The 265,740-nt window shown below is 43.9% G+C and overlaps 7 protein-coding genes across 15 annotated transcripts; 4 read left to right on the top strand and 3 right to left on the bottom strand.

Moving 5' to 3' along the window:
- Nucleotides 1-4,072: 4,072 nt before the first annotated feature.
- LOC139543852 (protein FAM222A-like) lies at nucleotides 4,073-44,437 on the bottom strand. Of its 2 annotated transcripts, none has more exons than XM_071350334.1 (3): nucleotides 44,147-44,437; nucleotides 22,418-22,596; nucleotides 4,073-5,608 (listed from the first exon to the last, which is right to left on the bottom strand). In XM_071350334.1, the coding sequence occupies exons 2-3, from the start codon at nucleotides 22,548-22,550 to the stop codon at nucleotides 4,221-4,223; spliced, it is 1,521 nt and encodes a 506-aa protein (XP_071206435.1). In that variant the 5' UTR covers nucleotides 22,551-22,596; nucleotides 44,147-44,437; the 3' UTR covers nucleotides 4,073-4,220. The 2 variants fall into 2 exon arrangements, with proteins under 2 accessions (XP_071206435.1, XP_071206434.1); XM_071350333.1 differs by having other exon boundaries at nucleotides 44,143-44,419.
- A 16,531-nt stretch (nucleotides 44,438-60,968) lies between these two features.
- LOC139543847 (ankyrin repeat and LEM domain-containing protein 2-like) lies at nucleotides 60,969-68,803 on the top strand. 4 transcript variants are annotated; one of them, XM_071350327.1, is made up of 13 exons: nucleotides 60,969-61,106; nucleotides 61,922-62,293; nucleotides 62,383-62,580; nucleotides 62,721-62,914; nucleotides 63,015-63,203; nucleotides 63,354-63,476; nucleotides 63,642-63,705; nucleotides 63,804-63,985; nucleotides 64,083-64,189; nucleotides 65,145-65,344; nucleotides 65,492-65,972; nucleotides 66,106-66,237; nucleotides 68,104-68,803. In XM_071350327.1, the coding sequence occupies exons 2-13, from the start codon at nucleotides 61,936-61,938 to the stop codon at nucleotides 68,246-68,248; spliced, it is 2,373 nt and encodes a 790-aa protein (XP_071206428.1). In that variant the 5' UTR covers nucleotides 60,969-61,106; nucleotides 61,922-61,935; the 3' UTR covers nucleotides 68,249-68,803. The 4 variants fall into 4 exon arrangements, with proteins under 4 accessions (XP_071206428.1, XP_071206429.1, XP_071206430.1 ...); XM_071350328.1 differs by having other exon boundaries at nucleotides 60,980-61,097; XM_071350329.1 differs by lacking the exon at nucleotides 60,969-61,106 and adding an exon at nucleotides 61,518-61,626.
- Nucleotides 68,750-75,828, bottom strand: LOC139543850 (serine/threonine-protein phosphatase PGAM5, mitochondrial-like). The gene is made up of 6 exons (XM_071350331.1): nucleotides 75,409-75,828; nucleotides 75,053-75,234; nucleotides 74,811-74,936; nucleotides 69,744-69,829; nucleotides 69,409-69,539; nucleotides 68,750-69,131 (listed from the first exon to the last, which is right to left on the bottom strand). The coding sequence occupies exons 1-6, from the start codon at nucleotides 75,639-75,641 to the stop codon at nucleotides 68,981-68,983; spliced, it is 909 nt and encodes a 302-aa protein (XP_071206432.1). The 5' UTR covers nucleotides 75,642-75,828; the 3' UTR covers nucleotides 68,750-68,980.
- Nucleotides 75,829-75,943: 115 nt separating this feature from the next.
- On the top strand, nucleotides 75,944-106,041 carry cplane1 (ciliogenesis and planar polarity effector 1). Of its 5 annotated transcripts, XM_071350324.1 has the most exons (44): nucleotides 75,944-76,069; nucleotides 76,387-76,560; nucleotides 76,723-76,858; nucleotides 77,153-77,272; nucleotides 77,369-77,601; nucleotides 77,722-77,822; nucleotides 77,991-78,251; nucleotides 78,338-78,520; nucleotides 80,562-80,814; nucleotides 80,990-81,172; nucleotides 81,324-82,075; nucleotides 82,206-82,396; nucleotides 82,514-82,594; nucleotides 82,667-82,831; nucleotides 83,002-83,169; nucleotides 83,274-83,505; nucleotides 83,638-83,777; nucleotides 83,918-84,135; nucleotides 88,119-88,283; nucleotides 89,267-89,408; nucleotides 89,495-89,604; nucleotides 89,812-89,964; nucleotides 90,100-90,211; nucleotides 90,449-90,785; nucleotides 90,959-91,952; nucleotides 93,606-93,760; nucleotides 93,834-94,086; nucleotides 94,190-94,248; nucleotides 94,565-94,642; nucleotides 94,782-95,010; nucleotides 95,112-96,737; nucleotides 96,876-97,104; nucleotides 97,199-97,434; nucleotides 97,564-97,666; nucleotides 98,194-98,388; nucleotides 98,832-98,891; nucleotides 99,328-99,361; nucleotides 99,508-99,639; nucleotides 99,746-99,926; nucleotides 100,011-100,066; nucleotides 100,543-100,710; nucleotides 100,832-100,998; nucleotides 101,181-101,285; nucleotides 105,155-106,041. In XM_071350324.1, the coding sequence occupies exons 2-44, from the start codon at nucleotides 76,480-76,482 to the stop codon at nucleotides 105,445-105,447; spliced, it is 9,870 nt and encodes a 3,289-aa protein (XP_071206425.1). In that variant the 5' UTR covers nucleotides 75,944-76,069; nucleotides 76,387-76,479; the 3' UTR covers nucleotides 105,448-106,041. The 5 variants fall into 5 exon arrangements, with proteins under 5 accessions (XP_071206425.1, XP_071206423.1, XP_071206421.1 ...); XM_071350322.1 differs by having other exon boundaries at nucleotides 99,749-100,066; XM_071350320.1 differs by having other exon boundaries at nucleotides 99,746-100,066.
- Nucleotides 106,042-106,201: 160 nt separating this feature from the next.
- Nucleotides 106,202-188,995, top strand: LOC139543848 (WD repeat-containing protein 70-like). Its single transcript, XM_071350330.1, has 18 exons — nucleotides 106,202-106,362; nucleotides 107,191-107,244; nucleotides 107,363-107,446; nucleotides 107,524-107,617; nucleotides 107,782-107,992; nucleotides 108,798-108,857; nucleotides 115,499-115,632; nucleotides 121,622-121,775; nucleotides 125,442-125,518; nucleotides 143,434-143,608; nucleotides 164,232-164,331; nucleotides 164,975-165,059; nucleotides 165,273-165,411; nucleotides 171,486-171,586; nucleotides 177,425-177,504; nucleotides 181,856-181,972; nucleotides 183,978-184,140; nucleotides 188,746-188,995. The coding sequence occupies exons 1-18, from the start codon at nucleotides 106,338-106,340 to the stop codon at nucleotides 188,831-188,833; spliced, it is 1,941 nt and encodes a 646-aa protein (XP_071206431.1). The 5' UTR covers nucleotides 106,202-106,337; the 3' UTR covers nucleotides 188,834-188,995.
- Nucleotides 188,996-190,778: 1,783 nt separating this feature from the next.
- On the bottom strand, nucleotides 190,779-203,074 carry LOC139543851 (glial cell line-derived neurotrophic factor-like). Its single transcript, XM_071350332.1, has 3 exons — nucleotides 202,325-203,074; nucleotides 200,796-201,026; nucleotides 190,779-194,669 (listed from the first exon to the last, which is right to left on the bottom strand). The coding sequence occupies exons 2-3, from the start codon at nucleotides 200,998-201,000 to the stop codon at nucleotides 194,080-194,082; spliced, it is 795 nt and encodes a 264-aa protein (XP_071206433.1). The 5' UTR covers nucleotides 201,001-201,026; nucleotides 202,325-203,074; the 3' UTR covers nucleotides 190,779-194,079.
- Nucleotides 203,075-236,356: 33,282 nt separating this feature from the next.
- On the top strand, nucleotides 236,357-257,946 carry LOC139543845 (pikachurin-like). Its single transcript, XM_071350319.1, has 22 exons — nucleotides 236,357-236,463; nucleotides 242,758-242,844; nucleotides 242,938-242,964; nucleotides 243,103-243,220; nucleotides 243,616-243,751; nucleotides 245,147-245,313; nucleotides 245,403-245,518; nucleotides 245,626-246,097; nucleotides 246,219-246,319; nucleotides 246,475-246,575; nucleotides 246,647-246,791; nucleotides 246,935-247,124; nucleotides 247,991-248,116; nucleotides 248,211-248,454; nucleotides 248,674-248,785; nucleotides 248,970-249,098; nucleotides 254,562-254,742; nucleotides 256,036-256,111; nucleotides 256,226-256,369; nucleotides 256,489-256,572; nucleotides 256,712-256,815; nucleotides 256,930-257,946. Exons 2-22 carry the CDS (start codon nucleotides 242,773-242,775, stop codon nucleotides 257,079-257,081), a joined length of 2,997 nt encoding a protein of 998 aa, XP_071206420.1. The 5' UTR covers nucleotides 236,357-236,463; nucleotides 242,758-242,772; the 3' UTR covers nucleotides 257,082-257,946.
- Nucleotides 257,947-265,740: the final 7,794 nt, after the last annotated feature.

Genomic DNA, 265,740 nt, shown 5'->3' with positions numbered 1-265,740 from the left:
AGGTACCTCAAGCTTTTCCAGCCATTGCGGCTACTGTAATAATAGCCACTGAAGAGAATAGAATCCCCCCTTCCAAAATGAACAAAAAAGCGCCCCATTTCCCCAGTCCATAGTAAATCCTTAGACAATGATGCTATAATCATGTAATCGATGTGCCGTTTAGAAAACGTTTTAACCTATAATTTCTTTATGGGTTCACACTCAGTGACAGAACCTCAGTGGCCATTAACAGTCCAACCACTTCCAATGTGTAGTATACTCCCCCTTTCTCCAAAGCCTAGTGTTACAAAACCAATAACTAGCCCACTGATTTTGCTGAACTCATTATGCCTAAGGCCTAGCTACATGGCCTGTAACCTGATTTGATGTGTGCTTAATGTATGATGGAAGCGTTTGCGCTGAGGTGTTGGTCCAGGGTCAGCTCCTTCTGGACCTCTTGGTCGGCCAGTCCAAGCAGATTATTATTTGTTCAGATGAGGACGAAACATAAATATGTTTAAAAAAAAAAAAGGCATGTCCAAACTAAAGACTCAAAACCAAAAGGAAAGTCCTCATGGCCACCAAACAAACCAGCAGCCTCACGGCTCTCCAAGCTGGCACTCTGACTGACGATCACCTTAAATTGGCAGCACCTGATGCGCTTACATGTACTAGAGCTACATTGAGATCTAGTACGTGTACTTAGAGATGTGAGCTGGGTTGATTGCCTTGTTAGCAGTTGGGTCATACTGAAATCGGATTAGCCTTTGATACTTAGGTCACTGTACTAAGCCTAGATAATATTTAGAGGAGCCAAGTAGGCTCAGAGAAACAGAATGTTTGTGTTGGGTCGTTCCGCACTCCGCAATTTTCTTTCGCATTATATATGATACACACCTTGGCATAATAAAATTTAAATATTACACTTCAGAGAAGAACTTGACAACTTTTTTACTCTCTAAAAGAACTTTCTCGCTTGCTTGCAATTGTACTTTATCTGAACGCAGTTGAGTCGAACCGCTTCCTTGCCTGCAATACTTCAACTTATGCACCAAAAAACAACAACTGAAACAAAGTGCTGGGTTTAGATTTTTTATTTGACAATCTTAATTAAGAATAGGGGATTGGGTATGGGAGTCTGGGGTCATACATGTACTCATGTAAATGTAGTCATTTCAACATGTTTGTAGAGGCCTCACTGTTCCATATTATAATTGCACTTCATAGTCATTGAGTCAGTTACTTATGTTGTTAACCAACATAAATCCTGACTAACTGGTTGAAGAAAATAAAAAGCAATTATCTTAGACAGTGCTGACATAGAGATTATTTATATAGCCATACTTCTCAGGCCATCAAATAAACCACTAAATCAAATAAATACATATCATATTCAGAAAGAAAACATTGACAGAAAAGCAGTGACTGTATAAGGAATGCCTGTTCTCCAGTGATTGTGAAAACAGGGACACCTATCCAGTGAACTCGACTAATTTGTAAATCAAATGGTCTTCCATGGAATTTGATCGTCATGCTTTCACAGTTCTCCTGTCACCGGGAAACTCTGAGGGACTCCTGATGATTAAGGTAGTATTTTTGTCATTCAGACCTAAAAGGATGAATGATGAATGTCAACAAAAGCTAAGAAAATAGCAAGATGTGAACAAATTAGATAATCAAACGGCACATCCTGTCCTCAATGTCTCAGTGTTGTTTTGGGTAAAACATAATTCTCTGTCATTCCAATAAATTAAATGATCAAACATTAACGGTGATGGCTTGCAGATATCTGACATGCAGCCTAGCAACAAGACAGTCAGTAATCAAAGATCAGACAAAACATTAACAAAAAAAGGTCAATCATTATATAAAATACATTATGCTCCATTAGCAGCCAACACAGGTTATGCCAAAGAAAAATACAAAACGACAAGAAATATTCAAGTTTTTATTTTAAAATAACAGATCCCAGACACCTTTCCCCATGTCTAACCTATTCTTTGCCATTCTTACAGCAGTGCATTATAATCAGTGACCTTTATTGGTCAGTTAAGTGTAAGGGTTAAAGCATGACAGTCTTGAGCCCTGGAGCTGTGCCCTTGTACCCCCTAAGTATAAAATTTTCCAGTTTGGCACTTTGTAAAGGGCAATAGGGGGATTGCCTGCACGTCACCTTTTCGCCATACTGTTTTTAAATGGTTTAAAAATTAAACAATGGACAGACGGAAAAACAAGCCCCAAAACACGATTCTGACAAAGTGCACAGCACTGGAATCTTCTGAGGAACTCCCAGAAGATGTGAACTGATATGATTGGTTAACAAACCCTCCGAAATGAAAACATTAAGATGTCAAATGAGATGACCCTTTAGGTCATGATTATCATTACCCTTTAAAGGTTTAAAACACTTGGTCACATCCAAACCACATAGCCCTCTACCAATACAACACACACACACTAAATAAAAGGTACTGTACATTTCTCATTCTGAGGTGGTCGCTTCAAAATGAAACGCTGCATCCATAGAGTTCCTGTTATACAGCATATTTCCTGTTATACAGTATACAGTGCTTTCAAGAAGTATTCAGACCCCTTGACTTTTCCCACATTTTGTTGTTGCAGCCTTATTCTAAAATTGATTAAATCGTTTTTTCCCCCTCATCAAGCTACACACAATACCCCATAATGACAAAGCAAAAACAGCTCTTTATAATGTTTAGCAAATGGGCCTTCCGAGTGGCGCAGCGGTCTAAGGCACTGCGTTGCTGTGTGTGCTAGCTGCGTTACTACAGATCCTGGTTCGATACAGGGTTGTCGCAGCCGGCCGAGACCGGGAGACCTAGGCCGACGGGATGCCCTTGTCCCATCGCGCTCTCGCGACTCCTTTGGCGTGACACGCATGCACGCTGACACGGTCGCCAGGTGTACAGTGTTTCCTCCGACACATTGGACACACATCCTTTGGCAGCGATTACAGCTTTGAGTCTTATTGGGTATGACGCTAAAAGCTTGGAACACCTGTATTTGGTGAGTTTCACCCACTTCTCTGCAGACCCTCTCAAGCTCTGTCAGGTTGGATGGGGAGCGTCGCTGCACAGCTATTTTCAGGTCTCTCCAGAGATGTTCGATCGGGTTCAAGTCCGGGCTCTGGCTGGGCCACTCATGGACATTCAAAGACTTGTCCCGAAGCCACTCCTGCATTGTCTTGGCTGTGTGCTCTGGAGCAGGTTTTCATCAAGGATCTCTCTGTACTTTGCTCTGTTCATCTTTCCCTCTTTCCTGTCCAGTCTCCCAGTCCCTGCCACAGTCTCCCAGTCCCTGCCACGGAAAAACATCCCCACAGCATGATGCTGCCAGGTTTCCTCCAAACGTGACACTTGGTATTCAGGCCAAAGAGTTCAATCTTGGTTTCATCAGACAAGATAATCTTGTTTCTCATGGTCTGAGAGTCCTTTAGGTGTATTTTGGCAAACTCCAAGCGGGCTGTCATGTGCCTTTTACTGAGGAGTGGCTTCCGTCTGGCCACTCTACCATAAAAGGCCCGATTGGTGGAGTGCTGCAGAGATGGTTGTCCTTCAGGAAGGTTCTCCCATCTCCACAGAGGAACTCTAGAGCTCTGTCAGAGTGACCATCGGGTTCTTGGTCACCTCCATGATCAAGGCCCTTCTCCCCCCATTGCTCAGTTTGGCAGGGCGGCCAGCTCTAGGAAGAGTCTTGGTGGTTCCAGACTTCTTCCATTTAAGAACAAAAGGAGGCCACTGTGGTCTTGGGGACCTTCAATGCTGTAGGCATTTTTTGGTCCCCTTCCCTCGACACAATCCTGTCTCAGAACTCTACAGACAATTACTTTGACTTAATGGCTTGTTTTTTTCTCTGACATGACCTGTCAACTGTCAACCTTATATAGACAGGTGGGTGCCTTTCCAAATCAATTGAATTTACCACAGGTGGATTTACCACAATTTACTACAAATCAAGTTGTAGAAACATCGAGGACGATCAATGGAAACAGGATGCACCTGAGCTCAATTTCGAGTCTCATACCAAAGGGTCTGAATACCTAGATAAATAATATTTCTGTCTTAAAAGTGTTATACATTTGGAAAGATTTTAAAAAAATGTTGCTAATTTAAAAAAAAGCAATTTTAGAATAAGGCTGTAAAGTAACAAAATGTGGAAAAAGTCAAGGGGTCTAAATACTTTCCGAAGGCACTGTATGCCCTGTGTGGATATATCCCGTCTTATCGGAACACAGGTAGCTGAATGTGGGTGTGCTGTAGGTTGTGGTCCAGTAGCTGGGGCATCCCTACCGCCTCATAGCCCCGTCCCAGCATGCGCTCCTTAATGCAGGGTGGGTGGATCTCACTGATCAGGCACTCCAGAGACTGCAGGCTGCTGCTCAGCACAGAGGCGTGGCACAGGCTGGTGCTTGGCAGCCCAAAACAGAGGCCCAGGCTTTGGTCTGTGGCATAGGCCTGGGGGTGAGGGTGGGGGTGGAGCTGGCGGTTGGGGTGATGGTTTGGATGAGGGTGGGAGAGCCCCATGTCTCTGGGCCGGACAATAGAGGAGCCAGGCAGCAGCTCCTGAGGGTTGTAACAGTCGCTGTCCGGAGTGACCAGAACACTGTTCCAGGGAGGGGCGAAGTACTGGCCCACAGAGAACTCCCCATGCATGGCAGCACAGTTCAGAGGGGAGGAGCTAACCCGGTCCTGTCCTATCCCTGCTCCTGCCCCGTTAGTGCCTGCACTGAGGGGGTGAGGCCTATAGGAGAGCTGTGCCGAGCAGGCCAAAGGGAGACAATTCTCTGGAGAGCGGCTGACCACGGCACCTCCCCCGCTGCCCATCCGAGCATTGTTGTATATCCTTAGCGCCCCATGTTGATAGTGCTGCTGCTGTTGTTTGTGCTGCCATGTGCTATAATCCACTCTGTCCAGGTAGCCAGCCTTGGCCATATCTGCACTCTGGGTGGGCAGCACGGCCCCCGAATATGCCAGACTGCTCTGGGGCGCTACTCCCAGCGTAAAGCCAGAGTCTGAGCAGGCTACAGCGGCCACAGCCTGAAGGGAAGGGCTTGGCTGGGCCCCTCCCCCGTGCTGCAGGGCCTGGCTGTGGGTGTGTCTGTTTATCTGCCTCAGCAGGCTCTGGACGTCCAGGTCCGACTGAGGGGCCAGAGTCTGCTCTACCGGGGTGGGAATGACTGACGCAGCCCCAATGATATTAGAGGGTACAGACACATTTGGCCCGTCATGAGGCTTGCAGGAGCCTATGCGGTAGCTCTTCTGCTGCCCGTGTCTGTTGTTACAGAAAAGGTTGTATGGTGCCGCTGCAGTTTGGGCGGGGGAATGTTTCGTCCTCTTGCCCTCAGAGTTTTTCAGCACGCCTTTGACCACGGAGACGGAGGCCTTTACAACACCCAGTAGGCCCTGGTAGGCTCCTGAGTAGGGACTGTAGTGCTGGGTGCATGTGGTGTCCAGGCCGTTGACCGTCCTGTTCAGCTGTTTGTGCTGCGGCACTCTGATGTTGGATGGGAAGATCTTGATGGACAGGGGGCTGCTGGCCGTCTTCTGGGCAAAGGCATCCAGCTCTGCAGGGGATGGATACCGAGGGCCATTCATGGAGGACAGCTCACCTGCAACACAAACACACACACAAAGAAATGGTTATACTTCCATACGAGTTCTCTCACACTATGTGCCTGGTTATAAAGTACAAGGGCAGGCTTGATGATACTTGCCAGCTGGGACTAAAATAAAAACAATCAATTGACCTTTCCACAAAAGCTCCTCGTGATAAATATTCAAACAAATAAACAAAGCATGTCAGAACAGAGAACACAATGTCCAAGGAGCAGAGACAAGACCAATAGACCAATAAAAACACACTTATTGTAATATCTCCTCCATTTCCCTTTCACACTCTCCAGTTTCTCCCCCCCCCCCCTCCATCTCTTTAGGAAGATGAACCGTCGACATCTGCATCTCTTATAAACTCATTTGGGGGAGGGAAACACCTACGGCACTGTTTGATCAGTGCTTTATAAAATTAATTTGGACTTATTTCAACCCAGAATCGGATTACCCTGGGAAATCAGGGAGTGGAGCAGGAGGCAGCGGGGGAGAGGGAGAAAGCCAATTTTGTCGCAGCGGCTCAAGTGGGATTCATTTGGTGACATTTGGCCATGAAACTACCGTCGGATGTACTCGAGTTAAAAGCTGGAGCGGATGGGACTGGAAGTGAAGAAATTACAGCTGTGCTCATGTGTTTTTATTGTTGGCCAATCTAAAACAGAAATGTAAAGCTGTTGTGGTTTCTCATACAGTCTGACAGCCAATATCCTTGAAAGAAAATGATGAGGAGAATCATGTTTTTATTCCTTGTAATTTCTCACTGTTACATCTTCAAATTTCACTGATAAAAAAAAAACCCCACTCATGTTCTACCATGTAGCCCTATATCCAACCATCTCTAATGTGACTTGAAGATGAAGATCGCTTTCAAATCTTCCAAGGCTGCCTACCTGTAAAGTAAAAATTCAGCTAGCCTCTTACAGACCTGTATTAACTGCAATGTAAAAGCCTGGAGCTTAAACTGTGAGAAGTCAGGGCACACTGAGAAAGAGCAATCTCCACAGGGAAGGCTATTGAATGGTCTACGGGAAAGCTGAGGGGACAAACCAAGATTGGATTTAAAACACCATTATTCAGGCAATTTCATGGCTGCTTAGCTCACAGCGACAAAGGAGACGCGCAAAAGGCGCTCCATTTAAAAGCAATAAATCACCTGACAGAAATTACCACCGCCCCTCTGAACGACACTTATGGAATTCCTGACATGAAAACCAAAAGTGCTGAAATTAACCTACTCTATCGTCAGCGAAAATCACTGCCACAGCACACAGAACAAGGCAGAGAGAGGCGACAAAGGGAGCGTGAAAAACAAAACACTTCATTTCGTTTTCAATAACAAAACCCATTTGAAGAGGCACTTCAGCCATGCAAGGGAGAACTCACTTGTTGTGCCCGTTCGGAATTGATTGGGGAGTTAATTTCATTTCAGGCCCACAATGAGCCTCCAACTGTGAAAATGATTCAATCTACAAGATCCATCTCATAAAGGAAATACAATTGGGTGTTTAAAATGGAGGAAAGAGGAGAGGTGGAGTGTTTTATCCACCCAAGCATCTCCCAGTGGAGCCAAGGGAACAGAACAGCACCGCAGCAGTGCCAGCAGCAGCCAGAGTGAATTCCACAGAGAAATACAACAGAGAAAAACACTAGTTATTTATGTATCACTATACACCAGTGGTAAAGAAAACAAGGACATCTGGGAGTGTTAAACAGATGCCTGCTCAACCTCTAGACGTCTAAACAACGCTGTGATCCTGCGTGAGCATCAAGTCTCTCATTAAGGTGAAAAACAAATCCCGTAAGGAGAATACTTTTTGAAACGGGGAGTTACTGCCTGGACTTGTCCAATATGAGCAGAGATGTTCTTTTTCCGTTGCAGAATGTTTTGATACTATGTGTCACACTGAACAGGACCCAGGAGTGTATAAAGAATGAGCTGCCTTTAACTGCCTTCTGGTCACAACAGGGAGAGAGTTCATGACCCTTCGACGGTTATAACTAGAGTAGATTAGTGCTTTCATGTTCACCTGAAAGCACTAATCTACTCCACGATAATGAGTTGACCTACTTCAGTGATATAATATCTATTATAAACCCGGTAGTTTGGGTCCTGGATGCTGACTGGCTGAACCAGCATTTCAGCCATGTGTAGGCTATGTCAGCAAATATACCACGGGTATGACACAAAGATACTTGTTCACTGTTCTATTTAGGTTGGTAACCAGTTTATAATAGCAATAATGCACCTCAGGGGTTGTAGTATATGGCCAATATACCATGGCTAAGGGCTGTATCCAGGCATGGCGCGAAGAACAGCACTTAGCCGTGGTATATTGGCCATATACAAACGTTTGTGGTCATACACACGTCCTTCAAAATGCAGGTGCTGGGTTAATAAAGAATACTTGGGAAGAACAGGAAGCCCCGCACACTGTTTATGCTCCCAATTCACTGCTTTATGGCCCATATATACACACACACCACACCCTTCAGGACTTATTGGTTAATTACAGAAAACCACTTCAAGGCATCATCAGCATCTTCCATCACAACACACCAGCATCAATCAGAAGTTCTGTACCACACAAAGAGAGATCTATTCTGCTCCAAATCATCTCTCGCTCCCAATTACCACAGCGAGATAAATATTGTGAAACCAATCACGGAGTGCCGTTGGTGCCATTCATGTTTGGTATGGAGTCAATGTTTTGCCCTGATCCCTCCAGATTGGCTTGGTTTTCCGTAAACACTTCAAAACACTTGGAATGCTAACTCATCTTCAAAGGCCGTCTCGCTCCATAAATCCACAGATTACAGGCCTGTCAGCGGCACAAAGACGCAGTGTGGCCATGCCACCACAGTAACGGCTCATGTGGCAACACACAGGCCTCTGCCGGTATGAAACTCACCCGCTCAAATATTAAAGTCACTTATCAATTGAATACCATTGGCAGTGGCACAAATGGCATATCACAGCAGTTAGGGTGGTTCAAATGAAAGTGGAAACCTGGAATTATGTGGATTGCTGTGCTGCTGTGCACCAGGAACTGCCTCCGTGTGAACTCAGTGTTTAGGATCCGAAATCAGTGTTTAGGATCCGAAGAGAAGCTATGCCAGAGAGAGAGCTAAAGTCTAGCCTGAAGTCAGAGTCTATTCCTCTAGAATTTCTCCATCCAGAATTAACCACAGGCACATTCTGGAAATCAAATGAACAATTTTCAGCAGCCTGATCCCATGTATCTGTATGTGAGAGTGAGGAGTTGTGTGTGTGTGTACACATTTCCATGCATGAATGTGTGTAGGCCTAATAGTTAAGGTTTACAATGTGTCAAACATAAACTGTCAATGAGAAACAGATAGGGGAGATGATGTACAGCGTTAAGTATTCTTCACCATACCACAGTCTTCCGTAACCCTGCACCGAGTCCACCTCCGTACAATCCCACACCACGCTTTCAGTCGCGGGAAGCTGGCTAATCTTTTTTCCCATGGTCAAGCTTAATGCAATACCCCACAGATCAGAGTGGAGACCTCGTTGTTGTGGAGCGGTTTGAGTTAATCACTGATTAACAGGCAAAACAAGCCCCTGAGCCAGGGCTAAAAACTGCAGTTGGAGTGGCTCACTGAATTTCCAGTTCCACAGAACACAACTGCTGCTCCTCTGGTTCTCACAAAACACCCCGAGACCAACAGAAGGAACCGAACAAAATGACCTTTACATCTCCCTCCATTACAATGAACAGGAAAACCAGTAATGTAGTCCTATGCTTGGTGATTGTCCTTGTGCAACTATCACAAAAAGATCCTTAGCAGACAAATTTGAAAAACAGGGCAAGAAGCCCAAAAGTCTAGGTTGTACGAAAGGTATTTGGTGTTAAATGCCTGTAAGATTAAAATGTTTGTTTGATAAACATGATTAATAGCTAATCCTCACTGGGGACGCGTCACACAGCAGCACTCACGGAGGTTAATTAGTGCTGTTCTCAGAAATCACCAGCAAACACACAAACACTCATTGCCAAACATCGTGTTACACACCAGTGTTTCACGATGGCGATCCAAACATTAATAATATCAACACCACTATACACTAACCGTACCTACCTACCTGCCCTACACAACCACAGACTGTCCTTGACAACTAGGCTGATTAACACAAAAACCTAGGCCTCTGCGTTGCCATGACAACCTCTGGTACGAGCACAGTTGGCCCTAATAAGCCCACTCATTAGGGCCCATGTAATTAATTGACCCTGACTCCATTCAGCTCCTAGCGCCAAGGCACTGTAATTGACTACCCCCCCCTGCTGCTCAGGCAGCGCAAGGACGCTTCGTATCGACTATCTGGACCTGCCTCACGTCCCACACAATACAGTACAATACACAATACAATACACAATACAATACACAGTACAGCTCCACATGGTTACTTTACTTTCCTTTCAATTTGACCGAGGCATACAGTAACTGCTGTGAATGAAAATGAAGTCAGAAACCTCATGCATGCATTCAATATCCATGAGGGGAGTGGGGATCTAGGGCGCTGTCTGGATCTTACGGTAGAGCATCTGAATGGTGTCTAGCTGTGCACAGGTCGGTGCCCTTATAGAGCAGAGGTATTGAGATGCAGCGCCTGCAGCGCTCTTCACCTCTGCATCCATATTAACATGCATTAATATTAATGGAGTCTGAGGAGGTTAGCTGGGTCGAGGCTGAGGCCTCCTCACATAGATCTGGAGTGAGAGTCGAGAGAGGCTGGACAGAGCCCCTGTGTTCCAGTCCTCTGTGTGCAGACCTACATACTCAACTCCACTGAGGTTACTATTCCTGAGCTCCTGACCCTGGCAAACCAGAGGCTCATCAGCCCCAAGACACAGAACGAGAGAAAGACAAAGCTGAAGCACTGATACACACACACACACACACACACACACACACACACACACACACACACACACACACACACACACACACACACACACACACACAGAGCCTAGCACTCCATTCAGTCTACCGCTCCCTCGCTCTCATTAGTTAGTCCTCTTCGTCCCGGGTGGGACATAAGGCCGCCCACTCTCATACACACATGAAGAGAAACTGCACTCATTCAACCCATTAACATCCATCCCTCGCTTTCGCTCTCTCGCTCTCTGTAATCTCTTCATGAGGGGTGTTGGTCGTGGAACAGAATAACCTCAGTGGTGAACACTTAGTTATTTGTGTTTGAAGAGACTCAGGCGGGTAACTCTTTACGCGAGTGTCACTCCCCATTTGTCTCTGTGCCACTCTGCTCAGCAGCCCCGGGGAAAGCAGTGCGCCGCTCTAAAAGAGCCCCCCGGAAAGACAGGCCGGCAGCGTGGGAAAAAGCATTCCCGGCTCTGATCTGCCGTTCAGGCCAAGAGCAGAGTAGAGCAGAGCACTCATTAACTTTCATCACATAAACCGTCGCACTCAGTCACACATACACACTTCCTCATATTTAAGAGATGGGTTGGCATTGTCAGGGATTCCTATGTGAAACCAAACCACAGACATCCATTAGAATGGTTCGTCCATCTAAATCTGTAACCTCTGAATCCTCTGCAAAAGCTTTTCAACAAGAATCTGTGTGAAAACCACTCTTTCAACACAGAATCCCAATGGGAAAAACATCAACTCAAAAACCTTTTAGAGAACTATTCTGGGTCTAATCAAGTCCAACCAGCAGGCTCCAATCAGTAGAGCAGTTTGTTTCATATGGATGTGCTTGAAATGTCAGGTTAGTGCTGGAGGGAAGGGGGGATGGATGCTGCTCCACACAGACGCACACACACCACTGGCATCCCCCCCCCTGATAGCATATGAACACGTCAGAAGCAGTGACAAAAAAAAGCTGTAAAACTAATATTTTCTCAGCCTCATTGCAAAATGTGTAGAATTGTAGGAAATTAGCTGTTTTGTAGTACGCCACTGACACACACAGACACACACACAGACACAGAGCTCCGGGAGGGAGGAATGATTCCTGCAGGTAAACAGGATGTGAAAGGCGCCCGTGGTTCTGCCTGAGGCAAACTAGGTCCTTCTGTTCCAGCATTTAGCAGACAAGTGCTCTACTGATTCCCAATTAATATTTAATAATGAGAGACAAAAAGAGGTGTTTCACCCCGGGAGAGAGATGAGGGACATGGGGATATGAGATAGGGAAGAGAGACTGCTAGTCTCCCAGAGAGCATTAGTGAAAGGTTTCAATGTGAAGGAAAGCTGGGGGATACACAGGATTTGTTTTCATGGCCCAAATCTGGGAAGTGAAGCTAGAGAAGTACAATATACATTACAAATCCATCAGCTTGCATTTCGTCTGAATGTCTCCACACAATTACTCATCGGCCAAGAGGTTAATCACTCAGACGATTTATGCATTTTCCATAGGCAATTTACATCACGAAAAAAAAAATGTGAATATGTTATTACGCTAGCTATGTGGGGATAGGCACGGCGTGATATGCGGTTTCCCATAAATTCATGTCATAAACTTCCACAGAAATCTGACAGAGCAGTATAAAACACAGTGATTAAACATTATCTCTGAATTGAATCATGGAAATATGATACGTAAACTCAGAATGCCCTGTGCTGGTTTCATCAGGCGACAACTGCCACAACATATACTCTCATTAAATGTGATAATAATGTGCACTGGCAGTGGGAATAATAAACACGGTCTTTTGAAATCTCTGTTTATGACATGGATAACATGGCTTGCAATCACTTATCAACTGATTAACACATGTGCTTGAGCAAGCATTTTCTTTGATCCAAGTTCAAAAGGAAGATCCTCAATTGGTTAGGGAATGAGGTCATCTCTAGCTTATGTTACATAGGGGAGGGCGGGGTAAGTTGAGCCAAAGGGTTAGTTGAGCCACCCTTTGTTTGTAGGAAACAATACACAAAATGAATCATGTGACCAAATATTTAGGAAGAGGTCATTTCATGGAGACTATGAAGGAAGACATGGGAAAAGTGGTAAACAAACGGATTTTCACAAAGTCAAATGAATTTGATGTGTTATAGGTTTCATGATGCTTGTATCTAAACCAAAGTAGATCGTTTTATACATCAGTTGGGGTCTGTATAAGCTACAATATGAGGTCCTAAACCTAGCATGAAAGTGCATCCTTGAAGCTGTGTGGGATAATAGTCTAAATGTTTGCCTTAGGATAAGTTGAGCCAATGGCCACCATACCCCATACAAATAATGGATGACATAGTCAGTTTTATGTATAATATGCATAGTATTTTTGTGTGTCATGCATATGAACTCAAAATAGTGCATTTTTATTGTTACAGAGCAGACATCATGCCCCGTAAAACAAGCAGGGGGTATAGCCCCCCCTTGAGGTTCTTGCGAGAGCAGCCAAGGACGTGAGAGAAGGGAAGAAGTCCAGTCGAGCAGCAGCCAGGGAGGGGGAAAAAATTATTAAATGTACTGAATGACACTGAGGTACACTGACAAAAAAGAAAACAAACATGTAACTGTGCAAAAGACAGGCTATGATAGAGTAGCAGAGTCACACAAGGTCTTATCTGATTACATGGAGTCTGAATTTGCTAAACATATTAAGAATCTCGCTAACCAGTTTAATGAACTTAGTAGCCTCAAATGCAGAAAACTTGCTTACGAATTGGCACATCAAAACGAAAGCCCTGTTCCAGAAATAAGGGTAAGTGATATTGAGCAGAGAAGTCTGAATGAAGGCATACAGTAAAGATAGGAATCATGTATCAACACATATGGAAACATGTAGCAACCAAAAAAAATCTTAAAACAAATCTAAATATATTTTATATTTGAGATTCTTCAAAGTAGCCACCCTTTGCCTCGATGACAGCTTTGCACACTCTTGGCATTCTCTCAACCAGCTGGAATGCATTTCAATTAACAGGTGTGGCTTGTTAAAAGTACATTTGTGGAAATTCTTTCCTTCTTAATGCGTTTGAGCCAATAAACTGTGTTGTGACAAGGTAGGGTGGTATACAGAAGATAGCCCTATTTGGTAAAAGACCAAGTCCATATTATGGCAAGAACAGGTCAAATAAGCAAAGAGAAACGGCAGTCCATCATTATTTTAAGACATGAAGGCCAGTCAAACCGGAACATTTCAAGAACTTTGAAAGTTTCTTCAAGTGCAGTCGCAAAAACCATCAAGCGCTATAATGAAACTGGCTCTCATGAGGACCGCCACAGGAAAGGAAGACCCAGAGTTACCTCTGCTGCAGAGGATAAGTTCATTCGAGTTACCAGCCTCAGAAAATGCAGGACAAATAAATGCTTCAGAGTTCAAGTAACAGACACATCTCAACATCAACTGTTGTGTGAATCAGGCCTTCATCAGTCCTTCATGGTCGAATTGCTGCAAAGTAACCACTACTAAAAGGCACCAATAAGAAAAAGAGACTTGTTTGGGCCAAGAAACACAAGCAATGGACATTAGACTGGTGAAAATCTGTCCTTTGATCTGATGAGTCCAAATCTGAGATTTTGGGTTCCAACCGCGTGTCTTTGTGAAACGCAGAGTAGGTGAACAGATGATCTCTGCATGTGTGGTTCCCACCATGAAGCATGGAGGAGGAGGTGTGATGGTGCTTTGCTGGTGACACTGTCAGTGATATATTTAGAATTCAAGGCACACTTAACCAGCATGGCTACCACAGCATTCTGCAGCGATACGCCATCCCATCTGGTTTGCAGGTAGTTGGACTATCATTTGTTTTTTAACAGGACAATAACCCAACACACCTCCAGGCTGTGTAAGGGCTATTTGACCAAGAAAGAGAGTGATGGAGTGCTGCATCAGATGACCTGGCCTCCACAATCACCTGACCTCAACCCAATTGAGATGGTTCAGGATGAGTTGGACCACAGAGTGAAGGAAAAGGAGCCAACAAGTGCTCAGCATATGTGGGAACTCCTTGAAGACGGTTGGAAAAGCATTCCAGGTGACTACCTCATGAAGCTGGTTGAGAGAATGCCAAGAGTGTGCAAAGCTGTCATCAAGTCAAATGGTGGCTACTTGGAGGAATCTCAAATATTTTTTGGTTACTACATGATTCCATATGTGTTATTTCATAGTTTTGATGTCTTCACTATTATTCTACAATGTAGAAAATAGTAAAACTAAACAAAAACCCTTGAATGAGTAAGTGTCCAAACTTTTGACTGGTACTGTATTTGTTAGAAAGAATAATATATTTCCCTTGACGTAGTGATGCTGAATTTAAAAAACACCTCAACATACCCCACTCTCCCCTATGTCATTTAGGTCTCAGAGCGAGAGTGGCCATGACAACAGGGTTTTCTTTGACCGTGTACCAGCCATATAATGCAGCATAAATAGCAAACACCTGAATAATAAACTGTAAGCACGGTGTGTTTAGAGTTAAAATGGCAGAGCGTGCAAGTACATGTGAAAGAGGCATATAATAAGGTAAGAAGTGTAAAATAGATATATTGGCAAAAGTTCAGGGCTGACTAGGAGAAGGTGTGTGGGGGGGGGGGGGGGGGTTGTGTGCTAGTATGCCCTTGGCAGGGTAAATCATCATCATCAGCAACAACAACCGGGCCAGCCAACATAACAGCGTTCCGCTCCATCATTGATCAGTGCTCTTAAGAATGAAATGAAAGAGTGCAAGATGACTGCCTGTGATAAGACCCAGAGGATCCACACAGATCTGAGTGGGAGATATCTACCCTGCACGGTTCTCTTCAGCAGGCCAGACAGCCTGGCAGGCAGCGGTAGATAGACCAAGGTGAACTTGCCCTTCCTCACCACAGAACAGCCCTGTGGGCTCCTGCTCCGTAGCCCCGCAGGCAGAACTCCACACCACCGATGCAGCATAGAGACGAGTGGCATAATTGAAGCCAATCAACTCCATCAGATGGAAGCTCAGTGGTACAAATGGTTGCTACAGGAGGGTCTGGTTTACCCGGGTGCAACGCTCTACTTCTCTCAACTAAACTACAGTTGTGTATGTAAAGTGAAGCTTTACTTTCCCCCTAAAAATCTTATACAGGGCTTTCTTTCGCGAAATCCGACTGTCACTATACAGAGATACAAACACAGCGCCACAAATTAAACAAAATGGGTCTCTGTAGTGAAATGTAGAGTCAGAGGCTGTTGTCAAAAGGAGATGATTGGAGGGATCACGTGACCCCTGAACGAGATGGCCGCATGAACTAGGAGCTCCGCACAAGTAGTTTCCAATTCCTAATCTTACCTCCACTTCAAGTTTAAACTCATTTAGCTTTAGTCAAAAAGTCATGGCGGCTACAAAAGGCGACACTACAGGTGACATTTTTACCCGGACTCGAGCACTAGCGACGGAAAAAGCCTCCAAGAAGCAGCTAGCTTCAGAAAAAGCTAGCGCCATTAGCCAGGAGCAAGAGGACCCGTTCCCCCCGAGGCCCAACGAAGGCCAACCTCGCACTCTGTCGAAGACATCTTTTCTGAGCTGAGATCCCAACGTACAGAACTCAACACTAAACTAGATGCCATTAACGCTCAGCTCAGTGCGATAGGGGGCAAGGTGACAATCCTGGAAAATGCTTTGCCTGACATAAACAACAAGATAACCATAAACGCGGGGCGCCTGGACGAGGCAGAGGGGCGAATCCTATCCACGGAAAACTTATTGACAGACGCCATGGAAACAATAGCATATGCTAAAAAAAAAATAGAGCAGCTGGAAGAGAAAACAGAGGACCTGGAAAACAGGGGGCGAAGGAATAATTGTGTTCTATTAAATCTGGGCGAAAAAGAAGAGGGAAACATGCCACTGATCCGCTACCTGCAAGACAAACTTCCCGAGTGGCTCCACCTGTCCACCGACAGACCCATAGAACTCGAGAGAGCTCACCGAGCACTGAGGCCCCCACCAGCAGCCAGACAACCACCGCGCCCAATCACCATACGTTTCTTGAGATTCACCGACAAGGAACGAGTCCTACAGGCGGCGAAAACCAACACCATTACAGTGGGAAACGCCAAACTCATCTTACTCCAGGACCTGTCAGCTGGAATACGCCGAAAGCGCCGAGAGTTTGACGAGGTGAAGAAATGCTCCATTGACCGAGGCATCTTTAGGGGATTCAAATACCCAAACGAGCTCAGGATTCTTTACCAAGGAGCCCTGCGACACTTCAAAACTCCCGAAGAGGCAAAACGTTTTTTGAAAGACAACCCCGGTCAATGAGAAATGGACCAATGACTAAATGCGATTACTATTATTACTAAAGGAGGTAAGACAACATATAGCCGATATCCAAAGACCCACCCGCCCTGCTAAATGTCATTATAGCCGTCTAATCTATATTTATGTTCCTTTAGCTGAGAGGGATAGGCTCCATATTATAACCTAGGCCTACTATATGTAGGCTGGGCTATTGATTTTATTTTCTCCCATTTTTAATGTGGTCTGGACGGGGGCTACGTTGTCATTTACCCAATGCGGGGCGGAGAGGATGAGGCATTTCTTTGGTGGGGAGGGGGAGACGTTGTGCGTTGCTAACTGTTCCCGGTTTTTTTGTTGTTGTTGTGGGAACACAGAATTGTGACTGAGCGGGGAGGTAATAGATCCAACGGGATATGTCGAGTTGTTTGGGAACTCGGCTGGGGTGTTCAGAGACTGTTATTTTATGTAAACCATTTATTTTCCTTTTATGTGAACGCAGCTGTAACTACTATCCACCTTTACCCAGAGATGACTTGCACTAAAGTTCGATTACTGTTCGATGACGATGACTAGTACCTTAAATCTATTGACATGGAACTGCCATGGTCTAGGTCATGCAATAAAACGGAAAAAGATACTATGTGCTCTAAAAAAGGAAAAAGCAGACATCGCGCTATTGCAAGAGACACACCTCTGTGATGCTGAACATGCCAAACTCCGCAGAGCTTGGGTGGGACAGGTGTATTTCTCATCTTTCAAATCCAACAGTAGAGGCACAGCCATACTTATCCATAAGAATGTTCCATTCATAATTGACAAAAACATATCTGATCCGGAGGGGAGATTTATTTTGATAACTGGGTCACTGTATGGGCAACCAATTACTCTCTTAAACATATACGCCCCTAACACAGATACTCCTGCTTTTATGTCGAAAATGATAACCCTGTTCAATGAGCATTGTGTTTCCTTTGGAGTGTTGGCCGGAGATTTTAATTGTACCCTGAACCCAACCCTAGACAAATCATCTCAAGTCCCCACCACAAATCCTAGATCTGCAAAGATGTTGAACTCTCTTACTAAAGAGATGGGACTGATAGATATCTGGAGAGAGACTAATAGCTCATCTATGGACTATACATACTACTCTAATGTCCATAACACCTACTCCCGTATAGATTACATTTTTATCCCAAAGAGTTTCATAAATTCAGCCACGTGTAGAATCGGACCCATAGCGCTTTCGGATCACGCCTTTGTCCACCTCCGCTTTGACCTCTGCAAAAACATCCTGAGGTCAAAGAGCTGGAAATTCAACACCTCCATGCTATCAAACGAAGCATTCCATACATTGGTAACTACATGGATAGACAACTACACACAAGACAACAAAGATTCTCCTGTTTCTCCGGCCACAATGTGGGACGCTGCTAAAGCCACACTAAGAGGTCATCTAATTGCATATGCTTCCTCTAAGAAAAAAGCAATGGAAGCACACAGGCTAGATCTGGAGAGGGAGCTGGAACGCTGTGAAAAAGTACATAAACAATCCACAGACAGCACCTCCTGGAGTCAACTTAAAGCAGCCAAAGCCAAACTGAATTTGGACTATACTCGGGAGATTAAAAAAAAAGTTTTCTTTACTAAACAGAAATACCATGAGTATAGCAATAGGCCTAGTAGATTGCTTGCTTATCAATTAAAAAAAGAGCAGTCAGAGCGTACAATTATGGCTATCCGAACAGCAGAGGACGAGGTCACATATGACCCAAAAAAGATCAATTTAACTTTTCATGATTTTTACTGCAAACTATATACCTCTGAGAGAAAACACACGGAAGCAGAACTCCACTCCTTCCTAGAGGGAATCTCGCTACCTAAACTATCAGAGACTGACCAAGAAGATCTCAACTCCCCCTTCACTCCTGAGGAGATCCTGGAGGCAATTACCTCCATGCCACCTAACAAGTCCCCAGGCCCAGATGGATTCCCCAGAGAGTTCTACAAAGCTTTTTGGCCCCAGCTTAGCCCTATTTTCATGCCAATGCTGGAGGATTTTTGCAAAAACGGAGTTCTCCCAGACTCAATGCGCACAGCTCGCATTACAGTGTTGCTCAAAAAAGACAAGGACCCCCTATCCTGCTCCTCCTTCCGGCCCATAAGCTTGTTGGATTTCGACTACAAAATAATTACCAAATTGCTGGCCAAAAGACTAAACACTCTTCTTCCCAAAATAATAAAAGCGGACCAAACTGGATTTATTAGAGACAGATACTCTTCTGATAACATTTGCCGTCTTTTTGATATTATTGATCAAGTAAACGCACAGAAGACCCCTGTCCTGCTGGCTTCACTGGATGCTGAGAAGGCGTTCGACAGGATGGAGTGGAGCTTTTTGTTCTCAGTCTTAGAAAAGTTCAATATGGGCCCAAACTTTATTAAATGGATCAAATCACTATACTCTCATCCAAATGCCATGGTGACTACTAACGGACTGAACTCTGACAGATTCCCTTTGGGACGGGGCACAAGACAAGGGTGCTCGCTATCCCCCCTGCTCTACTTGTTGGGGGCGGAGCCTCTGGCAGAGTTGATAAGGAGCAATTCAAGTATTACAGGTGTTCCTGCAGGCGGCCTGCAGCACAAGATTTCGCTTTACGCGGATGATGTCTTGCTCTACATATCCAACCCTGAGAAATCCCTTCCTCCCATTTTAGACACAATTGCTCAGTATGGCACGTTTTCAGGTTATAAGATAAATTTTAACAAATCCACTGTCTGCCCTCTCAATATTACACTCACCAGTTCTATGAAGACACTATGCCCATTCCAATGGAAGACACAGGGGTTTCAATACCTTGGGATATTCATAACACCAGATCTGAATAGGCTTTTCAAGGAGAATTATCTTCCACTCCTGGATCGAATCAAAAACAACCTCCAAACCTGGATCTCCCTCCCAATTAGCTTAGTAGGAAGAATTAATGTAATCCGTATGAACATCCTCCCTAGACTGAACTATTTATTTCAGATGCTCCCATGCTATCTCCCAGCTTCCTTTTTCAAAACAATTAACCAAAGCATCACCAAATTTATATGGGGCAATAAAAAACCTAGGATCAAGCTCTCCACTCTATCGAAACCTGAATCTAAGGGCGGTCTTGCCCTTCCCTCCCTTCAATTGTACTACTGGTCTGCCCAAATCCGCAACATGCTAACATGGATCACAAACAGACAAGAGTCAACGTGGATCCAGATAGAAGCCCAATCCTGTGGTTCATTGCCACTAAGCTCAACTATATTCATTAATAACTTTAGTGAAGTGGGCAACATAGCCAAAACATTTGTGATTTACAGCACCCTACTAGCGTGGAGGGACTGTAAGAAATACCTGGGCATCTCCTCCCAAATATGCTCTCACTCACCTATAGTAGGCAACCCAGACTTGCCAAAAGCCCTGAGGGATGCCAACTTTAATCTTTGGCATACTCTAGGAATCAGGACCTTTTCAGACCTATTTCATCAGAAGACCACTACACTGAAATCCTTTCAAGAGCTCTGCAGTGAATTCAATGTGCCAAGATCCCATTTTTTTTAATATCTTCAAATTAGACATGTCATCTCCTCATTTACTTCCAAGAGGAGGTTTAGAACTCAGTTGAACGAAGTTGAAACCCTTCTTGTCACAGCACAATCCATTAAAGGCAAAATATCCTATATCTATAGACTCCTTTCTGAGAAAGGAGGCTCCTCCTTTACTCCTTTGAAAATAATCTGGGAAAAGGACCTAGGTCTGACTATCAGTGATGAGTTATGGGCGGAGGTTTGCGACAGGGTATACTGCTCCTCTACTAATGTAAAAATGAAAGAATCGAATTACAAATTTTTGTACAAATTTTATTACACTCCCTTGAGACTCCATAAAATGAAAACAGACATTTCTCCTAACTGTAAAAGATGTACCTCTGAAAGTGGAACCTATATGCATGTATTTTGGAGCTGTAGAGAGATTGCCCGATTTTGGCAATCTATACATACTGCTGCACAGAAAATACTAGATGTACAGTTTGATATGACCCCGTGTCTCTATCTTCTTAATGCCCAGCAGGACTTTGTTCTTGATCCTGGCAGAGAAAATTTGCTCATGACCATTACATACTTTGCTAAGAAATGTATCCTTCTATTGTGGGCCTCTAGTACCTCTCCTACATTTAAAATGTGGATTGACCAGATTGTTGACTTTCTCCCTCTTGAAAAGCTCACTTATGACCTCCACAAGAGACAGCCCAAGTTTGATAGACTCTGGTCTCCACTACTCCACTATATCTCAAATTGGACAGAGTGAATGGGGGGATCGGGGAGGTGAGCAGATGCGTGTTGTGTAAGGTGCTGTAAAATCTAAAAACTAATCATTGGCTCGTCATCTCAGCTAAGGCTGGAAATAGCAAATAAGAACCTTGATAGTGCTGCTGCAAGTTCTACATTTTAAATTTTGTTCTAATTATTATTTGTGTGTATGTGTGTATGTATGTATATGTAGGTATGTATATATATGTATATATATATATATATAACATTTTTTTATTTTTTATTATTATTATTATTTTTTTTTTAAGTCTGTCACATCTGTGAATGTGGAATGTGTTTGGTTGGTTGTTTGAAAACTTAATAAAACTTTAAATTGAAAAAAAAAAAGGAGATGATTGTGGACTACAGGAAAAGGAGGACCGAGCATGCACCCATTCTCATCGACGGGGTTGTAGTGGAACAGGTTGAGAGCTTCAAGTTCCTTGGTGTCCACATCACCAACAAACTAAGACAGTCGTGAAGAGGGCACGACAAAGCCTATTCCCCCTCATGAGACTGAAAAGATTTGGCATGGGTCTTCAGATCCTCAAAAGGTTCTACAGCTGCACCATCAAGAGCATCCTGACTGGTTGCATCACTGCCTGGTATGGCAACTGCTCGTTCTCCAACCGCAAGGCACTACAGAGGGTAGTGCGTACGGCCCCGTACATCACTGGGGCCAAGCTTCCTGCCATCCAGGACCTCTATACCAGGCGGTGTCAGAGGAAGGCCCTAAAAATTGTCAAAGACTCCCGCCACCCTAGTCATAGACTGTTCTATCTGCTACCGGACGGCAAGCGGTACCGGAGCGCCAAGTCGAGGTCCAAAAGGCTTCTTAACAGCTTCTACCCCCAAGCCATAAGAACAGCTAATCAAAGGGCTACCCAGACCCCTCTTTTACGCTGCTGCTAATCTCCGTTTATAATCTATGCATAGTTGCTTTAACTCTACCTACATGTACATATTACCACAATTACCTCAACTAACCAGTGCCCCCGCATATTGACTCTGTACCGGTACCCCCTGTACATAGCCTCGCTATTGTTATTTTAGTGCTGCTGTTTTAATTATTTTTTACTTTTATTTTCCATTTTTCACTTAACACTTTTTTTAAAGCATTGTTGGTTAAGGGCTTGTAAGTAAGCATTAGACTGTAAGGTGTACACCTGTTGTATTTGGCGTGACAAATGTGACAAATACACATTTGATTTGATTTGTCCTGAGCTGCTGAGAGCAGAGACACGGGGACTCACTTTTTCGTGTGCTGGGCTGCTGCTGCTGCTGCTGCTGCTGCTGCTGCTGCTGCGGAGCATCCAGGATCTTGGGGGTGCATACCAGACGCTGAGATGAGAGGTTCTGCTGCCGTCTCTGTAGGCAGGCTAACATGGCTGCTGCTTTCTGGGATCTACAGCCGCTCGGACCTTGGGGGATCCTGAGAGAGACAGAGAGAAAAAAAAACATCAGTTAGACTTATCATGTATTAAATTATAAGCAGCTGGCAGTTGAACTGAATGCAAAACCTTTTATCTAATCTTAAGTCAAAGCCCTGAAAGCAAACTGCTACCATGCTGATGGATGTTTTGCCCCTCAGGAGTTTCCTGTGCTCGCTCTCTTTCCTTTTAAGCCCTGAATTTAAAAACATTTTCCCACTCGGGTCCGTAACACCATATTCAAACTCAGCAACCCCCCCTTCGAACTACAGAGGCTACACATCTAAGCATGTAATATCACTTAACATCAAGTCAACTTCCCCCACTCTGCTCAGATGCTATGATGGGTCTTTTCTGCTCTCCATCTTACTCTGTTGCAAATAACACAGCGCATTTACAAGGCCTGCTGTTGCTGTCGGCTGTATCCTTTACCCAGTCACTAGCCTGGAGCTCAGGAAGTCTAGAATGTCTCTATGAATTGATGCTGATATAGATCAGGAGTGAAAAGCCAAAAGTAGCTCTTTCCCCCAAATGGCTTCGGCACACACAAGGATACACTCCCCTCCATATGTACAGTGCCTTCAGAAAGTATTCAAACCCCTTTACTTTTTCCACATGTTGTTGTGTTAGCCTACAGCCTGAATTTAAAATGTATTACATTGAGAGTGTCCATGATCTACACATAATACCCCATAATGTCAAAGTGGAATTTTGTTTGTAGAACATTTTAGAAATGTATCAAAAATTGAAATGGCTTAAGTCAATAAGTACTCAACCCCTTTGTTATGGCAAGCCTAAATAAGTTCAGGAGATAAAATGTGCTTAACAAATTGCATAATAAGTTGCATGGACTCATTTTGTGTTCATTAATAGTGGTTAAATGATTTTTAAATGACTGTATCCCACACATACAATTATTTGTAAGGTCCCTCAAATCAAGTAGTGAATTTCAAGCACAGATTCAACCACAAAGACAAGTGAGGATGTGTACAAATAAAAAAGCAGATACTGAATATCCCTTTGAGCATGGTGAAGTTATTAATTATACTGTGGATGGTGTATCAATACACCCAGTCACTACAAAGATACAGGCGTCCTTTCTTAACTCAGTTGCCGGAGGGGAAGGAAACTGCTTAGGGATTTCACCATGAGGACAATGGTGATTTTAAAACAGTTACAGAGTTGAATGGCTGTGATTTCAGAAAACTGATGATGGATCAACAACATTGTAGTTACTCCACAATACTCTCCTAAATGACAGAGTGAAAAGAAAGAAAAATATTCCAAAACACACTGTTTGCAACAAGGCACTTAAGCAATACTGTAGAAAATGTGGCAAAGAAAGTTAATTTTTGTCCTAAATACAAAGCATTGTTTGGGACAAATCCAACACATCACCGAGTAACACTTCATATTTTCAGGAATGGTGGTGGCTGCATCATGCTATTAGTATTCTTATCATCGGCAAGGACTAGGGAGTTTTTTTGTAAATAAAAATGTAATACAGCCATAAGCACAGGCAAAATCCTAGAGGAAAAGCTGGTTCAGTCAGCTTTCCAACAGACACTGGGAGACAAATTCAATTTTCAGCCAGACAATAACCTAAAACACAAGGCCAAATCTACACTGGAGTTGCTTACCAAGATAATATTGAATGTTCCTGAGTGGCCTAGTTACAGTTTTGACTTAAATCTACTTAAATCTATGCCAAGACCTGAAAATTGTCATCTAGCACTAGCTAGCATAGTGGTTAGAGCATTGGGCCAGGAACCGAAAGGTTGCTGGATCGAATCCCCGAGCTGACATGGTAAAAATCTGTCTTTCTGCCCCTGAACAAGGCAGTTAACCCACTGTTCCCTGGTAGGTCGTCATTGTAAATAAGAATTTGTTCTTAACTGACGGTTTTACCGTTTAGAAATGAAAGCACTTACGACTTCTTCAAATGGAGGGGGGAGGGGATAAAGCTTAAGTGCTTGGATAAATTAACTTAGTGTATTAAAGTAGTCAAAATGTTTGTATTTTGTCCCATATTCCTTGCACTCAATGACTACATCAAGCTTGTGACTACAAACTTGTTGGATGCATTTGGCAGTTTGTTCTGGATTGTGCCATTTTGTAGTAATTTTTATTGTAAGTAAGAAAGATGTTCTGAACACTTCTACTACATCTATGTGGATGCTACCATGATTATAGATAATCATGAATTAAAATCGTGACTAATGATGAGGTTACAGAGGCACAGTGATCATACCCACAAAGAAACGCTAACCTCCCCCGTTATTGGTTAATGTGAGAGGTGTAGCCTCTAAACAGCATCTCACTCATCAATATTCATGATTCATTCAGTCCTGATTTTTTTTTTTTTTCAATCACGGCATTATCAGGATTAATTTAGAAGTGGTCAGAAACATCGTATCTACTCACTTAGAAAGAAACTTACTCCGGTCTTCCTTCACCATTCAGTTACTATTGGGCAAAAACACAACTGCAAATGCATCCAACGAGGTTCTCGCCACACAAGCTTGAGGGTCATTGCGTGCAAGGAATATGGGACCAAATAATGAACTTTTAACTACTTTGATACACTAATAGTGAATTTGTCCAAATACTTATGACTTCTTCACATGGGGTGGGGATTAGTTGAATAAAGTGCTATCATTTCTAAACGGTAAAAAAGATATACATGAAAATACCTTCAAATAAAAAGGTGAAATATTTTATCTCAAATGCAAAATGCTGAAATATGAGCCAAATTCACAATTTTATCTTCATTGTCTAAATACATACGGAAGGGGAGTGTAGGTGTGTTTGTGTATGATTAAGAAGTGTTTTACCCCAGTATCTTTGATTGTAGTTATCATTATGAATACTAGACTTAAGCAGAGTACTATATTCTACTCTCTATAGGTAGGTGCATAGGCCTATAAACCTGCAACAACATCTAAATGGTACTGTATGGTCAGCAAATCTTTTACTTCTATCCAAAAAAACAGCACCCCTGAAGTTTCAATTCAAGTGAATGTCTTGCACACAGCTGTCTTCATTTCTTTATTCTCCCTGTCTTCCTCTTTTCTTTTACAATTCTTTGGCTTGTTTTCATTTCTCCCTCAAATGTCCACAGGCCAGCTTAAGTGAGTCAGCCACAGGATAGAGAGCTCAGTGACTGGCTACAGAAACATGATTACCTCCACCCCAAAAGAAAGGAGGAACAGAGTGGCTTTCATTCTAGTCAGGTGCCTGAAGAGATCCCCCCCCCCCTCCCCCCAACTCTCTCACCCCTTTCGTCCTCTCCTCCTCCCCCACCTGCCTCTCCTCTCACAATGTGACAGCCCCACTTCAAACCACCCAGCACAGCCTCTTTCTCTCGCTCTCTCATCTGCTCACACACAGCTGACAAGCTAAAAGCCTCTCTATGGTCAGACTCCATTTTGAAAAGAATACCAATTTCACAACAACCCTTCCATTACCACGCATTTGTCAAAAGAGGGTTGAGGAGAAAAGGCACAGAGAAAGAAATCTCCAGGGAAATGCCTCCACTACTTTACTGTCGAAAAATGAGAGAGACGGGTATCAGAATAACTTCCATTACTCTCCCAATTTTCTCCTGATTAAAAATGCATCAAGGCAGGCATTATTCAGAGAGAGGCCGCTGCTTTATTTAAGCAAAATTAAAAAGGAAGAAAAAGGAAATGGCATGCATAACTGGCAGAATGTTGTTTTCATCCCATCAAAATGTAAATGTAAAATAAACAGTTATTTTAGCGCTCTAAAAGTACTTTTGCATTCTCAATTAGACTTTAAAAAGGACAGAGTACAGACAGATCAAAAAGTGAGTTCAGAGAGTACCAGTGTCATTGAGATAAAGGGCTCCTTCTACTGTCTGTCAGACCTTTTTTCCAGCTCCTACTCACTCAGTGATATCCCCATCAGTTCTCCTTACTTTAGATGATGCATTTAAAAAAATACATGAAACTCAACAGCTCATATTATTAAAACTGTAACTAAAACCCAAGATATTTGAAGTTAATTGTCTCTGCTAACTGTCAATCAGTCAGCCATCTGCCAGCAAGAAGACAACTGTCAAGGTACAATGATAGATTCATCGACACAGCTCTACTCAAGCCTTATGACTATGACCCAATTGGGATTTCAAGCATGGTAATGGTCATCTATCCGATTCCCCACCTGCTTTATTTTTTTCTTGTTAGAATTGCCGACATTCACAAAACCTCAAACTGCTGCTGAGTGCTGACCACATTTTTCTCAAATGAACCATGCAGTTTAACACCAGCTAACCTCAGCTCCTGATTTGACTTAAAAACCTCAGCTTAATCCCATAGATCTACTCAGCTCCTCCTCTTCTTCTCCCTCTTCCTTTTTTTTGTCTGCAAGGTCTCCACGGTGATGGATAAAAAATAAATAATCAAAAATCAAAAAAAGGGGACAAAGTTTGAGTGGCAAGGACAGTAAATCCTTGCCACTTTGGGGTGACATCAGTGGCTGCGATAAGAGGCGTTATCAGGCGTGATGCAGGTCCGCTGAGGGTATGCCACATTGATAAGACCCCTGGCTCTGCACTCCATCCTTTGTCTCCCAAGGTTTCCCCTGATAAGGACGTTTTGGCAGACAAATTGGCCGCTCCATCAATGATGGGCTAAGGGCTCATTTTTTGGGGGGAGGGGGTCTGCGGGAATGGCATTGGAAAATAAAATGTCTTATTTTACAAGTTATTGCCTTTTGTCCTGGGCTCGGGAAGAGAGACGATTGTTTATTGGAAGATAACAAGGTCACTTTGAGAGGGAGAAGGGTAGTGATGGGGAGCTAGATGGCTGTCATGGTTTAAATGAACAGAGGTCTAAAAATGATCCTCTTATATTCTTACTGGATCCAGATGGTCCCCCAAGGACATGTAGTCTATCCTTCAGAGTAGCCTACCCTTGAGAGAGCAATTGATAAGGCACATAAACCTGATATCTCTTATCTAGAAAGTTTGCCTTAGATTTACTGAAATCATTTGTCAGGCTGAAAATGTCTTACACCAGGCAAAAACTTTGAATCACAGTCAAAGTGACATAGCCTAATAATTTGTTTGTCAGACCGTAAACACATCAGTTAGCATTATGAGCCAGGTATATTCCTCAAAATTAGTTTGTTTATCTAAACACCAGACAATTGTCCTTTCGGTCAAGCCATGGCTGTTTATCTAGGAACCTGACAGAAGAGAGTATCCTCCTTAGCTTCCTCCCCGATTTCTGCATCCATCAACAGTATGAGAGTCAGTTAGCGACTGATGAAGAGTGGGTTGACTTGGTGGCTGGCTGTCATTTGTGAAACACCCCTATGGATGAGATCAGCGCTTGACTTGTACTGAAAAAGGTGCCGGTACTGTTTATTTAGGTGCAGGAACTCAACAATGGCTTTGACCTAATATTCTTTAGGGTGTTTTCACATATGAAATTCAGCACCCTGGTTCGGCTTCCTGAAGTGTTTGTGAGAATTCTACAGAATACGTTTTGCTTTCACAAGACCGTTTCAGGTTGCGGTTAGCAAGATGCACGTTACGTTAGCGAGCTAGCATGTTTACAACAGGCAAAAAGGTTCCGCGCCACTCACACTGCCGTGTCACAATACCTTGTACTCTGCTCTTGGATCCACTACTCCCGCAGGTCCAGGATTAGTTTCAGCCAGAGTTCGTTTGCATTTCACACATGCTTTATTGAACAGATCAGGGTACCAAATGCTCCAGGATCATAAAAGGATACATGAAAGCGCCCTAAGAGGTGCAGGAACTCAAGCAGTAGCTCATTTGAGGTGCCAGTACCTACTCTGTTGCAGTAAGAAAGCTGGCTATGCACTGACACTGGAAGAAGAATATTGATGTATGATCTCATACGGATTAACCTTGGAGTGTCGAAGAATTTGGTTTGGATTAATGGAAACATTTTATGAAACGTGCAGGATAGATTCTTAAAATTTTCCCTCAAACAAGAAAGTGTGTTGAAATAAACAACCACAGAAAGTGTGAAAGGCCATTCAGATTTTTTTACTTTAAAAATGTATGCCAAACAAAAAAACACTGATTCCAAGGTTAACAAACCATACAACTCCATGCACAAGGACTACTTTGAACAATTTACACAAAACATTTCACAAAAAACACATTCACTAAAAGAACTGCGTAGATGTAAAGTTTGTAACAGAATTACGGTAAAATCTCCCTCGGTTTTTTATGCGTTCACGTTTTCCCAAAGCTCTTAATAAATATCTGCTCCGAATTAAAGATTCAAATATGTCTGCGAATGGGGTGTCAACTATGACATGACACCTTAAGTTTGAAAAAAAATGTTGGTTATTTAACTACAGTAAGTGAAGTGGATTTACACCAGGGAACAGAATTGCGGTAACGGAATTTGGTGCAGAATTATACACTGCTCAAAAAAATAAAGGGAACACTTAAACAACACAATGTAACTCCAAGTCAATCACACTTCTGTGAAATCAAACTGTCCACTTAGGAAGCAACACTGATTGACAATACATTTCACATGCTGTTGTGCAAATGGAATAGACAAAAGGTGGAAATTATAGGCAATTAGCAAGACACCCCCAAAAAAGGAGTGATTCTGCAGGTGGTGACCACAGACCACTTCTCAGTTCCTATGCTTCCTGGCTGATGTTTTGGTCACTTTTGAATGCTGGCGGTGCTCTCACTCTAGTGGTAGCATGAGACGGAGTCTACAACCCACACAAGTGGCTCAGGTAGTGCAGTTCATCCAGGATGGCACATCAATGCGAGCTGTGGCAAAAAGGTTTGCTGTGTCTGTCAGCGTAGTGTCCAGAGCATGGAGGCGCTAGGTGCCAGGTTTCCTCCAAGCGTGACACTTGGTATTCAGGCCAAAGAGTTCAATCTTGGTTTCATCAGACAAGATAATCTTGTTCCTCATGGTATAAGAGTCCTTTAGGTGCCTTTTGGCAAACTCCAAGTGGGCTGTCATATGCCTTTTACTAAAGGAGTGGCTTCCATCTGGCTACTCTACCATAAAGGCCTGATTGGTGGAGTGCTGCAGAGATGGTTGTCCTTCTGGAAGGTTCTCCCATCTCCACAGAGGAACTCTAGAGCTCTGTCAGAGTGACCATCGGGTTCTTGATCACCTCCCTGACCAAGGCCCTTCTCCCCCGATTGCTCAGTCAGGCCGGGCGGCCAGCTCTAGGAAGTCTTGGTGGTTCCAGACTTCTTCCAATTAAGAATGATGGAGGCCACTGTGTTCTTGGGGACCTTCAATGCTGCAGAATTTTTTTGTACTCTTCCCCAGATCTGTGCCTCGACACAATCCCGTATTGGAGCTCTACAGACAATTTCTTCGACCTCATGGCTTGGTTTTTGCTCTGACATGCACTGTCATCTGTGGGACCTTATATAGGCAGGTGTGTGCCTTTCCAAATCATGTCCAATCAATTGAATTTACCACAGATGGACTCCAATCAAGTTGTAGAAACATCTCAAGAATGATCAATGGAAACAGGATGCACCTGAGCTCAATTTCCAGTCTCATAGCAAAGGGTCTGAATACTTACGTAAATAATGTATTTATATATATTTTCACATTGTCATTATGGAGTACTGTATGTAGATTGATGAGGATTTTAAAAAAAATCTATTTTAGAATAAGGCTGTAATGTAACAAAATGTGGAAAAAGTCAAAGGGTCAGAATACTTTCTGAATGCACTGTATATGTATCACAGAACACTAGAGCACAATAAAGTTCAGTACATTATACTGTACTCGTGTGCTCTACTGTACTATACTTTTCTTTACTGTACTCTGTGCTTCACGTACTGTACTGTCCAAACATGTAAAACATAGACGTCTATGATTGGTTCAGATTTGGTCTGGTCACCAATCATGGACGCCTATGCTCACTCAAGGCCGGTCCAGACCAAAAAAATCAACGTCTGTAGACGCGGAAATCAAGGCCGGTCTGGAATGGTCCAAAAAAATGACGTCTGTGGACGTTGAAATGTCCATTGACGTCCGGTGTTGGTCGGTGCTCAGATGCTGGTTACAGTAAATAGAAAGGGGGGGGGGGGGGCTCATGGGTAGGTATCAGTAAGAGCTGGGAGAGTTAACATTAACTGGAGAGAGGGAGGAGTTGTCCAGACTGTTTTCACACCCTCGCTTTGACGACCATACAACAGAAAGAAATCAGTTATGAACTGAACTGAGCATAACAGAATGCCAGTGGAAGGTAGGACAGTAGCAGGTGACCCAACTGCGAATATTATGATTTCCCCATTGTAGCCAATTCAATTGTATTCATTCCATTACTGTTTTGTCCGTAATTATGTTACTGATTTGGTAACAGAACTACACATTTTAATCACTTAATAATGCATAAACAAACATTGAGATCAGTAAAAAGACTAAGTAATTGGTAGGTCTACCTTTACTTACTTCTGTGAACATTCATTATCCTGTCTCCTCATGAAGGAGAAAAATGTGAAAATATCTTAAAAGATACATGGATTTTTTTGGTCATGGAATTACAAGGCACAAGGCAATGCTTCTTAAAACTTACAAAAGGCAAAAAAAAGATCCAAAACTAAATATAAGTGCTGATATTAGTTGGCAGCAGGGTTTTCGTTAGCCGTCAATTGCCGGCTTTTGGACCAGCCAAAAAATGTAAAGTTGATAAATGAAACTGTTCCTGGCCAAAATGACCAGGAGAAAAAAATCCCATTGCAAAATAATTATTTTCATTGATTGATGTAAATACATTTGACCGTCATACTTATCAGTCTATATCAGGCCACTTTACAATGTGAGCTGGAGGCAGTATGCATTTTGGTAACATACTTAATTGTTTGAATTTTTTTATTTCATATTATTAGGCATGTCTTACCTTGCTTTAATGTAGACTATTGGCAAAATATGACCATGGACATGTGGAGGCAATTCATTTATAAAAACACTTCATAGGCAGCGCATGAGTTTCAAGTTTGGGGAAGCTTTATCCTACCATTTCTACCATTCTGCGTGCCAGTTATGATTTTCATATGCGCATTTTCTGGGAACAGTTATTTCAATAATAATGTTTTCATTTCTCAAAATCATTGAATTAAAACGATCAAATGTAAAAGTTAAAAGTCAACTAATGTGAGATCACCAGCCTCTGCCATATGCACTCATTGATACACCGTGATCCATTGGTGGCTAGATAAAAAGGGGGGCATGGAACTCATTGCCTATATGCCTACATCTGCATTGGCCTATAACTGCCATTGCTCTTTCACACCGAGGATTGGTGATTATCAAGAGGGAGATTGCTAGAAAGATTTTTTTCAAATAGCTTACTGTGAGGAACTATTGTTTTAATATATTATAATTTACAATGGATGTTAAAAAAACACTTTACTACATTTCCAAGCAGGACAGGTACTTCTATGCGTCCTCAGGCGCGTGCGCTCCCTCAACATTAACAGGACAGAGAAACCAGTCATGCTCATTGATCACTGCTCACATGGAGTTCTCCAAACAAAAGACAATGAAAAAAATGGAAAAATCTCATAAATTATGGTTATGAAATAAACCAAAAATGGCAGAAGTGCAGCAGGTTGTGAACTCTGCAAAGAACGTTGACTCAGAATGACAATTGTAAATGACTGTAATTACATGTATTAACAGAAATGAATGCAACCAAATGACAGGGATTAACAGTAGATTTACTACTTGTGACAAACTCAGCAAAAAAAGAAATGTCCCTTTTTCAGGACCCTGTCTTTCAAAGATAATTCGTAAAAATCCAAATAACATCACAGATCTTCAATGTAAAGGGTTTAAACACTGTTTCCCATGCTTGTTCAATGAACCATAAACAATTAATGAACATGCGCCTGTGGAACGGTCGTTAAGACACTAACAGTTTACAGACTGTAGGCAATTAAGATCACAATTATGAAAACTTAGGACACTAAAGAGGCTTTTCTACTGACTCTGAAAAACACCAAAAGAAAGATGCCCAGGATCCCTGCTCATCTGCGTGAACGTGCCTTAGGCATGCTGCAAGGAGGCATGAGGACTGCAGATGTGGCCAGGCAATAAATTGCAATGTCCGTACTGTGAGACGCGAAAGACAGCGCTACAGGTTGACAGGACGGACAGCTGATCATCCTCGCAGTGGCAGACCACGTGTAACAACACCTGCACAGGATCGATACATCCGAACTTCACACCTGCGGGACAGGTACAGGATGGCAACAACAACTGCCCGAGTTACACCAGGAACGCATATTCCCTCCATCAGTGCTCAGACTGTCCGGAATAGGCTGAGAGAGGCTGGACTGAGGGCTTGTAGGCCTGTTGTAAGGCAGGTCCAGACCAGACATCACCGGCAACAACGTCGTCTATGCGCACAAACCCACTGTCGCTGGAGCAGACAGGACTGACAAAGAGTGCTCTTCACTGACGAGTCGCGGTTTTGTCTCACCAGGGATAATGGTCGGATTCGCGTTTATCGTCGAAGGAATGAGCGTTACACCGAGGCCTGTACTCTGGAGCGGGATCGATTTGGAGGTGGAGGGTTCGTCATGGTCTGGGGCGGTGTGCATCATCGGACTGCGCTTGTTGTCATTGCAGGCAATCTCAACGCTGTGCGTTACAGGGAAGACATCCTCCTCCCTCATGTGGTACCCTTCCTGCAGGCTCATCCTGACATGACCCTCCAGCATGACAATGCCACCAGCCATCCTGCTCGTTCTGTGTGTGATTTCCTGCAAGACAGGAATGTCAGTGTTCTGCCATGGCCAGCGAAGAGCCCAAATCACATTGAGCACGTCTGGGACCTGTTGGATCCGAGGGTGAGGGCCAGGGCCATTCCCCCCAGAAATGTCTGGGAACTTGCAGGTGCCTTGGTGGAAGAGTGGGGTAACATCTCACAGCAAGAACTGGCAAATCTGGTGCAGTCCATGAGTAGGAAATGCTATGCAGTACTTAGTGTCTGTGGCCACCAGCTGCATTGACTGTTAATTTTTCACCCCCTCCTTTGTTCAGAGACACATTATTCAATTTCTGTTAGTCACATGTCTGTGGAACTTGTTCAGTTTGTCTCAGTTGTTGAATCTTGTTATGTTCATACAAATATTTACAAATGTTAAGTTTGCTGAAAACAAACGCTGTTGACAGTGAGAGGACGTTTATTTTTTTGCTGAGTTTATATTATGGGGAATTTATTTTTTTAAATAAAAGGGCAAACAATTCACACAATGAAACAATGAATGCGAAAGAATTGGCGGGAGACAGCTGAGCCATTCTGGAGAGAGACTCACCTATATCGTCACCACACACCCTCCTCTTCTTGTCAACATTTGAAATTATACTCACGACACATTATCGTCACAGATATTTGATGCTTTTCACGTACAGCCGCAACTCAATAATCAGCTAGGCCTATTGCCACACATGCTGCCCAAATTGCGGGCTTCCCAAATACGCATACGAGCTTGTGATTTGAAACAATCCACAGCTATTTCTTAAAGAAGCTAATGATCCTCAATTCCTCTGTGGCTAATCGATGCTTCTGGTGAAGTATTTTGAAGTATTTTATTTATTTCTGTATAAAGAGGAGTAATTATATAATTTTGGCAAATGTATTTTTCCATTTACTCCACTATTGGACCCACCGCTATGCCATTTCTCTCCTGTTCTATTGGTTTTCATGTAAACTTTATTTAATTGTCCAGAAGCCAATCCTAGTCATATTAACAACCTATCCTAGTTGTTGCATCTTTAGATCCCCCCTCTTTTCTTAGTTTTCCCGCGAATTGCATTTTGGCAAATGTTTGAAAATGACGTTTTATTGGCTGCTTCATTACATGAGTTGCATGTTCTGTTCAGATGCATTACCAGAATCTACATGTGATTTCTGTCATTCTGAGCACCGTGGGTAGACGCCCTAATTTGTTATGAACCCAATGCATATGGGTCCGGAAAATGTCTCAAATAGCCAGTCAATTGAAATATTCCCTGTCACGTTGTCAGGTGTCACATTTTCCTAACAGAAACCCTGGTTGGCAGGGCTCGTCGCTTCAACATTATTGCGTTTTGATGTACAGTATTTCTAATAGATGGATTGGTTGTTTAGAAACAAAACCGACACGTGCGCAACTATGGGGCAAAACAGACAGGGTTGGCTTAGATTGTTGCCGACATGTACATTATATTTAGTCTCCAAATACATTTGCAAAAAGAGCACTTGTTGTCTATCAAATACATCGTTGCTGTTGTTAACTAGCGAATTTTTTTGCCATATTAGCATCGACATGAAATCAGTCAAAACACCTTAAAACAAGACATGGTATCAAGAACGAGATAAAAACTTGCTGAAATTAGCCACCTATGATTCCCCACATGGCAGCTTCTTGTCATTGTTGCCAGCGATCTGACCATTCAGAATCATAGCAAAACACAGCTTCTTGTCATTGTTGCCAGCTATCTGACCATTCAGAATCATAGCAAAACACAGCTTCTTGTCATTGTTGCTAGCGATCTGACCATTCAGAATCATAGCAAAACACAGCTTCTTGTCATTGTTGCCAGCGATCTGACCATTCAGAATCATAGCAAAACACAGCTTCTTGTCATTGTTGCCAGCGATCTGACCATTCAGAATCATAGCAAAACACAGCTTCTTGTCATTGTTGCCAGCGATCTGACCATTCAGAATCATAGCAAAACACAGCTTCTTGTCATTGTTGCCAGCGATCTGACCATTCAGAATCATAGCAAAACACAGCTTCTTGTCATTGTTGCCAGCTATCTGACCATTCAGAATCATAGCAAAACACAGCTTCTTGTCATTGTTGCCAGCGATCTGACCATTCAGAATCATAACAAAACACAGCTTCTTGTCATTGTTGCCAGCGATCTGACCATTCAGAATCATAGCAAAACACAGCTTCTTGTCATTGTTGCCAGCTATCTGACCATTCAGAATCATAGCAAAACACAGCTTCTTGTCATTGTTGCCAGCGATCTGACCATTCAGAATCATAGCAAAACACAGCTTCTTGTCATTGTTGCCAGCGATCTGACCATTCAGAATCATAGCAAAACACAGCTTCTTGTCATTGTTGCCAGCGATCTGACCATTCAGAATCATAGCAAAACACAGCTTCTTGTCATTGTTGCCAGCGATCTGACCATTCAGAATCATAGCAAAACACAGCTTCTTGTCATTGTTGCCAGCGATCTGACCATTCAGAATCATAACAAAACACAGCTTCTTGTCATTGTTGCCAGCGATCTGACCATTCAGAATCATAGCAAAACACAGCTTCTTGTCATTGTTGCCAGCGATCTGACCATTCAGAATCATAGCAAAACACAGCTTCTTGTCATTGTTGCCAGCGATCTGACCATTCAGAATCATAGCAAAACACAGCTTCCGCCCCATCGATGGGCGCACATCATTTTTCGTGACGTTTTCAGCCAACCCTTCTATCTTTTAAGACTTTTTCTGGTAGATGTTTTCTAAGAGCCCTTTTCCTATCTGTTTGACTAGAAATTAAAGCCATTGCCATATTTTTAAGATGGAAAATGGTTGAAAAATGTATGTATCATTTCCTCAAAATATAGACAGCCTTCATTTGACACCCAATTTGATATCCTCTTATGAACTTCACGTTGGTGCTCATGGGTCCTTTTACATGGAAATTACACAGATAAAAAGGCGGTGATCTGCCTGACCTTCCAGACGCTTCTCTCCTCTGAACGGTCTCCAGGGCCTTGACTGGAGCAGAGTAACATTGCCCTGTGACCCTTCCTTTCAATAAATACTAAAACACACAGACAAAAAAAAACACACTAACCCCCCTCCCTCAACCTCATTCCTCCCCCAATCCTCTCAGCTTGTCTTTGCAGTTCTTAGAATCCTCAGTTAATAATTAGATGATCATGAAAAAAGGTTTAGGCTGAGCGCCCTTTTCACTCTCTAGTTGGATTCATTAGAGTGCTATGCTAACGCCCTTCCTTCCCTAACCACTGTGAAATCCCTGACAGGTCCAAATGCAAACACAGACACAGGAGGAACACAAACTTCATACAGTAACGTTGACCTAATTTAACTTTTTTTTTTTACGTCTCTACACTGAGTGGCCTCCTTACAGCGTCATCACTCTGAATAACAGAGCTATAACCTTGCAAAGAGCGGTCAGCCACCTACAGGCTCTTTACAACCTGAAATGTATGCACCCTGCATCAACGGTGTTACAGTACACTGGTAAAAACATTGGATAAGACTCACCATTAGTGATATGGTCACAAAGACCTGCAAAACAACAGGTTCTGTTTGGGGATGACAGTAAAAATGGTTATAAAATGACTGCTTTAAAAGCACTGAAAATGCAGGAGGTTTTGTGAATAATTCATGCCAAAAGTGAGCCCTAAAGTATTAACAACCATTTCCATCAATGACCTGCAATGCCAGACTGATAGTCTTTAAGTGTGACTGCAAGCTATCTACTGACTCTCAAAGGCCTCCTCTAAATGGACACAGGATCCTGTCAAAGCGATGGAGCCAGGGAGACAGGGCAAGCAGTCTAGTCTGAGTCTAAAACAGACTGACAGACAGCACTGCTACTGCAGCTGCCGGTTTCATCTCTGCACCCCCTCATGCATTTTTAATGGAATCTATTACTCCCGGATTAGCCGATAAGAGCCATCCTGTTTAAATTCTCTAATAGTTTCCATAATTGGTATCAGAACATGGTTTGAGAGAGAGACAGATTTTTCCTCTTATTCTCAATTTTTTTTTAACAAAAAAAGAAAACAAGGTTGAACTGCAGGACATCCAAACAACCCAGAACAGCTCTGCTCCACACAATGAGCGTGCACAAGGCCTGAGGCCGACAACAATGAGCCTCATTTCCATTGAGATTAGCTTCTATAAAAAGGTATTACAACAGTGTTAAGCAGGGTTTGGAGGATTGTTATTTCTATACAATGCATCCACTTGCTCGAAAATGTATGGAATATAAATACAATGGGTCGATATGAATATCCCTCGAGAGACTTCTGGCAGATGCATTTTGAGAGCGGGAGGGGATGAGAAGCCTAGACTCAGTAGAGTATTCAAATTCAGTTAAACATTTCTTTAGACCTAGGCCAAGTACATGCACAACCACAAAAAAAATACTAAATCGCCAACCAAAAATAAAATTCTCTACTAGAATGAAAGAAAAATATATATTTTACCAGACACTTTGTCAACTTGGTTGGAGTAGGTAACCTAAACATACAGCCCATGTAGGCTAATCATAAATCCCATGAACTCATTCAGTTCTGTCAGGGCATCATTAATGGATCTCACAGTAGGGAACCTTGGTACAGAGCCTTGGGCTCCCTCAACCCTGTCCTTGCACAGGTGCCAAGGTAAAATCACTGCTCGTGCTTTGGGCATGGAGCCTGGCAATAGCCGAGGGAGCATAAAAAGTAAACAGGGCCTTATCTTATCCTCATCCCACACACCGACTGGATAACCCTGGGGAACATTGGCCAACCTTGACTTCTAGTGTGTGTGTGGTATATATATATATATATATAAACACACAGTTAGTGAGGCAGAGTGCACAGACAGATCTCTTCCTGTCTGTTGTCCATACAGATGTTTGCCAATCAAATGCCCCATTCCTGGGCTTCCCGTCCCACACCACTGACACTTTGTATTGGCTGCATCAGAGATCATTATTTAGTCTGCCTCTATTAATAACCAACAATAATATTTACGTCGATATGCCCGCTGTGTGCTCTGCATGTAAATGTCATCATAATATATTTGTAAAAATTGTTTATTAATTGTGGACAACCACATTGGATGGCCTTGAACTGAATTGTGAATGAATGCTTTCACGACAAAATACAGTTCCTCTGTATGACATGTTAGACTTTGTGCTTCCCATAAAGCCTGCTCTTTTACCCTGAACAGTTTCTGACAGGTTTTAATGGGTGTGGGTGGGCTGACAAATGGGCAGAGAGAGAGGACTGCTCACTGAGGGCACTGACAAGATGCCTGGATCTAATCAAAACACACCTTAAGCTATCAGACCACAGCCCAACAACTACAGACATAACAGATGTTTGTTTAGTATGAATCGACTTGAGAAATGGTCCATGCCTTACAAAAACATGCATATTATGCTGCAGGTACTCAAGCTTTCTGACAGAAGAAGCTTTGACAAACAAAGAAAATCCCAAGTTATTGTAATGAGCAATGTTCAAAAGCTAGCTAGGTATAAACATACACACAACGTCAGAGCAATAACTATCCGTTTTGATCTACAGATGCTTTGCGTCTATGATCCGCCTACTGACTGCCAGTCTCACCTGCTGGGAGTGGAAACCGCAAAAGATGAACCCAGGCAATAATCAAAAGGCCTGTCTTTGTCTTTAATCAGTTAGAGCACACATGGGAGAGATGGAAGCTTTTCTAGTCAAAACACAGTGACAGATGTTCTTCTGACTCTCTCTACAGATTAGCATGGTTGGTGAAGAGTCTACAGAACCAGACTAGACTGGACTGGCCTATACCACAGACAGGGCAGACTAAAGTCAAGTTAGACCTCTCATGAATATTCTCATAGACCATCTCAACCAATCAATGTTACTGGGCTTTACAAGTACTTTGAGTTTATGCTCTCAAACTGGCCAAGAACAAATCCTTTAACTAGTGTTTGTATGTCCTTAGGGTTTAATAATCAATTTCCCATCAAGATCCTAACTGTTTGTTTTACCCACCCTCTAGAGACAAAGTGGCAGCTATGCCTGCCTGATGAGATGTTGTCTACAAAGTAAAAATGTTCCTACAGTATAGCTTTGGCTACAGTGCCTCTCACTGCCAAACTCCTACATACCCACCCACCATGCCCTCCCCTCTCCTGTCAGTGCAGGCAAGGCCATTCATTATGCTGTTAAGGGTCACTGATTCCTTCAAGTCATTAAACATTTTAATAAAAACAGAGAAGTCATGAGAAAAGATTGGCAAAATGCTCCCTGCAGGGTACTCACACTGGAGAGAACTCCTTTTCCACACTTAATGATAAGCTCTGGTCCTCGCAGGGCGGCATGGAAAAACCAAACTGTTCTTGGAGAAAGAGGACTTTAGTCCCTAGACTAATCCAAAACGACCTCTGCCTGCTGCCTTCCCAGTAAGGGCAGATAACATTGCTTTGCGTGCAATCAGGCAGTATGTGTATTCTTTGAGGTTTCGGAGCACCATAATGTACACAAAACAACGGGCTGTTTCAAATGGCAAACACAGCAACGACAGCCCCCAGAGCTCCCCCTCCCCAATGACCCCAGAGATCCAATCCTCTAACCCCCACCCTTAACCCCCTGTCTCTTAGCCTCCTCATCCCATCAAAATTTTAAAAAGACCAATTAGGCAGATTTCAAAAGATGGCAGCTAGTTCATAATTACACATGACATTGTTAGGAGATAAAAGGTGATTACTATGGATGCATGGGAGAAACAGCTTAGCAACCAAGCCATTGACAATATCCCTTTAAGCAGAGCATGGTGATTGGCCGTCCATGCACTCTCTGAGGTCACTTTACCTCCACTGACTCTCTCGATCTCACAAACAAAAAAAGAGCAAACAGTCACTGGGCAGGAAACACAAATTCCCACTATTAGGTTATCATCAACAAACCATCTTGGTAATAATAGCCATTTTGTTTTGCCCCATGACTAGGCCTAATAGCCTAGTTGTGTGTTGGATATGAAGCGCAAAGGACTGCATCAAGGGAAAGACTGGTTGAACCTATCAATTCTATCTTACAGTTCACCGGCACATGAGAGTGGGTGGGCCTGCTGCACACAGTAGGCAATATAGCCCCCTGCAGAGTAACTACGGGATACATAATACAATGTGATATTCATGTAGCCCTACCTGTGGTGGTGCAGAATTATTTTCAATGTCTTTTTTATCATCACTCTTTTTTTTGTTAGCCGGTGGAGAAATTTGGGATGTGCATGTCACCTACACACTCCAAAATCATTTCCAAATCTCTTGGTGAATTGATAGTAGCTAAGATAATCATAGAACTCCAGGCTAAATATGCACACACCTCATTGGTTTGAAACCTAGCAGAGCATAACATGCAACAGAGGCATAACATACTATCAATCCAGTATCCCTGCACATTGTAAATATGCTACTGAAACTGACCCTGTATATAGTATGCTTACTTACTTAATCTTGTTCTTATTTCTTGTGTTTTTTTGTTCTACCTTGTGTTATTTTTTGTATTGTTATTGATTACTGCATTGTTGGGTTTTGAGTTTGCAAGAAAGGCATTTCACTGTACTTGTGCATGTGACATTAAAACTTGAAAACTTGAGTGGCTAGACGAGTGGACTGGGGGGCCAACGCAGAACCTTCAAAAGAGCTACTCCTATGGTGACCTGCATGGAGAGCAGAGAGAAACAAGCCAGCAGATGACAAAATCCCCATCATGGATCCGGAGATAAAATGCTGATGGGTGTGAGGTGATCTGTAGAAAACCCCAGGGAGAAGTGCACATGACTGTTTGTAATTCTACCCGCTAGCCTCTGATACACAGACTACAGGCTGGCCAAGCCATAAAAAGCTAAGCGTTTTAACTGTTTCTCAGATCAAGAAAAAGCACAAGCCAAGCCAATATCTAGAATGTTAATTAGAGCAGAGTATGCCGATATATCAGTTTTGCTACTAGGCTACTCAGTAAAATGTCTGACACCCCCACTAGGCCTGGGTTATATCACTCCAGTATAATAAACACAAGGACACTTTCCATCCTCCAACCCAAATGTTCCCCAAAATGAAGGATGTTGTCTGTCAAAACCAATACAGACATTACAGGCAAAGCCAAAGCAATTTCAGAGTAATTACATTGACTTTATGCTCAGTCATATATTAAACATACAGCACTACACACAGAGTGGCAGCTGAAAGTAACAGTTTTTCGCCACTGCTATTCAAACTGCAGACTTGACAGAATTATTAAAGTAGAGCCCAGTCAAACAGATTGAATGTCAACTCAAGATGTGTGAATAAAGCAATTTCCTTAGTGGGGATGTGGGGGAGGGTAAGTCAGAGCATTTTTCATTTAGTTTAATTACATTCGCTCTACTCAAAAGGCCATAATGTTTATTTCATGATTTAAATATATTCAGAGGCAATCCCATAATGATGCTAAATTATGTGAGTGGGCAGGAGTGAGAGCAGGTCCTCCCTAATTTTGTTTCAGATGCTTTAGGGTATAACATTTATACAGACAGAGGCCTTTCAGGTACTGAGGCAAGAGACATGGAGACGGATGGAATGAGTTCTCAGGACTATTCATCATCAGTGCTTGACTTGGGCAGGAGCTCACTGGAGCGGAGTACCGGCACCTCAAATGTTCTACTGCTCCTCTTATAGAATATGAGCTCAAAAGTAGTGTGGAGCTCCTGCACCTAGATATAAACAAAATGAGTACCGGCACCTATTTCAGTCCAAGTCAAGTACTGTCCATCATACATATGGCCTGGTGGGCTTCAAAAGACTACACTGAGAACAAACTGAAAACTTTGCATCTCAGACTTAGTCTGGTTAAAATGTGCTTTTAAAGATGTCTTCAATAAAAAATGTTTTAGTTTTGTCATTGCCAGAAAAGTCAGATAGTAGAGTAAGTTGTTAATTTGCCATTGTGTCTCTCTTTTATTGCTAAACCTCAGATGGGAAGAAGATGTGACCGCTCTCTACCCAATAAATGATCTGACACCGCCAGGAAAGCATGCAGGATAGAATTTCACACCTCGGCCTATTATCGATGGCCCTTTACTGCGGCCAACCTTCAGCCCTGCCTCTAGGTGCAATGAGGTGTGAGGATTCCTCCTCCGGCTTTGCCAATAGACGTGGAAGATAGCCTTTGGATGCAGCTTTGAAGGGCCAATAATATACTTCAAAGCATTTCCTGTAACCACTGGGTTTCTGACACATAAGTCCTCCTTTATTGCAGGCTGTACATCCGCCAAAAAAACATTCTGCTCGCCTCAGAGACAGAGTGGAACTTCATGCCAGACTAGACCCGTTTGTAGCTTTCAATCAGTGACTGGTTCCATATGGAAGAGAAGTAGTTTGGGGGTGCCATGCTGAAGACCTCTATATCGGTCCGCTAATACAGGACTAGTAAAAGGCCCAGTGGACCACTTTTTTGGAAAAGTATGATAATTATCTGTACAAAAAAGTTACTGATAATACATTATAAAAACAATTACTTGATATATGTTTTCCAGTTTCTTGAAATACTTTGCAACTTAGTTCTGTGAAAACTGAAATGCCTTATTCATTCCTTTTCCATTTTAGTAGATGCTCTTATCCAGAGCAATTTACAGTAGTGAGTGCATACATTTTCATACTGGTCCCCGCAGGAATCAAACCCACAACCCTATCATTGCAAGCGCCATGCTCTACCAACTGAGCCACATGAGTACTCAATTACTGTATTGCACATTGTTTTTCTTCATGGTGATGGAAAGTCTACGGGTACAAACCTAGATGACCAGCCTATGTACAATACAGTAATGTACATTTACATTGTGGTTTGTAAAGACGGTAAATTAATACTGGACAAAACATTGTAGTTTTACATGTTATTTGATCAAGAAAAATATTGAATTTGATGTGGATGTTTTGTGTCTTTGTCCATTACTTTGCACCTTTTGATGTAAATGTTTGAGGACAGGGTTTTTTTCTTTCTGGATGCCATTAGAATGACAATTGCAGAAAAGGGGACAGGCAACAACTAGTCTGCTAATACTAGTAAAAACAAAAACGTATAAAAAAATATTTTTTTTAATACTTTTTTAGGGGGTGGAGCAGTACCCTCCGCAGCTATGACTAGTTCCAAATGCGCACAAAGGGGAACTGAAAAACGCTAGTCTAATACTCAACATACATTTAAAGAATAAACTTAGCAGTTAGGTATCTGGATATGCCTTAAAACGGAGCGGACAATCAAAAACATGAAAGTAGCCTGTGTCCAAGTCCAATATATTTAATATTCTAGTATTACTCAAATCTGTCCCACAGTCTCTCGAACCAGGTCCAATAGATGCCGCATTCAAGGGCAGACTGTTTCCATAAAACAGTTAATCTAAAGGAAAGTCATTCTAGACTACAGGACAAATAATGAACAAGTCTAGACTGGGTCTGGGACCATACGCATATTAGTGGGCTACTGGTCTCATTGCGCACAAGACATTGATGGATTAGCTGGATTAATTCACCTTTATTTGATCCAAGTGGAACAATCTAGGCAATATAAATGCACCACGTTTCATAAAAGGAGATTGATTTCCCTCCCATTCCCATCATTCTTAAGGTCTACAAATCTTAACCATAGCCTCGTCAAATGAATGCACCTGCTGATGACCGCAAACAATGCATTAAACTGAATGGATAGCCTGGCGAGATTATGTCAAATGAAGTAATGCAACGAAGACTAGAATAGCACATAAAAACTATTTCTTACATACAGTGTTCAGTGTTATCATAAGGCTTGTTTATCTTTGGCTCGCCACTGCTGGATGCTTGTTCCCCTGTTCGGAAGGCGTATTTCCTTTTCCAACGAGACGTTGCTGAAGTCCGATGAGACTGGGAATTATCGGTCTGAAAATATCCATGAGAACCACTTTTAAAAAGTATGTTCGAAATGCCAAATGGGTTGATATTGAAAATAAATTAGTTTGTAGCTATATTCTGTTCAAATTGTCTCCCACGTCCTCTTCTCTCGCCAAAGCCGACCGAAATGAAAGATGTCGAAGTGCAAGGAATGAATTCTCCCGACTGCACAAACCGGGCATCCGACCAATCAATTAAGAGTAAATTTGAATATTCCCACGGCTCAACCAATCGTTTGAAACAGAAGGCGGTAACCACGGTGACGCCGCAAGCGTCTAGGTGAGCACGTTGTTATTTCGCGGAAAAACTTAAAGGGGTATTGCATGGCTTCTGTCAGGGTCTCACTCTACAACAAAGGAGATTAAAATATGTTTAATTTACTCATAGTTGTTCGATTAGCACATGATCGAACACAAATGTAACCTACACCAATAGATACATGGTTTCTGAAATAAGACGTTTTGAGTGTCATCAATTAGGCTACCACAAAAATTAAGCCTCTTCTAAAAGGCTTTCCAGCTGGCTTTAAGGCATCAGCATGCTTCAGTTCAGCTGGCGCCTAGATTTAGCTAGCCAAACCGAACGAGTGTGCTTGCATACTTCGTTAAAAGACCTTAGCTAAAACATTTTTTTTAAAGTTACATTAGTACTGTTTGTCCATTTTGAGATCCTGTTGCCAGTATACACTTCCTCAAAATAGTCAAAATTAATCTAAGATAACTCAAGAAATCTGTCATTAATTTTAAAGTTTTTGCCAAAGAGATCTTAGTGGGGCAATTTTACATCTCAGGGACAGATCAAAATGTACTGGGGGGAGGGGCTGGTCCAACTCAAGGTGTCATAAAAAATTAAGTGTGCCCCCCTCCACAAAGTAAAAAATATTTTTACATGACCCTCCCCTTGTACTGTAAAATAAATGGAACACCCTCCCCCCTCATCAAATTAACTCAAAATAATGTTCACAACCACAAATAACAATAGCTGTGTTTATAAATCGACTTTGTTATTTCAGCATGCTTCTGTGTCACAGTCGATGCCACGCAGGGCTACGGACAGAAAGTTAAGGGTTCGCCAACCACCACAGACGAGCTCCCTCTCCCTGCCTGTTTCATTACACTACAATCAGAACCGGTTGCAGACAATGATCAGCCAGGGGGGAAATCAGATTTTCAACATCTTGATGCCATTTATAATTCTATTTTTCCACCAACAGGTTTCTGTGCCAATATACCCCACAACCAATTTTAAAAACATACCGACTTTGGGCACTTCAATATCATGGTTTGTGTTTAACACCACAATAAATAGACTATGTCAATCTTGACAAAGAGAAAATACATCCTTCCTACCTTGTAGGCTTACCCAGTATAGAAGGCTTGGCTTGACAATCTCCGAAGGTCATTAAACTTTTTGGTGTTTGGTAACAGATGACTCTTTCCATTCATTAATTGGCTTCTGCACAGTTTGGATTGATTGATTGATTTTATTTTTTTAAATAATAATTATATAGAAAATGGTATCGTCTGCGTAGAGGTGGATCCGAGAATCACCAGCAGCAAGAGCGACATCATTGATGTATACAGAGAAAAGAGATGGCCCGAGAATTAAACCCTGTGGCACCTCCATTGAGACTGCCACAGGGTTACATTACATACATTACAGAGATACAGACACATTACAGAGATACAGACACATTACAGAGATAGAGACACATTACAGAGATACATTACAGAGATACAGACACATTACAGAGATACAGACATATTACATAGATACAGACATATTACATAGATACAGACATATTACAGAGATACAGACACATTACAGAGATACAGACACATTACAGAGATACAGACACATTACAGAGATAGAGACACATTACAGAGACACATTACAGAAATACAGACACATTACAGAGATACATTACAGAGATACAGACACATTACAGAGATACAGACATATTACATAGATACAGACATATTACAGAGATACAGACATATTACAGAGATACAGACACATTACAGAGATACAGACACATTACAGAGATACAGACACATTACAGAGATAGAGACACATTACAGAGACACATTACAGAAATACAGACACATTACAGAGATATAGACACATTACAGAGATACATTACAGACATTACAGAGATACAGACACATTACAGAGATACAGACACATTACAGAGATAGAGATTCATTACAGAGAAACATTACATAGATACAGACACATTACAGAGATAGGAACACATTACAGAGATACAGACACATTACAGAGATACAGACATATTACATAGATACAGATACATTACAGAGATACAGACATATTACATAGATACAGACACATACAAAGATACAGACACATTACAGAGATACATTACAAAGATACAGACACATTACAGAGATAGAGACACATTACAGAGATACATTACAGAGACACATTACAGAGATAGAGACACATTACATAGATACAGACATATTACATAGATACAGACACATTACAGAGATACAGACATATTACATAAATACAGACACATTACAAAGATACAGCCACATTACAGAGATACATTACAAAGATACAGACACATTACAGAGATAGAGACACATTACAGAGATACATTACAGAGACACATTACAGAGATAGAGACACATTACAGAGATAGAGACACATTACATAGATACAGACACATTACATAGATACAGACACATTACAGAGATACAGACACATTACAGAGATACAGACACATTACAGAGATAGAGACACATTATAGAGATATAGACACATTATAGAGATATAGACACATTACATAGATACAGACACATTACAGAGATACAGACACATTACATAGATACAGACACATTACATAGATACAGACACATTACAGAGATACAGACACATTAGAGAGATAGACACATTACAGAGATAGAGATACATTACAGAGACACATTACAGAGATAGAGACACATTACAGAGATAGAGACACATTACAGAGATATAGACACATTACAGAGATACATTACAGAGGCACATTACAGAGATAGAGACACATTACAGAGATACAGACACATTACATAGATAGACACATTACAGAGATACAGACACATTAGAGAGATACAGACACATTACAGAGATAGAGATACATTACAGAGACACATTACAGAGATAGAGACACATTACAGAGATACATTACAGAGATACAGACACATTACAGAGATACAGACATATTACATAGATACAGACATATTACAGAGATACAGACATATTACAGAGATACAGACACATTACAGAGATAGAGACACATTACATAGATACAGACACATTACAGAAATACAGACACATTACAGAGATATAGACACATTACAGAGATACATTACAGAGATACATTACAGAGATACAGACACATTACAGAGATAGAGACACATTACAGAGATAGTGACACATTACAGAGATAGAGACACATTACATAGATACAGACACATTACAGAGATACATTACAGAGGCACATTACAGAGATAGAGACACATTACAGAGATAGAGACGCATTACATAGATACAGACACATTACATAGATACAGACACATTACAGAGATACAGACACATTACAGAGATACAGACACATTACAGAGATACAGACACATTACAGAGATACAGACACATTACAGAGATACAGACACATTACAGAGATACAGACGCATTACAGAGATAAAGACGCATTACAGAGATAGAGACGCATTACAGAGATACAGACACATTACAGAGATAGAGACGCATTACAGAGATACAGACACATTACATAGATACAGACACATTACAGAGATACAGACACATTACAGAGATACAGACACATTACAGAGATACAGACACATTACAGAGATACAGACACATTACAGAGATACAGACACATTACAGAGATACAGACGCATTACAGAGATACAGACGCATTACAGAGATACAGACGCATTACAGAGATACAGACGCATTACAGAGATAGAGACGCATTACAGAGATAGAGACGCATTACAGAGATAGAGACGCATTACAGAGATACAGACGCATTACAGAGATACAGACACATTACAGAGATAGAGACACATTACAGAGATACAGACACATTACAGAAATACAGACACATTACAGAGATACAGACACATTACAGAGATACAGACACATTACAGAGATACAGACACATGACAGAGATACAGACACATTACAGAGATACAGACACATTACAGAGATATAGACACATTACAGAGATACAGACACATTACAGAGATAGACACATGACATAGATACAGACACATGACATAGATACAGACACATGACATAGATACAGACACATGACATAGATACAGACATATTACAGAGATAGAGACAAAAAAATTGTAACGGGCTTCCTCCTTCTCCTCATCCGAAGAGGAGTAGCAGGGATTTGACCAAAATGCAGCGGGTTGTGAATACATATTGATTTAATAGACAAAACGGAAAAACACGACAAACACTTGAATAATTACAAAACAAATAAACGAATGTAGACAGACCTGGACACGAACTTACATACAACGTGAAGAACGCATGAACCAGGAAAACAGACTACATAAAACGAACGAACTAACAAAAACCGGAACAGTCCCGTGTGGCGTAACATACAGACACTGACACAGGAGACAATCACCCACAAACAAACAGTGAGAACAACCTACCTTAATATGACTCTCAATTAGAGGAAAACGCAAAACACCTGCCTCTAATTAAGAGCCATACCAGGCAACCCAAAACCAACATAGAAACAGCAAACATAGACTGCCCACCCAAAACTCACGCCCTGACCATCACACACATACAAAACAACAGAAAACAGGTCAGGAACGTGACAAAAATGTTCAACCTTGTACAATTCTTACAAGCTTGTTTGGCTGGTAACTTATTCTTTAGACGTTTGGGGCTGCTGGTGAACCATGATGTGCAGGCATTATCAGTGAAACTGGACTAGCCCACCTGCCAGAGTCTTTAGGGTGTCTATAGCTAGATTTCCATCCAATTGGCAACAGATTTTCATTTGAAGATTCTAAAATCTTCATAAAAACAATAAGCCATTTCAGAATTTCCTTTAGGAAAACTTTGCGCAGGTCAACATGACCGGGAAAAATGTAATTTAATGGACATCCATATGAATTCAGATCCAAAATGGCACAGTCAGCTCCATCAATAAATGAGGGATGTTAACCAAATTAGCCACATTTATGTGTCCTTAAAAACAGCCTATAACAAATTACAAAAACACTATTCCTTGTATTTCGATGAGTAGCACATACACATTTTATAATCAATTTATTTTGGGGGGTTTTAGGCTACTTTCCTAAAACAAGAATTGTCCACCTCATGGTTCAGCTGTCAGAGATTTGAGCACTACATGTATCAGGGCACTGCAATGCAAAGAAAGGCCTATAGGCTTAGGTATCCACTGAATGATATTCATATTTTAATATATACAGTTGAAGTCGGAAGTTTACATACACTTAGGTTGGAGTCATTAAAACTAATTTTTCAACCACTCCACAAATTTCTTGTTAACAAACTATAGTTTTGGAAAGTCGGTTAGGACATCTACTGTGTGCATGACACAAGTAAGTTTTCCAACAATTGTTTACAGACAGATTATTTCACTTATAATTCACTGTATCACAATTCCAGTGGGTCAGAAGTTTTTAATACACGAAGTTGACTGTGCCTTTAAACAGCTTGGAAAATTCCAGAAAATTATGTCATAGCTTTATAAGCTTCTGACAGGCGAATTGACATCATTTGAGTCAATTGGAAGTGTACCTGTGGATGTATGTCAAGTCCTACCTTCAAACGCAGTGCCTCTTGACATCATGTGAAAATCAAAAGAAATCAGCCAAAACCTCAGAATTGTAGACCTCCACAAGTCTGGTTCATCCTTGGGAGCAATTTCCAAACATCTGAAGGTACCACGTTTGTCACGAATACCACCGAAGGTGGCTCCCCTTCCTGGAATCATAAGGAGCGGATTAGTCTGTTCCTTATCGATTCACCTGCGTTTCCGGTGGTGCTGGGGATTCCCTGGCTGGCTATTCACAATCCGAGGATTTTGTGGAAACAGGGAGCTCTCCAAGGGTGGTCTGATGAGTGTTCAGGCAGGTGTTTAGGAGTTTCCATCGGTGCGACAACGGTGGAGAGTCCAGACCAGGTTTCCACCGTGCGCATTCCTGCTGAGTATGCCGATTTGGCTATCGCCTTCAGTAAAAAGAAGGCGACCCTATTACCACCTCATCGACAGGGGGATTGCGTGATAAACCTCCAGGTAAACGCTGCACTCCCCAGGAGTCACGTGTATCCTTTGTCCCAGGAGGAGACGTTGGCTATGGAGACATATGTCACGGAAGCCCTGGGACAGGGGTACATTCGGCCCTCCATGTCACCCGTCTCCTCAAGTTTCTTTTTCGTGAAGAAAAAGGATGGTGGTTTACGTCCGTGTATTGATTATCGAGGTCTAAATTCCATCACGGTGGGTTTCAGTTATCCACTACCTCTCATCGCTACGGCGGTGGAATCATTTCACGGGGCGCGATTCTTCACGAAACTGGACCTCAGGAGCGCGTATAATCTGGTGCGTATTCGGGAGGGAGATGAGTGGAAAACCGCGTTTAGTACCACATCTGGCCATTATGAGTACCTCGTCATGCCGTACGGGTTAAAGAATGCTCCAGCCATCTTTCAATCCTTTGTTGATGAGATTCTCAGAGACCTGGACGGACAGGGTGTAGTGGTGTATATTGGCGACATCATGATTTACTCCACTACACGTGCCGCGCATGTGTCTCTGGTACGCAAGGTTCTTGGGCGATTGCTGGAGCATGACTTGTACGTGAAGGCGGAGAAATGTGAGTTTTCCAAACGAGCCGTTTCCTTCCTGGGTTATCGCATTTCCACCTCGGGGGTGGTAATGGAGGGTGACCACGTCAAGGCCGTGCGTAATTGGCCGACTCCGACCACGGTAAAGGAGGTGCAGCGGTTTTTAGGGTTTGCCAATTACTACCGGAGGTTTATCAGGGGCTTTGGTCAGGTAGCGGCTCCTATTACCTCACTGCTGAAGGGGGGGCCGGTGCGTTTGCAGTGGTCAGCAGAGGCGGACGGAGCTTTCCGTCGTTTGAAGGCGCTGTTCACCGATGCGCCAGTGTTGGCGCATCCGGACCCTTCTTTGGCATTCATCGTAGAGGTGGACGCATCCGAGGCTGGGGTTGGAGCGGTGCTCTCACAGCGCTCGGGTACGCCACCGAAGCTCCGCCCCTGTGCTTTTTTTTCAAAGAAGCTCGGGCCAGCGCAGCGGAATTATGATGTGGGAGATAGGGAGCTGTTGGCCATGGTGAAGGGCCTGAAGGTGTGGAGACACTGGCTTGAGGGGGGTAAGCACCCTTTCCTCATCTGGACTGACCACCGTAACCTGGAGTATATCCGATCAGCTAGGAGACTGAATCCTCGTCAGGCAAGGTGGGCCATGTACTTCACCCGATTTCGTTTTACGATCTCGTATCGACCAGGTTCCCTCAATACTAAGGCCGACGCGCTGTCCCGCCTATATGACACTGATGACCGGTCCATCGATCCTACTCCCATCATTCCGGCTGCCAAGCTGGTAGCACCGGTAGTATGGGAGGTGGACGCGGACATCGAGCGGGCACTAAGGGAGGAACCTGCGCCTCCACAGTGCCCGGAGGGTCGTAGGTACGTGCCGCTCGCTGTTCGTGATCAATTGATTCGGTGGGCTCATAGTCTACCCTCGTCAGGTCACCCGGGTATTTCGAGGACGGTGCGAGGTCTTAGAGGGAAGTACTGGTGGCCTACCTTGTTGAGAGATGTGCACTTCTATGTCTCCTCCTGTTCGGTGTGCGCCCAGAGTAAGGCTCCTAGGCACTTGCCACGGGGGAAATTACAACCCCTCCCCGTTCCACAACGGTCGTGGTCCCATCTATCGGTGGATTTTCTTACGGATCTTCCCCTGTCGTTGTGGATCGGTTCTCGAAGTCCTGCCGTCTTATCCCTTTGCCCGGTCTCCCTACGGCCCTACAGACTGTGGAGGCACTGTTCACCCATGTCTTCCGGCACTACAGGGTGCCCGAGGATATCGTTTCTGATCGGGGTCCCCAGTTTACGTCACGAGTATGGAAGGCGTTTATGGAGCGTCTGGGGGTCTCGGTCAGCCTGACCTCGGGGTATCACCCGGAGAGTAATGGGCAGGTGGAAAGAGTGAACCAGGAGGTGGGTAGGTTTCTGAGGTCGTATTGCCAGGACCGGCCAGGGGAGTGGGCGAAATCCCCTGGGCTGAAATGGCCCAGAACTCACTAAGCCACTCCTCTACCAACATGTCACCGTTTGAGTGTGTGTTAGGGTACCAGCCGATCCTGGCACCATGGCATCTTAGCCAGACTGAGGCTCCTGCGGTGGAGGAGTGGGTGCAGCGCTCTAAGGAGACCTGGAAAGCCGTCCAGGAGTCATTGCGTCAGGCGAGTGGACGGCAGAAGAGGAGCGCTGAGGTCCCTCCGCCCCCTCTGGGCATTGAGGGGTCCCCGGCGTACACGATACGGGCCATTCTGGACTCGAGACGCCGGGTGAGGGGCCTGCAGTACCTCGTGGACTGGGAGGGGTACGGGTCGGAGGAGAGGTGCTGGGTCCCGGTGGGGGATACATTGGATCCCACTATGCTAAGGGAGTTTCATCGCCTCCATCCGGATCGCCCTGCGCCTCGCCCCCCGGGTCGTCCCCGAGGCCGGTGTCGGCGCACTGCAGGAGCCGCGCGTCAGGGGGGGGGGGGGGGGGGGTACTGTCACGAATACCACCGAAGGTGGCTCCCCTTCCTGTTCGGGTGGCGCTCGGCGGTCGTCGTCGCCGGTCTACTAGCTGCCACCGATCCCTTTTTCCTTTTCGTTTGTTTTTGTCTAATTGTTTTCACCTGTTCCTTGTTGGGGTTTTGGGATGGGTGTTATTTAAGTTTGTTTAGCCCGCTGGTGTTTGTGCGGGCTTGTTGTTATTTGACGTATGTGGTGTTTGTGTTCTTTTGGGTTTTCGCTGTCCGGTATTTTTAGTAACTATGGTTTTGGGTTTGTTGCACCTGTGTTTTGGGCTTCACCCATGTTTGTAACTGGTTACTTTACGAAAGGACATTAAAGCGTTTTTCCCGTCAACCTTCTGCTCTCTGCGTCTGACTCCACACCCATCACTCTCCAGACGTTACAACGTTCATCTGTACAAACAATTGTACGCAAGTATAAACACCATGGGACCACGCAGCCGTCATACCGCTCAGGAAGGAGACGCGTTGGCACGGGGGTGGCATGGGGGTGGCAGCATCATGTTGTGGGGGTGCTTTGCTGCAGGAGGGACTGGTGCACTTCACAAAATAGATGCCATTATGAGGATGGAAAATGATGTGGATATATTGAAGCAACATCTCAAGACATCAGTCAGGAAGTTAAAGCTTGGTCGCAAATGGGTCTTCCAAATGGACAATGACCCCAAGCATACTTACAAAGTTGTGGCAAAATGGCTTAAGGACAACAAAGTCAAGGTATTGGAGTGGTCATCACAAAGACCTGACCTCAAATCCATAGACAAGTTGTGGGCAGAACTGAAAAAGCGTGTGCGAGCAAGGAGGCCTACAAAACCTGACTCAGTTACACCAGCTCTGTCAGGAGGAATGGGCCAAAATTCACCCAACTTATTATGGGAAGCTGCAAGGCTACCCGTAACGTTTGACCCAAGTTAAACTATTTAAATGCAATGCTACCAAATACTAATTGAGTGTATGTAAACTTTTGACTCACTGGGAATGTGATGAAATAAATAAAAGCTGAAATAAATCATTCTCTCTACTATTATTCTGACATTTCACATTCTTAAAATAAATTGGTGATCCTAACTGACCTAAGAAAGGGAATTTTTACTAGGATTAAATGTCAGGAATTGTGAAAAACTGAGTTTAAATGTATTTGGCTATGGTGTGTTTAAACTTCCGACTTCAATTGTATATATTGTATATATATATATATATAGACTATATAAATGAAGAGAAGCTTAGGGCTAACCCCAGAGAGATAGAGATATGCCCGTGGCATGCTACAACACCAATATGCATTTCTTTATGTCAGATGGCTACTGTGTCTGCTACACAGATATAGACCTACAGAAGGAAGGTAATTCGTACATTTTCTATCAGAATATCTTGTATAAAGATAAGCATTATTTTGTTAGATTATAGGAGTAATTCTGGTAGGGTTGAAACAGACTTCCTCACCTGAAGTTCAACTGTCAGTGTCAGTTGGAGCGCCGGGGCGCACTGCATTCATATCATAGGCCTGCAGTAGCTAAAGCTTAATAATAGCCACACCATACCAAACCTTCACAAACGTTTATACACTTTATTAGGGTAATATAAAAAGTAAGTCAAGCCATTATTTATAGGGAAAAAACAGAAGCAGAAGAGCGAATGTAAACCAGGGAAAAAACACGCTACAATCCATAATGTTGACCAATCACCAGCTAAGGGGCGTAGACTTCGGCTCCGATCTTCGACTTCCCTCTCGATTGTTTTTGTGCCTGAAAAAAAAAAACACTCACTGAAGTCCTAAACGAACAAAAGCATCACAAAATGTTGCGTAATATATGCATGAACTCTACCGAACTGTTTAGGCTGGGAAGAAGGCGGACGACTTTATTTAGTACACTTCGAAAGGGCATTAAAATAAATCTGAGCTCAAAATATAAGATTTACTGCAGGTAGGCTGGCCTACATAGATAGTATTGTAATATGTGGAATGGGAGCTTTAACTAAACAGTAAACTTCAAGCTTACACACCTGAATGGGAATTGAAGTCAGACGTCTGTCAACCTTTCCATCGCAAATTATAATTTCATCAGCAATATGGCCTTACAGCAGACACAGCTTTCATTCAAAATACAGTCTCCATGGTAACTATTGATAGCTGCTTGTTATGGCTTGTTGCTAGAAAATGATTACTTTCTGATGGTGCGAGGGCTCGACCCCCCCCCCCCCCCCCCTCTGCTAGATAGAGGTACATTGAATCCTTTTTGTCTGACAGAATTACAGCTCAATTTGAATTTCTCCATCTCGTCATACAGAACTCCACTTCATGCTATCAGAAAATGTGTGAACCCTTGCCGGCGTGCATGTGTGTGCATGTGTGTGCATGTGTTTGAGCTTGACTGAATTGAGCATCAGCTCAAAATGCACCACAGGCCAATCATAAACAGATTGGATTGGATTGTTCACGAGGTCGTTGAGTTCAGCCTGAAGTGCCTCAATCTTTTATACATGTATTTTATTATACCTGCAAAAGGTTTGAGTGCTGTATTCTTTGTCTGGTATGTTGTGTATGTAGGGATGGTTTCAAGGTTGTGTGATAACTAATTGACTGTAACTGTATTGGCGATTCCAAATGAAATACCACTGGCACAAGCCAAATTGCTCCTACAGTAATTGTAGGATGAACATTTTAGATTGTTCACATCGGGGCTACATGGGGCTATATTTATTGCAAGCAGTATTTCCAAGCATATATAGTATTTGCAAGCTTTATCTGGGTAGTTGTCTTTCATCTCTAATGTTTATGTCTAATGGCAACACAGCAGGGGCTGTCTGCCTGAGGGATCTAGGGTGTACCTGTGTGTGTGTGTGTGTGTGTGTGTGTGTGTGTGTGTGTGTGTGTGTGTGTGTGTGTGTGTGTGTGTGTGTGTGTGTGTGTGTGTGTGTGTGTGTGTGTGTGTGTGTGTGTGTGTGTGTGTGTGCGCGTGTGTGTGCGCGCGTGTGCGTGCACGTGTTTGTGTGCGTATGTGTGTGTGCATGTGTGTATGTGCGTGCATGCGTGTGTATGTGCGTGTTTGTGTGAGTAAGTGTGTGCATGTTTGTGTGCATGTGTGTGCGTGTCCAGGCCAATGCTCCTGCAGCTCATACTGTGCTCTGCTCTCAGAAGGGACTCTACTCCCACTGGCTGGCTTTTAGGGTAAAACAGCTGCACCCATCTCTGCCCTTAAGCTTCCTACCCCCTACCCCGCCATCCTGCATCTGTGACCTCATTTCCTATTTACGCAGACATGCAGAAACACCTCATGACCACATCATCATTTCATTTGCAGTTGCTCAATTAGCCTTCAAACAGCCCTGTCATTTTATCCACATATTAAGCACATCACAGTTCACTCTGTAGCACAGATAGGCTTACTGCTCACCTCAGTGAATATCTCTAACGCCGTGTGAGCCAATAAACACCTTAAAAAAGACATACTTAAAATCTGAACTTTAATTGTGCCCTAAAGTAAATTTGACAGCTGTGTTCTTTAAGAAAAGGAAATTGGACCCTCATTATGCACAATGTCATATAAATTACCATTTGAAACCTACATGTACAGCTGCTTTCATGAAGAATATTGAAATATGTTTTGACAATACCCCTGAGTGCCATTCTTCAATTTTAAAAAGGGCTTCCAATGGCAAATGAGGTTACCATGCCAACCCTGGTTCTATATGATATACAATACATGGAGAAATGTTATCCTAGTAACTGTTGTTGCTGCCAGCCTTACACAATGCCAAACACACTAATTAATTTATAAATAAGCGGATTGATCAAAGGGAAATGACTTTGATCCCCTTGAGCTTGTGACAGCAGAATAATTTGGAAAAGGGTCCCTCCACTTTTAGTCTATCAGGACTCCTTACGCAAAATGAAAAAATGCTTTTAGGCTTACTTCACTTGTGTTAAACCACCATTTACAGTTGTTACTGACAATACTGCAAGTGTTGGTTGTCAATCATAGACAGGGAACAATACACCCTGATTGTAATAGATTCTCCGGGTCAGTCTTTTTTCTATAGACATACAGTAAGAATACCCTTGCATAATAGAATTAGTGTAGACATAGAACATTTACTCTTTGGATGCATTTTAAAATCCTTCCTTTGAATCAATCCATGTGGAATTTTCCTCTTCAGTTTTCTTTTTTCAATGATCTCCTAAATTTGATGTTTCATTACAAAATAATGACTTTCCAAAGCAGAACAACGTTCATTTATCAACTAAGCACAACCAGCAAGGGAGAGCATTAAGTGAATTTCAACAGTCAAACTCACAGAGCAGTCACTCATCTGAACGTGTGTTTAAATTTACATTACATTCTCAAACAGACTTTTGCAGCATGTTAATTACCCCCTTTCACTCAAAAAATATTCTGCTACGGTATGTCAACATGTTTACAATACTGTGTCTATTTCCATGTTATTTTGGCAAACTCCAGTTATTCTTCCTAATGTAAATCATATGTTTTTCTATAGTTTACAAAAAAAATGAAGGGACACATTTTCTGATAGCATGAAGTGGAACTGCACAAAGAGATTGAGAAATTCAAATTGAGATGTATTTCTGTCAGACAAAAAGGGTTCAATGTACCTCTAGCTAGATTTAACACACACACACACACACACACACACACACACACACACACACACACACACACACACACACACACACACACACACACACACACACACACACACACACACACACACACACACACACACACACACACACACACACACACACACACACACACACACACACACACACACACACACACACACACACACACAGCTGAAATGGTCTATATAAAAAGACAATTCGGTTTTAAATTAATGCTTGAAAAAGCGGTGAAAAATCAACATCTTGTTAATATTCTTGTTTTATCCCCGAAAAGAGAAACAACAAGAAGAGAGACTGAGATAATTTTTTATCCGGGAAGCCGCTTAGCAAAAACAATAGCATATCCAAGGGGACATACTGAGTGATGCAAATATGGATACATTTTGTCTGGGAAATACAGTATAACAAAGAGAAACAACATGCGAAAGCTGCCTGTGCAATCTGTGAAAGTATTTTAGGGAATGCAGGAAAAATGAAATTATAGATTGAAAACCATCCACGTGATTACTTTTACCCTGAAAGGCTGAGACAGATGTCTTTGTGCTTATATTAATCAATCAAAACATGATGATAATCTAATCACTGCATTACCATGTCAGATTTCCACATTCAAAAATGGGTGTTATAAAAGCGTATATGAATATAAACCAAGCCAGGATCCTAATCTGGCATTTTTGTCAATTCTGGTTATAATGGTGCTCAAATATATATAAAAAAAACATATTTATTTCATACAGCAGACAAGATCTGCTTGGTTTGAATAATCAACATGATAAAGTATGTTTACAGACTTTTGTTTAGACTCAGGCCTATTCACTGACAGATGTTCTCAAAATATTAACCAAGCCCCCCTGTGCTCTCCCAACTCCCATATAGTTACATCCTATCTCAGCCATGCCATTTGGCTGCTGCCCTGGACTCTTCCACTTCCGCTAGCTGTCTGTCACCGCTGAGGATGTCAGGCAGGCCCTCCCTCTACCGAGTGTCCTCATCAGAGCAGAATGAACCTGGCGCTGACACTAATAAAGAATACCATCTGTGCCTGGCAGGCGGAAGGAAAGAGGCGAATGAACCAATGAACTTCTCTGTAGCATCTCCTCTCTCACCACATGTCACTGGCTCCCCTCAGCTCTGTCATGATGAAAGGGGAAGAGTGCAGGGGTAATTCAATTCCAGCAGGGGTCAGGGGCGACCCCGGTAGAACTATCTGTAAAAGGGTCAGGAGAGACATTATGACTGTGAGATTCAGAGACTAATGGGGGAAGAAGCATTATCTTCAAATTGCGCCTTCTCTCAGACCATCACATCCAGTTCAATAACCTATGGGGAGGAAGACAATAGCCCCTAGTCTCAGGTAGTGGAGAGGTGAAGTTGTATTATAGCCTACATTATCTCTGAGAGAAGACTTCTATACATTATAAATGACTTAAATGTAAATATAAACATACACAAATACGAGGTCTACATGTGTGTCCATGGTGCCTCTTATTTATTTTCTGTCTTCTTGAGAATCCACTTTCAGCTTAAAATAAAAAATAATTATCTCACATGGATTTGGGATCATATGAGAATATGATTATTTCATAATGTATATTGCCACCTGCTGGCTGACATTGCCTCTCATAAAATCCTATTGCACTCCACAATGACAGTTTTAGAACATTACACATCTTGAATACCGTCTGATTGGAGTGTGGACCAATGGGTGTGGAAAGAATGATCAGAGTTGTATTTATTGTTGAAGAGTCTGAGGATGCACGGTGTTGCAATTGTGATGGGAATCCCGTTCCAGAGTTCCCTGAGTGAGAGTCAAATTAGGAAAGATCAGGGCTGTCGAGAAGGTCTCCTATGCAGAGGCAGTGAAAATTGGCGAAGCAGCGAGTAGAGATGATGAATGCAGTGGATGGCCAACAGTCTGTGGATGTCAGTCAGTTGAGAAATCTAATTGTGAAGGTTGATTTTGTTGCGTTTATTGCGCAGGTGATAATTGCACAGGTCAAACTTACAAAACATCTAAGGAACTGGAAATCAGTGTAAAAGCGGCTGAAATATTCTTGGATCCCCAGGATTTTCACAGCTGAAACATTGCAGGGAATACTGTCTAACTCACCGACAGCGTCATTGCATTTTGGTACACAAGAATTACATTCATTTCAAAAGAAACGCTGCGTTTGCCTTGCAGCATTGCATTCGGTGTGGTGCAAACGTTGGATTTATCGAACATATGCGTCAAACTGTATGCATAGATGGCTTGACAGAAATGGTATCAGAAGGTGTATGTTGAACTTTTGTTGCATACATTTCCAGATTATGCTGCATACTATTTTGCCAGATTATGCTGCATACTATTTTGCACAAAAACACCACACTGAACGCCTGCAACTGCCTCTGCAACGGTACAAGGCAAACGCAGCGTTTCATTGGAAATAAACGTAATTTTGGTGTACCCAAAACGCAGACACTATTGGTGTGTTCGAAGCGTCAGGCCCCAGAGCTTGTGTAGGGATCTGAGTACATTTGACGAAGTAGAGTAGTTTACTTTTTTTCGTTAAAGTATCTACGTTTTTACCCCACCCAGTAGGTTGCGGCAATACACCTTTTGGGATATAGTCCGCCAATAAAACCTTGAAAAAGAAGAAGGTCCCTCCCCGTTTCGTTTGATCTGTTTGCTTGGTCAGTGCTATCACAACTAGAACAATGAGACAGATATTTCACTGGACGTATAAATGTGAAGCATCCGCATGGCGTTTCCAATCACTACCAAATATGGCAGTGAGAGGAAGCCCATTGGCCAGCAGTGGAAGAAGATGGAACGAGATGGATTTTGGCCGACATTCTGCAAATGTTCTAATTAATGACACATTTGATCTCAGTACAGTTTTCTGTTCCCAAAACTATGATCTGTTTCGAACAGAGTGGATAATGTTTTGTAGACTTTACCCTTTGCCAAAGAAAAAAAATGCGTTGTATGTTTTGTAGACTTTACCCTTTGCCAAAGAAAAAAAAATGCGTTGTTTAGAAGGAGTGCAAATGCGAATTGAGTTATTGCACACGCGCACAGAGTAGGCGTTCCCTAACGGAAATATGCAAATGTTTGCTAGAACGCGCCAATAGGATCTCGCTATCTCGTGCATGGCTCTGATCACCTCCTTGTTTGTTCTGCCCACTATGACTCACTTGTTCCCCATTGGAAACGACTATCTTAGTTATACAAATCTTTGGTGCTATCGGTTCTTAACCGGTTTCCGTTGCCTGACGTAATGAGTACACCACAGGAGGACTACAAGCACGGGTCTGTGAAGTAAGATATTATCTGAGTGTATTCGAGAAAGTTTACGAGTCCGTTTAAGTTAAATAAATGTCTGGCACGTAATTGAATCAGGTCTTAGCTGCCATTAGCTAGGGTGGCTAGGGAAAAGTTAGCTGTTGTAGTACATTCTTCAATGGGAATATATGGCCTAGTCCTAGCACTATAAGTTTCTCATAACCAATGATTATTGGGCAGATATTGTGAGAATTGGGTCATCCTAAGTACGTATCGTAGCCTAAATAATACATATGTAACTATCGATTGTGTAAATGCAAATGTCATAGAGCTGCAGCACGTTGAATGTAATGACATATCATACATTATTACAAATGTAGAACTATTTGTATTATGAGTCATATTGGAAAAGGCGGGGCCTCGTTTTGTTTGAAATGACCAATGAGCTCGCGCCCCATAGGTAAATAACAGGCGTAGGTAAACAGAATACGTGCTCCAGCTACATTGTTACAATATTCTCCACATGGAATCGTTCCACATCCCAAAATATACATACGTAAGCTACAATGGCGTGTAGTAAGTCTTCCGTTTTAGACCATCGTTTTGCCAATTATGCATGTGATTTTGAAGAGAACGTGGCCAGAGTGGTTCAATAACATTTTATCTTTAGCCTATGACACGACGTACCATTTTATTTGATGGTTATCTACTGTTTTAAGGCCAGGAACGACGAGTTAAAGTGTTATTTCTGATGCGAATGAGTAGTATGTTTCTGTGCCATTTGACTATATTCTTCAGAGTATATTTGTAACATGACTCTTCTCTGGGTATGCCACATTTATGTATCCTAGGTAGTGACAGCAATATGGAGGAAGTAATGAGCAGGCTGCAGACCCTGAACCCAGATCAGCTACGACAGGAGATTATTGGGGCAGGGCTGAAGTGTGGCCCCCTTACCAACACTACAAGAGCCATCTTTGAGAGGAAGCTGGCCAGATCCCTCCTGGAGAGCCAGGGAGGGGATGGAGGGGTGTCTGGTGGAGGTAGCTCATCCAATGCAGAGTCTAATAGACCCTTAACACATACAGTAGAAGCAGACCACAGCCTGGAACTCAAATCACCAGCAGAGGAGTGCAAAGAGACAGAGGAATTGGATGAACCAGAATCTCCCCTTGTTTACTATGGTGTATGTCCTCATTGGGAGGAGTCAGTGGTCACTGATGGTAAGACCTCTTTTTATCCTATGAATAGTGCAAGATAGAGATTGTCTCTGAGTTCAATGTGTGGTGAATGACTATGTTTTCCCCACCAGACAAAGTCCATGTATATGTGGACAGGAAGAAGGCTCTGAGAGCCATGATGACAATGAAAGAGTCCAGGTTTAAGTCCTTCTCAACACGAGAGGAAGCTGAGAAATTCTCAAAAGGCATCAATGAACATAACCCAGCTGTAGCCAGCACAGCTGCACCAGACGGGCCCCAGGGAGTGCTGCAACCTGTAGTCCACACAGGTGTGTCTGCTTCATAGCATAGCTTTATCTAATATAGAGCCACTATATAGATAGAAAGCTAGATGGATCATTCACCTCTTTTGTGTCATATAAAATTAGCAAGAAAAAGGTTGACCAGCATGCATACAATGTCCTCCCAGGAAGCCCTACCGCATCAGGGACTTCACCTGTGAACCTGGAGAGGGCTAATGAATTCCGCAGCCCCCGCACCCAGGACCTGACAGCCAAGCTGAGAAAGGCAGTAGAGAAGGGGGACAAGGAAGCCTTCAGCAAACTGGTCTGGGCCAACCCACGCTACCTTATCGGATCTGGAGACAACCCCACCATCGTGCATGTATGCATTTGAGATAATTATTGTTTCTGTCCTTTCCATGGGAGCAGAATGGTGCTTCACATTCTCTGGTGTGGAATAACTCTGTATTCCTGATTTATAGGAAGGATGCCATTATAACGTCCTGCATGTGGCGGCCAAAGAGAACCAGTCAGGGATGGTCCAGCTCCTCCTGGACATCCTGGAGAGCCCAGACTTCATGAGACTCATGTATCCCGATGACCAGGAGGCCATGTTACACCAACGCATCCGCTACCTCGTTGACCTGTACCTCAACACACCTGACAAAGCAGTGAGAACTTGCAGTATATGAACCGTAACAGTATAATACAATGGTGGTCGGTAGTCTGCACAATGCACACAGACATTATAGTGTGTTAGCGTTAAAGTGTGTACGTAAGGTATTCATGAGATGTACTGAATGTGTGTGATGTCCCTGCAGAGCAATGAAACTCCTCTTCACTTTGCCTGTAAGTTTGGCTGTCCAGACGTGGTCAACGTGCTGTGTTCTCATCCGGCCACTGATAAACACAGGCAGAACAAGTACAACCAGAAGCCCTCTACTGTAAGCCACATTACAGCTATGAAGAACCACTTAATTTGCACTAAAACCCGTCTCTTAGTAAAGCATTCCATTTCTGTTCAGTAAGGTGTATTGTCCCCTGAATGTCATGCCAGAAAAGAGACGCTTTAGAGGACTAAATACTTGACTTTATAAATGCCTTTACAGGTGATATGTGAGAGGAAAAACAAAACCCCTGACATAAAGAAGAAGATCAAGGAATATTTGGAGGGTACGTTTAGATGGTTGCCAATGCTGGCTATAAAACCTTTTTGTATGTGCAAATGCCAACTTGTGAACACATTGCTAACTTTGACCCTTTTCTGACAGAACGGTGCTATGTTCCCTTGCTGAGGGATACAGACAACAGCTTCCAGCCTGTGATTGGTTTGCCATGGTCTCCAAGCCCACTGGAGGTGGATTTTCATTCGCTGGGATCAGGAGTGGCTGGGAGTCCCATAGACCCAGTCATGACTGTGAGAGCGTATGTGGGTCCCCTTAGTCCTTCAAAGGTAATCTCAATACCTTGGAGTATTGTACAATGAAATAATCCATCTATAGAGGCTCAGGCCTTTGTCTCTAAACCCATTTTCTGTTTCGGTCTTCCAGGCAGATGAGTTCCATAGACTATGGAGAACTCCACCCAGGGATCGAGCAGAGTATTTCCACCGAATTCTCAAATCCGACCCTGACAGGGGTGCAGAGCGTGTGGGGAGGTGAGTGAATGAACAGTGGACCTGTGACCTTTATTAAAGGTCAAATGCAGCTGTTTTTATCTCGATATTAAATCATTTCTGGGTAACAATGAAGTACCTTACTGTAATTGTTTTGAATTAAAATGGTTCCACCATCACACCAAAACAGGTTGAAATTTCAGGGGGTCTTTTCAAACAGCTCTTACACTAAAAGGGCATTATCATAATTTTCATAATATTGTTCCAACCGTATAGTGTGGAAATACACTGAGTGCACAAAACATTAGGACCAGCTCATTCCATGATATAGACTGACCAGGTGAATCCAGGTGAAAGCTATGATCCCTAATTGATGTCACTTGTTACATCAACTTCAATCAGGGGAGGGGAGAACACAAGTTAAAGGATTTTTAAGCCTCAAAATAATTGAGACATGGATTGTGTATGTGGGTGAATGGGCAAGACAAAAGATTTTGAAGTGCCTTTGAACAGGGTATGAGGTGCCAGGCACACCGGTTTGAGTGTGTCAAGAACTGCAACGCTGCTGGGTTTATCACGCTCAACAGTTTCTTGTGTGTATCAAAAATGGTCCACTGCACAAAGGACATCCAGCCAACTTGACACAACTTTGGGAAGCATTGGAGTCAACATGGGCCAGCATCCCTGTGGAACACTTTTGACACGAGTCCATGCCCTGACGAATTGAGGCTGTACTGATGGCAAAAGGGCGTGCAACTCAATATTAGGAAGGTGTTCCTAATGTTTTGTACACTCAGTGTATATGTAAAGCATAGGCAAATATAGTTTTTGACTGCAGTGAGCTTTTAATAGGCTAAACTCTAAGGAAACAAACAAGCAACATTTTATCAAGTAACCATAAACATGCTGACGATCGATGAATGTCATGTCAAGGAAAAATGTAATGGCTACATGGCTACAGTTGGCATATTTTCTGATCGATCTGATCTCTCAACAGGGAGATTGCACATGGCATGGGGCATCCTTGGGCAGAGTACTGGGACTTCCTTCAGAGCTTCACTGACCTGTCTACAGAGGAGGGACTGAAGAGGCTGGAAGAGTATCTGGATAGGAAGGACCGAAGTGAGCTTCCCCGAGAAGAATATGGGAGGACAGAGGAGACCGGTGGTGGATTTAAAACATCAACACCCTCCAAAGGTAAGCACTTTCATAGAAAATCTACAATCTTACAAACATGTTATAACATATTATTTCATGCTTGAAATTATACAGGGGAATCCCAAATCTCAAATCTCATCCCAATCCCAATCTAATCTCAAATTCATGTGTTTGCCGTCATTTCAGAAGAGCAGAAAAACCACCAGAGCAATGCCCCGTCTAACCACATCCTGAATGACAAGAACTCAGCACCAGTGGAGAACAGTTCCCAGTCACCTGTGTGTAACCTCCTGCCAGAGTTTGAGAAAGCCAGTCTAAAGGTAGCCTCTGGCACTGTGGAGGACCCAGAGAAGGCATGTCTGGCTCCCTCTGTACCTTGGAGAGAAGGCCTGGACCTGGGGGACGGTAGCTTCTGGAGGACTTGGGAGAGGAGTCAGGGGAAGAGGCAGGCGGAGGAGCTCTCTAACCCTAGCTCTGAGGAGTATCTGACTGCAGACGAGGGCTCAGACTCAGAGGGCCCAGATGGTCCCAGAGATGGGGGAAACAGGAGGAGAGACTCAGGATCCTCTAGCGCATCTTACAAATCAACGGAAGGAGACACCGCTAAAGACACAATTCTGATGACGGTCACCCCTACAAGACGAAGACAGGAACTGTTTATGGATGGGTAAGTCTTTGTTTATTTACTGTACATCAGTCAACCTGTAAAAATGATCTGTTGCAATTTAAACTCGCACAACAAATGTTTCTTTGTAACCCAATGGAAATGCTAACCAATGTTCTTTGACTGTTTCTTGCAGGGAATTCCCCACCAAGTTGGACAGTGAGGTCCTGTCTGCAATGAATAACATGGAGATCGACCTTGAGAGATACCCCTGCATTACTAAGTGGAAGAACACCATTCTGGCCTATCCCTCTTCACAAAGGCTAAGGTGAGCTAGATACCTATTCTGTTTCTTTATGCTGTGTCAGCAGACATACAGTTGAAGTCGGAAGTTTACATAAATCTTAGCCAAATACATTCTAACTCAGTTTTTCATAATTCCTGACATTTAATCCTACTAAAAGTTCCCTGTTTTAGGTCAGTTAGGATCACCACTTTATTTTAAGAATGTGAAATGTCAGAATAATACTAGAGAGAATGATTTATTTCAGCTTTTATTTCTTTCATCACATTCCTAGTGGGTCAGAAGTTAACATACACTCAATTAGTATTTGGTAGCATTGCCTTTAAATTGTTTATCTTGGGTCAAACGTTTCGGGTAGGCTTCCACAAGCTTCCCACAAGAAGTTGGGTGAATTTTGGTCCATTCCTCCTGACAGAGCTTGTGTAACCGAGTCAGGTTTGTAGGCCTTCTTGCTCGCACATGCTTTTTCAGTTCTACCCACAAATTTTCTATAGGATTTAGGTCAGGGTTTTGTGATGGCCACTCCAATACCTTGACGTTGTTGTCCTTAAGCCATTTTGCCACAACTTTGGAAGTATGCTTGGGGTCATTGTCCATTTGGAAGACCCATTTGCGACCAAGCTATAACTTCCTGACTGATGTCTTGAGATGTTGCTTCAATATATCCACATAATTTTCCATCCTCATGATGCCATCTATTTTGTGAAGTGCACCAGTCCCTCCTGCAGCAAAGCACCCCCACAACATGATGCTGCCACCCCCGTGCTTCACGGTTGGGATGGTGTTCTTCGGCTTGCACGCCTCCCCCTTTTTCCTCTAAACATAACGATGGTCATTATGGCCAAACAGCTTTATTTTTGTTTCATCAGACCAGAGGATATTTCGTTGTCCCCATGTGCAGTTGCAAACCATAGTCTGGCTTTTTTTATGGTGGTTTTGGAGCAGTGGCTTCTTCCTTGCTGAGCGGCCTTTCAGGTTATGTCGATATAGGACTCGTTTTACTGTGGATATAGATACTTTTGTACCTGTTTCCTCCAGCATCTTCACAAGGTCCTTTGCTGTTGTTCTGGGATTGATTTGCACTTTTCGCACCACAGTACGTTCATCTCTAGGAGACAGAACGCGTCTCCTTCCTGAGCGGTATGACGGCTGCGTGGTCCCATGGTGTTTATACTTGCGAATATGTTACCTTCAGGCGTTTGGAAATTGCTCCCAAGGATGAACCAGACTTGTGGAGGTCTATAATTCGGAGGTCTTGGGTTATTTCTTTAGAGTTTCTCATGTCAAGCAAAGAGGCGAGTTTGAAGGTAGGCCTTGAAATACATCCACAGGTACACCTCCAATTGACTCAAATTATGTTAATTAGCCTGTCAGAAGCTTATAAAGCCATGAGATCATTTTCTGGAATTTGCGAAGCTGTTTAAAGGCACAGTCAACTTAGTGTATGTAAACTTCTGACCCACTGGAATTGTGATAGTGAAATAATCTCTGTAAACAATTGTTGGAAAAATTACTTGTCATGCACAAAGTAGATGTCCTAACCGACTTGCCAAAACTATAGTTTGTTAACAAGAAATATGTGGAGTTTTAATGACTCCAACCTATGTGTATGTAAACTTCCGACTTCAACTGTATCTCGTCTTCAATACTCTTGAGCGGTATACTTTATGGAGTTAACTTGTCTTAATATTCTGTAATTTTCTATTTTGTAGAAAGATGCGCTTGAAATGGGCATGGTCTAATTGATTTAACAAAAGAAAAAACATATTGTAGTTTAGCAAAGAAAAAAAAAAAGAACCATAAAATCAAATGTTAGTTTCTGGCTAACTCATTGATCCTGCTTTGTTGTATACCCCTCAGGTGGTTAATGCTGCTGTTTTGTATTTCCAGCTGGCCAAGCCCAAAGAGGAGAAGCTTGACTGGGACACCAAACTGTTCTCCCAGCAGGCTCAGCTTTCACAGCCCAGGCCCCAACACCCAGACCTGTTACACCCAGACAATCCTCTGCAGGACCTTATTCCACTCCCCAACATAGGGAAACCACAAGCAAACAGGATGTCATGCCCCACAATCTGAATGTGGTGTTGAAAATACAACAGGGAATGTTGGCCAACATCCTATACCACCACAGCAGGTCTATAGTCTGACTTTAGAACCCAGGCAGGAAACCACTACATTGTCATTTAACAGGCTCCATGTCCTTATTTTACCTTTGTGCTGATTTCCATTCATGCAACTCTTTTGGCTTTTCTATGCAAGCCACTATTACCTTATCTGGTAACTATTGAGCTGATATTTGCACTAATGCATGTCCTCAATGCAAGCATTCTCTTCTGCCGGATAGCATAGCTACAGATTACACTTTGAATTTACCTAATGGTGTACACTCCTCCCAATGCTAAAGTGATACAGTATGTAATGTATTTACAATTTGCAATGATTTCTTATGAAAATGGTTTTATATTGCTGATTCAAGGTAAATTAAGAGTTTTACATTTTCTATTGTTTTAATGTAACACAGTTATGATGTAGAAAGTACATTTCCTCATGTTTATTCATAAAATGGCATATTAAAGCATTATCAAATCAATTTACTAAGAAATGGCACTGTCTGTAAAATACATTACAAATAATTTTTCCATACAAAACTGCAGTCAAAAGAATGATTCCCAACGTGGGCAAAACCATCTTAGAGGAGAAATGATGGCTTCAAATGATGTGGCAGAAGAAGGTCCGGTTACATGGGGCCAGCAGTGTTGAAGGAGTGTCAGGTACGGGTGAGTTTTTCAGGAGGCATAAAGCCTGAGTCGCCCATCATCCTCAGTCCCACCCTGCCACTGGGTCTGACGGTGATCCAGGTGATGCTGCCGTTATTCAAGCCCAGCCGCAGCCAACCTTCTGGGGGAAACTGCAGAGCCCTGGATCAACCAAGAGAAACAGTTCCATAACATTAGATTTGAACTCACAATCAATGCCTAAAGAAATGTGTCCCGATTAAAGCATTACTATAGGAAACCAGGACCTTGGGATTATATTATCAGTGTTGAACATTGACAAGTAGATCATGTTTTTCCACACCTTTCCAGTAATCTGTGAACCTCTTGAATGTTCACCTCACCGAGGACAAATCACTCACTATGAATTAGCTGAGCTATGCAACTCCATAGCGTGGTGTTGATGACGTGGGGGACTAACCTGCACACAAAGTAGCGAATAACATTTGCGTGGCAGACAATGATCTCGTAGCTATCCTCTGTCTGCTTGCTGTCTGCACGGTGGATGTAGCGACGGAAGGCTGCCTCGATCCGAGCTCCATCTTCATGATACTGCAGAAACCAAAGCACCAGTACAGTGTGTGAGGGAAAGTTTTTTGACAGACAATTTTGTACAGCACTTTAACAGATTGCTTTGAAGCTCAAGCGCTAAATGGTTTGTATCGGTTAAGCCTTTAAGTGAATATCTCACAAGAAAAATAAGTGCAAGTGGGTAATTGCATCCATCTCCAGGACTAAGGATAGCAAATCACTCACCACACAGTCAGGTTTCCAGGAGATTGGTGGCACAGGCTCAATGGGAGCACCCTCTCTTAGCAGGTCACAGCTCACTTTGTCCACCTCTAATGCAGAGAGATAGAGCAAAACAAGTTATGGTTAGTACTGTTCAGTTTGGAGGCTTAGAATTACAGTACCAGTCAAAAGTTTGGACAGACCTACTCATTCAAGGGTTTTTCTTTATTTTTACTATTTTCTACATTGAAGAATAATACTGAAGACATCAAAACTAGGAAATAACACATACGGAATCATTTAGTAAAATATTTTAGACTTTAGATTCTTCTACCTTTGTGCAAAGCTGTCATCAAGGCACTCTTGGCATTCCCTCAACCAGCTTCATGAGGTAGTCACCTGACATGCATTTCAATTAACAGGTGTGCCTTGTTAAAGTTAATTTGTGGAATTTCTTTCCTTCTTAAAGGTGTTTGAGCCAATCAGTTGTGTTATGACAAGGTAGGGGTGGTATACAGAATATATCCCTATTTGGCAAAAGACCAAGTCCATATTATGGCAAGAACAGGTCAAATAACAAAGAGAAATGACAGTCCATCAATACTTTAAGACATGAAGGTCAGTCAATACGGAAAATTTCAAGAACTTTTAAAGTTTCTTCAAGTGCAGTTGCAAAAACATAAATTGCTGTTGAAGAAACAGGCTCTCATGCAGACCGCCACAGGAAAGGAAGACCCAGAGTTACATCTGCTGCAGAGGATAAGTATATTAGAGTTACCAGCCTCAGAAATTGCAGCCCAAATAGATGCTTCACAGAGTTCAAGTAACAGACACATATCAACATCACGCCTTCATGGTCAAATTGCTGCAAAGAAACCACTACTAAAAGGACACCAATAAGAAGAAGAGACTTGCTTGTGTTTCTTGGCCCAATCAATGGACATTAGACTGGTGGAAATCTGTCCTTTGGTCTGATGAGTCCAAATTTGAGATTTTTGTTTCCAACCGCCGTATCTTTGTGAGACTCAGGGTAGGTGAACGGATGATCTCTGCATGTGTGGTTCCCACCGTGAAGCATAGAAGAGGTGGTGTGATGGTGTGGGGGGCTTTGCTGGTGACACCGTCTGTGATTTATTTAGAATTCAAGGCACACTTAACCAGCATGACTTCCAAAGCATTCTGCAGCGATACACCATCCCATCTGGTTTGGGCTTAGTAGGACTCCTTTTTTTTTTTTTTACAGGACAATGACCCAAAACACACCTCCAGGCAGAGCCTCAAGATGACGCCGAAAGACATGGCTGACGTTTTACATTCTCCCAACCAATTGTGCTGTTTTGTTAGTTTTTTTGCGTTTTGTGTAACTTATTTTGAACATAATGTTGCTGCTACTGTCTCTTATGATCGAAAATATGTTCTGGACATGAGAACAGCGATTACGCACCGCGGACTGGATGAAACTTTTTCCTTTAACGAGAATGATATTCTGCTTTCACTGGAACAGGCCCAGAGCCACGCCTTTTTTGTGAATACGCAGGAAAAGGGGCCGCAGATCGGGCTGCCTTCTGAGAATCCGTAGGCGAGCGAGTAAACTCCCACTGCCATCCGTTCTTCTTGCTAACGTGCAATCATTGGAAAATAAAATTCATGACCCACGATTAAGATTATCATACCAACGGGACATCAAAAACGAACATCTTATGTTTCACAGAGACGTGGCTGAACGACGATACGGACAATATAGAGCTAGCGGTATTTTCCATGCACTAGCAGAACAGAGATGCTACCTCTGGTAAGACGAGGGGTGGGGGTGTGTGTCTATTTGTCAATAACAGCTGGTGCGCAAGGTCTAATATTAAAGAAGTCTCGAGGTATTGCTCGCCTGAGGTAGAGTACCTTATGATAAGCTGTAGACCACACTATCTACCAAGAGAGTTCTCATCTATATTATTCGTAGCTGTCTATTTACTACAACAGAACGAAGCTGGCACTAAGACTGCTCTCAACCAACGCTATAAGGCCATAAGCAAACAAGAAAATGCTTACCCAGAAGCGGCGCTCCTAGTGGCTGGGGACTTTAATGCAGGCAAACTTAAATCAGTTTTACCACATTTTTACCAGCATGTCACATGTGCAACCAGAAAAAAGAAAAAAAATCCTAGACCACCTTTACTCCACACAGAGATGCATACAAAGCTCTCCCCCGCCCTCCATTTGGCAAATCTGATCTTAATTCTATCCTCCTGATTCCTGCTAACAAGCGAAAACTAAAGCAGGAAGTACCAGTGACTCGCTCAATACGGAAGTGGTCAGATGACTCGGATGCTACACTACAGGACTGTTTGCTAGCACAGACTGGAATATGTTCCGGGATTCATCCAATGGCATTGAGGAGGACACCACATCAGTCATCGGCTTCATCAATAAGTGCATCGACGACGACATCCCCACAGTGACTATACGTACATATCCCAACCAGAAGCCATGGATTACAGGCAACATCCGCATCGAGCTAAAGGCTAGGACTGCCGCTTTCAAGGAGCGGGAGACTAATCCAGACGCGTATAAGAAATCCTGCAATGCCCTCAGACGAACCATCAAACAAGCAAAGCGTAAATACAGGATTAAGATTGAATCCTACTACACCGCCTCTGACGCTCGTCTGATGTGGCATGGCTTAAAAACTATTACGGATTACAAAGGGAAACCCAGACGCGAGCTGCCCAGTGATGTGAGCCTACCAGACGAGCTAAATGCCTTTTATGCTCGCTTCGAGGCAAGCAACACTGAAGCATGCACGAGAGCACCAGCTGTTCTGGATGACTGTATGATAACGCTCTCGGTAGCCGATGTGAATAAAACCTTTAAAATAGGTCAACATTCACAAAGCCGCTGGGCCAGACGAATTACCAGGACGTGTACTCAAAGCATGCGTGGACCAACTGTTAAGTGTCTTCACTGACATTTTCAACCTCTCCCTGACCGAGTCTGTAATCTGTAATACCTACATGTTTCAAGCAGACGACCATAGTCCCTATGCCCAAGAAAGCGAAGGTAACCTGCCTAAATGATTACCGTCCCGTGGCACTCACGTCGGTAGCCATGAAGTGCTTTGAAAGGCTGGTCATTGCTCACAACAGCATCCTCCCGGAAACCCTAGACCCACTCCAATTCGCATACTGCCCCAACAGATCCACAGATGACGCAATCTCCATCGCACTCCACATTGCCCTTTCCCACCTGGACAAAAGGAACACCTATGTGAGAATGCTGTTCATTGACTACAGCTCAGGATTCAACACCATACTGCCCACGAAGCTCATCACTAAGCTAAGGACTCCATCTGCAACTGGATCCTGGACTTCCTGACGGGCTGCCCCCAGGTGGTAAGAGTAGGCAACAATACGTCTGCCACGCTGATCCTTAACACTGGGGCCCCTCAGGGGTGTGTACTAAGTCCCCTCCTATATTCCCTGTTCACCCACGACTGCGTGGCAAACACGACTCCAACACCATCATTAAGTTTGCTGACAACACAACAGTGGTAGGCCTGATCACCGACAACGATAAGACGGCCTACAGGGAGGTGGTCAGAGAACTGGCAGTGTGGTGCCAGGACGACAACCTCTGCCTCATTGTGAGCAAGACAAAGGAGCTGATCGTGGACTACAGGAAAAGGCGGGCCGAACAGGCCCCCATTAACATCGATGGGGCTGTAGAGAAGCGGGTCGAGAGCTTCAAGTTCCTTGGTGTCCACATCACCAACGAACTAGCATGGTCCAAACATACCAAGACAGTCATGAAGAGGGCACGACAAAACCTTTTCCCCCTTAGGAGACTGAAAAGGCTTGGCATGGGTCCCCAGATCCTCAAAAGGTTCTGCAGCTGCACCATCAAGAGCATTCTGACCGGTTGCATCACCACCTGGTATGGCAACTGCTCGGCATCTGACCGTAAGGTGCTACAGAGGGTAGTGCGAACGGCCCAGTACATCACTGGGGCCAAGCTTCCTGCCATCCAGGACCTATATAATAGGCGGTGTCAGAGGAAAGCCAATAAAATTGAGAGAACCTCCAGTCACCCAAGTTATAGACTGTTTTCTCTGCTACCGCACGGCAAGCGGTACCGGAGCACCAAGTCGAGGACCAGAAGGCTCCTCAACAGCTTCTACCCCCATGCCATAAGACTGCTGAACAATTAATAAAATCACCAATCACAATTTACATTGACCCCCCCACATCTTTTCTACACTGCTGCTACTCACTGTTTATTATCCATGCATAGTCACTTCACCCCCACCTACATGTACAAATTACCTCAACTAACCGGTAACCCGCACACTGACTCGGTACCGGTGCCCCCTGTATATAGCCTCATTATTGTTCTTCTTATTTGGTTACTTTTTATTATTACTTTCTATTTTAGTCTACTTGGTAAATATTTTCCTAACTCTTCTTGAACTGCACTGTTGGTTAAGAGCTTGTAAGTAAGCATTTCACGGTAAAGTCTACGCATGTTGTATTCGGCGCATGTGACAAATAGAGTTTGATTTGTAAGGGCTATTTGACCAAGAAGGAGAGTGATGAGTGCTGCTTCAGATGACCTGGCCTCCACAATCACCCAACCTCAACCCAACTGAGATGGTTTGGAATGAGTAGGACCTTAGAGTGAAGGAAAAGCAGCCAACAAGTGCTCAGCATATGTGGGAACTCCTTGAAGACGGTTGGAAAAGCATTCCAGGTGAAACTCCTTCAAGACTGTTGGAAAAGCATTCCAGGTGACTACCTCGTGAAGTTGGTTGAGAGAATGCCAAGCGTGTGCAAATCTGTCATCAAGGCAATGGTTGGCTACTTTGAAGAATCTCAAATAGAAAATATATTTTGATTTGTTTAACACTTTTTTGGTTACTACACGATTCCATATGTGTTATTTCATAGTTATTTCATATTTCATGTCTTAACTATTATTCTACAATGAAGGAAATAGTAAAAATAAAGAAAAGCCCTTGAATGAGTAGGTGTGTCCAAACTTTTGACTGGTACTGTACTTTTGATTCGAGCTTAGAATGAGTGGTGTCCTGTTGTCTCTGACCTGGAAGATGCTTGCTGATGATGCTGGCAGTCTCTGTGGCACGGGTCATGGTGGAGTGGACCATGACATCATACTTCAACCCCAGGGCAGCCAATCGCTGACCAGTGTACTCAGCCTGCTCCCTGCCTATAAATCAATCAAACAATCAATCAGTGCTTTATTGGATTCAATTTACTTCGGCCTCCTCACTGATACTTTTTTAATGGCTACAACATTGTAATCAATGCACTTCATATACATACCTAGAGGGGTTAGGACCCTCTCCTTGTCCACACTCCCATTCAGGTTGTACTGTGAGTGGCGGATAAGGAAGATGTGACGAGTCGCTTTGGGTTTGTTATTCTCCACCTCTGTATTCAGTTCTTCACTGGTGATCTCTTTGTCCTTCTTTTTCTTCCCATTTATGAGTGCCAGGGGGTCACGCCTTACAAATGAATCACATGAAAAAGCAGAGATCTGGGAATTATGAAACATATTGTTTCACTTCATACACAAATTCCCATCATGACAACGAATCAATGATTCGATTGGTTCAATCTTACTCCCTTTACTGAGAGATGTGCTCATGAGAAATTAATTGAGGCTAATTATAGCTTACTTATCCCAGTTACTGTCCCAGCCATTCCCACTGGTAGTCACAGTGTGGTCATGGCCTGGTGACCACGTCTGGGGCACTGCTGCTTGGAGAACACCTACACCAGTCCATTTTCTTGAACTTTCGTTATGTTTCGTTTTTTCAAAAGGATATCCTTTCGGTTCAGCCATTGCCACAAGTACTGCAGATCCACCAGCAAGCCCACACACCAGCTTTGTTAACCTCCTGAAAGACATCCTTGCCAGGAAAAGGATAACAAAACGATATCACCAAATCCAGACGCAACAACCACTGTAACAAACCTGAACTGATTTAGCTACCACATCTGAGACATTAACATTTTAAAGAAATAATCTAGGTGGGTGGACAATAACAGCAGTGGCGTATGTACTGAAAAGACGATGCAACTACGGAAGCGTAGGATGGACAAAATACGGAAATAATAAACGCTACCTATCCAAACACAGCATTACAGCCGTAGTACCCATATTTGCCACAGGATGTCAGTAGATAGCTAGCTATTTTCATTTGGCACAACAACAAAAAAAATCTGGCTTTGTCGAGCTCCAAGGCAACGCCGTGGCTTTACTCAGGAGTCAGGATCATGGGGATGTCTCTCCCGACACAGAAAGCGGAGGGAAATTTGAAATTCTTCGAAATGATGGTATTAAAATGCATTTTTTCATTATTTTTGTAGGTCGAACTATTGCAGTAATTGTAAAAAAGAAAAATATTTGAATGACATTAGAGATTACTGTTGAGATTAAGTGCAAATATGTTGGGTCTGTGTTAGCATTAGCTAGCTAACGTTAGCTAGCTAGCCAGCCAGCCAACACTTCCTTGTTGTTTGTGGACGCCAAAGTAGCATACATGCTAGCTAGCTACCAGCTAAATCACTTTATCACCATTTGACTTGTGTGATGTCTGACCTGTGATAGCTTCTCGGCATTTCGTTTAGCTAGCTTGTCCCTACCATTACAGAACAGCAACTCGACCTGAGATGATTGAAGATGATGCATGATGATTTCCCCATCAACACCTAGCAAGGGAGTACGCTAACGTTATCGATTAAAGATGGAGCTGAAGCTGGAGGTTGTGTTGTCATCGAGCATCAAACGGAAGAAACCATGGCCACGGTTCTGTTGGCTCGGATTGGTGAGGACTCTGAACTGTCAATCATCCACACAGAGATATTGACATCCATCACTAGATAATGCAAATCATTTGATTGCACAGCTTGAACAATGAAATGGACTAGTATTGAAAACAGTAGTATCTGTGCAGTTTGTGACTGTATCAAACGGTTGATTTGTCCAGGAGAAGGAGTCTGTTTTCCTGCTGGATGACAAGCGGATCAGTGAGATCAACATGGTGTCTGGACGCACCAAGAAGAAGACCCCCAAGCTGCAGCCCCTGCTCCCCAGGGTGGTAACCATGGCCGCATCCCAGAACGGTACGCTTTCAGTGGCCTTTACATTTCAACACCATTTGATTCCATAGAAACATGGCAGTAATCGTCATTGCTAAATTTTAATTATTTCGCCACTATGGCCTATTTATTGCCTTACCTCCCTAATCTTACTACATTTGCACACACTGTTATTGACTGTACATTTGTTTATCCCACGTGTAACTCTGTGTTGTTTGTGTCGCACTGCTTTGCTCTATCTTGGCCAGGTCGCAGTTGTAAATGAGAACTTGTTGGTTAAATAAAGGTGAAATAAAAATAAATAAATTCCGTTTGTAGGTGTGTGGCTTGCCGGATTGCTGGTCTCAGGAGAGATGTTTCTATGGAGCAGGGACAAAGACTTCTTGAAGACCGTGGCAGCAGTCCCGACAGAAGCTCAGCTTGTCACTGCAGCACAGGGTCTGTATGTGCTCAAGCCATTGTTACAATAAGCCATGTTCAAGCTTGCCAACATAGCTCCATGTACTTACTGCGTATGTGTGGGTATGTACACAGGGTCTGGCGTGTGCCTGTCTCTGGTGGTTTCAGGGGATGGGATGCGGGTGCTGCTGTTGACTGTGACAGGGCAGGTGTTCCTGTGGGAGTGTGTGGACGTGCGTGACCTGTCAGGGGTACGGGATGGTACTGCTAGAGGACGCTGGGCTCAGATACAGCACCCTGGAAACACTGCTCTGCCATCCCCAAAGGACAAGGAGGCATCTCAACACAGCATCTTCGTCAGAGGGGAGGTGAGAAGGACTACTCTGTCCACAGGGATAGACATGATCCAGTTGGAAAACTAGTTTCCCTAGGGAACGTTTGTCATGCCCTTATCATGTCTTCCTGTCTTTTCCTTGTTTTACCGCCAGGCAGTGGGTGATATCTGCTTGTCAGCTTTTGTTTTCACCTCGGAGGTGGAGCTAAGTGTCACTTTCTTAAAGATCCAATGGGAGGAGGGTCAGAGGAGCAGGTGAGTGGACTGGGAACAACTTCTCAGGGTCAAGGGGTCAATACTGCCACTCAAGCTTTTACACTCCTGTTAATACCTTTTTATTGTCATAATACAATCAAAGATCTTTGTTCTCACGTTGCTCATCTGGAACATCTTTGATTATTGGGATGTATGTCTTTCCTTCAGTCCTGTGGGGTACAGTGTACGCTGGGTCACTAAGACATACCCCATGTCCTGCCTCACACCACCCTGTCGTCCAGTGAGGTCCAGGGGGTCACTGGTGCCAGCCTTCTCCCCTGATGGCCTGCTGTTAGCTGTAGTCCTGAACCAAAGAGACCCCAGGGCTACGCAGGTTCTCTTTGTCAGCACTCAGAACTTTATGATTGTCTCCAGTGGACTGGGGGGATGTGGCAGCAAGAAACTCGTCATTCCTTCTAAATATGTGAGGTAGGTACACGACTATAACAGGGAGTATGTACTGTAGGCACTGTATGTGTTTTAGATGATAAAGATGACACCCTTGTATCTTGCAGGTCGTACTGGGTGGGCAGTGTGAGCTGGGCTGCGGGAGGGCTCTACCTGGCCTGTGTGCTGAAGAGGGGCTCCTTCCTCATGCTGGCTCGTCTGGGGGGGCTGCTCTCTCTGTCTACCTCAGGGTGCAATGTGGACTTTGGCCCTGCTCACTTCCTGCCCCTGCATCCGCTAGTCACTTACAGGTAAACATGAGAATGATTCCATTAATATAAGCAACCCATTTGAAATGGAAGGGTCAGTTTTGATAATCCTACATATTGTAGCCACCCTGACCAATTTGGATTTGTTCAAGTGTTCCATAAGTTCTCCAACAGGAAATATACCATCAGTGTGATACTCTCTTCATCAATCAGTCCATCCATAGCCATAGAATGTCAAAACTGATTTTGAACACACTCTAGATTATTTTATGTTTTGATCCATTAGTCTCTCTACTTCCTTTTCCTTTCTTCTTCTCTCTCATCTGTAGTCATCCTCTTTCTCTATTTCTTCGCTCTCCTCTTCCAACATGGTCATTGTGTCCTCTTTCTCACGTCAGTATTTGAGGGGTTAACACGTGTTGGTCTTGATACTCCACACAGCACACTTGCGCTATCTCCTTAACAGAATTCACTTCCTCACTAGCTTGATGGCGCTTGAAACACAAAATAAATCACTGACATTTCTGATGATTATTTCTACATAGTTGGTAGAGTGCATTCAAAAAGTATTCAGACCCCTTGACTATTTCCACATTTGGTTACGTTACAGCCTTATTCTAAAATGCATGAAATAAAACATTTTCCTCATCAATCTACACACAATACCCTATTATGACAAAGCGAAAACAGGTTTTTAGAAATGTTTGCAAATATATAATAAAAGAAACTGATATCTTATTTACCTAACTATTCAAACCCTTTGCTATGAGACTCGAAATTAAGCTCAGGTGCATCCTGTTTCCATTGATCATCCTTGAGATGTTTCTACAACTTGATTGGAGTCCACCTGAGGTAAATTCAATTGATTGGACATGATTTGGAAAGGCACACACCTGTCTATATAAGGTCCCACAGTTGACAGTGCATGTCAGAGCAAAAACCAAGACATGGGGTCAAAGGACTTGTCCTTAGAGCTCTGAGACAGGATTATGTCGAGGCACAGATCTGGGGAAGGGTACCAAAAAATGTCTGCAGCATTGAAGGTTCCCAAGAACACAGTGGCCTCCATCATTCTTAAATGGAAGAAGTTTGGAACCACCAAGACTCTTCCTAGAGCTGGCTGCCCGGCCAAACTGAGCAATCGGGGGAGAAGGGCCTTGGTCAGGGAGGTGATCACTCTGTCAAAGCTCGAGAGCTCCTCTGTGGAGATGGGGGAACCTTCCAGAAGAACAACCATCTCTGCAGCACTCCACCATCAGGCCTTTACGGTAAAGTGGCGGTGGCAGCATCATGCTGTGGGGAGGTTTTTCAGTAGCAGGGACTGTGAGACTAGTCAGGATCGAGGGAAAGATGAACGGAGCAAAGTACAGAGAGATCCTTGATGAAAACCTGCTCCAGAGCGCTCAGGACCTCAGACTGGCACGAAGGTTCACCTTCCAACAGGACAACGACCCTAAGCACACAACAATGCAGGAGTGGCTGAGGGATAGGTCTCTGAATGTCCTTGAGTGGCCCAGTCAGAGCCTGGACTTGAACCAAATCAAACATCTCTGGAGAGACCTGAACATAGCTGTGCAGCGACGCTCCCCAACCAACCTGACAGAGCTTGAGAGGATCTGCAGAGAAGAATGGGAGAAACTCACCAAATACAGGTGTGCCAAGCTTGTAGCGTCATAACCAAGACGACTCAAGGCTATAATCGCTTCCAAAGGTGCTTCAACAAAGTACTGAGTAAAGGGTCTGAATACTTATGTAAATGTGATATTTCTTTTTTTTTTAATAAAAACCCGTTTTTGCTTTGTCATTATGGGGTATTGTGTGTAGATGGATGAGGGGGAAAAACTATTTAATCAATTTTAGAATAAGGCTATAACGTAACAAAATGTGGGAAAAGTCAAGGGGTCTGAATACTTTCCGAATGCACTGTACAAGCCTGTCCCCTTGAAAGCATGTTACTATACTACTATAATATACACATGAATGGGGATGCTTTTTCCCATTCTATATTAATCTCTCACCTCACTTTCCCCTTTCCCAATCATCTCTCACCCTCCTCTAACTATCACCCCTCATCTCTCCTCAGACCTCCAGTCTCTGTCGGGGGGGCTGGGGTTGACCCTCTGTCCAGCTCCAGCCTGTCTGTACGGGATGTCCTGAGACAGCGCTACTCGGTGACCTGGCACCCGCGGCTTCCCTACCTCATTGTGTCTGATGGCTACATGGCCACAGTGCTGCGGGTACCTGAGCAGCCCTCCCCCGCCACCCTCCTCAGGGCTCTGCTGCACGACACCAGCCAGGGCCTGGAGAGTGCCAGCCAGGCACTGGAGCGAACACAGGTGAGGGGTCAGGAGAGGGGAGGGAGTTGAACGTAATTGGCTCCAGTGCATTTCATTGTTTTGCTGTTGTGTAGTTGCTGAAATGCTCAATAATAATTTGGTCAATAGCTCAATGGGCCTGTATATTTCTCTTGTTTGCTCTTTTTTTTCTGCTGTCTACCTTCTCTTTTCCCAGCCCCATGCCAGGGCGTGGCTGGAGTCCATATCCTGTCTGAATCCTAGTAGCAGTCTGCAGGAGCTGAGAGCCAGGGCCACACCTGTACCTACCCCAACAGCCACAGCTACATCCACCCTGCCCCTCTTCCTGCAGGACCAGGGAGGCCTGGGGGACACCAGGGAGCTGATCCAGAGAGTTCAGGTCTGTCCATCAGCTGATTTTCACTCACTCACTCACTCACTCACTCACTCACTCACTCACTCACTCACTCACTCACTCACTCACTCAATATTCTCTTCTCTTTGTCATAGTAAATGTTAATCTGTGTTAAGGTGTGTGTGTGTTTCCTTAGGCTTTGTTTGAGGATGACTCTGATCTTGAAGGACCGCCCGCTGGTTCACATGTGGAGGACCGAGGACGGCTGGAGTTTGCCTCCATGTTCGACACCCTCCATGCCCTCTCAGACACCCTGGCTGATCTTGACCCCAGTCCTCGCCCTGACCCTGATGCTAGCTCTGCGGACTCAGAGAGGAGTCCCCCAACCCTCCCTCCTGAGCTCCGGGGGGTCCAGGGCAGCTTGCTGACAGCGTGGGCTCTGGGTGTGTCATTAGGTGGCGTTGTGGAGCAGAGAGAGTGTCTGCTGAAGCACACGGTCCGCTGTGCGGTCCGCTTCGCTGCTCTCCTCCGTCTAATTTCCATCCCCAGCTCCCACACGGGAAAGAGAAAGAACAGCTCCGTTCCCTTCTCCTCCCGCCTCCTCCAGCTCCTCAGAAGCCTTCTCTCTTTCCTCCCCTGGGGTGCCCCTCACACAGGGGGGAGGAGTTTCTTGGGTTTGGTTGTGGAGCTTACTCAACAGCTAGTGGGTCTGCTCCTCACCTCGCCCCCTGACCTCTATCAGACTGGCCAGGCTAGCTCTGAGCCCTCCTCCCAGACCCTGTCCACAGCTCTGCTCCTCCTGCAGCTGACCTCCCACAGTATGGACCACACCTACAGCCTCCAGCAGAAATGTGCCCACACAGATGTCTACTGTGTGCTATTCCTGCAGGAGGAGGGAGGGGGGCCATCACAACAGGATCTGCCTCTCCCCCAGCGGCCCTCTAGCAGGTAGAGTCAATCGCTTTGTGCGTGTGTGTGTATTCATGAGAGTGGGCTTGTGATTGATTTTTAACATAGTGTCATTTTTGTCTCTTTAGTCTGATCTCTCTCATATCCCTCGGACATTATGACTCGGCAGGTTGCGGGGAGCGTGGCGTGCAGTATACAGGCACACCCTGCAGTACTGGGAGGAGCTGAAGTACCGTAGGAGTGGTACGGGCTGGGAGGAGGAGCAGGGCCGTGTGTCTGTCATCCTGTCCCAGATCCAGGCAGCTCTACAGGGGATGGGAGAAAGGCTGGAGGAAGGGCCCACTCTGCTGAGCTATACAGGTAGGATGAACGGGAGCCTGTGTGAGGACTATAAAGTTGGGGGCTGGTTTCTGTACATTGAAGTGGTACTGTATATAAGTGATGACTCAAATGGGCAACCTTCTTTTGGGTCCCCAGGGGAACAGCACTTCCTGTTTGGTTCCTACTCAGAGAGTGTTCAGGCTTGGAGAGCTGAGCTGTGGGCAGAGAGAGAGAGAGGTGAGAAGGATAGTTTAGTTGATATGTGTGGTTTTGGGGGACAGTTTGAAACTAAAGGTGTCTGTTCCCCAGATGGGCCTCGGAGTGCGTTCTTGGAGACACGTCTGTTGCTGTCCCTGCTGTATGGACTGCTGTTCCAGTACCGTCTGAAAGAGGCCCAGGGGCTGGGGGACCACATGGCCCGTCTGCTACTCCATCAGGCTGGACCACATGGGGACGATAGTGCCCACAACGCTGGTGTGTATGGATCTTGGTCAATCCAGGTTCATTGGAAGAAATTACCCCCCCAAAATTATACTTTTGGCTTTACATAGCGCTAAAATCCAAACTCATAAAAATTGGCTTCAGTTTTGAAAGTCATATATTGTTGCTTGTTGACATTTACTTTATTTATCTATTGGTTGTAGAGGAGGCTCTTCCTGGCTCCTGGCTGCCTGAAGAGGTCCACAGGGAGGCAGCCTGTGCTGTAGTACAGACTCTGGGAAGGTTCATGGCCTCATATTTCACCAACCAGCCCCTTCTCATCCTGCCCCCTCACAGTGTGGATGTACTGCCTCCCTTACACCTCCCCCGTGGTAAAAACTTCTCCATCAAAACACACACACACATTATTGTTCCATACAGGCCAGTGTGTTGGCCAGTGTGTTTATATCTATGTCTGTGTGTCCACTCTCTCCAGCCCCAGGTGTTGGGCGCCTGGTGCCCCTGTGCCAGGAGGGCGTGGCAGGGGCGGTGCGGGGTCAGCAGCTGTCAGAGGTGTGGACGGTGGGCTATGCCCTGGACCTGCTGCTACAAGGGGGGCTGCTGCCGGAGGCCACCTGGCTGGCTCATCGTCTGGGGGACTGGAAGACTGCAGTCTCCCTGGGCCTGGCTTACACCACCTACTCCACAGAGCACTGCGACTTCACCGGGTCAGTGTGTGTTTGTCTGTACGTGTTAGAGCTGCCAGCTCATCAATTCACCACTGAGACGTGTATGTGGATTGTGATGATTAAGTCAATGAGCTTTTGTGAGTTTCTGATTGTTGTCTGTTGCCACCTCAGGCTCAGGTGGCGAGAACTACATCTCCCAGCAGCCCTTGAGCCTGTGAGCCTCTTTCAAGATCAGCTAGAGTCTCTACTGGGCAGGAAGGCCAGGTCAGAGGAGACCCAAGGAGACGAGGAGAACTACAAGAGCTTCACAGGTGTGTTGTGCCTGACGGTGGACTTCGGCTACTCCATTCTACAATACAGTTTGCCTCCACATCTCTCTGTCTCTATCGCTCATATGCACTTTTCTTTTTTCATCGCCTTTATCATTCTCATCTCTCTCTCTCTCTTTCAGACTCTCTGGAGGGTGAGGACGTGGAGTTGTTGCAGGGTTCAGTGCAGGAGATCCTGAAGGCGTCAGTCATGGCTGGGGTAGATGTGTTGTCCCAGCCCCTGGGTGCTCTACTGGACTCAGCCAAAGACCTGTCCTCCTGCCTTCCTGCTCTGGTGCCTATGGGCCTGTACCTGCCTGCACCGCCACTCTACTGCCCCCAGCCTGCACCCAACACACAGGTACTACAGGGCACAGCGTTTCCCCAGAATGTTGTAACAAGATGGTGCTGCTGAGTAAGGCCGGGGGGGATGCCCAGAGCCTTTGGACTCAGAGATGTTTGTGTTTTTGAACACCTGTAACTGCCATTTCCTGCGCCTCTCTTACATTCTTTGGGGAGAACCCTGGAGTACAACCACACCCAATTTGAAGGGAGGGGGACTGAGACAATGTTCCACCACTATTCAAAACTTAAAATATAGAAATATCTAGAAATTGAACTTTTAGGTGTTATTCTATCTATATATTTGGTATTTTATTAGGATCCCCATTTAGCTGTTGCAAAAGCAGCAGCTATTCTTCCTGGGGTTCACACAAAACATGAAACATAATACAGAATGACATAATACAGAACATCAATAGACAAGAACAGCTCAAGGACAGAACTACATACATACATTCATGCACACAAACTATCCAGGTCAAATTGTGCAAACTATCACAGGCGTTGTGCTGTGAGATGTTGCTTTATCTGTTTTTTGAAACCAGGTTTACTGTTTATTTGACAAATATGAGATGTAAGGAAGTTCCATGCAATAAGGGCTCTATATAATACTGTACGCTTTCTTGAATTTGTTCTGGATTTGGGGTCTGAATAGATCCCTGGTGGCATGTCTGGTGGGATAAGTCTGTGTGTCAGACCTGTGTGTAAGTTGACTATGCAAACAGTTTGGGATTTAACACATGAATGTTTCTTGTAAAAATAAGTGATGCAATCAGTCTCTCCTCAACACTTAGCCAAGAGAGACTGGCATGCATAGTATTTATATCAGCCCTCTGATTACAATGAAGAGCAAAATGTGCCGCTCTGTTCTGGGCTAGCTGCAGCTTAACTAGGTCTTTCCTTGCAGCACTGGACCATACGACTGGACAATAATCAAGATTAGACAAAACTAGAGCCTGCAGAACTTGCTTTTTGGAGTGTTGTGTCAAAAAAGCAGAGCATCTCTTTATTACGGACAGACCTCTCCCCATCTTTACAACCATTGAATCTATATGTTTTAACCATGACAGTTTACAATCTAAGGTAACGCCAAGTAATTTAGTCTCCTCAACTTGTTCAACAGCCACACCATTCATTACCAGATTCAGCTGAGGTCTAGAACTTAGGGAATGATTTGTACCAAATACAATGCTCTTAGTGTTAGAGATGTTCAGGACCAGTTTATTACTGGCCACCCATTCCAAAACAGACTGCAACTCTTTGTTAAGGGTTTCAGTGACTTTATTAGCTGTGGTTGCTGATGCGTATATGGTTGAATCATCAGCATACATGGACACACATGCTTTGTTTAATGCAAGTGGCAGGTCATTGGTAAAAATAGAAAATAGTAGAGGGCCTAGAGAGCTGCCCTGCGGTACACCACACTGTACATGTTTGACATTAGAGGAGCTTCCATTTAAATAAAACCCTTTGACTTCCATTAGATAGATAGCTCTGAATCCACGATATGGCAGAGGTTGAAAAGTCATAACACAAGTTTTTTTCAAAAACAGGTTATGGTCAATAATATCAAAGGCTGCACTGAAATCTAACAGTACAGCTCCCACAGTCTTCTTCTTCTTAATTTCTTTCAACCAATCATCAGTAATTTGTGTCAGTGCAGTACGTGTTGAGTGCCCTTCTCTATAAGTATGCCGAAAGTCTGTTGTTAATTTGTTTACGGAGAAGTAGCATTGTATTTGGTCAAACACAATTCTTTCCAACAGTTTGCTAAGAGCTGGCAGCAAGCCTATAGGTCTGCTGTTAGAACCAGTAAAGGTCGCTTTACCACTCTTGGGTAGTGGAATTACTTTGGCTTCCCTCCAGGCCTGGGGACAAAGACTCCTCTAGGCTCAGATTAAAAATATGACAGATAGGAGTGGCTATAGAGTCAGCCACCATCCTCAGTAGCTTTCCATCTAAGTTGTCAATGGCAGGAGGTTTGTCATTATTGATCGATAACAACAAAAAATCCACCTCTCCCACTGTAACTTTACAAAATTCAATCTTCCAATGCTTTTCTTTCAATATATATATTTTTTATGCATGAATACAATTGCTCACTGTTCGTTGTTGGCATTTCCTGCCTAAGTTTGCCCACTTTGCCAATGAAATAATCATTACAATAATTGCCAACATCAAATGGTTTTGTGATGAATAAGCCATCCGATTCGATGAAAGATGGAGTTGAATTTGTCTTTCTGCCCATAATTTCATTTGAAGTAAAAAAAAAAAATTCCCATCATTCTTTGTCATTGATCTTGGCTTCATAATACAGTTCCTTCCTCTTTTTGTTGAGTTTAATCACATCATTTCTCAATTTGCAGTAAGCAGGAGGAGCACTGCCAGAGCCCTGCAAAATGACCTCCAGCAGGCCACAAATGTGCATGTGTCAGCATATGGTCTCACAAGGGCTCTGAGGATCTCATCTCGGTACCTAATGGCAGTCAAGCTACCTCTGGCGAGCACATGGAGGGCTGTGCGGCCCCACAAAGAAATGCCACCCCACACCATGACTGACCCACCGCCAAACCGGTCATGCTGGAGGATGTTGCATGCTGGAGGATGCACATTTGTGGCCTGCTGGAGGTCATTTTGCAGGGCTCTGGCAGTGCTACTCCTGCTCAAAGGCGGAGGTAGTGGTCCTGCTGCTGGGTTGTTGCCCTCCTACGGCCTCCCCCACGTCTCCTGATGTACTGGCCTGTCTCCCTGTAGCGCCTCCATGCTCTGGACACTACGCTGACAGACACAGCAAACCTTCTTGCCACAGCTCGCATTGATGTGCCATCCTGGATGAGCTGCACTACCTGAGCCACTTGTGTGGGTTGTAGACTCCGTCTCATGCTACCACTAGAGTGAGAGCACCGCCAGCATTCAAAAGTGACCAAAACATCAGCCAGGAAGCATAGGAACTGAGAAGTGGTCTGTGGTCACCACCTGCAGAATCACTCCTTTATTGAGGGTGTCTTGCTAATTGCCTATAATTTCCACCTTTTGTCTATTCCATTTGCACAACAGCATGTGAAATGTATTGTCAATCAGTGTTGCTTCCTAAGTGGACAGTTTGATTTCACAGAAGTGTGATTGACTTGGAGTTACATTGTGTTGTTTAAGTGTTCCCTTTATTTTTTTGAGCAGTGTATATACATACAGCAACACCTCCCCCATAAGCATTTGTCTCTTCTATAGATGTTATATCCTTGTATTGCTACTGCTGTATCATCAAAGGAATTATCTAAGTGAGTCTCAGAAATGGCTAATATATGAATGTTATCTGATGTTCGCAAGTTATTGATTTCATGACCTTTCTAAGGCCACATATATTAATATGGGCTATTTTCAGCCCTTTCCTGGGTAGTTTATCAGAAATAGACATAATACTGAAAAGAGCAAACAAAGTAAGATAAAACAATCTATACATTCAGCAGTCCATTAATCAATTTGTGTGCGTGCGTGTCTGTGTGCTGAGTGGTTGAAGCTACGAACCCATAGGCTTGGCTCTCATCACTTCCAGGCTTCTGGGAGGGAGGGTGGACAATGAGCCTGTCATAGCGGATGTAAGCAATGTCCCCACACGCTCTGGCAGCTTTCATGGCTGGGATCAGTTCTTTCCTCTTCTGGCGCACAGCTTCAGGATAGTTCTCGTTGAGGAAGATATACATTCCCCTCAAGTTCTTGGCTCTTTCCAGAACAGCTACCTTGTCCTTGAACCTCGGGAACTTGACCAATATCGGCCTGGGCCTGTCACCTGGGCCTGTCACCTGGGCCTGTCACCTGGGCCGGTGGTGGGTTTTCCAGTCCTGTGGGCGCGCTCCACCTCAATCTTCCTGTGGTCCATCTTCAATTACTCAGAGATCATTTCCCTCACTTTGTCCTCAGATTCTGCAATTCCGTTCCACAACCATGTTGTTCCGCCTTGACTGTCCCTCGAGAGAGTCTGATTTATCTGTCATTGTTACTTAGGACCCGTCAGGGGGGTTTGGGCAGCTGTTGGAGGGGGCGTCCCGTCACAGGGTGTCAGGGGTCCTCCAGAGGGTGCTGCTGCTCCTGAGGTCTGCCCGCTGCTCCCGTCCAGCTGCCCAGTGGTACATCAGCCACCTGCGACGCTCCCGACATCGCCTAGACAAGGTATTTCCTCCATTTCTCCTACACAAGGAACTGAACCCTCCTATCCTGTTCTTACCCCTGTCTCCAGCCCTCTTCCCCCCTGCTATCCTGGTCTTACCCCTGTCTCCAGCCCTCTTCCCCCCCTGCTATCCTGTTCTTACCCCTGTCTCCAGCCCTCTTCCCCCCTCCTATCCTGTTCTTACCCCTGTCTCCAGCCCTCTTCCCCCCTGCTATCCTGTTCTTACCCCTGTCTCCAGCCCTCTTCCCCCCCTGCTATCCTGTTCTTACCCCTGTCTCCAGCCCTCTTCCCCCCTGCTATCCTGTTTTTACCCCTGTCTCCAGCACTCTTCCCCTCTGCTATCCTGTTCTTACCCATGTCTCCAGCACTCTTCCCCCCCTGCTATCCTGTTCTTACCCCTGTCTCCAGCCCTCTTCCCCCCTGCTATCCTGTTCTTACCCCTGTCTCCAGCCCTCTTCCCCCCTGCTATCCTGTTCTTACCCCTGTCTCCAGCACTCTTCCCCTCTGCTATCCTGTTCTTACCCATGTCTCCAGCACTCTTCCCCCCCTGCTATCCTGTTCTTACCCCTGTCTCCAGCACTCTTCCCCTCTGCTATCCTGTTCTTACCCATGTCTCCAGCACTCTTCCCCCCCTGCTATCCTGTTCTTACCCCTGTCTCCAGCCCTCTGTCCCCACACCCTCTAACCCCCCCTGCTATCCTGTTCTTACCCCTGTCTCCAGCCCTCTGCCCCCACACCCTCTAAACCCCCCCTGCTATCCTGTTCTTACCCCTGTCTCCTGCCCTCTGCCCCCACACCCTCTAAACCCCCCCTGCTATCCTGTTCTTACCCCTGTCTCCAGCCCTCTGCCCCCACACCCTCTAAACCCCTGCTATCTGTTTTATAGAATAGATAGTCACCTTCACACAATCTTTTTGAGTGAAATAAGATGATTTGGAGTGTTACGCTGAGTCTCGTGGGGACTAACTTGGTGGTCGGTCGTTAGATCCGTCAGAAGTACTCCCAGCAGCAGTGTGTGACCAAGGCCTTCCCAGAGGCTCTGATGAAGTTTGTGACCCGCAGTGGATTCTTCAGACTGGGACCCAGTGGGGACGGAACCATGGACTCTGTCACTATACAAACTATCAGTAAGATACTTTTTTACTGTGTGTCACAGCATTGAACTACATTCATCCATTGAAGCAGGGCCTAATTCAGAGCCTTTTCCCTCCAGTCTGCTTCAGGGAGCTGTGTGGCCTGTGTTGGATGCTGAATGTCAGAGACCAGCTCTCAATGTCTTGCAGGAAGTATCAGGCTGCAAGGAACCATGGGAGAGATCCCCAGGTACCACACAAAGGCCTTTTTCCTGTGTTGCTTGGTGTATCTTCTTCAGCCTGTGAGTGTGTGTGTGAGTGTGTGTGTGAGTGTGAGTGTGTGTGTGAGTGTGAGTGTGTGTGTGAGTGTGAGTGTGGGTGTGTGTGTGTGTGTGTGTGATCCTCTAAAATCAATGATCTGTTAACAACCTGTTTTTGTGTGTATTTCATCCTGTAGGTCCCAGCAGATGACAGCGAGGTGACCGCAGCCTGCGAGGAGGCTCTCCACTGGGCCTGTCGTTTCCTTCCCTTCTCCCGATTCCTCAATGCTGAGGAGATCATCCAGGACACCCTCCTCAGCTTGGTCTCTGAACTACCCCCTGTAACCCTGGTAAATCTGAGCCGGCCGTCACCTCATACACAGGCATTCCTATTCGGTTCATTGTGTTTTTCCGCGTCCCACACAGGACAGGTATAAAGTAGAGTGGAATCACGTCTCTTACCCCAGGCTGGTGTCTTCCTCCAGGTGGCAGAGACTCTGGTGCAGGCCTTCCCTGAGGAGGAGGAGTCAGTCAGGGTCCCTCTGAGAGAGAAGTACAACTCACTCCTGCGGAGACTGAGGCACTGCACTGTCCCAGGTCACTACTATCTACTAATGTCACTGCTCTTCACCTTTCTGCCCAGCAGAACGTAAAGAGAGTAAAATATAATATATGTCATTTAGCAGACACTTATCAAATCTGATTTAGTCATGCGTTCATACATTTTACGTCCGGATGGTCCCGGGAATCAAACCCACTATCTTGGCGTAAGGTAATGCTAATGTTTCTTACTAATCTTCATTCGCTCCTTGACCTTCTCTTTCTCTCTTCTAGCCTCAGGACAGAACGGTAAGAAGAGGGATGAGGAGGAGGGAGAGGAGGTGATGATGATTCTGGTGCAGGAGCGGCTCAGACAGAGGAGGAAGGACCTGAAGCGTCTGGCCAGGCACCTGGCTCCCCTGGAGCTCTACCTATGGGAGAGGGAGGAGGAGCAGGACAGGAGGGGAGGAGGGCAGGGGGCTGTAGCCCTGCTAGAGAGATTCTCCCTGGGGGCCAGTCTGAGTAACAGCACCCTGACGGACTGTGGGCGCCCCCTGGTGTACAGCGATGGAGACACGGCCGAGAACTCCGTGGCTCTCTCTCCTGACCTGCACAGCAGGCCTCCTCACAGGTAGACTCAGGCTTTCTTGATGAAATTTGTATCTGTCAGAAATATTTGTTAAGAAACCAATCATTACTTTTAAACCTTGTACTTTTATGGCCATTGTGGCAACGTCAGGCAAGTTGATTGTACAAAAGTTTCTCTTTGGCGGAATTTGTGGTGTAAACAATTTTTGTTTTCAGCATCAGCAAGAGAGTGAGGGTGCAGGACCGAGCAGACAAGCCTGGAAGTCAAGTAGAAGTAGTTGAGGGTGGGAGCATCCAGGAGGAAGACCAGAGCTGCACGGGCCCAGCCCAGGACCCTGCTGTGGGGGAGGACAGCCCCTCTCTGACCCTGCCCGTGGTGGGGACCTGGGAGTTTGAGCTGGAGGATGAGGAGTACCTGCGTTTCCTGGAGCTCTTCCTCAGCTACGTGTTGGAGAAGGACGGCCCTGACCCAGACGCAGGCAGTGACCCTCCCCTGCTGAAGGGCTTCTGTAGCCAGCTGAGAGAGCGAGAGCTGCACTCCCTCACCTTCGATGTCCTCACCACCCTCCGCCGTCGCCAGAGAGATGGGCGCCAAGCGACCAGGAGGCAGGGGGGCAGTGACGTCCCCGTGTTCAGAGCAGGACACTGCTACAAACCAGTACTCGTTACCACCCCTTCGTTTCTCCACAGTGAGCCCCCTACACCCAGACCCAGCATGTCTGTCAGTGTCCTGTCTCTTCCTGGGCTCAGGACCGGCAGGGAGCAGGGGTTGTTTGGCTTCAGTCTGCAGGCCAGGCCAGCCAGCCCACGTCCAGAACCCACACCTCAAAGAAGCCGCCTCGGCTCGAAGTCTAGCCCCAGTCAGAGTTCTGTTCCCTGGGAGCAACAATCGGAGGGCTGGGCGTTCGGGCCCCTGTGCTCCGTGGAGGCTGTAGAACTGCAGCAGGAGCTGGAGCCCAAGCTGGAGGCCCAGTTCCCAGGGCTGGGCAGGCTTCTGGAGTGGATGGTGCGCTGGGCCGATAAGAAGGTGTTGCTGGGACAACCCAGCCGGATGAAGGAGAGGGAGGCGGGTGGAGGAGAAGTAGCTGGAGGTGGGGTGGTTATTCGGGTCAAAGCCTCGGCTCCTGCGGTGCTCACGGCCCTCAGCATGTTGGAGCACAGGTACACCACCGCCCTGCTAGGCATGGACCACTACAGCGCAAATTTACAGGTGAGTAGATAGTGTTCTATGAACTGTTTATTAACCAGATTTAGAGATGTGCGTGGACTTGTGCCATGAGTGATGAGAACCACCAGACTTGGCATAGACCAGAATTCTCTGACAGGTTTCCTGTCTTATCTCAAATCAAATGTTATTGGTCACATACACGTGATTAGCAGATGTTATTGCGGGTGTAGCGAAATGCTTATGCTTCTAGCTCCGACAGTGCAGTAATATCTAATAAAGTACACAACATATACACACAAATGTAAGTTGGAATGAATTAAGACTATATACATATATGGACGAGCGATGTCAGAGCGGAACGTACTAAGATGCTGTAGAATAGTATAGAATACAGTATATACATATGAGATGAGTAATGCCAGATATGTGAACATTAAGTGACTAGTGTTCCATTCCTTAAAGTGGCCAGTGATTCCTAGTCTATACCTATAGGCAGCAGCCTCTAATGTGCTAGTGATGGCTGTTTAACAGTCCGATGGCCTTGAGATAGAAGCTGTTTTTTATTTCTCTGTCCCAGCTTTGATGCACCTGTACTGACCTTGCCTTATGGGATAGCAGGGTGAACAGGCAGTAGCTCAGGTGGTTGTTTTCCTTGATCTTTTTGGCCTTCCTGTGACATCGGGTGCTGTAGGTGTCCTGGAAGGCAGGTAGTTTGTCCCCGGTAATGCGTTGGGCAGAACGCACCACCCTCTGGAGAGCCTTGCGGTTGCAGGCGGTGCAGTTGCCGTACCAGGTGGTGATACAGCCCGACAGGATGCTTTCAATTGTGCATCTGTAAAAGTTTGTGAGGGTTTTAGGTAATAAGACAAATTTCTTTAGCCTCGTGAGGTTGAAGAGGTTCTGTTGCACCTTCTTCACAACACTGTCTGTGTGGGTGGTCCATTTCAGTTTGTCAGTGATGTGTACGCCAAGGAACTTGAAGCTGTCCACCTTCTCCACTGCAGTCCCGTCGATGTTGATAGGAGGGTGCACCATCTACTGTTTCCTGAAGTCCACGATTATCTCCTTTGTTTTGTTTTGTTGACGTTGAGTGAGAGGTTGTTTTCCAGGCACCACACTCACAGAGCCCTCACCTCCTCCCTGTAGGCTGTCTCGTCATCGTTGGTAATCAAGCCTACTACTGTTGTGTCGTCTGAAAACTTAATGATTGAGTTGGAGGCGTGCTAGGCCACGCAGTCATGGGTGAACAGGGAGTACAGGAGTGGACTGAGCACGCACCCTTGTGGGGCCCCAGTGTTGAGGATCAGCGGAGTGGAGGGGATGTTTCCTACCTTCACCACCTGGGGGTGGCCCGTCAGGAAGTCCAGGACCCAGTTGCACAAGGCGGGGTTCAGACCAAGGGCCTCGAGCTTAATGATGAGCTTGGAGGGTACTATGGTGTTGAATGCTGAGCTATAGTCAATGAACAGCATAGGTGTTCCTCTTGTCCGGATGGGATAGGGCAGTGTGCAGAGTGATGGCGATTGCATTGTCTTTGGATCTATTGGGGCGGTAAGCAAATTGAAGTGGGTCTAGCTTTCTTGGGAACAGGAACAATGCTGGCCATCTTGAAGCATGTGGGGACAGCAGACTGGGATAGGGAGTGATTGAATATGCCCGTAAACACTCACTCTCCTTTCTCCCCTCCACCCCCAGGTTCCAGAGAGGCAGTGGACAGTGGCTCCAGTGTTGCAGCCTGAGGTGGGCTGGAAGCTGGAGAGGGAGAGCAGTGTGGATACAGGTTACCCTGCATCAGCTGGCACACCCATTACTCTGCCAGACCAGGATCCCCAACACTGCGAACTGTCCTAGTGAGTGTGTGCATGAGTGTTTTATCATTTTCTTATGGCTCAGAGAGGATCTTAATATATTTCTGTTCTACAGTGGGTCACAGACTGAGGGGGTGGAACGAGTGACATCCCAAGAGACCTCACAGCTTTCTGACCCTGTGGGAGTGACCTTAATAAACCCTGAGAGTGGGGTGGCAGACTTCCCAGACAACAAGCTTGACCTTTCTGCTGAAAAAGGAGAGGACAGCAATGCTGACAAGGCCTTGAGGTCATCAGCCTCTCTCGCCATCCCCAACATCTCTGTCCACATCAAGAGCCTCCGTCCAACACAGAGCCCACCAGGCCAGGTGGGCACAGCCAATCACACCATGACCGTTCCTCTATGTTTCTAGATGAAGTGTTGGGTTGGCACCTGGTCACTTAAGTTTGTCTATCCTTTCTTCTCCTCAGGCATTAACGCTGGCAGATCTACGGTGCTCAGAGAGGGAAGAGGACATTGTCAGCTCTCAGTGAGTTCTGGGTGTGGGAAACACAGGGAAAAGTTATTTTTTATTTTTCTCATTTACTATTTGACACCAGAGCCAAAGGCAACCGTGGCTGGTTGGCCAAGGTGAGTTGGTAGGCTACTGTTACCGTGGTGATAGTAAACAGAAGCTACAGTTTGGTATGACAGACCATAGAAATGGATTCTATTCATTCTATTTCTTGTGACCGACACTGTGGATTGTAACCAAAGCTGCCAGTTACTAGAGGGCTTGTTTTTGTCTCTTTGGAAAAGTCATTTCACATAATGTTTATGTTTACATGAATGTTCGTGTGTTCTAGAGAGGAGGAAGAGAATCTGCTGTCTCATGGCTCCCTGAGAAGACCATCAGATATTACTGAAGAAGTGACAAGAAATATGTAAGTGAACCCAAACAAAAACACACCCTATATTGCTTTGTATTCCTTTAGTTCCATATAATAATATTACAGAGGTACTTTGGTTCACTTCCCTTCAAATCTGCATTTGTGACATTCACTTGGTCTGTTTTCTCCTCAGAACTCCGAGTGAGGGTTCAGGATCAGACGTCCCTCCCCGTGCCAACTTCCAACCCCTTCCCGTGGCAGGGCCTCAGGCTGGGGCTCAGGCAGCAGACTCTGCCCCTAACGGTGGGCTGCCCCAGGGGAGCACCAATACGACCCCTGCCTCTGCTCCCATCCAGACCCTGCCTGCCCAGACAGACCCTGTCAGACAGCTCTTGCAGGATGAGCTATTCAGACTGGTCCAGGTGGATATAAATATGAACATCAGACAAGGCAGAGGAAAATACATAAATGTATGTATGTAGCCACGGACTATTTCATGATTGCTTCGTGTTTCTCTCTTCAGTTGCAGCAGATCAACTTCATGAGTTTGATGCAGGTGGTCGGAGCGTCGTTTGTCAACCTCCCAGTGTCACAGAACAACACACTCCCGGCCCAGTCCAATGTGCCCTATCCACACCCCAATGCGCCCCTGTCCCACCCTAACACTCTCCTCCCTCACCTGAATCTGACCCCCTCCCAGAACAACATGTCCCCTATGCCCCAGACCCAGAGCTCGGTTCAGGCCCCTCTAGCCTCGGAGCCCCCGTCTGGGGGAGACAGACCCACAGACCAACCCCCCATCCACGAAATGCAGCCATTGGCCGTCCACCCTGAGCCGTTGAGAGATATCCAGGGGGAGACCAGGACGTTGATCTCATCCTCTCATGGGCTTCAGACCACTGTGGACCCCACCTGCAGTGCCCCTCTGCTACTGCCCTCTGGTGGTAGCTCACAGGTTCCTGCTCCCTACAGCTCAGGACTGAAGCTCCTTCAGCTGCACCCTCCCCTGCTGTCTCTCCAGCGGCATGGTAACACGGCCCCTGTACGTGAGGCCTGGGGACCCCCGTCTGAGAGGAGACCCAGCACTACTGTGCCCCCCCACCTGAACCCCAGCCAGTATGACCCAGCCGCTCTGAGGAGGGCAGAGGAGAGAACGAGGGAGGCAGAGAGAGAGTCCACCGCGCCACCATCACACCTCAATCTGACACAGTATGCCCACTATCCCTCCAACCAGGCCCCCAGGAACACACTGCCCCCGCTCCAGAATCCAGAGACCAGGGTGGAGAGGTCCAGAGGGGCTGAGCCCCTTCACCTCCCTCCTACCCTCCCATCCCACAGACCTCCCCCTGTCCACGGCCTCCCCCTCCTCCGCTTCCACCCTGACCCACGCCCCCCTACGACCTTCGCCCTCATACCCCTCCCACACTCCTCCAGACCCCTGATTGTCACCCCAGCAGCCACGGGCCACAACCCCAGACTACAGTTACTCCAGAGAGACCCAGGCCCTCCTAGGATGATGCTGCCCGAAGCCACCCCTCCGGCCCGCGTGCCACGTCTCATCCCTCTGGGGGAGCTGATGGGCTGGGCTGCAGGGAGACAGAGGGGGGCAGAGGCCAGACTCCAACTCCTCAGAGTGGACCCACAGGCACAGAACCCTACCCCAGCAACACCCTCCACCAGCACCAACTCCAGCAGGAGGCAGAAGAGACAAGTGGAGAGGTTGAAGAGAGAGGGAGAGAAAGCAGAGGTCACATTTAGACCAGAGGACTCCATCATACTCCCGCGAGAGCGCAATGAGGACGAGCCTGCAGAGCCTGTTCTTGGGGAGGGCTATGTCTTTCCTCTTGGGACCTTTGACTCCGTGCTGACTGGTCAGGGATTGGTGGACAGGGCACTGTCTACTGCAGCTGAGCTCCATGCCTTTGCCTCTACACACAAGAGGCCTCCTGAGAGCCACGATGCTTGTACCAACACAGACCCAGCTTCTCCTCACTCAGATACAGGCATTTCTGCCCAACCTACTGTCACTTCTGCTGCTTCTGGACCTGCTGCTCTCCCTCCTGAATTGTTCCTGAATCTGCGGTTCCCTAGAGACCCTCCTGTCCACGACACAGAGACATCGGGGGAGAAACGACCAGAGAGAAACACGGTGAGAGGACTATTTAATGACAGAATCGAGTGGAACGTTCAGTACACCGGTACAGATCATCTATACTGTTTCAGGAATTTCATGAAATTCTACTTAATGGTCTTATATCTCTCTCTCCCTGCCTCTCCGGACGCACAGGGTCGTCAGTTCATAAATGTGATAGATCTGGAGGATGGGGCTCTGCTACAGGAGTTGACATCGTGCCCCCGCCCTGCGGTGCGGGATCATAACGTCAACCCCTCTCAGCCCTCTCCCCCCACCTCGGCACAGCTCCACCTGCTGGCAGCCTCCGTCACCAACTCAGCCCCTTCGGAACTCACTGCAGACACCAGCACAGAGGACGACCAACCCCAAGCTCAGCCAGATGGTCTGAGTCAATATAATCGATTCACTCTGCTAAAACAAAAGCGTTGTACTCCGTATATTGTCTCTGTCTGTAATATGTCCTGTGTCTCCTCCAGGCTTCTCTGTAGCGTCCCTTCCACCTGCCCACCCTGAGCCCAGTGGAGACCCAGTGACTCGCAGTCTGCTGCAGGAGAGGAGAGCCCCAGGCCGCTCCCTGGAGACCCATCGCGGAGCTCCGTCCAGGGCCCCAGTGATCCAGGCGTCTGCCCGTCTGTCTGAGATGGACGCCCAGCTAGCTGCCTTGCAGAATATTGCAGATCACATGGAGAGCGAGTTTGCCAATACCAGACTGGTAACGTAGCTTTGGGATTTACATATCTACACCTCATCCTGCCTGTGTCCACTTGTCGGCCTGATGATTGGCAAGTCAGTGAGTCTGCTGATAGTCCGTATGTGTAAAATGAAGTATTCCCTCTCTTAGCTGGTGAGCACCATTGAGACTCTGGGTCCTGCCATGGCTCCTGAAAGGGTGGAGGGAAGAACACCAGTGAACAAGACAGTCACTCTGGCCGCCTCACCAGAAGGTCAGATCCACAGTTAAGGCGTCTGCATACATAGGTTAGGTTTGCTCCAGAATTCGGGCTAGGCGACGCGGACGCCTCTGCTCGCATACTCCTTTCAAAAATGTGCATGGAAACTAGTTGTCTCTCTTAGAATGTCAACACACGTTTCATTGAAGAACCCCGTCCATAGTTCCCACTCCTGCTCGGAGTAGTACTTTTGACCAGTCACAGAAGAAGGGGCGTGGACTTCAGCTACTGAACTTCGACTTGTGTGCTCAAACAGCCTAAATTTTTTTTTTTAAACTGCCGTACTCCAAAACGTAACCAAATGTTGCCATAATATATGCGCTAACCGTTACGACGTGGAAGCGTGCGCCAGGCTTAAAACGCTTGACACCAGACCAAACTTCTTGACACCAGACCAAACTTCTTGACACCAGACCAAACTTCTTGACACCAGACCAAACTTCTTGACACCAGACAACAACAACAGTTCTGCCATACCCCCCCTGACTCTGTATGTGTGTGTATCCTCTCCATTTGAGCAGGGTGGAGATCACATCTGTCCGTGCACCATGACCTTGAGCTAGCGGGTCTTCGACAGGAAGAGGAGGAGGAGGAGGAAGGACCTGATAGTGTCGTAGTCAGCTCTGCTCCTTGGGGTGGGAAACAGCCCTTCTCTCTTTCTCCTCACACTCCTGCCGTCCAGAGCACCTCGACCCTGCACCAGCCCACACCAACAGGTATAGCAGCACTCTCCAGCAAGCATTCCCACTGTGGGAATATAGTTGTGCTCATAAAACAATTCATAACATGTGTCAACAGATCGCTATTAGCTTACCTTGTCATGGCATTGTTGATATATTATTGGCCATTGGATCCAATGGAAATATCTCCCTAGTAGATAATGGTGAGCCATGATGGTGTTAGTGTGATTGTAGTTCTTATGAGTCCCTAGTGGTTCGGCAGGTGGTAGTGGTCTGTTGTGCCGTTTCCAGTTACCAGGCTACCATCTAATACTCCTGTTACTGGCTCACCACAGCTGTAACTTTAGTGTCTGTCTACCCGAGCACCACACATCCCTGCTTTGTGCCTCTAACCAGGCTGTCTGACCTGAGGTCTACAGTATATCAACTGGGGGATCAGTCTGGGTAGAATGGCATCTCTGTCTTGTCTGTGGTTGCAGGCCTGTGGTTGTCTCCCGTCAGACCAGAACCAGAGCAGCGTGTGTGGGACATGGGTCAAGGTGAGAGCCGTGTCAACACACACTGTCACATACACCTGGCTGGGACTCACTGCTGTTACCTAACTCTGCATACGCACTTGTGCTGTAACCGATAGAGACTGCGAGTGGACACCTGTCGTTCTGCCCCTGAACAAGGCAGTTAACCCACTGTTCCTAGGCCGTTATTGAAAATAAGAATTTGTTCTTAACTGACTTGCCTAGTAAAATAAAGGAAAAATAAAGAAATTCAAAAGCTGCTACATCCCACATACAGGCACGCTCACCTTGTAATGGTACACCTGGTACTTGCATGTCTCTGGTTTGTGCTAGTTTGTGTTTCAGGTCGACATACTTGGAAGAGACATTGGACGGCTGCACAACTCAGCCCCTTGCAGCAGCATTCAGATCTGTATCATCCTACTTAGTAAGCTGTATGTTGATTGTGTTCCTCTTGCAGATTTGACAGACACTATGGATGGAGCACCTGGGAAGTAAGTATGTGAAAACTGATATCGGTAATCTATTTAGGAACATGTTAAATGATCACTGTTGGTTACCCTCTGTGTGAACATTATTCCATAGATGTAGATGTGATTGTGGTTTATTATTTTCCTCCTGCAATTCCTGTCTTCCTCAGATGGGCAGAGGAGACTCTGGGTCTCAGTGGGCTGAGTGATGTGGCAGACATCTTGGCGGAGTTGGTGAGGGAGGGAGGCATCTCCCCCACGGCACTGGGACTGTCGCACACCCAAGCTGCCCGCCTCAACAGGTAGGAACCTTCACGGTGAACAGCTCTAAAACTACTCCTCCTCTGATTGTCACCATCTCGAGCACTTTTTACTGGCTCTCAGCAGTGATGTGTTTGTGATTGACAGCAGGCTGGACCAGCAACAGAGCGGCAGGGCGGGACAGAGGGGCATGCGAGCAGAGGAGGAGAGGCGAGAGCTGAGGGTTTGGATGAGAAGGAAACAGAGGGAGAAACTGGTTGAGTACCGCAGACAGAGGGAGGAGAAGAGGGAGAGGGAACGCAAACCCTTCTCGGCCCCAGTCACACTGGTGAGAGGCTTCCGACTCGCATTTACATTCTGTGTACAGATTGGTTTTTCAGTGCCTTCATTCAGACACCATTTCTCTTCACAGAAACCAACGTCCAAAGATATAAACATCAATAAGAAAATCAAGGAAGAGAAAGACAAGTATGAGCACGAACACAGATACAGACATACAGATAGATACACTACCGTTCAAAAGTTTGGGGTCACTTAGAAATGTCCTTGTTTTTGAAAGAAAACCCCTTTTTTTCTCCTTCATTTAAAATAACATCAAATTGAACAGATTGTTAATGTTGTAAACGACAATTGTAGCTGGAAACGGCAGATTAAAAAAAAAAAAAAAAAAAAAAGTAATATCTACATAGGCGTACAGAGGCCCATTATCAGCAACCATCACTCCTGTGTTCCAATGGCACGTTGTGTTATCTAATCCAAGTTGATCATTTTAAAAGGCTAATTGATCATTAGAAAACCCTTTTGCAATTCTGTTAGCACAGCTGAAAACTGTTGTCCTGATTTAAAGAAGCAATAAAACTGGCCTACACGGTAGTGTACATGCAAGTGTTCCAAGTATTAGAAGCGTGTATGTGTGTTGATATGTTGTGTATTTGGACCGTTAGGACGGTTCTGCTGGAGCACCACAATCAGCGGGCCCGCGATGCCTGTAGTCTGATCACAGACCTCCTCACCACCCCACTGACCCTGCCCAATAACGCCAACCGCACCCTGAACCTACCCGCCACCTCCACACGACCCCTTACAGCTCAGACTGTCGGCAGCAGCCCCAGGTACACCTCGTAGGGTATTCACATCTGGGTGGATTTTAAGAACAATTTGATTTCAACAAATGTGTCTAAAACTGTAATGAGAGGGATAGAGGATGAACCTTGTCGTTCTGTGACGTCCCAGAGGTCGTAGTCTGTCTGTTGGGGGGAGGAGGAGGACAAGTACCAAACCCCAGACTGGGAGAGCCCGCTCCCTCTCCTCTCCAGGGGTGACACCACGTTCAGAAAGACGGCCTGCGTCGTCAGGGGGGCAGGAGACACTGACTTCCAGATTGGGACTGCACAGACCAGGTTAAGGCTTCTACCATCCACTAACAATCTCTTTTGATTTCGGTGTTCTAAAAATATCTAGGGGCTTACGGTAACAGAATGTATTAATATGTGATGACCTGGGATCCATAGCATTTAGAATGTTTGGGTAGAATGTTGCCAGATGCAGTGACTGACCAGTGTGTCTGTTTCCTGGGCGTTAGCGAGTTTTCTGCCAGGGGACCGCCTCTCCCAGGTGACCCGGCGGGGTATGATCACAGACCTGAGGGGTAGGACTGGGACTGGGCCTAAGACACACAGCCAGCAAGGTGAGACACTGCCAAGCTGTAGAGTAATCTTAGTAGCCATGTTTAGGCAGGGTTGGGGAGTAACGGATTACATGTAATCCGTTACATGTAAGGGATTACAAAAACACGGTAACTGTAATCCGTTACCAGCCAAAATATTGTAAGCAGACTACAGATACTTTTGAAAAACTAGATGATTACTTTTAAATTCAGAAAGGATGTTTGAGAGAGAACAAAAATCATCAACATTTCTCTGTTTACTCGATGACATTCAAATCAGCATTGAAAAAAGTGAAAGTTTAAGTGTGTTCCACCTGAGCGAATCTGACCACAAGTCATCACCACTATGATGACACACCAAATGTATTTGATGGATCGCGGTAAAAGAGCAGGAATAAGCTTTTGTAGGCTACAGTCCAAGATATGTTTTCCAATGGTCCAACTGCTGTCGGCATCCAAAGATTATCCAACTTGAATAAACACTTGGAGGTAAGGATGACAGCAGTGGTGTGGTCTACGGCGATACGGATATCACTTATTATTGATATCTACATAGCGCATTGATGTGAATCACACTGCTGCTCTTTCATTTAGCTATCTGCTCCTTACGGATTGTGGTTGTTGTGGATGGCTGTTCACAAATCTAAATGTCTATTTGAACCCAATAATGGTTGAATTCAAGAAGTTTAAGCTGCCTATCAATCATTGTTTTTGAAACCAGTGAACAGCCAGTGAAAAATGTGCTCTTGCAACAGCTGCATAGTGTGGATCCCAGCCTATGAAATTAAAGTGGGGTGTTCAATCTAATTCATGCTGATAAAAAAAAAATCCATAGGCCTAATGGACACATGCTCAAACTAGCACACTTATGATAGACTTAAAGGGGTAATCTGTAGTTGCTACATCCATTTTTGGATTTATAAATGTCATACATACACACACACAGTCAGTCAGTCAGTACCAGTCAAAGGTTTGGACACGCCCACTCATTCAAGGGATTTTCATTATTTTTACTATTTTCTACATTTTCGAATAATAGTGAATATATCAAAACATGAAATACACATGTGGAATCATGTAGTAACAAAAAAAGTGTTAAACAAATAGTGTTTTTTATATTTCAGATTATTCAAAGTAGCTACCCTTTGCCTTGATGACAGCTTTGCACACTCTTGGCATTCTCTCAATCAGCTTCAACTGGAATGCTTTTCCAACAGTCTTGAAGGAGTTCCCACATATGCTGAGCACTTGTTGGCTCCTTTTCCTTCACTCTGCGGTCCAACTCATCCCAAACCATCTTAATTGGGTTGAGGTCGGGTGATTGTGGAAGACGGGTCATCTGATGCAGCACTCCATCACTCTCCTTCTTGGTCAAATAGCTCTTACACAGCCTGGAGGTGTGTTGGGTCATTTTCCTGTTAAAAAAGCAAATGAGAGTCCTAAGCGCAAACCAGATGGGATGGCGTATCGCTGCAGAATGCTATGGTAGCCATGCTGGTTAAGTGTGCCTTGAATTCTAAATAAATCACAGTGTCACCAGCAAAGCACCATCACACCACCTCCTCCATGCTTCACGGTGGGAACCACACATGCGGAGATCATCCGTTCACCTACTCTGCATCTCACAAAGACAAGGTGGTTGGAACCAAAAATCATCAGACCAAAGGACAGATTTCAATTGCTTGTGTTTCTTGGCCCAAGTCCTATAGTGGTTTCTTTGCAGCAAGTCTCCTCAGAACAGTTGATGTTGAGATATGTCTGTTACTTAAACTCTGAAGCATTTATTTGGTCTGCAATTTCTGAGGCTGGTAACTCCAATGAACTTATCCTCTGCAGCAGAGGTAACTCTGCGTCTTCCTTTCCTGTGGCAGTCCTCATGAGAGCCAGTTTCATCATAACGCTTAATGGTTTTTGCGACTGCACTTGAAGAAAGTTCTTGATCTTCCTCATTGACTGACCTTCATGTCTTAAAGTAATGATGGACTGTCATTTCTCTTTGCTTATTTGAGCTGTTCTTGCCATAATATGGACTTGGTCTTTTAGCAAATAGGGCTATCTTCTGTATAACCCCTACTTTGTCACAACACAACTGATTGCCTCAAACGCATTAAGAAGGAAAGAAATTCCACAAATGAACTTTTAACATGGCACACCTGTTAATTTAAATCCATTCCAGGTGACTACCTCATGAAGCTGGTTGAGAGAATGCCAAGAGTGTGCAAAGCTGTCATCAAGGCAAAGGGTGGCTACTTTGAAGAATCTGTTATTTGTTTAATACTTTTTTTTGTTTACAACATGATTCCACATGTGTTATTTCATAATTTTGATGTCTTCACTATTCTACAATGTAGAAAATAGTTAAAAAAAAAAAAAAAAAAACTGGAAAGAGCAGGTGTGTCCCACATTTTGACTGGTACTGTATATCCATTGATTCTTGAAGAATATAACTTATAAATGCCTCATGAGCTTAGTTCAACTGTCACACTCCATGAGAACGCACAATATAAGCGTGTGTTTTTCCAATGTTTGTATAGCCTCATAACATGGTTAAAACAATAATTTTGATGTCATGGACGGTCAGTCCTTGTATCCATAGCGCTGTCTATTAATCTGAGAGTGGTTACATTTCTCCAAGCCCATCCCTCAGCTTTTTACCAAAACAGAGGCGGAGCGACAGTTTTTGTTATTGTTCAATCTGTGGATTTGCCATTTAAACAGCTGTTTTCTCTGCTACCGCACGGCAAGCGGTACCGAAGCACCAAGTCTAGGACTGAAAGGCTCCTCAACAGCTTCTACCACCAAGCCATTAGAATGCTGACCAATTCATAAAAATCGCCATTGGACAATTTACATTCACTCCCCATCCCCTCTTATACACTGCTGCTACTTGTTTGTTTGTTACCTATGCATAGTCACTTCGCCCCCACCTACATGTACAGATTACCTCAACTAGCCTGTACCCCTGCACACTGACTTGGTACCGGTGCCCCCTGTATATAACCTTGTTATTGTTATTGTGTTACTTTTTATTTTAACCTACTTGGCAAATATTTTATTCTTCTTGAACTGCACTGTTGGTTAAGGGCTTGTAAGTAAGCATTTCACGGTAAAGTCTACACTTGTTGTATTCAGCGCATGTGGCAAAGTTTGATTTGATATTATCAAGACATCAAAGTGTCACCAACAAAAAGGTAAACAATAGGCCTATAGCAAATGCATCATATGGCATTCATTTTTTCACATGTAAATAGCACTTTTCAGTAGTGCTCAAAGCATGCCATTCCATGAGAGCAGCATTTATTTTTCAACTCGACTCAATGACCCCAATCAGTCCTCCATGACAACAAAATCATAAACAACACAGTATGGCTGGCTAATAAGTCCTTCGTTTTGGGGTTATGCTCAGGTAAAACAATTTGGCTAATCTATCCATATTTCTAAGTCCTATTCTTGAAGATCAAGAGGTATAACATTTATTGGAATGACTGGAATTCTGATAAACTGGTTTTTAATGTAAAGATATAATTTAATTGTATTATATGTAGTAGAAAGCGATGGTTTAGAAGAAGCCTACATAACCAACCCCTAAAGTAAAGTTTTACATCCATATATCGCCAGCTATGTAAACTTTAACATTGATTTATCCTGCAATAGTTGTCGTTCAATTGGTAACATACATTTTTGTCTTCTTCTAATGCCTCTTAAAGGGAAGTCATCTAAAAGTAACTGAATGTAATCAGATTACGTTACTGAGTTTAGGTAGTCCAAAAGTTGTTACTGATTACAATTGTTGGACAGGTAACTGTAACGGATTACATTTAGAAAGTAACCTACCCAACCCTGTGTTTAGGTAATATAGATTAAAGTTATACCCTGTTTATACCCTGTAGAGTGGAGAAGAGAAGTGATCCAGTCGTCACCTGGACGGAGAGGTGGAGGAACAAGGGAGCAGAGAGAGACTGAAGAGAGGGAGGAGGAGGTGGTGAGCCCATGGAACCCCCCTCCAGAGATCTGCAGGTTGCTGGGGCTGGAGAACTCAGGCGGCCAGGGTGGTGTGGTGGCTAGAGCTGGGGGAACAGGGCTGGACAGACTGGATACCCTGTCAGAGAGCACTGGCAGCATCCTCAGCAAACTGGACTGGGCTGCCATTGAAAGCATTGTGGCCTCGGAAGGGGCCATCTGATTGACTTCGAGCATCCCCATCGGCATGCAGGAACGAGGATGACTATCTTGAGGGACAAGAGGAGCACAGGTTCACAAGGGAAGGATCACAACACAACATTAAAACCATTGATGTGCCTATACGCTGTGATATTACTTGAAAGCGTTTCAACTGTTCACGGGAGCATTTGGAGGGCAGTCAGTACTGTGTGTCTTGTCATGCATCCTCTTGGTACCAGCTTGTACCAGAGAATCAGCATCATCATATTGGTACTCATGCCATATCTTTGTATTGTATGAGTTTGTCATGTCTATTTTTGGAGATCCAGTGTGTGTATATGACATTTTTGTTTTGGGTTTTAAATACCTGCATATTTATTTATTTTTGTGTGAACATATATAACCAGCTGATGTGGGCGGCAGGTAGCCTAGTGATTAGAGCGTTGGACTAGTAACCGAAAGGTTGCACGATCGAAGCCTGAGCTGACAAGGTAAAAATCTGTCGTTCTGCTCCTGAACAAGGCAGTTAACCCACTGTTCCTAGGCCGTCATTGAAAATAATAAGAATTTGTTCTTAACTGATCTGCCTAGTTAAATAAAGGTAAAATAAAAAACATGTTGATTTCCACTCAGGAAAAAAATGAAATAGAGTTTGAATGTAGTCTTTGCTTTGTGGCATAGCTCAACATTTTTTTGAACTATTTTTATAAAGACTTTGATAGTACTAGAAAGGGTAAGAGTGTCTCTTTTTTTTGTAAGATACAGAATCTGCACAAATGGGCAATGACTGGAAGTGACAATATTATCAATAGCTAGAAATGACCACTATTTAGCAGTATTGGCGCTTTTGTTGAAATATTGAAGCAGCTTCCGGGTCACAGTTCAAGTAAACTTTAAAAAAAACTAAAAAACATGGATCCTAACAAAACGGACAACGGTAAATGTTACGTTATTAGCTGTTTTTATAATTAACCGAATAAATGGTTGCAGTGGACAATGTTCGCAGCAAGCATGATTATTCAATATAACGAATGTGAGAGAAATCATCCTGTTTTTGCTGCTAGCTAGCTTGTTTGGTAGCTAGTTAGCTGACGTTAGCTACTACATCATCTCTGGCTACGACTATTCTTTCAATGAACAATGCGCTCCGAAATGTTTTCTTAATTAAACGGGTCCAACTGCAAAGTAGCTCAACCCAACAGAAGTTTGTGTCCTCGTGCAGTTTGTAATGCGCTAGGTAACGTTAGTCAAATGTATGTGTCATATGCATAGGATACACATGTACACAGACACAGTACAATGACACGCTTACTTGCAGTTTCACCTCAACAATGCGACAACAGTATAATATTTTTTTTAAAGCAATAAAGATCAAATAGAAATTCAATGGGAATGAAAATATAATACAAAGGCACTCAAACAAGTACAATAGTTGTATGTGCGATGGGGGATATGGTGAGCAAAGTGTTTAAATTGTGCAATATTTTTTGCAATAGAAATCGTGTCGTATGTTTGTGCATAATATGTACATATGTGTGGGCGTGGGTGAGTGCATATGTGAGCTAGCTTGTGAAATACAATAGCCACTCTGGAGTGTAGTCAGTCTATCAGTAAATGATGTATACAGTCTGTCTGATTTTTGGTTAGTTCTTGGTGTGACAATGGTGACATTACGTATTGGCAATGGTAGTGATTTCATGTTGAGAGAAAGTAGTGAATGAATGAAGCAGCTAGTGTGATTGAATCCTTTTCTTGTCTTTTTTAGCGTCTGAGCAGAGTGATGGAGATATGGCCTCTATCATGGGATTCTCTGGCTTTGGTAAGTGTTACTTCCATTGGCCTTCATATCAACCTGACGTCAACAAAATATTCACCAGAAATGTATTTTAATAGGAGAGTACAGCATTTTCATACCAGCGTTCCGCTCTTCACTCCAGGAAAGAAAGCTCGCACCTTTGACCTGGATGCCATCTTTGAGCAGACCCGAAGAACAGCAATCGAGAGGAGTCAACAAGTATTAGGTTAGTGGCAAATAGCTACGTGCCCTTTAACTCAGTCTGTGTGTGTTTTAAGTGTCTAACCTCAGCTGTGTCTCCAGAGGAGAGGCAGAAAGAGGAAATTGGGGAGAGCTCCCATACAGCCAAGGCATCAAGCTCCAAACAGAGAGACAGAGCCCCTGCCCCTGCACCCAGGTAACACAAACAATCCCATCCATCCTAACTGACCAATGACTTTCATATGCTCTGAGTTAAATTAACTGTGTGTGAGGGTCATTTCAAATTGAGTGTTATTACCAGTATGCGGGATTGGCTAGATTATTGAAACTCATGGGTCTCTATTACATACTACCCAACAGGAAGAAGGAGGAGAGCAGTAGTGGCAGCGGCAGCAGTGACTCAGACTCTGACTCAGAACTTATTGGCCCCCCAGTGCCCAAACAACTGACTGGTCAGGAGGATGATGAGGACTTAGTGGGGCCACCACTACCACCAGGGTACAGAGGAAGCACAGCTGACGATGAAGACGACGACGACGATGATGATGATATGCAGGATGATGAAGATGATGTAAGTCTGTTTCAACTTATGACACAAGGAAACAACTAAACATTTTACAGTAGATTTGCTTGAGGCTAAAAACATCTGCTCCCATACTGTTGCTAAACCTTTACATAAGTACATACATTTCTGTCTGCAACAAACAATTTTTACAGTCCTGAAGCCAAATATTTATTTACATGGTGTGTTCTTACTATGTTATACCACTGGAGGCCAGTACACTCTTAGCATTTCATGAGACTTGCTTTATCATTCCCTTTTACACAATAATGTATTGTGAGTCGACCCAGTGCAATCTTGGTGTACTGCTTTCTCACACCACCTCCTGATAAACCATAACAAAAAGCCATCATTTTAAAGTATGTAGGCCACCGAAATGCACCGCCCAAAGACACTTGGCCAGATGGTTTTCTCCTTAAAAAAGTGTCCTCCCTCATCTCTCTCTCTTTCTCTCTCTCTGAGTAGTAAAAGTCTCTTTGCTGTGTGTATGTTATGAGTGATATAGGCCAGACACCCAGCGTTCTCAGAGCAGGTGTGATTTGAGGCCGCCGTGGGGCTATGTGATGGATGGTGGCCTGTGACATGTCGGCCTCTGGTAATAACACGGCCCTCAAGCCAAACGCAGCCCTCCCATTGGGTGTAGGTGTAGCTAGTGGACCCTGCTGTGGGAGAAAACCAACCTGTAGCATATCACACAGCCCATTTAAAGCTGAAATATTGTGTATGACAGAGTGCCAAGCAGCCCACTCCACCTTCATCCACACATGTATGACAGGCAACTTCCTGTCCCTCTCTCTCTCTCTCTCTCTCTCAGAGTCCAGTGAAGAAGATTCCAGACACTCATGAGATTACTCTGCAGCATGGCACCAAAACAGTAAGCATTTTCCAACTTTCCTCTCTATAACACCCCTCTATGTTTATTAACTGCGGTGTTATATAACCTTTCCAAAGTGGATTCCAAACTACTCATTGTTACTCATTGCACTCATGAGCCCGTTTAAAGCACCCATTAATTTGCATATTTCCCTCCTAGGACTCATTAACAATAGAACTGCCTGGTCTATCAGTACCCGCTAAAGAACGTTGCCGGGCCTCTCCTTTAGCAGATGCATATCAACCTGCAAGGTGCAGCAAACATAAGCACCAAAGCTTGATAAATAGTGCATAAACTATTATAAACATATATTATTATTTGTTTACGGGGTAGATCAGCTTTAATATTGCAGATAGATTGTCGCTTCCATCATTGTAATTGTCTGCATCATTTCCAATCCCCCATATATTTTGTTGTTGTATATACTGTCTTGCCCAAAAGTTTTGAGAATGACACAAATATACATTTTCACAAAGTCTGCTGCCTCAGTTTGTATGATGGCAATTTGAATATACTCCTGAATGTTATGAAGAGTGATCAGATGAATTGCAATTAATTGCAAAGTCCCTCTTTGCCATGCAAATTAACTGAATCCCCCAAAAACATTTCCACTGCATTTCAGCCCTGCCACAAAAGGACCAGCTGACATCATGTCAGTGATTCTCTCGTTAACACAGGTGTAAGTGTTGACGAGGACAAGGCTGGAGATCACTCTGTCATGCTAATTGAGTTCGAATAACAGACTGGAAGCTTCAAAAGGAGGGTGGTGCTTGGAATCATTGTTCTTCTCAACCATGGTTACCTGCAAAGAAACACGTGCCGTCATCATTGCTTTACACAAAAAGGGCTTCACAGGCAAGGATATTGCTGCCAGTAAGATTGCACCTAAATCAACCATTTATCAGATCATCAAGAACTTCAAGGAGAGCAGTTCAATTGTTGTGAAGAAGGCTTCAGGGCGCCCAAAAAAGTCCAAGCGCCAGGACCGTCTCCTAAAGTTGATTCAGCTGCGGGATCGGGGCACCACCAGTACAGAGCTTGCTCAGGAATGGCAGCAGGCAGGTGTGAGTGCATCTGCACGCACAGTGAGGTGAAGACTTTTGGAGGATGGCCTGGTGTCAAGAAGGGCAGCAAAGAAGCCACTTCTCGTCAGGAAAAACATCAGGGATAGACTGATATTCTGTAAAAGGTACAGGGATTGGACTGCTGAGGACTGGTGTAAAGTAATTTTCTCTGATGAATCCCCTTTCCGATTGTTTGGGGCATCCGGAAATACCTTGTCACCTTGTCCGGAGAAGACAAGGTGAGCGCTACCATCAGTCCAGTGTCAAGCCAATGGTAAAGCATCCTGAGACCATTCATGTGTGGGATTGCTTCTCAGCCAAGGGAGTGGGCTCACTCACAATTTTGCCTAAGAACACAGCCATGAATAAAGAATGGTACCAACACATCCTCCGAGAGCAACTTCTCCCAACCATCCAGGAACAGTTTGGTGACAAACAATGCCTTTTCCTGCATGATGGAGCACCTTGCCATAAGGCAAAAGTGATAACTAAGTGGCTCAGGTAACAAAGCATCGATATTTTGGGTCCATGGCCAGGAAACTCCTTAGACCTTAATCCCATTGAGAACTTGTGGTCAATCCTCAAGAGGCGGGTGGACAAACAAAACCCCACAAATTCTGACAAACTCCAAGCATTGATTATGCAAGAATGGGCTGCCATCAGTCAGGATGTGGCCCAGATGTTAATTGACAGCATGCCCGGGCGGATTGCAGAGGTCTTGAAAAAGAAGGGTCAACACTGCAAATATTGACTCTTTGCATCAACTTCATGTAATTGTCAATAAAAGCCTTTGACACTTATGAAATGCTTGTAATTATACTTCAGTATTCCATAGTAACATCTGACAAAAATATCTAAAGGCACTGAAGCAGCAAACTTTGTGGAAATTAATATTTGTCATTCTCAAATCTTTTGGCCACGACTGTACAGTACTAGTCAAAAGTTTGGACACACCTACTCATTCAAGGGTTTTTCTATATTTTTTACTATTGTAGAATAATAGTGAAGACATCAAAACAATGAAATAACATATGGAATCATGTAGTTACCAAAAAAGTGTTAAACAAATCAAAATATATTTTATATAGTAGCCACCCTTAGCCTTAATGACAGCTTTGCGCGCTCTTGGCATTCACTCAACCAGCTTCATGAGGTAGTCATCTGGAATGCGTTTCAATTAACAGGTGTGCCCTGTTAAAAGTTAATTTGTGGAATTTCTTTCCTTAATGCATTTGAGCCAATCAGTTGTCTTGTGACAATGTATTGGGGGGTATACAGAGAGAGCCCTATTTGGTCAAATACCAAGTCCATATTATGGAAAGAACAGCTCAAATGAGGAAAGAGAAATGACAGACCATCATTACTTTAAGACCTGAAGGATAAGTTAGAGTTAACTGCACCTCAGATTGCAGCCCAAATAAATGCTTCACAGAGTTCAATTAACAGACACATCTCAACATCAACTGTTCAGAGGAGACTGCATGAATCAGGCCTTCATGGTTGAATTGCTCCAAAGAAACCACTACTGAAGGACACTAATAATTAGAAGAGACTTGCTTGGGCCAAGAAATGCGAGCAATGGACATTAGACCGGTGGAAATCTGTCCTTTGGTCTGATGAGTCCAAATTTGAGATTTTGGTTCCAACTTCCTATCGTAGGGGAACAGATGATCTCCGCATGTGTGGTTCCCACCGTGAAGCATGGAGAAGGTGTGGGGGTGCTCTGCTGGTGACACTGCCAGAGATTTATTTGGAATTCATGGCACACTTAACCAGCATGGCTACCACAGCATTCTGCAGCGATACGCCATCCCATCTGGTTTGTGCTTAGTGGGATTATCATTTGTTTTTCAACAGTACAATGACCCAACACACCTCCAGACTGTGTAAGGGCTATTTGACCATGGAGAGGGATGGAGTGCTGCATCAGATGACCTGGCCTCCACAATCACCCAACCTCAACCCAATTGAGATGGTTTGGGATGAGTTGGACCGCAGAGTGAAGGACAAGCAGCCAACAAGTGCTCAGCATATGTGGGAAATCCTTCAAGACTGTTGGAAAAGCATTCCTCATGAAGCTGTTTGAGAGAATGCCAAGAGTGTACATAGCTCTCATAAAGGCAAAGGGTGGCTACTTTGAAGAATCGCAAATATAAAATATTTTGATTTGTTTAACCGTTGTTTTGGTTACTACATGATTCCATATGTGTTCATAGTTTTCATGTCTTTTTTTTTTTTTAATTAGTAGGTGTTCTAAAACTTTTGACCAGTGTGTGTGTGTGTGTGTATATATACAGATTCCGTCTCTCACAGTTGAAGTGTACCTATGATAAAAATTACAGATCTCTACATGCTTTGTAAGTAGGAAAACCTGCAACATCGGCAGTGTATCAAATACTTGTTCTCCCCACTGTACATACATACATACATAGTTGAAGTCGGAAGTGCCTCTTTGCTTGACATCATGGGAAAATCAAAAGAAATTAGCCAAGATCTCAGAAAAAAAATCGTAGACCTCCACAACTTCTGGGTCAGAAGTTTACATACACTAGTTGACTGTGCCTTTAAGCAGCTTGGAAAATTCCAGAAAATTATGTCATGCTTTTAGAAGCTTCTGATAGGCTAATTGACTTCATTTGAGTCAATTGGTGGTGGATGTATTTCGAGGCCTACCTTCAAACTCAGTGCCTCTTTGCTTGACATCATGGGAAAATCAAAAGAAATCAGCCAAGACCTCAGAAAAAAAATCGTAGACCTCCACAAGTCTGGTTCATCCTTGGGAGCAATTTCTAAATGCCTGAAGGTACCACGCTCATCTGTACAAACAATATTACGCAATTATAAACACTATGGGACCACGCAGCCGTCATACCGCTCAGGATGGAGACGCGTTCTGTGATGAACGTACTTTGGTGCGAAAAGTGCAAATCAATCCCAGAGCAACAACAAAGGACATTGTGAAGATGCTGGAGGAAACGGGTGCAAAAGCATCTATATCCACAGTAAAACGAGTCCAATATCGACATAACCTGAAAGGCAGCTCAGCAAGGAAGAAGCCACTGCTCCAAAACCGCCATAAAAAGCCAGACTACGGTTTGCAACTGCACATGGGGACAAAGATCATACTTTTTGGAGAAATGTCCTCTGGTCTGATGAAACAAAAATATAACTGTTTGGCCATAATGACCATCGTTATGTTTGGAGGAAAAGGGGGGAGGCTTGCAAGCTGAAGAAGAATACCATCCCAACCGTGAATCACGGGGGTGGCTGCAGGAGGGACTGGTGCACTTCACAAAATAGATGGCATCATGAGGAAAGAAAATTAGGTGGGTATATTGAAGCAACATCTCAAGACATCAGTCAGGAAGTTAAAGCTTGGTCGCAAATGGGTCTTCCAAATGGACAATGACCCCAAGCATACTTCCAAAGTTGTGGCAAAACGGCTTAAGGACAACAAAGTCAAGGTATTGGAGTGGCCATCGCAAAGCCCTGACCTCAATCCCATAGAAAAGTTGTGGGCAGAACTGAAAAAGCGTGTTCGAGCAAGGAGGCCTATAAACCTGACTCAGTTACACCAGCTCTGTCAGGAGGAATGGTCCAAAATTCACCCAACTTATTGTGGGAGGCTTGTGGAAGGCTACCCGACCCGTTTGACCCAAGTTAAACAATTAAGGCAATGCTACCAAATACTTATTGAGTGTATGTAAACTTCTAACCCTCGGGGAATGTGATGAAATAAATAAAAGCTGAAATAAATCATTCTCTCTACTATTATTCTGACATTTCACATTCTTAAAATAAATTGGTGATCCTAACTGACCTAAGACAGGGAATTTTTACTAGGATTAAATGTCAGGAATTGTGAAAAACTGAGTTTAAATGTATTCGGCTAAGGTATATGTAAACTTCCGACTACAACGGTGTATATCTATATATTATAAAGGATTAATTTCATGAATAATTATTTGTGGAAATAGATCAATAAAAAAACAACACACAACAGTCATTTGTTTTGAGTCAAGAATATGTTTTGTGTATTTCTACAATGACCTAGAAACAACTTAGGCCAGTAGCCTACATTTCAGTGTAATCCATTTGATCAACTTTATTTGTAGATTTGATTAGTAATAGAAAAATTAATTAATAGTATAATGAATTAGTATATTATAATTTAATAGTATAATTAATGAATGAATATTATAATTAAATAGTATTACTAGTTTTCAGCCAGGTTAAATGATTTGCTGTACTCCTAAACAAAAGCGTCAGTGCATGAACAATTGTAAAGGATGAATTGCATAAATAAATAACATATTTGAATTTTAAGTTCATTATGTTACTAGTTTTTGCACAGTAGCCAGAGCAATGCTGCTGCGCGTGTGGTCATGTGATGAATACATGGACAGCACTGATATTCTTGGAAATAGAGCTGCACCTCTTGAATTATGAGAGTTATTTGACAAAGGTAAGTGTAATAGAAATGCCAGAATATCTTCTTTCAGATACTGTATAGAAATCAAAGTGTTTTACCTGCATGTGGCTCTGAAGGAGGATTCGATAAAGTGATGATCCTTTCCCTGCCTCTGTAAATTACAAGATGCGCCCATCTCTTCATGTTCAATTTGACAACTGATAGACCTAATATTGTCACTCATCAGATTATTGACAAATGTAATTCTGTGTATAGGCTAACTCTTATGTGTGAAATTAGTTTGGGTATATTGTGTAGTTTCGATGGCCGGCTGTGCAGTCTGACTGGCATCGTTTGTCATCATGAAGTTGGATAGAGTTAAGGATGTGTTTTGTATTATTCTAAAGTCCTACTGCAACACACAGCATGTTTTAATTTCCCTTACAATACATTTGATTAGTAATAGAGTTACTGTAAATAAAACAGTCCCGAAACAGCTTCTTTTTACAAAGTAAAATGTAAAAGAGAATGGTATCAACTCACAAGGTGCGCGGTCAAATTATTAACATGAGCTCCAACGCTGATAAATAGGCATAACACAAACTCATCATTATACTATTGTCTTTCTAAATGAAATCAACCGCTTCACCCTCTTTATCATTCAGTTAGGCCTAATTTAAATTCAACTGTGAAGTAAGGTGAACTATTATCGCCCATTCATTCAGTGAAGAGCGAGAGATGCATTAGCTCCTGGCTGGGTACCAACATCGTCTTGCAGGTTAAGTTAGGAATAGGTGTGAAAAAAACTGAGTAAAAGGCACTAAATACTTCTCTGTGGTTTCAAAATTCTGACATGAGCTGTGTAAAATACAAACATTTAGGAAAAGTCAGGGAAGCAGCAGGACAAAGCTTTTTTGGGGATTGATTTCTTTAATTTACTAAATCAAATGTCAGTGGCCGTTGGCCTATGGCGCTTCTAGTGTTAAAAGACTAGGCAATGCACATCCAGACAAACTACTGGGACCCTCAGCCAAGATTGTGTTCATTGTGCACTAAGCTGGCTGGTTAGGTGGTGTGCTGTTAACCTAGTAGCAACTTGGTGTTATTTAGGTGTATAAGGTCCCTGGCAGGTGAAAGTAACCTCTGTTTGCTCCCTCCCTCCTCAGGTGTCGGCCTTGGCATTGGACCCCTCTGGAGCCCGTCTGGTCACCGGGGGATACGACTTTGACGTGCGCTTCTGGGACTTTGCTGGGATGGATGCAGCTCTGAATTCCTTCAGAACAATACAGCCCTGCGAATGGTGTGTCCGCCACCTAGACTAGAACATACACATGCCTAGCATTGGGAGCGTAACCCATTAGGCCGTCCACCCACGCAGCCAGAGCCATCAATAAACCAGGGATATTGGCCAAATGAGCCATTTTTAAACACTATTCGTTGTTTGTGATGTGTAGCGTATGCAAAACTTTACAGACCGTTTTATTGGTTTTCACTTTCCTAAAACAATAGTTGTCCACATCACGGTTCAGCTGTCAGAGATTTTAGGGATACATGCATCAGGGCATTGCATGTATACACCTATAGGCTTAGGAGTCCACTGTATGATATTAATATATATGAAGAAAGAGAAACGTAGGCCTAGCCCCAGAGACAGAGAGAGATATGCCTGCGGCATGCTACGACATTGACATGCATTTCTTTGTCCTTGCCGACTATCTTTCTTTATTAAGATAAGCATTATATTGGTAGATAATAGGAGTAACTCTGGTCGCAATTGTCAAGAAAGGCTAGTGCCTACCGTACCCAACAAATGACAGCAATAGGCTAATAATATTTATTTTACAACAAGCCTACTTATAACCTTAAACTAAATATGGGGGACACAATTATAATGACAGATCAAACTTAATTTAGCCAACCAAAATGTCTCAACAGAATGAAACAAAACACGTCAAGCATATTTAAGGAGCTGGTTTAGATTAATAAATAGGCCTAGAATAATAATAATATTTTGTTTAAATTATACATGTAAAAACAAATTGCATCCTACCTGAATAGCGAGTTGCACAGTAGCCTGCATTTGGCCGCGCCAACTTTCTTCTCATATTTGTCCACTACAATATTAAAACGTATCCCCTTGTAGGCTTTTCGCTATGGGGGGAATTCAGACCCGAGTTAAGCAAACGTAAATGGAACGTAATTCCCTTTCTATGCGCTTGTCTCTCTGTTCTGACCTTGAACTTAAGCATGAGAATAGCATGCTATTCACCAGCTATTTGTTTGGAGTGAGGATGGAATAAATGAAGGTGTGGTGGAGGTGTGTCTACAGATATGCCATATTCTGACCTTGACTTAATTCCAACACCTTTACACGCGAGGAAACCATGATTAAAGTCTAGTGAACCTACCGGTTCCAAGTGGAAAAAACATGGACAGAATTTTTGTAGATAGAAAAAAAAAACATTCTCCATGCACTTTAATTTACACTGAGTTGCACCCCCTTTTGCCCTCAGAACAGCCTCAATTCATCGGGGCATGGACTCTACATGGTATCAAGCATTCCACAGGGATGCTGGCCCATGTTGATTCCATTGCTTCCCACAGTTGTGTCAAGTTGGCTGGATGTCCTTTGGGTGGTGGACCATTCTTGATACACAAGGGAAACTGCTGAGTTGAAAAACCCAGCAGCGTTGCAGTACTTGACACACTCAAACCAGTGCACCTGGCACCTACTACCATACCCGGTTCAAAGGCACTTGAATATTTTGTCTTGCCCATTCATCCTCTGAATGGCAGACATACGCAATCCATGTCCTGAGCCTGGACCTGAGCCCTAGGACCATACGTCAGGACTACCGGGCATGATGACTCCTTGCTGTCCCCAGTCCACCTGGCCTTGCTGCTATTCCAGTTTCAACTGTTCTGCCTGCGGTTATGGAACCGCCACCTGTCCCAGACCTGCTATTTTCAACTCTTAATGATCGGCTATGAAAAGCCAACTGAAAATTATTCATGATTATTATTTGACCATGCTTGTCACTTATGAATATTTTGAACATCTTGGCATAGTTCTGTTATAATCTCCACCCGGCACAGCCAGAAGAGGACTGGCCACCCCTCATAGCCTGGTTCCTCTCTAGGTTTCTTCCTAGGTTTTGGCCTTTCTAGGGAGTTTTTCCTAGCCACCGTGCTTCTACACCTGCATTGCTTGCTGTTTGGGGTTTTAGGCTGGGTTTCTGTACAGCACTTCGAGATATTAGCTGATGTACGAAGGGCTATATAAAATAAACTTGATTTGATTTGATGATGTCTCAATTGTCTTGAGGCTTGAAAATCCTTCTTTAACCTGTCTCCTCCCCTTCATCTACACTGATTGAAGTGGATTTAACAGGAGACATCAATAAGGGATCATAGCATTCACCTGGTCAGCAATGTTCTCTGAATTTTTTGGGGCACTGAGAAAATTTCAGTTCTGCTGAGCGCAACTTCCAGCGCATGTTCACTGTGAACACTGAGGCTGTACCTGCTTTAAGTTACAGTTTTAACAGTGGCCAAGTAGGCTACTGTGGCTACTTGATCATAATGTAGGCCTACCAAGAGTGGCCTACCATCAAAAACAATGGAGAAAAATGCATCCCATAACATTTTAACATGGAAATAGCTGTTCTATCATTCAGCCTACTGTAGTAACCAATGTGTGTTGTTCATTCCATGAGACATTTGGGAAAAAGAACATGCAGGGCTTGACATTAACCTGTTTATCTACTTGTCCTTCAGACAAGGAGGTGACTGAAAATGTTGTGTTTGATGCAAATAAAATGCATTATTATTACAATGCCATTAGTACAGAGAATCAGACATTATGTACCCTCTGCCTATTGGCTACTTAGCTTATTCAAGCCTATGCAACATTAACCAATTAACCAACTGTACCATAGCAATGCGGTTTCTGACTAGGAATACCTTTGAGATGGACCAGTTCAATCTCATGCATTTCTCTGTGGGCTGATATTTATTCTGCGGGGCAGTCCCAGGGGAGCTGCGCGGGGCAGTCTCGGGCTAATGTTTTGTACACTCGGTGTATAACTTGATAAGAGCTATTGATAAATGAGTAATCCGTTTGGAGAAGGGAATTGTAAATATAAATTACCCTTTTAAATCTATTTTATCTTATAATCGCTGAGACAAATGTGAAACCACTCATATGGCAGCAACCTGAAGCATAACAACTTAAAGTGAAGTTTATGAAATGCTGTGCCATTATGCGGAATTTAAATTATACAGCATTTTAACTTGCTCTGATGGGCACTCTTAATTATAGGCTACCCAGACTTCCTCTGTTTCCTATTTGTATCATCAGTATCGACCGTCAATAGGCCTAATAACCACACATATTCAACTGCCAATTTACTGTTAGTTCTTTTCAGTTGGTATAGCCCACATCATTCCATTTAATGACATGTTTCGTTTACCTTCATTTGCTTCCTCTGTAAACGGCGTCACGGCCGTGTGGTTGTTGCTGAGGATCATTAGTAAAAAAACATGTAGGGTGATTAAATCGTTATGTAGCGGAGAGCAGACCAAGTCGTAACAGTTTGAACCCGACGCATGGTGCAATAATTAATTGGCCGTGTCATCACACAGTTCCGTTGTTAGTGCAGGCAATAGACATGGATGTTGCCTACTATTGTACGCTATTCTCCCTATTATAATTCTGTGTGCACTAATCTTCCAACATTACCATGGGTTGAAGAGCTGAATGTGGCACTTTTCCATATTATGGTCCGTATTATCAGGTATGCTATTAGCAATAAGCATTACCACCTGTAGGCCAACTGATGCAGCACAGGCTGAAGCATGGGGTGGCCTATCTGGATTTACCCTGTTGGGCTAATCATTAGTTAGATCCCAAATATCATCTTTTAACTAGTTAGCATCCTATTGATTCATTTTATGTCCCAAAAATCTTGCATAAACATTGTGAATATAATGTAAGCCTATATGTTTAGATAACTTGGGGTAAACCGCCACCTGGGGTAACACGTTCCCTGTTTGTACTTCTCCAAGAAACCACTTCATAGGGTGGCGTTTTAAATCAAAGTTACTCTACAATTGACCCGTTCGTTAGCCCCACTCTCCCCTATGCACTCACAGGGATTTGCAGAGGTGTATGGCGCTTAACCATGACACTACAGTTTGCGCGTATTTAGGAGTTGACAAATATATTAAGTAGGAATGGAAAGCTGGGATCGCCTTTTTAACAAAGGCCATTTAAACTGCTATTTTCCCCACGATTAGAGGAATTGTTGTGCATTGACTGCTTGTCAGAATGCAGGTTTCCCTCCCTATGGCACTCGTAACATAAATGCGCCTCGAGAGGAATATTTATCTCATGTAGAACACAACAACAAGCCGACTATGTAAACAGATCAACTATTCTACTATGGGGTTGTCTGATTTGTGGCCTGTTCTAGCGTGTTCAAAGTGCGCCACGACAGATATTTTTTCATGTTCCATATTTTTTGGCCATGGAGGCAATGATTGTGCCGTGGCGCAGCGCCTCTGTTAAATGCCTGCAGCGGAAACAGTGTTCCAATATCGCATCGATCGAACTTGAGATATGGCAACTTTCAGGATGAATCAAACCACCGTTTATGTAACCGTTTATGTGTGTAAAGGCTCTCTAAACCTTTTTTATGGTTCATAAATACTTTCCCAACCCTAAATAATCTACAAGATCAGAGTATTTTTAAGTCTACCAATTGGTGCTGAAACAGAGATGAATATGCATGTATTTAGATGGCTTTATTTCATTGATCCCTAATATTCTGTTCTTTCAATATATTCTAGTGAGTCTGATATGCATGATATGCACCCCGGGACAATTTGTCCTGCTACAATTGTATTTATCGGCTTTTAATTAATTTTATTGGCCAAAAAACGTAAATTACCAGCTAAGGAAACCCTGCTATCAAAATGCTCATACACATGCACAAACATGTTGTTGTATTGCTTCAGCGCACCTCGTGTTAACTGTAGTACCTCATGTCAGAGGAATGGATCTTCTCCCTTTAATTAAATGGACCTAACCTAAATACTGTATACTCGGATGCAGATGAGAGAAGAGCTTGTGTATGTGTTTGTGTCCATGTGTATCACTGTGCGTATTTAATGTTTGTTTCGTGGAACCCATCAATGAATACATTCTCTCAGGGGTTTTGAGAACCAATGGGCTGAGCTGGAGCGGGCTTTCCCTGAATCTTATTAGCAGAACTCTACGCCACATTTAGCCTGATTACAGAGCCGTCCAATAGTCTCTGCGGTCACTGACACACTAGGCCATATTTGGAGAGCCGTGTGAAGCCCACTGTTTCTCCATCGACCTGCAGGGCACGCTAGAGTTAAAAACGAGGGGTTATTTCCACTTAATGAGGAACCTTGATTGGTTTAGTGTTGTTGACTCTTCCTCCGAAGGAAATGTAGTGATGACTGTCTGTGCTCCAGCCCCTGGAGGTAGGAACAGAGATGTTAACCCAGTTTTATTTCACTATGGTCCCACTCCCTAAGCGTTCGGCTCCCCGCACGAAACCTGGCTGGCCCCTCTACCCCCTGCTGTGTTAATGCAGTTTGATATTGACCTGAATTGCTATCTGCACTTTGGGAGAGTGGTTATGTGCGTGTGTGTTTGCGTGACACGTGTGGTGTGCGTTGAGTAGGAGGTAACAGTAACAGTGCAGCGCATAGATTGGCATTGTGAATGGGTTGCTGGTGTAGCTAAATCCCAATCTTTGGGCTCATATTTGAACCTCTCCACTCCTTTTCTTGCTGGAAAGAAGAAACCCAACTATGTGTAGTGCAGCCAAGGTTAGCTTCGGTGTGTGTTACATTCTTCTGTCCCAGTCTAACAGACTTTTCATTGTGTTGAGTCTGAGGGACAAGACAGAGAGAGGCCCAGACCTAGACATCTCCACTGTTTGTCTGTCTGGTCCAAATCAAATGGGCCGAACGTCTGACTGTTTCCGCTAACTCTCTGTGATGTGTGTTGTCACGGTTCCTATGGTAACAGGTTTTTGTCTAAAACTGCTTCAGGATTTAAAGCTGTTATATGACATCGCTGTAGCTCTGATGCCGTACACGTTCAGACTTAGCAGATGTCTCTCACCAATTCAACAGAAACTCCCACAAAGACACTTACCGCACGCATTTCATGAATGACCAATGGTAGCCACGTGAATGATAAGTAAAAAAGCTTTGCCTTTCTCATCCTCTCCCATTGTGTCCCCTCTCAGCCACCAGATCAGGTCCCTGCAATACAGCATCACTGGTGATGTCATCCTGGTGGTCTCTGGGAATGCCCAGGCCAAGGTGTTGGACCGAGACGGGTTCCCGGTCATGGAGTGTCCCAAGGGAGACCAGTACATCGTGGACATGGCTAACACCAAGGTACACACTCATCCACCACCTACTCTCTGATATGTGCTTCCTCTGTTACTGAGAAGGGAAGAGATATAGCCATCGGACACTATGGCCTTCCAGCCCCCCTTTCGGTGGCCGCTCAAACAAGCATTCGGGCCTGGGCCTTAGCTTTGTGTCAGAGATGACCCCTGCACTGTATGTTCTGCAGCTGCAGGTTAGTTTGTGTATGGGGGTAATGATGTGTACTGTACTTCCAGCTGGGAGCAGTCAGAGTGGAGTAGGAGAGGGTCACGATGACATTCACAACTAGATCATGCCGTGGTGACCGACCACTGACCAAGGTCGCGTTTGTTCAATGCGTCTTGGGTGAACAGTTTTTGCTGTCTAAAAGGCCGTTGCTGATTGTCCATTCGCAGAGCATGTTCTGCATGGTGGCTGAGACACCTGTGAGAATGATGTTATAGAGATGACTTCCCCAGTAGGAGAACTACTGTAGAGTGTCGCTCTGTCTCTCTACATTCCTGTGGATCCAATGCTCCATTGGGGCTGTAGCTGGCAGCAGGGTTCTGGGTAGCGAAGCTCTGCTGAAGGTGACCCAGCTAATGTAGTGTGTCCAAAACCAATTCTCTCACATCCCTACATCACCACCACACACACACTAGTCTCTCTCTTTCTCCCTCACTCTCTTCTGCTCTCTGTCTCTTTGCACAGCACCCACCCATATGCTCACTCACTCACTCACTCACTCACTCACTCACTCACTCACTCACTCACTCACTCACACACACACACACACACACACACACACACACACACACACACACTAGTCTCTCTCTTTCTCCCTCACTCTCTTCTGCTCTCTGTCTCTTGCACAGCACCCACCCATATGCTCACTCACTCACTCACTCACACACACACACACACACACACACACACACACACACACACACACACACACACACACACAGTGTGTGAGAGAGGGCCGGGAATTATCACGATACTTTGGTTAGCATAACGATATGCATTGCAATTTTCACGATTCTATATGTATTGCGATTTGATACTGTGATTTTATGGCGATTCGATGTTCCAAACATACTGATCATCATGTCTGCTGCAGAGGGACAAGAGCGAGCCATGATCATTTTTGTATAATTTTTCCCCCCGTGTTTCAGTCCAATTTTGTGGTGTCCAGTTGGTAGTTACAGTTTTGTCTCATCGCTGCAACTCCCATACAGACTCGGGAGAGGCAAAGGTCGAGTGTCGTGCGTCCCCCGAAACACGACCCGCCATGCCGCACTGCTTCTTGACACACTGCTCGCTTAACCCGGAAGCCAGCCGCACAAATATGTCGGAGGAAACACCGTACACCTGTCGACCGTGTCAGCGTGCATGTGCCCGGCCCGCCACAGGAGTTGCTAGAGCGACTCAACAAATTAGTAGATGTCTCTGCTAATTTAGCAGCTAATTTAGCAGATGTCTCTGCTAATCTGTGTTTTGTCACCAAAGCCCCATATACTACCCACCACTGCGACCTGTACGCTCTCGTTGGCTGGCCCTCGCTTCATACTCGTCGCCAAACCCACTGGCTTCAGGTAATCTACAAGTCTCTGATGGGTAAGGCCCCGCCTTCTCAGCTCACTGGTCAACATAGCAGCACCCACCCGTAGCACGCGCTCCAGCAGGTATATCTCTCTAGTCACCCCCAAAGCCAATTCCTCCTTTGGCCGCCTTTCCTTCAAGTTCTCTGCTGCCAATGACTGGAATGAATTGCAGAAATCACTGAACCTCCCTCACTAGCTTTAAGCACCAGCTGTCAGAGCAGCTCACAGATCCCTGCACCTGTATATAGCCCATCTGTAAATAGCCCATCCAACTACCCCATCCCCATACTGTATTTAGTTATTTATCTTTCTCCTTTGCACCCCTGTATCTCTACTTGCACAATCATCTTCTGCACATCAATCACTCTAGTGTCTAATTGGTATATTGTAATTACTTCGCCACCATGGCCTATTTATTGCCTTACCTCCCTTTCTTACCTCATTTGCACACACTGTATATAGATTTTCTTCAACTGTATGTTTTGTTTATCCCATGTGTAACTCTGTGTTGTTGTATGTGTCGAACTGCTTTGCTTTATTCTTGGCCAGGTCGCAGTTGTAAATGAGAACTTGTTCTCAACTTGCCTACCTGGTTAAATAAAGGTGAAATCAAAAAATTAATAAAAAGAGCGCGATGGGACAAGGACATCTCAGCCTGCCAAACCCTCCCCTAACCCGGACGACGCTGACCCAAATGTGCGTCGCCTCATGGGTCTCCCGGTCTCGGCCTGCTCCGACACAGCCCTGTATCGAACTCGGATCTGTAGTGACACCGCTAGCACTGCGATGCAGTGCCTTAGACCACTGCGCCACTCAAGAGGCCGCCATGAGAAAGCTTTGGTCAGTCATGGAAATAAAAGTGCTGAAATCTATAAAAAAAATTATTGGTGCAGGTACAGCCAACTAGCGCAAAAATAATATTGCAATGTTTTTATAATGATAAGATCGATATATCATAAAAAATGATATCCTGATATGTAACTGTATCCATCCCCCCATCACTAACACACGCACTAAAGGCTTTCCACGGTTTCCTAGTATCAGTGAGGCTGATTTTTCCACCCAGGTTTCTGTTTGTAATTAGGATTATTCTTTTTGATGTGGTGTTTACTGTCAAGTGTGTTTGTCAGTCTGGTTCTAATCAGGCATTGGCAGTTGGCTGTCCTCTCCTGTTCTGTTGGGGAGGAGGGGAATCAGAGGTGCATAGCAACGGTAGTTCCTCCAGTCCAATTAAAAGACTGTGAAAGACCGGAGCTGTTTGTTTTGATGCCTTTTGCCGGAACGTGGAAGTAATTCAGTCATTTACAAAACCATTTAAGCTCTAAACATACAACACCGTTTGTGGACTGTACCTAAGCATTACAAGTAGAGGTTGAAATACTTTTTTGTTCTCCATCCGTGAATATTCAAAGTAGTCCTTGTATTTTACAGTATGGGGAGATATAGCATTTAAATGCTATAAATGAGAGAGAATGACGGTTTGATAAGTTGTGGTAAAGGGGAACATAGTACAGTGGAAGCCGGGCCGTGTCCAGTCCCATGGTAAAAGGGCTAAGAGGATCTCACAGTGAGCAGGCAGGCCTCCACAATTCACACACTGATGTAATTTTGCTCAACTCCTGTCCTCTCTGTCAGGTTGAGATATGTCATGTCTGAACTCTCTCGGCTGCACGACGGAGAAATCCCCTGCCCTCTCGGTGCGAGAGAGCCTCTCTCTGGGCAGTCGCTCTTTGAAGATGTTATTTGTTATGGCTATTTCTGTGCGTGCTTTTTTTTACCAGAGGAGAGCCCTGCTGGAGGTCACAGTGCTATGAGCTCTCAGTTTTGAGGCAGAGGGAGCTCCACTGGGCCTGGCTGGCTCTGGTGTTTAGGGGTCAGGGGGGGTTCTCCTTCCCTGTAGCTCCATCTCTTTTCTCTGGAGAAGGACCAAGGGCTAACTAGGAGCAGTGAGATCAGGCTGCTATGCACGACGTGCCACTCTCTGTAAAATAGATGTTTGGTCGTTACTTTTTTAAATCCAGATTCCTCAGTGCTGATTGGGTAAAATTATAGCCATTTAACTACGTTTCTGTCTGTCTTTTTATTTCAGGGTCACACTGCCATGCTGAACAGCGGCTGTTGGCACCCCAAGATTAAGGACGAGTTTATGACCTGCTCCAACGACGGGTGAGTTGTATGTGCGTGTGCGTTTCTCTGTGCCGGTGAATCTGAGATTCACAGGGACAGACAAACGCACTGTTACAAGCTGGCAGTGGTGGAAAAAGTACTCATTTGTCATACTTGAGTAAAAGTTAAGATACCTTAATAGAAAATGACTCAAGTAAAAGTCACCCAGTAAAATACTACTTGAGTAAAAGTTGGTTTTAAATATACTTAAGTATCAAAAGTGAATGGAATTGCTAAAATATACTTAACTATCAGAAGTATATATCATTTCAAATTCCTTAAGCAAACCAGACTGTCCCAATTCATTTATTTTTACATTTTTTATTGGTGGATAGCCAGGGACAAACTCCAATACTCAGACATCATTTACAAATGAAGGATTTGTGTTCAGTGAGTCCGCCAGATCAGAGGCTGTAGGAATGACCAGGGATGTTCTCTTGATAAGTGTGTGAATTGGACCATTTTCCTTTCAAAATGTAACGAGTACTTTTGTGTGTCAGGGATGTATGGACAAATGTATGGAGTAAAAAGTACATTATTTTCTTTAGGAATGTAGTGAAGTAAAAGTTGGCAAAAATATAAATAGTCAAGTACATATACCCCCCAAAACTACTTAAGTAGTACTTTAAAGTATTTTTACTGAAGTACTTCACACCACTGCAAACTGGCTACCACCCAGTACTCAACCTGCCCTATGTACATAGTCATTGAAAACTGGTCACTTTAATAATGTTTACATACTGTTTTACCCACTTCATATGTATATACTGTATTCTAGTCAAGGCTCATCATATAACTACTGCTGTACACACCTTTTCTATTCATATACTGTCCATAATGTCAACACACACCATCATATACATACAGTATATATTTATATTCCGGACTCTGACATCGCTCGTTCTATTTCAGTATTTCTTAATTTCTTTATTTAAATTTTTGGGGTTTGCATGTATTGTTTTGCGTTGTTAGTTATTACTGCACTGGTAATAAGAGTTTCGGGCCGACTCTCTTGTCTGTATACATCAATGATATCGCTCTTGCTGCTGGTGAGTCTCTGATCCACCTCTACGCAGACGACACCATTCTGTATACTTCTGGCCCTTCTTTGGACACTGTGTTAACTAACCTCCAGACGAGCGTCAATGCCATACAACTCTCCTTCCGTGGCCTCCAACTGCTCTTAAATGCAAGTAAAACTAAATGCATGCTCTCTTAAATCTAGAATCGGCTTCCTATTTCGCAACAAAGCATCCTTCACTCATGCTGCCAAACATACCCTCGTAAAACGGACTATCCTACCGATCCTTGACTTCGGCGATGTCATTTACAAAATAGCCTCCAACACTCTACTCAGCAAATTGGATGCAGTCTATCACAGTGCCATCCGTTTTGTCATCAAAGCCCCATATACTACCCACCACTGCGACCTGTATGCTCTCGTTGGCTGGCCCTCGCTTAATATTCGTCGGCAAACCCACTGGCTCCAGGTCATCTATCAGTCTTTGCTAGGTAAAGCCCCGCCTTATCTCAGTTCACTGATCACCATAGCAGCACCCACCCATGGCGCGCGCTCCAGCAGGTATATTTCTAGTCACCCCCAAAGCCAATTCCTCCTTTACTGACTGTATGTTTGTTTATTCCATGTGTAACACTGTGTTATTGTTTGTCTTATCTTGGCCAGGTCGCAGTTGTAAATGAGAACTTGTTCTCAACTAGCCTACCTGGTTAAATAAAGGTGAAATAATGTATTTTTTTCAACTGCTGGAGGTAGGAACTTAAGCATTTCGCTATCCCCCGCAAAATATGTGTACCCGACCATTACAATTGTATTTGATTTAAATGAACACAGCACTAGGCTGTCTCCTACAGCTGGAGGGCTCTATCAGAGCTGGGATGAGTGGCTTAATTGGTTTGAGAAAGGCAGTAATGAGCTGAATAAGGGTGCACTGCCATGTCTCACTGGTTTCTCAGAATGGCACCATGCAACTCATGCCTACTTGGTCACTAATCTTCCGAACAACAGGATTATGTGGATCAGGACCCCCACCGGAGAAGAAGACACTAAACTATTCTTACAGGGAATAAACTAGTCGGATAATCTCACCAAAATGTAAGGACAGCAATGCCGGTGTATGATCACTAGAGTCTTTGTTTGAGCTGGGGTACAGTGGCTTATCAAGGATCAGCCGGAGGATTTCAAATTAACATATCCCTTTAAGACTCATTTTCATTGAGATCACCTGGGCATCAATATGGCCCTCTCTGAAGTCTATTTCCAATTCAACAGTTACTAGGCAGTATAAGTTTGAGCTTCCAGAAATGCTGGTTTATCATTGCTGACAATATAAACTCAGCAAAAAAGGAAACATCCTCACTGTGAACTGCGTTTATTTTCAGCAAACTTCACGTGTGTAAATATTTGTATGAACATAACAAGATTCAACAACTGAGACATAAAATGAGCAAGTTCCACAGACATGTGACTAATAGAAATTGAATAATGTGTCCCTGAACAAAGGGGGGGGTCAAAATCATAGGTAGCAGTCAGTATCTGGTGTGGCCACCAGCTGCATTAAGTACTGCAGTGCATCTCCTCCTCATGGACTGCACCAGATTTGCCCATTCTTGCTGTGAGATGTTACCCCACTCTTCCACCAAGGCACCTGCAAGTTCCCAGACATTTCTGGGGGGAAGGGCCCTAGCCCTCACCCTCCGATCCAACAGGTCCCAGACGTGCTCAATAGGATTGAGATCTGGGCTCTTCGCTGGCCATGGCAGAACACTGACATTCCTGTCTTGCAGGAAATCACGCACAGAACGACCAGTATGGCTGGTGGCATTGTCATGCTGGTGGGTCATGTCAGGATGAGCCTACAGGAAGGGTACCACATGAGGGAGGAGGATGTCTTCCCTCTAACGCACAGCGTTGAGATTGCCTGCAATGACAACAAGCTCAGTCCGATGATGCTGTGACACACCGCCCTAGACCATGACGGATCCTCCACCTCCAAATCGCTCCAGAGTACAGGCCTCGGTGTAACGCTCATTCCTTCGACGATAAACGCGAATCCGACCATTACCCCTGGTGAGACAAAAGCGCGACTCGTCAGAGAAGAGCACTTTTTGCCAGTCCTGTCTGGTCCAGCGACGGTGGGTTTGTGCCCATAGGCGACGTTGTTGCCGGTGATGTCTGGTGAGGACCTGCCTTACAACAGGCCTATAAGCCCTCAGTCCACCCTCTCTCAGCCTATTCCGGACAGTTTGAGCACTGATGGAGGGATTGTGCGTTCCAGGTGTAACTTGGGCAGTTGTTGTTGTCATCCTGTATCTGTCCCGCAGGTCGGATGTTCGGATGTACCAATCCTGTGCAGATGTTGTTACACGTGGTCTGCCACTGCGAGGACGATCAGCTGTCCGTCCTGTCTCCCTGTAGTGCTGTCTTATGCGTCTCACAGTATGCGTTGCACATTGCAATTTATTGCCCTGGCCACATCTGCAGTCCTCATGCCTCATTGCAGCATACCTAAGGCACGTTCACGCAGATGAGCAGGGATCCTCGGCATCTTTCTTTTGGTGTTTTTCAGTCAGTAGAAAGGCCTCTTTAGTGTCCTAAGTTTTCATAACTGTGACCTTAATTGCCAACCGTCTGTAAGCTGTTAGTGTCTTAACGACCATTCCACTGGTGCATGTTCATTAATTGTTTATGGTTCATTGAACAAGCATGGGAAACAGTGTTTAAACTCTTTACAATGAAGTTATTTGGATTTTTACGAATTATCTATGAAAAACAGGGTCCTGAAAAAGGGACGTTTCTTTTTTGCTGAGTTTAGTTTCCCATCATCTCACTTGTCACCAGCAGGGAGTCCTCTAGGCTAAGCTACGTCTCTGGGACCCTTGGTCTGTCCTCACCTCTCTCACAGTGTGGAGTCACCTCCTGGAGCTTTCATTGGGGAAAATCTCTGTTTTCAGAATACAATGGTAATACAATACAGAATTATCCATGTAACCTACTACACTTTCACAAGCCCTCTGTTTGTTATGTTGTCCTCTAGCCAATTGGTTTCCCCATAGAGCTTATCTCAGGGGCTGTAGTGTTTCTATGTTTATGGTCGGGATCCCTGTGTGTGTGTGTTTCTCTGAACATGTTTATGTATGTGTGTGTATATGTGTGAGAGAGCGAAAGGGAGAGAACCCCAGTGATGAGTCTAAGTGAGTGTGACAGGCAGTGGCGCAGAAACCCAACACCATGATCAGGACTGAAAACAAGGCTGAGGAGGGTAGGGGCTGGGATCAGTGTTCACCTCTGACCGTCTCTTCTCGCTGCCAGCTCTCCCTCCCAGATGTGGCGCGGGGGCTAGCTGCTTTATTTAGCTTTACGTTGGGTTCTGGGAATCCTCACGTGGCACGTTTGCACTGGGGGTTGCCAGCCCAGTTCTGGGAGTAGAGCAGTGGACAGAGAGCCGTTTGCAGCCGCGACCAGCTGTAGATGTGAAGGGTCCCCAGCGGGAGGGTCCGGAGCGGGTCACTACAGCTCCCTGGGCCACAGGGATCAGGACAGGAAGGGAATGTCCAGTGGCCTGCTTTCAGGAGGTCCCTCTTCTTTCAAAGTCTCTCTCCCTCTCCTGCCCTCCATCCCTCCCCTCTGTCTCCCTCAATCACACGTCTCACTCTAAGAGGCCTCGGGGAACCGATGATTGTCGGGCGGATGTTGTGAAAGGGGATGTTTGGGACTTTCTATGACTGCCTCTTGTGAGCTAGGTGAGGTACACTGTTCACTATGAGTAACTGAGGTCAGAACTGGAAGGGACTGAATGAGGCGTACCGTGAAGTGTTAGTTTCAATGAATTGCCGCTGACAGTTCATGCGTCCTCATTGGGTAATGATGATCAGCGTGGGAGGTACACCCAGTAGACCTCACAGCACAGGGAGCTGGGCTGTAGCCTGGGTTTTCACCTCAGGCAGTTATCTAAAGGCCCAGTGATTCTGACGCGGTTGTATGAAAATGTATGCTCTCACTACTGTAAGTCGCCCTGGATATGAGCGCCTGCTAAATTAATGAAATGGAAATGTTGTCTCTCTTTCACTCCTCCCCACTCCTCCAGTCCCATTCAGTGGTCCCAGTGGGGAGCCTGGATGTCTTGGCTGCTGTGTGTGTGACTCTGTCTGACAATGGGCCAGATAAACCAGGACCCAGGGCTTCTATTTCTGAAGTCCAGAGGAGGGCCAGCCGTACCGCCTGGTGCTGTTCGTCTGTCTTCCTGACAACAGACCAGTGTTACCACCCAGATTTAATAGGTTCTCTCTCCCTCTATTGTTCTGAAGCCACTTTTGATGTGCTGCTTTCGATGCTTTAATGTACTAGCTCTTTCAGGGCTCTACGCTGACCTTTTTTTACCAGGAGCACATGTGCCCCTAAGTTGAAATATTTAGAAGCACAATGACAAATATTTAAGATTAAATGCCGTTTTCTTTAGCAATGGTGCAAGCATGACGGTCATGTATCTGCACTCAGTGTATTCTGCATGGCACTCGGGCTGCGGTACAGTGAAGTAATCATTGCAACAATTATCATCTAGGGGATTTTTTTGTAGTCGCACTGGTGCACCTAAATTAAAACTCCAGGTCGCACAGCAAAATATTTAGGCGCATATGGCGAGTGAAATGGTCACACCATAGAGCCCTGTCTTTACCCACACGAAAAAATACAACAAATTACTACAGAATTCTTTAGTAAACTGTAGTATACTGTAGAGTACTATACTACGCACTGTAGTGTCTCTCAATCATGTGTAGTACTTGTTGTAGAATACTATGCTAAATACTACAGTATGTTCCGCAAAACAAACACTGTAGTAAATACAGGCGGGGTGCCACCACAGTATTTATTAATTAACATATACCCTGCCCATTCTCCTCCCCCATATCCCAATTTGTGCCACTCATTAGTGGAAAACCTACATGCCAAGTACACAGTCCATTCGGAAAGTATTCAGATACCTTGACTTTTTCCACATTTTGTTACGTTACAGCCTTATTCTAAAATGGATAAAATAGAAAATGTTCCTCATCAATCTACACACGAATCCCCGAGCTGACAAGGTAAAAATCTGTTGTTCTGGCCCTGAACAAGGCAGTTAACCCACTGTTCCTAGGCCGTCATTGAAAATAAAAATTTGTTCTTAACTGACTTGCCTAGATAAATAGAATAAATAATAAAAGGTGCAAGGGTACCAAAAATGTTGTGCAACATTGAAGGTCCCCAAGAACTCAGTGGCCATCATTCTTAAATGGAAGAAGTTTGGAACCACCAAGACCCTTCCTAGAGCTGGCCTCACGGCCAAACTGAGCAATCAGGGAAGAAGGTCCTTGGTCAGGGAGGTGACCAAGAACCCGATTTGTCACTCTGATTGAGCTCCAGAGTTCCTCTGTGTTGATGGGAGAACCTTCCAGAAGGACATCCATCTCTGAAGCACTCTACCAATCGGGCCTTTATGGTAGAGTGGCCAGACAGACTACTCCTCAGTAAAAGGCACATGACAGCCCACTCAGAGTTTGCAAAAAGGCACCTAAGGACTCTGACCATGAGAAAAAGATTCTCTGGTTGGATGAAACCAAGATTGAACTCTTTGGCCTGAATGCCAAGCATCACGTCTGGAAAGAAACCTGGCACCATCCCTACTGTGAAGCATGGTGGTGGCAGCATCATGCTGTGGGGATGTTTTTCAGTGGTAGGGACTGGGAGACTAGTCAAGATCGAGGGAAAGATGAACAGAGCAAAGTACAGAGAGATCCTTTATAAAAATCTGCTCCAGTGCGCTCATGACCTCAGACGAGGGTGAAGGTTCACCTTCCAACAGGACAATGATCCTAAGCACACAACCAAGACAATGCAGGAGTGGCTTAGGGATAGGTCTCTGAATGTCCTTGAGTGGCCCAGTCAGAGCCTGGACTTGAACCCGATCAAACATCTCTGGAGAGACCTGAAAATAGCTGTGCAGCGACACTCCCAATCCAACCTGACAGAGCTTGAGAGGATCTGCAGAGAAGAATGAAAGAAGCTCCCCAAATACAGGTGTGCCAAGCTTGTAGCATCATACCCAAGAAGACTCAAGGCTGTAATCGCTGCCAAAGGTGCTTCAACTAAGTACTGAGTAAAGGGTCTGAATACTTATGTGAACGTGATATTTCAGTTTTTAATACATTTGCAAAAATGTCTAAAAACCAGTTTTTGCTTTGTCATTATGGGTGTATTGTGTGTGGATTGATGAGGGATAAAAACGATTTAATCCATTTTAGAATAAGGCTGTAACGTAACAAAATGTGGAAAAAGTCAAGGGGTCTGAATACTTTCCAAAGGCACTGTAGACCATATGTAGACCATAGACCATGTTCCTTACAGCAGGGGTTCTCAAAGTGGGTTCCAGAGCCAGCTGTCTAAATAAATTAATATTACTAACAACACAAACAACTTTTGACCAAGGGATTCGTGGAACAAGTTTGTAATGCAATACAATGTAATATTATTATGTTCTTAATTAACCCTGGGCAACATGGGCCTGGGAGGCTCACATGGATTTTGGTACAGAATGTTATCTTCGATGCTAAGAAATGGACCAAAATATAGAAATTTGCCACATACAGAAATCTGGCCTGTATGATGCATTTTGCATCATATGAGCCAGATTTCTGTATTTTGAAAGTTACATATCTTGAAAGCTTGATTGCTAACATGCAAAACGTTTTGCTACTATATCAACAATGGACTTATGAAACAAATACCAAAAGATAGTTTTTGGGTGGAGTTTTCCGTTAAGTCAGCCCCCCCCCACACACCTTTCTGATTGAGGGGTTTGGCTAAATGCGGAAAACACATTTCGGTTGACTGCATTCAGTTACTGACTAGGTATCCCCTTTCCCTTAACCCTACAGTATATACTAGAGTTTTACTGTAAACTAGTATTTATTAACTGTAAATACTACAGTAAATATTACAGTATTCACTGTCGTGTTTTCATAGACTTTCTACAGTGAATACTACAGAACAGTCTGCAAAAACACCACAGTGAATACTAAGTATTTATACCATAGTATACTATAGTACTTTTTTATGTGGGTTATTAGGCCTAAGATCTACAACATATTCTATGGTTGTCACATTCTGTGGATTCCTCTTCCCATGGCTGTAGCTGTCCTCTTTAAGTGTGACTTAACTATCCCGACATATTTCTATCAGAGGAATGTGACGAGAGACGTCGTTTCCCGATAAAGTAGCCCCGTGGAGCAGCAGTTGGAGTTAGACTGTATTGAAGCCCCTTTCAACATTCTCACTCTTGTTTCAGATTAAATTGGCATACATGCTAAATAGCACGCTACCTAAACGCAAAGTAAGTGATTACTCATATTTGAAGCATAGGGCCCAAATACCTGCTAAGTGCCGTGTTACTTAAACAAATTCTCTGCTGAAAGAACACCTGTTTGAAAGCCTCAAGGAGAATAATATGTTTCAGGCCAAATAGTTTGCCCCTGGAAAGTGTAAAGACTTTGTTCCTCAGTGGGAGTTTGTTCCTCTGTGAGAGTATTTCTAGCCAAGATTGAGTTATGGGTTTTACTAAGTAAGACATGTTTTGACACAGATTAATAGGGATGTAGGCACACACACACACACACACACACACACACACACACACACACACACCACACACCACACACCACACACCACACACCACACACCACACACACACACACACACACACACACACACACACACAAATAATAACCCTAATAACTGAGGAATGTTTTTCTGGATGTCAGGGAACCTACATGCTGGGCTGCAGGATAGGACTGGGATTGGCCCCAGAGGAGAGGAGAGCATGTCTCTGTCAGCCCCTGTCCTGGAGGTTCACCTGTCTGCTGTCTTTATCATACAGTACACCCCACCATTCCATGCACCACCCAAACATACAGTATATGATCTACACTGAGGGAGGGGGGTGCCTTCAACTCAATATTACAAAGGGTTTCTTAATGTTTTGTACACTCAGTGTATATGGCACATTAAGGAATCACCATTGTACATGATCTTTCTAGAAATGGACACCATTATGAATCTGCTTCATGCTCTCGGGTCACACCAGTATAATAACCATGATAAAGGATGTGTGAATTGAGCGAACCCCGTAAATCTTTGCTATGGGGTTTCTCCCACTGTAACAGCCTCTGAGTTAAGCTCTCTCACAAGTGTTTTATGTCCCGTCTCGATGTAAACTGACACTCCTCCTTGCTCTTGAGATCATCCCACTATCTCTTAATTGTTCATTTCTGGCATACTGTGCTTGTCAACTGAGTATTTTTCCCATTTTTCTATATGTAACCCTACGCTCTCAGCCCAAAGTATGGAGCTTGGAGATACCCTAATTTGGGCTTTTTGGAGGACTTGTGCAGGATCACAGGGCTATTAATTGTGATCTCCATGGCAATACAGAGATGTGGAGTGAGAACAGACCGATGTCCCAGGGGTCTGAGAGAACATCTCATCCTCTCTGGGCATTGAGACACTCAGACACACCAGGTTCATCCACAGTCCAGCGCGTCTCTCACACCACGTCTCCCAGCGCCCGGCACCCCGCCTGCCTTATGGAGCTAGTGTTCCATATCCTGCTGCCCTGGAATGTAATTCAATGAAGAAAAATATGAACGCAAGATGCAACAATTTCGAGTTACAGTTCAATAAAGGAAACCAGTCAATTGAAACATACAGTTGAAGTCGGAAGTTTACATACACTTAGTCATTAGAACTTGTTTTTCAACCACTCCACAAATTTCTTGTTAACAAACTATAGTTTTGGTAAGTCGGTTAGGACATCTACTTTGTGCATGACACAAGTCATTTTTCCAACAGTTGTTTACAAACGGATTATTTCACTTATAATTCACTGTATCACAATTCCAGTGGGTCAGAAGTTTACATACACTAGTTGACTGTGCCTTTAAGCAGCTTGGAAAATTCCAGAAAATTATGTCATGCTTTTAGAAGCTTCTGATAGGCTAATTGACTTCATTTGAGTCAATTGGTGGTGGATGTATTTCGAGGCCTACCTTCAGACTCAGTGCCTCTTTGCTTGACATCATGGGAAAATCAAAAGAAATCAGCCAAGACCTCAGAAAAAAAATTGTAGACCTCCACAAGTCTGGTTCATCCTTGGGAGCAATTTCCAAATGCCTGAAGGTACCACGTTCATCTGTACAAACAATAGTACGCAAGTATGAACACCATGGGACCACGCAGCCGTCATACCGCTCAGGAAGGAGACGTGTTCTGTCTCCTAGAGAGGAACATACTTTGGTGCGAAAAGTGAAAATCTATCCCAGAACAACAGCAAAGGACCTTGTGAAGATGCTGGAGGAAACGGGTACAAAAGTATCTATATCCACAGGAAAACAAGTCCTATATCGACATTACCTGAAAGGCCGCTCAGGAAGGAAGAAGCCACTGCTCCAAAACCGCCATAAAAAAGCCAGACTACGGTTTGCAACTGCACATGGAGATTAAGATTGTACTTTTTGGAGAAATGTCCTCTGGTCTGATCAAACAAAAATAGAACTGCTTGGCCATAATGACCATAGTTATGTTTGGAGGAAAAAGGGGGAGGCGTGCAAGCCAAAGAACACCATCCCAACCGTGAAGCACGGGGGTGGCAGCATCATGTTGTGGGGGTGCTTTGCTGCAGGAGGGACTGGTGCACTTCACAAAATAGATGGCTTCATGAGGAAAGAAAATTAGGTGGGTATATTGATGCAACATCTCAAGACATCAGTCAGGAAGTTAAAGCTTGGTCGCAAATGAGTCTTCCAAATGGACAATGACCCCAAGCATAATTCTAAAGTTGTGGCAAAACGGCTTAAGGACAACAAAGTCAAGGTATTGGAGTGGCCATCACAAAGCCCTGACCTCAATCCCATAGAACATTTGTGGGCAGAACTGAAAAAGCGTGTGCGAGCAAGGAGGCCTACAAACCTGACTCAGTTACACCAGCTCTGTCAGAAGGGATGGGCCAAAATTCACTCAACTTATTGTGGGCTACCCAAAAACGTTTGTCCCAAGTTAAACAATTTAAAGGCAATGCTACCAAATACTAATTGAGTGCATGTAAACTTCTGACCCTCGGGGAATGTGATGAAATAAATAAAAGCTGAAATAAATCATTCTCTCTACTATTATTCTGAGATTTCACATTCTTAAAATACAGTGGTGATCCTAACTGACCTAAGACAGGGAATTCTTACTAGGATTAAATGTCAGGAATTGTGAAAAACTGAGTTTAAATGTATTTGGCTAAGGTGTATGTAAACTTCCGACTTCAACTGTACATTCATTAGGCCCTAATATATGGATTACACATGACTGGCTATAGGCCCACCCACTTGACCGCCAGGCCCAGCCAATCAGAATGAGTTTTTCCCCTCAAAAGGGCTTTATTACAGACAGAAATACGCCTGTGTTTAATCAGCTGTCCAGATGACTGGTATCATGCGATCCTGCAGGTGAAGAAGCTGGACATTGAGGTCCTGTGCTGGCGGGGTTACATGTGGTCTGCGTTTCTGAGGCAAGTTGGACGTACTGCCAAATTCTATAAAATAACATTGGAGGTGGCTTATGGTAGAGAAATGAACATACAATTCTCTGACAACAGCTCTTGTGGACATTCCTGCAGTCAGCATGCCAATTGCATGCGCCCTCAAAACATCTGTAGCATCGTGTTGTGTGACAAAACTGCACATTGTAGAGGCCTTGTTCCCAGCACAAGGTGCACCTGTGTAATGAATGCTGTTTATTCAGCTTCTTGAAATGCCACACCTGTCAGGTGGATGGATTATGTCGGCAAAGGAGAAATGCTCACTAACAGGGATATAAACACATTTGGCACAAAATCTGAGAAATAAACTTTTTGTGCGTTTGGAAAATTTCTGGGATCTTTTATTTCAGCTCATGAAACATGGACCAACACTTTTTTGTTCACTATACATACCACAACCAGATACGTTCAAGTACAGACTGTTGTCTCACAGCACAGAATGGATTGGATGTTGAACTCTGTAACCTCGACCTGCTGCTACAGTGAGGCTACTCCTGTTTATTGGAGTGAAAAGAGACTTTCATGGTAATTTCCTCCTGTGCTACTCCAATGGGATCTAGGCTAATGGCTTACTTAACTTTTCAACCAATCAACCTGGATGAGCTACAGTCACTTTATCATTTGGTCTTTGGATGCAGATGCACTGCCCTACTTATTGAGCTTAATGAGGATCCATTAAACCAAGCTGACAATATTGATAAGCCTTTTTATCGTACTATTGAGGTGGATTCAAATCCAGTGTACACACAGGAATCATAGCCACGGGAAGTAGGGTGGCGGTGGGGGTGCTGCGTTGTCTTTGGCCAAGCTGAAGACGTCTATATCGGTCCATTTAATGCAGGACTAGTAAAGGCCCAGTTTCTTTTGTGGAAAATGTTTAAACCAAATGTATTTGAGAGTTTACCAGCATTTGTAACTTGAGTCTGATAATTATCTGTAGAAAACAGTTAATCTGATAATACTTGCGGAATATAAAAATACTTTTTCCAGTTTGTTGAAATACTTTGCAAATGCATATTATTTCTATGTGAAAACTGATTGTCTATTCATTCCTTTTCCATGTTAGTAGACGCTCTTATCCAGAGCAACTTATAGTAGTAGTGAGTGCATACAGTAAATTATTACTGTACAAAGTGTTTGTTTTCCATGTTATAAAAATATTTTATTTGATATGGATGTTTTGTCTTTGTCCGTAACTTTGTATCTTTTGATGTGAATGTTTGAGGACAGGTTTTTTTTGTTTCAATGAATGCCATTAGAATGACATGCGCAGAGAAAGGGACAGGGCAACAACTACAATTACAACTATTGAATCCTACAAGATACTGTTCTTCATTATACAACTACCTTTTTTGCCGAAGTGGAGATGCTGAAAAAAATGTTTTTGCCAGCGCTACAGACGTTTCTATCGGTCCGCCAATACTAGTAAAGGCCCAGTGCACTACTTTTTTGTTGTTGTAAAAAATAAAACATTTTCTGATTTTTCAGGGCGTGCTCCCCTACTTCCCGCTGCTATGACAGGAATATCAAACAATAGCAATGTGCTGTATATTTGATTCTTTATACTATGTTTGTGCACTAAGTAGGCTATAAGTCAACATCTTATCCGGCCTCACCTGGATGTCTGGTTGAACCTACGGTGTTCGTCTATGTCTCTTGACTGCTCCACTTCCTATTTGACAGCCAGCAGTTACTTTCCCCTTCTTATCTTGTACATCCTCTGAGATGGAGTAGCTTCCATTTTCCTCTCTAATCCCTATCAGTGATTATAACAGAGCCTCAGCGGGCCCCACAGCCGGGCCCCATCCCCGGGCCCCCAGCCATTCTAACACAGCCTGACACACAGAGGCCCCTGCGCTTTGATCAGCCTGTCCTTTATTCCTCTCCTCCTTATCCCTCCATCTGGGGAGCTTTCCCATAATCCCAGCCACCCGGCCCTGGCAGACCTAAAGACTGTCCCACAGATAGCATCTGAAGGCAGAGAGGAGGTGGGGGAGAAATGGGGGGGGGGGGGGGGGCCCGGGAGGCCTAAACCCTGGGTTGATGTGTGAACGGCTGTGTTACCTAGTAAACCACACATGCATGACTGAGGCTGTATGGCTCTCGTCTTTTATCACAAACACCCCTCTGGGTCTTTAAGCGCTTACACAGGAAAAGGGGAGCGCTGATTGAGGCGAAAACAGGTTTGTTGAATGGAAAGAAAGGGTGGCGTGATACTTTGTGTGCCCCTCCGTGTTTTGGTTTCTTTATTATTCTGTACGTGAATGTTTTGTCACTTCATTGAAAAGATATGAGTTGCGACTTGTGAGATGGTTGCTAAGTTGTTCGTTCATCACACAGGAACGTAGCACCCTTCTAAAGCGGGCGATGTTAGAGGGTCACCAAAATAATTTTTTCGAAGAAACATGAGGTGCATCTCCTAAATAACTTGAGTGCACCTGTAGTTTACAATCCACTAGGTTTTGCATTACTTTGCTGACATTCCTTGAATCCCTACAACTTCCCACCTAATTTGTGGTCGAGCACGCTCACCGTACACTGCTTCCTTCCCAGCCTCTGCTTGCCTAGCTGCTGAGATGTGTGAGAGGCCCAGGATCGACCCAGCCGTGGTGGGGTGGCGGTGGCCTCTGCTCCTGCCCTGTCAGCCATCAGGGCCATGTTTTGGAAAGAGGCTGGCTGAGATGAATTGAATTCCTGGTGTTGTGTGCTGCTATGTGAAAAGTTCCGTTGTCTTTAGTGTCTGGACAGACGCCTAGGCTCCTATGTAAACAGAATAGAGACATCTGTGAGCGAGCAGGTGGAACGATCTGTCACCCTGCACACTCCTGTCACCTACGACACGCGTGCAATGCAAACACACACACACACACACACACACACACACACACACACACACACACACACACACACACACACACACACACACACACACACACACACACAAATGCAACATTCACATACAAATTCACATCACGCACTAAACATGGTCACTGTTTTGTTGCTAGTATGAGGATCAGCCTGAAAGCACTTTGTGCTAGCAACATTATTAAACGCTTGTAAATTTGTGAGGTTTATTAAACAACTGCCAATACTCCCTCAGATGATCTGTCTTTGGCTGGCATCTGTGTCACCTTGTCAAACTTATCTAAACACAGTTGAGTGTGTGTCTGACTGTTGTGGTGTGTAGCGAGCCGTGGAGGAATCCATGCCTGGCTGTTAGTAGCAGCTCTGCCACTCTGTGTGTTTATGCTCCTCTCCTGACCCTGTGACCCCCAAGGGTCAGGCCTGTTGAAACAGGCAGTGGGTCAGAGAGACATACATTGGCACGGCTGGTCTGCTAGGCTGACACACGGCACCAGGCGCCTCTAGTGTCTGCCCTCTGACTCATGGTTGTGCTAGTCGGCTTCCACTTCCCCATCCTCCTTTCCCCTCTTTACTGTCCCCTCTGTCTCTACTCCATCTCTATTTCTCGCTCTATTTTCTCTCATCCTGTACTCCCTTTTCCTCCCCCCTCCTCTTGTCTATCTCCTCAACCTCTTTAGAAGGGTGAACTACTGAGCGTCTGTGTTAAGTGAGGTGAAGGTTATAATGTTGAGTGAGGTGGTAAGGAGGCGTGTGGAACTTAACTCCTTAAGAAATCCTTAGGATGGGAAACCAACCGTGTTGGTGAGGTTAAAGGTTACACTTCCTTTCCCCTCTGACCCTACAGGCCGTGGTGGTCCCAGTCACATGACTGTCCAGTGTCCACTTTGGTATGTTTTAAAAGCTGCAGAATGCCTGCTTTGAGCCTGTCTGACACGTATACATATTTCAGATCAAATTTATGGTTTGTTACCTGTAGAAAAAAATCTGGCTGTTTATATGACACCCTTTCAAACAGTCATTTTTTCCCACCACTTTACCAGCATACCTCTTTTATACATAGCGTTGTGCAGCCCGGCACCGGTGACGGGTGGGAATAGGGGTGTGCAGATGTGGGTGGCCGTATATTTTAATAAATCCATTGAATATACACCATCACAAAGAAATGCGTTATTAATTAGCTCAAGCAGGACCTGATCAGTCAACATACATATATTTTATAATAAGAATATAACAAAATATTAGTAATATTTTTCCCAAACTACGCAGGAACCCGTTATTCGTCAAAAAGTAATATTTTTTAACAGAGACCATGCCCTTGTTTTGTTTTTTTGAGTTTGTAGGTGCTTGTAAATGCTTTAGAAACCTTAGAATTTCTAACCTGGGTAAAATTGTGTGGGATGATTTTAATGTATTCTTTTTTTTAATCACCTTTTCAAGGAATTACAGAGAATATATGCAACCTCCCTCAATATGCCTCCATGCACTTTTACCACCCTGTCCCTGTATCACTCCTCTCCTAGTAGCCAAGTCAATATTTGGTTCAACACTTAGAACTGAGTCGACCGTATACAACCAGCTCAGCTGTGTTTGTGTACATATCGGTGTTAGAAATATGTATGTTTGTTTTTTAATTCTTCCCATCCTGCGCCGTCTGTCTGCCGAACGGTTCAATAATGTGTTGAGCAGATGTAGGGAATAAAATCAGGATTTCATGGAGGCTTCAGACACGCCTGTCAGGCTGATCTAGTGTTCTGTCTCTCTGCCCCGTTCCATAACCTCTCATCCTTCAACACATATCTGGCTGATACTATATGGAGGGGTATGGGAAGAAGGCTCAGAGACTAGGGAACATCTATATGATGTGACTTACTGGCTGATAGGAATTGTGGAGTTGTAATAGGAGAGCTTTCAGAATACTTGGATGATAATGGAACGATGGTATGTGGTATGTTGTGATTGTTCATGGATTTGAGGAATTTCTAGTCGGGGATATTGTGCACAGAGGTTAGGGCTACTGCTGATACAGTGCATTCAGAAAGTATTCAGACCCCTTGACCTTTTCCACGTTTTGTTTTACGTTACAGCCTTATTCTAAGATGGATTACATTTATTATTTTCCCCTCATCAATCAACACACAACACCCCATAATGAGAAATTTTAGGAAACTGAAATACCACAAGTATTCAGACCCTTTACTCAGTACTTTGTTGAAGCACCTTTGGCAGCGATTACAGCCTTGAGTCTTGAGTATGACACCTCAAGCTTGGCACACCTGTATTTGGGGAGGTTCTCCCATTCTTCTCTGCAGATCCTCTCAAGCTCTGGAGCAGGTTTTCATCAAGGTTCTCTCTGTACTTTTCTCCGTTCCTCTTTCCCCTCGATCCTGACTATTCTCCCAGTCCCTGATGCTGAAAAACATTCCCACAGCATAATGCTGCCACCACCATGCTTCACTGTAGGGATTGTGCCAGGTTTCCTCCTGACGTGACTCTTACCATTCAGGCCAAAGAGTTCAATTGACCAAAGAATCTTGTTTCTCATGGTCTGAGTCCTTTAGGAGCCTTTTGTCAAACTCCAAGCGGGCTGTCATGTCCCTTTTTTACTGAGGAGTGGCTTCCGTCTGGCCACTCTAGCATAAAGGCTTGATTGTTGTCCTTCTGGAAGGTTCTCCCATCTCCACCACTTTGGAGCGCTGTCAGAGTGACCATCAGGTTCTTGGTCACCTCCCAGACCAAGGCCCTTCTCCCCTGATTGCGCAGTTTGGCCGTGCTGCCAGCTCTAGGAAGTCTTGGTGGTTCCAAACTTCTTCCATTTAAGAATGATGGAGGCCACTGTGTTCTTGGGGATCTTCAATGCTGCAGAAATGTCTTGGTAACCTTCCCCAGATCTGTGCCTCGACACAATCCTGTCTCCTCGCTCTACAGACAATTTCTTCGACCTCATGGCTTGGTTTTTGCTCTGACATGCACTGTCAACTGTGGGACCTTATATAGACAGGTGTGTGCCTTTCCAAATCATGTCCAATCAATTGAATTTACCACTGGTGGACTCCAATCCAAGTTGTAGAAACATCTCAAGGATGATCAATGGAAAATGGATGCACCTGAGCTCATTTCGAAGTCTCATAGCAAAGGGTCTGAATACTTACATAAATAAGGTATTTTGTTTTTAATTCATGTTGAACAATTTCTAAAAACCTGTTTCCACTTAGTCCTTATGGGGTATTGTGTGTAGATTGATGAAGATTTTTTATTTATTTAAACCTTTTTAGAATAAGGCTGTAAAGTAACACAATGTGGAAAAATTCAAGGGGTCTGAATACGTTCCGAATACACTGTATGTTAATATTATGTGTCGTTTGAGCATCTGTGTGTTGGTTCATAAACCTCTACTTTCTCTCACTGTGTTCTCAGTACTGTTCGCACATGGGACCTGAACTCTAACAAGAAGCACAAGATGTGCTTCAAACCCCGCTCCCTGCAGGGGAAGAAAGTCACGCCCACATGTTGCACCTACAGCCGAGACGGGAAGCTGGTGGCAGCCGGCTGCCAGGACGGAACCATCCAGATCTGGGACAGGAACCTCAGCGTGAGTCTCTCTGTCTCACGCGCTCACTCGCACACGCATAAACGACCACACGCACAAACAAACACACACACACTACCTCACCATTGTCTCACACTGGCTTACGCACACACTGTTAGTCACACATGAAGGACTCCGAGCAGGAGGCCAGGGGATGGGGTCAGAGTTCAAAAGGTCCCCAACACTAAGCAGGACCCAGCAGTAAATAAAGCCATAGGTGGGAAAGTGGTGTTTGTGTTTGATAAATAGCCTTAATTCAAACCATCCTGTCTGTTTTTTCCCCATCTGTCTTGTATCTGGTGTGATATAGGAAGAGGGCTGTGTGGTATGCGGATGGAGAGGTCTCTACGTGAGACTCTGTGGTGGGGGGACATGGTTGAATAAGAATGTGTCGTATGTTAGTGGGACAGATGGTTAGGTTTGATCCTCATTGCTGAGATGGAGGATTGTTGGTTGTTAGGCAGACATTTATTGTTTTCGGTCACTGGGGTGGGGGTAACCGTTTACATTACCTCTAACCCCCCCCCAAAAAATAATATATGGGAAGGTATGCTGGTGTAGACTTTACAGTGAAGTGCTTGCTTACGAACCATTCCAACGATGCAGAGTTTATAAAATAATAATGCAAAATGAAATAGTGACTAACATGAGGAATAAAATGCACAAGCTATATACAGTACAGGGAGTACCAGATCAATGTGCAGAGGTACAAGGTAGATATATGTACATGAAGGCAGGGTAAAGTGACTAGGCATCTGGATAGATAATAATGAGTAAAATAAAGAACAGAGTAGCAGCAGCAACTGATGAGTGTAAAAGTGTGGGTATGTATGTGTTTTTGTTGTGTCGGTATGCGTGTGTGTGTTATGTGTTTGTGTGTGTATGTAGTGTTTGTGAATGTGGGAGGGTTTTGTGTAAGAATGACAGTTCAGTGTGTGTGAGCGAGTGTGTACAGTTGAAGTCGGAAGTTTACATACACTTAGGTTGGAGTCATTAAAACTTGTTTTTCAACCACTCCACAAATTTCTTGTTAACAAACTATAGTTTTGGCAAGTCTGTTAGGACATCTACTGTGTGCATGACACAAGTAATTCTTCCAACAATTGTTTACAGACAGATTATTTCACTTATAATTCACTGTATCACAATTCCAGTGGGTCAGAAGTTTACATACACTAAGATGACTGTGCCTTTAAACAGCTTGGAAAATTCCAGAAAATTATGTCATGGCTTTAGAAGCTTCTGATAGGCTAATTGACATCATTTGCGTCAATTGGAGGTGTAACTGTGGATGTATTTCGAGGCCTACCTTCAACCTCAGTGCCTCTCTGCTTGACATCATGGGAAAATCAAAAGAAATCAGCCAAGACCTCAGAAAAAAAATTGTAGGCCTCCACCAGTCTGGTTCATCCTTGGGAGCAATTTCCAAACACCTGAAGGCTCCACGTTCATCTGTACAAACAATAGTACGCAAGTATGAACACCATGGGACCACGCAGCCGTCATACCGCTCAGAAAGGAGACGTGTTCTGTCTCCTAGAGATGTACGTACTTTGGTGCGAAAAGTGCAAATCTATCCCAGAACAACAGCAAAGGACCTTGTGAAGATGCTGGAGGAAACAGGTACAAAAGTATCTACAGTAAAACTAGTCCTATATCAACATAACCTGAAAGGCCGCTCAGCAAGGAAGAAGCCACGTCTCCAAAACCGCCATAAAAAGCTAGACTACGATTTGCAACTGCACATGGGGACAAAAATCTTACTTTTTGGAGAAATGTCCTCTGGTCTGATGAAACAAAAATAGAACTGTTTGGCCATAATGATCATCCTTATGTTTGGAGGAAAAAGGGGGAGGCGTGCAAGCCAAAGAACACCATCCGAACCGTGAAGCACGGGGGTGGCAGCATCATGTTGTGAGGGTACTTTGCTGGTGCACTTCACAAAATAGATGGCATCACGAGGAAGGAAAATTATGTGGATATATTGAAGACATCAGTCAGGAAGATAAAGTTTGGTCACAAATGGGTCTTCCAAATGGACATTTTATTTATTTATTTTTATTTCTCCTTTATTTAACCTGGTAGGCTAGTTGAGAAAAGTTCTCATTTACAACTGCAACCTGGCCAAAGCAGTGCGACACAAACAACAACACAGAGTTACTCATGGAATAAACAAACATACAGTCAATAATACAATAGAAAAAGTATATGTACAGTGTGTGCAAATGAGGTGGGATAAGGGAGGTAAGGCAATAAATAGGCCATAGTGGCGAAATAATTACAATATAGCAATTATACACTGGAGTGATAAATGTGCAGAAGATGAGTGTGGAAGTAGAGAAACGGGTGCAAAGGAGAAAAATTTATCAAATAAATAACTGTATGGGGATGAGGTAGTTGGATGGACTATTTACAGATGGGGCTATTTACAGATGCAGTGATCTGTGAGCTGCTCTGACAGCTGGTGCTTAAAGCTAGTGAGGGAGATATGAGTCTCCAGCTTCAGTGTTTTTTGCAGTTCGTTCTGGTCATTGGCAGCAGAGAACTGGAAGGAACGGCGGCCGAAGGAGGAATTGGCTTTGGGGGTAACCAGTGAAATATACCTGCTGGGTGCTGCTATGGTGACCAGTGAGCTGAGATAAGGCGGGGCTTTACCTAGCAAAGACTGATAGATGACCTGGAGCCAGTGGGTTTGGCGATGAATATGAAGCGAAGGCCAGCCAACGAGAACATACAGGTCGCAGTGGTAGGTAGTATATGGGGCTTTGGTGACAAAATGGATGGCACTGTGATAGACTGCATCCAATTTGCTGAGTAGAGTGTTGGAGGCTATTTTGTAAATGACATCGCCAAAATCAAGGATCGGTAGGATAGTCCGTTTGACGAGGGTATGTTTGGCAGCATGAGTGAAGGATGCTTTGTTGCGAAATTAGGAAGCTGATTCTGGGTTTAATTTTGAAATGGAGATGCTTAATGTGAGTCTGGAAGGAGAGTTTACAGTCTAAACAGACACCTAGGTATTTGTAGTTGTGCACAAGTCAGAACCGTCCAGAGTAGTGATGCTGGACGGGCTGGCAGGTGTGGGCAGCGATCGGTTGAAGAGCATGCATTTAATTTGACTTGCATTTAAGAGCAGTTGGAAGCCACGGAAGGAGAGTTGTATGGCATTGAAGCTCGTCTGGAGGTTAGATAACACAGTGTCCAAAGAAGGGCCAGAAGTAGACAGAATGGTGTCGTCTGCGTACAGGTGGATCAGAGAACCACCAGCAGCATGAGTGACATCATTGATGTATTCAGAGAAATGAGTCGGCCCGAGACTTGAACCCTGTGGCACCCCCATCGAGACTGCCAAAGGTCCGGACAACAGGCCCTCCGATTTGACACACTGAACTCTGTCTGAGAAGTAGTTGGTGAACCAGGTGAGGCAGTCATTTGAGAAACCAAGGTTGTTGAGTCTGCCGATAAGAATGTGGTGATTGACAGAGTCGAAAGCCTTGGCCAGGTCGATGAATACAGCTGCACAGTATTGTCTCTTATCAATGGCGGTTATGATATCGTTTAGGACCTTGAGCGTGGCTGAGGTGCACCCATGACCAGTTCGGAAACCTGATTGCATAGTGGAGAAGGTACGGTGGGATTCGAAATGGTCGGTGATCTGTTTGTTAACTTGGCTTTCGAAGACCTTAGAAAGTTTGGGTCTAGAGTGTCTCCCCTTTGAAGAGGGGGATGATCGCGGCAGCTTTCCAATCTTTGGGGATCTCAGACGATACAAAAGAGAGGTTGAACAGGCTATTAATAGGGGTTGCAACGATTTTGGCGGATCATTTTAGAAAGAGAGGGTCCAGATTGTCTAGCCCAGCTGATTTGTAGGGGTCCAGATTTTGCAGCTCTTTCAGAACATCAGCTATCTGGATTTGGGTGAAGGAGAAATGGTGGAGGCTTGGGCAAGTTGCTGTGGAGGGTGCAGGGCTGTTGACCGGGGTAGAGGTAGCCAGGTGGAAAGCATGGCCAGCCATAGAAAAATGCTTATTGAAATTCTCAATTATCGGTGGTGACAGTGTTTCCTAGCCTCAGTGCAGTGGGCAGCTGGGAGGAGGTGCTCTTATTGTCCATGGACTTTTCAGTGTCCCAGAACTTTTGGGAGTTTGTGCTACAGGATGCAAATTTCTGTTTGAAAAAGCTAGCCTTTGCTTACCCAACTGCCTGTGTATATTGGTTCCTAACTTCCCTGAAAAGTTGCTTATCGTGGGGGCTATTTGATGTTAATGCAGTATGCAACAAGATGTTTTTGTGCTGGTCAAGAGCAGTCAGTTCTGGAGTGAACCAAGGGCTATATCTGTTCCTGGTTATTTTTTTGAATGGGGCATGCTTATTTAAGATTGTGAGGAAAGCACTTTTAAAGAATAACCAGGCATCCTCTACTGACTGAATGAGGTTAATATCCTACCAGGATACCCGGGCCAGGTCGATTAGAAAGGCCTGCTCGCTGAAGTGTTTTAGGGAGCGTTTGACAGTGATGAGGGGTGGTCATTTGACTGCGGACCCATTACGGACGCAGGCAATGAGGCAGTGATCGCTGAGATCCTGGTTGAAGACAGCAGAGGTGTATTTGGAAGGCAGGTTGGTCAGGATGATATCTATGAGGGTGCCAGAGTTTAAGGACTTGGGGTTGTACCTGGTAGGTTCATTGATAATTTGTGTGAGATTGAGGGCATCAAGCTTAGATTGTAGGATGGCCGGGGTGTTAAGCATGTCCCAGTTTAGGGCACCTATTTTCACGAGCTGTGGAGATAGATGGGGGCAGTCAATTCACATATGGTGTCCAGGGCATAGCTGGGGCCAGAAGGTGGTCTATAGCAAGCGGCAGCGGTGAGAGACTTGTTTCTGGAAAGGTGGATTTTTAAAAGTAGAAGCTCAAATTGTTTGTTCACAGACCTGGATAGTAAGACAGAACTCTGCAGGCTATCTCTGCAGTAGATTTCAACTCCGCCCCCTTTGGCAGTTCTATCTTGTCGGGAAATGTTATAGTTAGGGATGGAAATTTCAGGGTTTTTGGTGGACTTCCTAAGCCAGGATTCAGACACGGCTAGGACATCCGAGTTGGCAGAGTGTGCTAAAACAGTGAATAAAACAAACTTAGGGAGGAGGCTTCCAATGTTAACATGCATGAAACCAAGGCTTTTACGGTTACAGAAGTCAACAAATGATAGCGCCTGGGGAATGGGAGGGGAGCTAGGCACTGCAGGCTCTGGATTAACCTCTACATCACCAGATGAACAGAGGAGGAGTAGGATAAGGGTACGATTAAAGGCTATAAGAACTGGTCGTCTAGTATGTTCGGAACAGAGAGTAAAAGGAGCAGGTTTCTGGGACAGTAGAATAGGTTCAAGGCATAATGTACAGACAAAGGTATGGTAGGATGTGAGTACAGTGGAGGTAAACATATGCATTAAGTGACGATGAGAGGGATATTGTCTCTAGAAACATAATTTAAACCAGGTGAGGTCACCGCATGTGTGGGAGGTGGAACTAAAGGGTTAACTAAGGAGTATTGAGCGGGGCTAGTGGCTCTACAGTGAAATAAAGTAATAATTACTAACCAAAACAGCAATGGACAAGGCATATTGACATTAGGGAGAGGCATGCGTAGCTGAGTGATCATAGGGTCCAATGAGTAGCTGGACGGGCTGGAGACACGGCGATTCAGACAGCTAGCGGGCTGGGGCTAGCAAGCTAGCAGAAGGGCCTTAGAGGGACGTCGCGACGTTTGAAGTCTGTTGTAGCCCCCTCTTGCTGTTACATCGGCAGACCAGTCGTCATGGATCAGCAGGGCTCCGTGTGGTTAAAGGGTCCAGGCCAATTGGCAAAATAGGTATAGTGGCCAAAGGATTTGTCCAATGGGCCTCTTCAGCTAACAGTTCGATAGGCTCTAGACAGCTAGCGGGCTAGCAGATGGGCATTCAGAGGACGTCGCGTCGGAGGAGCCAGTTGGAAAAACCCACTCGGGAGAATTACGTCGGTAGTCCAGTCGTGATGGGTCGTCGGGGCTCCGTGTCGGCAGTAAAAGGGGTCTAGGACAATTGGCAAAATAAGTATTGTAGCCCAAGTGGCTGATGGACCTCTTCGGCTAGCCGGGAGATGGGCCTAGCAAGGGCTAGCTCCAGGCTAATTGGTAATCAATGATCCCAAGCATACTTCCAAAGTTGTGGCAAAATGGCTTAAGGACAACAAAGTCAAGGTATTGGAGTGGCCATCACAAAGCCCTGACCTCAATCCTATAGGAAATTTGTTGGCAGAACTGAAAAAGCGTGTGCGAGCAAGGAGAGCTACAAACCTGACTCAGTTACACCAGCTCTGTCAGGAGGAATGGGCCAAAATTCACCCAACTTATTGTGGGAAGCTTGTGGAAGGCTACCCGAAACGTTTACATTTACATTTTACATTTTAGTCATTTAGCAGACGCTCTTATCCAGAGCGACTTACAGTAGAGTGCATACATTTTATTACATTTTTACATACTGAGACAAGGATATCCCTACCGGCCAAGAGCAGATGCTCTTATCCAGAGCGACTTACAGTAGAGTGCATACATTTTATAACATTTTTACATACTGAGACAAGGATATCCCTACCGGCCAAACCCTCCCTACCGGCCAAACCCTCCCTAACCCGGACGACGCTATGTCAATTGTGCGTCGCCCCACGGATCTCCCGGTTGCGGCCGGCTGCGACAGAGCCTGGGCGCGAACCCAGCCCAGCCTGGGCGCGAACCCAGAGACTCTGGTGGCCCAAGTTAAACAATTTAAAGGCAATGCTACCAAATACTAATTGAGTGTATGTAAACTTCTGACCCACTGGGAATGTGATGAAATAATAAATGCTGAAATAAATCATTCGCTCTACTATTATTCTGACATTTCACATTCTTAAAATAAAGTGGTGATCCTAACTGACCTGAGACAGGGATTAAATGTCAGGAATTGTGAAAAACTGAGTTTAAATGTATTTGGCTAAGGTGTATGTAAACTTCAGACTTCAACTGTATATGATATGTAATTAATTAAAATGCCTTTATTGGTATGGCATGTTCAATAGAATTATTATTTATTTTTTTTACGACGTGTTTCGGCTGCATGGCCTTCGTCAGGGAGTTCAAAAAAAATATACAATGTCCTCTTTTGAACAGCTTTTCCAATTAGCCCTAATTGGAAGATGGAGTGGTTACAAAATTGATTGGACACACCTAGTAAGCAATACTATTCACATTAAAAGGTGAAATACTGTAGCTATGTTATCATAAACATACAACTCCAAGCTAGAAGTATCAGAACACTTAGAAAGGTAGTTCTAACCTTAAATATGACTGGGAGAAGTGTCAAGAATAAGAAAGCAATATATTCCATAGTACACTAGAACACAGCAAACATGAACAACAACAGTCTAAACATAGCTGAGGGCAATTGAGCAAAATGTCCACTAGATGACAGCAAATGGACCTATCACGACCCTACAGGAAGGGTGAGAAATCCATATCTTCATTTAAACCAGGGTATTTAGTGGTCTGTAGTTTGTAAATCCAAAAACTTTCCCTTTGGTTTAACTGTTTAAGACGGTCCCCTTTTCTAATAGAGGCGGGAATATGATCAATAACCATAGCTTGTAGGGAGGCAGGGTTGCCATGGTGTAAGGACTTGTAGTGCCTTGCCATGGGGTAGTCTTCATTGCCTACCCGTATGGCGTACTTGTGTTCCGCTAAGCGATCTTGAAGGCGTCTCTTTGTCTGTCCAATGTAGAATACCTTGCACTGTGGACATTCCAATCTATAGATGACATGAGTGGTTTTGCAGTTAATGAAATGCTTGACGTAATACTCCATTTTGGAAGCTGTGTCAACAAAATACTTCTTCTCTGCAATATTTCTGCAATGGTTGCAATGGTTACATTTAAAAGAGCCCTTGGGTTTGTGGTCAAGCCAAGTTTTTTGAGAGTCACCCGGAAGATAATTGTGGACTAATTTGTCATTTAGGGTAGGACATCTTAAAGCTTATGACTGGTGACTCAGGAAAGACTTGACGTAGTAGCGTATCACTTTGGATGATTCCCCAATTATTTTTAATGATTCTTTGAATGTTCTCTGCTTCAGTGCTGTGTTTTGTAACAAAATACACTCTCTCTGATGTATCACGAGGCACTCCTCTTCGCAACAAGTCAAGTAATCCAGCCCTTATACCTGCATATTTCAGGACCTGAACGCTGTAGCCCCGATTCAAGAAGCGATTCTCCCATTCAGCAGATTTGACACTAGTCTGTTTCCTGGTCGCAAATTCTGCGGACTCTTTGGAATTGGCCATATGGAATATTCTCTTTTAGCCTTTTGGGGTGAAAGCTGTCTGCCCTCAGAATGGTATTCCCATCTGTAGGCTTCCTAAAGATTGATGTGTGCAAACAACCTTTGTCATTTTTTACTAATGTCGAGGTCCAAAAAATGAATGTTATCCATGCTGTACTCCATAGTTAGTTTGATGTTAGGGTTAATGCTGTTAAGGTATTGGTGGAGGAAATAAGTTTATCTTCTGAGCCGGACCAAAACAGGCAAACATCATCAATTTAGCGTCCCCACCATATAATCCGGTCAAAGAAATGGTTATTAGAAGGATCCAAAATGAAGTTATTTTCCCATTGTCCTCCTTTCTTTTTGATGACCAATTTACCCCTTTTACCAAAGAGCACCTTTTATCTACCAAAATGTACTATTGTGTACCTTAGTAACGCTTCCCTTCCTCCTCTTTCTACTGTATATGATGTGTATTTAAATTCTAGTGAGTGTGCGTAGGGTCTGTGCAAGATAGTCAATGCAGATTGTTTGGGTACCTTTAATTGACTATTTAGCAGTCTTATGGCTTGGGGGTAGAAGCTGTCTCGGAGCCTGTTGGTCCGAGAGCCAATACTCCGGGTATTGTTTGCTGGACGGTATCAGAGTGAACAGGCTGGAGTCTTTGGCATATTTTCCGGCCTTCCTCTGACACTGCCTGATATAGAGGTCCAGGATGGCAGGGAGCTCGGCCCCAGAGATGTACTGGGTTGTGAGCACCACCCTTTGTAGCGCTTTGCAGTCAAGGGCGGTGCATTGCCATACGAAGCGGTGATGCAGCCAGTCAAGATGCTCTCGATGGTTCAGCTGTATAACTTTTTGAGGATCTGAGGGCCCATGCAAAATCTTTTCAGCCTCCTCAGGGGGGAGAGGCACAGCCATGCCCTTTTCATGACTGTGCGGGGGTGTGTGGTCCCTGTAAAGTCCTTAGTGATGTGGACGCCAAGAAACTTGACGCTCTCGACCCACTCCACAACAGCCCCGTCGATGTGGATGGGAGCGTGCTCTCACTTCTTTCTCCTATAGTCCTCGATCAGCTCCTTGGTTAAAGGGGAGGTATGCTGGTCTAGGTTAAAGGGGTGGTCTGCTGCTTTAAATTCCAGGTAGAAGATAATGGACCCTAACAGATACTAATGTAGTTGGTGCTGTATATTAACTAATATACATGGGTTCTAATTTGAAACATTCTTTGTTAGTTTGCAATTGTACAATTTATGCTCCCTGCATATTAAAACCACAAAGACTGCTGGAAAGCCCCGAACACAAGATTGTAATTTCTATGAGTCACACGGTGGAGGAACTTAAAAATCTATTTTTCTAGCGAGAAAGAAATAGCCACAAATTCATTCAGAAATGGAGGAAGAGGATAGCTAGCTATAGCAAGCTAACATTAGCATTTGCCTCTTCAACAAGAAGCAACTGTGACAACATTGATCATAAGATCCAAAAATAAACTTTCCCATTGAGCAAAATCCACCCCTCCAAGCGTCAAATTTCAGTTTAGCCCACACTCGGCAGGCTATGTAGAAAACTCCCCCGGAGCCACAGAAATACCGAATTACCGCAACGCGCAGCCCCCAAAAACACCTTGAAAACTTGCTTTATACAGTAACAGTGACCACCATCGCGGCCAAAGCTACGTTTTCCCTTAAGATTGTACTGTTTATAGTATGACAGCATCAGTAGTTAGCTATGAAGAGCTGGCAGACATGTTTACATTTGGTTCATTTTATTTGTGTTATTTACATGGAGGACGTGAGCTGAATGCGCTCGCTAACATTAGCAGAGAGGTAGCAAGTTAGCTCTTTGACTTTTACTTACCTGATTGACTTCCATTCTGACTGAAACCCATGATAATGCTCGGTCTTTGCTGGTGCTGCTGGCTGTTTGAGTTGCTTTAGAAGTGACATTGATGGTAGGGACAGCATCCACTTTGAGAAGCAACTTCTTGCTGAAGCACTCTTTCCAAGCACTCTTTCCAATTTGCATTACCCTGCAAATTGACGAGTAGACGCCCAATTCGCCTTACTCATTCTCACAAATGTCCCAAATTTTTACAAATATCAGATTTTGGTAACACTTACTGATTTGTGCTTGTGGCCAAAACCACATTAACCTAGTGCAAGTGAGGGCATTTCAAATAATTGTTATATTTTAGATAGTGTGACGATGACCACGGGGCATTGTGGGATTTCTTCTGAAGTTAGAGCTGATTTGGGGAGAACCTCAAGCCCAGCTTTTAGAACAACTTAATATAATAACAATTTGATTTAAGAGTTTGTAATTTGGGAATGTTTTCTTGGGGGGGGGGGGGATCTAAGTTACTACTATATGCGTTTCTGGCATTGAGAAATAAGTGCTACACCTGGGGTGAATTCCTAGAGTGATAATGTCACATTCGAGGGTTCAACTAATGGTGTGAACAGCTTGGCGGAGAGGATACTGTGAATTACTAGCTAGATGGAGGATGCTTCCACTGAAACAGTAAATCAACTCATAGCTTAGTAGACTTGCTATACAACTCTATTTGGGTGGCCCTAGAGTTTCGCCTAATGTTATTCATGGCGAACTGAATTTTCGAGTGCATGTGAACTGCACAACAACAGAAGAGTAACGTATTCCACCTGGGGTTTTAACCTCAGAAATATCCTGCATGTTTTGGTCAACAGTCCACTATTACACAATACTGCTGCCTGATTCTGACATAACTCAGCCGTGGCTGTAGTAAAGTATATAACCTAAGCGAAGCTCCACAGGCTATCCGTTATCCTGAACCTAGCCCAGTGAAAAATAGCCAGTGATGTAATAAGAGTCTGTCTGTGGTGGGGTGTGATGATTGAGTGGGCAGACATGGAGGTTGCTGGGAGGCCTAATCAAATCCACTCTCTTCTGTACTTTTCCACTATTACTTAATTAAGTAATCAAAGTGTGCATTCCATCCATCTCTCTGATCCCGACTGCACGGTTAATTGTGTATTTTGGATCCTGGGAAGCGTTCTTCACATTTGCCTGGCTGTTCAGTTTTTCTCTGGAGATACGTGACAAAGCATCACAGTTAGGACCTTATAAAATCTGCAATGCGGAGAACGCGGACGGAATCACATTAAAACGAAATTCAACAATATTCAAATATTTATTGAACTTAGTAGGGAATCAACTAAATGTCTTAAATTTATACATTTGTCCAATTTGTCATAAGACATGAACAGAACGCATCAGTGATTCGTATTTCCTGCAACTTTCTAAAGAGGCAACAAGCATGCCCCTGTCTGTGTGTGGTGTGCACGTCTACCACTATTTGTAGCCGTTAGCGATGATGCGAATGAAAACAGTCTTCTGGTAGATGGAAAGGCTTTCCCAAAAACCTTCTCATTTAAATATGAACTACAAAGTAGCCTATGCTTACCTGGCAGAAGGATATAAATATTATTTGAATCAATCCAGTAGGTGTTTGTTTGTGCTCTACAAAAACACTGCTAAACAGCCTCTTGCTAGGTGCCCACTGGAATTAAAGGGTAACTACACCCAAAATAAAATTTTTATATATTTCCCCAGACCTCAAAAGTGGTCTCCTAATGTCGTTTAAGCATTGTTTGTCTATTAAAAAGGTGTGATTTTGAGAGCGAAAACCTGAAAAAACAGGGGGAAACAGAAACTGATGAAATTGAATTTGGGAGATCAAACTGAATCAGGCAAAAAATACAACAGATTTTATAGAGCCCTTCACAGTGGATGAAAATGACCAGCATTCAGCACTTGGGTATGTCTCAATCTGCTTCAGTCGAGTGTCTGTCATGGAGTAGAATTTCCTGCCTGGCTACAGACTGAGGAGAAACAGGCCTTTTTTTCCCGGCTCAGACGGTCAGTCACATCTTCACTTCTCCTCTTCCCGGACTCCATGTCCTGCCCGACTGTCTACCAATGATCCTACCTGCGTGGGGGCTTTTGCGGCCGGTGGGTGACACGTCTCTGGTCTGTGTTGGGGTGGTGGGAAGAAATGACACGCCGCAGCTTCCTGTGGAGGGATCAGTGGAGAGAGCAGGTTTGGCAGTCTATCGCTCACAGCCTCACTTACAGCTGTCACAGACAGACCTGACCCCCGAGAGGGGGGAAAGAGAGAGAGGGGGAGAGAGAGCACTCGGGACCTGGCAAGAGGCCTACTGAGGCAGTCTCTTTAAGTTTGAGGAGGTGTCAGAATGTCAGGACATCACTCCAGTTTGATTTCCTCCTAGTTATGTCCATTTCCTTAGTGTTTGTTGCCAGGTTTCACAAGTCTTGTTATCCCACTAGAGTAGACTATTCACAAGGTACTCTAGTATCCAAGGCTCAAACTGGACTTTCATCATCTCTTTATTTATTCTTCCCATGTTAGCTTTTGCTTTGTTTTCCCCCTTCTATTTACGCTTAACCAAAACAAAATCAGGACAACATTAATCCAAATGTTGACCGTCATTCATGCTCGTCTGCCTTGCTAACAGCTAAATCCTGCACACTTGTAATTGGCTTAAGGAATGTTAGGAGATGATACTGAGCATATGGGTTTTCCCTTACACCTCCAGCAGCTCCCCCGATCCCTCCGCTCCGCTGAGGACCTTTCTGTGGACAGGGTTGAGTAGCTCGATGTGTGTGTGACGTGACTGTTACTTAGTGTGAGGGGACGTCTGTGAGACAGTGACAGGCAGGCCTGATATCTGCAGGCTCTCTGTGCAGTGAGTCGGGAAACAGGGCTCAGACAGATGACGGTATTTGTTTAGAGATTATAACATCTTATATTCACAAATGTAACAGTACTTTTTTTGTATTATTACGATCCATGAACCTTTTGATTTTATCTGTAGCAGGCATGCTTTCAGTTTCACATTTGGTCACTACTAGTAGACATTTTCTCACTCACTTTCTCTCGCCTGCCAGAGAGTCTGTGAGTTGAGTGATGCTAGTGAGTTTTCTGTTGCTAGATTCCTGTCCTGCCAGCCCTAACAGAGCCCAGAGACTTGCCCCCCCCCCCCCCATGGCTATAACAGCAGGCTCAGAGAGATTGAGTAAAAGCTCTCTAATTTATTACTGGTTCTTCTCCCAGACTAAATATTTACCCAGCATCCCATAGCAGCTTACAATAATACTGTGTGTTACCTGGGCTGGAGGGGCAAGTTTTCACTGAATGCCCTTTACCGCTAGGACAGGACATGTTTGTGATTTAAATAGAGGACCCCAGAAAACATTATGACAAAATGTAATCAATTTGACTCTTATCACTCTCATAGATTTAGACCCACTTCCTAGCAACTCACTGCTGATGCCCTTCCACTGCTACTCCTCTTCACTCTGAAGAGGTTAGGATCAAGTCCATCTCTTGCCGTATCACTTCTATTACTCATGGGCAGAAAATGTCGACAGACAATATCAATTATCCAGCCGACCTTGATCTAGTGCTCGGACCGAAGAACGATTATTGAGGATGACAGATCAGGCTCCTGAACCCTGACGTGGGATTGATTGATCCTGTGATGGGAGTCAAGAAGGTCTCAGCCTTGCTGCTGTAGGGTAGGCAGTGATTGCGTGGCTTGCTGTTATTACTGCATTTGTGCCAGAATCACCCAGTTTCATGTCCAGGGTTGCCAGGTAATGTGCAGTGGTACTTTAGGGTGCTGCTGGGAAGCCTTTCACACTAAGAATGGATGACGTACGGGTGAAAGCGGTGCGCGGAGACGCTGGCCTCGGTTCCAGAACATTCCCACAGAGACGTACGGAATGTTATGTCGTCAGTGTTCTCCTCCAAGCCCTCCAGAGGACAAAGTGCGTCCACTCGAGGGGTGGTTTCAATCAAGCAGTGGTCAGTGTTAGTGTAGTACAGAGCCGTTACGAAACGTCTGTGCGAAGTTCTGCACACCATAATGAGGAGGAACATACAGTCCTTTGTGATATTAATGTGTTCAATCCATACTGTTCATATGCATTGTGACGGCATGAAGTCACATTAGGTGATAAACCTCCGTCTTGTTTTTATTCTAATCACACACTGTATACCTGCCTGGGTAAATGGACCAGAGCTGGCCAACACATCATTTGCAGTCACCGGTCTAATGGGGACCTCAACGCAGCAGCAATGTGACTCTGCACAGTGTCACTGTAAACCAGTAAATCCCGGGGCTATAAAAGATAGGGCCAGGGACATTGGCTAGGAACTGCCTGCAGAGGTCTAAAAACACAGGCCCAATGAAAATGTTTCAAGGAGAAGCCCAGGCCGTGACAGAAAGCTGGAGCAGCTACTCAGCGTGCTTTACGAGCCTGTCTTCAGGGAACCCTTTGGAGTGTGAACAAACTGCCACAGCTGGGCCTGTCTGGCTGAATGCATCCTGCCTCCTACAGACACAATACCACAGCATCCATCACAGCTGGGCCTGTCTGGCTGGCTGAATGCATCCTGCCTCCTACAGACACAATACCACAATACCACAGCATCCATCACAGCTGGGCCTGTCTGGCTGGCTGAATGCATCCTGCCTCCTACAGACACAATACCACAATACCACAGCATCCATCACAGCTGGGCCTGTCTGGCTGGCTGAATGCATCCTGCCTCCTACAGACACACTACCACAATACCACAGCATCCATCACAGCTGGGCCTGTCTGGCTGGCTGAATGCATCCTGCCTCCTACAGACACAATACCACAATACCACAGCATCCATCACAGCTGGGCCTGTCTGGCTGGCTGAATGCATCCTGCCTCCTACAGACACAATACCACAATACCACAGCATCCATCACAGCTGGGACTGGTAGACCAGCAGCCAGCCAATCAGGGAACTGGGAGATTTGCCTTGTGGCAAAGACATGCCACTGACAGCCTCCAATATGGATCTTAACCTGTTTCTACATCCTAAAGTGAAGAGATTTTATTCCCTGCATTTTGGCTAAGGCTTTATGACTTAGAGAAATGTTTTGTGGGGAGATGGAGAGATAAGGTAGAGGAGATTGGCTCAGAAAACACACTGACATCTTTCTCTAAAACACACACACACACACACAGAGAGAGAGTAGCACTTGTTGATTTCCATGAAGGATCAAAGCAGCTGTTCAGGGGTGGAGTTGGGCAGCTTGAACCTCACAACCAGCAAGAGTTCAGAGCCTGATCGTAAGGCTGACTAGACAGAGGTGCTCACAAGGTGGCTCTGGTGTGTGTATTAGTGTGTGATTGTGTGTGTTGGGTGTGGCGGTTGTAATATTGATATAACGCTACTCGGATAACATGGTCAGGAACAGTTGTGCTTGTGGTAGATCTTTATCAGTCCCTTCCAAGGATGAAACCTAGCCCATCTCCTGTGGCCTGACTCTGAGCCTGGTTATACACCACAACACCCCCAACCCTTGATGAAAATGTGTGAAATCTCTGGTGATGTCCCAGGGATCAGCGTTGTAGGTAGAGGTCGACCGATTTATGATTTTTCAACGCCGATACCGATTATTGGAGGACCAAAAAAAGCTGATACCGATTAATCGGTCGATTTTTAATATATATATTTGTAATAATGACATTTACAACAATACTGAATGAACACTTTTATTTTAACTTAATATAGTACATAAATAAAATCAATTTAGGAAACATGTTCAATTTGGTTTAAATAATGCAAAAACACAGTTTTGGACAAGAAAGTAAAGGTGCAATATATGCCATGTAAGAAAGCTAACGTTTAAGTTCCTTGCTCAGAACATGAGAACATATGAAAGCTGGTGGTTCCTTTTAACATGAGTCTTCAATATTTCCAGGTAAGACGTTTTAGGTTGTAGTTATTAGAGGAATTATAGGACTATTTCTCTCTGTACCATTTGTATTACATATACCTTTGACTATTGGATGTTCTTATAGGCACTATAGTATTGCCAGCCTAATCTCGGGAGTTGATAGGCTTGAAGTCATAAACAGCCCTGTGCTTCAAGCATTGCGAAGAGTAGCTGGCAAACGCAGGAAAGTGCTGTTTGAATGAATGCTTACGAGCCTGCTGCTGCCTACCACCGCTCAGTCAGACTGCTCTATCAAATATCAAATCATAGACTTAATTATAATATAATAAACACACGGAAATACTGTGTGTTTATGGGATGCCTTAGGTCATTAATATGGTCAAATCCAGAAACTAATTTCGAAAACAAAACGTTTATTCTTTCAGTGAAATACGGAACCGTTCCGTATTTTATCTAACGGGTGGCATCCCTAAGTCTAAATATTGCTGTTACATTGCACAACCTTCAATGTTATGTCATAATAATGTAAATTCTGGCAAATTAATTACGGTCTTTGTTAGGAAGAAATGGTCTTCACACAGTTCGCAACGAGCCAGGCAGCTCAAACTGCTGCATATACCCTGACTCTGCTTGCACTGAACGCAAGAGAAGTGACACAATTAGTTAATATTACCTGCTAACATGAATTTCTTTTAACTAAATATGCAGGTTTAAAAAAATATATATACTTGTATTGATTTTAAGAAAGGCATTGATGTTTATGGTTAGGTACATTGGTGTAACGACGGTGCTTTTTTCGCGAATGCGCTTGTTAAATCATCACCCATTTGGCGAGTAGGCTGTGATTCGATGATAAATTAACAGGCACCGCATTGATTATTTGCAACGCAGGACAAACTAGTTAAATTAGTATTATCATCAACTATGTCTAGTTAACTAGTGATTTTGTGAAGATTGATTGTTTTTTTATAAGATAAGTTTAATGCTAGCTAGCAACTTACCTTGGCTCATTGCTGCACTCGCGTAACAGGTGGTGAACCTGCCACGCAGTCTTCTCGTGGAGTGCAATGTAATCGGCGTCAAAAAATGCCGAGTACCGATTGTTATGAAAACTTGAAATCGGCCCTAATTAATCAGCCATGCCGATTAATCGGTCGACCTCTAGTTGTAGGCTCTGAGCCCAATCTGTTTTCATCCGTGTGTGTGTGTGTGTGTGTGTGTGTGTGTGTGTGTGTGTGTGTGTGTGTGTGTGTGTGTGTGTGTGTGTGTGTGTGTGTGTGTGTGTGTGTGTGTGTGTGTGTGTGTGTGTGGGGGACAGGGATTCATAGAGAGGGGCCACCTATTGCTCCATACTGAGGAAGGGGAGCGAGACGTCTGAGACAGGCTTCAAACGTAGAGTCGAGTTTCACAACCTGGTGCAGAACAGGAAGCTAGGCTTAACACGGGAAGCAAACCAACATCAGGAAATGAACACATATTAAAACCTGTAAGAATGTAGTCGGCAAATACACAGTATAGCATTGGATTGTAATAACACAAATGCATTGTGTGATTGATTGGTACAATGACGGTTGATACTTCCCATGCCTTAGGTGGGATACCTATAAGTCAGTGTGATTCTGTTCCTAGGCCGTCATTGAAAATAAGAATTTGTTCTTAACTGACTCGCCGAGTTAAATAAAGGTAAAATAATAATAATTCTAGATCACTATTAGGAAGGTTCTTTCTCCAGCCTGGGGAGTGAAATGAGAAGAATTTGGTGCTCTGCTGTATCTCAGCAGGGTTCCCAGTTCTCAGAAGACCCTTTCCTGGTTGAAGCTGTAACTATGTCGCTACCCCCCTCTCTCTGTCTCTCCCCTCACCTTTCCCATTCCTCTACTGAGGAGAGCGGTGCAGGAAAAGGGATGAATATGTCATGTCAACAGTAATCAAATCTCCCTGTAACAAGGCTTACCTCATGTCTGTGTTTTGGGCTGGGGAGAATAACGACCCCAGTTCCCAAAGCTCAACCAGGGGTCACATTGCTCTGTTTAGCGAAAGTAGGGACTTCTTAATTTGCAAGAATATTTAGGATCTCGTAAATGAGATCATTTGACCCAAAATATGAACTTAGTGCTTGGTTTTCACATTCATTACAGCTTGAAAAGCGAATGTACTTTTTGTGGTATGCAAAATGAATTATTTGTAGTTTAAAAAGAGTGCTGGGCTTCCAGATGTTGTCCTGGTCAGTCCTCTCTCTGTGTTGAGATTTGTCCCCTGTTGTTCATTTAACATTCTAAACTTTTGAACATGAAAAAACAAACATATGCAAGTGAAGCTTTTAGCAATCACTCTTCAAAAACCATTTGCCCCAGAGAATATGAGATAATTGAGAGATAAAAGAAAATAAGTAGTTGAGGCCAAATGGTAGAGAGGCACTGGAATAGACGGAGAGAGACGTTGAGTGATAAAACGCAGTGAGTGGATGATGTGTGTGTTATCTGAAGTAAATGTATACAGCAGCGTTATATTTCTTTCCCAGCTTAATAACTTCCCTCCACTTACTATGGTGCTTATGACCCTGTTCCCTCTCTCGTCAATACAGCACCACCTGTTTCATTCCTCTGTCTCCTTTTCTGGCAATATTGCTCTTTCCTTCTCTCGCTCTCTTATCTTTCCCCTCTACTTTATCCCACCATCCCTCCATTTCAAATTCCTTCTCTCGCTCTCTGACTGAAATTCCTTTGTTGCTATATTTAATTTACCATTTGATGTATTTGGTTATCGTTTAGAGTTGAAGGTTTACGTACATAAATCCAGGTTGTGTATGTTTGAGTGCTGGGAAGTCCTTTACGTCAGTGCTGAAAGCTGTCTGGTTGTGATTTATGTGGGTTATCTGGTTGTACTCAGCACAGGTAAAGCCGAGATTCGCTATGATATACATTAATTAAGCAATAAGGCTCGAGGAGGTGTGGTATATGGCCAATATACCACAACTAAGGAGTGCCTGGATACAGCCCTTAGCCATGGTATATTGACCATATACCACAAACCCCCGAGGTGCCTTAATGCTATTATAAACTGGTTACCAACGTTATTAGAACAGTACAAAGTACTATTTTGTCATACCCATGTTACACGATCTGATAAACCAACATTCAGGGCTCCAACCACCCAGTTTATAATATATCATTCTATTCTGGTAATCTACAGGTTTTTTTTCAACTCTGTGTGTGCTGGGTTGTGCAAATGTGTTCCTCCTCTGTGTTGTTTCTCATCGGTCTGAGTGGCTTTGGTTTAGTGCTGTGGAGAAAAAGCTATAACTCTCCTTGCCATTCCATGCTGAAGGCACATTGGGGCAATGCCAATAGTGTAGACCTGTGGACTTTGACACACAGCGCCTCTGCCGCAACAGGAGCTGATGCAGTGGAGCACACAGGAACCACGTTGGATGGGAGGCTATTTTGGATTGCTGCTGTCTGCTCCAGCGTGGACATGGTTAGGGAGCTGAGATGAATGTTGGTGGATGAACTTGACTTCACATGGCCACTTGTCAGTCTGATTGGCTTTTATCTAAATAATCTGTATCTTTAATGTACTACATGTCAACACCACTTTACCATAGCCCCCCCCCCCCCCCCCCCCATAGCCCCCCCGAGACTCATAGACAGCTTTTCAATAGATGATCTATAAAAGCACTACTCTTTAAAGTGAAATTCTGTTGTATTGGCGTTTTTAACCTGTGAGGGCGTTTTAGCCAGCATTAGCACTGGCAGGCCGTTTGAGAGCCCTCAATAGATTTGACTCTGGGCTCATGTGGCTTCCATGGTGCGAGTGGCACGTGTTGATCACGTCACATGCTGCAATGTCAACCATGTTTTCGTTTTCGTATTGATATGTCTGTGCAAATTTATGACGCCCCTGACACATGATGTTTACAGTGTTATTGACGTCACTATGACTGACCCCAGTCACATGTAAAGTCTTGTAAGCTTTTCAACCTAAATGCCTTAAAAGGGTTAGGACAAAGTGGTTTATCTGCTATGTATTGTGGTGTGGGACATACGGCTTGAGTTATGATTATGTGTTTCGGATTTAAATCGAGAAAAATAAAAGACTAGTAGTCAGGCAGCTCAGCTTGCCAAGGTAAACCCCCAGAGTCTAAAATCACATACCGTGTCTGTACCGTCTGCAAAGGTCTGAGCGTATCGTACAACATGGTGGTTTTGAGGGTATGGTGTTTTAGGAGCAAATTGAAAACGTATGTTGTCTTGAAGAGATGGAGCATGAATAAGTCTTTATGTTACTGGAGTGGTAAGAGTTCAACATCCGCTGGTGACAGAAAACTTCTAGAAGAACGTTTAGAAGTTCACCAAAGGTGATTGACAGTCTAGGGAACATGCATTTGCTACAGCACTTCCGTCACTGAGACGATGTCCTGGGATGTTCAATCTGAGACGATGTCTATGTGAATGTTGGGTCACCTTTACTTGTCATACCTTTTGACCTCTATCCTCTTCACCCTCAGGTCCACACCAAGTTCCACTGTCGCCAGGCCCACGCCCCAGGAACAGACACCTCCTGTCTCACCTTCTCCTACGACGGGACAACACTGGCCTCTCGAGGAGGTGGGATCTATCAGCCTGCCTCACTACTTACCTGATTCCTCCTTACTACAGTACATCACCAGTATAACATGAACGTCAGCGTTGCCTGACTGTGCGTTCAACAACACTGTACTGTAGCTCTGTACCTGTGTGTGTATACATTGGAGCGAGTCCCTCTGCCCCAGCCCTGACCCCGTGCTTTCAGGGGAGATGTAATGTCTGAACACGCATCCACAAGTCTGTTGCTTCAGCGGGGAAAGAGCTCATCTCTTCACCAAAGTGCAAATAAAGACAGCCAGTCTGTCACCATCAGCGAAGCTGTGCAGCACACATGCAGATCTTCCATACACAGAAGCAGAGGGGTTTCCTCCGTCTTAGCGTGTGTTCTGTTCTAGCCATACGTCCCTCTGAGTGGGCTGTATGCTTGGCCCGCGATGCCTCAGCCTTAGATCATGCCTGTGTTGACTCTCTCATCAGGGTGCCAGTGTTCCTTAACCATTATAGTTTCCCAGAAGGTCACTGTTGAGTTAAGAACAAACTGTCTTTTACTGTACATGACTGACCAGGCTGTGGCCTATGGTACGTAACACAGGAGAGAGTTGTACATCAGGGCACCGTGAGATAATTACAATACCTCTTGAATAACTTCCATTTTCTCTGCCAGGTGATGACACTCTAAAGACCTGGGACATCCGTAACTTCAAGAAGCCTCTGAATGTGGCTACAGGGCTTTCCGCCTTCTTCTCCATGTGAGTACTCCTGTCATTATTCCCTTGATTAATCATTGGTGATTTGAACAGTCTTTATGGGATTTCCTGTGATGACTTTAATATAACTGGTTGGTACTACCTACATGTGCAGGGTACAGTTCCTGAGAACAAATGAAGGACATTTTTTTTTTTTAAACGTGCTTGTCTAGTATCAGCTGGCTGAAGTGTGATGTGTGGCTGTGTCCCGAACAGGACAGACTGCTGTTTCAGCCCTGATGACAAGCTGCTGGTGACGGGGACGTCGGTGAAGAAGGACGAGGGCAACGGGAAGCTGGTGTTCTTTGACAGAGCCTCCTTCCAGAAGGTTTATGAGATAGATGTCACCAACGCGGTGAGAAACATTCTTTAACTCTGACTTCAACACTAATAATACCTGACCAGAATGACTACATCGTATTCTCACGTTTCATTTAATTGTGTTGGTTCACAGACATTATAATAAAAACATGTACATTGATAATCAAACAGTAATAATTGGTTGAAGGGGCAACATTCATTTATGTACATTGCAACAGAGGCAGTATTGCAGACTTCCCTAGAAAGTCCCTAAAATGTAATTTCCTCTCAGGATTTGGGGTTTGTCCTTGTGTTCCATATTAAAACTCTCCTACATCAGTCTAAGCTCTCATTTGGGCAGGAAATAAATCTTGTCTGTTCAGATTAAGGGGTTTAAGATAATTTCCCATTAAACCCAAGATTAATTATCCCCAGCAGGGATTAGAGCTACTTTACAACCACTACTGTGACTGTACAGGCAGGATAGGAGGGTTATCCTGGGGAATACTGCACACTGCTGAACTCTATTAGTAAGTTCTGATACTGTAGATACTGCTGAACTCTATTAGTAAGTTCTGATACTGTAGATACTGCTGAACGCCAAACTTAATCACTTAGGCCTGGTGTCTACTGGTTCTGTTGCCTTGTGTCAGTAGCAGTGAGTGTTTTTTGATGGCCAAGTTCTGTTTTAACAGTCCTGCGGGTTGAAAATGTGTGTTATTATAGAGGCCCACACAGCCCCTCCAATATGTGTTCCTGTTGATATGAGATGTAGATTTCATTATGAACAATTCATGGAACAAGTGACCTTAAGCTTTGTATCACCTTTGTATCACGTCATTTAATTCAAGCCATGCGTGTGTGTCTGAACATCAGAATTAGCCTACATGTATCCTTGCTACATTTCAATAGTGTTAGCCTTTTCTCTTCAAGCATCTGACTTGAGTTATGGCTGTGGGTCTAAACATGGCCACCTGTGCTATCTCTGAATGAGAACAGAATACTGATGTTTCCCCCAACTCTGTGGTTTGCCAGTAGCACGATCATCTTTCAGTGCAGGGACAACTGGAAAACCCAGCTCAACCCATCCAAGCCAGGAGAAAAGAGTCAGGAACACGGTTTGGGGCCTAGCCAAGCCAGGAAAGAGAGGCGTAATGTAACCCTACTCTCTGCCAATCATCCCCGTCAAGTGTTGGCAGAAGATGCTTTTCCAATTGATTCAGTAGAGAAGTAACTGGTCTAACTAGCAAAACATTGTATAGTCCATTCACATACACATATTAATGTACATGTGAAGTAATGTACTCTACAATCTAGCATGTAGGGAACCTACTGTACATGCTACTTGTTGCCAAGGCAAAGGGCACGTAGGTGTAAAAATGATCTTCTGGAGATACAGCCGCTCCAGACGCTCTTCTCACCGACACTCCGCTGCAGCGTCTGTCTAGCATTAGCTGATCAGAATAGCTCCCTTCACCAGGGTAGATGGGGATTCAGATCAGAAGGCTGCTGTGAGAGAGAGAGATCTGTCTGTGGAGAATTGAAACCACACCGCCAGCCCCAGGTTGAAAGAATGTTCTCTCTGTGTCATGTGGTACAGTATGCGCAGCGCAGCGCAGCTCTTTTTCCATTCTCCCCTTTTCTACCAATCCCTTTCCATCTCTCCTTGCTCTCTCTCTCCCCCCTCACCCCGGCCCTCTCCAGTGGATTTATCAGAGTGTATGTGTAGTCAAAACAGTGAGGTCTGACAGAGACTAACTCAGTATGCCTCTGGTCCAGGCTTGACAGCCAGGTTCTCCTATCCTCTGGGGGTTTACAGCGGCCGCGTCCTACCTGCCAGCCGGCTGCCGTCTCTTCTCCATGTATGTTTGACAGCCGGCCTGGCACAGCCTACTGAGAGAGAGAGCGAGAGACAACTCTTAAGTGCATGTACCCATGTATATTTAGTACCTTCCCCATTCCAAATCAGATAAGCAGAGCTCTGAGGTGTTAAACGTTTGTCTTTGCAGCAGATGTAGTTATTTCTGGGGCGACGTGCACTCGGGTGACCTGACCAATGAGCTGTTTACTGTGTTTACACCAGCCGTCCCCGCTCTGAGATGGGTTAAGAATTTAAGTGCTGTCTTTATGAAGCGGTGTACCAGGCGGTCGAGTGAAAGGCAGGGCTACCAATCATCTCCGACTAAACAGTCTACATAACCCCTGGACCCGGGGCATAAGCTGTGCTATGGCGTGGAGGAGTTTTTAGCCTGGGTTAGGTAAATACTCCAGCCACTCTAAGCTTATCTCTGTCGATCACAACGGGCATGAAGCAGGTGAGGACTCAGACTCACTCCAGCTGAGGTACAGTGGGAAATACCTCTGAGAAATGCCTATCAGTGAGAGTACTGGTGGATGTAGCAGTCCCGGGAACCCTACGGTAGATTCCTCTGGGGAGAAATGGCAAAGACCCAGTGGGTGTAATGGGTATTTATTTCTGGTGGCTGGGTGTTGTGTGTCGGTGAGGCGTTGTCCCAGCCTCACATTCTCATAGTGTGTCACATCTGTGCGTTGATGTCTGCACTCGCTACACTTCACTTCTCACGCTTGATGGCTCTCGAACAGTAGCCTGCCTCTCCCTCTCCTGCTCTTTGACACAGAGGCTTTCATCTTTAGTGTTAGGAGGGTGGAAGGTGGAACAAGGGCCATGGTGGTTCTCCTCTTTGTGGCTCAGTACGTTGCTCCTCCACAAGGGCATATCTGGTGGTCATTCTGATTTCAGTTATGGGGTGCTGAGGCAAACTCGGACACTTTCATTGAGATTTTCCCATTTGATGGCACCAACGCTAGTTTTCTGTCTGCTGTGGGTAAATAGTCAGCTGTGGCATGGGAAAAAGGGGGGGTGATAGTTAGGCTTTGTATGAATGTGTCCTTACAACCTTGTGTGGAGTAGGAGTGTAAACTGTATTCCCCACACTGTAAACACACGGCTCTGAATATCCACATTGGAACCCTCTACTGCTCAGCGAGGCTACTGCATAGCTCTGCTGACTTGGGCTGGGCCATACCTGGCTGGGCTGAGTCAGTTGGGTTGGATCGGACTTGTTCTGCTGGTCTTGGTTCTGCTGATCTTGCCTGTGTTGGGCTGAGCTCTGCTAGGCTCGGTTCTACTTGGTTCTTGCCTGTGTTGGGATTCTGCTGGGTCAAGTCTTTGAGCTGTGATTGAGCTCCACTGGAGTGGAACGGAATTCCTCAATGCTATGCATGTGATGTGATTGATGTGCTCCGGTACCATAGCGACCGTGATAGGCTGTTTTACACACTGCCCATTGATTGTCATTGAAGCATCTCTACAAAGGGCGCTTTGGTTCATTACACTATACACACTATACACACACACACACACACACACACACTGACACTGACACAGTTCTGTCCAGATACGTTTGTGCAGCATGTTTACACATTTCACATTTCTTTAAAGTTCTGATTGGGAGCATTTTCTAGATCTTCTAAATCATCAATTACTTCACCACATGGTCAGTGGGGCAGATTAACCCTGACATGTCCACTACACTCACTCACCCGTCACCACAGAGCTGCTGGAGGTGCCTCATGGGTCTGCTAGGCAAGTCTTTGAGGATCTGGGATGTTGTGGTGATGAGCTGTTTGGCTGACTGTGTTTATGTAAGTGCATGATGTGTAATGCCTAGGTATTGTGGGAATATGTGAGTTCCTAATAGTATGTGTGTGTTTTGGTTGCTGTGTGTTGGTCCCCTTACCAACTGGAGCCCGGTGGGAAGCTGAACAGCTGGGCGTTAAGCAGCTTTCAACCTGTCACAGACCCTCCCCACAGCACCACCCCTAGTCCTAACCGTCCCCATCCTGTCCCATCCCCCACTGGGCCACTGATTTCCACATCCACACTAATACTCCAGCCATGGTCTCTGCTTGTAATACTGCCCACTGCCCAGCATCATTCATAAACCCTTTTCATTATTTATTTTAATACAAAACGCTATCCTTTGTGAACTAAGAAATCATCATTATTCCCCCCTCTTTGTCACACACACAGTCATGCATAGAGGAAATTGCACCTCAGTGTGAGTGAGTAGGGCTCTGACGGTCATGGGATTTTGGATGACGGTAATTGGCCAGACAAATGACCACGGTCTATGTACATTGAACACAAATATAAACGCAACATGCAACAATTTCAAAGATTTTACTGAGTTGCAGTTCATATAAGGAAATCAGTCAATTGAAATATATTCATTAGGCCCTAATCTATTGATTTCACGACTGGGGATACAGATATGCATCTGTTGGTCACAGATACCTTAAAAAAAAGGTAGGGGCTTGGATCAGAAAACCAGTCAGTATCTTGTGTGACCATTTGCCTCATGCAGCGCGACCTCTCCTTCGCATAGAGTTGATCAGGCTGTTGATTGTTGCCTGTGGAATGTTGTCCCACTCCTCTTCAGTGGCTGTGCGAAGTTGCTGGATGTTGGCGGGAACTGGAACACTCTGTCGTACACGTCGATCCAGAGCATCCCAAACATGCTCAATGGGTGACATGTCTGGTGAGTATGCAGGCCATGGAAGAACTGGGCCATTTTCCAGGAATTGTGTACAGAACCTTTATCATGCTGAAACATGAGGTGATGGCGGCGGATGAATGGCACGACAATGGGCCTCAGGATGTCAACGGTATCTCTGTGCATTCAAATTGCCATCGATAAAATGCGGTTGTGTTCGTTGTACGTAGCTTATGTCTGCTACATACCATAACCCCACCGCCACCATGGGGCGCTCTGTTCACAGCGTTGGAATCAGTAAACCGCTCGCCTACACGACGCCATACATTCATCCGTGGAGAGCACACTTCTCTAGCATGCCAGTGGTCATCGAAGGTGAGCATTTTCCCACTAAAGTCGGTTACGACGCCGAACTGCAGTCAGGTTAAGACCCTGGGGAGGACAACGAACATACAGATGAGCTTCCCTGAGACGGTTTCTGTTTGTGCAGAAATTCTTTGGTTGATGTGCAAACACACAGTTTCCCGCAGGTGAAGAAGCTGGATGTGGTGGTCCTGGGCTGGCGTGGTTACATGTGGTCTGCGATTGTGAGGCCGGTTGAATGTACTGCCAAATTCTCTAAAACAACTTTGGAGGCGGCTTATGGCAGAGAAATTAACATTCAGTTATCTTGCAAAAGCACTGGTGGACATTACTGCAGTCAGCATGCCAATTGCACACGCCCTCAAAACCTGAGACATCTGTGGCATTGTGTTGTGTGACAAAACTGCACATTTTAAAGTGGCCTTTTATTGTCCCCCAGCACAAGGTGCACCTGTATAATGATATGCAAGTGGAAGGATTATCTTGGCAAAGGAGAAATGCTCACTAACAGGGATGTAAACACATTTGTGCAGAAAGTTTGAGAGAAATCAGCTTTTTGTGCGTATGAAACATTTCTGGGATCTTTTTATTTCAGCTCATGAAACACTTGACATTTTACTGTTATGAAGGATATTTTATTTTCAGTTTTCGTCCACAACCGTCGGTTACACGGTTGTACGCTAATTGTGCCATCCCTATGCGTGAGAGCAATGCATCCTCTTCCAGCCCTCTGTTTTGGCCCCTTTGTTACAAAGAGGGTCTTCGAGAGAGGGACGAAGAGAGCTCAAAAAGCCTGCGGATTCTGCTCTACATTCAGAAACATCCCGACGTCCAGCTACTACTGTCCAGCCGCTACTGTGTTAGCTGCCACACATCTGCTTTGCAACTCTCAGAATTTCAACCTATCGACTGGAAGTCTCTACACACATGCACTCGTAGGTGCTTCATCACTGCTAAACACTTTTGCGTACACACAAACACCACACACACACACACTCTGGATGAGCGTGGTCACATTTGCCCTTGGCAGCGAGCCATCTGTCATACACAGACTGAAGGATCCAGGCCGCGTCCTGACGACCAAATATAGTCAGCTAATGCAGAGACCACTCCGACAGTTAAAAACCTGCCTGTGTCCGCTCCAGCAGTTATCACTAAGAATCATTTTAATCTCATGTTACAATCGAATGTTCACCATGTTTCTGAAAAGCTCATCCCCTGTCTCTGTTTCTCTTTGTGTCGTTTTCAGGGTGTGGTGCGGTGTCTCTGGCATCCCAAGCTGAATCAGATTATGGTGGGGACTGGAAACGGACTGGCTAAGGTCTACTACGACCCTGTCAAGAGTCACAGGTACGCTGCGCTGAGAATGCTTACCTTTATGGTAGCTGTGGACGGAAGTTGTGTTTTTCATGACGAGTTTTTAGCTGTCCTGTACATCATCAGTCTTTTTCTGACTTCACTGTACAAACTCCCATTGAGAAATGATAGTGTGTATATTTGATAATAGGTCTGAAGTAGTGTTGCACGGTATACTGAAACGTCGGTACTTTTTTGATACTAGAACATGACAAACGGGTCGGCGCTAGAATTTTTGTTACTTTCGGTAGTTCTGTCATATGTGAAGTCTCACGTCATGTACAGATTGAAAGGATTGAGTCGGTCTAGTAATTTGTCTGAGTCTTCTCAAGGGGGCAGTAGTAAGCTAGCCAGGCTACTTGCGCTTGTGCATGCAGCTGACACAGCGAGAGCCACTTTTGGGAAGCAAGCGAGGGGAGAGAAAATGCCGACAGCATGGCTTCTTCGAACGAAAACATACCTCCACAGCTTGTTGACAAAAATGGCTCCTGAAGCGAAATATGGGAATACTTTCCTTGCAGAGCAGATGAGGGCCAGCCCACCCAAACAACTATGCAAAAAGTGTTACAAGCCCGTGCAGTGCAAGGGAGTTTTAGTTCCAAAACTACTTTAAAAAAAATATATATTCACACATGACATTTGCATTGTAACGTTATTCTACTAGTATCTACAGGGCCATCAGAATGTTTTCAAACCCCTTGACTTTTTCCACATTGTGTTGTTTTACAGCCTGAATTTAAAATGGATGAATAGTTTATTTTCCACTGGCCTACACACAATACCCCATAATGTAAAAAAAAATATAAAAAATAAAAATGTTTTGAGTAAATAAGTATTCAATCCCTTTCTTATAGCAAGCCTAAATAAGTTCAGGAGTGAAAATATGCTTAACAAGTCAAATAATAAGTTGCGTGAAATAATAGTGTTTAACATGATTTTTACCTCATCTCTGTACCCCACACATACAATTATCTTTAAGGTCCCTTAGTCGAGCAGTGAATTTCAAACACAGATTCAACCACAAAGACCAGGGAGGTTTTCCAATGCCTCGCAAAGAAGAGCACCTATTGGTAGATGGGTAAAAAAAAGGCAGACATTGTATATCCCTTTGATTTCACCCTGAGGCCAATGGTGACTTTAAAATAGTTTGCTTAATGGCTGTGATAGGAGAAAACTGAGGATGGATCAACAACATTGTAGTTACTCCACAATACTAACCTAATTGACAGTCACAAGAAAGAAGCCTGTACAGAATAAATATATTCAAAAACATGCATCCTGTTTGCACCAAGGCACTAACGTAATACTGCAAGAAATTTGGAAAAGCAATTAACTTTTGGTCCTGAATACAAAGTGTTATGTTTGGGGTAAATCCAATACAACACATTACTGAGTACCATTCTCCATATTTCAAACATAGTGGTGGCTGCATCATGTTATGGGTATGCTTGTAATCGTTAACGAATTGGGAGTTTTTCAGGATAAAAAAGAAATGGAATGGAGCTAAGCACAGGTAAAATCCTATAGGAAAATCTGGTTGTCTGCCTTCCACCAGACACTGGGTGATTAATTCACCTTTCAGCAGGACAGTAACCTAAAAGGCCCAATCTACACTGGAGTTGCATACCAAGAAGACAGTGAATGTTCCTGTGTGGCCGAGTTACATTTTTGACTTAAATCTACTTGAAAATCTATGGCAAGACCTGAAAATGGTTGTCTAACAATGATCAACAACCAATTTTACAGAGCTTGAAGAATTTTGAAAAGAATAATGGGCGAATGTTGCACAATCCAAGCTCTTAGAGACTTACCCAGAAATAGTCACAGCTGTAATCCCTGCCAAAGGTGCTTCTACAACATATTGACTCAAGAGTGTGAATACTTATACAAATTAGTTATTTCTGTATTTCATTTTCAATACATTTGCAAACATTTCAAAAAAATGATGGGATATTGTGTGTAGATGGGTGAGAAAAAACATACACTACCATTCAAAAGTTTGGGGTCACTTAGAAATGTCCATTAAAATAACATCAAATTGATCAGAAATACCGTGTAGACGTTGTTAATGTTGTAAATGACTATTGTAGCTGGAAACGGCAGATTTTTAATGGAATATCTACATAGGCGTAAAGAGGCCCATTATCAGCAACCATCACTCCTGTGTTCCAATGGCACGTTGTGTTAGCTAATCCAAGTTTATCATCTTAAAAGGCTAATTGATCATTAGAAATCCTTTTTGCAATTATGTTAGCTCAGCTGAAAACTGAAACATGCTGGCCATCAAGGCAGAGTTGCAAAGAAAAACCCATATCTCAGACTGGACAATAACAATTAAAGATTAAGATGGGGAAAAGAACACAGACACTGGACAGAGGAAGATTGGAAAAAAGTGTTATGGACAGACAAATCTAAGTTTGAGGTGTTGGGATCACAAAGAAGAACTTTCGTGAGACGCAGAAAAGATGCTGGGGGAGTTCTTGACGCCATCTGTGATGGTCTGGGGGTGCTTTGGTGGGGGTAAAGTGGGAGATTTGTACAGGGTAAAAGGGATCTTGAAGAAGGAAGGCTATCACTCCATTTTGCAACGCCATGCCATACCCTGTGGACGGTTGGAGCCAATTTCCTCCTACAGCAGGACAATGACCCAAAGCACAGCTCCAAACTATGCATTACCGGTAACTATTTAGGGAAGAAGCAGTCAGCTGGTATTCTGTCTATAATGGAGTGGCCAGCACAGTCACCAGATCTCAACCCTATTGAGCTGTTGTGGGAGCAGCTTGACCGTATGGTACATAAGAAGTGCCCATCAAGCCAATCCAACTTGTGGGAGGTGCTTCAGGAAGCATGGGGTGACATCTCTTCAGATTACCTCAACAAATTGACAACTAGAATGCCAAAGGTCTGCAAGGCTGTGATTGCTGCAAATGGAGGATTCTTTGACGAAGGCAAAGTTTGAAGGACACAATTATTATTTCAATTAAAAATCCTTATTTATAACCTTGTCAACGTCTTGACTATATTTCTTATTCATTTTGCAACGCATTTCATGTATGTTTTCATGGAAAACAAGGACATTACTAAGTGACCCCAAACTTTTGAACGGTAGTGTATATTTAATATGTTTTGAATTCAGGCTGTAACACAACAAAATGTGGAATAAATCAAGAGGTATGAATACCTTCTAAAGGCACTGTAAATTAAAATTATTTTTGAGTGACAATGACATGTACATATATTCAGCATGACATTCATGTGAGCATTATAATATGACAACCCAAAGGTAATGTGAAATGCACTCAACTTATGACAGCAGTATATTTAGAGTACTTTGTTTGTCTGGGCTTGTGGGCTTGCTAGCAGTAGCCACTAGCCCAACAGCAGCCCTGGGTGGAGCATTGCATCCTGGGAGTTAAAATGTACTCTGGGAATCGTATGCTGTGCAAAATTCATTGTATTTCTATGGTAGTTTTTATTGCAAAAGGCCCGTAGAGGCCTGGATACCCCTATCCCGGCCAACACCTCAGCACCCCCTGCAGCAACTTGCCAAAGCCCCCTCTCCTTTACCCAAATCCAGACAGCTGATGTTCTGAAAGAGCTGCAAAATCTGGATCCCTACAAATCAGCTGGGCTAGACAATCTGGACTCTCTCTTTCTAAAAAAAAATAAAAATAATAATTGTTGCAACCCCTATTACTAGCCTATTCAACCTCTCTTTCGTATCGTCTGAGATCCCCAAAGATTGGAAAGCTGCCGTGGTCATCCCCTTCTTCAAAAGAGGAGACACTCTAGACCCAAACTGTTATAGACCTATATCCATCCTGCCCTGCCTTTCGAAAATCTTTGAAAGCCAAGTTAACAAACAGACTCAATCGCTTTGGCTTCTCAAATGACTGCCTCACCTGGTTCACCAACTACTTCTCAGATAGAGTTCAGTGTGTCAAATCGGCAGTCTCTATAGGGGTGCCACAGGGTTCAATTCTTGGGCTGACTCTTTTCTCTGTATGACATCGCTCTTGCTGCTGGTGATTCTCTGATCCACCTCTATGCAGACGACACCATTCTCTATAAATCTGGCCCTTCTTTGGACACTGTGCTAACAAACCTCCAAACGAGCTTCAATGCCATACAATACGCCTTCCGTAGTCTTCAACTGCTTTAAAATGCTAGTAAAACTAAGTGCATGCTCTTCAACCGATTGCTGCCCACACCCTCCCGCCCGACTAGCATCACTGGACGGTTCTGACTTAGAATATGTGGACAACTACAAATACCTAGGTGTCTGGTTAGACTGTAAACTCTCCTTCCAGACTCACATTAAGCATCTCCAATCCAAAATTAAATCTAGAATCGCCTTCCTATTTCACAAAAAAGCCTCCTTCACTCATGATGCAAAACATACCCTCGTAACACCCTCAGCAAACTGGATGTAGTCTATCACAGTGCCATCCGTTTTGTCACCAAAGCCCCATATACTACCCACCACTGCAACCTGTATGCTCTCGTTGGCTGGCCCTCACTACATATTCGTCGCCAAACCCACTGGCTCCAGGTCATCTATAAGTCTTTGCTAGGTAAAGCTCCGCCTTATCTCAGCTCACTGGTCACCATAGCAACACCCACCCGTAGCACACGCTCCAGCAGGTATATTTCACTGGTCATCCCCAAAGCCAACACTTCCTTTGGCCACCTTTCCTTCCAGTTCTCTGCTGCCAGTGACTGGAACGATTTGCAAAAATCACTGAAGCTTATCTTATATCTCCCTCTCTAACTTTAAGCATCAGCTGTCAGAGCAGCTTACCGATCACTGTACCTGTACACAGCCAATCTGTAAATAGTACACCCAACTACCTCATCCCCATATTGTTAATTAACCTCTTGCTCTTTTGCACCCCAGTATCTCTACTTGAACATCATCATCATCTGCACATCTATCACTCCAGTGTTAATGATACATTTTAATTATTTCGCCTCTATGGCCTATTTGTTGCCTACCTCCCTACTCTTCTACATTTGCACACACTGTACATATATTTGTTTCTACTGTACGTTTGTTTATGTGTAACTCTGTGTTGTTTTTGTTGCACTGCTTTGCTTTATCTTGGCCAGGTCGCAGTTGTAAATGAGAACTTGTTCTCAACTGGCCTACCTGGTTAAATAAAAGTGACAAAAAACAAAAACAAATAGAAGCTTCAAAGTGTGTGTTTTATGTCGTTTTGGCTCAAACTATTCATATAATACATTAAATGATTTGGGTATAATGAATGTCATTTGACCCAATATTAAGGCCATAGATGAGCAACTTCAGCTTAACGTGTATCAAATTATATTTTAAAACCGTTTAGATGTACTTTTTAAATGATTTTGTTGTCTGGTATGGTTTTGCATAATGATTTAATTATTATTGTTATTTAATAAGATGTTTTATTTTTTCAAGCAATTTAATATAGAACGGAGGAGATTCTATTTGTTAATTTTGTTGTTCTACCATTTATCAACATAATGTTCAATGTTTAAAAACTAAAGCCCAGTGGTTATTCAGTGACTTAAGCTAATACACTTTCTTTTTTTGCTGTGGTATTGTTTCGGTATCGAGTATCGTTTTGGTATCGAGTATCATGATATTAAACCTGGTATCAGTATGGAAGTCAATATTGTGGTATCGCGACAACACTAGTCAGAAGTGGGTTGTCTAGACTCCATCCTGTTAGGAGCCGATCAGAAGAGACTGCTCTGTACTGTATCTAACCTACAGTCACCCACGTTTGAGAACGGTGTCTCCCACATCATGAAATATGAACTATGGTGTCTCCTCTATCTCTCTGTGTGTAGGGGAGCTAAGCTGTGTGTGGTGAAGAGCAAGAGGAAAGAGAGGCAAGCGGAGACACTGACGCAAGACTACATCATCACACGTAAGTACCTCAACACACACCTGTGCATTATTTAGTATGAGATCTACAACACACCTACCATATACCATCCATGATCACTTAATTCTTTCCTAGCTAGTAGCTCCTTGTAGTCATAACTCAAGTTAAACAGTAGCTGTCGATCCTAACACTGTCATATAGGCATTATAGACCCTCTTTCCCTCAGGGTAACTCGTTGTGCAAGGCATACAATTTAGTCCGTTTACGAGGTGGACAATTACCAGAGCAATTTGGCTTAAGTGCCTTTCTCAAGGGCACTACAGCGGTAGGAGCTACCTTGAACCAGCTACAACCATCTGGTCACCAGTGACCTGCTCCGTCCCATATGTCACGGTGTTCCAGGAAGGACAGCCATCCTAGTCTAAAACGCACTGCACCAGATCACAGAAAGCCACCACATTACTGCATGATGTGGAGTGGGGGGGCTTGTGAAAGCTTGTTAGACAATCGGAATACTATACACACATACACCATGTTTTCCGTCAGGAAAATGTAGCGCTAGACATTTGACCGTTCTTCTTACTGAATTCCGATGCACACTTTGAAGATGTTAGAAAAACTGTCCACATGTACTTTTTCTCAGACAACAAGATCAGTAACGATCAGCAAAATCACTAGCCTGTGTCAATCTACTATTCCCCCATAGTAGAAAAGTTGACCTATTCTTTTGGTCAGCTTGTTGAGAAGGAAATAGCCTATCCCGAATGAATAGAACCAGTAGGCCTAAATAAAATAAACGTTAAAAGCAATGAGGCTGATGCAACATTTAGCCTTCAGTAGGCTATGCACCAATGTTCGTTCCACACTGCAGTGCTAGCGGTTTCATGTGACAGAGATGGAAATATCCGCTAGAAATAGGGGAGATCTAAAGATGTAAGAACTAGCATGGCTTGCTAATATGGCTAGGATTGTGCCTTCGGCTACTGAACGGTGAAAGAAAGTTGATTTGAAAACCAATAGAACATGAGAGAAATAGGCTACTTGTTTCAATGGCATCTGGAAGTCTTTATAAAACAATAGGCTACTGGTTTCAATGGCATATGGAAGTCTTTATAAAACAATAGGCTACTGGTTTCAATGGCATGTGGAAGTCTTTATAAAACAATAGGCTACTGGTTTCAATGGCATATGGAAGTCTTTATAAAACAATAGGCTACTGGTTTCAATGGCATATGGAAGTCTTTATAAAACAATAGGCTACTGGTTTCAATGGCATGTGGAAGTCTTTATAAAACAATAGGCTACTGGTTTCAATGGCATGTGGAAGTCTTTATAAAACAATAGGCTACTGGTTTCAATGGCATATGGAAGTCTTTATAAAACAATAGGCTACTGGTTTCAATGGCATGTGGAAGTCTTTATAAAACAATAGGCTACTGGTTTCAATGGCATATGGAAGTCTTTATAAAACAATAGGCTACTGGTTTCAATGGCATGTGGAAGTCTTTATAAAACAATAGGCTACTGGTTTCAATGGCATGTGGAAGTCTTTATAAAACAATAGGCTACTGGTTTCAATGGCATATGGAAGTCTTTATAAAACAATAGGCTACTGGTTTCAATGGCATGTGGAAGTCTTTATAAAACAATAGGCTACTGGTTTCAATGGCATATGGAAGTCTTTATAAAACAATAGGCTACTGGTTTCAATGGCATGTGGAAGTCTTTATAAAACAATAGGCTACTGGTTTCAATGGCATATGGAAGTCTTTATAAAACAATAGGCTACTGGTTTCAATGGCATGTGGAAGTCTTTATAAAACAATAGGCTACTGGTTTCAATGGCATGTGGAAGTCTTTATAAAACAATAGGCTACTGGTTTCAATGGCATATGGAAGTCTTTATAAAACAATAGGCTACTGGTTTCAATGGCATCTGGAAGTCTTTTATAAAACAATAGGCTACTGGTTTCAATGGCATCTGGAAGTCTTTTATAAAACAATAGGCTACTGGTTTCAATGGCATCTGGAAGTCTTTATGAAACATTAGGCTACTGGTTTCAATGGCATCTGGAAGTCTTATAAAATGATTGCCTCCACAGATATGGTCGAATTTTGGCTAGGTTACTTTGAAGAAAGGTAAGACATGCCTCATAATATGTAGTAAAACATTCAGGTTTCAAACAAGTATGTTTTCAAAATCCATACTGCCTTTAGATCATTGCAAAGTGCTGTGTGACGCGCTGATGAAGTCTGCCTTCCGTTGCCTATGCATCTGAATGGCGAATGGGAAGCGCGCATCAATTACAAGTTGAGGAATAAAAATAGTAGCTCATTTTAGTCATAGCCATTAAAACTGTTTTTAACACGCTATTTCATTTAAAATTGTTGCGCAATGATTGGGCTTATAAAAGCACACTTTTCACTCGAGCAGCAACGAAGAGCTGTTTGAGGAGCTTAGCAGCAACGAAGAGCTGTCAGAGGAGCTTAGCAGCAACGAAGAGCTGTTTGAGGAGCTTAGCAGCAACGAAGAGCTATCTGAGGAGCTTAGCAGCAACGAAGAGCTGTCTGAGGAGCTTAGCAGCAACGAAGAGCTATCTGAGGAGCTTAGCAGCAACGAAGAGCTGTCTGAGGAGCTTAGCAGCAACGAAGAGCTGTCTGAGGAGCTTAGCAGCAACGAAGAGCTGTCTGAGGAGCTTAGCAGCAACGAAGAGCTGACTGAGGAGCTTAGCAGCAACGAAGAGCTGTCTGAGGAGCTTAGCAGCAACGAAGAGCTGTCTGAGGAGCTTAGCAGCAACGAAGAGCTGTCTGAGGAGCTTAGCAGCAACGAAGAATTGTCTGACAGATTTTTCGCAAAAAGGCTTTTTGTCTGTAACGCTGTGCGCATGTGATAAATAAGATGCATACCGAATGTACACATGCGCCATTTTTTATTCCACAAAATTATGCAAATGAACCTATAGACAGATAAGCATGACCTGTCAAATGTATTTCCATCGACTGGGATTTCCATCAATGAATAGGCAAAAAAAGCATTGTTTAGCAATGGGATTTTTTTTCTTCTCCCAGATAATTGGCCGGCGCCAATTTTATTTATCTGCTTTTCACATTTTTATCGTCCAAAAGCCGACTTACCGGCTAACGGAAACCTTGACACACACACACACATACATACACACACACACACACACACACACACACACACACACACACACACACACACACACACACAGCTTTCAGAGGCAGCATCAGCGAGTGTTGCCATTAGCTGATGGCGTGGTGTGAGAGTGAGTGAACAGACAGCCACAGGGCATGATGCCACTCGTCAGCCACAGGTCAGTCGCCAGGGCTCCAGTCACGCCAGGGACAGCCACCTCGCCCACCCCCGGCAGCGTGATACCCCCGCTAACACACACACACTCCCGTCTCATACTCCCACTCACCCCTCCTGAATCAACACACTCCCCCCTCCCTACAACCCACCACACTTGACCATTCTTTAACCCAGCCAGTCTGTCATTTCCACACGAGTCACTCAGCTGCACGGTGCATGGACGACGTGTGGCTCTCTCAACCTCATACAGAAGACTCTCTCACTCCCACTGAGGTAATGGATGAACAGTAACTGGAGGACAAGACACCTGGCTGAGCCGTGATAGACTAGGAGGGAAACACAGCTTATTGTTTAGGTGACAGAACCCTTCTCTAATATCCATCATGTGATTTCCCTCCTAGTTTTCCCTCATCGCCACCCCGACAAGTTGAGACTATAGGCCGGTGTCTGATGGCCGCGGTCGCTGAGTGACGCACTTGTGCCCTAGTGCTGGAAAATTAGAGGGGACAGGAAGCGTGGTCATGGCCCATTGAGAAAAGAGTGGGAATCTGTTAACAGTAACCTTTTTGCTTAATGTAGCATGGAGGAGAAGAATTAACACTGAGCAGTGACAACAGGGGCTCCTGAATGGAAAATCACTTCATCTAGCCCACACTGTGTCCCTTTGTAACCCCTGAGGAAACACACACACACACACACACACTGGTACTTACTCAGTTATACAGGCGTACACATACTGTTGGGGACACACACGCAATAACTCAGGTATAGACATAGAATACACACTTACGCTGTAAAGTTCCCAAGACATGCATTGTGGTGGTGTTCAGCAAACTGTGAAATATAAACATGGACGTGATAGTGTTGGTGTCCACCATGGCAGTAGGCAGAGTGCTTTAGACCTCGCTAGAGGTCACTTGGTGTGTTTGAGTGTTTGGCTTTTATGCTATGCTCTGCACTTAGGCTTGTTGAAGTGTTTGTTAATGTATGTGTTTTCTACTCATTTTCTCTTTCTCGCTCTCTCTCTCTCATATTTGATCATTTCTTCTCTCCCGCCAGCCCATGCTCTTCCCATGTTCCGCGAGGCCCGGCAGCGCAGCACCAAGAAACAGCTGGAGAAAGACAGACTGGACCCAATGAAGTCCCACAAGCCTGAACCCCCTGTCACTGGACCAGGTAACGTTACACAGAAAATTCCACTACATACACACATATATATTATACAGTGCCTTAAAGTATTCACACCCCTTTACTTGTTCCGCATTTTGTTGTGTTAAAGCCTGAATTTAAAATGGATTACATTTAGATTTTGTGTCACTGATCTACACACAATACCCCATAATGTCAACGTGGCATTTTGTTTGTAGAACATTTTAGAAATGAATACAAAATGTAAAGCTTAAATGTCTTGAGTAAATAAGTATTCAACCACTCTGTTATGGCACACCTAAATAAGTTCAGGAGTAAAAAATGTACAAATCACATAATAAGTTGCACTACCCCATCTCCCCATCTCTGTACCCCACATATACAATTATCTGTAAGATCCCTCAATCGATTGGTGAATTTCAATCACAGATTCAACCAGAAAGACCAGGGAGGTTTTCCAATGCCCCACAATGCCTCACAAAGAAGAGCACATATTGGTAGATGTTTGTTTGTTTTATCTAAGAAAAAAAGCAGACTTTGAATATTCCTTTGAGCATGGTGTAGTTATTAATTATACTGTGGATGGTGTATCAATACACCCAGTCACTACAAAGATACAGGCGTCCTTCTTAACTCAGTTGCCGGAGTGGAAGGAAACCACTCAGGGATTTCATAATGAGGCCAATGGTGACTTAAAAACAGTTACAGAGTTTAATGGTTGTTATATGAGAACTGAGGATCGATCAACAACATTGTAGTTACTCCACAATACTAACCTAAATGACAGAGTGAAAAGTAGAAAGCCTGTACAGAATACAAATATTCCAAAACATGCATCTCGTTTGCAAAAATGCACTTAAGTAATACTGCAAGAAATGTGGCAAAGAAATTAACTTTTTGTTCTGAATTCAAAGTGTTATGTTTGGAGCAAACACAACACATCAATGAGTACTATTCTTCATATTTTCAAGCATAGTGGTGGCTGCATCATGTTATGGGTATGCTTTTCATCAGCAAGGACTTGGGAATTTCTTTAGGAAAAAAAATTACGAAATACAGCTATAAGCACAGGCAAAATCCTAGAGAAAAACCTGTTTCAGTCTTCTTTCCAACAGACACTGGGAGACTAATTCACCTTTCAGCAGTACAATAACCTGAAACACGAGGCCAAATATAACCTGAAACACAAGGCCAAATATACAATGGAGTTGCTTACCAAGACGACATTGAATGTTACTGAGTGGCAATCTATGGCAAGTCCTGAAAATGGTGCTATAGCCATGATCAACTATCAACTTGATAGAGCTTGTCTCCCAGCTGTCTGTTTAGCGGTGATGCTATGAGAAAGTTTACACCCCAGCTTTCCTCTTGAAACGTCCCATATCTTCTTCCTCGAGACTGAGAAAGTGGAAGAAAGAGGTAGAGAGAGAATGACTTGTTGGCTAATTCACTGTCATTTGTTTATCATCCTGATTAACCTACCTTTTAAAAGTACTGTGTAATGTTTGGGATTTTGGCTGGTTGCTTGCAAGAGGACCTCCTTCAACTCTCCCCTAACAGCCACCTCTGACACCAACCCACTGAGACAGGATATCACTGGAGTCTCCTCTTTCAGCTGGGCCTCACTGTGTGTGTGTGTGTGTGTGTGTGTGTGTGTGTGTGTGTGTGTGTGTGTGTGTGTGTGTGTGTGTGTGTGTGTGTGTGTGTGTGTGTGTGTGTGTGTGTGTGTGTGTGTGTGTGTGTGTGTGTGTGTGTGTGTGTGTGTGTGTGTGTGTGTGTGCCAATCCATGTTTAAACACAACATAAATACCCTCTTGCGGAGATGAGGATGTTTTCCCCAACGTTCTCATGTGTGTATGTTTTGGTGCAAGAGGAATGTGTTTCCTTGCATGTCACTAAATTGTTGGTTGACTTTTTCTGTCATCTATGTTTGGTGGTGTGCTTTTGCCTGTCTGTCTGTCTGCCTGCCTGCCTGTGTGCTTGTGCATGAGTTACGTGTGTTCCTAACCCAGTGGTTGTCGTCTCCTCTCAGGTCGTGGTGGTCGTGTGGCAGCCCATGGAGGTACTCTGTCCTCTTTCATTGTGAAGAACATTGCTCTGGACAAAACAGACGATAGCAATCCTCGCCAGGCCATCCTCCGACACGCCAAGGAGGCCTCCGAAAACCCCTACTGGGTCGCCCCTGCCTACACCAAGTAAGACTGGCCACACGTACACACACACACATTTACATTTACATTTAAGTCATTTAGCATTTAGCACACACACACACACACACACACACACACACACACACACACACACACTCCTGGGATGGCGCAGACAGACAGTAAGGTGAGTCTGCACTGAGTGTAGTTTATGGCAGTGTGGCTGTGCTAAGGTTCCAGCCTTCCTGCCTGGCTGGCTTGGTGACACATGAATGTTTAAAGAGCTGCAGCCTGGGCCTGGAGGCCCACCAACAACCAATCAGCTACCTGAGAGGGTTTGTGTTTCACCTCAGTGTCCACAGACACGCTGGCTAAAAAACGGGTCTATTCTTGGCTGAGGATCTAAAGGTGTTGAAGGAGAACTTCCACATTCATCTGTAGACGTATCGGACCTCTTGATGGTATAAGCAGGCCCATATCAATGTAATTCATGGCAGGGTGTTTGGCAGGAGATAAGCTCACAGTATTTTAGTTGGAACAGTAAATGAGTGAATGAACTTATTGAGGTTGACAGTTTTACCTTATATAACCTTTTAACTCAATTTAACGATCGAAATCTAAAATGACCAGGCGTAAGAATAGGTCACTCCCCTGAGAGAGATTCCCTCGTGTTGATGCTATTGCTCTAGAGGTTGGAGTGTAGTCTGGCCCCGGTTTGGCCCTCTTTGAGCAACAGTCACACCTCACTTGACTCTGGTCTCTGCTTGTTTGGGTGTTCACATGCATTATGCATCAGTCTAATTATAGCGACACAATCCCAATGGATTGTCTGTCAATAGCTTATCATGATGATGGTTGATGGTGGTGGAAACCGCTGTCTCAGGCGCCGCTCCAGAATCCCCCATAAGTGTTAAATTGTGTTGAGATCTGGTGACTGAGACACACCCTTTAAACCCCCTATGCTCCTTTGAGATCCCTCTTTCAAAGTCACTGATATTTCTTTTAGCCATGGTAGCCAAAATAATGGGCAACTGGACATTTGTATACAGTACCCTAAGCACGATGACCCTAAGCATGATGGGATGTTAATTGCTTAATTAACTCACCAGTGTGGAAGCACCTGCTTTCAATATACTTTGTATCCCTCATTTACTCAAGTGTTTCCTTTATTTTGGCAGTTACCTGTATGTGTGCTTAGAAAGTATTTAGTGTTGTTGTCAGTAGGGAAAGACACTCCAAGGTGCAATAATATCAAATCAAACTCTATTTGCCACATGCGCCGAATACAACAAGTGTAGACTTTACCGTGAAATGCTTACTTACAAGCCCTTAACCAACAGTGCAGTTTAAGAAGAAGAAAATATTTACCAAGTAGGTTAAAATAAAAAGTAATAATAAAAATGAACACAATAACAATAACAAGGTTATATACAGGGGGCACCGGTACCCAGTGTGCAGGGGTACAGGCTAGTTGGGGTAATCTGTACATGTACAGTTGTGGCCAAAAGTTTTGAGAATGACACAAATATTAATTTTCACAAAGTCTGCTGCCTCAGTTTGTATGATGGCAATTTGCATATACTCCAGAATGTTATGAAGAGTGATCAGATGAATTGCAATTAATTGCAAAGTCCCTCTTTGCCATGCAAATGAACTGAATCCCCCAAAAACATTTCCACTGCATTTCAGCCCTGCCACAAAAGGACCAGCTGACATCATGTCAGTGATTCTCTCGTTAACACAGGTGTGAGTGTTGACGAGGACAAGGCTGGAGATCACTCTGTCATGCTGATTGAGTTCGAATAACAGACTGGAAGCTTCAAAAGGAGGGTGGTGCTTGGAATCATTGTTCTTCCTCTGTCAATCATGGTTACCTGCAAAGAAACACGTGCCGTCATCATTGGTTTGCACAAAAAGGGCTTCACAGGCAAGGATATTGCTGCCAGTAAGATTGCACCTAAATCAACCATTTATCGGATCATCAAGAACTTCAAGAAGAGCAGTTCAATTGTTGTGAAGAAGGCTTCAGGGCGCCCAAGAAAGTCCAGCAAGCGCCAGGACCGTCTCCTAAAGTTGATTCAGCTGCGGGATCGGGGCACCACCAGTACAGAGCTTGCTCAGGAATGGCAGCAGGCAGGTGTGAGTGCATCTGCACGCACAGTGAGGCAAAGACTTTTGGAGGATGGCCTGGTGTCAAGAAGGGCAGCGAAGAAGCAACTTCTCGCCAGGAAAAACATCAGGGACAGACTGATATTCTGCAAAAGGTACAGGGATTGGACTGCTGAGGACCGGGGTAAAGTCAATATTCTCTGAATCCCCTTTCCGATTGTTTGGGGAATCCGGAAAAAAGCTTGGACAAGGTGAGCGCTACCATCAGTCCTGTGTCATGCCAACAGTAAAGCATCCTGAGACCATTCATGTGTGGGGTTGCTTCTCAGCCAAGGGAGTGGGCTCACTCACAATTTTGCCTAAGAACACAGCCATGAATAAAGAATGGTACCAACACATCCCATGAGAGCAACTTCTCACAACCATCCAGCAACAGTTTGGTGATGAACAATGCCTTTTCCAGCATGATGGAACACCTTGCCATAAGGCAAAAGTGATAACTAAGTGACTTTAGGAACAAAACATCAATATTTTGGGTCCATGGCCAGGAAACTCCCCAGACGGGTGGACAAACAAAAACTCACAAATTCTGACAAACTCCAAGCATTGATTATGCAAGAATGGGCTGCCATCAGTCAGGATGTGGCCCAGAAGTTAATTGACAGCATGCCATGGCGGATTGCTGAGGTCTTGAAAAAGAAGGGTCAACACCGCAAATATTGACTCTTTGCATCAACTTCATGTAATTGTCAATAAAAGCCTTTGACACTTATGGAATGCTTGTAATTATACTTTAGTATTCCATAGTAACATCTGACAAAAATATCTAAAGACACTGAAGCAGCAGACTTTGTGAAAATTAATATTTGTGTCATTCTCAACTTTTGGCCACGACTGTAGGTGGGGGTGAAGTGACAGTGCACAGGTAACAAACAGCGAGTAGCAGCAGTGTACGGGGGGGCAATGTAAATTGTCCTGGGGGTAGAAGCTGTTGAGGAGCCTTTTGGTCCTAGACTTGGCGCTCTGGTACTGCTTGCCGTGCGGTAGCAGAGAAAACAGTCTATAACTTGGGTGACTGGAGTCTTTGACAATTTTATGGGCTTTCTTCTGACACCGCCTATTATATAAGTCCTGGATGGCAGGAGGCTTGGCTCCAGTGATGGTACTGGGCCGTTCGCACTACCCTCTGTAGCGCCTTATGGTCAGATGCCGAGCAGTTGCCATACCAGGTGGTGATGTAACCAGTCAGAATGCTTTCGATGGTGAAGCTGTAGAACCTTTTGAGGATCTGAGGACCCATGCCAAATCTTTTCAGTCTCCTCAGGGGGAAAAGGTTTTGTTGTGCCCTCTTCACGTCTGTCTTGATATGTTTGGACCATGACAGTTCGTTGGTGATGTGGACACCAAGGAACCTGAAACTCTCGACCCGCTCCACTACAGCCCCGTCGATGTTAATGGGGGCCTGTTCGGCCCGCCTTTTCCTGTAGTCCACGCGATCAGCTCCTTTGTCTTGCTCACGTTGAGGGAGAGGTTGTTGTCCTGGCACCACACTGCCGCCAGTTCTCTGACCTCCCTATAGGCCGTCTCATCGTTGTCGGTGATCAGGCCTCCCACTGTTGTGTCGTCAGCAAACTTAATGATGGTGTTGGAGTCATGTTTGGCCACGCGGTCATGGGTGAACAGGGAGTACAGGAGGGGACTAAGTTCACACCCTGATCTAGTCTGGCCTAAGTACACCCCCTGATCCCTGTAACCCTACCTGTAGCCTCTCATCTGAGTGGCCTGGTTCAGCCGATCCACCCAGTATGGGGAGATCACTCATTACCACTGCTAATTGGAGTGTTGACACTAATGAGTCGCATTGTAGCACTTGGGTACTGTGACATTCATGACCAAATGATCCGGTTACTCCCTTTGTTGGGCTGTTTTAATGGGTTCTCGCTGGTATCAGAACACACATGAGACAGAACAGAGTGGATATTGCGTTACAACTCCCTCACCTGATCATTGAATGACCTGGATGAAAGTTCTGGAAGAGTGGGTGTTGTCTATAAAACATCCTTAGGAAAGAGTCACAGAGTAGGAGGCATACTGCAGGTGTTTTAGGAGGTGCTGGAACTAGTGAACGTTTTGGAAGAGCATATTCTTAATTTCCGTACTCCTTCCTATAGTCTAACCCTATGTGTGTGTTTTTTCCGCGTACGTCTGTGCACGTTTCTATGAGTGTGTGTCACATTCCCTCCTTAACTCACACAGGACAGATGTTGGCTTTTAATCACTGCTCAGAATAGACAGCGTGATAAAAATAGAGGAATGTTTAATCTCATCCTGTCCTGCTGCACTGGTTTATGTCCTTTCCCTTTCACTACTCCTCCGTTCTCTCTCTTTATCTTGTCGCTTCCATCTCCCGCATCTGTTTTCATTGTCTGTTGAGGGTTGACCCTGAATACGACCCTCTTATTTGGATTGAATAAGGATGGTTGTACTGTACCAAAGTAAAAGATGTGTAGTAAGTTGTCTCCCCTTCTCCCTGTCTTCTGCCAGGACCCAACCAGATGCCATCTTTCAAGAGGAGGAAGAGTCTGATGAAGAGGCTGACAAGGAACCAGAGTGGAAGAAACGCAAGATCTGAGCCGCAGCAACCCCTTTTGTGTGTGTTTGTGCGCGTGTGCACAGGTGTGTTTGGATATGTGCATGTTTTTGTACTTGACTGTACTTGAATCAAATGTAGTGCCGTTTATGATCTCCTGAGAAACAGTAATAAAAGGGACAGTTCATCCAAGTCACACTCGCAGTACTTTTACCTCGTCTCTTTGATGCTCATAGCATTGTCTTTGGACCTGTAGAGTCCAAGATCAACCCAGATCAGGAATTTATTGTGATGCAATATCCTCCACTTAGAAACCAGATAGAATCCATCTTGATCTATCAGAGAGTTCACCCTCTTGGACGTCCACTCAGTCTTAGTCATGGACTGAAGGACGTGCATGTGTTTCCTTCGGTGAGTCACTCCTTCAAATAAATATTTATTTAGATGTTATTTCTAGTGCGCAGTTTCACAGGACTCAAACATTCCTAAATATTGATGGGAAAAGTGAACATTTTGCATGAAAATGAGTGATTGCGTTCGGAAATACCAAGACAACTCCATGCCATGTGGTGTAACTTACGATCCATCATGTTGGAGAATAGTTTGGGGGGTATGAATTGACTAGAAGGTTATGTTTCTGTCCATATCAGCAGGTAATATATCTGTTATACATACCCAATAGAACTATATGGGTAACAAGCTGCTGCATAGCTAGACATTTTTTAAATATACTTGAATTGCTTCCTTTCGCCTCACCCGGAAACTAGATAGTGACGACAGTCAGCAGTGTTGTCCTAAATCTCTTGTACAACCTGTAGTGTCTATAATTGCGTTAGTGTGACAGAAAAAGCTATGCCATACAGTTCATGGATCACATGTTCGTGTTCATTACAATCCCCTGGAATGTAGCCTCTGGTTAACCCACCAAACAGTTGTGTGGGATTCAGAAGACCATTCAGTTTCAACAAGCACTACTATAGTGCCTTTAGAAAGTGTCAGTTGTCTTTCACTGGTGTGACTGAATACAGGCATGGAACGGGTTCGATTTGTCGTTCCTTCTTAGTGAATCAAATCGCAAAGGGTGTGCTGTGCTTTGGCCTGCACAAACAATCATCCCAAGAGATCTGGACTAGAAAACGTGTTCTTAACACAAATCCTCGAAAGCTGCTCATTATCTGGGCTGTGGCCAGATCGCCATGAAAAAGCCTCAAACGTCCTGAAAGCCTTAACAACTCCCAAAGGAGTGTGGCTTAGCCAAGCCCCAATCCTCCTGCCCAGCACTACTATTCCAAATGCTGACGTCACCAGCCACTGGCTCCAGCAGTGTCTGTTACCGGCCCGGGAATGCCACAATGTTAGAATGTAGGAGAGCTTTGGGTGATGTCACAGTCCACCCATGCCCAGTGTGATCATCTGCCTCCTTTAGTAGTGGGCAAAGGGTGTGTTGGGGCTCTGTTTGGCACTACGGACCGTATAAGTCATGGAGAAGTCAGAGGATCAAATCTCTCCTCTGTTTTAGTCTCAAGTTTGTCCCCATCTCCTTGCCGTCAATAGTTCAAGAGAGGGGCAGGATTTGGACTAAAGAAATCTGGTTGGCCGATAGTCCAGGCGTGAAGTCTTGATCCTCACAGGACAGTTGTGTGTACATAATCAGTGCTTTCGTTTTATCCACTGGAAAAATCGAGGTACCTAAACCTTGAGGTGTATACACACCGGCAGAAGTTGACTGACTCACTCCGCCTGGCCAACTGTGCCATTTTCTCATCAGCGTTTACATATCTTCTCTGCACGGTGGAAACATTCCCGCTGAGTGCCTCGATTTACAGCACGGTGTCGCTTTACAGCAAGCTTTTGTTTACCGTACAACCCTGGGCCAGCGTTCAGGAATGCACAACACGAGGAGTAAACCACTAGAGAGCCTCTATCTCCTCTCTCGGTCCTACGACTCCCTACACACACCTACAACCCTCAACCACCCTTTCCCCTGACCCGCCCTATCTTCAAGTGCTGATGACAACCTCCAACAAGATGATACATTATTCCACAATGAGAAATACTTTTTCACTCGCCTTGCTTACAGACTTAGAACATTCTCGTTTTCTCTTTATTTTCTCCACAAATGTATGTCGGGGAGAGACTACTTATGTTATGAAAGACCTTTCTGGCTGGCGAGAACCTGGCAATCTTTTTCAGATTCTACAGCTCACTGAAGCAACAAGCATTTAGTATTCAATAGCCATCAGACAGACATTTTGATAAAAATTAGTTTAATTCTGTAAAAAGTTATAAAATGAATATTGTACAAAAATAAAGTTTGTTGAGGGCTTTGGTTCAGTAACACAAAACATTACACCTTTTCTTTCACAGGCAATTATAACACAAACATGGGTCTGAAAACAAAAAATGCAATCCTTTCTGCCTGGTGTTTGCACTGGAGATTCCTCTGCCTTTACACACACCTTACCTTCACAAAATAACTGACAGCTTTATGAACACACAGGAAAAGGAACACTGACAGTTGAGGAAACAACAATATGTAAAGACAGAGGGGGAGTGGTCAGCCACAGTTCACACACACTTAAAAGTAACATACGGAAAGGTAAGGGCCCAAGAGGCTGCCGGAAAGGCTTACACAGAAATCAGTTATTAAAGGGGATGATGATCCAATTGATAAAAGCATGCTGTGATTAAAGGGGTCGATCTTTCTCTGACAGTGTTTGGCCTAAATTCATCTTGATGCCGTGGATTTGTTCTGTGTGCTGGGGGAGATTATGGGGCTAAAGCTGGCTTGGTTTCTGTTGGGTGAGCACATATACTCTGGTCCATAATCCATGCTAACATCAAGGCCTGCTCTGGGGCTCCCTTTCTCTGGGTTTCACTCAAAAGCTCCTCTATATGGACAAGGGCATAGTACTGTAGTAATATGCTTTGAAGATTCCTCTGTTCGTGTTCTTTTCTGTTAAGTAGTTGTTTTGGGTGAGGTTTGATGGTATGCTGTATAGTGCTCACACTGAGAATGCCTGGTTACCCCAAGTGCTCCCCTCTCTCCCCTTTAGTAATGTCACAATCTATGTCCGTCTCTTTGTTGTACTGTCTGGCCCTAAGACATGTATGTCGGCTTGGCTAAGAGTGACAGAGCCAGATCTCCCTTAAATGGTTTTAAACACCAGGGTGCCTTTGCCAGTGGGAGTAGTGGGCTAAGCTGCATGTTAGAGGATCGTTTTCAAACTAACCCCAGATCAGTGAGAGAGACCTGTGTCAGAGCAGAGACAGAGACACTCCCAGGAACGCTAAAGCCTACTGGGACAGTAACCACTACAAAGCCTTTGCCCAGACTTGGTGTAGAGCCAGGACCAGGCTGAAGGGTTGAGATATAAGACCCTGGCAGCCAAGCGTACATGCATACCATCAACTTCTGCACTGTGATGGCCAAAGCATACTTCTGCACTGTGATGGCCAAAGCATACTTCTGCACTGTGATGGCCAAAGGACACTGGGTCCATTTTCCACAGTCTAGTCCCTCAAGGTTTTCACTATATCAGAGATTTTCTCTATGATTTTTTTTTGTGGTCTTTTGTAAAGCGTTCGGTAACATATTACTTTGCATATGGTGTGATTGAAAGAGAATGCAAGTGCGTTGAACGCAGTGGACCTGGAGGCTGCCCATATCCAACCTGTCCTGTACCTCCTGAGGTCCTTTTGTTCTTCTGTCTATAAAAGAAGAGTACGTTGAATTAATGTGGGGAGTATCATTGTAGGGAAGGATGCACAGCTGTCTGGGATAACCACCGGCAGTACGACTTTATTATGTCCTAAAAACAAACTGAGAATGCAGGGTTTGTATGCTCCTTTGTAAACATATAATGGCATGCCATGGTTTTGCCAGAAGTCTGTTTACCCCTTTACTTTGATAGAGTTAGGAGTGAGGAGCAGCTGACTGGTCTCTCCCAGGCCCTCAGCCCCTAACGTCCCAGGCCGCTCCATCCTCTGCTTTCCATTAGTGACAAATGAGGAACACTGTCAAAGACGCTCAAACCTGGCATCCTTCAAAATGATCGGAAAGCAGAGATAAGATTTTTTTGTTTAGAAAAAGGTTGAAATTGGTCCCCTCCAAGCTGTCTTTTTCTCTGCTTTCCCTCCCTAAACCTGATACCGTATGTTATTCTCATAAATCCATGATGTTTTGGAATCAGCAGTGGGTTTAGGATTATCTACCATGGAATTCAGATACAAACTGTACAGCGTTTTGAAACAAAAGGATGAGTTTGATTAGTCATGGCTGCACCTTGAACCCGGTTGTTTCAGCACAATCTGATTTCCCTTAGAAAACATGCTCTGCTTTGGCACTATCCAGGACAAAACAAAGCTCAAATAAATAAGGAAAATCATAAAATGGACTGCAATAAATAACAATAAATTAATTCAATCTTAATAAATACATCTCATATATAATTTGAAATATTTGGGATTTTACATTGGTGTGTTGCACCAGACAGTCTCTGCTGTAGGACTAAGCCAGTCAACAGGTTGAAGAGTCTTTTTTTATCCCGTTCCCTCGTTCATTGTGAATGTAAACTTTAAGCTCCAGTCTGTGCAGTGGAACCAGAACGCACTGGACTGCAGCTAAAAATACTCATCAGGACGAGGTCTGCTCTCACTGTTCTCACTGTGAGCCTCAGGAGCGGACTACGTTCCTGGGAAAATAGATGCTCCCAGGAGAATCTGACGTTTTGAGAAACAGACCGGCTTTCAATATCCAGATTTCCTCTGTCTGGTTCTGTCTCACCAACTCCATTGCAGGCAAGCCTTTGAGTCTAACAGCATGGTTCAACAGGTAAATGAGACAGTATCCATGTAGACCTCCAAGGACGGGATCCAACCATGAAGTGAATACTGAGCTGAATTAACAATGTCTCTTTAATGGGCTGTTACACTGAATTTCAATGTAATTTAATGTCAGTCATCAACTATCGTTAGAACATAGAGGAGTCCCTTCTCAACTGTGACCTGACTTGGGCTCTGGATCAGCTTAATCACTGGAGGTTTGGGGACTACACCATCCCTGTTCAACCCTTTGCAGCTTCTCAGGAGTAGGACAGGACATGCTAACACTGGTCATTGGTCCTAAGACACCACTGGAGTGGACTATCCATCTCACGTTCTGTTATTTTCCTGTATTCCTTAACTTGAAAAGGCAGTGCCAGCCTCTGAGAGGCTTTATGTCACTGCCCCCTTCATTTATGTCTGTCAGCACTTTTCCTTTCTCTCTCGTTTCATCTCTCCCAGAGTCAAACACAACCACATTTGCGGGCAGAATGCTTCTGCAGAATGTGGTAGTCCTCGTTGTTGTCATCCAGGAACGATAGGTCATCGTCAAAGGCGATTGGTCGACAGCAGGTGCGGGAAGGTATGTCCTTGATTAGCTTCTTGTTGTGGGTGAGGTTGTTGAGGATCTTGTCATAGTTGGTCTCTGCGTCCGAACAGGGGCCGCTGCAGTACCGGAAGATCAGCTCCTCTTTGGTCCGGTAGCCCAGACCTAAGTCTGTCACGTTGAGATGGACCTCTTTTAGCAAGCAGCCACGGCCTTCAACCGGCTTCGTCCGCTGCTCCCCTCTTTCACTGCTCCTCCCTTTGCCCCCTCGCCCCCGACCCTTCTTCTTCTCCGCGCGTCCTCTCGCCCGTCCTCCTCTCCCCTCTCCTCTCCCTCCTCCTCCTCGGTCTGTGTTTGCTGCTCCTCTCTGTCTCTCCCGCTCTCTCTGCTCCCTCCTTTCCCTTGAGCCGCCGGCAGGCTCTGATGATCTCCTCAGTCTGCCAATGGTAGCCTTGATAAAATCCATTACATCATCAAACTGGTCGGGATATGGGCCTGTGATGTCATCTGTAAGAGAGAGAGGATGAGGAAATGACTGATAATGCAATAGTAAAGTCAATGCATTAAAGTGACAACATATACTGTAGTAATAAACAATAGAAGTAAAAATACTGATGGCAACAATTTGAATGTTAAATCAATATAGAGTTTCCCTGTGACAAGGTAGCGATGCTTCAATAACTAACAGTTGACAGTTCCATACAGAAGATTGTTTTAGTATTTCTTAGTAATTCTAGTTATACTTCTTGGAACGGACCACCTTCTCTTTCCCTTTTTAAAATACTGAATCAGAGCTTCAAAGCACCGCTAGAAGGGAATCATATGGATTGTGACATAGAGAGAGCCGATTTCATCTCTCTTCAGCACTTATTCTATTTCAAATTCAAAACATGCAGGAAGCCCTCCGCCATCTGCAGAGGGGAACAAAACCCCAGAGAGCCCTTTGATCCTCATGTAATACACGGTGATTCCATTATAGTGTAAACTCCCTCCTCCTTCTCCGCATCGCTTAAACGTCTGGCAACCCACTCAGAAGATCACAGAAAACATTATTGTTAAATGACTCAATTAGTATGACACTAATCATATTACCCAATATGAATGTCAGGTGTATGATGTTTTTTTGATGTTTTAATGTGTGTGTAAAAGTGTGTGTGTGGCTAGCTTTTATGCGTGTGTGTGTTCGGTCAGTGGAGGTGGGGTTAGTAGAGAAGGAATGCTCTTCAAGCTGGCCTTGGCATGATTTACTCCAGGCCTCAGTGGACTGGCCTGTGTGTGGCGGGCACAGGGCACCCAGGCAGGTTGTGTAGTGTGTCTATCTGCCAGGTGGAGGTGACAGTAGCCCAGCCTCTTCTTGCCGTTGGGAGTCACCTGTCTCACCTGTCCCACTGCCAGCGTACATGTCATCTGATCCACCCAGCTCCATGGCTGATTGGGCCGTCGCGGCGGTATCGGGTGAGCCAGGGACCAATCTGTTTAGACACCCTGTGCCCTTTGATTTAAACACCTTCTATTGTGTGGCTATCAGCTGATGGACGATAGAGTAGACAGACAGACAGACAGGGATAGCTCCTATTCTACGCTAGCTGACAGACAGACAGACAGACAGACAGACAGACAGACAGAGATAGCTCCTATTCTACACCAGCTGACAGACAGACAGACAGACAGACAGACAGAGATAGCTCCTATTCTACGCTAGCTGACAGACAGACAGACAGACAGACAGACAGAGATAGCTCCTATTCTACGCTAGCTGACAGACAGACAGACAGACAGAGATAGCTCCTATTCTACACCAGCTGACACACAGTTGTTCCAAACGACAACAACACCTCCCGGCTCTCCCCGTGCACCTGTTTCAAATGTTCTCCAGAATCACGTTTGTTATGATTTAGAGATCAGTTCTGAAGTCTGTGAAGTCCTGACAAGGCATACAAAAAGATGTTTGTATTAAGTACTTCACAGTTTTCTAGCCTAGTGGAGAACCAGAGTCAGACACAAGTATCTCTAGAGGCAGTGGATCAGCTGCAGAGACACTTGGCTCCAAAGGTTACTTGGAACCGGTACAAGATTCATCGCTTACCACAGACATCGCACCCGAAACAAAAGGCCAAACCTCCCATTGAGTTCCAGGGTTGTTTACACCTTGGTGCATTGTTAACGGTCTTAAGTTACAGAACAGGCTGAGGTGATGTCACTCACCGCTGCTAACTGAATATGAGGTGAGGGGAAAAACATTTATCTGTTCTAAATGTTCCATGCCTTATCTAGAGCGCTGCACAGTTTACTACTGTGTAAAGTCAAGTCTGTTATGTTCTTTTAAACAAATGGAATTCCTTGCCCTCGAAGATGCTAAAATGAGCCTAAACACAATATTGCGCGCGCCCTTGTTGGTTTTGACTCTGCCGTATTGTCCAGTCTTTCTCCTGTGATCTGCATCTGTTTCCATGTTCCTTTACTCTAACTTGGTTAGGGATAAAACACAACACGCTATGTTTTCCTGACAGGGAAAGGGCACAGGTCCTGCAGTCCCAGAGAGACGGGGGTGAAGATAAACAAGCAAAAGGAATGTCAGCGCTAGCCTCTGTGTTTGGAACTGAGGAGCCGCACTCACTATTTCTTGCTCCTTCTGCCGCATGGATGTTTTTACCATCAGTGTGATGCTGCCCACAGCAGTAGATATTTTTACTATCAGCGTGATGCTGCACACAGTAGTAGAGGTTTTTACTATCAGCGTGATGCTGCACACAGTAGTAGAGGTTTTTACTAGCGTGATGCTGCACACAGCAGTAGAGGTTTTTACTATCAGCGTGATGCTGCACACAGTAGTAGAGGTTTTTACTATCAGCGTGATGCTGCCCACAGCAGTAGATATTTTTACTATCAGCGTGATGCTGCACACAGTAGTAGAGGTTTTTACTATCAGCGTGATGCTGCACACAGTAGTAGAGGTTTTTACTATCAGCGTGATGCTGCACACAGCAGTAGAGGTTTTTACTATCAGCGTGATGCTGCACACAGTAGTAGAGGTTTTTACTATCAGCGTGATGCTGCACACAGCAGTAGAGAGACCTGTTTAATTAAACCTGCTGTTAGACAAACTGCTCTGAAGTAGGTAGTCAGCAGGATTTATCAATGACTGGTCTGGCCCCATGGGCGCCTCAGTTGAAGTGCCCTTCAACAATTAAAAAGTAGGTGAAAAAGGTAACTCAAATAACCAAATTCACCCTAGCTAATTTCCGATTCAGACAAAATTGTTTGACTACAGAGGTAGCAAAACTGTACTTCAAATCTATGATACTCCCCCACTTAACATACTGCTTGACTAGTTGGGCCCCAGCTTGCTGTACAACATGAAAACCCATTCAGTCTGTCTACAAACAGGCTCTTAAAGTGCTTGATAGAAAGCCCAATAGCCATCATCACTGTTACATCCTCAGAAAGCACACAAGTATTGTGCAATACACTGACGTCTTGTATTCAAGATCCTAAATGGCCTGGCTCCTCCCCTCCACTTAGTACTTTTGTTCAACAGAAAACCCAAACCATATGGCAGCAGATCCACAAGGTCCGCCATGAGAGGTGGCTGTATAGTTCCCTTAAGGAAACGCACCTTTAGTCAATCTGCTTTCTCTGTGAGAACTTCCCATGTCTGGAACAAACTGCCATCAACTGCACCACCTAAAGCACCTTCACAAAAAACATAAAGACATGGCTAAAGGCCAGTCAGACTTGTGAACATATTCCCTAGCTGTGTATTGCATCTTTCCATGTTGTCTGTAGTTTGTGAGGTGTGGAAACACTGTTGCTTTTATGTATTTTGTTTTGTTGCTTTTTGTGTTATGTTGCTCTGTCTGCATGTTACGTGTTGATTGTCCTATGCTGCTCTGCATGTGCTCACTGCTCATTGTTTGTCTGTATAGTATTGTAATTATTTTTAATAACCTGCCCAGCAACTGTGGTTGAAAATTAGCCGACTGGCTAAACCGTCACTTTTACTGAAATGTTGATGAATGTGCACTGTCCCTGTAAAAATGTTAAAAATCAACTCAAACTCAAACAATCAGCCCTCAATTACATTGACTGCTGTCCCTTTATATGGGATAAGCTTGCCTTGCTGGTTGCTACAATATAATCCATAGCAAAAGTTCATGGCTTGCAAGACTTTAACCCAAGTGTGAACCCAAGGAGAGCCTGTTCCTACCAAGGGAGCACCCCCGACTCTATTTAAAACACATAATACTGTATGCGCCATACGGAACACATGGCAACCTATGGCCATCACATAAACATATGTATCCTCTCTGAGGTTTGTGTTACATGTTTGGGCTGAGTGTACCCCGTTTGTTTTGGTAATCAGGCCTTTGAACAAACTGGGTACCAAACCATAAATGGTATGTTGAATGTGCATTTTCCAGCGGCCGTGTTTGTCACCCTCTTCAACCCCATATACACTTCAAGGAACTGAGAACCAGTTGACTACTCAGTACTGCAGTCACTTTATTGCTATGGTTTTGCAACAGAGCCTCATCAAGCAACTTTAGTAGTCTTCTGTAAGAGAATCCTTTTCCAGAACACCCTCTGATCTTAAAGCTAGAGTCCTTAATTGAATTAACAACAAAGCAGTCACCCCGCCTCCGTTTTAGTAAAAAGCTGAGGGATTGGCCTGGAGAAATGTAAGCACTCTCAAATTAATATACAGAGCTATGGATACGAGGACTGACCATCCACGATATAAAAATGGTAGTTTTAACCGCGTGTTGTGGCTATACATTTACATTGTAAACAATGTAAAACAAGCTTATATAGTTGAAGTCAGAAGTTTACATACACCTTAGCCAAATACATTTAAACTCCGTTTTTCACAATTCCTGACATTTAATCGTAGTAAAAATTCCCTGTCTTAGGTCAGTTAGGATCACCACTGTATTTTAAGAATGTGAAATGTCAGAATAATAGTAGAGAGAATGATTTATTTCAGCTTTTATTTATTTCATCACATTGCCAGTGGGCCAGAAGTTAACATACACTCAATTAGTATTTGGTAGCATTACGTTTAAATTGTTTATCTTGGGTCAAACATTTCGGGTAGCCTTCCACAAGCTTCCCACAATAAGTTGGGTGAATTTTGGTCCATTCCTCCTGACAGAGCTGGTGTAACTGAGTCAGGTTTGTAGGCCTCCTTGCTCGTACACACTTTTTCAGTTCTGCCCACAATCCTATAGGATTGAGGTCAGGGCTTTGTGATGGACACTCCAATACCTAGACTTTGTTGTCCTTAAGCCATTTTGCCACAACTTTGGAAGTATGCTTGGGGTCATTGTCCATTTGGAAGACCCATTTGTGACCAAGCTTTAACTTCCTGACTGATGTCTTGAGATGTTGCTTCAATATATTCACATACATTTCCTCCCTCATGATGCCATCTATTTTGTGAAGTGCACCATCCCCTTCTGCAGCAAAGCACCCCCACAACATGATGCTGCCACCCCTGTGCTTCACGGTTGGGATGGTGTTCTTCGGCTTGCAAGCCTCCCCCTTTTTCCTCCAAACATAAGGATGGTCATTATGGCCAAACAGTTCTATTTTTGTTTCATCAGACCAGAGGACATTTCTCCAAAAAGTACGATCTTTGTCCCCATGTGCAGTTGCAAACTGTAGTCTGTCTTTTTTATGGCGGTTTTGGAGCAGTGGCTTCTTCCTTGCTGAGCGGCCTTTCAGGTTATGTTGATATAGGACTCGTTTTACTGTGGATATAGATACTTTTGTACCTGTTTCCTCCAGCATCTTCACAAGGTCCTTTGCTGTTGCTCTGCGATTGATTTGCACTTTTCGCACCAAAGTACGTCCATCTCTAGGAGACAGAACGCGTCTCCTTCCTGAGCGGTATGACGGCTGCGTGGTCCCATGGTGTTTATACTTGTGTACTATTGTTTGTACAGATGAACGTGGTACCTTCAGGCGTTTGGAAATTGCTCCCAAGGATGAACCAGACTGGTGGAGGTCTGCAATTTTTTTTCTTGAGGTCTTGGCTGATTTCTATTGATGTTCTCATGATGTCAAGCACAGAGGCACTGAGTTTGAAGGTAGGCCTTGAAATACATCCACAGGTACACCTCCAATTGACTCAAGTGATGTCAATTAGCCTATCTAAAGCCATGACATAATTTTCTGGAATTTTCCAAGCTGTTTAAAGGCACAGTCAACTTAGTGTATGTAAACTTCTGACCCACTGGAATTGTGATACACTGAATTATAAGTGAAATAATCTGTCTGTAAACAATTGTTGGAAAACTTACTTGTGTCATGCACAAAGTAGATGTCCTAACCGACTTGCCAAAACTATAGTTTGTTAACAAGAAATTTGTGGAGTGGTTGAAAAACTAGTTTTAATGTGTATGTATGTGTATGTAAACTTCCGACTTCAACTGTATTTGGGGCTCTGATGGGGTATGACAGTTGAACTATGCTCATGAGGCATTCATAAGTTATATTCTCCAATAATCAATGGGTATATATCACAAGTCCAGAAATGGATGTAGCAACCAAGAATTTTAGCTTTAATCAGAAGGAAGTATATTTGACTCACACTTCAGCAGGTGATAAAACACTATCAGAGTCTTGACTTACATTTATTCTCCATGGAGATTTCCTGCAGGCTGTGAGACTCTGACTGGAACTCTGGCTCTGGGTCCTCCACAGACACGGACAGAGAATCACTGTACCGATCCGAGTAGTGAGCTCTCTTGGCTGGCTGAAGGTTTTGGTAGAGGGGGCGTGTGGAGACGGAGCTCAGGAGCAACAAACACGTGGCCAAAACATCCCATAACTTCATCTTAGACTCAGTTCCTATGAAGGAAGCTGCAATAAAACAAAACAGGTTTGTGAGTCGGATCAACCTTTGAAATAATCCTACATTACAAATTGGATTGAAATGTAAAAATATGTGTAGGCTGTAAACACGGGAAACATAGGACATAGTGCCAAAATGGGCTTAGTTTGGTCATCTTTTGAATCGCAAGAAAATATTACAAGCATGAATATTGGATGTTGATACTATGAAAGATGGGAATAAAGCGTAATAGATACTGTAGCTCCTGACTGGCACATTGTTGACCTGCTTTGATACAGTGCAGAAAACAGTCTTGAGTCATGATGACATCTTTGGAAATTCATTTGGCAATAGCAACCATCATTCATGTCAAGAGGTTATGCCCATTCAACAACAGTGAAGCAAGCCAACTTGCTGTATGTATGATGCTTTGTTGGCTATTGTGTTTTGGCACAGCTATTGGGGATCCAAATTAACAAACTTCAGAGATCATTATTTACATTGTATCAAATTGTATATCTTTCAACAAAGAAGGTCAAATATAGCTAGAAAGTTCTAAACGCTATATGTAGGCTAAATATAAACTGTTAGCCCGTGGTCTTTAGATTGACATGGTCTAGATATAATCTATAAATATGATTTCATACTCAACTATCCTATTACTTTTAGGGACCTCCATAGCTTCTACATGATACAAAATATTGATATTACAATAATGTCGTTTTAATTATTGTTTTTGTATATGATGGACATTCTGATCCAAAGCACCTCGATTACAACACATTTTTGACCTATTTGAGTGATAATTTACGAGTGCGTGTTACTGAAATGGGTGGCCGTCACAGGCAAAGGGTGCGCCTTTACTTCAAAATTCGTTTATGGACGCACCATGCATAGAGCATTGGCTGGTGTCCATTAGAAAGGCTACAGTAGCCTTCATGTTGGCATCTATTTGCCAGATGGTGAATCCCTGTTGCTTATGTGACTATTGTTAATTGAGCATTGGCTGCAGATAAAGTATGTCCATGGGGTGTACTTTTTGAATAGGCATAATGCATTAAATAAATTACTTCCGATTTGCAACTAATACCTAGAAAAATTTGGCACACTGTTAATGCGTGTTAGACATTTTTTTCTTATTTTTTGTACGTGTTTTATCCATTGTGAATGCTTACTTTGTCGACATTCAGAATAGGTCTGATATCCTCAAAATTCCTTCATCAATACTATAGTAGGTTAATAGTCTACATAGCCTACACAAGTGCATCTCATTTACAAAAAATAAATAATATTGCACAATCAATAACTGTGAATGGAATGTGCTTACCTTAAATCTGGCCCTTGCAGACCTGCAAGTGTATCGGTATTAAAGTCCAACACACAGCGATGCATTTAACGTTCCGTGGTGAGTAAGAAGTACTTGTATCCAAATGATATATTCAGACTGTACAGTTTTATCTGATCACATAAACAAGATCCGATGCGTTCAATTTAAATGACAATGTAAAAAAAAACAGTAAGTAAAAATGCCACTCAGAATTAATGGAACTCTGTAGCCTACAGAGCGCCCAACCATGCGTCTGCCCACAGGTAGGCTACACGCTTAAGTGGATAGCTGGCCAAAGTGCCTCGGCGCTGTCTATCCAGGCGCTCAATCGCAAACTAATTGGATGCTGGTTTCCACATTGGAAATCCGAGAGAGATCCACCATCACCAACTGCAAGGAGTCAAATGAAGACATCAGCTTTACCGACGCAGGGAGCAGAGCGGTTTGCCAAAGCCGAAAGGCAGGGAAAACGCACCGAATCGCGCTTTAGAGAGACAGTTTATTAGTGTTACCTTAAACTGTTTTAATGAGAGAAAATCAAACCAAAAACGTCTGTAACATCCACCAGACCAACATTGGGTCAAGAAGATTTACTTGATGTTTTCATATCCCCAATGGACTTGGTATTCTAATAAAAAACGAGGGCAATGTGTATTCTCCATTATATCCAAGTGGTGTCCGCGCAAGGAGTGAGATGGTTGTCCACATGCGGGCTCTGTATATTCTCTCCAGACTGGCACTGGCAGTACAGATGTGCAGCTGTCTGCGCATCACGCTGTACGAGTCGCAGAAGACGGCTTGGATAGATTTATAGCTTTGAGCGCGCTGACGTTTCGAAGAGCCCGCCCTTCTTTTCTCGACCTCTGCACAACCAAACAGCAAGTACAAACAGAAGTACACGCAAACTCACATCTCCAAAACACCCCTGGCGCTCCATTTGCTGGGTCGCAGTTTTGGGATCTCTTTAGGAGTATGTCACTCTCCTAATGTCCTGGGGTTAGATTTCAGTAATGCGGAAGGCGATTTGGAGACGTTCGTTTGCTATACATGTTCCTTGAATACACTGATCTTTACCGCGCGCGCTGGGTGTCGGGTTCCAGCTACTCATAGATCAAATTAGGATGCCCACCACACCTATTTACTAGGACAGACTTGTAAATAAGTGTGATGGGCATTTGTGGGTAAAGGTGAAAATATGTAAGTCCTTTAACATTTTATGCATATGGCACACTATATAGTTCTCCAAAATATAATGCACTGCAGCAGCTGTAGAATACCCATTACATAACCCACTGGGCACACACTGGTTGAATCAACGTTGTTTACACGTCATTTCAATTACATTATGTTGAACAAAGTAGAATAGACGTTGAATTGAAGTCTGTGGCCAGTGGGAAGTATTCAGATGCACACTATAGCTTGGAGCAAATGGTCACTTAATAACCAGTGTTTGGTGTCGTTTTGCCTGCAGGGGTCTGTGTGGCCCACAATAGAGGGACTATAAACCCTCTGTGATGTGGTACCTGAGAGGCCTGGTCCATTAGCCCTCATCATTTACACTCTAGATCTCTTTCATCTTCAGGATAGCTACATTCTTCATGGTTTTACCCAACTGTTTATGAATTTAACTCATTTCAGTGTTGATGAGTTAGAATACACCCAGATATTTTACACATTCAAAAATAAAACATTTAGAGAGAAGGATTTTATTTATGTTTGACAGGCAAATTACAGAGGGCGACATTCTGGCTGTGACACAAGGGATGCAAATTCAACGGTTGACACTGTCAATCTAAGGTGACTGGTGATGTGATTTAACTCGTTTTGATCATTCATTGTTATTAAAAGGTGCATATTTGTTAGCTCCAGGACTGGGATCACACGTTAATGTATGTATTCTCTAATATGTTTCTTTGTGTGTCTGCCTTGGTTACCATCTGTGTCCTCTTGTTATTGACGCCTTTCTACGTACACAATACTGTAGATTCCTCACTGTCATGTTCTCTTCAGAAGCTATCCACTTCATTGTTACTGGATCAGTGACATTCTGTGAGTAATGGGCGCTCCAATAACCGGTTGAGAGGTATACAATTGTCTAAATCCATGCCTTTAAAACACACCTATGGCTGACTGTATTCTGCTTATGTTGCATCTCATAATCATGCCTGAAACACAGCATAACAATTTTTCGTCAGTCTGTGTAAAAATGTAAGATGTTTTAAAAGCCAAGAGAGGTGATGTCCTATACAACAGAACATTTGACCAGCCAATACTTTCTAAGTGCAGGTGCAGGCTAAGGGAGTTTACAGTATGACATGTTAATTTTGTTTTTGTTTTTACAAAACGACAGTAAATTGATGGTTGGATGGGTGGGATTCTCCAATTTTTACATTCCTAGTATCGCCTCTCCTCTGTCCGTCTCTTGGTGTTAGCTATAAGGATTTGCACAACCCCATTGACCTGCTTTTCCTCTGTTGTTTAGAACCTTTGACATCTAGGATTTCATGGGAAGGTGTCAAATGTGATCTATTCTGCCTGTACTTACTCTGACCCTGAGAGAAATCATGGCCTAATCTGCACTCTGGATCAATTTAACGGACCTGAACAGTCTAGTCTACCATCCACAAGCTCGACAAAATGTGCTCTGTCTCCTGATGATCTATATTCACTATTTGTTTCTGTTGGTAATCCAAATGGTTGTTAGATGCCATCAGAGTCACTGACTGATTCATATCCTGTCACTAGAGGAACGGTTGATAGTCAGGTTACAGGACTATAACTTGTAATAATATTGACAGTAAATGATGGCGGAACCATTTAACTACAGGCTGATAGAAGAACCATGTGTCTGCTGTGGGTGAATCAGTTGACATTTGAATGGAGGCACTCATTCCGTAGTGAAGTCCTATCTTTTGCTCCTCCATTGAGATATGTGAGTGGGGTTATATTTAAGCGATCCAGTCATAATTGGTGCTCTGCCCATCCCCTCTGACTTAGGTCTTGTCATAAGGAATCAAGTTAACTGTTGGTTTCCTGTTCTATCTCCTCTGGGTGTTATTGACAGTCGGAGCTGTGTGTGCCTCTGTGATTCTCTGGGTTTGGCCAAATGTTTAGCTTGGCGCTGGTGTCTCCAGGAATGATGCCCATTGGCCATGGACACCTAGATGCATCACTCATGCTTTATTGAAGCAGCGGTTACTAGTGGTTACTAACAGACCATGACAAACAAACACTACCATAAAAACAAGAATAAACAGGATTGCATAATGCCCCTTTTCCCCCTTACGGTCAACGAGAATATCAACAGTAATGACAACAAGGATTAACGTACTGTCTGCTACCAACAAGCACAGTACTGTCAAAGTCATGTCCAGTAACAGATGGGAATAAAAAGCCAACATATAAAACCAACAGTGGTCCTGAACTACAGCCTGGGTCTTTAAAAAAAAAAAAGTGATTTAAAGTGCTGACATTGAGCATTGAGCATTTTTTAAGGGGAGGGGTTGAGTATTCTACAGGCGGGGGGGGGTTGAACAGGAGAGAATTGCTATCCCCTGTGTGTGTGTGTGTGTGGGGGGGGGCATTAAGGAGACCAGGGTCAGAGCTCAGGAGCTTTTATGATGTGATAACTGAACAACCAGGCAGGGAACTACATATTTGGGAAATATCAAAAAGCTTCCTCTGGCTGGCACTGGGAAATTGTGTCAAAAGTTTGCATGACTGGCGTGAGTACATGTAACAACACTGTTTATGGTTGGAGATAGTCATGCCAGTGTACAGAGCCAGTGGGGTTAGAAGGGAGGGAATACCAAAACCTTGTCACAGAGAACTGAGCGAAAGAGAAACAGTAATGACTCCACTGGGATCCAATCCATCCATATCATAAAAAGCAATCACTCTCTTTCAGTGATGACTGGTCTTTTCCTTTCAGCTGCGTTTACAAGGGAGTGTGTCACAGACTAGTTGAACATGGCCAGCTCATGGTCCAGACAGAGTGGGTTTTGTTATGTGGACTTGTCCCGTGTTTCCCAACTCCAGTCCTCTAATACCCCCAACAGCATTCATTTTTGTTGTAGACCTGGACAAGCACACATTATTTAACTTGTCAACTAATCGTCAAGACCTCAGTGAGTTGAATCAGGTGAGTTTGTCTGCGGCTACAACAAAATGAGTGCTGTTGGGGGTACTCGAGGACTGGAGTTGGTAAACACTGGACCACACTGGGGTAAACCGGGCTGACACTAAAGACACCCTCCATACTACCGTTTCTCTGGACTTCTGATACTAACATAAACGAGGTAGTAATGGCTTCCAAACATAGTCCCTGTTTTAGAAAGCTCCTTTGTGTGAGAACACATCACAGGCTGAGGGTGTCATTCGCGGAAGGGACTAGTCACTGAGATGGAAGTGCCTTCTTCTCTCATTAGGCGTGCAGTGCGACGGGGCAAACCACTTTATTTTGAATGCCAACCCCTCAGAGCACACAAACAGCCTTATCTGTCTGAGGAGGAGGGTGACTCTTGGTTGACCTTTTAGTATTCAAACTCAACCCCAGGGTTTAATAGTGCTAGTCACTGGGAGTTTTGGGGACTTTTTTTTGGACAGCTTTGGATCTCGTTGTGTGGTGGTGGGTGTCATCGTGTGTGTGTGTCATAGAGGACAGAGGAATGCGGAATAACAGGGGTCATCATACTAAGCTCTGTAGTCGGTTGATGACTCATGATGTCAATGTTGATCTGCTTGAATCAAATACACAATGAACAATCATCATGTCACACATGTATATTAAAGATACTCCTAGAAGGCTTTAGTATGATCCACCATTGTGTTTATCACATGGCTGACATGTTAACCACTCATCGGCCTGTTGAGAGATTTGTCTGGTGTGTTTTACGGTCCTGACCACAGTAACCACTCCAGTGATATGTGGGCTTGTCTAAAAGGTCAGCATGTTGGCAGGATTATCAGGCTAGCACATGGAATTCACACACATCATACACCCCTCGCTCCCACTACACCCATGGAGTGGACCTTATGTTCTGATGTGACCCGTGACACTGTATACTGTGACAGAACTCGAGGCCACTGCAGTGTGCATTTCTGTCCCAACTTCAGTAGGCCTTTGATGGTGATGACTTAATTAAATCAGTTGGGACAGGTGTATTGACCTGCATCCATATCATGTGATGAAAACAAATGCACAGTTTGGGGGCTTCAGCAGTTTGTAGGCTTCATTTGAACAACATGCTTGTGAAACAACGTGGCAGGACCACTGACAGTACCACCACCCACTCCCTGAGCTGCCAAGCGAGCCGACCCTGACCTGGTCCCACCATATCCAGATAGTGTCAAGCAGTGTTTGTTTGATGTGGCTGTGGGACAGTCACATGGCATTGCATAGTGGCCCTGTCTCTAAATCCCCTCTGGAACTCTTGATCAGCCAGGACAAGGGTGGAATTTTAGTCTCTATCCTCTGCGGTGTGCCTGGGCACTAATATCCTGGAGGGCAGTGTCTCGACTCCACTAATACCCAGCTGCCACAGGCTGCCACAGGAACCCACCCTTGATAACCCATGGAACCAACAGGTTCCTGTTGAGAGAGCACTATGTAACAGTTAGAGCAGTAGGTGATTCTTATACTACTGCACCTGTTCTCTCCCATTATTTTTATCATACACACAAGGTGGTGTACAGGTATTACTGACACAATCTTCTGTATCTCATGTTACTCTTTGAGAAACAGTCTAGGTCACTTACAGTAAGATACCACCCAGTATCATCTGTGCTTTGGTGAAACAGCTGAGGTGTTGCAGAGAGAGAGAGAGCTGTATGTGTGTGTGTGAGTACACAGTATCACACTGCAGGCAGGACTATGACACCGTTATTAATAGAAGTGAGGAAGTGCAGGTTAAATCCTTCAAACGAAGAAATGTAACATATAGAGAGATCACATTTTAAAAACCTACGCACCACTCCGTGAAATACCGTCTCTCTTTTCCAATGTGATATACTGTAGATGAAATGTGTCAAAGAATCCAATTGACACATTTGTCCAAGAGGAGATGTGAGGGTGAAGATCACCATTCCCATACTTTCACTTTTTGTCCGGTTGTCTTCTAGCTGTGCCTCAGGGCTCTGGAAGATTGTAAAGTGGAGATAAAGGTCCGTGATTGATCTGTCTGACTGTTATAGAGCAGCATGCTGGGGAGGTCTGGGAACAGCTCATTATTGGTCAAGGGTGAATTATCACCTCATGAGAATCAAAGGAGCTTAATAAAAGGCAAAAATTCTATGGCGCGCATAGGCTTCTGATGGACATTTTTCAAGGTCCTTGATTAAGGTGGTGTGCTGAATGTGGTTTATAATCAAGGGGTGTTGATTGATGTGCCTTTCGCAATTGTTCACCTTTTACTTTTTGTAATGAAACAGAGGCTTCCTTTTGGAGTAGCATGTCCTATAACAATGACAGAAATGTTGATGTAGTCTGGACTAGGGTTGCATAACTACTCGTAATTTTGGTGATTAACACGTAATCTATGGTTATTTTGGTAATTTATACTTAAATAACTTTCAAACTTTATATCTCTGTCCATATTGTCCAAAAGTTTCTAGTGGATAGACCATATAATTCAAGAGAAAACAGCATAATTAATGATGAAAGCATCTAATCAACAATTACGTAATTTCCAATTAACTCTGCAAGTCCTCCAACTATTTACTTTTTTCACAACTGCCACCAGTTTGGCACTAAAACATTGACAACAAAATACATATTGACAAGGTAAAATAAAGAAAAGTGTGTAAAAAAATATGATTTTTTATGCTGAAACGAAATACTGAACAAAAATATAAACGCAACACGCAACAATTTCAAAGATTTTACTGAGTAACAGTTCATATGAGGAAATCAAAATTTAAATAAATTCATTAGGCCCTAATCTATGGATTTCGCATGACTTGGAATACATATTTGCATCTGTAGGTCACAGATACCTTAAAAAATAAATGGGCCTCAGGATCTAGTCACGGTAGTTTTGGGCATTCAAATTGCCATCGATAAAATTAATTGTGTTCGTTGTCCGTAGCTTATGCCTTCCCATACCATAACCCCACCGCCAACATGGGGTACTCTGTTCACAACGTTGACATCAGCAATCCGCTCGCTCACACGATGCCATACACATGGTCTGCGGTTGTGAGGCCGGTTGGATGTACTGCCAAATTCTTTAAAATGATGCTGGAGGTGGCTTATGGTAGAGAAATTAACATTCAATTCTCTTGCAACGGCTCAGGTGGACATTCCTGCAGTAAGTATGCCAATTGCACACTCCCTCAAAACTTGAGACATCTGTGGTGTTGTGTTGTGTGACCAAACTACACATTCTAGAGTGGACTTTTATTGTCCCCAGCACAAGGTGCACATGTGTCATGATTATGTTGTTTAATCAGCTTCTGATATGCCACACCTGTCAAATGGATGGATTATCTTGGTAAAGGAGAAATGCTCACTAACAGGGATATAAACACATGTGTGCTTGCAATTTGAGAATAATAAGGGTTTTGTGCGTATGGAACACTTCTGGGATCTTTTATTTCAGCTCATGAAACATGGGACCAACACTTTACATGTTGCATTTATATTTTTGTTCAGTATAAAACACCAACAGTATTCACTAAGTTGATGAGTTATATTTAGGATAATGTTAAAATTGTCTTCATTTATTATTTTATATACTTTATATGTTATGGAAATTCTATAAATTCCTGAGAGTTTCCAAAATTCCGGTAGTATACTGGTAAACTCAGAAAGTTACCGGTAATATACCCTATCTTTGTAACCCTAGTCTGGTCATATGTAATGCAGCTCTGTTAATCGATGCATAATCAATTAATCAAACTAGGACTCCCAGGAGGTTTCTGCAGGGTTTCTGCAGGGTTTCTGCAGGGTTTCTGCAGGGTTTGTACGGCAGGGAGGCAGTGAGTGGCGTCTGTGCTGAGTTTGTCTACTGTTTGGTCCGCTGTGTGCCGGCTCTCTAAGCCTTCCTCAGGCCGTCAGACACACCGGCCTGCGGCTGCAGTCAAGGGCACGCGTCTGTGGTAGAGCTGATAGTGTTCCAGCAGGGCCTTTTAACTCAGCCCACAGCCAGCCCTAAGAGGGTCTCTGTGGGCCGCCAGCATGCCTTTGGGCTGATACGGTACCTGTGATGGGCTTAACCTCTGACCTTCAGCAGCTGTCAGTGTGAGGAACCATCTCATAGAAGACATGTGGGACGGTCCCCAAGGTGGCACCGTGTTAGAACCGACGTTGGCTTTACGACTTCGACCATTCAAAGAGAGTCCGCCGTGCCGGCCCCTCTTCCTACTGCTGTTACTAAACAAACATGGATGGGCGAGAGCGCTGAGCAGCACTGAGTAGCCTCACTGGGCTTAGAGTAAAACATCCCTGGGGAAAGGAAATGATTACGCTGCTTGCTGTCCTGCTGCTTTATACACTATCGCTTTACAGAGCTGAGGAGTGCTATTTTAATGATAACCTCTAGCCTTCAGGCTTGTTGGCCTGCTGCTGCTGGCTAAAAGCGTTGTACAGGCGAGGGGCTCGGTCTTACCTTTCACAACGCGTACCCGTCCCAAATGTAACAAGGTCGCACTAATTGGAGGAGGAAGTGCCGAGGATGTTTTTGGGGGAGGGGTAGTAGCCCCGGCGAGAAATTGGAGAGGGGGTCGGATCCTGTTTCTGCTCACCTCTGCTCTGGTTCCCCTTTCTAATCCAGCCTAGCATGTGTTGAGAACAGGGTGGGGGCCATTGACTGTGTGCTTCCATCCGGTGGCAGTGCAAAGAGAGTCGCTAACGCCATACTTCCTCCAATGCTTCGCTCACACTGGACACAGAGAGCACCTGATGGATGTCAGGCACACACAAACTCGTACACACACACACACACACACACACCTCCAAACCTCCATGTCAGTTTATACCCAGAGGATATTATGTCTCTCTCTCAGCAGAGTGAACAGCTGGTTCCCCAGGCCATGACAGCGTGACGGTAACACTGTTGTCAATCAGCTTACATGCTGCTTACAGTCACGGTTACTGTTATATTAATCAAAATCAGATATTTCAGCAAATAAATAATGCTTCCAGGTGCAATGTACTACTGTATATCATCAGGAAAAACAACATTGTTTTAGATAAGTGGCTCTGCACCTGGTTACCCTAAATCTTTGAGTACTTGCAGAAAATTGTATTTACTCATTCTGCAGCCAGCAGTACAGTCTATGACCACCAATGTGGTAACACTCTGAGACTAATTTGCCCATCTGTATATCATTGCTAGTGGTCTAGTTGGGGTCAGTTTTTATCTATTAATAACAGAGCTAAATTTGTCTCACTATCACAGTGAGGAGACTGGGTAAAGAGGAGACCTGACACCAATCCAAAAGGGTCACTAGTCCACATAAATCACTGACACAGAACAACAGTGGGACCAGTCATTCCTATCTATACTTCATAGGCTAAATTGGGAAACCTAAACACACTTTGATCCCAGCCAGAAAGGTACATTATGCCCTAATGCCAGTATTGCTACAGCTGGATGTCCTTCCCCGCTGTATATCCTGGCAGCCGCTAGGATGAGAATGTTGTTTTACACGTTCAAATTAGGTGAGCAACAATTATGTGAAATTAGAATTACATAATAGGAAAAGAGCTGAGGAATTCATGAAAAAAAAAATCTGCAAGTATGAGCTTCTCACATTACCAGCAGTCAGTTTGGTCATGTATGGTGTTACAAGTTGGTGGATACTGGGGATATACAGTATGTGAGGTTATCTTGAGCCTAGACTTGGTACTTGAAAAGGAGAGAAATTAATGTATTTCTAGGTAATTTCTGCACCTACTGTTCCAATACAGAGCTGTTGTTCTGGGTGGAGACGGAAGCCTTACAGTACTGTAGCTCAGTGTGATCAGCCCTTGTGTGATTCTCCCAGCGTTTCCCTTAGGGTTCTGCCAAATGGAATGCTCCTGATGGGCGAATGGAATGCTCCTGATGGGCGAATGGAATGCTCCTGATGGGCGAATGGAATGCTCCTGATGGGCGAATGGAATGCTCCTGATGGGCGAATGGAATGCTCCTGATGGGCAAATGGAATGCTCCTGATGGGTCAATGGAATGCTCCTGATGGGCAAATGGAATGCTCCTGATTTGTCAATGGAATGCTCCTGATGGGCAAATGGAATGCTCCTGATGGGTCAATGGAATGCTCATGATGGGTCAATGGAATGCTCCTGATGGGAAAATGGAATGCTCCTGATGGGTCAATGGAATGCTCATGATGGGTCAATGGAATGCTCATGATGGGTCAATGGAATGCTCCTGATGGGTCAATGGAATGCTCATGATGGGTCAATGGAATGCTCCTGATGGGTCAATGGAATGCTCATGATGGGTCAATGGAATGCTCCTGATGGGTCAATGGAATGCTCATGATGGGTCAATGGAATGCTCCTGATGGGCAAATGGAATGCTCCTGATGGGTCAATGGAATGCTCCTGATGGGCAAATGGAATGCTCCTGATGGGTAAATGGAATGCTCCTGATGGGCAAATGGAATGCTCCTGATGGGCAAATGGAATGCTCCTGATGGGCAAATGGAATGCTCCTGATGGGTCAATGGAATGCTCATGATGGGTCAATGGAATGCTCATGTTGGGTTAAATGTGGCCACAGCCTTGGACATCATTCATAATGACGTTTGCCAAGAAACAATTAAAATAATTGTAACTTTTGGGACTGTAACTGTTAGGGACAGCCTACATATAGACAGCAATGCTGCAATTCAATTCAGTACAGGGGGAAATAGTGCCTACTGCTTTGATGGGCATCTCTCCAAGTGGCTCCGATAAATCTGGAGGCCATGGAGTTGTACTGTAGTAAATCACCTGGAATGGAAGGATCAGACGTGGCCTAATTAGATGTTGTAATAAGAGTCGCTAGGCCAGGTTAATTTAGCTTGCTACTGGACTCCCACACCAAACAACTACAGCCTCATGCAAACAATAGACTGGGAAACATGAAACCCCTTTAATGGAATTTCACAGGGATAATATTTAGACATGGAATTAAACCGCAGTAGCTGGGTCTGGGTCTTAAAGGGGATTAGGGCGCTAACATTGGACAATGTAAATACATTTGTTGATGAAAGGAACAACAAATACAATGTAGTCTGGTAATCAGATAAATTCATGGGATGCAGGCTTGGTTTATTACCACATCTGTTTACTTTATCTGAACAGGGAGGTCAGGCTGATCACTGCATGTTCTAAAAGGATGATGACCCTGACTATAACCCGAGGAAAGACCATGATTAAGAGCAGTCAATCACCAGTGAGTTTGCAGTCACACTTGTACTGTATCAGACGTGTTTTCTGACCGCAAGGAGAAGCTGACCAACTGATCAGGGAATTAGATTCAGGGGTCAAGGTTCAGGTGTCACAGATTACTCACGATGAGTCAGGGGGTGGATCTGAAGTGCTGAACCTTGAACGGCTTAAGGATATATATTTACTTATATCTGCTAGAGTACTTCTGTACCGCTCCGGTGCCCATACATTGTTTGTAACCAGTCAATTTCCCTAACCACTGCCCCAACGACCTGTGATAGAAGATCAGACTGACAGAGGGTTGGAACTGTGGTCTCATGTGTCAAACAATTGGTGTCTGCGGTGCAGAGCAGCGGCCTGAACCTATGTAGTCCTATCTAATCAGGGGCGTCCCTGTATGTAGCCTACAACACAGCTGTTATGTGGCGTGTAGAAACAGCTGAAAAATACTATGATAAAATGACCTGTGATTACTATGTGGTCCAGAAAGGGAGGGATGGATGGATGAATAGGCAGATGAAGAGAGAGAGAGAGCTTCGGAGGGATCTGAGTGGAGGGTATACTCTGGCAACAAATACTTGACAGCATCTTCATTTGCATGCACTGGAGTAATCTGGATGCATGTTGTGAACATTTAAAATACTGTATTTGTGTTTAAGAGAATGGTGTAACACTAAATCGTTATTTCTGTTTATTTTCCAAGACAGGTGGAGGTCAGCCAACCAAGGGGTCAATTATGCAGCTCCCAGGTACGATCAACATGCTGTATTCATGCATTCCTTTCTGCTTTTCTTCTGCATGTCAATGTTGTGTGTTTTCACCAGGGGATTGGTGTCACTACCACCCAGAGGCAAAAGCTTTGGAGAGACAGACACAGACCTGGCCCTCTTGGTGAAACCGATGAGGAGCGCAATTATTTTCTATTTCTACACATTGCTATTACAACTGAAAAGAGCTATCCCTTCAACTGTCCGCATGCCAAAAAGCAATATTTCAAATGCGATACGTGATCTGTGTGTGTGTCAAAGGGAATGTGCTGTAAGGGGTCATTACAGAGAGAGAAAGGCCTGAGTCTTTTAAGCAGATGGGGCTTTATCGTTGTGGCCGGGGGGCAAGAAGACACAGAGCGGGGGGACAGAGACAGGAGACCACAAGAAAGGTGGCGAGGGGACTGGACTGTGACACATGTCTCAGTGCAGGGGGGGGGGGGGGCTTTTCCTCACCTCTCCTTTGTAGGGTCATCATGTTACCAGCCTTGTGAAGAGCAGTCCTCCCCTGCACTATATTGTACTATAGTGCATGTGGGCTGGGGAATAAAAGAGACTAGACAATGCTCCTGACAATAGAGCAGATGGTGGGAGTGAGCCTTGTCCCATTGTTGCTGATGTATCTTTGAATAAACCGAGAGATAAAGCTGATCGAATGGCTGCACGCCCTGCACATGTTGCATGGTGGAGGTGGTGTTCCTTTGAAGCAATGTAAAGGGGGTGTGCAGACTATGTAAGTGTTGGAGATTGATAAATTGCTCACCCGTCGTCCTTTTATATCCACATTAGCAATGGACAAAGACACACCTACAGGACCAAATTGATGGCTGGACTTCGTGCAGTTACCTTGAAGCACCTGTGCTCTCTTTTGACTTTTGACAACCTATTCTTTACCTATCACCATCTCACCATATTCAAAGACATTTAGAATCTATACTTTGTGATAAGCTTTCATGCAAGAGTTACCTGCAACAAAGAAATACTTTTCTTTTACGTTTTAGTGAAGCCATTTGCCCAGCTCCTGTCACGCATGTAGCTGTCCATATTAGCCGTACTACCAGACCTCAATAGGAAGGTTACATTTCTAAACCTGTTACTACCATCACCTGCCCCTGAAGAAACATATGGAGGTCTTGAGGGGGAAGTCTGTGTCTTTGGTCAGTTTAAGGTGAACTTGGAAACAGCTGGTGTGTGTGTGTGTGTGTGTGTGTGTGTGTGTGTGTGTGTGTGTGTGTGTGTGTGTGTGTGTGTGTGTGTGTGTGTGTGTGTGTGTGTGTGTGTGTGTGTGTGTGTGTGTGTGTGTGCGTGCGTGCGTGCGTGCGTGCGTGCGTGCGTGCGTGCGTGCGTGCGTGCGTGCGTGCGTGCGTGCGTGCGTGCGTGCGTGCGTGCGTGCGTGCGTGCGTGCGTGCGTGCGTGCGTGCGTGCGTGCGTGCGTGCGTGCGTGCGTGCGTGCGTGCGTGCGTGCGTGCGTGCGTGCGTGCGTGCGTGCGTGCGTGCGTGCGTGCGTGCGTGCGTGCGTGCGTGCGTGCGCGTGCTTTAAGTCCAAAATGAGCAACAGCTACGGTCCATAGTATTTGTTTCGGATGATTTACAATGACTTAAATAAATGCCTCTTCGGGGGATTGGCTAAATACAGTTAGTCTGAGCAAACTATAGGGCAAGGCATGGTGAGGGCACCTTTTGAAACTAATCTCAATGATCAAGAGATATCAGCTGAAATAATGTGAACAAGCAGTGTGAACTGAATGAGAACAAGCAGTGTGAACTGAATGAGAACAAGCAGTGTGTACTGAATGAGAACAAACAGTGTGAACTGAATGAGAACAAGCAGTGTGAACTGAATGAGAACAAGCAGTGTGTACTGAATGAGAACAAGCAGTGTGAACTGAATGAGAACAAGCAGTGTGTACTGAATGAGAACAAGCAGTGTGTACTGAATAAGAACAAGCAGTGTGAACTGAATAAGAACAAGCAGTGTGAACTGAATGAGAACAAGCAGTGTGAACTGAATGAGAACAAGCAGTGTGTACTGAATGAGAACAAGCAGTGTGTACTGAATAAGAACAAGCGGTGTGTACTGAATAAGAACAAGCGGTGTGTACTGAATAAGAACAAGCAGTGTGAACTGAATGAGAACAAGCAGTGTGTACTGAATATGAGAGCTGTCCTCTCAGACTCATCTTACATCTCAAGCAAAAACATTTCTTTATTAGGATATTTTCCTGGTTTTGACCAAACTCTAGTGTAACTGATTGTAACAGTGTTTTACATAGTTACTTAGGATTACAACAAACCTGTTAAACAAAGTTATGAAGTACATGTGTGGCATGTGTAACAAGCGTAAAATACTTAGACATATGATATCCTTTAAGGTCAGAAATGAATAACACAACCTAACCTCTAATGTACCATCCACTTTTTGAGAGTGGTGCCCCTTTAAATACTGTACCAGTCAAAAGTTTCAAGGGTTTTTCTTTATTTTTACTATATTCTGCATTGTAGAATAATAGTAAAGATATCAAAACTATGAAAGAACACATATGGAATCATGTAGTAACCAAAACAGTTTAAAAAATCAAAAAATATTTGAGATTTGAGATTCTTCAAAGTAGCAACCCTTTGCCTTGATGACAGCTTTGCACAATCTGGCATTCTCTCAACCAACTTCACCTGGAATGCTTTTCCAACAGTCTTGAAGGAGTTCCCACATATGCTGAGCACTTGTTGGCTGCTTTTCCTTCACTCTGCAGTCTAGCTCATCCCAAACCATCTCAATTGGGTGGAGGTCGAGTGATTGCGGAAGCCAGGTCATCTGATGCAGCACTCCATCACTCTCCTTCTTGGTCAAATAGCCCTTACACATCCTGGAGGTGTGTTGGGTCATTGTCCTGTTGGGAAAAAAATGATAGTCCCACTAAGCGCAAACCAGATGGGATGGCGTATCGCTGCAGAATGCTGTGGTAGCCATGCTGGTTAAGTGTGCCGTTGCTGGTTATGTGTGCCGTGTCACCAGCAAAGTACCATCACACCTCCTCCTCCATGCTTCACGGTGGAAACTACACATGCGGAGATCATCCGTTCACCTACTCTGCGTCTCACAAAGACGCGGCGGTTGGAACCAAAAATCTAAATTTGGACTCATCAAACCAAAGGACAGATTTCCACCGGTCTAATGTCCATTGCTCATGTTTCTTGTCACAAGCAAGTCTCTTCTTATTATTGGTGTCCTTTGGTAGTGTTTTCTTTGCAGCAATTCGACCATGAAGGCCTGATACACACAGTCTCCTGTGAACAGTTGATGTTGAGATGTGTCTGTTACTTGAACTCTGTGAAGTGTTTATTTGGGCTGTAATTTCTGAGTCTGGTAACTAATAAACTTATCCTCTGCAGCAGAGGCAACTCTGGGTCTTCCTTTCCTGTGGCGGTCCTCAAGAGAGCCAGTTTCATCATAGCGCTTGATGGTTTTTGCGACTGCACTTGAAGAAACTTTCAAAGTTCTTGACATTTTCCGTGTTGACTGACCTTCATGTCTTAAAGAAATTTTTTCTTAAAAGTAACTTTTTCTTATTTGAGCTGTTCTTGCCATAATATTGACTTGGTATTTTACCAAATAGGGCTGTCTTCTGTATACTACCCCTACCTTGTCACAACACAACTGATTGGCTCAAACGCATTAAGAAGGAAAGAAATTCCAAAAATGTACTTTTAACAACGCACACCTGTTAATTGAAATGCATTAATTTACATTTACATTTACATTTAAGTCATTTAGCAGACGCTCTTATCCAGAGCGACTTACAAATTGGTGCATTCACCTTATGATATCCAGTGGAACAACCACTTTACAATAGTGCATCTAACTCTTTTAAGGGGGAGGGGGGGGGGTTTAGGAGGATTACTTTATCCTATCCTAGGTATTCCTTAAAGAGGTGGGGTTTCAGGTGTCTCCGGAAGGTGGTGATTGACTCCGCTGACCTGGCGTCGTGAGGGAGTTTGTTCCACCATTGGGGTGCCAGAGCAGCGAACAGTTTTGACTGGGCTGAGCGGGAACTGTACTTCCTCAGAGGTAGGGAGGCGAGCAGGCCAGAGGTGGATGAACGCAGTGCCCTTGTTTGGGTGTAGGGCCTGATCAGAGCCTGAAGGTACGGAGGTGCCGTTCCCCTCACAGCTCCGTAGGCAAGCACCATGGTCTTGTAGCGGATGCGAGCTTCAACTGGAAGCCAGTGGAGAGAGCGGAGGAGCGGGGTGACGTGAGAGAACTTGGGAAGGTTGAACACCAGACGGGCTGCGGCGTTCTGGATGAGTTGTAGGGGTTTAATGGCACAGGCAGGGAGCCCAGCCAACAGCGAGTTGCAGTAATCCAGACGGGAGATGACAAGTGCCTGGATTAGGACCTGCGCCGCTTCCTGTGTGAGGCAGGGTCGTACTCTGCGAATGTTGTAGAGCATGAACCTACAGGAACGGGTCACCGCCTTGATGTGAGTTGAGAACGACAGGGTGTTGTCCAGGATCACGCCAAGGTTTTTAGCGCTCTGGGAGGAGGACACAATGGAGTTGTCAACCGTGATGGCGAGATCATGGAACGGGCAGTCCTTCCCCGGGAGGAAGAGCAGCTCCGTCTTGCCGAGGTTCAGCTTGAGGTGGTGATCCGTCATCCACACTGATATGTCTGCCAGACATGCAGAGATGCGATTCGCCACCTGGTTATCAGAGGGGGGAAAGGAGAAGATTAATTGTGTGTCGTCTGCATAGCAATGATAGGAGAGGCCATGTGAGGATATGACAGAGCCAAGTGACTTAGTGTATAGCGAGAATAGGAGAGGGCCTAGAACAGAGCCCTGGGGGACACCAGTGGTGAGAGCACGTGGTGCGGAGACAGATTCTCGCCACGCCACCTGGTAGGAGCGACCTGTCAGGTAGGACGCAATCCAAGCGTGGGCCGCGCCGGAGATGCCCAGCTCGGAGAGGGTGGAGAGGAGGATCTCATGGTTCACAGTATCAAAGGCAGCCGATAGGTCTAGAAGGATGAGAGCAGAGGAGAGAGAGTTAGCTTTAGCAGTGCGGAGCGCCTCCGTGACACAGAGAAGAGCAGTCTCAGTTGAATGACTAGTCTTGAAACCTGACTGATTTGGATCAAGAAGGTCATTCTGAGAGAGATAGCAGGAGAGCTGGCCAAGGACGGCACGTTCAAGAGTTTTGGAGAGAAAAGAAAGAAGGGATACTGGTCTGTAGTTGTTGACATCGGAGGGATCGAGTGTAGGTTTTTTCAGAAGGGGTGCAACTCTCGCTCTCTTGAAGACGGAAGGGACGTAGCCAGCGGTCAAGGATGAGTTGATGAGCGAGGTGAGGTAAGGGAGAAGGTCTCCGGAAATGGTCTGGAGAAGAGAGGAGGGGATAGGGTCAAGCGGGCAGGTTGTTGGGCGGCCGGCCGTCACAAGACGCGAGATTTCATCTGGAGAGAGAGGGGAGAAAGAGGTCAAAGCACAGGGTAGGGCAGTGTGAGCAGAACCAGCGGTGTCGTTTGACTTAGCAAACGAGGATCGGATGTCGTCGACCTTCTTTTCAAAATGGTTGACGAAGTCATCCGCAGAGAGGGAGGAGGGGGGAGGAGGGGGAGGAGGATTCAGGAGGGAGGAGAAGGTGGCAAAGAGCTTCCTAGGGTTAGAGGCAGATGCTTGGAATTTAGAGTGGTAGAAAGTGGCTTTAGCAGCAGAGACAGAAGAGGAGAAAGTAGAGAGGAGGGAGTGAAAGGATGCCAGGTCCGCAGGGAGGCGAGTTTTCCTCCATTTCCGCTCGGCTGCCCGGAGCCCTGTTCTGTGAGCTCGCAGTGAGTCGTCGAGCCACGGAGCAGGAGGGGAGGACCGAGCCGGCCTGGAGGATAGGGGACATAGAGAGTCAAAGGATGCAGAAAGGGAGGAGAGGAGGGTTGAGGAGGCAGAATCAGGAGATAGGTTGGAGAAGGTTTGAGCAGAGGGAAGAGATGATAGGATGGAAGAGGAGAGAGTAGCGGGGGAGAGAGAGCGAAGGTTGGGACGGCGCGATACCATCCGAGTAGGGGCAGTGTGGGAAGTGTTAGATGAGAGCGAGAGGGAAAAGGATACAAGGTAGTGGTCGGAGACTTGGTGGCTACCTCATGAAGCTGGTTGAGAATGCCAAGAGTGTGCAAAGCTGTCATCAAGGCAAAGGGTGGCTACTTTTAAGAATCTCAAATGTAAAATCTATTTTGATTTGTTTAACACTGTTTTGGTTACTACATGATTCCATATGTGTTATTTCATAGTTTTGATGTCTTCACTATTATTCTACAATGTAGAAAATAGTAAAAATAAAGAAAAACCCTTGAATGAGTAGGTGTTCTTAAACTTTTGACTGGTACTGTATGAGGAGCTGTCTGTGTGTCATGTGTCGTAAGGTTGAGGTTGTAAATCTTTACAGGGAGATGGAGTGAGCTCTCTTCTCTCAGTTAATATGAGGGAGGTGATGGGAGATCAAGAGCAACCTTCCACCAGGTGGAAGAGGCAAGCTTTCAGGGGTGAGGGGTCAGAGACACAGGAGTGGTCAGACACGTGTCAGGACATTATTTACAGCTGTAGAGGCCCACCACAGACCACCAACGACTGCCCTACAGTCCATCAGTATAGCTGACCCTTTGGAAGTGTTTGCCTCCTGGGTCCACTAGGTGGGAGTAAACATCAAGACATAACAATGTTCTGGTAGTCTAACTAACATAGTGTATATCCTTTACCAGCAGTTATGTGAACAAAGGAACTGTGCAAAAGTTTGCTCTATATTTTTCTGAAACAGCTCAGAACTCTGCCCTTTTTATGTTATTAAAGTGTTTTACGGTAAGCAATGCTATTCAAGTGTGTGCATGTGTGTTGTTTGCATGTTCGTGTTTGTGACATTGTGTGTGTGTGTGTGTGTCCTTGTGTGTGTGTCCATGTGTGTGTGTGTCCGTGCATAACTTGGCCTTTATTTGAAAAAGGGCCCATCACCTTTGGGGTTGGGAGGGAGTTAAGGCCAGGGTCAGTGTGTGGGTAACAGAGATGGAATGTGTTTGAGTTGCCTAGAGCTATGACTTCCAGATCCTACATTTGTCATTCAAATACTGAAAATAGAAAAAAAAACTCTGTGTGCAATACGAGAACACCATCTCTTATTCCAGGGCCATGAATATCTTAGAGTGCTTAATATGTACCCACTGACCAAATGATCTTACACTCTAACCTTGGTAACAAAAACCTTTATTGATAGACCTGAGTTTGCCAGTGAATTTCAATCTACTGCAGACTTTAATCCCAAATGTCCTCTGTATTATTGAATATAGTGGGTTGAATGTACATATCCAGTTTAGTTGTAAATATGTGTCACTAGTGGGCCTATATTAAGTAAGTAAGGAGTCGGTAAGATCATTTCAGAATGAAGTGATACTTAAAACCAAGCTTTCATTTACAGTACATTCTAAAATAGATAGACATCAATGGTGTTACCCAGAGTAGTGGCACTGGCAAAGCCCTGGACAGTAAAAGATGAAGGTGTTATAAATCTGTTCTGTACGATGGCAGTATAGGATGACTTTAAACCAGGGTCAAATGACATAATGAATACTTCCAAACTGTAGCAGTAGGAAGCTTTATGGATTGAAAACAAGTGTCTGAAATAACATCAACAGTCAAATTCCAACCTGGCTTCCTGTCTAGAGGGTTAGTGGATGAATGTCACTACAATGGGAGCCTGGGGTTGTGAAAGAAACCAGTAAAAGGTTATTGATCAATAGCGGGAAATCAGATAAAGCCTGATACCAGACATTGATATGAAGTCTGATAGAGGCGCAAGATGTGCTAAGAAACATTATGTCCTTCTGGGAATCTTCTGGGCAGAGACACATATAGCTCAGGGACTGTTCTCTTCGTCAGATTGTCGTTGCAGTGAGTAACTGGTCATGTATTTACCCATGGTAACGGTCCATAATAAACCATTTATAAAGCATTTATCAATTGTGTATTTACCATTTATTAATCATTACTCCCACATTTCCTAACTGTAATACCCTGCTAAAACCATGCATTAGAAACACGTTTTTAATAAAGCCTTTGCTGTTGAGCCTATGTGGTTTTGCAATGCATCAAATACTTGTGTTTCTTTCATGTGCAAACTTCAAAGAAACAACCTCTCAATCATTGAGAGTCATTGTTGCTTGAATTATCTAATGTACCATCCACGTAATTAGCTTGACCTTTTGCATCGATGCGAACTAGAATGGCCGGATTTGGTTTAGCCAATTAGAAACCATATGGATTATGTACAATCTGCGTGCACCACCTGCCTTCTCTGTTCTGCTTCACGAGGTGAGGGAGAAGGAAGACATGATTCAAGACGAGTATTGTGATGTCATCAGCTGTCACTACAAATACTGCTGCAACCACAGAAGCTAACAGTGCAATGGAGCTGCTGAGAAAAGAACTGAATGGTTTGAAAATTGAGATGACTCGTCTTAGGTCTGCTGTTGTCGCCACAAGTAAGCATGACACGCCCACTCAGGTCAGATTCCGCTGTCAAAAAGAAGAACGCTGATCCATCTCAAGGTCCTACCAAGGATGAAGGCAGACCTGGTATCTTCTGCTATAAATGTGGAGAGTATGGATACTTCAAATGAGACTGAAGGTCTGGAAAATCTGAAGAAAGTCAACAAGTGTCTCATCAGCCAGAAACAGTCGATGGGAAACTACAGAGGGACCCAGTAAAGGAGCGTCCTGAAGTCCCGGTGAAGATACAGTATGTTCCACCAAGTGCAAAAAGAAACGTGAATAAATAAAATACATACTACTTACCAGTTTAATGGGCCCTAGCTCTATTGTTCCCTTACAGATTGAAGGCATATATGCTAAAGCTTTACTAGGTAGTGGGTCTCAGATTACTCAACTCTACAGGTCCTTTTACAACAAGTACTTGACGCATCTGCCAATAAACACTTGGAGATTTGGGGGCTTAGCTCAGAAAACAACCCCAAAGATGGCTATTTGTCGCTGAAGATGGAGTTCACAGGATCAGTAGTCGGTGTAGCGGAGACGATTGAAGCACTTGTCCAGACCCGGCCATAAAAGGTGAAGTCTTTATGCTGGTTGGTACGAAGACTTCTGTGGTGAGAAGGCTGATGACGGCCTGAGAAGAAAAAGGAGGTAAAGACTTCCTGAGCACAATATGAGTTCATCCTGCCATCAAAGAGGTTTATGAGAAAATGAAAGAGACCCCAACTGATGTTGATGACCAGAAAAGAGGAACAGTTTGGTTCTCGCAGACAAAACCTGTAACATTGCCCCCTGTTGGACTAGCAAGAGTAACTGGAATTCAGAAGTTACCTGGATCACCTTGTACCCAGACCTTCCTGGTGGATAGGGATGAAGAATCCCAGTTTCCAGAAGATTCCCAGTTTCCATAATAAGTTCTTGTGAGACCTGAAATGCAGACGTCTACGGCTGTGTCGTCTCGAAGAATAACATTTGCATTCAGGAATATATCATCGCGGGAATTCACCTTAAAATGTAGCATGCCCATTGCTTACTTGTTTCCTGTGGATGTGTACTGTAGTAGCTCCTGCTCCTGCTGGGATACGGGCAATGTACCTGAGAAGCTGACTCCTATTTCATTTGACTTTGGTGATTCAACTGTGTATCTGAAGAATGGAAGAAGAGGTTATATCTGACAAAATGCAATTTCTCAACTCATGAGTTTGACGTTGGTTGTTCCAAGAGCGCTCACCATACCATCAGAGTCACTGATGTGTGACGACCCTCCCACTCTGTCTGCCGTATTCTCTCTTTGTTCTGGTTTCCTTATTAGGATGCCGGTGGGCGGAGTTGGGAGGGTCGTCAGCTACATGGGAAACACCTGGGCCCGCTGTGTCATAGGATAAATACACCACTTCCCCATTCATGGGGGAGACTCTCTCCATGCAGACACCTTTACAGATTTTGTTGTGTATCTTGGTGGTTTTTTGGTTGTTTGCTTTGGCACCTTTCAACACCCTGCATTATCACATTCATGCATGCTGAACACTCACTTACACTACTGATTACTGATTACACACACCATTGTATATTGTACTTAGTTAATAAATATATTTTGTTATTCCTTATCTCCACGTTGTCTCCCTTTTGTTACGGGCTTTGAGCCGGTTCGTGACAGATGACACACTGTTTAGGGAGAGGTCTCGACAGCTGGCCCCAGCTGATGTGGAATAAGTGAGAAACTACTAAAGAACCTGAAGAATGCTGAAATGATCTATGCATTGCAGATTGTGGTGGTGAGGAAGAAGAACGGAACCATACGGATGTGTGTAGACTACAGGACACTCAGACGTAGTTCCTGACCAATACACAGTTCCACGGATTGAAGATGCCCTGACCAGTTTGAATGGAATCAAATGGTTCAGCATGTTGGATCTCAGAAGTGGATATTATCAAATTCTGATGAGTGAAGCTGACAAAGAGAAGACTGCTTTCATATGTTTATCTGGATTCTAATCGGTGTGAGATTAGAGATTACTCAAAAGTGAGTTACCCATTGAATCAACTCCTGCATGGTTACCTTCTCTCAACTGATAAAGGAAGAAAAATACTAGGTGTAATTTAAAACCATTCAGATCTAAATGGGATGAAAAGTGTGAAATGGCCTTTGAGAAACTGGAAAGCCTCACTAAAGCCCAGGTACTGGCTTTTGCAATCCCTCAACAGCCATATACAGTAAATCAAATCGTATTTGTCACATGCTCCTAATACAACAGGTGTAGACCTTACAGTGAAATGCTTACTTACAAGCCCTTAACACTTTTTAAGTAAAAAAAATTGATTAGTATTTTTTTTTTACAAAATAAAAATTTAATAGCAGCAGTAAAATAACAGTAGTGAGCCTATATACAGGGGGTACCGGTACAGAGTCAATGTTTCGGGGTACAGGTTAATCAAGGTAATATATACATATATACATATACAGTAGGTACCAGTCAAAGGTTTGGACACACCTACTTATTCAAGAGTTTTTCTTTATTTTTACTATTTTCTACATTGTAGAATAATAGTGAAGACATCAAAACTATGAAATAACACACATGGAATCATGTAGTAACCAATAAACTGTTAATCAAATCAAAATATATTTTATATTCTTCAAGGTAGCCACCCTTTGCCTTGATGACAGCTTTGTACACTCTTGGCATTTTCTCAACCAGCTTCATGAGGTAGTCCGTGCTAAAGCTATGTACTATAGATTTTCTTAATGTTTAATTTAGTGCATTATTATGGTGTCAAATACGAGCAAACACTTGAGTGGAGCGAGAAAAAAATGTGGCAGAGCGAGCAGAGGATGGGTCCCAATCACGGCTTGACTGCTCCCTAACCGGAGTTTTGACCATAGAGATGATAGGGACAGTGAAAGGTGAACGATGGCTAACAATAATAAAGAGTTCGATAGTTTTTCAGTAGAAAACCTAAATAACCAACTAGCTAGCTAATCGAATATGATTTCAATTTTGAATTTTAAGTAAGTAGTTATTTAATCTTCTGTTATTAAAGCAGGCTATTAATGAGGCAAGCTAGGTTAACGTCCGGTAGCTAGGAAGCTAACCATGTGGTTTAACCAAAGCCAAGGTGGTTTCTATACTGTCTCTGGTTTATCTAAGAGCATTGTACCGAAGTCGAGGAGGGGTTTGGTAGAGGAGGACTTGGAAGACCAGCATGACTGCGTGGCAGAAGGGAGAGGCAGGGTGAGAACAGACAGGGAAGACCCTCACTGAGGAGGGGGAGCCAAGAGGTCAGACTCTGAACCAAACCACATACTTTGTGATACAATCTGATTGAAATAAAGATTTGATCACTTTTAAATAATTGAGAATGACCTCAAACCATTTCTCTCTCTCCATCCCTCTTGCCATGCAAGTTCATTGTCACTAATATGTGGTGGTGAAGTTGTTATCTGCTCAGCTGTCAGAGACAGGAGATACAGGAGTCCATTCTGTTCCAAGCAGGTTCCCTTGGCTCTCCACTAGGCACAGCACTCTGGGGACTTCCTGCAGGTAACCATGACATCCACCAATCATCCCTGTAATGTAATCATTAGTGGTACTGAGAATTCCATTTTTGAAGGCATTGTGGATAGGACATTTGTCACGTTGATGGCCAGCTGCTGTCTATTGGTTAGAAAGATGTTTCTTTAATGAATGTATGTGATAGTCCTTGCTAAACAATAAATGAGTGTAGGTAAAGGATGAAGTGAACATCTACAGGAGGATAGCTCTCCACAAAGGTGGGTTTTTAAAAGTTAAGAAACTGAGCGTCAGCATGACTGGTACCGTGGAATTGCCCAACAGCTGTGCTCAGTCCAGTATCACATTGTGTGTTCTCTCTTATTTGGCTAAATTATTATCCAGAGTTATAATGGACTTTTATTTGAATGCAACATTAAGATGTTAAAACATTTAAAAACTCTAATTGAACCGTTTGACATTTCCTGACATCTTATTTTCCGCTCGGTCACTCCAGTTGTTCTCAGGATAGAGGCCAGTGTGTGTAGAGAGAACACATTTGACCAGGTGGAGTCAGGCTTCTACTTCATCGCCTTGGACCACTACACCAATGAGGCAGAGGACGCCAAGTTTGGACCAGTGAGTCACCAACTCATCTTATGCCTTACACAACTCAGCACATATGTATCGCTCCACCTTCCTCAAACTGCCCTACTTTTGCTTACCTTTGTACAATCCATAGACATTGGTGAAATGATTTTAAGTTGGGACTTCGACTCCATAATAAATCTAATTCCATCTCCTGTATTGTTCTGTCCTCTCTATAGATTATGCTGATGCCCCTCTGTAAGAACCTGGAGATCTTCACTGGTACTGAGGGAGGTGATGTGTCCACAAACAGTGCCTGAGACACCTTCCAGTGCTACATCTTTCTGGAGAACAGCCAGAGGGTGGTCAAGACATCTGACTGGAGAACAGCCAGAGGGTGGTCAAGACATCTGACTGGAGAACAGCCAGAGGGTGGTCAAGACATCTGACTGGAGAACAGCCAGAGGGTGGTCAAGACATCTGACTGGAGAACAGCCAGAGAGAGGGTGGTCAAGAAATTTGCTGAAAATTCATCTATAGTTTGTCAGCTCTGATGCACCTGGGAGATAAAGGTATGGCACCGCACTCCCAACAGTCATGTTTAAACATACTTGTATGCTCATTTATGTGTTTCTTAAAGTGGAAATCAGCAGTTGAAACAATCTATAGTCTATTTCAATAAAAAGCTGAGGGATGGACTGGAGAAATGTAACCACTCAAATTCAAAGACATAGCTAAGGATGCAAGGTCTGACCATTGTGCCTCCTAAAACCCCATTGGAGGAGACAACCCAAGGTTCCACGCCTCAGAACTCCTCCAATGGGGTTTGAGAAGGATGTGAGTAGAGAGGAAGTGAGGAGTTGGGCAGAGATGAATTGGGACCAAGCTCATATCATTGTTTTAGGTGGAAACTTATGTTGAATGATACATTTATTATGTTTGCACTCATATGTTTGTTCTACTTGTGCTCTTTCCAGTGATGGCTCTGGCTTGCTGGAAACATCTGATCTGATGAGACTCCATATGCGATTTGACTCCTGTATTACTGACTGTTTTCAATAAAACTTTCAATGCCAAATTGAAATAATTTAAGATTCTGTAATTGATAGACAATGGTAGTTCCCAATCAGACAATTACTATAAAACATCTGTTTTCCACAGTGAAATGTTTGGTGAATGCATGATGTTGTTTTGTCCTTAGTCCTCCTTTGACTGCTGTGTGTACTGATTCAGTTCTAAATGAACATCATTGAGTCCATCCTCACCTCCATCACTGAAATGTCTGGTCTGCTGAGACGGTCTTCGGCTGCCACCTGCCCTCCATTGAGGACATACACGACTTCATCCTCTTCCAAAGGTTCAGGTCAATGACGACCAAAACCTCCCGTCATCTGAACAGTTTCTTCTGTTGCCCTCACCAACCGGCCACCTGGTCCATGATGATACTGTCATCCACTCTGCTCTATCATCACAGAACTGCACATTGCTCTTTGCACTCTCTTACATGCATCATTTATAAAGTAGTGTTAGTGGACATACTGTATGTGGATTTGTGGAAATTCTGCATCTACAGTGTATTCAGAAAGTATTCAGACCCCTTGACCTTTTCCACATTTTGTTACGTTACAGCTTTATTGTAAAATTGATTAAATTGTTTTTTTCCTTAATCTACACACAACAGCCCATAATGACAGAAATATTACATTTACATAACAATTCAGATCGTTTAGTCAGTACTTTGAAGAACCTTTGCCAGCGATAACAGCCTTGAGGCTTCTTGGGTATGACGCTACAAGCTTGGCACACCTGTATTCGGGGAGTTTCTCCCATTCCTTTCTGCAGATCCTCTTAAGCGCGGTCAGGTTGGATGCGGAGCGTTGCTGCACAGCTATTTTCATGTTTCTCCAGAGATGATCGATCGGATTCAAGTCCGGGCTCTGGCTGGACATTCAGAGATTTGTCCTGAAGCCACTCCTGCATTGTCTTGGTGAACCTTTGCCCCAGTCGGAGGTCCTGAGCGCTCTGGAGCAGGTTTTCAATCAAGGATCTCTCTGTACTTTGCTTCGTTCACCTTTCCCTCGATCCTGACTGATGTCACAGTCCCTGCCGCTGAAAAACATATCCCCAGCATGATGCTGCCACCACCATGCTTCACCATAGTGGTGCCAGGTTTCCTCCAGGCGTGACGCTTGGCATTCAGGCCAAGGAGTTCAATCTTGGTTTCATCAGACCAGAGAATCTTGTTTCTCATAGTCTGAGAGTCCTTTAGGTGCCTTTTGGGAAACTCCAAGCGGGCTGTCATGTGCCTTTTACTGAGGAATGGCTTCCACCTGGCCACTCTACCATAAAGGCCTGATTGGTGGAGTGCTGCAGAGATGGTTGTCCTTCTGAAAGGTTCTCCCATCTCCACAGTGGAACTCTAGAGCTCTGTCAGAGTGACCATCGGGTTCTTGGTCACCTCCCTGACCAAGGCCCTTCTCCCCCGATTGCTCTGTTTGGCCGGGCGGCCACTCTAGGAAGAGTCTTGGTGGTTCCAAACTTCTTCCATTTAAGAATGATGGAGGCCACTGAGTTCTTCAGCTGCCACTGGAGGCCAGGTCATCTGATGCAGCCCTCCATCACTCTCCTGGAGGTGTGTTTTGGGTCACTGTCCTGTTGATAAACAAATGATAGTCCGACTAAGCTCAAACCAGTTGGGATGGCGTATCGCTGCAGAATGCTGTGGTAGTGTAACGCAAACGCTGGGAGTCGAGAAGCAAGTACGGTGGGAATTTAATAATATAAAAAAACATGGAACAATACAAAACAAGAGTTGCGTCTGGACATGAGACACATAACTAATACTGCCTGGGGAATGAACCAAAGGGAGTGACAAATATAGGGGAGGTAATCATAGAAGTGATGGAGTCCAGATGAGTCTCATGAGGTGCAGGTGCGCGTAACGATGGTGGCAGGTGTGCGTAATGATAAGTCAACTGGCAACATCGAGCACTGGAGAGGGATTAGACGTGACAGTACCCCTCGCCGAAGCATGGCTCCAGTCGAAGGACGCCACCGACCAGAAGGACGGTCCCGAGGACCAGGAGTGGGTCGGTCGCTTCTGTTGAGGCGAGGGAACCGGTCGAGACAGCTGAGGCCTGTTGAGCCAGTTGAAAATCCCTGTTGCTTCCATTTGTTGAGGCAGTATTCTGTCACGCAGACGCTTGGGGTCGAGAAGCAAGTACAGCGGGTGAATTTAATAATACAATAATCATGGAACAATACAAAACAAGAGTAGCATCTAGACATGAAAAACATAACTAATACTGCCTGGGGAATGAACTAAAGGGAGTGACAGATATAGGGGAGGTAATCATAGAAGTGATGGCGTCCAGGTGAGTCTGATGAGGCGCAGGTGGGTGTAATGATGGTGGCAGGTGTGCGTAATGATGAGTAAACTGGCAACGTCGAGCGCCGGAGAGGGAATAGACGTGAAAGGTATCCATGCTGGTTAAAATGTGCCTTGAATTCTAAATAAATCATAGACAGTCAAAGCACCTCCACACAATCACACCTCCTGCTCCATGGTGGGAACCACACATGCGGAGATAATCCGTTCACCTACTCTGCGTCTCACAAAGAGACACGCGGTTGGAAACAAAAACCTCAAATTTGGACTCATCAGACCAAAGGACAGATTTCCATCGGTCGAATGTCCTTTGTTTGTGTACTTGGCCCAAGTAAGTCTCTGCTTCTTATTGGTGTCCTTTAGTAGTGGTTTCTTTGCAGCAATTTGACCATGAAGGCCTTATTCACACAGTCTCCTCTGAACAGTTGATGTTGAGATGTGTCTGTTACTGGAACTCTGAAGCATTTGGATTGAAATGTCTGAGGCTGGTAACTCTAATGAACGTATCCTCTGCAGCAGAGGTAACTCTGGGTCTTCCATTCCTGTGGTGGTCCTCATAAGAGCCAGTTTCATCATATCGCTTGATGGTTTTTGTGACTGCAATTGAAGAAACTTTCAAAGTTCTTGACATTTTCCAGATTGACTGACCTTCATGTCTTAAAGTAATGATGGACTGTTGTTTCTCTTTGCTTATTTGAGCTGTTCTTGCAATAATATGGACTTGGTCTTTTTCCAAATAGGGCTATCTTTGGTATACCACCCTTACCTTGTCACTGATTGGCTCAAACGCATTAACTTCTTCGGGATAGGTGTCCCGTTAAGAAGGAACAAAATTCCACAAATTAACTTTTAACAAGGCACACCTATTAATTGAAATGCATTCCAGGTGACAACCTCCTGAAGGTTGAGAGAATGTCAAAAGTGTGCAAAGCTGTCAAGGCAAAGTGTGGGTACTTTTAAGCATCTCAAATATAAAACATATTTAGATTTGTTTAAAACTTTTTTGGTTACTACATGATTCCATATGAGTTATTTTATAGTTTTGATGTCTTCACTATTATTCTACAATGTAAAAATAAAGAAAAACCCTGAAATGAGTAGGTGTGGCCAAACTTTTGACTGGTACTGTACATTAAAAAATATATATAAAAATGTCTCAAACAAACTTTGTTACACATGTGTCCTTCACTAAAAAAGGTGCAAAAATACAAATAAGCTGAACTATTGACAAAGGGCATTTGTGTTCGTTTTACATTCCAGGTGTAGATGATTCGATTTCACTTTCACCATAGCTTGTGCATGTCATGATAGTCTTTGAAGCAGGTCCTCTCTGCCAGGAAACAAAAAGCGAACTGTCATTTCAGACAGAAGATCTGTAATTTCCCCCCTTTTCCCCCCCGTGTTTGTGCAATGCTTACAGTTCTTCCTTTTGTCTTTTGGCATGTGTGTTGGATAGTGGCGCTCACCTTGAGTGGGGGGGGGGGGGGGGGGGGGGTATTGTGATGGTTGTGAGGTTGCTTTGGGCCCCCAATTCAGCCATTTCCAACACCAGCTGCCCTCGTAAGGTCAAATTGGAGAGAGGGGTTTGACCTTTTGCTTTGGCCATCTGCTTGTGGAGAACGAAAGCATTTACTATAGCAATGTCCACAAAGTGGTAAAAAAGTGGTAAAAAAAAGTCTTACCACTTCCTGGTCTTGTGGAGGACCTGGTAATAGCCTATCAGAGCATCAGATAGGTTGACACCCCCCATGCTGGCATTGTAGTCCTTCACAGAATCGGGGACATTCTTCACCCGTGCCCTATTGGAATTTCACCCTCCTTGAGACATGGTTGTTATTGAATGCCTTATGCTGTGTGGTGAGCTTCCCTAGTGTCCTTCCATTACACAAAAAGCAGCTTGTTAGTCTTGATCCAACGTATGGTCCTCCTCTCTGCTGTCTTTGGCATGTCGTTCACGTTGGTCTTGGGGAAACCAATTCTGTTAGGACGAATGGTGCCACAAGACCCTATTTTCTTTTTCATGATGTCTATGAAAATCATGGGACTAGTTTAAAAATTGTCCACAAAGAGCTTGCACCCACTGCCAAGTAAGGGGAAGTACATCAGCTGCATGACAGAGTCATAACTAAGGCCTTTCCCAGTCGGTGTGATCGCCTTGCCTTCATAGATGTAATGATGGTGAGTTGGAAGCAGGTGCAGGTGAAATGTTTTAATAATACAACAAAACCAAGAACACGACACTAACATAAGGTAGTTCGCCGATACACAATAACAATACCAACTGGTGAGTGAACATGGGAGAGTGACAAAGGGGAGGAAATTATGAAGGTAATGGAGTCCAGGTGTGAATCAATGATTCCCAGGACCGGTGGTCAGTATTCTGGTGACGTTGTACGCCGGAGGGGAGGAGCAGATGTGGCAATAGATGAAAAAGTTCCACGTGTAGGCAGAATCGGCATTTGGTTGGCTTATTTTTCATATATTGGTTCAAGCCAATTGGAGCCTTTGAGGCAACCATGTACTCATCTATAAATCGATTTTGAGCAGGCTGGAAGTACGTTTTGCATGCCTCCACCATGTCATGATAAAGGGGCTTGACTCTTGCAAGATGATCATACCCTGCAGTCCCCTTCTTCTGGTCATTCTCCTGATCCTTTTGTGTGTTACTCATGTGAAGAGTACGGTTGATGGCCAAGAATCAGTTCACTCATGATGGAGGTGGGGAACTCGAACCGATAGAGTGGGGACTTGCTCCAGTTGTCAACTAGTCTTGATACCTTTACCAGTCCCATGTAAATCACCAAGGAAATGTAGTTGAGCATGTCACCCATGGTGACAGGTTTCCAGGACATCTTCCTTCCCCCTGTTGGCTCCCAAACGTCATCATCCAAATCCTCCACTCTGTGGTGAATACAATAAAGGGATGTATTGTTGTAAGACACAGAATTACAGTTGAAAAAATTTACAAAAACCCATTACTGTAAAGTAAAAACACCAAGCTTAAACTTTACCTGTACAGTGACTCACATAGGTGTTTAGCACGCACGCACACACACACACACACACACACACAGGTGAGAACCACAAATTTAATGTCCCTTTGACACACTCCTACACACTCACACACACACACACACACACACACACACACACACACACACACACACACACACACACACACACACACACACACACACACACACACACACACACACACACACACACACACACACACACACACACACACACACACACACACACACACACACACACACACACACACACACAGGTGAGAACCACAAATAAACAATGGACTTGAGAGTTTAGTGGCCTCTAAGTTTCAAGGATGAAACTTAGAACATCAAACAGTGAACTAATATGAAGAAACAGACAATAACTACTTTGGAATTATATAACACTGAAATTACTTGTTACATGGGCCTATGTAAACTAAATTCAAAGCACAAAAAGCAGACAACTTATAAAAATAAAAAAATACATAGAGTAAATTAGCTATATAAAGTCATGAAAATAATTTACTTACAGATCTAAAAGTGGATCCAATCCTTCTAGAAAACAATCTTTGTCAGCCGAGAATAAAAGTTTGAGCCAGGTAACAATAGTTTGCATTACGCATGTGCAAAGATAGTCACTTGTTGAACATTCGATGTTGACATTAAGTCATACATCATCAGATAACATTCGCAATAACCTAGATTTGTTCCTACCAACCTAAGGATTCATTTGATAACCCAATGTAGCTATAACTCAAACAGACCAAATCGAAGCTTACCTTGTAAGATGGTTGCTGTTTGGTGAAAACGTTTTGTAAAATAAACATTTTGACTCTTTTGGCTGGTGATCAATAACGGTAGGTCACAGGCAAACAATAAGATATCCTCGTGATCTGTGGAGTTCCGGCTTTCGGTGTGTATCAACATATTCCGTGTTTATTTTGTTTATGCTTCACAACACTAACCGGAATGTAGGTAGCAGCCATCTTGAAAGAGGTCATCGGCCTGGCCTTACAAATTCGTATTCCCATATATGGTAGTAAGTCACAAAGATTTGAAGGCACCGATCAATAGCGATCAAGATACTCAGCTTTCCGCAGACACCCTGCTTTTGCAGATATTGTAGGGGCTACAATTCTCATCCCAAACTGAATAGAATAAACGAAAACAAATAGGGTCCCCAAATATGGGGATTTTACATTTAAGAGGGGATTGAGGCCACTGTGTTCTTGGACCTTCAATGCTGCAGAAATGTTTTGGTACCCTTCCCAGATCTGTGCCTCAACACAATCCTGTCTCAGCGCTCTCCATACAATGCCTTCGACCTCATGCCTTGGTTTTTTTCTCTGACATGTGTTGTCAACTGTGGGACCTTATATAGGCAGGTGTGTGCCTTTCCAAATCATGTCCAATCAATTTAATTTACCACAGGTGCACTCCTATCAAGTTGTAGAAACATCTCAAGGATGATCAATGGAAACAGAATGCACATGAGCTCAATTTTGAGTCTCATAGCGAAGGGTCTGAATATTTATGTAAATAAGGTATTTCTGTTTTCTATTTTTTTATAAATTTGCAAACATTTCTAAAAACCTGTTTTTTCTTTGCCATTATGGGGTGTTGTGTGTAGATTGATGAGAAAAAAATATGTTTAATACTTTTTAGAATGTAACAAAATGTGGAAAAGAAGAAGGAGTCTGAATACTTTCCGAATGCACTGTATATATTTATTGTATGTATATTCTGTCTATCATTTGTATATTATATTGAAACTGCAGTTATACTTATACTGTTATACTTATTTTTTAAAGGGACATACTGACAAACACAATTTACCAACATTGTCTTTTCTGACTGGTGAATGAATGAACCCCTGTTGTTATTATTTGATAGCCTGTGATCAGTCACATCTGGTCAACATTCCTTCATCCTTTAACCCACGTGCCGCCTACACCTAACTGCTCACTACCTGGCTGCACTGATAGAAGGTGCTGTCAAAACTGTAGCGTCCGACACTGGAGGACAGTACACGCCCACTGTACTGGTAGGCTACTGAAGATAATTCCCGCCGATATGGTCCAGATACGCTGTGGAGAAGGCTGTCCGGTATCATCATCCGAATGTTGATCCGGTATCATCATCCGGTTGAATGTTGAGAGATGATCGAACTCGTCTCGCTTGCGCATTCACACACCTATTATCGGGAAACATTTTCAGTTTGCAACGGAGTGCACACTCGCTCAAACGCATTCCTCAAAGTTTTATGCTCTGTGTTGTTTACATTTTATTAACTTTTTCTGAGTTATGGATGTCTTGAGTCAAAAGATACGCATGTGCTTTATTGTGTTGGTGTTACTGAACGCGGTGGGGATATCTTTTGCTGTTAAAAGGACGTACGTCAGAGGATCAGGCAAGTTAATGTCCTCACCTGCATTAAGTTGAAGTTCTGACAATTTATTGTGGACATTTTATTCAAGTACTTGTTGTGTAGCTTAGTATTTGTTTTATTATGATGTAGCCAAATTCACCCAATAAAATCCTTGCAGCATTGTTATGTTTAGGCGACACATGGACTTTGGTGACTTTTGGAATGCGTTACAGTTTATCGGGGGTTATTCGTACCTGTAGCCCATATATGTTAATGAATGAACTTCTTTTGCCAGTATATAGCTAAAATATAGCTGCCACGGAAGATAGCTAGGTAATATAGGGATGTGAGCTATGCTGTCAACTCAGCAGCTCTATGGGTTTGAAAGCATCCTATAGTACAATTTCCAGTGGACAAAATTGTTCAATACAATTATAAATGTCACTGTCGTTGTTCACTTGGTACTACTGTGTTAAAAATAGTCATGTTTTTCTTGGTTGTGCAGAGCGTCTCCATCCACCTCTGGACATTGAGCTGGAGACGATCAACTGCACTGCAGTCCGGGTCAAGTGGTGGATACCCTGGAGACACATCAGTACTGTTACGGGTTACAAGGTAAGATCTACTGTGTGTCTCACCTGTACACCTCTGGAATTATGATGTTTGAGTGTTGTAAGGAAAACCAGCTCTGATCTTAGTCAAGTTCTCATGAAGAGAGAGCGACTGACCCCTGCATACCCTTCTCCCAACAGAAGAAAATAGTTTGTTTTCAATTTATTCCAAATCAAATTTCCTCCCTTGGTATATCTCTAGTAGACAGAAACCCCATTGTCGTGTGAAACTGTGCAAAGTTTGCTTCCCACACACATCATTAGCTGCTGCAGGTTTTAAATGTACTCTCCCAAGGGAAAATCAGAAAGGGGTTGTTTGCTTTTAGTCACTGTTTATATTCAGACTCCTAGTTGTAATACAGAATTGTGACAAGGCCCTGAGCCTGGGAGGAGATGATTAAATGGATAATCCATGCTTAGAGATCCACATGACAGCTTGTAAAATCCTCTAGTCATTTTGTCATCTAGTCAAAGTCATTTTACCCCCAGTCACTTTCCCCCAGGGAAAGTTTCCCCCACAAAGTAACTGTGTCTTTATGAGAGTGTTCAATTCTGTCAGATTTCTGGTCACTGCTACCTTTGAGATCCAAAACAAGCCTGTCTTCACTGTATTTTTGCAGATTGTTTGTTAACCGTTTACACTCGTGGGATAGTACCAAATTGAATGGTTTCAAACAGAAGAAAATATGAGAAACCTATGCATAACCACGGTAGCAATTGAAAGGGAACACTTTGGAGATTATGGGGAAATTATCAGACTAAAGGTGAGGACACATCACTTCACCTGACACAAGACTGAATACGAATATTACACTTGCTTTTATGTAAATTTTGGATTTTCTGTACTTTTCGCAGGATTTGTCGATAATGAAATCTGAAAATACTGTGGATACATTCAGTAATATAATAACGATATTCATGGTTAATGAGGGGTAGGTGCCACACAAGACAAAACAATGACAAGTATTTGCATAAGAGGCCACACCTCTCCAAAGTGTGCACAGTTACTAAATAATTTCAATGCACTTTTAAGACTCAAGGAAAGAGCCTTCAACTATGAGGTGCTTTTTTGAGCTCTCCTAGCCAAGCACACTTGTATTTTTTTGTTTGGAACATAGCCCTGCATCGAGATCCGTTATGCCCAAGACAAAAGGGCACGTGCCCCCTCAGATTTGCCCTGTTTAAAAAAAAATCTGATGTAAAGTGATTTACTAACTTAATTTTTAAGCCCACTTTTTATCATAATTATCGATAAAAATATCTGTAAGCAGTATTTGCGTGTTGGGGGCACACACACTGACTGGACCTGCATCCCCACCATCACACAATACTGGTGTTTACGCAATCCAAAAACGGTCCATTATAAATCGCAACCTGGGTCAGGTGGGCATCATTAGAAAGCCTGTTCTATTGCCAACATGACTAGCTAAGTTATACAATACAATCTTATAGTGTTAAGTTTTCACAAGGCACTTTGGTGCATATAGAATGGATTCATGAGTGCATTCAGGTGAGTGTTCCGCAGCCAATTTTCTTCTAAATACAACAAACATAGGCTCATTCTGTTCAGAACAACCCAGGGTATGATGCCATGTTATCCTTATAACTGTACATTGAACATATGCGATTATAAACATTAATGCTGTAATTTACATTCGTTTTATAATATGGAAATGTGAAGTGCACATTTGGACTCAGGGCTGTGTGGATTGCTTGTATGACATCAGAGCAGTATTTATTATAATCCTCAACAGCTTCGTTCGAGTTCTCCTGATTTACTTCATTCCCCTCTCTCAAGCAACAAAAAATATGCAAAAGTAGCCCAATTGGCAGGAGGGATGGGGGCATCTACTTGTTGTGCTTGGTGCTGCCATTTAGAATGCCTGTCAGCTGAATCCCATACAGCGCTGTAAAGCAGAGAGTCGAAGACTCTTAGCTCTGACATGTATAGCATGTTAGCCACTGCGGTCCAATTTAGGTGCTTATCAGTGACCAAATCTGCCATTTTCAAACCGCATTTGTGTTATGAGTGTAAAGAACTACCAAGGTGACTTTTGTTGTGTACATGATATGATTTAGCAAGGAAAGCCTGTCATGAAGTGTCTTTATGCACTTAAAGATGCAGTCCAGTATCTTAAACACAACAAATTTGTAACATATTGTATGAATTGGATTCATACATTTTTTATTATATTTTTTTGCAGGACGTAACGTACAGTATCATACGAAATGGATGACGTAGTACACGATTGGATGACATAGTACACAAAAAACTGTGAGCCGTTTTGGCTCGTGAGCACCACTTTTAAAATTACTGGCTGAAATTATGCAAACGTTTGGGAGCGTCACTTTAATGAGGAGAAAGATGCAAACAATTAATACTGAGAAAGATATTTTATTGAATTAAATATACACTCCCCTAATTATGATTTTTTTTCTTTAATTTGTTTGTGCTCTATACTCCATAATTTTGGATTTGAGATCAAATGTTTCATGAGGCGACTGTACATAATGTCACCTTTTTATTTGAGGGTATTTTCATACATATCTGATTTACTGTTTAGAAATGAAAGCACTTTATACATATGCATTCAGAAAGTACTCAGACCCCTCGACTTTTTCCAAGTTTTGTAACATTACAGCCTTATCCTAAAATTGATTAAATAAAAATTTCCCCTCAATCTACACACAATACCCCATAATGACAAAGCAAAAACAGGTTTTTAGAGCATATTGCAAATGTATAAAACATTTAAAAAACTATTACATTTACATAAGTATTCAGACCTTTTAATCAGTACTTTGTTGAAGTACCTTTAGCAGCGATAACAGCCTCGAGTGTTCTTGGGTATGACGCTACAAGCTTGGCACACCTGTATTTGGGGAGTTTTTCCCGTTGTTCTCTGCAGATCCTCTCAAGCTCTGTCAGGTTGGATGGGGAGCATCACTGCTCAGCTATTTTCAGGTCTCTCCAGAGATGTTCGATCGGGTTCAAGTCCGGGCTCTGGCTGGACTTATCTTGGCTGTGTGCTTAGGGTCGTTGGCCTGTTGGAAGGTGAACCTTCGCCCCTGTCTGAGGTCCTGAGCACTCTGGAGCAGGTTTTCATCAAGGATCTCGCTGTACTTTGCTCTGTACATCTTTCCCTCGATCCTGACTAGAGTTCAATGTTGGTTTCATCAGATCAGAGAATCTTGTTTTTCATGGTCTGAGAGTCCGTTATGTGCCTTTTGGCAAACTCCAAGTGGGCTGTCATGTGCCTTTTACTGAGGAGTGGCTTCCGTCTGGCCACTCTATCATAAATGTCTGATTGGTGGAATGCTGCAGAGATGGTTGTCCTTCTGGAAGGTTCTCCCATCTCCACAGAGGAACTCTGGAGCTCTGTCACTGACCATCGGGTTCTTGGTCACCTCCATGACCATGGCCCTTCTCCCCCGATTGCTCAGTTTGGCCGGAAGGCCAGCTCTAGGAAGAGTCATGGAGTTTCCAAACTTCTTCCATTTAAGAATGATCGAGGCCACTGTGTTCTTGGGGATCTTCAATGCTGTAGAACTTTTTTGGTACTGTTCCCCAGATCTTTGCCTCGACACAATCTGGTCTCGGAGCTCTACAGACACGAGACGTGTGTGGCAGAGTCTACAGACAATCATGGATTACAAAGGGAAAACCAGCCACGTTGCGGACACCGACGTCTTGCTTCCAGACAAGCTAAACACCTTCTCTGCCTGCTTTGAGGATAACACAGTGCCACCGATGCGGCCCGCTCCCAAGGACTGTGGGCTCTCATTCTCCATGGCTTACCGCCCCAATAGATCCACAGACAATGCAATCGCCATCGCACTGCACATTGCCCGATCCCATCTGGACAAGAGGAATACCTACGTCAGAATGCTGTTCATTGACTATAGCTCAGCCTTCAACACCACAGTACCCTTCAACACCACAGTACCCTCCAAGCCCATCATTAAGCTCGGGGCCCTGGGTCTGACTCTGAACTCCACCCTGTGTTACTGGGTCTTGGACTTCTTGACGGGCCACCCCCCTCAGGTGGTGAAGGTAGGAAACAACACCTCCACTTCGCTGATCCTTAACACAGGGGCCCCACAAGGGTGCGTGCTCAGCCCCCTCCTGTACTCCCTGTTCACCCATGACTGAGTAGTCACGCACGCCTCCAACACAATCATCAAGTTTGCTGACAACACAACAGCAGTAGGCCTGATTACCAACAATGACGAGACAGCCTACAGGGATGAGGTGAGGGCCCTAGCGGAGTGGAGCCAGGAAAATAACCTCTCCATCAATGTCAACAAAATGAATAGTGGACTTCAGGAAACAGCAGGACGGAGCACACCTTTATCCACATCGACGGGACCACAGTGGAAAAGGTGGAAAGCTTCAAGTTCCTCGGCGTACACATCACTGACAATCTGAAATGGTTCTTCCACACAGACAGTGTGGTGAAGAGCAACAGCGCCTCTTCAACCTCAGGTGGCTGAAGAAATTTGGCTTGGCCCCTAAGACCTTCAGAAACTTTTTCAGATGCACAATTGAGAGCATTCTGTTGGGCTGTATCAACGCCTGGTATGGCAACTGCACCGCCTGTAACTGCAGGGCTCTCCAGAGAGTGGCGCGGTCTGCCCTCCATGACACCTATAGCACCCGATGTCACAGGAAGGCCAAAAAGATCATCAAGCACATCAACAACCTGAGCCTCCACCTGTTCACTCCACTATCATCCAGAAGGCGAGGTCAGTACAGGTACATCAAAGCTGGGACCGAGAGACTGAAAAACAGCTTCTACCTCAAGGCCATCAGACTGTTAAACAGCCATCGCTAGCCGGCTATCACCCGGTTACTCAACCCTGCACCTTAGAGGCTGCTGCCCTCTATACATAGACAGGGAATCACTGGCCACTATAATAATGTTTACATACTGCTTTACTCATGTATATACTGTATTCTATTCAACTGTATTTTAGTAAATGTCACTCCGACATTGCTCAACCTAATATTTATATATTTCTTAATTCCACTCTTTTACTTTTAGATTTGTGTATTGCTTGACACTACTGCACTGTTGGAACACAAGCATTTCGCTACACCCATAATAACAACTGCTAAATATGTGTATGTGACCAATAAAATTTGATTTGATTTACAGACAATTCCTTCGACCTCATGGCTTGGTTTTTGCTCTGACATGCACCGTCAACTGTGGGACCTTATATAGACAGGTGTGTGCCTTTCCAAATCATGTCCAATAAATAGATTTTACCACAGGTGGACTCCAGGTTGTAGAAACATCTCAAGGATGATCAATGGAAACAGGATGCACCTGAGCTCAATTTTGAGTCTCATAGCAAAGGGTCTGAATATTTATGTAAATAAGGAATGTCTGTTTTTTTATTTTTAATAAATTAGCAAAAATGTTTAAGAACCTGTTTTCACTTTGTCATTATGGGTTATTGTGTGTAGATTGCTGAGGCTGTAACATAACAAAATGTGAAAAAAGTCAAGGGGTCTGAATACTTTCCTGAAGGAACTGTACAGGACAGGAGTTTACCCTTAGAGAGTTAATGCCAACACTGTGCAGTACCAGCACAGGCTCAGGGAGGATATTTGGAAGTAAGAAGGACAAGGAACACTTCAATCCTATTAGACATGTGAGTGTACTGCTGGCGTCTTGAACAATCTGCTAATGTGCAGGGAAAGAGAGGTGCGCACATTGATATGGCATATTGTAGTCTGTGAGGTGCTGGTTGTGGCAAGATGCTAATTCAATTGAACAGACTGCAAGCCTTGAGATATTTTTGAGTTATTTCAGCTCTTTGTCTCATTTGGAGTTCCGTTGTCTGCTTTTAATAGTGTGACAGAGATATTGTTCAGCGTGGCAGTAATCTTGTCTTGTAGTGGTTGAGCAGGCAGCTGTACACTAATTGGTCTACCCTTAAACAACATGCAGTTAGTGTTTCAGCTTTGACTATGGCTTGTCATTGTAATGGGCCACATTGCTAAACGATGAGCTAGGTCAGCCCAGAAATCTGATACAGTTCAGTGGGCTACAGTAACTTAGACTTGGTTCTGTTTGTCTCGTATAGGTTATTTTTTTGTCCTCTGCTATCCTCAACTTCCCACAGTCCTTTAGACTCATTTGCCTTTTGTGTACAGACAACCACATGGTTTCCTTGATTGTTTTACAGTACAAATGATCCCAGAGGTGATTTTAATCTGAGATTGTATACAGATATGTATATTTATAATGTATAATACTACATGCAGTATTTGTGTGTTCTGCTGTAGGTGTTTTACACTGAGATGAGGAATGGCCGTCCAGCAAGTTCAGCTGTAGCAGTGAATGTTCGTCTCAGTCTGGACATGTTGGCTACAGTGAGCTATTTCTCCTTCTATATTGAATACGTTATATTTCCAAGTGATTCTTTCAACAATTTTTCTCTGAAAATGCTTTATTTTTACCCTCAGGTAAAGTTCAATGGGCACACAATTTTTGTAAGTGTATTTTGCATTGCATGTTCAACTAATATCATTCAACTGAGATTACTGATAGAATGAGCACAAAATGAGATTCAGTGTTTGTGTCTTCCTATATATATATATATTTTTTTTTTATCTTCCTGTGGCTGTAAGGATGTAGAAATTGGCAGTTTGAAGATGGCAGCTCAGTATGTGTTTAGTGTCGGTGCGTATGGATGGGCAGGAGAGGGACGACCCAGCGTGCCACGGAGAGTCAGCACCTTCCAACCAGGTCAGTGGATGGAGCAGAGGGACTCACCTTGGCCAGTCTAGTCATCCTGAATGAGGGAAAACCAGTGAGCTGACTGCATGTCGCAATGAATCTGGGGCTGAATTTACTGAATGTTTAGAAAAGAGTGGTATAGTTGGAGATGGCACTTTGACTACAAATGGCTCTTCTGGGATTGTTATTTTCAGTTCATTCACTCTACTGTACAACAACAATTTGATGCTGGGGGTTGAGGGGATGTTCATGTGTCATGGAACCTACTGAATGACCCTTTGCTCCACTGCCCCTGAATGCACCCACGCTTTGAGTTACTAACAAGGACGTGGAATTTCAGAGAAAAGATTTCACATCTTTGATTGTTTTTGTGTCTTTCCACACTCCACCTCTACCCTCAACAGAGATGTGCATGCCCCCCTCGGCCCCCTCGCAACCAGCCGTAGGGGCTGTTTCGGATACTGAAACCGAGTTGTCATGGAAACAGAGTGAAAGAAAGGGAAGCTCACCTGTCCTTCATTTCATTGTGTTTTATATCAGGTAAGAGTTGTTTTTCTTCTTCTATTATAGTGCTTATTAGAGTGTGTCCCAGGCAACCGCTTGTCTTTTTCTTTCCTTTACTGCTGTTATTTTTCCTGAAAGTGTGTAATGGTTAAATGTGTCCTTCAATTAACTTCGAAGACCATTTTGGCTGAAAATATTATGGTTGTGCATAATCTCGGTTAACCCAGAAGTAAAATCTTGCAAAATTTGGTCAGCTGTCTCGTTAACTTGTGGGTCTATATGTGTTTAGAAATGGACAGTTCCGGCGGTTTGTGAAGTTTCCACCCCCACAAAAGGAAACTCTCAGTCTTCACCTAATCCTGATACATCTGTATAACCAGCGGCGAAAACCCAAAGACCTGAACTACTCCAGCTCGTTATCTCACACCTCCCATTCAATCCCGGCTGATTCTTCGGTCTACACGCAGAATTTGTCCACGGGAGATTAGGTTGTACATAACATACGGTGGCTATTTTCAACAATCTCCTGGAACCACTGCTCTTACAGAATGGTTGCCAACAAGAAATAGTCAATTAGTCAAACATTTTGATAGATTTGAATGGACATTCCAAAAGGAGTCATTTGAACAGCAAACCGAGTAAATGTTTGCGTGCAGCCTGTTGTTTGCGTGTTGGGACCAAACATGGAATGTTAATGATGCTGTGAAGTACCGTAGGATTTTTATTGAGTAATTCATCTCTTGTCTAAAGAGCTGCCAGAATGGCCAGATAGCAGATATCCAGAGCCAGGGACAGACCACACACATACAGTATACACCAGAGAGAGATGATGTGTGTCTGTATCCAGATAGACACTGTTCTGTCCTTTTAACAAAATGACTAGAGGGCTAAAATGACTGGAGGTCATCTGAATGAATTTATATTCCTGGTAACTATTTGAGTCACAAATAGTCTTTCCTCGCTTGAATCTGTTGTGAATAGAGGATGGATACGGACTATCATTGAAACTACGTGACCGGAGTTGAAGGATGTTGACAAAGGCAGTATAATACTTATGAAGGCTGTAGTCAGCATGACTTTGTGGACAAGGGCAACGCGAACATACTTCACTTGTCTACATTTTGCTGAGCTCAGTTTCACTGACAGGCTGTTGTTCAGACCTTCACAATTCTATAATGTCTCAACCTGTCCCAGCAATGGCAATATGAGCACGCAATTACTGTAAGCAAGCAGGTGTTTGTGTTTTGGAAGTGCCTGTCTCACACGTGTACATGGACGCTGTCTAACGTGTGTAAGAGTTCCTAACCTATTCCTTACCCGCCTTTGACACACTACCCAGTCAGATTGTAATGGCTGGTTTAACAAGTTAAATGCATTCACAGTTACTTATACCGTTACCTCAGAGTCTGTCTCTACTGTGATACCATGCAGACCAGAGCTGGACTCTGAGTGGACGTCCCTAAAGGATCCAGTGAACAGCAGCTCGGTGGTTGTGAGAGGACTGGATCCTGACACTCAGTACCATTTTGCTGTCCAGGCAGTCAATGTCTACGGAGCCAGCCCACACAGTGCCATCACTGACCCAATATGGACCTTCAGTGAGTGTGGGGAGGCATCTCTTCATTAATGATTTGATAAACTGCTCGTCCATGTCCGTGATTGTCATTTATTCATGTCTCTGTGTTAGGTGTGCAGGAGGGGGGCAGCGGGAGCTTGGGTCAGGGTTCTCCTGGCAACGGCAACATTAATCAGGAGGATTTGACTGATGTTAAGAACTCTGATTATGGGGCCCTCATTCAGGAGGTAAAAGACAGTGTCATGCAGGCTTCACAATCACTATGTTTCTCGTTAGCTATTTCCCAAACGTCCAAGTATCTCTTCTTTATTGTGTCCTACTGTCTTTGCTCCAGCCACTTTTCTCTCCAGAAGAAGACAGAAGATCTCTGCCGAGGTCCCGAACATGGAGTCCCATCTCACACACAGGGGGAGGAGGAATGTCTCCTAGAGAGAACACTGCTGATTCTGGCACCATCATCACTGCTAACAAGGCAGCCACTATAATATCCACCTCTACCACACCCATTCCCGCCAACCACACCCTTACCACCAACCCAGTTGCCCTCACCTCGTCTCCAGGCCTGGATAGCATTCTTCCGACCCCTAGCTCAGCCCCAATCCCGGCCCACTCCACCCTGGCTGGCCCCCTCTCCCCTACCCCTCCCAGCCCTAGGTCCCAGTGGAATGGACAGGTGAGGGAGCTTTATGACCTGGCCTGTGAGGATGCTGTGTGTTCTCTCAACAGTGTGTGTATAGATGATTACCAAAGTGGGGGATCTCGCTGTTACTGTGCCCTGGGCCGAGGAGGGGACGCCTGCTCTCAGGGTGAGACGAGAACCTCTCTAATGGACCATTATTGCTTAGTTGATGGACACTAGTCTTTCTGTTTTGCTACTGAATTTGAGCTTATTTGTTTATTTTTGTTCTGGGTTTCTTTGTCCTCCAGTTGTAGTGGTGAAATATCCACAGTTTTACGGCTTCTCCCATGTTGCCTTTGAGCCTCTGAAGAATTCCTATCAATCCTTTCAGATCATGCTTGAGTTTAAGGTAAAATGTTGATGTCTGTTTCATTCTGAATGTGTTGCATTTCCTTCATAGAAATAAGCTGTAATAAGCTATTTTGTGCATCCCAAATAAAAGTCAATGGTATTCTAAAGAATGTAAAACAAATGGATGCTCACCCCTGTCTTGTTACTCCACAGACTGACTCCGAGAATGGCCTTCTGTTGTTCTGTGGGGAGAATGAACATGGCAGTGGAGACTTCACCTCACTGGCTCTCATACATGGGAAGCTCCACTTTAGGTGGGTGCATGTTGATACAAGTCAGTCAGTCACGCACTGACTGACTGACTCACCTCTATCTGTGTGTGCAGGTTTAACTGTGGCACAGGCACTGCCCAGATAGTGAGTGGGAGTCGGGTGGCACTGGACCAGTGGCACAGTGTCGTTGTCGGCAGGGAGGGTGCGATTGGCTGGCTAAGACTGGACAATGACACACCTGTGACAGGACACGCACAGGTGAGGACAATTCATTCTGTATATAGGACATGCATTACAAAAGAGCACACTCTGCTGCTACTGGTAAATACACATTATACAATGTAATAACCCTACGTGTGGCCCCTGTCCGGGTGTGTATCTCCTAATCTCTGATCCTACAGGGCGACTACAATAAGATCACATTCAGAACCCCTCTTTACGTGGGCGGCTCCCCTAATGCTTATTGGCTGGCCAGGACAGCAGGGACCAATCGGGGTTTCCAGGGGTGTATCCAGACGCTAAGTATCAACAGCAGGGTGACGGACATGAGGCCTTGGCCAATGGGATGGGCTCTTAGTGGGGCGGATGTGGGTGAGTCATTGACCTGAAGCCACTGGATTCTAATACATTAATGTTTCCATCATAATCTCTCACCTCATTTACTCTCTCCGTTTGGTGAGTTTATCCCTGCTTATTTATGTCATTGCGTGAAGGTCATAGCAAGTAACATGTCAATCAATGATTAACATACAAGTGTTTAATGACAGTAGGTTATAAACTTCTATTTGTTCTGAAGCCCCTTGTTATGTCTTATTTTCTGTTGGAACCAACAACTTCCTGGTCACTGGCCAATTTGCCTTCTTGTTGATGTCTGAATATCCTAAGAACATACTGTCATCTTGAGTCAGTTGTTCAGTAGATATTGTGACACACAGCAGTGCTTGTTGTGTACAACATGTGCACATTAAGACTGAGCAGACAAAGCTTTGATGTGTGGGTCTGCGTCTGGTTAGAATGGCCTAGGGTTGGGGAGATGCGTTTCTATGGCAGCCTCTGGAAGGCTTCCTCCTCATCACTCCTATTATTCAGAGAGACAGAAAGGAAGTCTGTGTTCTAGTTCAATAGGATTTGATGAATGCCAGCAGGGAGATGCCAAAGTGGTCAGACACAATAGTCCCTAATGAGCTGACTCAATAAATGAGATTATGTAAAAAGGGATTTTTGTTTTGGTCCATTTGTGGACTGACACAATTTCTGTCTTTTTTTCGGTCTTTCTTTTTTTCACTCTTTCTCCGTATCTGTCTTTCTTTCAATATATCTCTACCTCTTTTCTCTTTCTGTCTTTCTCTCCCTCGCTCTCTTGCTCACTTTCATAAACATCTATACATGTATGACAGAATGTATGTAGGACTGTTTAAATGACTGGTACACTATGGTGTATGTGGTTCACCCTGTAGGTGAATGCAGTGCCAGTGTCTGTGAAGGGGTCACCTGTGCCAATGAAGGAACTTGCTTTGCCAGCCATGCAGATGGGTACATATGTCTGTGTGCACTGGGTTATAGGGGTCCTCTATGCCAGGAGAGTGAGTAGCTACCACATCTCCACATTTTTTATTTTGAACCTACTGTAATTACACACACACCTTACACTGTAACCCCTTCCATGTATTCCCCCAGGCTTCCAGCTGGTGGTGCCGTACTTTAATGCGTCTGTGCTGTCATACGCTAGCGCCCTCTGGCCTCGGTCCTCCAGACACTACCTGTCCTGGATGGAGTTTGAGGTGACCTTCAGGCCGACGGCTCCTGATGGCATTCTGCTCTACAGCCAGGACTCAGCCAGCAGAGACTTCCTGTCAATCAGTCTGCTGGGAGGATACTTGGAGTTCAGCTTCGACTGTGGCTCTGGGACAGCCACCATCAGGTTAGGGATAACAGTAGGGTTGCTTAGTCGTGGGAGAGTCCCGTTTTTGAGAAGCATGCACATTTATTTATATTTCAACATGTTGACGTTGTCGAGCAATCACATTCTGAGGAAAGGCCCTCTATGTGCAGAACCAAGGCATTACATAAATGTAACCAAATAGGAGAAATGGTGTGTCTGGTCAGCACTGGTAAGGCTGATGTATCCGTTCATGTGCAGGAGTGAAGAGACGCTCACAATGAACGAGTGGCATGAGCTGCGTGTCTCCAGGACGGGCAGAGAGGGCATCCTGCAGGTGGATAACCAGATGCCCACACACAGCCTGGGTGAGGTACAGACCTTCATGGAGCCTGCTGAAAACATACACTGAACATTTCAGTAAAGACTGATCATGATGTATTCAAACTGTAAATTAGAAGAATAGTGAAATGTGAATTTGGTCGTCTTTGATTGTTGTTTTAAGTAAATATAGATTGAAGTAAATGTAGTTTGGCTTCCTCTCTCCTGTTGTTCAGGGAGCATTCACTCAGATCAGGTGCAGCGGTCCTCTGTACATCGGGGGCGTTCCAGAACACACCAATCCCAGGACTAAGATCAACGCTGGTGCTGCCCTGCTCCATCACTTCACTGGCAGTATCCAAAAGGTACCAAAGACCAATGAGCCCCCAGTGTTTGGTTGGTAGATATGACACCACCCAGTAAACGGGTGGACATTCGGCGACGTTCCCATTTTGTCCCTTAAGGGTTTCGGTACGGCGTCATCCCAGTGACGTTCTAAGAACACTACATGATGATCCCAAGGGAACGTTCCCTGGGGGACCTTTGTCTAGTTCCCTGTACGTTCCCAGGATGTCACTGAGGACCAAGTCAGGACCTTTTTAGGACGTTCTCAGGGCTTTCATTTTAATAGTCCTTATGAGGTGTGAGCATTCCCACTAAAGTGCTAGGGAAGGTTAATGCCAGGACTAAGTGTTTGGGTAGAAAGTCCAAGCTGCTTGATAAGGACTCCATGAAAGTGCTCGCCACTGCCCTCATTCAATGCCATTTTGACACGCTAGTACTTCCTGGTTTGGTGGCTTATCTAAGCTTATGAAGGGGAAGCTCCAGATAACCCAGAATAAGCTGATCAGGCTAGTATTGAAGGGGAGTCCACATACTCACATAGGCAGGAGCTGCTTTCAAGAACTCAATTGGCTGCCTGTTGAGGCTAGGGTGTCCCAGATTAGACTGGGTTCGGTTTACGGGAGTATTTATGGTTCTGCGCCCAGATATCTAACTGATTACAAAATAAGGTGTACGCCACTTTCTAAGTGAGAATGTGCGGTCCTCCACTGACACTTTGACCCATACGTACGCACATAAACTGCAGAAATTAGAAACTGTGACTCCGATGGCAAAAGGATGAAACTCAAGAAATGCTCTGTTTTTGCAAAAGAACCCCTCAAATATGCTGTACAGTTTAATCGGGAATCATATTTAATTGTATCTGTAATTTTTAAACAATACTTGCACGTTATTAAATGTATTATCATAAATAATAAGGTGAACATTAGGACAAATTACGTTTAAACGAATGCATTTTTCGATGCCTCAGTCGGGCAGATACGAGTGCACAGTTTCACATATTGTTATCACATGTTTGTTGTGCAGAACTGTCAATGTGATAATGGCCCTGTCATTGTCAGTTACAATCAGGGTAATTACCACACCTGAAGGTGTTACGCAATTGGGTAGCTTTGACAATCAAATGGGTGGGTATAAAAAGGCATCCAATTACAATGCGTAATGACCCACAATGGCTGCTTTGGCACTGTTGGAAGATTTGGCGAATGGAAGAATTCGGAGAGAGTGAATTTTCAGAGACCAGCAAGATTTACTGGCCAATGATGATGAGTGGCTTATGAGCCGGTTCCGATTACCAAGCGTTGTTCTCTTGGATCTCTGTGCTGTAGTGGACCCAGCTTTACAGAGAAGCACCCGCAGAAACCAAGCCGTGCCTGTCCCACTTCAACTCCTTGGCAACCTCGTTAATAGCGTCTATAGTCTCTTTGCGTTTGCAGGACTGCATATGTGAGGACATGGCCGCTGGAGGGTTGTGATGCACGAGGTGCAGTGGAGACACCGGGGCTGGGCACACTCAGCTTCCGCTCAGCTGCAGCACCACCGACCCGCGCTGGAACACGCAGCGACTAAAAACAATAGAAAATGTCACAATTGTTAGTGTAAATATATGTTTAAACACAACTTGAATGCATTTGGTTGACTCTTTTGAAGCGAGGGAATTCTCATTACATACCTGGATCATCCGGTGCGTCTTGCATGTCCGTGTCCCCCTCCACCTCCGTCACTACTCCACTCAGAAGGCTATGCGCCTTTTGGCCTCCACTTTTATGTCGGACCACTTCTTTTTTATTTCTGAGAGGGTCCGACCTTCTGAGCTAGCAGCATTCACAGCGTCCGCCACATGCTGCCACTCTTAACGCCTTTTTGGCATTTGTAATGCTCACACTGTGTCCACCAAACAATATATTTTTTCTTGCTTCAACCTCCCCTACAAGAACTTCCATTTCACACTGGGTGAAATTTCTTTTTTTAGCCTTTCTGTTGTGATTTGCCGTCATTGTCGTCATGCAGTCAGTAAGGATGAATATTAATTAGGGACGTTTCACTGACTATTTATAGGCAACTATGGGCGTTAAAAGGGTGGGACAAGACGCTCGCTCACATGCGCCAAATTTCAAGTTCATTGTGATTTATGAAGGTAAACCGGCGTTGGACGTGCGTGCACACTGTTATAAATCAGAATATTTTTCGTCCATACTCCACCTTTTGACGTGAATCCTCTGCACAGTTTTATATATGAGGCCCCAGATCAGGTGTCGCTAACGTGTGCTGATACAGGTTCAGGAGTAATGCTGGGAAGGGTACTGTCTTGTATACTGGAGTGGAATGAGTTGCCTCTGCACATAAAAATGACTTCCCCTCTGGGCAGCATTAAAAATAAAGTAAAAAACTGTTTGATGTCTTCTGTGCCCATGTGAATGACCTCTATGATGTGAACTGCAATGATGAAATAGATGTTCTTCTTTGTTTTTTGTTTCATTATCTCGCTGTCATACCGTGTTCGATCTTACCTAGCCATCTTGTCTCAAGAGGAACACAATGGAAATAAGTCCCAGACTTTATTGTGTGTTATCCTCCATGATTTAACTCATGTGCATGTATGGCTTTTTCAAGTTGTATGAGTGCTTGTTTTTTTAAATGGTCGAATTAATAAACTAAACTACAAATAAAACATCAGGTGACGGTCCCAAGTGAACGTTCTTTGGCGGACCTTTTTATAGTTCCCGGTTAGCCGCTTTTAAGACATTCTTGGGACGTTGTGTCATGGTCCCCTGAACGTTCTTTGGACATTGTGTCATGGTTAGAAGTTTTTGTCAGGTGAGTCCCAGATGTCTCAAACCCAGTGGTGGGCCGTCAGGGCCTGCAAGGCCTTCTCTGCTGGCCTAAACATCATCAGAATATAATTTTTTTTAAAATATATTTTCCCACAAATATGTATTAAATTATTCCCCAGAGTAAGAGTTATACTCTTCATTTCATAGCTTTCCTCTTGGTTGCACTGCTTCCAGACCCAGGTTGAGACTTGGAGGGCTGGTCTTTACGTTAGATCTTTTATCCAATCATATTCAGCCATCATGTGTTGCCAGGGGTCTAAAATCTGCCCTCAGGCCTTCAGAATCAACAGTGCGGGCGCTTGTAGCTTAAAGTGAATGGAAATTAAAATTTTGTGTCAACCAATCAGCTTTAGAGTTGGCTATTGTACGCCTGCTGGCTGGCTCCAGTGTTACACAGGAGCCAGCTAGCAGGCGTAGGGCGTCCACGTCTTTTGATTGGATTACCAATATTGAGAGGCAGGTCCTATGGGCAGGTCTATGCAGATCTAGGAAACTAAATTTGATAAACGAATTAATTCGCGTTCTACTGTTTTTTGAACCCACAATGGCGGAAGGAGGAGAAGATATCGATTTGGTCGAGGATATAATTATAACGCCATTCTCAAGACGAACTTTTCAAGAAAAGTTAGACATTGTAAGGAGAGGTCGCCCGACGCCACAAAGCCTGTCACAGGCGGGAAAGGGGTTCGTTCGTTCGCCACTTTCAAAGTTTCAACTATGAGCGCTGTCAATGGCTCACAGGCTCCGAGAAGCACTGCAAACTGTACTGCTGGGAATGCCTATTATTTGCAAGTGATCGATTTGGTGTTTGGAGCCACACTGGCTTTGCAAACTTGAGTTGTCTAACCAAGGCAGCAACGAGACACCAAAGTACGGCTGGGCACTTACAAGCAATGGTGCTTTTGAAAACGTTTGGGGACACCAGAGTGGAGCTACAGCTCTCACTCGTCCTGCGTTATGTGACGGACACGGGAGTCAAGGAGCGATTTATCCGGTTTGAAGATGTGACAAGCGGCAAGCGAGCTGATGACATTGCCGCTCTTATTTTCCGTTTCTTGGAGGAAAATGAATGTAGTCTGGATAAAGTTGTGGCACAGTGTTTTGATGGCGCAGCAGTCATGGCATCTGGACTCAATGGGGTGCAGGCTAAAGTTAAGGAGAGGGCACCGATGGCCTTATTCATTCACTGCTATGCACATCGACTAAATTTAGTACTGACTCAAGGAGCCTCAAAGCTTAAAGAATGCAAGGTCTTCTTTGCCAACCTCAATGGCCTTGCAGCATTTTTCTCACGATCCCCTAAGCGCACGCAACTGTCTAATAATCAGTCTTTGGTGAGTAGGCATACAATGCATGTTATTTTTTATTAAATGTGTATGTATGTTTCGCATTTTATTTAGTTAATATTAAATAGCCTATATATTAACAAAATAAAATGGCAAATAGCCTATGTTGCAAATTATTTGTTTTCTTTTATTTTCAGTGAATAGTTATGTGTCTTTATCATCACGGTGAAACTGCTTTGGGTGCGACAATGCGCTGTTTAGTGAACACACTGTATTTATTTTTTGGGGGACTTAAAGCTCAAAGTTTGTGGACCAGAAATGGATAGAAGAAGAATATTAATATAACTCTGTTGCACTCGACTATGTTCTTGCCTATTAGTTGAACTGTACTGTATTGTACTCTTCCCCTGCAATTCTCTGAAAAAAATGTCAATTTCAAGGTGACGCAACGCCTGGTTATACTGCGTTTCTGTCTAAATGTATAGTGTCTAGAGCCATGGCATCTAAATGATGGTAATAACAGGTGGATTAATTCGGGTGGGACTGTGTAGGACCTCACTGAAGGCCCAGGCGCCAGGCCCACGGCACGCTACTGCTCAAACCATTATAAGTAAAGCAATGAAATGGCATAGGGGTTTTACTTACCTCTTTACTTACCTATTGTTCACCTAATACCTTTTTTGCACTATTGGTTAGAGCCTGTAAGTAAGCATTTCACTGTAAGGTCTACACCTGTTGTATTCGGCGCACGTGACAAACTTTGATTTGATTTAAGGTAAATGGTACGCTGTTCAGCTAAAATAGTGTAAAAACCTGTAATCAATGACAATATGATTACATTTGACATGATCACTTAGTACTGACTTTCCAATTTGGGATTTGAACTCCCAACCTCTGGATTTGGGGTATGCTGACCTTTCTGCTGCACCACAAAGTCTGTATAATTTCAGAAGTCCCCTCCCTACACATTCATTACCTATAATACATTTCTGCACTTAGAAAAAGAGTGCCATCTGCACTACATCCCCGGGACAAACCAGGAACTACACAAATCCTCCAGTGGACCATGACACAACGTCTTGACGTCTTTAGGCAACCATTTCATGACGTCACGGGGACGTCCCAACGGCTCATTATTGTTTGCAGGGCATGTCCCCCATAGGAAATGTAAAAGTTTCTAATCTAATCTCATCGCTGTCAAATACACTCAGTGACCTTTACTGAAGCTATGTGGTTCTATAACAGTATTGTACATAGTGATTGCTGGGGATACATTACATAGTTTTGCCCTAACTATTTGTCTCCATCCTCCTGTATCCTTATTGACTGTTCCATATTCCTCTGCCCTTCCCATCTCTATCAGATCACTCTTAATGAGCGCAGCATCCATCTGCCCCAGGACTTCTCTGAAGGGGTAAACATAGAGAACTCCCTGCACCCCTGTGTAGACTCACCCTGTGCCAACAGGGGCACGTGCCGCCCAAAACAGGCCTTGTATGAGTGTGACTGTCCCCTGGGATACACTGGAAAGCACTGCCTACAAGGTCAGACCTCTCACTGCTATACTATATAATGCATGTGTATGCTGCATGCACACATCTCTAGTGTACCCACCTCTCACCCTCTCTCCTCTCTTCTCTGACCATGGTATTGCTGAGCAGAATGTGGGACTTACTGCATGAACTGTAAGTCTCACTGTGTGTGTCATGTTGCTCCGGTGCGTAATTCTACAATGACATATTATAACAATAAGCTGTATAACAGCATGTGAAAGCATGTGGCGTTTACTTGTAATTGGAAACAGCCTATTGATTTGAATCTGTCCATATGAAAAGTTGTACTGCCATCTAGTGGAAATTGGGGGTAAGTACAGGTTCCCCTTTACTGTGCCTTCAGGACGTATTCACACCCCTTTACTTTTCCCACATTTTGTTGTTACAGGATTAAGTTTTTTGTTGATTTAAATTGAGATTTTGTGTCACTGGCCTCCACACAATACACCATAATGTCAAAGTGGAATTATGTTTTTAGATATGTTCATAAATTAATTAAAAATGAAAAGCTGAAATGTCAGTACATATTCAACACCTTTGTTATGGCAAGCCTAAATAAGTTCAGGAGTATGAATTTTCTTAAGTCACATAAGTTGCATGGACTCTGTGTGCAATAATAGTGTGATTTTTGAATGACCACCTCATCTCTACCCCACACATACAAATATTTGTAAGGTACCACATTCGAGCATTGAATTTAAAACACAGATTCAACCACAAAGACCAGGGAGGTTTTCCTATGCCTCCCAAAGAAAGGCACCTATTTTTAGAGGCACCTATCCCTTTGAGCAGAAACGGAATAGAGCTAAGCACAGGCAAAATCCTGGTTGTCTGCTTCCCAATAGACACTGGGAGACTAATTCATCTTTCAGCAGGACAATAACATAAGTCCAAATAAACACTGGACTTGCCTACCAAGACGGCATTGAATGTTCCTAAGTGGTCTAATTACAGTCTAGACTTTAAAAAAATGGCTGTCTAGCAATGATCAACCACCAACTTGACAGAGCTTAAAGAAAAGCCTGGGAGGCTGTAATCGCTAAGGTGATTCTGGACTGAGGGTTGTGAATACTTATGTAAATGACATATTTCTGTATTTCATCTTCAATACATTTACAAAAATTTCTAAAAACATGTTTTCACTTTGTCATTATGAGGTATTGTGTGTAGATGGATTAGAAAATACACATATTTAATAATTTTTTAATTAAGGCTGTGACACAACAAAATGTGGAAAAAGTCAAAGGGTATGAATGCTTTCTGAAGACACTGTATATCCTTTAGTAACCGAGGCAACTGAGACTCCCCAGTTTATTGGACGAAGCTACCTCGTTTATAACAACAAGGACATTTTAAAGAGGTATGCCCCTTCGATTTTCCAGATTATTTGCATATTTCATTATGTATCGACTAACCATGTCAGTAGATAATACTTATTTTATCTCTTCACTCTTGACTACTATCTCTGTATTAGGGTGTCAGGCTGCAGGACTCATGTGTTGCTGCGCTTTAGGAGCTCCGCTCAGGATGGCTTGTTGCTATGGCGAGGCCACACTCCTGTGAGGGCCAACAGTGACTTTGTTTCTCTGGGCTTGGAGGACGGGGCTCTCATCTTCAGGTACAGGTAGCCCCGTAAACAATGGAGGCTATATGCCAGGGGTCAGAGAGAGAGAGAGTGTGTTTGTGAGAGAGAGAGAGAGATCATGCTTCTCTCTAACGTTGACCCTTTCAATTCAGCTATAACCTTGGAAGTGGTGTTGCCATAGTAATGATCAATGGAACCTTTAGTGATGGACAATGGCATCGGGTCAAGGCAATCAGGTGACCTCTTTCACTATTCCAGCCTTTCTTTGGCTCAGAAATATTGACGTGTTGACAAACAATTACGTTACCTGCATTTACACAGCGATTTGGGTCTGCGTCCTGGTGGTGTGATGTAATAAGGTTGTGTCTTTATCAGAGATGGCCAGTATGGGAGCCTGACAGTGGACCACTATGAGACCAGTACAGGGAGATCACCAGGCAACATGAGACAGCTCAATACCAACAGCATGGTGTACCTTGGTCAGTAGTGCTGTTGATGGAGATAGCAGGGGTGGTGGTGGGAATTATATGGTGGTAATATGGATGTTGAAAATAATATTAAGGATGATGATGATGATGCCATGGTTTCTGCAGGTGGAATGAAAGAGGTTGGCTTGTATACCCATGGCCAGTACCTGTGGGGCCTGGTGGGCTGCATTTCTCAGCTCACCCTCTCTACTGACTACCACCTGTCTCTGGTGGAGGACGCAGCCGCTGGCAAGAACATCAACACATGCAGGCCCTGACAGCTGCTGACCTCGTTTCCCTGGGCACTCATTTACAGGGGGGACTCATTTACACGGGGGACCATGAGCAGACTATATCATGTTTTATAATTATGTTCATATTTACTGTATGTCTTGGGATGAACCCAAACACTCAATTGATGGTTAAACTTGCAAATATTTGATTATTTATTGTTTTTTTACTGTAAAGAATTTCCATTGTTTTGAAAATGTATTGATTTTTTTATGGGATTCCCGTCTCCTGGACAGTAGAGGCATGACACAGCCTTCTAGAATCTCTGTGCCTGATACTGAGGTGGGGTGTAGGGTTTTGTACTGTCACATACTGCTATCCAGCTGTTTTGTGTATTTAATCCCGTAATACATGCATTGTATTACTTTACGTTCATATTCTTAACTCCTATTAGTTCTTATTGTTGTTGCATTGTAGAGAAGGAACCTGCAAGTAAGCATTTCCTTGGACAGTGTACACCATGTGTATCCTGTACATATGACGATTACAACTTTCAACTTGTATTGTAACCATATATCTGTCAAAGGAAATGTATAGGATGTATATGTATTGCAATATGCAGAAGATTTTCTGGATGTGGAAATGTATACAAATGCCATAACATGTCCTGACATGCCTTTTTACAAACATAAACATTTTAAATAGCATGTTATATTTCATCGTCTTTCATTGAGAAAGAATGTGGTAATATTGTCTTGACAGGTGTACCACTAAAGTTACCTTTCTTGTGTTGTGTCATAACAGAAAAAAAACGTTTTAAAACTGAAACATTCTTTTCCCAAACAACTGTTCTTTGCAGACTGGAGCAGTATGCCTGACTGGTCCTCCAAATTAAAAGTTTTGTCACCTCTGCTCTTTGTGGTTGTTCCTGGCCACCTACTGGGACAGAAATAGTCCGCCAGACTCCTCCATACAAACACATATACAGTCCTTGTTATATTGTCTGCCGTAGGGGAACAATAGCTCAATAGAAAGCGATGGTGAAAGGACATATAAACCATTCCTAGAAACGTTCATGCACATCTTCCGCTCAAAAAGATGGCCGTCAGAAATTGGTGGGGGAAAAAATCTTATTTTCAGATGGAGAAAGAGCAAATGTTCTGTTTTCTGTTCTGAGAATCTTTAAGGTCATTTCTGCCGTTCCAGGTGAACGGTCTTAAGATTCTCAGAACAATTACTCCTTCTCCTACTGAAAAGAACATCATTTTTTGGTGAGTGGTCTATTTCCATCTAGCATTCCTTGCAACGTGTTGTGTACCTTTTTCTATACAACAGATTCACAGCGGAAACCTTGCTTGTTAGGAAGACACCCCTGTGCTGCTCACTGATGCACTCACTGTATAATACTCATGCTGTATAATACTCACGCGGTACAATACTCAGGGTTTAATACTCACTGTATAATACTCACGCTGTATAATATTCATGCTGTACAATACTCATGCTGTACAGTACTCAGCGTGTAATACTCACTGTATAATACTCACGCGGTACAATACTCATGCTGTACAATACTCGGTGTGTAATACTCACTGTATAATACTCATGCTGTACAATACTCATACTGTATAATACTCATACTGTATAATACTCACTGTATAATACTCACGCTGTATAATACTCGGTGTGTAATACTCACTGTATAATACTCATGCTGTACAATACTCATACTGTATAATACTCACGCTGTATAATATTCATGCTGTACAATACTCACGCTGTACAGTACTCAGTGTGTAATACTCACTGTATAATACTCACGCTGTATAATATTCATGCTGTACAATACTCTGTGTGTAATACTCATACTGTATAATACTCATACTGTACAAAGTAGTGTTGCCAGGTTAACAATACCTCAACCCGAACACTGCAAATGACAGAAAGAATGCATTGGTCGCTATTCAATTTATATAAGGCAAAAGCATGTACTCAGCTGGAAAAACATCCTCCTCAGCCTCTCATTGTAACCGGGGAAGTATAAATAGCCGAGATCTGACGTTTCAGTTTTAGTCACGATGACATCCCAGGTCCACTGTTAACAAGGTGTGTATGACAAGATCCTTGTCATTGACTGTCCTTAAGCAGACTGCCACAGTTAATTAAGGTGTTCTGTATTTCAGCTGGATAAGCTAATAATACGATCTTATCTGGGCAGTTTTACCAAGCGGTAATGATGGGTCTGCTCTAAATCACTTTGCTCTCTCCCATCACTGAGCCCAGATAGAGGGAGACAGTCTGTCTGGTTCTGGGGACTCGGGGGTGGGGGGGGGGGGCCTTCAGGAGCCTCCAGGGGTCCGTGAGCAGAGCGGTGGCCCCATCTTACCCCACTACTCCCATCTCACCTCACATTCCAGTTACCTGGGGATACAAATGTCAAACACAGATTTAGGTGAGATATAAAGAGAGGGAGGTTTACAGAGAGACAAAGACTGACAGCCTGGGCAAAGATGCTGAGATGTTCTCTCCGACTCATTATGATTATGCTGACTATCAGAAGCTACAAGGACAGTATGATGTGAGCCAGTGTGGGTTTGATAGATCTCTTCCCTGAGAGCTGTTCCTAGAGGCCTGAGATCCTGTGGACACCACGGAACAAAACAGTAAAGCATTGTGGCTGCCGTCCACTTCTCATTGTCTTACCTCAAGTTGCCTGTACTGTAGCTTTTCTTGAGAACCACTGAAAGAAAAGGAACTGTCAACACTTTAAAGAGACTGTTTCTTTTTTGTAGGAGGTTAGATCAGCTTTAGTATTGCAGATAGAACCCACAATCTGTCAATGTAACTGTTTGCATCATTTCCATTCCCCATATATATACACTACCGTTCAAAAGTTTGGGTTCACTTAGAAATGTCCTTGTTTTTGAAAGAAAAGCACATTTTTTGGTCCATTGAAATAACATCAAATTGATCAGAAATACAGTGTAGACATTGTTAATGTTGTAAATTACTATTGTAGCTGGAAACGGCAGATTTTCTTTATACTTCTTTAGACTAGTTGAGTATCTGAAGCATCAGTTTTTGTGGGTTCTATTACAGACTCAAAATGGCCAGAAACAAAGACCTTTCTTCTGAAACTCGTCAGTCTATTCTTATTCTGAGAAATGAAGGCTATTCCATGTGAGAAATTGCCAAGAAACTGAAGATCTCGTACAACGCTGTGTACTACTCCCTTCACAGAACAGCTCAAACTGGTTCTAACCAGAATAGAAAGAGGAGTGGGGGGCCTCGTTGCACAACTGAGCAAGAGGACAAGTACAATAGTGTCTAGTTTGAGAAACAGGCCAGTTTATTGCTTCTTTAATCAGGACAACAATTTTCAGCTGTACTAACATAATTGCAAAAGGGTTTTCTAATGATCAATTAGCCTTTTAAAATAATAAACTTGGATTAGCTAACACAACGTGCCATTGGAACACAGGAGTGATGGTTGCTGATAATGGGCCTCTGTATGCCTATGTAGAAATCTGCCGTTTCCAGCTACAATAGTCATTTACAACATTAACAATGTCTACACTGTTTTTCTGATCAATTTTATGTTATTTTAATGGACAACTTTTGAACCAAACTTTTGAACGGTAGTGTGTGTATATATACTGTATATACACACAGGGCATTCTGAAAGTATTCAGACCCCTTGACTTTTTCCACATTTGGTTACGTTACAGCATTACTCTTAAAATTTATTAAATAGTTTTTTCCCCTCATGAATATACACACAATACCTCATAATGGCAAAGCAAAAACTTGTTTTTAGACATTTTTGCAAATGTATTAAACATAAAAACTGAAATATCAAATTTACATACAGTGGGGAGAACAAAAATCCAGAAAATCACATTGTATGATTTTTAAGTAATTAATTTGCATTTTATTGCATGCCATAAGTATTTGATCACCTACCAACCAGTAAGAATTCCGGCTCTCACAGACCTGTTAGTTTTTCTTTAAGAAGCCCTCCTGTTTTCCACTCATTACCTGTATTAACTGCACCTGTTTGAACTCGTTACCTGTATAAAAGACACCTGTCCACACACTCAATCAAACAGACTCCAACCTCTCCGCAATGACCAAGACCAGAGAGCTGTGTAAGGACATCAGGGATAAAATTGTAGACCTGCACAAGGCTGGGATGGGCTACAGGACAATAGGCAAGCAGCTTGGTGAGAAGGCAACAACTGTTGGCGCAATTATTAGAAAATGGAAGAAGTTCAAGAGGACGGTCAATCACCCTCGGTCTGGGGCTCCATGCAAGATCTCACCTCGTGGGGCATCAATGATCATGAGGAAGGTGAGGGATCAGCCCAGAACTACACGGCAGGACCTGGTCAATGACCTGAAGAGAGCTGGGACCTCAGTCTCAAAGAAAACAATTTGTAACACACTACGCCGTCATGGATTAAAATCCTGCAGCGCACGCAAGGTCCCCCTGCTCAAGCCAGCGCATGTCCAGGCCCGTCTGAAGTTTGCCAATGACCATCTGGATGATCCAGAGGAGGAATGGGAGAAGGTCATGAGGTTTGATGAGACAAAAATATAGCTTTTTGGTCTAAACTCCACTCGCCGTGTTTGGAGGAAGAAGAAGGATGAGTACAACCCCAAGAACACCATCCCAACCGTGAAGCATGGAGGTGGAAACATCATTCTTTGGGGATGCTTTTCTGCAAAGGGGACAGGACGACTGCACCGTATTGAGGGGAGGATGGATGGGGCCATGTATCGTGAGATCTTGGCCAACAACCTCCTTCCCTCAGTAAGAGCATTGAAGATGGGTCGTGGCTGGGTCTTCCAGCATGACAACGACCCGAAACACACAGCCAGGGCAACTAAGGAGTGGCTCCGTAAGAAGCATCTCAAGGTCCTGGAGTGGCCTAGCCAGTCTCCAGACCTGAACCCAATAGAAAATCTTTGGAGGGAGCTGAAAGTCCGTATTGCCCAGTGACAGCCCCGAAACCTGAAGGATCTGGAGAAGGTCTGTATGGAGGAGTGGGCCAAAATCCCTGCTGCAGTGTGTGCAAACCTGGTCGAGAACTACAGGAAACGTATGATCTCTGTAATTGCAAACAAAGGTTTCTGTACCAAATATTATGTTCTGCTTATCAAATGTATCAAATACTTATGTCATGAAATAAAATGCTAATTAATTACTTAAAAATCATACAATGTGATTTTCTGGATTTTTGTTTTAGATTCCGTCTCTCACAGTTGAAGTGTACCAATGATAAAAAATTACAGACCTCTACATGCTTTGTAAGTAGGAAAACCTGCAAAATCGGCAGTGTATCAAATACTTGTTCTCCCCACTGTAAGTATTCAGACCCTTTACTCAGTACTTTGTTGAAGCACCTCTGGCAGTGATTACAGCCTCGAGTCTTCTTAGGTATGACGCTACAAGCTTGGCACACCTATATTTGGGGAGTTTCTTCCATTCTTCTCTGCAGATCCTCTCAAGCTCTGTCAGGTTGGACGGGGAGTATCGCTGCACAGCTATGTTCAGGTCTCTCCAGAGATGTTTGATCAGGTTCAAGTCCAGGCTCTGGCTGGGCCACTCATGGACATTCAGAGACTTGTCCTGAAGCCACTCCTGCGTTGTCTTTGCTGTGTGCTAAGAGTCATTGTCATGTTGGAAGGTGAACCTTCGCTCCAGTCTGAGGTCCTGAGCGCTCTGGAGCAGGTTTTCATCAAGGATCTCTCTGTACTGTGCTCTGGTCATCTTTCCCTCAATCCTGATTAGTCTCCCAGTCCCTGTTGCTCAAAAACATTGCCACATCATGATTCGCCACCACCTTGCTTCACCGAAGGGATGGTGCCAGGTTTCCTGTGACGCTTTGCATTCAGGCCAAAGAGTTCAATCTTGGTTTCATCAGAGAATCTTGTTTCTCATGGTCTGAGAGTCCTTTAGGTGCCTTTCTGCAAACTCCAAGTGGGCTGTCATGTGCCTTTTACTGAGGAGTGCCTTCTGTCTGGCCAGTCTACCATAAAGGCCTGATTGGTGGAGTGATGAAGAGATGGTTGTCCTTCTGGAAGGTTCTCCCATCTCCACAGAGGAGCTCTGTCAGAGTGACCATTGGGTTCTTGGTCACCTTCCTGACCAAGGCCCTTCACCCCCAATTGCTCAGTTTGGCCAGGCAGCCAGCCCTAGGAAGAGTCTTGGTGGCTCCAAACTTCTACCATTTAAGAATGATGGAGGCCACTGTGTTCTTGGGGACATTCAATGCTGCAGAAATGTCTCAGAGCTATAGGGACAATTCCTTCGACCTCATGGCTTGGTTTTTGCTCTGACATGCACTGTCAACTGTGGGACCTTAGGTAGACAGGTGTGTACCTTTCCAAATCATGTCCAATCAATTGAATTTACCACCGGTGGAATCCAAGTTCTAGAAACATGTCAAGGATGATCATTGGAAATAGGATGCACCTGAGCTCAATTTCGAGTCTCATTGCAAAGGGTCTGAATACTTATGTAAATAAGGTATTTCACTATTTGCAAAAACATATATAAAAACCTGTTTTCACTTTGTCATTATGGGGTATTCTGTGTAGATTGATGAGATGGAAAAAATATTTAATCAATTTTAGAGAAGGCTGTAACGTAACAGGCTGTAATGTGGAAAAAGTGAAGGGGTCTGACTACTTCTTCAAGATGGAAAATCATTCCAGGTGAAGCTGCTTGAGAGAATGCCAAGAGTGTGGAAAGCTGTCATCAAGGCAAAGCATGTCTATTTGAAGAAGATATTTAGATTTGTTTAACCCTTTTTTGGTTACTACATGATTCCATATGCGTTATTTCATCGTTTTGATGTCTTTACTATTATTCTGTAATATAGAAAATAGTAAAAATGAAGAAAAACCCTCGAACGAGTAGGTCTGTCCAAACTTTTGACTGGTACTGTATATATACAGTATATATACTGAACAAAAAATATAAACGCAACAAGCAATAATTTCAAAGATTTTACTGAGTTACAGTTCATATAAAGGAAATCAGTCAATTGAAATAAATTCATTAGGCCCTAGTCTATGGATTTCACATGACTGGGAATACAGATATGCATCTGTTGGTCACAGATACCTTAGGGGCGTGGATCAGAAAATCAGTTAGTATCTGGTATGACCACCATTTGCCTCATGCATCGCGACATATCTCATTTGCATAGAGTTGACCAGGTTGTTGATTGTGGCCTGTTGTCACGGTTGTCGTAAGAACGGGACCAAGGCGCAGCGGAGGTTGAGTTCCACATATTTATTTCAAAAGTGAAACTTAAAGCAAAAACAATAAATCAATAAACGAACAACGAAACGTGACTATGTGGTGCACAGGCACAAACACAAAATAATATCCCACATGTGGGAAAAATAGCTACTTAAATATGATCCCCAGTTAGAGACAACAATTACCAGCTGCCTCTAATTGGGAATCATACAAAACACCAACATAGAAAATATAAACTAGAACACAACATAGAAATTATAAACTAGAATACCCCCTAGTCACCTAGTCACCTGTGGAATGTTGTCCACTCCTCTTCAATGCCTGTGTGAAGTTGCAGGATATTAGCGGGAACTGGAACATCCTGTCGTACACGTCAATATCCAAAGCATCCTAAACATGCTCAATGGCATGTCTGGTGAGTATGCAGGCGATGGAAGAACTAGGCCATTTTCAGCTTCCAGGAATTATGAACAGATCCTTCCGACATGGGGCCGTGCATTATCATGCTGAAACATGAGGTGATGCCGGTGGATGAATGTCATGACAATGGGCCTCAGGATCTCGTCACGGTATCTCTGTGCATTCAAATTGCCATCAATAAAATGCAGTTGTGTTCGTTGTCCGTAACTTATGCCTGCCCATACCATAACCCCACCTCCACCATGAGGCACTCTGTTCACAACGTTGACATCAGCAAACCGTTTGCCAACACAACGCCATACACGTGTTCTGCGGTTGTTAGGCCAGTACTGCCAAATTCTCTAAAACGAAGTTGGAGTTTGCTTATCGAAGAGAAATTAACATGAAATTATCTGGCAACAGCTCTGGTGGACATTTTTGCAGTCAGCATGCCAATTACACCCTTCCTCAAAACTCTGTGGCATTATGTTGTGTGACAAAACTGTGCATTTTAGTGGCCTTTTATTGTCCCCAGTACAAGGTGTGCAATGATCATGCTGTTTAATCTGCTTCTTGATATGCCACACCTGTCAGGTGGATGGATTATCTTGGCAAAGGAAAAATGGTTACTAACAGGGATGTAAACAAATTTGTGCACAACAGTTGAGAGAAATACACTTTTTGTGAATATGGAAATGCTCTGGGATCTTTTATTTCAGCTCATGAAACACAGGACCAACACTTTACATGTTGCGTTTATATTTTGGTTCAGTGTATTTAAAAAAATCTGGCATATCTTAATTCATTCACACAATTGACGAATAATATGTTCAATAATGTTGCCACTTCCTACGAAGGATTGTTACCAATAACAATGACTGGCAGTACATCTAAATGTTGAACAATTATTATGCACTTTACATTACATTGTGATTCCATCCTATACTGTCCCTAACATTACCCCATAGCAACAGATGTGGGATACATACACACATTCACCCCTTCCACACAAACACTACCCCTCTCTTCCCTTT

Source organism: Salvelinus alpinus, chromosome 18 (genome assembly GCF_045679555.1).
Source record: "Salvelinus alpinus chromosome 18, SLU_Salpinus.1, whole genome shotgun sequence".
NCBI classification, from domain to species: Eukaryota; Metazoa; Chordata; class Actinopteri; order Salmoniformes; family Salmonidae; genus Salvelinus; species Salvelinus alpinus.
The sequence above is the reverse complement of the archived record's forward strand: the minus strand, read 5'-3'. Positions and strand labels throughout refer to the sequence as shown.

Excerpts from the sequence above, each read along its gene's own strand:
- LOC139543852 (XM_071350333.1), bottom strand. Across the intron at positions 5,609-22,417 it reads GCAGCCCAGCACACGAAAAA|GTGAGCTGTCCTCCATGAAT; the intron begins GTGAGTCCCCGT and ends TTTGTGTTGCAG.
- cplane1 (XM_071350320.1), top strand. The coding sequence starts at position 76,480 with ATGGAGCTGAAGCTGGAGGTTGTGTTGTCATCGAGCATCAAACGGAAG. Across the intron at positions 89,409-89,494 it reads TGTCACTATACAAACTATCA|TCTGCTTCAGGGAGCTGTGT; the intron begins GTAAGATACTTT and ends TTTTCCCTCCAG. Across the intron at positions 99,640-99,745 it reads CAAGCTGCCCGCCTCAACAG|CAGGCTGGACCAGCAACAGA; the intron begins GTAGGAACCTTC and ends TGTGATTGACAG.
- LOC139543848 (XM_071350330.1), top strand. The coding sequence starts at position 106,338 with ATGGATCCTAACAAAACGGACAACG. Across the intron at positions 107,245-107,362 it reads CATGGGATTCTCTGGCTTTG|GAAAGAAAGCTCGCACCTTT; the intron begins GTAAGTGTTACT and ends TCTTCACTCCAG. Across the intron at positions 171,587-177,424 it reads GACCCTGTCAAGAGTCACAG|GGGAGCTAAGCTGTGTGTGG; the intron begins GTACGCTGCGCT and ends CTCTGTGTGTAG.
- LOC139543851 (XM_071350332.1), bottom strand. The coding sequence starts at position 201,000 with ATGAAGTTATGGGATGTTTTGGCCACGTGTTTGTTGCTCCTGAGCTCC. Across the intron at positions 194,670-200,795 it reads AATCTCCATGGAGAATAAAT|ATGACATCACAGGCCCATAT; the intron begins GTAAGTCAAGAC and ends TCTCTCTTACAG.
- LOC139543847 (XM_071350326.1), top strand. Across the intron at positions 63,706-63,803 it reads GATCAAGGAATATTTGGAGG|AACGGTGCTATGTTCCCTTG; the intron begins GTACGTTTAGAT and ends CTTTTCTGACAG. Across the intron at positions 64,190-65,144 it reads GGTGCAGAGCGTGTGGGGAG|GGAGATTGCACATGGCATGG; the intron begins GTGAGTGAATGA and ends ATCTCTCAACAG.
- LOC139543845 (XM_071350319.1), top strand. The coding sequence starts at position 242,773 with ATGAGGAATGGCCGTCCAGCAAGTTCAGCTGTAGCAGTGAATGTTCGT. Across the intron at positions 247,125-247,990 it reads TCTTAGTGGGGCGGATGTGG|GTGAATGCAGTGCCAGTGTC; the intron begins GTGAGTCATTGA and ends TTCACCCTGTAG. Across the intron at positions 256,816-256,929 it reads CAACAGCATGGTGTACCTTG|GTGGAATGAAAGAGGTTGGC; the intron begins GTCAGTAGTGCT and ends TGGTTTCTGCAG.
- LOC139543850 (XM_071350331.1), bottom strand. The coding sequence starts at position 75,641 with ATGTCTTTCAGGAGGTTAACAAAGCTGGTGTGTGGGCTTGCTGGTGGA. Across the intron at positions 75,235-75,408 it reads TGGGACAGTAACTGGGATAA|GCGTGACCCCCTGGCACTCA; the intron begins GTAAGCTATAAT and ends TTCATTTGTAAG. Across the intron at positions 69,830-74,810 it reads CATCAGCAAGCATCTTCCAG|AGGTGGACAAAGTGAGCTGT; the intron begins GTCAGAGACAAC and ends TCTCTGCATTAG.